Raw genomic sequence first — 276,685 nt, 5'->3', positions numbered from 1 at the left:
ATGAATTTGACCTAGCTTAAAATTAATGACAGAGCCAGAATATACACAGCATTCAGGTTATATAAAACTGAGATAAACATGGTGCAAAGGGAGATGCTGCTGATCCCTCTAATATCAGTACTGCGAGAACTAGGAGGAGTGGATGAAGGCATGCTCTGTACATAATTTTCATAGAAATTTGCTTCAGTTGAGCTTGTACTTTACATGTGTTTTAACAACTGAACTCTCTGGCAGCACTGAGCTTGGCAAAGTGAATATTAGGTAATACTTCTATGAATATTTTCTCAAGCTGAAATTCTGTTTTGGAAAAAGACTAGCACAATGCAGCACTTTACTTTCCGGGATGCCGATAGCACTTACGTAATTGATTGAGTTTGTGGTTGCCTGCGTCCTGGCATTTCATCCAGGATGCCTGCTTTAAATGCTTGATCAGGAATTTTTATTCTTGGAAGATTCTTTCAAGAAGCAGCATCCATCCTACCGGAGATCAGAGGCATGCCATGTGGCCTACTGATCCAATTAAACTGACCAATACACTTAAAACCTAGCATCAAGAAATGTGCAATTAATTAATCACTTGCATACATTTGACAGGCCACAACTTATTCATCCAAGTTATCTAGCATGAAATAACAGAATGAGGAAAATCAAAAACTTTTTTTTTTTTTTTTGGATTACAGCAAGGCAAAGTTTATTAAATAACTTACTCCAAATTACTTTGGCAATTCCATGTATGACAGAACAATTTCAGTGTATAAGAACCTCTTGGATGATATTAAAGGGCAATCCTATCCAGATAGTGGCTGTGAAATCACATTTGGCATCTCAGGAACTTCAGCTCAGCATGCTCCTCTTATTACAAAAATGTACAAATGTGTAGCGTTAAGAGTTGGTTCAAAAAATGAGCTTAATGGAAGCAAGGCATAGCACCATGGTTTGCCTGTGCTTTCTGATAATAGGAAGAAAAACCCCTTTGCAGGCTGGAGTTACCAACAATCCACATTAAAAACCCTTAGGCCTACCCTTGGATAGTGCTCTCAAAAAAAAAAAAAAATACCAAGAACGTGCAAATGATAGAAATAAAACCTCAGATCACTGTTTTTAGGATGAAAGATCTGTGCGAATCATACTGCCCGTTCCCTGAGCCAAAGCAAGGCTGTTTTCTGCAGCGATGCACACGAAGGGTGTTCCAGTGCTTCCCCGCCTCTCATGAGCATGGGGGAGGAAGGAGAATTGAATGCACATGGTTCAACAGGATTTGGACCAGGAAGTCTGAAACTTGGCATAGCTCATGAATCCTGCAGTCTCCTACATACAAAAATCCAAATAAACTCAATTTGAAAGGAGCAAAATAAAATCTTTCCTGTTCACTCATGCATGTCTGTAAGGAGCTCCCAGACCCTCCTGGGCACAGAACAGAGGGCAGTGCAGGAAGGGCACAACACAGAGCTTGCTTCCCCTTCTCTCCTGGCATCAGCAGACACAGTTGCTAAGAATTCCCCGGGAAGCAGATTTCCTGGGGGTGGCGATGCTGAGGACGGGAAAAGGACTGCAAGCGCCTCTCGCTCCCTGCGTGTGGGTTCCCAATGCTGCAGGTGCTGGGCCATGGCTGCTGGGATTTATTTGCCATGGGGGGTGGGGGCTCTCTGCAAACCTCAAATGCACACGGGAGAGGTCAGGGCATGGGGTGCAGGGGTGAAGCCAGAGAGAAAGTCCTTTCCCATTGTTGAAAGGGTTTGAAGCATCTCTAGGGACATGAGGGTTGTCCTTGCAGCATCAGTGATAGGGGCAGGCAATAAAGAAAGGATGAAAATGTGCAATTCCTCAATCGCAGAGCCAAGGATAAGAGTACTCTGAAATAAGCCACAGGTTTATAAATGTAACTCCATTTTTCTACAGCGAAATCTCCCGTATATAACTCCCATGTAATTCCTTATTCACTTTTATAATCCCATCTTTCTTCTGGGAAGATTTCCTTCACTCTGTCTGCCCCCAGATTCACTTTGGGATATAGGCCTGATTTATTCCTCAGAGAAAGACTGCTACCACTCCTCCTGGCTGCTATGAAGCGCTTCCTTAACCCTGCAGAGGAAGGATCCTTTCCTAGTCATGTCATTAGCATTCCCTACAACTTGCATGTCATTTTTCTTTTTCCTCTTCATTTTGTGTTTTTTTTTTAAACTTCTGCAGTGAATTCTGCTTCAACACCCACATGTCTGCTATTGAAGCCAATCAGCAGGATTGACTCAGGTAAGTTCTTTTATTAGGTACTGATTTCTTTGTGTCTGATGTCTTTATCCAGACTCCTCTGAAAATTCCATTTTGGCTGAGCATATTGAAGCAAATGCCTCTCTCACTCTCTTTCATTAGCAATTTTAGGGCAGCACTGGCAGGCTTTTCACTCCTCTCTCTTGAACTCAGGAAAAAAAGCTGCAGTGGCTTTATCTCTTTTCACTATCTCCTAAGGATGTCCTGCCAACACTCTCCCACCTCCAAAACTGGACAAAAAATGTAGGTCTTTGGGAGTCTGATGGGCTGAGATTTGGAAGCAACAACATTTCAAGACACTGGTTTTCTCTTCTCCTCAGACTAGAATTAGTTCTGCCACCAACATTTTGCCCACGGCCCCCAACCCCAGGAGTGCTCACAGCGCATCTCTCTCTCACAAATTATTATGCTCCAATGAAGATGTTCCTAGCAGAGCTGTAACGTGTCTGGCACGAATTCATGTTATATCTAGGTTTTGACATTGGGCCTTCTCCTATAGAAGTCAATGTCAAAATTCCCTGTATTTGAAGACGAGGATTGGGCCTGTTCCTCTGACTTATGCAAGTTATTTTTATATGATAATGAATTGGATGCAGTATTATAAAGTCTGGAATTAATCTGCATTTTAACACTTTTTATAAAGCAGGAAAAAAATATCCCAAATTAACATCCTCCTTAACCTTTATTTTTATCAAGTGTACTAAATCAACTGAAGAATAATTGCTCTGAGGACTATGCCAAATGAGTGCACATTTAGTTTACATATTCCCTAATGTAATATGAATTGATGAACTTTCTGAGATACACATGATATAAATGATCATGATGTGCCATTCTTAATTTCATTCAATTGTCTCTGCAAAAACACTTTGCTCTTAAGATGAAAAGTACGTTACGTGCACACCAGGCCCACAGATGGGAAGAAAACTCCCTTGGAAGTATTTGCCCTTTCGGCAAAAAGAGAAACTATTCTAAACACAAAGGTCGAAGCCTTGCTGTATAGTGACTCACTGGGACCCAGATTATTGCACAGGGCATGGCATGGCTGTGAACAGGTCAGGGACCGAACACTGTCAACTCCAGGAAGAAGAAATCTGAGTCAGTCCCATCACGCTGCGATGGTGCTTCCTGCGTGCCAGCTTCCCTGCGAATGTCCCACCTCCACCCCCAACTGACTACTTAGACCTGTCTCAGCTACGTGAGAAGAGGAAGAGTTGTTGCTGCTCGGGTCGCTTGCTGAGCAGCCCAGGAGTTAGTCCTGCTCAGCGTGCCCTCACACCCCACAAGGTGAGCCACAGCATTGCCCCAGAAGAGTGAAAAGTGAGCCAGCAGTGCCCCACTGGGTTTGATCTGTGTTCACTTCTCAGTGAATACTGCACTATAAATACCTGCACATGCTACCAAGCTGCCTCCTGCAGGAGCGAACACCTCAAAGAAGACCACTCAAAGACCTCTGCTTCTCTGGCTGACCACTCTCAGTGACACTCTCCAGCACTGATTCACTACAACATCCAGTTACCAGATGTTTTTCATTCCCTTTGAGTCTCCCAACCTTGTATGACCTTGGGCACATCTTCTTTGGTCCTCAGTTTGCCATCTGTTAACTGGGGCATAATAATGTGTTACAGGTTTTAAAGCCAAACAGGATAAGCAATCATCTGAGTTGGAGCGCTGTATCATTGAGGCCACTGGACTTCTCTAAATTCTATTTAAATCAAAGCAAACCTCTTTCAAAACATATCCTGCTTTGATTTGCTCATAGCTATACTCTGAGGATCCAAAGGAAATGTAGTAAGTGGTGCCAATGTTAATTACTGTCACGGATAGATATGTCTGTGTTCAGCTTCCTTCATGGACTCCTGCACTTTGTCTGCTAAACAGAAGAGCCCAACAAAAAGAAGGTTTGTTCCTCAGACAGAGACTTACAGATCACGATCAAATCACACCTTACTTTTCCTTTTAGGGTACTGAATTATAATAGTAACACATTATAATAGTAATATTTACCAAATGTTCCATGTCCTGCTTTCAAGCATATGGTTCTTCTCCGAGTCTTGCCAAACTCCATTCAGTGGATTGTGCACCAAGGCGGGGATGCCAGCGCTGAGCTCGGTCTTCTCATTTCCTCTCCTCTGTGCAAATCCTAATGGCTCCCCAGCAAAAAAGGGGCTGAGTCTCCATTAACCTTGATAGGCACTCCTGCAGTGCAAATAATAATGCTCGTGGTTATCACAGAGCTTGCTGCCTAGGGAGAAACTTTTCTTCTCTGACACCTGTGAGCAATCTGGAGCCATTAGCCATTTCACTCCAATACTAATGATGCTCCCCTCAGTCATTATCTCTTGCTTTTTTTTGTTGTTGTTTTTTCTATATGAAACCATACAGTAAAGCTGAATCTAACAAGTCATTAAAACCCCAAAGAAGCTCTGACTGACTTGATCCCAATTGTTCCTTATGTCTGACAAGATTCTCCCTATTGAGCATTTGACTTGCATTTTATGTTGCCTCATTAAACTGTGCTAGACTTTAATCAAGGTCAAATGGGGGCAAATTTGTGTTTCCAGAATCCAAATAGCTTTTGCCAGGCTGCTGATCTGCAACTTGCATTGTTTCATGGGCTCTCCCCATGGATCAGCCCTGCTGATTTCCTTGACATGCCACATGAGAGCATGACCTGTGCCCCATGGGGCCAGGGGAAAAACTAGGACCCATGACGGTTTATACTGCATTAAATTCTCATTGAAATCCTTCCCCAGTGCCTCTGAAGTGAAATGCCCAGACAAGGAGTTCAGCGAAGAAAGAACTCCGTATCACAGCATGAATAAAACATGTTCTAATTTTATCAACACCTAGAAACCCAGTCCTTAAAAATCTGAGGTATTTTTTTTTCTTTATAAGGTATATGATGAACAGCCGATTACATTTTTGATGTCTTTTAATGATCATAATTAACTATGATCCATCATTGTAATTTCATCACTAAATCAAGGTAGATCACCATAACAGTCATGATAAATCATGCTCTTTGCACAACTATTCCTGGGGATGAACCAGAAAATGAAGTTAGTTAGAGGACTTCAGAACCTCTCTGCTCCATCAGCAGGATACATAGCGGTGAGTGCGTTCCAGCTGTGCAGACATGACATCTTATGCAGAGACACCACTCATCTTCCCTCAGGTTCATGGGTTTGTTTGACTCATGTCAAGAGCTCTGCCTCTGGTCTTCCTTTCCTACATCCAAGGAAATCAATTCTTGGTCACCCACTCTTTGTATTTTACTTCCTGAAATAAAGGGATCCATGTTTCTAATTTATAGGGTGGCGGTATCTAAGAAAAACAGCTCCTTACGTATTCCCTCTGGAAGTCCTCATTTTAAATAGAAAACTATATGGAAATAATATAATAAATATATAAATATATAATAAATATATAATAAATATATAATAAATATAATATTTAATATATAATAAATATAAATATATAATAAATATAATAATATATAATAAATATAATATAATAAATAATAAAACTATATGGAAATAATATAGATAATGTAAATAACTGTCATGCCAACCATGATTAAAGCCAAAGTCCTCACTATCAGAGGTCAGGTAAGATCCCTTGGCACCACCCATGTTTATCAACACAATAAATTAGTCTGTAAGAAAGATCAGGATGGTGCAGTATATCCTCTCAGGGGCTAATAGTGCCCCCATATCAATTCTGATCTCATTGTAAAAATCTTGATACTGCTAGAGAGATGAATTTTCTTTAGACAAATTCAAGTCTAAGGATCTGCACGGTCTTTTCCTGATTTTGTTCTGTAATTTCGGTTCTGTTAAACACTGTTCCACAGTGTTAGACGCCACAGATGGCTGCCTACCCAAGAAATGCGAAGAGAGCTCTTGGGACTATAAAAAGCAAAAATCTTGCACAAGTTTCCCAGCCCAAAAATTGAGGAAATAAGCTCTGAAGTATCCTGATGACTGCTCAAGGACTCTCTGGAGTTAAAAAAAAAAAAAAAAAAAAAGTGTCATGCAAATGTACAATGTTGACTTTGACGTGTAGTTTTGTATGATCGAGTTCACCAACCACAGCTCTCAGCAGCTCATACAAAAGACGTAAAAGATGCATCGTCAAACAAATGGGGAAAATGAGTTTTACCAGTGTGAAACAAGGTTGCACAGGGTTTCACTAGCAGGACTTCTCTCTGTCCACTAGGCAGTTTCTTCCTAAAGACCATGAAGAGAAGAGATCAAGGTCCCTTGAGAGGACAGTGAAGACAGCAAAATTCCCTCATCATGGTCCAAATGAGTAGTACTGTAAAGGTGATACATCACAGCTAGATTCCCCAGTCTCCAGCAAGCTAGCAGAGGGCTCCCATCACTCTTGTTCTCCTTTCTCACATTCATTTTAATCATGTCTCTGTCATTTTCAGGTTTGGGTACAGCACAGTCAGCTCAACCTGCCTTTGGCTCCGTGTCAAGGGTGTCATATTATCCATCTGTGTTACAATGGTAATGCTTGATAGCCAGGAAGGTCATTTCATCTCTAATAATTCCACCCAAAGGGGATATGAAGGTAGAATGATTACTGAGTCATATACCTTCTTGCAGAATACCTCATCCTCTTTGTTGCTAGATTATTTAAATGATAAATGGAAATTGGCCAAGAGAAAATCACTTAGAAATGAATTGTGGTCATAAGCCATAGGAAACACATTAGGTTTCCAGAAAGACAAAATAAAAATCATCAAAGCTGACTTTTTTTTCCTAGATACAACTGAAAATATCTGGTTAAAATATTTTAGCTTTACCACCTGTTGTTAGGGAGGGGGATAACATGAGGCATGGTACTGGTTCTGCAGAGGTCCATCACTGCATGAATGGCCCAATAAACTGCAACATCCTGTTAAAATCTGAACCTGGTACTCTGATGATCTAGAAAGAGACCATGTGTACAGCGAGGCTTATAAGCCAGAGGCACTCACGTGCCAGTGTTGGACTGTGCCAGGTGAAAAGGAAGCAGAGATGCTCGAAAAAACTAGGAAATGAGATCTGAGCTCTTTCCAACGCAGAATGACAATACTGTAATTCTAAAAAAAAAAAATTATTATAATTTTTCTTCACACTGTCATCTAAGTTTTGCTTTTGTTACTGCCTTTGTTCATGTTCTTTGAAATACAACTAACTGCCGCTCGCAATCATCTCTCTGCACAGTCAGCTGGGAGACGTGAGCAGGGGAGTGCCGGTGAGCACTGCGAGGTTCATCTCCTAACGTGCCACTGCACAGCCAAGTAGCCCTGGGCTACCCAGCCCAGCTTTCCAAAGCTGTCCTAGATTTCCTGATTGCAAAATGAAGATTGTAGTAATACTGCTGTGGCTCTACGATGCTTAATTAACATTTGGAAAGGTTTCTGCACGGTATATGCACTGTCAAAATGCCAATGCCTTTTCCATGTTGCTTACAAGATAAGAAAATGACAGCAGGTAGGCTGTGGTCGTGCTGGCTGGTCCTCACTGGTACCGCATACATGCTCGTCTGTCTGTTCATGCCCATCTACTGTCTCTTGACTAATGTTTAAATCATAAGCTCTTTAATGCAAAGGCATTTCTTGCTCAGGATCAGTACAATGTCTAGCAGTGTGGGATCCTGGTTCGTGGCTAAACCTCAGAGGCATTGCAGGAGTACAAATATTAACAATGTAAATGGTTGCTCTAATTTGTGGCACTGGTTTAGTTTGTGGGCATGTACTGAAATCCACCTGCTTCCCCCTCCCCCTGTGTTTCTTCTTTATTGACAGCTTAATCACCTTTACGTCTGCTGCTTATCTTGGAGGATTTTCTATGAATTGCATTCACCTTCTTCCACTGTGACAATATCTACACTTTGCTAATTAACCGCCTGGTGGACGTGGTTACAAACCACAATAAATATTTTCTGTACCAGAGTATAATCACAATGCTGTCACTTGACACTAGGGTTTTCACATCTTTTGATGTGTTGGTTTTTTTTTTTCCTTTTCTTTTAGTGTTAAGACTCCTCTAGCTGTCTCACTGCAAATGCAAACAGATGTTTCACATCTTATGACTCAATGACCCATTCCACACACCTAAAACAATAAAACTTCAGGCACTGATGTTTTTATCAAATGAAAAGTCCATCTACTCCTCTCAGCCTAGTACAAAAGATGAAAAAATAAAGGTTAGCCTAGGGGAGCTTAGTCTCCAAAACCACTGAATCCTTGGAGACTACCAACAATATTAGTAATTACTGCTCAAAGCAAAGCTGAGTTGGCATGGAGACCACCAAGAGCTGGGTCTTTAAAAGATCAGCTTCTATTCAACACATATATTAAGTGCTGTATTAAGCACCTACTGAACCCCAGAAAAAAATGTAATCACAGAATTATTTCTAAGTGGACTTTTTAGTTTTTCATAAGTCAAGAAAGGGGGTCATGAATAGAAAGGGCAAAAATCATCATAGAGAAACATTTACCTCAGCCTCTCCGGGTGCCATTAATCACCCTTTCCGCAGAGCCTTGTACAAAAGCCATTAAAATTTAAGATAGGAGAAATCACAGCTACTCCTACAGCTACAGCTATTGCTGCTGCTACTACTCTTAATTAGGGTCTGAGAGCAGTTAAACATTTAAATATGATAAGACTTAGAGGTGAGCTGGCTTGCCAAATGGAGAAAGTAAATGTTGTCAGACGGGATCAGGGAGAGGACCCCGGGCAGCAAGACAAGGGGCAGAGGGGCACGGGGTGCGCTTCTCCGGGACCGGGGCTCCTCCTCGTAGGTGAAACCAAAGCTGGACTCTGGCTCAAGTGGCAAACACGGGCCCGGACACGAATGGTGATTCCGAAAAGGCTTTTCCGCTTGGGTGCCCTGAGGCATGTCTCAGTGGAGATGGTGTTTGTGAGGGCCACCTAGTGCAGGAAAGCAAGGAGATGTTGAACAAAACCGTGGAGATCCTTCCCTTGGGAAAAGACCCAGGACAAGAGCGAAACAAAATGAAGAATAAGAGCCATCACCTCCAAATTTTCAGGTCTAGGAATTCAGGGCTGGCAAAGCTGTGAATGATGAAGGTTGTTGTGCACAGTCGCTGAGGCACGAACACCTCAATATAGCTTGTGCTCGGAAGCGGCACTGAGCATTATCCGGGAAGTTAGTGTCGTATTGTATAATCCACATTTGCTTTATGATGACACAGTGTCTTCCCTGCTGGATATTTTACCTTTCAAGCAGTAAGACAATAAACTACAGTGCCTGACAAGAAATGTTTTCATTGCCATTGTTTTAGAAACACATGTTTTCTCATTCACTATCAGCACTGCCTAAATCAAAAGAGGTGACTTTCACAATAAATCAGATAAGAGCAGCTCAGAACTGATACCTGCCAACATGTTTTCTCCCTTAATGGTGCTCTGGAGGCAGACTGAGAAGCTTTTTCCCCAAAGCATCCTAGAGGATGTGCGTGATGTGGATGAGCCCGACTGTGGCACTGTGGTGCTCCCCAGCCTGGCGTAGGTGCTCAGCACCCCTCGTGCTGTGATGGACAATACCACATAAAACAGAGCAGTACAACATGCATGCAGAGAAATTTACCACTTCTGATCCCCAAAACGTGCACTGCTCAACAGCCCTCTTAAAGGCCATTGTGAGCCTACTGCCCCAGCACAGCCACTGGCAAGTAGGCTTTTGCCCTAGAGATACACATGGGTTTTGTGTTGTGGTTGTTGTTTTTTTTTTGCCTGACAAACAAGGGATGTAGATGCTTAATAAAAATCCATTGCTGCTATTTTGATGCTCACAATTAAGATCTAAGGACTCCCTTCCCTTCCTGGCAGTGGTGGCTCTACCTTGGGGTACGCAGGTTGAGATAAACATAAATGACCAGCAGAATCGTCAACTTCAAGCATCTAAGCAGCTGCTTGCCCAGCTGGGGATGAGGACAGGTTGTCTCTGCAGCTGTGAGCCTGCCCTGCACACCTGCACTCTGCATCCACTGCTAAATAGTAACCCTGCATGGTTGTTTGTGAGGTTTCTGGGAGGATGAAAGAAGAGTAAATGAAGGAGCTGCACACTGCTGTTCCTCATCTGAGTCTGCTGCAGCTGGCAAAGCACCACGCTGAAGCAAAGCACTCGTAAGGATGCCTGAGAGGAGCAGGTGGGCGGTGATCAGAGTTATTTCTCCTCTTGCCCCAGGTGAATTTTTTCCTGTGCTAAAACGTTTCCTATATGCAGGCAGACAACTTACTCTACCCTTACACTACCCTTGTTTCCCCCACATGCAGTGGATCCGGCTTCTCCCCTTGAAGCGGTAGGTTTGTACAGTCGCCTCAGTTCCACAACCCCCAGGGACCGATGCTGTCATTTCTTCCAATTCTCCCTTACCAGGGAGCCCTGTGAGACCTGCCAGGCTGGCAGCCATGTGGCCAGAGCCCAGGCACCTTTACCACTGCCACTGTGCACCAGGGATGCGTGGGGTGTCCTTTCCAACCACAGCCCACATCAACTGACCACACTGTCCAAAACCTGCCCGGGAGCAGGCAGAAACTCCATCGTGCACACTGGTGAGACGCAAGGAGCAGCTCAGGCCAGAGCCTGTGCTAACTCTGGAAAAGACACATCTCATGACACACTCAAAACCTGGTTCCCACCCGTGTGGTGCAGACTCAAGCTTTCACAGGGAGAACTGCAAATGTCTGCTTGAATCGTGAACTCCAGAGAGCAAGAGCTCAGATGCTTGTGTTCAGGGCCACGTGGGAAAGGCACGTGCAGGTCAGCGAGCCTAAAGCTATCTTGTCCCTGCAGGAAAAGCACCCCCTGACCTCATATGATCATTCTCTTCTTCTCCTCTCACTGTGCTGCTGGTTGTGAAGGCACCCTACCCAGATGCCAGCTTCCACTTAGAGCCTCTACAGACTCTTATCCACAGCATGTCTGAATTTTAAAAGTTCTGCATAATGTCTCCTTGCGTTTCATATTCAGCTACACAACTGGAGCTGTTGTCTGCATTCTCATTACCTTTAGGCCTCAATTAATATAACATCTTCCCTGATCTTGAGAAATTAAAGCTCATGGCAAACACAGCTCCCCAAATCAGTATCTTGCCTGACCATGCCACACCACTTTGTACAGCCTCCCCATAGCCCTGATCCCTGCTGCATCAAACAAAACACGTACATCTCTGCACGTGTTCTCCATACAACTGATCAGCACTCCCAAAATGATCCTCACTTTTTTAGTCCAACAGCATCCTGTTCCACAGGAAATATTTTCTTATTTTCTCCCATTACCCTTCATGATTATACAGAGTCTTTACAAGCATTCACTATGTTGTTCTTCCCAAACTCTTCCTTAAGATGCTACTTTCTGCTACAAAAAATAGGCATTGATTAGACTGCTGACATGTTGCAAACAGCATCTAAAAAGCCATCTAGCATGTCCAGACCACTGTCTCATTACCCTCTAATTTCCCTTCTCATTGTCTGCATTTATGTTTCTCTCTCAAGTTTTGGAAGGTGGAGCAAATCATTTTGCACAATAACAAGGGCTTCATCATCCTGGCTCACAAGTAGAACCTGTGGCTTATACTGTGGTGGTAATAGGGAAATTGCTCCCTCCGCCTCCAGGCACACAGTTTCCCAAGTGGTGCAGGGTTGGCTTCTCCCCAGATGTCTTCAGCTGACTTCTCCTCCTGTGCCAGCCACTTCTCCCTGTTTCTTGTCCAGTGCCCACTCTCCATTCCAGCCTTCTTCCCTTCCAGTTCTCACCTGTCCCAAATTTATTTTTTTTGGTCTCTCTGACGTTTTTGTCCATCTCTCTTTCCAGCATTCAACCCCCTTGCTTCCTGCACTCGCAGCCCAAGGAAGCACCACTTATTTATACCAGCTCCTGCTCTCCTGTCCTGCTTTGCCTCCCTACTGCATTCCCACTTCCCTGTGCTCTCCTGTATCCCTCTCCTGTCTTTCTACTGATGGCCCACACCACTCCCTCTCTGCTCATCTCTTGAAACACAGGCACATCTCACACAGATGGAAATCAAAATATATGAAAATAGAAGGTTGGGGGGTGGAAGGGGAGTGCAGGACAAGACCCATGCCTTGTCTCGTCCAGCACACTTCCACTGGCACCAGCTGTTCCAGACAAGAGTATTAAAATCCCCCTGATGAACAGCCTTAGGATTCAAACTCCTCCAACAGGAACACTTAACTGTAATCCCTAATAGTTACAGATCATTCTGTGTCTTAAGGCAGGAAGTTTTATATGTCTATGTTAAATCATTATCATTCAAGAAAAGGATATCTTATTAGCATGCACAGATGTGGGAAGTACAGCAAGACTTATTACTAGCCCAGATCATGATTTAATGCAAGGAGAGGGACAAGGGTCTATATCATTCCTGCTGTGCTGTGATAGAGCAGAGGGTACAAAATCCCATCTCTGGAGGAAAGGCATATAAACAATTTTTTGTGTGCGCTAAGTGACCAAATGCCATCCTGGTGACTTGTTTCAGGACAATGTTCAGTCCTTAAGGTTGTCTCAGATGGCATAGCCTAACCCACATAGCCCTGGTACCAGCAACAGGACACAATGACTACCTCAAATTCACTTTGGTTTCTGCTGAACCCCTGACTTCACCATCCCACCTGACTGCAACGCATGGGAAATGGCAGCTGACAGCTGAATTTGCTGCCACTGAGAGCTGGCTCCTCTCGCTGTGTCGTGCACTGCTGGAAAGCATCCCACAGGCCACAGCCACGCTGCCTTGGCCAGGGAGCCCTGCTGTAATTTGGGCTTTGCTGAGATCCTAGGCTGAGCTTCCAGGTTGCAGAAATCTTAAGCCCATGTGTTTTGGAGCTCATTAAAAAAAGGCTTTGCACAGCTCTAATTTTCATTTCAACATTTTCTTTACACCTCCAGGCTTACTAGCAAGCTGTACCAGCAGAGACTTTAATTTGTTTACAGAAACAAAACAAAAAAATCAAAATTAAACATATGAATTCAATTGCTGAAAAACACCCTGTTACTAAAGGTTCAGATGTAACGACACCATCATTTAGAATAGCCTCATGTGGGTGTGTGCCTACTGAGAGCTGCGAGAGGAAAATAAACCACATTAAAACACAATTCCTCTAGCTGTTTCTGAGACAATCAAAACCTTACAATAGGCGTTTTTCAGGAGGAAGGATTCTACCTCAATAATATCTATAGATTGGATAGTCCCAAATGGCTCATGGGGAATTTTTATTCCAACCTAAAGATGGAAATAATCTTTATGTATACCTGTGTGCACATAGTCCTTACCACTGGAATAGCTGACTCCCTGAAAACGTCCTTGTACAGCCTGTGTAAAACTGGAAATTTAGAATGTGAGGCAGAGATTAAGACACCGGCATTATTCACACCAGCCATTTGTAAGCACCCTATTTAGCTGGTTTCATTAGCAGGCTGTCCTACAATCATCTCCCAGGACAAAGATGCTCCTCTAAGAGCCTCCTTGTTTAGGTGCTAGAAAGTACTCTGAAGGACCACTGCTGTGGGAATAAGGGGGAGCCAGTTGATGTAGTGTGGGGAACCTCAGGGTGCTTATGGCAATGCTTCTTACCAAAGAGCTTTAAAGAGACTAAGGAGTAGTGGCACAAAAGAAAATAACTTCTCTTGAAATAACAAGTGTTCAATAGAAACAGAACTTAAAAAAAAAGAACAACAACAAAAAAAAAGATAAATGGTCAGTACTTGGAGTGGAGGAGGTTATCTACAGGGATCTGCACTGCTCAGTACAGCCCAATGTATTTGTATTTGAAATGGGAAAGAGGGAGAACCTGGCAAAGCTTGTTAATAATGTAAGACCTGACTGGGAAGAGCTGCAGAAGGATCTTGTGGTGATGAATGACTGAGTGGTAAAAAGGCAGGTGACTTTCAGTGCTGATGAATGCCGTGGGGAAATACAACCTCGCTCTGTACTCACGGCAGGGGGCTCTAACCAAGCTATCACTGCTCAGGAAGGGCATGCTGGAGTTACTGGAGTCATTCTCTGAAAATATCAGTGCAGTGCTCATCAGCAAACGAAAAAGCAAATCAAATGCCAGGAATTATTAGGAAAAGAAGATAAATAGAGAACAGCATTGCCCAGAATGTTGCAGAGCACCCACATTTGGAATTCATGCATTATTTTGGCCTGCTTGCTACTGGAGGCAATGACTTTCACCTAATCACCCGGCAGACCTCGGTCAGCCTGCCGCAGTAATGTCTGCACTGACCGGGAGGTCTGCAAGTGAAGAGCTAAGTATTAGGATGATTATGCCCTGAGAACAAATCCTAAATACCCAGCACATCTAGTATCTTCCGTCTGATCCAGCCAGAGCTGCTATGATGGCCTTCCATTAAGAAGATGCTGGGAGACCCTGATAGTATTCTCAGACAATCTCTGTGCAGTTCTCAGACAGATCTGCTCACGGGGGCTCAGCTCACCAGTGCACATGACTCATTCCCAGAGCGTTAGGAAGCATGAAGCAGAAAAACATCCATAAAGGATTAGATCACAATCCCAGTGACAGCACTGGTGATTACTAAGGGGGGGAGGAAAAAGGGTTTGTGTTAAAGACTTTTCCTAGGATGAGTAATTTGCAGCATTTAAAACTCTTTGAAGACTAAGTCCCTGTTAGAAGATACTCTTGCCCAGAAAAAGACAACCTTTGGCCGGTATTATATGATACAGCTATGTGGCCATCTGGATTTTGCCTTCAATCATTTTCATTGATTCAGAGGCATTTTGAAATGCTTAAGTTACTACATCGGATTTAAATTTCAGATCAATGTTGTCTTTGCAGAACTGCTCTGTCTTGAAACACAGTGGAGCACACCCCACGCAGCGGCAGCAAGGGGCCGTGCCAGACCCACGCTGGAGCTGGCACTTCTCCGACTCCAGCAGTTATCGACTGCTTCCTCTCAGGGCTTGTTGTGTTCATTCTGCTTGCAGTCCTCAAGGTCTCAGATGTCCTGGATGGCACAAGGCATCTGTACATTCATTTTTTTCTACTGGAGACGGTTTCAGTCATCGTCTTCTTGGCAATTTATTAAGTAGGGTCAAACAGTCTTAGGGTTCCTTGGGTGGGTCTGTGGGTGGTTTGCATCCATGCCCCCATTCAGCTCGGTGCACCAGGGGCAGACCCCACACCATGGTTGCTCTCCACATCACCTGAACCACTGCATGTTGCAGGATCAGCCTGGCCTTGACTGCTCTGCTCCTCCTCATCCCAGGATCTCTGCACGAGGCCAGCCCAGCTTTAGAGCGCACAGCAGAAAGCTGCCAGGTATGCTGCTGGGAACTGTCCTCTTGCGCTCAAATGTAGTCAGCCCCAGGCTCTTGCTAAATTATCCATTTCTTGCAGTTACGGTGAAGTTCTCGGTCAGCCCCCTGACGGATCACCCTGCTTGGCCTGGCCTCCCAGCCTGGGGGCTTCCTTCTTCCACCCCACGCCAAGCCTTCGGGGCACGCTTGGCTGCAGATTTCTGTTGAGGCTCACTCCTTCTCCTCTGCTCCTGTCCACTGCTTTGCAGGAAGCCCCTACAGAAGGGATATTAGCTCAATCCCCTGGTGCCTCTTTTCCAACGCTTATGCGGGGAATGATGCTAATTACTATGTTACATCCTGCAGCTTGAAAGGAATTCACAATGAGGCTGACAGAATTGGACTGAACGCTGCGTAAGAAAGTGAAATTTGACTGTCAGCAGGGCTGTGAAGACGCTATAGGACATAATTTAGCCAAATGCACCTGCCACACTGGGTTCTTTGCCCCACAGTAAAGGAAATTAAGATTTAGTGGTAAGCTGTATCCTTACACTGGTAGCAAAAAATACAGCTCCTCCTGGCTGTAAGGGGCTGTTGAGGCTGAACCATAAAGGCTTCTGTTAAATTACACATGGACAGGTCTCAACCGGGATTATATCTTTCCTTCTATACTCTGTACAAAAGAGAGACTCTCTTACAAAGCCAGAATAGGAAGAAACGCTTCCTCCTTTCAAGTTGCACACAGTCACTAAAGCTTTGTTGTTCCCTTAAATACCTAACATCAAAAATTTTGAAATCAGAAGCATTATCATTTCCCAAAGCTCTCAGGGCTGTTCTACAGGGGTAAATTGCTGGCTGAAGCATAGAAAGCCAGCAAACCTCAAACCCATTTTAGGAGATTCTTCTTCTTTTCCTGCAGCCTTGTAATGTGCATTTAGGGATTAGTATCCAGGGCACCTATCATGGAAGTCTTTAAACAGGATCAATAGAAGGAGAAATGTATAATCAATACATCGATGAGAACAACTTGACCTTTCCACAAGAACTGCAGGGACAAGGAAGCATTCAAAGAAAGTTTTTGCAAGTTTTCAGAGAACAAATCTCAAATTTGCAGAAAGTTCTCAGCTATATACAGGTCGGGATGGCAGAGCAGACATCAAACAACTGCATATGCAAAGGGCCTCTGGCCAGGTTCTGGTCCAACCCCACCACGCAGCCCATGTCCCAGCTTATTTGCGTGGTAGCCTACGGTGAAAGATATGAGATTGGAGGGGGGGGTAGCTGCCACTGCAGGTGCAGAGAGCTGTCTCCAGGCACATCAAACCCCTTGCTGGCATGGTGGGGTGGGGTGGGCAGCACACTCACAGGAGCTGGGGCAGCTCTATCCCTGCCTGCCCTGTCTCTGGAGAGACAGCCCAGGAGGTGCTCATGCCTCCTTAGCAGAGGAAAATGCAGAAATGGAGGCAAAACTCTGCCCCGGCAGCACTGGAGCTGCTATAGCAGCAGAAAGGCAGGGCTGACCCCGATGCTTCGAGAAGGCGTGCTATCACTGCAGTGCCCAGGGCGTCAGCAGAGTAACTCCCTCAGAAAAGTACACAGCTAATTAATTCCCCGCATACTGCACTGCTGAGGAGCCGCCATTGCAACCAGAATTTTGTTCAAGAGTAAATATGATCAAGCGGTCAGGAGCACACCCTTCTTTTTCTGACCCCCAACTACCCACCATCACAAGCCCTAATGAGAAGTTATGACAAGCCACCAGCCAGGGAACCTCACCTGGTCTGGACAACACACCACATACCATGACCTGGGCTTTTCCTTGGCTGAGAGAACAGGCATGCATTCGGCTTCTGCAGGGGAAACCCACACAGGGGTGGAGCCGGAATTCTGGTGGTCTTAATGACAGTAGGTGACGACCTGTGCGAAGCACATTACATCAACCTGGCTGCAGTCAGGGGCTTGTGCAGCTTTCTGAAAGGCGTTCCAGGAGATCTAACTGCAATAGCAATCAGAGTGAGGAACTGTATAATCTTTCCCTATGGGTGATTTTGCAAGAAATGATATAATTACTGCTTTCAAGATTGGCATAAAAGTACCATAAAACTGTGCCAAACTGAGCTCAGGACATAAAAACATTTGGAAACCTTTGAGACAGACAAGAGGTGGGATAGGCTTGTATCTACTGTGTTGGAAGGGGACTCAGTGACAGAGGTCCAATTTTTTATGCTACTTCAAATTGCCTGGATGGTACCAAATATATCATTTGCCTGTCTCCAAAATAAGAATAACTTTTTTATATTAATTTGCAGCTGCTTGAAGGTGCTGTGCACCGTCCAGTACAACAGGATGTCTAGATGTTATTATAATAAAAACCTCAGCACTAATAAGCATTTTCAGTGTGGGACTTGTATGACAGACTCAGACTTTGAAAATTCCTAACAAATTCAGCAACGTATGAGGCTCTGTCTTGCACTGACAGCATATTTGGTTTAAATCTATTATAGATAGATAAATAGATATTATAAAATATACATTATGTATACATACATGCATATACACACAGTTTTTCTTTAAAGCATCTCTCTCACATTTCTTTTTTAAGTGCAATTGCTTTCCTGTGCAAATTCAAACCCAGAACCAGGTATTTTAAAGCAAGGAAATTATGACCTAAGATATAAATACATCTCAGCATAGCCCTGACTGACAACATGAGCTTCATTTTCACGCTTTATAACACTACCTGAATCACTAAATATATTTCTGTTCTTGCAAGACAACATTCCACATAACTTTTATTTGTGAATAAAAGGCAGAAAGATGCATGGACAGTGCATGCATCAGGAATAAATTATTTCGGCAGAGTCCATTACTCTGGAAAGCAGCCTGAATATCAAGCCTGTGACATAAATACAGACTGAGACAAACACTATTCCATCACAGGCATTTGCAACATTCAGGTTCCTAAGTTACTCCTGCTGAGCCCAAGTTGAAGCAGCATCAGTGCAATCCTCCCAGTGCCTGGTGGACCACAGGCCCTGGGTCCAACACTCAGGGGCTCCTGCTGCTGCCACATGCTGAGCAACAGCCTCGCAGCCAGGTCTCAGCCCACCAACCATTGCCACAAGGCAATGCAGCTGCATGCAGAGTTGGCCAACACCCAACAGACTGCAGTGCCAGCACTCTCTCCACATTCCTGGGCACGCAGAATCCCTCAGACACCTCAACAGGTGGCACCAGGGAGAGCTGGGATCCCACTGAGTTTGAAAAAGGCATTTTTCATCACAAGATGCAACTGGAAGTATTCTTTAAAAAAATCCAACTATCAAGAGAAACACCAAAACAACATTCATTGCTTTTTCTTCCCACCCATCTCACTCAAGCCAGGGCTCCCACCGAGCAAGCCCACGGCAGAAGTCACCACGTGTGCCACCCAGATGTGAGAGCTCCCAGCCAGCTCCAGAGCAGCACAGACCACGCAGCAGCTGTGCTCAGACCACAGGACAGCATCTTTGGCCAGGCCTGCCTCCATCTCTTCCCTGAGACTTGGTGTCAGTGCATGGACTGAGCCTGACCCAACGGCTCCTTCCAGCCCCAGGAGTACCAGGGACCCCCCAGCTTTGATCCTTGTTGAGAGCATCTGGCTTGCATGGGTGTCAGGCACAAAATGGATGATGTATCCAGGCAGTGCCCAACATCGATTAATGGCAATGATGTATGGAGTCACATCCTCGCTGTTACACCTGCATTGTAATCCACGGTCATGTTTCATTGCACATGAGAACAAACCTGCCTGACCCACACGTATCACACCAAAGGTGAATGTGGAATGATTTCAGTTTGGTGTCAGCCCTGTTACAGCCAGACACTGAAGGTCAAAAAGGCTACAGGCAATATGTACAAGACTGCCACCTGGGTTTAAAGAACCTAAGTCCTCTTGTCTGAGGTACTTGCAATCATTTATTTCAAATGCAGTTCTGGTTTTGAAGACTACATAAATAATCACAGCAACCATGTCTGTTCTGTCTACCCACTACTAAATGCATTTTTCACTCCAGTCTCCCCATCAGCAGAGGATACCTTCAGGGTATCCTCGTATTTCTAAATATTCCAGAAACTGCAGATGATTTACTCTCACAGTACTAATGTAGCTCAATCCATTCTCATTTTCTATTCATGACAGCAGTAGTTTGCTAAAGAACATCGGCTCCTATCAGTTCATATCGTTCATGACAACTTTACAGTATCTGATATAATTTCTAATTTTTGTGCCTCGAATGGCAACGCGCGTCCCAGCAGCTGCGTGTTCCAGGGAAGCGCGAAGGCACAGCCTGCATCCTGCCACCAGATGGTACTCCATATGGACACAGCCGAGGAGGACATACTGGTGCTGCATCACCAGTGGCAATCCAGGCCCTTCCCCCTCACCATATTCTCTCTAGAGCCTGTACATGGTGTTGGGAATCGTACAGTCAAGTTCTCTGTTCATTCTGAATGCAACATAGACTCCAAATGTGGTAGAGGCCGCTTCATGTGGCATTTTTCTGTTTCGAGACCTTGCGGGAGAATGGGGCAACTATATTTGTGTGCACTCTTTCCAAGCTGGTTTTCTGAACTTGTGCCATTTCCGCTTCATCTGTAATCTCCTGAGTACCATCAGTATAGTTGTAAACTCCATGCGGAGATGGATGGCATTTCTCCAGGGACACACGTGTCCCTGTATGGCTTGGAGGCCACAGACTGGCTGCCATTTGGATGGTGCAGAAAACCAAAGCCCTGCCTGCTGCAAGCCAGACGAGATCCCAGCCCTGTACATTCTGTGAGTGCAGAAGAGGGAATCGCAAAGTATTAGCAAGTTCCCAATTTCTGTAATTAGTTATTGACTTAAGTGTCTCCACGCATACCTTTCCACCTTAGGTGGAAAATCTGTCAGCATTCTAGAGCAGAATCATCCAGAGTGATGGGACTGTCACCAAGGAGGTTATTTTTCAGTGAAGTAACATACCCATCCCCACATGGGCTATGGATTTCATGCCTTTTACTGGAAGATGCTCAGTACGCTTCCTCAATGGTTACTCACTTCCACAGACAGAAACCAGATTAGTTTTTGACTTTCCTACACAGAGACCAAGACTCGTGTGCCTGGGTTTCTTACAGACCTTGTGCTAAAAAGCACATCCCGCATCCTTCTTTCTCTGCTTTCCTGCAGCTGGTGACACTAGACACAGAGGAATATCGACCTTGTACGTTGGTTGGAGACTGGGCTCAGGACAGGGGCACGTCTACGTTTTTTGTCTCACTTTCAGGAGAGGTCTTGTGAGCCAACAAAAATAGCAGCCTGTAAACCACCTCAGGTGAGGAATGGCCCAGGGCTAAATAGCCTAGGGAAGGATGACTGCAAGTGCAAATTCAGGTACCACAGCAGGGTGCACTGCTGCCTTCCCTAGGACATGGAGCTGGGCCAGTGCCTTTAGCCATCGGTAGTGCAAGCGTGCCTGAGCAAGGGCTCGCTGCCAAGAATCTCCCCTGTTGGGGAAACTGCTGAGACTTCAGTGCCGTTGTCCGAAATCCCACCAGGCAGCAAAACGGCCCTATGACTCAGGACAGCTTCCCTGTGAAAACCAGCTCCCAGCACTGGCACTGTGGTCCCGAGGCACCCCCTGCCCATGAAGTGAGCCATCCAGGCATCAGATCCCCTTTGATCTTTTCCAAAACGAAAGGCTAAACAAGAACAGATTGTTTTCCTTAAAAGCAGGGGGGAAGAAGAGAGGGTGACGAAGGGGGAATTGGCCTGCTAGGTTCATCTCAACCATATAAAAAAGTCCTTTTAACTTCTCTTAATGAGGACTACTTTTTCCAGATACTACCTAATTATTGCAAATTGCTTCATCTTTTAATTGTTACTGCAAGGCAACTAAACATTGTTACGTTGATTGCTCAAGAGTGGATTGTTAATGGCTTTAATCATTTGATAATCCAGTAATACAATCAATGTAACTCTGCACCTTGTAGGAATAATTTTTGGATCCGCATGCTAGGAAACATATATTGCCTTACCATATGTCAGCTTCTGTGGGCCAGATTCTGCCACTCTTCCTCAGTTGCAGCTGTACTCCCGCACAAGCCTGATCCCACGGCTTTCCGTGGGAACACCCAAGTAGCAGTGACTCATTGCATACACGGCTGGCCAAATTGGGTAGGCAAAGGGGAAGCCTACAGATTTAGGTTCTGCAATGCAGACGGATGGTCTATTGTCATGGGAGAGAGGAGTAAGTTCACACCTGTGCAGCTGTCACCACGGCTAGGCTTTCGCTACAGCATGGAGAGTTATGCCATAGAGCGAATTTTGCATGGGGAGCCCTGCAGCTCCAGAACTGACAAGGGCACAGATGGTGCAAACTGCCTGAGCTGGGGAGAAAGAAAGTGGCAGGGCCTGATGCTGATGGCTAGATAGGCAGGGGACCCTCTTCCAGGAACGTACGCCTCCAGAGATCAATCATCATAAGTGCCAGAGATACTACTTGAACAGCAAGGCAGAGCGTTAGGTGGGAGCTGTGTTTCTTACCTTCGTGCCTCTGCTCTCACTGTTGGTCAGGACCAGCGTGTGGTCCTGGCAGACGGGGTCTGATGTAAGCAGATCTAGAGCATCCAGCAGCCTCAATTCGAAAGCACTGGGATCACTGCTGTATTCTGTAGGGAGTCCCAGAGAAGAAAATCAGAGTATGAAGAGACTGCTCTTACATGATGTAAAGAATAACAGCATTTGGCTGATTAATAGCATTTAGCCCTTAATGAATCTCTCTGGCTTTTAGTTCCTTCATTGCTTTGCCGATAGGAGCTGTTGGTTCCCTGAAGTATGACAGCCCCAGAGGAGGTGGGCTGGCGCAGCCAACTTGTTCGGGCCCTTGGTCATCTCCACCAGTCTGTGTTCCTGGGCCCACGGACCACTTGTCTGTGGGGAAAGCTGAACCCAGCCCCAAGCTCTTCGCCAAACAACACAGCCATCAACCCGAGGGGCACAGAGAGGAGGACAGAAGGCAATGTGCCCCATCCAGAGAGATGCTGAGCCGTTCAGATGAGCACAGGGGTGAGGGACATGCAGAAGATGCCAGAGACAGCACAAGCCAGGAGGAGGTCTGCCTGGAGGTCGTGGGGAGAGGTACCTCTGTCCAGGGGACCAGACTTTGTCCAAGCACTTTTGGAAACTCTGTTGTCTACCAGCAATGCAGGGCAGGAGAGGATAGGACAGCATAGGCCTCCCGTTCCCCTCCTCTGGGCTGATCCCTGCCAGCTCCTCATGCAAACAGGAGCAAGTCTCACTGCAGACCACACAGTCCCGCCAAAAGCAATTTTGAGGCACAAAAGCATCGCAGAAGGGTGAATTCCTCCAGAGTCACTGACAGAGAGTGGAGGAGGAGCATCACCTGACACAGGCTCAGTCACAAAAAGTCAGTTCTGACAGACAGCGAAGAGACTAATAAACTAAAGAGTTGCTTTGATTTAGTCTTTCAGGAAAAGGAGACAATTAAGAGGCCTGTGTAATTCAATAACAGTTAACAGGAAAAGGAGCTGTCATAGCCATAGGAAAGCACACCAGTGCGCAGAGAACCCACAGATAAGCAGATACCCAGCGCAGCCACGCTCACTGGCGGGGACAGGGAGAACATTATGGTGCAAGAGACCCACACGGCAGCCCTCAGGACCTCAGAGGGGGGATTAGGAAGGGCACAGGGAAATCAGGGTAATCACATATCAGCTGCCATTTATTTTCAACACCTGATGAAATTAAAGGGGCATTTAATGCAGCACACAGGGGAGGTATCCACCAAAAAACATAAGATGGCATTGAATGTTAGCCAAACCCCCCCCAGACATTGAAATTCAGCCCCATCTTTTCTAAAATGCCCTCAGATCAGTGGGGTTCCTTTTTATTAGAGCTTTTCTCCTGTGTTACGAACATTTACCCATCAGTGGTCAAGGGACTGGCTGATGTTTTCCAGCCAGGAACCTGCGATGTCAGTCAGAACCAAAACTGAGGGGTCCCCCCTCCCCCCCAGCAAGCTTCAGCCTTAGGGACCTCTCTCAGCATGGAAAATTTAGCAGCACGCAGAGCTGGCAAGCAGCAATCACCTACAGCAGTAGTGTGAAACATACAGGCTGGATCTGGCCATCAGAAGCATGCAAATGAATTAGTGAGATTTTTTTTTTCCTCCATCACCTCTCCTTTTTCTTAAAAGCAACTTCTATCACTGACAGGGTGAGGAAAAGCTGCTAAATATAAGCTTTTTTTTGAGGGGCAGAGTGTCTGGATGCAAAGCGAGACTACAGAGGCGCTGGAACAGCCAGAAGAAGGGTGAGATGTGCCACCCACCCAGGGTGGGGACCTCACCCATCAGGTTATCGCCTGGCTCTGTGAACCAGCCTTGTCACAACCTCAACAAGCTGCCCACTTGCACACACAGCCAGCCTAGGATGCCATGGGGAGGGCCAGGCAGAGCCCAAGGAATACCTGGATTTTATTTTTTCTCCCCCCCCTCTCCAAGAAACTGCCCTTCAGTGCCTTCCCAGCTTTGCGCTCACATTTGATCCAAGTCAGGACTGCGAGTAAGTCGTGTGCCGATACACCTCCCCGGGGGCTGCTGAACACAGCCACAATTTCACTCATCAAAGCCCCCAGCCTGCCCAGGGCAGGGGGTGGGAAAACTCTGGGGAAGGGGGAGTCTTGTTACAGGCTCCAGGCCTTGGAGGGGTTTTTTGACTGATATGTTATTTTAACTTCGGTCTTCACACAAATCCTACCCACTGGTATCGGCAGCTCGTCTACAGACAAGGGCTCAGAGACCATCGTGTCAGATACCATATCTATCACTGGGCAGATCCTCAGGCAGATGGCTGGAGCTACACAGATCATCGTTTTTATTAATCAAAACATCACGCGGCTCTTTACATAGCATAAATAAGATGAAATACAAGAACAAAGATGTGCAGCTGATTAAAAATAGATGCATGCATACCTCAACAGTTCAGAGCCCGGTGGATAGAAATGTTAAGTGGGGTCCTACAGAGTGCCCTGCAAGGTCAATACAATTCAATAGTTTTATTAACAACTTGGAGACTGGACCAGGAGTATGCTAATCAAATCTGAGCGTTTCACCAAGGTGGGAGGGTGGCAAATAATGCGCAGGACAGAAATAAAATACAATACGAGCTTGATAAATTAAAGAAGTGGCCTGCAATCAATACAAAGAGATTCAGCAGGACAAATGCAGAAGATTAACACATAGGAAGGAATAAACAAAAGGACACAGGCTGTATGGAGATATCTGGCCAAACAGCTATACAACAGAGAGTGGTCTGGGGGGATGATCGATTGAACAGAAGTCAATAACATCAGGCTGCTGCAGCCCGGCAAGGTAATTATTCCACTCTTCACAGCACTCGTCAGGCTGCTGTTTGGAGCAGCATGCCCAGATCTGGACATCACGTCGTAACAAAGACAGACAAGTTGGAAGGAGTTCAAAGAACAACAAAAATGCCAGAAGACTTGAAAAACAAAATCTTTGTGTACGTGTGAAAAATGAACCACAAGCGTGAGACCTGACGCTGCTTTTGTTCGGTCTCATTCCCAGGGGTCTGCCGAGGCCGGAGGAGTTGCAGCCCTGAGAAATGAGGTTGGTCAGAGGAGACTCAGACAGCGCAGGCTAGAGGAATGCAGTGGGGGGGGAGAGATGTGCTAAATAACAGGAGGCTACAGATAGGCAAAAGGGATGCAATGTAGATGCAGGGATTAATTAGGGCTTATTTTGCCCTTGGTGAAATTGCAGGACTGGCCCAAAGCTCCAGCAGAGAAAATTTAGGGGAAATTTGACTCTGCAGTGTTTCTGAAAATTCGGGCAAAGAAAAGCATCTTGGATGGGAGCTAAGACCAACAATAGCACCAACCAAAAAAAAGGTAGATAAAGAAGAACAGATAGAGTGTCCAGCAAAGTCTGTAAAACCAGTGCTGTTAGAAATGCATTACCTAACACATCAGGAACAAGCTCTGTCACACTCACCTCCTGCAGACCCCTCTGAAAGAGGGGTGCATCCCATCCTGCAGAAAGCCCAAGACACCCATGAACTGAGCTGAGCTCCGCTCCATTCCCTTCTCTTCCCTTAAAACTCCAAACCAAGTCTCAGCCACCTCCCTGCAGAAATAGTGCTGTGCTTACACATGTGCAGCTCCCACTGCAATCAAACCTGGCTACAATTAAAGCAAAAAGGAGCTCTCCACCCTTTGGTGATAGCTTAGAACTGACAGAAATCAAAGCTCCTTGGCTGCAGCTGGAGGAAGGAGCCGCAGGAGCTCCCTCTGCCCCAGACAGCTCTCCCGGCACCCAGAGCTGGAGGAAGGCACTGCCTGGAGAGGAGCCAGAGCATCGCTCAGTGCTCCAGAGTGGAGACAGAGGTCTGCAACTCCGCAGCACAGTGTACAGTCTCCTGCCAAAAGCCCAATTGCACCATCTGCCAAATTAATATTTCCTATTTTTAATACCTCGTTTAAAGGGAAGCATTAAAGGGAGAAAGGAGAGAAAAATAGAATGCCACCTCACTGATTAGATTTCTAAGCTCTGTAAGGAATTGCACCAGACATCGGGGCTGCTTCTTTCCTGTCCTCCTGAGATCAGTCCTCTCTCCAGAGGTGTGCAGGGCTGCTGGGTTGAATGCAGGGAAATGCACCACTGCACACCATGCTGCTGCTGCCACTACCACTTAGCAAGGAGTGGAGAGCAGGGAGGCTGGAGAAGATGAATCAACATGGTTCATTTCTTTGTGAGGAGCTCTTTCCCCATCCTATTTCCAGCCTGGAATCAGCCCCTGCCACCTTGTTTCTCCTGGAGGGCATGTAGTAAGGCAGTAAGGATTTGCACCCTAAAAATGAAAGAGAAAGGGGTGAAAGCAGAGGAGAGAGGGAAAATCACCCCCCACGAACAGCAACGAAATGCAGATGCAGTGCTTTGGGAAGGAGGCAGCCCATGGAGCGGGCAGCAGCGGTTCATGCTGAATTAGCATGGGACTGTGAGCAAGAGGCAGACGCTGCGAGCTGCAGCCACGGCGTAGGGACTGCTGCTGGCTGAGGAGCTGGGCAGGGCTCTCTGGCCCCCGGCCAGCTGCGAGGTCCCCTTCCAAAAATGGCACCTCCCGAGGCTCATCCAAGCAGCTCCTGGGCTGAACGGCGGCCACGGCTGCTGATGCTAATGGAATTAAACATTAATATGCTAAACAGAACGAAGACAGAGGGGCTTGGATTTGTCTAGGTAGCAGACATGTCTGAGGTTAATGCCTGCCAATTCTTATTTGCTCTGCGATGTCAAAATCCATGTCCTTATTAGCCATCCCATTAGTCCCCTGAGGCTAGTAGCCCATTAGTCCTGTCCTGGCCCTTGCCAGCACTTAGTGCTTTCAAAGAGCCTCGCTCCCGCCGCGGGGCAGAGCGATACAACCGTCCAGGTTCCCACCTGGCATCCCCCCCGGTCTGTGCTGGGATCAGCCGGGCTTCCTGGGGTGGTGCCGGGCGTTAGGAAGCTGGCCTGCAGCAGGGAGCTAAGGGAGAGCAGCCTTCACCTCTGCCACCCTGCTCTGGTGGGGAGTGGGGGCATCCCACCAGGTTCTTTGGGCTCGGGAAGGCGAGATGGGCCTCCTGCCCTTCCTCTTCCTCCCTCCGCTTCCCTGTGCTCTCCTCAGCTTCTTCATCCTCCAGAACATTTTGGGCCTGCTCTGATTCTCTCCTCATTGACTTTCTGTTATGAGTCCTATGGGAGAGGAAACTTGTCTTCTGTTTGCCTATAAAACACCACTCCATACATAATTAATACTAATAATTATCGGGCGTCACTATTAGAGACAAAAGATTACCAAAGCACAGCAGACTGCTAGTCCGTTAAGCACAGCATCTGTTGCACACACTGCAGTGGCCCAGCGAGGGACCTCGAGCCGTGGCTCCAGCTGACCGAGTGGCAGCTGTGGCAGCTCAGGGCTCTGCGCCTGTGGCACTTTGCACCAGTGAGAAGTTTTGCTGGCGAGGTTCCCCTCGGCCCGGCCGGGATTTCAGCTTTCCCAGCAGCAAACCCTGTTTCTCTCCCCTGCAAAGCACCCTGGAGATGCCCGAACATTTGCCGCACAAAGCCGAGGGTCAGGCTCCCAGGCAGAGCAGCTGAGACCCAAGTTACGAGACTCAAGCCTCTTTCTACTACTTCCCAACGTGAAACAGCAGCCTGTGTAACCACACTTACCACTATAAACAGGGATTTGCTGTCAACAGATTGTGTGGGGCACTGCTAGTGAGACCTGTATCACCATCCCCACCTTAGAGATGGGGAAACTGGGGCGTGAAGGACATGCAGGGAGTCAAGCAAAGGTACTGGACCAAGGTCAGTCAGCAAGCCGGGAGCATAACTCAGCTTTTCTGCAGCACTCCTATTTCCCAGCTTTAAATTAATCCTAATATAAGATTAAAAGAGTGGAGAGTGCCTTCTTCACCTTCCCCCAAGAGGGCAGTTACTCACTTTTGTAGTTTTCTTACATTTACATACCAGGCCACAGCAGTGAAATAAATTTTCTCTTCCTGCAGCCACCAGAGTAAACGGTCCAAGCTCAATTTGGAGCCACGTGTTCAGTGTGGATAACTTCCCAAAGAAAGATTGCTGCACACACCAGGATGTAGAGAGGAAATTTCCCTCAGACTGCTTCTTCTACCTCTGGAGTAAATATTTCCCCAGAAGTTCCCCCCTTCACAGGCAAGATCCTTCCATTTATTTCTATTCCCAGACCTCAGATTTAGCAGAGCACTGAAGCAGGTACTTACCTTTAATCAAGCACATTAGTCGCCCCATTGAAGTCAATGGGACTTCTCAGGTGCTTAAAGCTAAGAATGTGCTCAGAGTGTGCTGCTAAGCCAAGGAAAGTGGTGGTTGATGAAGACAGAGAAAAAGCAGCCAACAAATGAACCAGAACCATCTGCAAATGACTCCCAACTGGGCAGGCTCCCTTGTATCTCCTTACACTGCTTTGCTTGCTGAAGAATTTTTCATTATGAATACAGAGCTCCTGCTGCTGCTACTGCTTTTAAATGGTGCTTAGCAATGCCAGACCCCGGGGGTACGGCGCACTTCCAGCCAGGGCCTCCAGCATGCTGCTGGGGCACTTCCAGCCCTGGTGCGGTGGCTGCAACAGGAGGGAGGTCAAAGCACGGCCCTGCCGTGGCCTGGCTGGGAAATAATCCCATAGCTGGTGCAGGTGTTGCAAGGGGAAAGCAGTGACGGAAACACTCCTACTGGAGTTACACTAGCCCAAAACTGCCGTCCAAACCTGCAGGTGATGGTCTCCAGTACTACTGCTATTTACACTACAGGGCAAACACCATGCAGTGTTGCATCCCACAACATTGTCCCATGTTTGCTCATCCCTGGTAGAGTTGTAGCCCATGTGAGGGCACCTTGAGAAATGCTTCCCACACAGCGTTTTCTGAAAAATTCTTCCCCATCCATCGTATGTGCTCAACTGAGTAGATTCCTCCAAACTTGCTAAAAACAAGTCAACAATTCAGGACCAATGTGTGGTCAGCGGGATTTGCTAGGCAGAATGTTAACTGGAATTAAAATTCATGTTTTGGAGACAGCTGCAGGAAGATGGTTGCGGACATCTGATATCGTGGCTTTGCAACAGGGGGTGAGCTTGCCCAGCACCAGCGCTGTGCCTTGCTCAGCTACCCGTAACCCTTAGAATGAGCACCTGCTCTAAACGGTTCTTCCTAAAAGCTCAAAACTCATGTTTTACAAATAAGCCCTTAAAAATTCACCGTTTTCTGCCAGCAAAGTACTATAAAATATTCACAACATTCAAAATGGATCTAGATGCAAAACAATTCTTTCTTTTTTCAGGTGATAAGTTGCAGAAGACATTACCCCCAGCTCCAGTCCTGTGAGGCACAGTTGTTCAGAGTAGCTTGTGCATGTTCTCTATTGCTTTTTAAAGACATTATAGGTGGCAGATTGATTTTTATTAATTATTTCTATTGCAGCAACACCTAAGGCTGATCTGATGTTGCTCTTATATTGCGTAGGAGTAGCAAATGATGAGATTATCAGATTGTGTACTGCCTCTGAAAGTGCCTTGTTTGGGACTTGCATCATTTGTTGCAATGTACCCTGTAGACAGTATTTGTCAGAGCAACACAAGAAGAATCCATAATATTCATCTGGCTATTGCCACCTCCATGGTAAAATTATGATGGCAGTTCAGGAAGACAGCTGAAAAAATTTCATTGTACTCTGCATAAGGATTGCATGTAACGACCACCACAGACAGTAAAAAATAGCCATCAGCCTGCTTCAGAATGCCTCCTTGATTGGAGCCGTAATTTCTGGGCACGCCCTGGCGTTGTGAGCAGCTGTCCCCACGGCTGGCTGGAGGCAGCCTGCCCCAGGGGCTATCCTGCTTCAGCACCAAGTCATCCGTCACGGCTCCCAGGGCCAGTGGGGATGGCATGAGCAAAGGTGACTGCACCAAACCATGACTCCAGACACATCAAACAGCTGGGAAGCAACAGGCCCAGTATCATCTTCAATTGCTTTAGCCAGATACTTGCCCTTATTATCACAGATGCACGCGTGCCTGATAAGAGAGAGATATCTGCTCAAGAATAGGATGCACTGTGCACAAAGGGAGAGAACTGCTGACAGGGAGAATGTAGCTTACTATTTAAATCCCACTTTAAAAAAAAAATGTCTTTTTTAATAAAATTTCCTTAGAAGAGTCTCTCTTGTGTACACAAAGCCATGGGGAAATTTCCCAACGGGTACAGAGGAGATTACAAGATACAGCTTAGGCTGGAACATCAGGGGGTGGATGCTTTGAACTCAGGGGGTTTCTAAAAGCACAGGGGAAATTCTTCCAGAGTCAGAGTATTTTACAGTGTTTTAATAGGGGACAAATTACTCTTTTTTTTTTTTTCTGCCCTCTACAGATCTGCCCAAAGAATCACAAACATTTTTCCTCCTTCAAATCGTTCTCTGGTGAGAGTGATAACAATACACCCCTGATAGTCTAACACCACCGGTAGATCTCAAAGCACTTGATAAAGTTGCACAGGTTTCATGAGAGCTATTTTTCAGGGGCAGAGAGAGGTGAAGTGACTTCACTAAAGAGCTAACCTAAGTAGTTGAATCAAAAAAGACCTTATTATAGTAACACAAAAGCGTCGTTTGAGATACTACGATTTGACATCATCCCAAAAAATATAATGCTTTAGGGCATGACTCCATAGCCATTAACGTTTGTGTAAGGCTTTCCATTGACATCGGTGGAAGCTGGGTCTGCCTTTTAAAAGCTATCCCTTCATCCACTCAGACAAGCATTTTTTTTTTCATTCCCATTTGCAGCTGATGTTCTCCAGGCTGTTTTCTGGAAAGCGACAACTTTTCCATTTTCACATAGAGCAACGTTATTTCCATGGTACGCCAGTCTGCTTGGGATGTCATGGCGTGGCTCACAGCAAACACTAACGTGACATGACAGGCAGATGCAACTCGCTGAGCTCTGCCTTGGCAGGACAAGCCAGGGAAGAAGTTTAAAGCAGCTTTTTCCAAGGAAACGTGATGGAGAGGGAAGGGAGTGCCAAATTCCACCTTTCTGCTTCTGGAAGCAGAGACCCCAATGTCACAGCCTGGTGCCACTGAGGGCATGGCACCACTGAGGTGCCAACACCACTAAGAGCCAACAGGGATGGCAAGGGCACCCTCGGCCAGCTGTGGTGACCCCAGTGTCCCAAGCTGGGGTGACGTGTCTCTCTGCATGACTGCCCAGCTTGCAGCCACACCACTGAGCTGTGTGCAAGCTCAGTTTTGCCTCTCAAAACACCCAGGAGACATCCTTTAACAGAGGGACAAAAAGAATAGATCATGTGGCCTACCCAGACTGTAATACCTTGGAGTTAAGCCAAGGCACTAAGGCACACATGCAAGTGGCAGAAGGAAGAAAATGTCCCGTGTCTTTGATGGCGCAGAGCAGCTTCAGGATGTCCGGAAGAGAGAACTCATCACCCAGCTGGGCTAAGCCGGCAGGAGGATCTGCACCACATCCCCAGGGACCCATGTGGAGGCTGGATCACAGCAGGAGCTCAGGGCCTCCTCACCTCCCTGTGCCGCTAGCTGGGGGGCAGGATCTGGCCAGCCCTGGGCAGGTACGAGCAGCCCTCAGCATGCACTGGTGGGGACGGACCTGCTGCTGTGTTCTGGCAAGGGGGTGGTTCAGCAAAGTGCTGCAGCCCAGTCCTTGACTCCGATGGTGCAGCAGCCACCAGGAATATTCCTTCCCAGCTCCGTCACTTCCTTGTCCTCCTGGGGGTGCTTCCCTGCTGCCCTGAGCCAGGCCTGGAAAACTTCCGGCAAAAGCAAGCATTGCATCAGGAATGAAACAGCACAGTGCAACTTTGGACTAGAGCCTGCTTTCGCAAGGTGTTGTATTCCAGCCACACACCAGACACCGTCATTTGTTGGATGGGGTGAGTATTTATGATGACCCCAGAGCCCGCATTAATTCATTTACCGTGATCCAACGACTGGAAGACATCCCTTTAGCTTCAATAGGATATTGGCTCAAGCCCACATACATCAAATCTATATCTGCAACATCCAAGCTGTCCCCATCTGTTACCCTGACTGTGAAGTTTACAGATGAGAAGCAGGAAAAGTTATAAAATGCAATGTGCAAGCCCTGATCTTGTGCAGACATATGAGGCATGCTTAACTTCTCACACAGAGTGTAATCTCAGATGTCCCCGTGGACAACCAATGACGCAGAGACACCGGCACACATGCCAGGCTTTCTGCACGCATTGCTCAGCCGCCTTCAGAGCGCAAGCATAATTAAGGTCAGCTCACACCTTGCCAAGCCCCAAACATGTACCTCCAGGAGCTTCAAGCAGGTTGAGGTAATTAATATCAATAGCTAATAAAGTCCAATAATATCCACTCTGTAGCCGTAGAATGAAATTGCAGAAACTCGAGGAGGCTCTCTCGGCTCTGCCTCGCAAGGCAGGATTGCTTTCTGCCGTGCGCGGTGAAGGACTGCTTCCCTGCAGCCCAGGCTCTGGCAGCACCACGTGCCGCGCCGTCCTCTCGCCCCTCCACCTTGACCTCCAAATCTCCCAGGGCAGAGGCTGCCTCAGTGAGATTGATGACTCCACTTGGCTACACGAAGAGCCTCTGATGAGCCTTGGTGGCTTTCGGCTCTTGCTGCAGCGGCAGTTCAGAGCCTTTTTGACCTCCAGCTGCGTGAGCACCCAAGGCTGCAGTCTCTGTGGTGCAACCCCCGTGGCACAGCCTCTGCAGCACAGCCCTGAAGCCTGCGTGGCAGTGGGGCAACACGTGCCTCCCGAGCAGGGCTGGTGTCGAGATGAACAACGCCAGCACGGCGGCACTGGGAAGCGGCACAGCAGACTTTCAGCACAGAAATTACTCCAGGCATAAAGAAAACACCAACAAAGATCACACTTGACAAAAAGAGGCAGGAATTTCACAGAAAAAGAGAAGAATAGAGACTTTAAAAGCTGCTTTCATTTCACTCCACAGCTCTGTACACGGATAGTCAAGCACCAGAAACGTTAGGGCCCGGGGCACACTGCAGGTCACTAGGATTTCCTCATTTATTGCTTATTTCTTATATAAACTCACTACAAACACAGGAGTCCTCTTCCTCTTTGTATTGTTTGGCAACAGTGAGACTGAATAGGATCTTTTCTTCTTCACTCCTCTTCCTCTTAAGGGCTGCAATAATGAGCTGAGGATGTAGTTCACTTCTCTGAGAGGAGGCTATTAGAGCTGGTGCTAAACACCTACATCAGAGAGGCTGCAAAGCAGCGGCTCCGTCCTCTCCTCCTCCGGGAAGTCGCAGCTCCACTCAGGAAGGACAAGGAGGCAGGCACTAGTGGAGGACACTGCGGAAAGGATTAACTCCCGATCCCCAGCGCGAGCAGAACCACTTCACGTGGGAAGCCCACACCTCTCTGCGGGCAGAGGGGCCCCCAGGCAAGCAGGAGCTCTCCAGGAGCACGCCAGCCGCCTCCCAGCTCCTCCGCCAGGTGCAGGGTGCCACCAGAGGATGGGCGTTGGGTGGGCGCAGAGGCACAGCTGATGGAAAGGGGCAGCTGTGGGGAGCAGGGCCAAGGGCCAAGCTTTCTCTGGCAGATGTTGGCAGCTGGCAGGATGCTTCCCGACCCGCAGCAGCTCGGGCTCAGGAAATGCTTGTCGTGAGGCGAGGCTGAGATCAGGTGCCCCAAGCCTGCTGTAACCCTAAAGTGATTATCGCCTTAAAGTAGGTTAGTGTGTTAATAAATTAATTATGCACCAGGGTAGTCGGTTGTCTGAGGAGAGAAGGCTTAAATTACCTCCTAGATAAATTAGGAACAGGATGGCCTGGGGGGAAGAAGGGAAGATCGGAACTTGAAGGAGTCCCACAGGAAACCCCAAGAAAAGACTGGAGATGAAGCCCACCCTGTGTTGGCCATCAGTGGACCGTGAGCTTTCATGCTGGGGAGCTGGCCTGGAGAAGACCTCCCCAGTGTGTGATAACGGCCAGGAGCAGCCCCCTGGCACACCGCGGGGTGGAGAACACCTCGGCCCAGGGCGGGTGTGCCACTAGCTGCAGCTCCAAGGCCAGGCAGCACCACCACCGCCCGGCAAATAAATTGCACGGGCAGCAAGAGACAGCAAAGAAGCTGCCGACTCACAGCTAGAGCTGCCACAAATCCAGGGCCTGTCACCAAACTATCAGTGGGATGAGATAAATGTTCCAGAAGTTCCTCTTCCCCTCCTCCCCCAAGCAGGCAGTGATTACTAAGGACATTTCCATGAGCGGTGTATGATCTTTATTTTTTTCATGCACAATGACCTTTAAAAGTACTGGCTAAGCTATTTGCATTGCCTAGCCCAGAGTTTCAACAGACAGCAGGAAGACGAGCATTAACCTTAATGGCTAAATCACTTCATGCCACGCCGAAGACAGAAGACTCCCATGAGTAGGCGAAGGACCATTTTCGTTTGATTATTACATATTTAAACAGCAACAAACACCTCTCGAGGCTCAAAGTTACATACCTGCCAAAGTTCCCCTGGTTTTTTGAGGGGGCAGCCTAGCAAAACACCCAGCCCACGGCTCGATCTGTGCCTTGAGATGCTTCACAGAGGAGGTCGGGAACCTCTGCTGGCCCCGTGCTGCCAAGGAGCTGTGAATTCAGAGCTGACCCCAAAGCACCCTGCGGTACTTACCGAGGGCTCACGTTGCCTTGGTGCTGGGATCTCACACTTTTTTTTTTTTTTTTCAGAGAAAAAGGATTTTGTAACGCGTAAGTTTTATTTATACCAACAGTAAAGAGGCAGCATAAAGAACATGCAAATAAAATCACAGCCCCTTCAGCACGCTGTTTAGGTGAAAATACCTGCTTTGGAGTGGGTTTATTTGTACATTCATAAACATGAAGCACAAAAGGAGTGAGCACTGATGAAATAAATTCCTAGAAAAATGCAATGCTTATGGCAAAACGCTTTGTGTTATTTAGCCAGCTCTGATAATTAAAACCTCACATCCAGCTGAGGTCAAAATATAGTTCTCTTTCAATGTGTATTTACTTCCATGGAAAGGTTTGCATCGATCCTGAGAGATTCCCCCAAAAGACCACTTCGCTCTCCCTCCCGCAGGCACGCAGCCACCTCTGGTAATACAGCTGCTTCCTAACAATTTGCAGCTTTGCCAGGCAAGAATTTCGGACAGAACAAGAGGGTGAATGCCACCACACCCAAACTGCGAGTTGTGCAGAAGTCCTCTGACACAACCGGGGCACCGGCTTGGGCCTCTCCCCCTTTGTCGTGTCGGCATTGATGACTTGAAAATCTGGCCCTTGCGCAGCCGTGGCCAGCGCTTTAATTTGGGTTCAGGGCGCTGTTATTAAGCCACCAAAGTCACTCCTCGCGGTGCGTGCTTTGCGGTCCACCCAAGCACCAGGCGCGTTCTGCTCCAACAGCCAGGCGCGACGGAGCAGCACCTCTATCTCCGTCTGTCTGTACGTGTAAAGAGAGAACATGCTGCCTGCCCATGTGCAAAACAGCATTTCTCACCCGGCCCCGGCTGCCGGCTGCTTGCTGCTCCCACCAACCTGCCTAAGCCTGGGCTATTTCTAGCGCAGCGACGCCGCAGGCTGCACAAACCCGCAGGCTCGTGCTCCGGCCTCGGGGATTTGGGGTTTTACCTGCCCCAGCCCAAACGCGGTTTGTTTTGTAAACACGAAGCCAGCCCCCCGGGAAGCTGGGACATGGGGGGGGGAAGAGTGGGGCACTGGGGGAGCCAGGAGCCCCCAAGCCTCGGCCGTGAGGATGGGGGCTGCTGGCAGAAGGCACGGGGACACCAGTAACGTCGCCAGCTGCCGTGGGAAGGTTTGACAGGGGACATCTGTCAAAGCCCTCCTACTACAAACTACTCGAGAGGAAGCATGTGATGGTATTATTGGAGCTTGTATTGTGCTGCTGAGCAGCGCTATTCTTCATGTCTCTTTGTCGTTTGAGAGAGACTTTTGTGACAGAATTTGCCTATCGCTTGTAATTCCGTGCAGGTTGGTGAAGTGCCCTGTTTTAAAAAAACATCATACATTAGATTCTCCCGTTCTCATTTTTCTTGATGTACAATGCTGTCTAAATCAGTTTAAGATCAGGCCTGTACATCATCTCTGGAAATGAATACAAATACCTCTTACTCCAAGTCAAATTAAATAATCAGGAGATACATTGGCCACTCGCATATTTAATACAAGGAGATGCAAAGCCTAGAGCTTTCTGCTGCTGCGGAAGCGCCCACACCACAGCCTCTCCACCCCCGGCATGGCCACACCGGGCAGTGCCAGCACCGGCACTGTTCCCACCAGGCAAAGAACCGCGGGGACGGCACCGGCCCCATGCCCACGGCCGCGTCCAGCACACCCTGTGCCATCACAACCCGAGCGGGAGCCAGCATCACGGCACAGGGGTGCTGGGCAAAGGCATCGCTGCCTGCACCCCACGTGTCCCCCGGCGCCAGCACCCAGCTCTGCTTCCAAACCCTGGCTCCGGCGCGGCCGCCAGCCCCCCAGCCATGCCCTGCACACCCAGCTGCGCCTCCTGCCACTGGTGCCGGCCTACTCCTCGGCTGCTGCAGCGTGATTTTGTTCGGGTGATGGGCTCTGAGTGCAGCAGTCAAGGCTGACACATAACACTGATTGATATATTGGCGCATAAGGGTTTTGTGTTACTGGCAAGTGACTATCGGGAGGTATGACTGGCTGAACACCGCTTCACAACTTGCCAGCAGGAAAAAAAAATAAAAAATAAAAAAAGGCAGTGGTGAATACAGCAGGAATGCTAAAGGAGGAAGCTGCCCTGATGGCAGGCTCTGTGACAGCGAGCATCCTCAGGGGCGGCTGCAGTGGCCAGGACTTTGGTTGCAAAGGGGAGACAGGACCCCAGATAAAGGAGGTGCTGAAATTTGTGTTTGGGGTGAAGGGGGTCACGGGGGCTCAGAGCCACTAGCATCCTCCACCTCCCTGCCAGAAGCTGTATCTGGGGAAGGCCAAGTGTGTGCAAGTCCCCTTGTCCTCCCTGAGAAGTTTCTGGGGCATCCTCATCAGACACCTTGGCCTAGTTCTGTGCTGGTGCTGAGCCCACCATCACACAGCCCTCGGAACAGCAGGTTTGGCAGGGAAAAAGCGGTTGTTGTTCCGCCCTCCACTGCCCAACTTCCAGCCAGGATTATTCACGCCTGACTCAGAGTCCAAGGCAGCGAGTGAAGGAAGTGGACTTGAGCATGGGACTTGAGTAGCAGCTTTTATGAGCTTTACACAAAAAAAAATTATGCCTTTATAAAAGCTTAACAGCAGGTAGGCATAAGGCCATGAGAAACAGGGAGGTGGTAATGGTCTTTTGAAAGTAATTCCTTTCAACCATAAAACCAAGACTTGATGAAAATGATAAGCCATGGGATGTGGCTGCCTGATAGTGTATTAACATAAATGCTTCAAGTAGCAGCTGCAGCGGCCTCACGAGTCAGGAGGAACGGGGGGAGTTAGCAGCCTCGTCAGCCGGCATGGGGAGCTGCTGCACAAAGAGCCCCGCGAGGGAAGCAGCCGCGATAATTAATTGTTGGGCTGGAAACTGGCCCACCTGCGTGCGCTGCCTCTCCCGCCCCACGGCCCCTGGCAGGGACAGGGCAGCAAGCGGGCGCTGGGGAGCAAAACATTTTCACACCCCCCCCCCCCATCTCATCCCACCCGCCCCATCCCACCCGTTCCAGGCAAAACACTCCATCACCGCCCGGTGCTTGCTATGCAGAAGAGGGGAACTTGTTTCCACCTCATTTGCCGTTTTTGCATTTTCTTCCCCGCTTCTCCCTGGCAGATAAGCAGACATCCCCTGCAGAACAGGCTCTCGGGAGACCCGTTCCCAAATTCAAGTCACTGTTCCCCCAGGAAGATGTTCGCCTGTACCTGGCTGCAGTGCAGACAGGCAGGGGGAGCGTTGTCCCTGCCCTCCCTGCACCTGCCCACTGCCCTTAATGGACTGATAGTCACAAACACAACTTCTGACAAATGAATTTGCAGAATTCAAATTTCCCCTTGCAAAACTAATATTCCAGTTCACTGGTGTCCCTGCTAGGAGGATGCGATTTGGTTGCACAGTCTATTATGTTCCAGAACGTGAAAGGTCAGGCTTAAATGGGATTTTTCATTGTAAAAGTCACCTACATGAATGACACACAGTACCACCAAAAGGCATTTGTAAAGCGGAATCCAGGATTACAGATGCATCATTTACTTCTGTTCATCTCCCGAACAGAAAACTGGAAAATGTTTGCCTTTCCCAAGCCTTCAGCTTAAGAAATTTCCTGGAGCTTTGTTGCCCTTTGGTTAGGTTGGGTTTCATCCTAGAGGGTGTGAGGATGCTCTTTGGTGCTGGCAACGTGAGCTGTCGCCCACAGCCAAGTGCTGCAGGCAGCGGGACACCAGCACGCCCGGCCAGGTGCTCACCATGACGGTGGGGCTTGGTGCTGTGCCTCAAGCCACGCGTGAGGAACAGACCCAGGAAACACGACAAGAGTGATCAAAACACGAGCACAAAGGGTCACGAGCTCCCCAGTGCATCGGTGTGTGGGTCCCTCTCGCCGCTTGGCAGCATCCCGCCCGGGCATGACCCAGCTCTCCCCCAGTTCTCATCCCCGTCTCTCTGCATCATCTCTCAGATTTCTCTTCATGCTTCTGATTTTTACTACCAGGATAAAAGGAGCTTGTACGCAGCCTCCTCCTAGGACTGAGGAAAAAAGGATCAAGATATGAGAGTCAGGCTGCGAGGGGAAAGGTTTTGGGGACAAAAGAGAACAGAGCTTCTTTGCACTTTCCGGATCACACATCCTGTTCTGGCTTACTGCAGAAGATCCAGAAGAAAGGGAGAGCCCTTTCAGCAGGGAAAGGCGCAGAAAGGTTCAGCACAGAGAGCAGCAGGAGCGAGAGCAGCACCATTATCTGACAGAAGTTGAAACAAGACTGGGGGAAAGAATGACTTAAAAATAAAAGGAACATTAAAACCAATGTTTCCAGGAGCATACGTGTGTGCGTTTCTTTCCATGAGGAGGGCATTTGGAGGGATAAGCAGGGTTAAAGAGCCTCATTCATCTTCCCCTTGCAACTGTGCTGACTCAGAACCTGGTCAAACAAGTTTAATCTTTTTAGCGGCAACAAAGAAAAGTGGAAGGAGGGTGGAAAGGAGCCAGCCTGGACGGGCAGAGAGGCAGAAAAGGAAAGCAGGAAAGAAAACTTCCTATCTATGACTTTCAATTATTCGTTCCACTACAGAAACCTGTCTTGATGGGTTTAAGGGAAAAAACAATGTCATTAGACGTGTGACTCTGCATTTTTCCTCTTCCTCCATGCAGTCCTAGCAGGATGCCTGGGACCCCAGCGGGGACAGGACCCTGGTGGAGGCACCCCATGCTACAGCCCTGGGGAGGAGTTCCTTAGGACATTGGGAGCCGCTTGCTGACAGCCCATGAAAACACCCCTTGAAAGACAAACCAGCGTCCCCATCCCTGCCTGGTTCCTCAGCCCTAAATGTCTTTGAGCTCCCTAGGCTGAAAGAGTATCAGGGTGGGGTGAAGAAACAGATTCTTTCCCTTTTGGAGACAACAGCATGAAGACTCTGCCACTTCATCTCGCTTGAAAGGGAGCCATTCATTAGCGGCACTGCTCTGTAACGAAAATGGCCATCACCTACGAGAGAGAGAATACTTTAAAAAACCAACCGCACTGTACAAAATAATCCTACACTGGCTGGAAGATGAGGTCTTTTTCATCCTTAATTTCTGTAATTCCCAGTCATGCTGAGTATGATGCATCCTCATTTATAATGTAAGAGTTAAGGTTGGGGCAACAATTATTTTCAGGATCCTATAATCTCAACTGTAAAATTTCACCCCAGGCTGAAAATGAAAGAGCAAATCCTTCACTTTGGCATGAGCTGTATAAGACACAAAGCAGTTCCACTGCTAGCGAGTTACGCAGATATAAATGCACATTAGATTCCCCACTTAACATTTTTTTTTCTGATCTTGAGCCAAAAATAAGATCTGAACTGAAATATGAATTTTTCATTGCATGTTTCTGATCCAAGATGTAAAAACAGACTTCCGAGGCTGCAAGCATCTACCTGCTCTCGCCCACCTCCAGAGCCCTGGAGATAGGTTTGCTGAGCACACACCCTGCAGACAGCCGTATCGGCTGGCTGTGCTACCGGCTGCTGCAAAACCTCTCCAAAATGGCTCGCTCCAGTCCTGCTCCAGTTCTGTACCTGGCTGCACGCTGCCAGGGAGCTCCAGAAATTAAAGGAAAGAATCCTGACTAAAGACAACAATATTAGTAAATGCTGCAAAACACAGACCCACTTTGAAAGGTTTGCTCACAACAACGGCATGCACAAATGTATCATCCCAGCTCAGCAGCCGGTGTGTAGAGCAGCATCTGTACGCAACAGGCCTGCCTGCAGCTCCCTGCTGATTCCTCTTTTCTGTGCTCCGAGGAGCTCCTCTCACCAACCCACAGCACTTTGTGGAGACCTGGCTGATGAGAGGAGATATTTTGATGGGAAAATTTCATGCTCTGCTCTGTCTCCTCCCCGCTCAGACCTCAACAGGGCCTTTTTGGTCAGAAAGGGGGATGTTCTGACATGACTGCGTTTTGCAAATGCAGCCACGTGAGCCCTGCAAAGCACAGCAAACACACACCAAAGCCGTGAGAACCGTGGGAGCGGGGTCTGACCCTGGGCGGCTCTAACGGAGCTCCCGCCTGGGGCCCGATCCTGCTCTTTTTTGCAACACCGGCTGCTGGGAGTGACAGTGCTGGGAAGGTGAAGGAGGGGTGTGCTGAAGGCTGCAGCCAGTCCCTGCCCTGCTCACTGGCTCTGCACAGGATTTTTGCAAAAAGGCAAGAGTGTTTGCAGGGCATCACCCATTCTGCAGCCTCTCCACGTGCCAGGCCCCCCCCAGTGCTCCAGCAGGAGCCCCGCGTGCACAGATGCTGACAGCCGCTCCTCTGCACCCACCGCTGGAAAATGCCCATGTGCGGGGAAATCTCCCTGAGGTGCCGTGCAGGCTCTGCTCCTTTGGCTCGGTTGTTTGTTTTATTCTGCAAGGAAGAGTGGCGTTCCCTGCCAGCCAGCCAGGCACCGTGCAGCAGAGCACTGCCATCCCGCCCGAGTGCAGGGAGAGGAGACTGAGGAGGCCATGGGGCTGAAGCACTTCTTTCAGTCATAAAACTTGATGGTGTTATGACAGGCTGGGGAAGCATTAATTACCGTTATTGTTGTTTCAGCCATTAAAAGGAGAAATGGTCCCTGCTCTGGAGAGGTCTGCATTGGTCTGATTTGGGAAAGCATCCCAGGACAGCCCTTACATTACTGCTTAAAATTCATCTCATGTTGAAGCACTACCCTAATTTGGGCCAGAGTAAGCAAGTGCTTAAGTGATTTTTTTCCTCCAAGCAGAGCCAGGCTAAGGCTCAGAGGAAGAACAACAAAAGAGGCTTTTCCTTTCAAACCACCGTGCTGCTCTGAAAACCACGGCAGGGCTGCATCTGCAGGAGGGGACGGGAGGCAGTGGATGCACTCAGAAGCCGCGGGGTAGAGGGGAGCACCACGGCGCTGAGGGCTGTGGGCAGCCGTGGGTGCCTCTGGGCGGGGGACAGAGCCCCCCCTCATTCCTCATTGCCATCCCCGTCCTGCTGGCAGAGCAGTTCAGGCAAGCGTGCCCAAAACAGGCTTCAGGCAAAATCCCTCGTCTTCGGCCAAAGAGCTTAAATTGCCGGTCTTGGCCAGCCCAGCTGCTTTACCTGAAGGGAACTGTGACAGGGAGTGCTCCGTCTGCAGACGGCGAGTGCTGAGGTGGGACGTGCTGAGGGGCTGGGACCCCATCACCTGGCAGCCTGCAGCAGCCCCACGAGGACCACGCCGCCTTTGGCTGGTGCGAGAGGAAAGCGGGAGCACCAGTTTTAAACCTGACTATGGTATTTACGCAAACATACATAAGGCTGGGAGATGACAGAATTATATAATTTGCTTGGTACAGATTTGCTGCTCAATTTTGCAAAATGTAGCGTGTGATGCAGATTGCTATGAGTGTTTGTTTTTAAATACCAGATTAAATGGGCACATAAAATTACCGTAGCCTTGAGCTGATCCATTGCTCTATGACATTTAACGTTGGGTTGCATCAGTCATGCCATGTTGCGTTGCATCACATAATGTAATGTGACATGACTGATGAATCCAGACCTCCCGCCTCACCACCGGGGAAGCCTCACCAGCCTGAGAGCCATCGCTCGGACCGCTGGCGCAGCTGGTGCTGCCGCGCTGCTGCTCCTCCCTGGGCTTGCCGTCCAGGGCCCTCCAGGATGCACAGGCACGAGGGAGGGACCAGCAGGGTCACTGGAGCCTAAACGTGCCGCAGCAGGGTGTTCCGCGGTGGTTGTTTTTTTAAGCTCGCTTCCCCGGCTCTGAATGCAGTGCCTGTGCGGTGCCTGTGCACCCGTGGGTGAATTTGGCGTGGGATGCCTCCCAGCTGGGACCTGCACCCTGCGGCTGGACTGCGGGCTTCCCGAGCTGGCCCTGGAGTCACAGAGCCGTGCAAGGAGTGGGTGCACAGAGGAGCGCAGAGCTCCCGATGCTTTCATCTCCACTTCGGGTGCAAAAGCCCCCAGGCCAGCTGCCGCTGGGTGCAATTCCTCCCTGGCATTGCAAAGTGCTCTGCAACCCAACACCACCAGGCAGCGTGCTTGGCTGAAATGCCTCCAGGCTGGCAGAGGGCTGCACCCCCTAAGTGGGCTGACAAGATGGGGATGAACATCCACACTAAGCTTCAGGGAAGCAAAATGGATTGGAGAGAGCATTAGCTAAATCCCACAGTGAAAGGAGCAAGGGGGCTTTCTCTGCCTCTTATTCTGCCTTTGAAGCATGGGAGATAATGCTTCTCCTCGGGCTGGGAACCTCATGCCTGCCGGCTGGAGGTGAAGGAGCGTGGACAGGTGCTAAACACGCACACAGAGCTGCGAAATGGCCCCTGCACCTCCTGCCTGTCCTAAACCTGCTCCAGGAAGGAAACAAAGAAAATCGTAGAGAATCGCAGCTTTTTCCCAACCCCACCACGCGTCGACAGATCGCTTTGCAGCACCAAGTCCACCTCCGCAGGCCCAGCCACGCCGCGGTGGTGCAGCTCCTCGCCCTGCGTGAGCTGGGACTGCTGTGCCCGCGCCCACCCTGCCGCTGCCCCTGCAACGCACCTGCCTGTGGCTCTCCATGGGCACGGCCTGGAAATCAGATCGAGGAAATGATCTGGGCTAAAAATAACCCAGATATAATCCTTTAAACAGCCGGAGAGGCAATCGAAATTGCGATATTTACGGATTTGCATGCAGTAGCTAAACAAAGATTATGGTATTTAAATTAGATGGGGGGGGGGGGGGGCTTCCCGGCAGGGCCAGAGCATCAGCCCGGTCCGCACAAGTGCTAGCAGTGATGGAGCTGCGCTCTGTGCCGTGCTCCCAGTCACGAGCAGCCTCTTTACCCCAGCACCAACACCCAGCCTGTGCTGGATCCCCTGCCCGACACCCACAGCCCGGCAGAGAGGCAGTTAATTGCAGAGAAACTGGAACGAACAAAGGGAGCCAAATTGGCATTTAGTACTTGGAACTAGCGCTATCCCCGACAGAGCGTACATGAGCGCCTTCCAGAGAACGGAGAGTCACAGGCATCCCGGGGACATTCCCTAAGCCAGTACTAAATAAGCATGATTTATTCATCTACTACCGCTCAGATATTTTTTACAACTCATTATTCCCTATATGTGCCACACTTTGCAGCAGAGGCGCTGGGCAGAGGATGCTGCCTTCTGCCCTGCACGCCCGCAGCAGAGCAGCGCTACAGCCAAACGCACCCGGTGGGCACCTCGCCACGTCCGCTGGGTGCTTGCTGTTCATGGGCCGGGGTATAAGGCCCTGAGACCCAGAGGTTTTAGGCACCAAAATGCGTGGAATTTCGGAGTTTTAACCCGCCGATGCAGGCTGGGTCCTGGGAGCAGAGCAGCTGTCACCTGCGTGCATCCCACACCAGGTGGTACTTGTAGAAATTGCCCATGAAACAACAAAATCTGAACCAGGAAACTTCACTAAGCCCAACACGGGGTTAAGCTTTGGGATATCTTGCCACGGGATTCTGCAGATGATAAAAATTTCCTTGAACTCAAGACCAGAAAGGAAATGAGCAGAAGACAATTCCCGCGTGGGCTGGGACCATCCCATCCCGCCCAGCTCCAGCAGCTCCCAGCCCCACCGCGGTGTCCGGGGGTGGGAGAGCGCTTGGGGAGTCCCGGGGTGGCTTTGCCTCTTCCTACGCTCTTCCCAAGGTTTGGGCCAAAGGCCCCTCCCTGGGACAGCAGATCAGGCTGGACGGACCTTTGCTATGACCTGTTATGACTGCTCTTAAATCCTTAAAACAGCTTAGTTTAAATGTCAGTGAAAGATCACAGAGTAAGAGCACATACATACTCGGCTATCATGGTTCAGCTGACAGGAGGTAATTTGTTATGCTGCTGTAACTTGATCCTATCTCCGCCAAGCCCTCCGATGCTAGCATGAGTCCCAGAAATGGGGCACGGGCAGTTCAGACACGTGAGGCTTTTAGAAAACTTGCTCACAGCCAGGAGAGAGACACCACCACCAACCTCCCTTAAAACATCAACTCCCTCCTGGCCGTCTGTTGTCAGCAACGGAGGGGTCGGCCACCCCTCTATGTTCCTATATGCCCATCTACGCTCCTATATGCCCATCCCCGTGCTATTTAATGACCCGATGCAAGCACCTGCAGGTTTTAGCAGTGCTGGTGGGTGGCTGCTCTGCGGCAGGCAGGGAGCTGGCGGCGCACACTGCAGGGCTGGGCATGGCCCTGCTCACCTCTTCTGCGATTCTCTGGCCAGCATAAGTAAAATCCATTTCTAAGGTCTCCAACCAATGAGTTTTCCCTGCGGATCTTTACGAAGTTATTTAGTTCAAGTGTCTTCGTAATTGTGATGGATTGAGTCAATTCGTACCAGCTGTAGAGCGGGCAGCAGGAGAAAGCAGGGACAAACAAGGGTGTTGGCTCAAGACCCCGTAATGGATGTTAGTTGCACCTGGTACATTCGTCAGGGCAAGGCAGCACCGTCGGTCCTGAGCTGGGGGTGGCACAGGGGGGCACAGCTCTGGGAACGAGCGTGTGCTGCACACCGGCTGGGGCCGGCAGCCTTCCCCTCCGGGCAGCCTGCAGGCCTTGCACAGCGAAGCCGCTGGTCCCCCAGCTGCCGGCACGATTCAAAAGCAGAGTCCAACCTCCCAAATCCAGTCCTTGCAGGAACAGGATGTAAAACTGTAGCAGCACCAGGAAAAAGAAGTAGGTAAGGCACCCCAGCTCCTGAGAGCCAGCCAGCAGGAGCAGCAAGGGACCTGCAGTAGCACGATCTATGGTAAGCTTTTGTGCTAAAAGAAAAAAGAATTAAATGTATAATTTTACACAGCACTTAAAAAAAATCTATTTTCACTTTCAAAGATTGGATTTCCTGCCTGTCCTTCTCCCAGGTCATTTTCTCTGTACTTGGCCTTACCCTGGTGATTTCTCATTGCACTTCCAGCAAGTGTGAATGGTGTGCCGCTTTGCAAACTCTGTTCCCTCTAGACTTAGATTATTATTCGCTATTGATTCATTGCATCCATCCACAAAGATGCATGTTGCAAAATATCCAGGAGCAGTACAAGAAAAGCAATACAAAATACCATTAAAAATGTAAAGAACCAGCCATCCAGACAGGAGGCAGGATATGAGCAATGGCAGGCTCGTCAGGCTGTGGCATCCGTTCCCAGCTTCCCTTCAAAAAACCCTACGGAATTTGAGGCAGAAGAAGAAAAAAAGAAAAAGAAAAAAAGCTGTCTAATCTTGGCATTATCTGCCAGTTTTGCATAGGAGAAAGGCAGCAGCCCTGGCAGGAGGTGGCAAGAGCGGTCCAGTCAGCAGTGTGGGACAGGGTAGGATACTGCTGGCCTTTCAGGCATCATAGGAGCAGAGACAGATTCCAAGCCTCTAAAAGACCAGACTCAGGTAGCATGTTGTTTTTTTTTTTTATAGTGATCTAGAGAAAAAAAATCCATGCTGTGCAACCCCATACTCCATCCATAGCTGCCCAAAACAACGAACGATACAAGTTCCTCCCAGGCGACAGCACCAAAGGGTCTGGATTTCCCATCTCCCTTCCCCTGGCCTCTCCCTGCAGGGCTCACGCTGCTTCTCCTCTTACCCTGGGCATATACAGAATGAAGGAGAAGGGAAGGGGAAAAATATATTGCTCACTGTATTCTCCAAGCAGAAAAAGCTCTGTACACACGGAGCACACAAATCATCTAATTCAGGGCTTTGTTTGCAGGAATTTAATATTCATAATGCACCTATTTTTATTTTAGTGCTACCCATGAATATAACTGAATAATTGCAGCTGATTAAAAGCAAAAAAGAAAAGAAATGTTAACACTGAGACAAACAAACACTAGCTGTGTGGTAAATAGAAACACTCAAGGATTTAATTCCCTGAATAAAAGAAGGGTGGGGGCAGTGCAAGCCAGGAGCTCCTGCCATTGCATTCCTCAGAACTGTCTGCAGCTAGTGTTTCTGGCTGTAGTTTCCTGCAACTGATTTACAGTGCTAATGTAGTTTTTGCTTTACAAATGGTCGTAGCCCCAGTGTAATACTGGAAGTTTTTCTTTTCCTATCAAATGCAAGAAAAAATATGTGTCTGTCCTCCCATGCTGGGCATTGCTGCCGTGTGCTGTTTCCACTGGTGGCTCACACCAGGCAGGCTGGGAGCTCTGCAGCAGGGCAAGGGCAAAGCAGTGCCCTGGCGTGGGCACTGAAAAAGATCTCTCTCCCTCCACCTTCCACGCATTTGGCCCTGGGTCCTTGCACCCTCAACACCTTGGCAGAGGGAGGAGCTACCAGTGCTAGGAGATGATGCACTGCGCCCTGCCACATCCCTCACCCGTGCCAGGAGCATCCTTGGGCCCTTGGTCTCCATGGCACTAAAATAAAAGCCTCCTCATCAAGCAGGAATCTTGAAAAAAAAATTGCAATGGATATTCAGAAGGGCTATTCACCTGGTACACACTTCTGGTCAGATTTTCCACCAAATTTAACACCCTTCATGTCATGCTGGAAATACAGGCTCTAAGAGCGTAAGACATTTATTGTTAAGGTTTACTTTATTATACAATATTACAGCCATTCGAGATAGATTGTATCCCCTGGCAGTTTCAGGGAAGTTTTTCCCTTGTATTCATTAGAAGGAAAATAAAGTGCTTGCAAAAACTGGGAAATCCCCAATTTCAGTTAAATTGAGAGCATTTCAGGGACTTCACCTTCAAGAAGGCAGCAAGATAATTTACATTCTGACCTAGATTTCTAACCCAAATGTATTTGCCTGAATGAGAAATGACATTTCATTTACTGAAGGGTTCTATTTATTTAATTAATTATTGAAGAAAAGGAGGGGGAAGGTCCTCTATTTCAGATCCTACCAAAAGGAATTGGGAAGAAGGGAGTTTAATTCTCTGGTCATGCATAAGTGAGGGAAGAGTAGTCCGTGAGAGGTCCCTGTGCCTACACACATGCTCCATGTGCTGTGCAGGTCCAAAAGCTGTGCTGCAGCTCAAGTCTAGCTTCAATAAGAGCTTTTGCCCAGCAGTACCTCAGCACACAGTCACCCCTGCGCACTGGTCCTTGTGGCATCAGGAGCTAAGGTGCCAGAGGGAAAGCCCGAAGATGTTTGGGATCATATAAGACATTTCACAAAGATTTCCAGAAACCTGGAGATCCAAATAACGTGAAACCAACATTTTTGCATGTAGGACAAATATTATCTCCATCTACGGGAGAGTCCATGAAATAGCTCTGAAAGACCTTCAACCATAGAACAGTTTACCCTCAAAGTTGGAAGCTTCTGGGTTTCGTCCCCAGTTAATTGAGTCCTGCTAACTCCGCACGTAGCTCTGGGGAGGGCCAACAGCTGCTGTTTTGCAGGCTGGAGGAGAGCAGCAGGCAGCAGAACAGGCAGCGAGGAGAGTCCTGGTGAACGTCTGCCTCCAACAGGCACCTCCACAGCTCCTCCTGAACTCTTGCTTACACGCTCCTCCAACTCAGGGCATTGCCACCGCCCATATAAACATCTAGTCTCACCACAAACAGCTCCATATGTTGTTTGCAAACTAGTTTCGTATGACAATCCTTCCCTGCACCTCTTCTCCTTCTGCACATTTCTGATCAAGTCGTAACTTATTGGGTGGCTTCCTGCTCCAGAAGGAACAAGGGCAGCCGCAGACCTCTGTCAGACGGTGTCAGGACCCTCCAGAAGGCCCTTTGCCGCTCACCACCTCACAGATTCTGTAAAAGACACCCGAGGAGGAAGAAGGGTCCTTAATGTTGCACCTCAGAGCTAATCATCGTAGTGAGAAGCCTTTGCACATTGTGAAGTGCAGGTCAAAGCAGCTCAGCTCAAGTGCAGTCAACAACCCCTTGTTCTGACACAAGCAGATGCTCATCACAGAGAGACAATTGAACGGAAGAAGCTGGGAAAAACGACATAATCACAGAGTAGCACCTTTGAATACGAGTGCGCTAAGATAAAACTTACCCCTGCCCTCCATCCACTTACCAGCAGGTCCCCAGAATAGTTATGCCTCGTACATGACAAGAATTAAGTCATTAGCTCTGTATTTGCTGGCAGCCAATGCCTGACCTGCTGAATTCATCTGGCTAAGGGTTTCTTTTCCACTACTTTATTTCTGACAGTGTCATCTTTCAAAAGGCACACGTTTCTCAGTCCTAAAAGGATTTTAGCATGGTTCCTCTGAGGATGAGAGAAGCTTGGAAGGACTGCTAAGTATAATGCCTGCAGTGCACCTTGACTGCTCTGGCTGGGGACCTGCACGTATCCACCAACACCACCCAAACCCATCACAAGACAAAAAACTCCCTTCAGTGACCACGGGGTGTCCCTGAGGAGCCCCTGCCTTAGCTCTTGCCTTTGCTGCTGAGCTTCTGAACATGGGTTTTATCCCCATCCTTGCAGCCTGCAGCTCTCTTGGTCTGCTGCCGGAGATGTCCCCACCACAGCCGTGCTCCTGCAGCCTGCCCAGGAGGACCTTGTCCCTCGGGACGTAGGGGCTGGTCATCACCCCCAGGTTTCGTGTCCTGAGGGCCGGGCAGACCTCGTTCTTTAGCCCCACTAATTAAGACTCTGTTTTGACTCCGGAGATCCCCAGCTCAGTCCCTCAGTATAATTCATCTGGGCTATGGGTGGATAATGAGAGGGGCAAGCGTTCGTGCTCCAAAGAGCTCCCATTGTTCTCTGGTTCTTTGTGTTCCTGCCCGATGCTCCCTGGCCACCTGCCTCCCTCACAGCCTTTTGAAGAGGGATTCTCCGCTCCCTTTGTAGTTCTCCCTGTCCCAAGCTGCCCACGCAGAGGCGAGGCGGGCTCAGACCTCTGAAATCAGCCGACAAAGAGGCAGGAAGGCGGCCACATGGCCGGAGGAGCAAAGTAGTGTGGATCGGGGGCTCCCACGGCCTGTGCTGTTGCAAAACTAGCTGGCAGGCACCCTGATAAAACCAAACAAAATAAAAGTAGCAGAGGGAAAGCGTGAAAGCGAGCCTGCCGCTCATCATGGGGAATAGCCATGTACCTGAGACTCCTTGTAAATTATACTGGAGTTTGCTGAAGAGCCAGGCAGGGAGGCTGGCGAATGCACCTTCTCCACCAGCATCCGTGCCCACCTCCTTCTCTGCTTCCATCCTGCCATGAACAGGGGACATGGATTCAATATTGCTTGGGCATCATTCAGAGCCATTAGTGGCTGCACCAAACCCGGTGCTGCTTCTTCCTGCTGTGGTGAAGGCTCTGTGCCCCGGAGCCCCCTCCAGCCAAGGGGAGCTGGGCTGCAGGTGCTCGGGTTTTGCCACAGCCCCAGGCCCCGGCATTTCCCTGGCTGTGGAGCCCCTGCGCTCCCTGCACAGCTCTGCAGCCTGCCATGCCCCCGCAAAAAGCATCCCCTCCTGCCTGCAGCGAGGTGTTCCTAGCTGGGGGTTCTCACATCTGCACAGGTCCTGATGTCCACAGAGTCCTGTACAAAGCACAGGCAGCACCCTCCTGCTCCCCCCTCCCCGCGAGTGGAGATGTCACTCGGGAAGTGGCGGTGGGTGGCACACCCACATCTCCAACCCCCCCACCGCCGGCTCAGCTCGCTCTGCCCGGCACAAGCCACGTGCTCCCGCACCGATCTATGCTCAGGACAGAAGACAGTCTCTCCGTGGGCATAAAAACAGCACACTAAAATAAATAACTATCCATTCAAGTCTGCAGACTATGAATGCTAAGGGAATAAATTGCTCCCAGCTACCTTCAGCCCTCCTGGCCCCAGCCCACTAACTTGTTTATGCGAATGCCTGCAGGTCACAGGCTCATTCACTGCGCCTCACCTGATGCATCCAGAAATACCAACCCCCCGCAGGCTAAAATCACAGAGCCAAATTAACTATGTTAATCAGCTCCACACAGTTCTCCCACCAAGCCCAGGCGCAGGGCTCCTGCAGCCCGCAGAGCCGGGCTCCTCACCGAGGCTGCACTTGCCGCTGCTGCTCCTGCCCAGGCTGCGGCTGCCATCGCAACGCGCCCCCTTCCCACCCCAGAAAGCCTGTGTAGATGTAGTATTGCCGTAGGAGATAACTGCTGCTGGGAAGCTGCTTTGCACTACAAGGAGCACTTGCATATAAAAAGGCTTACAGAAAGCTGGTATAAGGAAGCTACTTATTGCTGTAGCTCCAACCGAGTATAACACGTACCAGTTCCACAGCACAGATCTGGTAAGACCTGCCAGTGTAAGGTTATTTTTTACCTAAGTTATTTTTTTCACCTCCCTCTGGTCCTCACTTTACGCTGCATGGGAAGATTTGTACACTCTGAAGAGCCTTGGAGCCTGCAAAATGCTTTGCAGGAGAGTGCAAGAAAAGGGCAAAACGTCCAGCAGAGATGAACACCCACCCAAACACGCTGCACCAACTCGTGCTGCTCCGAGGGCTGCAGGCAGCTGGTGCAGGGCTGTGGGTAGCAGGAGAGAGGTGCAGGGCTGCACAGGGTGGTCCCACAAGCAGCTCCAAGCTGCAGTGCTGGGAGGCTGCTGGCTGGGAGCCGGAGCTCAGGGAGACACGTGGCTTTTCTGCCTTGGCCGGGCAGCGGCGGCTAGTTGGAGCCCGGGGAGCTGCGGCTCGTCCCTGTCTGTGGCCACGGCAGGAGCTGGTGGTCTTGGGCCCAGCAGAGGCTGCCTGCTGGGGTGGGGAGGACAGCGAGGCCAAGTCTCCTCCGGGATTTTGGCAGGCGCTTCCCGCCACGGCTAGCCGTGACACAGCTGTGGTGGTGGGAATTTGTCTGCGGAAATTCCCCTGTGTCAGCAAGGCTGTGCGCAGAGCAGGGAAGGGGAGCAAGGCATGGGGCCTCTCCCCCAGCCAAGCCCCTCCGACGAGCACGTACCAGTTTTTTCCCGTTCCCACACTGTGTGCTCTGTGTCGTCCTCTGCACCGCATCCCAGCGCCTCCTCGTTAAGCCGCCGGCATTTGCGAGCCCGCTAACCCTATTCAAACCAGAGAGCTGCTACACAAAGAAATGGGAGCAAAATCCAAACCCTCTTTCAGCGTCCGCCCAGACACTTGGCTCTGCTTGATCAAAGCACTTCCAAGGAGCGGGAGCTGCTCGTAAGTGAGAACAGCGCAGACAGCTTCTCTGGGAAGGCCTGATGCAACCACCAACATGCATGGGTTTAGCCCAGTTTCCTCAGGAAATGAGGCTGGTTGAGTCACAACTATTAGTCACAGTGCCTAATAAATGCTGAGCCCTTTGGCCAATTTCAGACAAAACTCGACAAAAGGAGAGCCCTTGAGGCGTTGGGTTCCTAGGCAATTCTGCGGCCAGTGTCCCTGTGGCACCTATTTGAGGGTGTGGGAGCTAGCCATCACCCACTGAAGTGACCTAAACTGTGAACCCCCAGATCACCCTGGTGAAACACCCCGTGCCTCAGTGTCCCCCTGGTGCCAGCAGGATGGGACATATCCCGCTGGAGGGGCTACCAGCAGGAGCAGCCAGCCGTGCCCGTCGAGAGCTCGCTCTGCTGCAGCCTGCAGTTTGCTGATTTATGTTTAAAACACAGACAATTAAATTACATGGGAGCTGATGCTGCTTAATGCATAAAGGCACTGAAATGCCAGGCCTCATCGGGTTGCCATGTAAATCACCATGGTTAACTGGGTAAGTGAGAGCACACAAAATAGCACGGGCTGAGCATGCGTCACCCAAAACCCTGCCACCGCAGAGCCGGGAGGTGTTTCGTGAGGATGAGCAGGGCTGGAGGGGAGCAGCCCCCCCGGGCCCCACAGCCGCTTGTTTTGGGGGTTTCACCCCGACTCAGACAGGCAAGGCAGAAGGGAGAGACGGACTCCAGCAATTTACACACTGAATGCTTCAGGTTCCAGTGAACTAAAATCAATACAAATAAAGGAATAATAAGAAGAGATGATACGAAGACGGATGGGAAAGAAATAGCTAAGCATCCTACTAGGAAAACAGCGCGGGTCCTGCTGAGCTCCAGGCAGGGCCCTGCAGGGTGGGGGGGAGCAGGAGGAGCCGTTCCGTCCCCCCGCATTGCCCGGCCTGTCCCCGTCCCCAGCCTGCCTGTGGGGTGCTGGGCTGGGCCGAGCGGCTGGTCCAGCAAAGTCCCCCCCACAAACCAGCCGGGCACCACGCCGGTGCCAGCACGCGAGGAGAGCCTGCCGCTGGCGGGGGCGCGCTGCCTGGGGACAGGCCTGGCCGCCGGGCTGGCAAGTGACAGAGCAGATCCCAGCCACCAGCCCAGAAGCCACCCAAGGGACCGGTGCTTTCCTTTGCTTGACCTTCCTTAACCGCTCAGTTTCTGGGCTCTGGGCTTTGCTGCTCATTAATTAACCCCTTCTGCCAAAGCAGCTTTCCTGTCACACGTCACGGAAGAGGAGCTGTGAGTGGCATGGCACAGGGACTAGGCCAGTAACTGCTCTCACGAGGTTTAGGACGCGTGGACTTTGGGGATTTCACAGGAAACATTAGCACTGTCAGAGGTCACCTGTTTCTGTGAGAGCTCCACAACTCAAACAAGCAGCCTTTGCAAGCCAATTAGCAACAAACGTGACAGATCTGGATTTTATTTACTTAGCACTTAGCCAACAAACCAGATTTCAGCTGTGGTCCAAGAGGGACACAAAGGCTAGCAGGGTCCTCCCAGCCTGCTCCATGCTCACGGCGCATTCCCATGGGGGTGCAGATGGCGGCCAAAAGGGGCGAAGAAAACCCTGTCAGTTACCACCAGTGCCACGAACACCTTCCCAGCCCACTCTTGGGCATGCGAAGTTATTTGCTAGTAAATTGAAGCTGAAGAAGAGGAAACTCTCTTTTCCACACCGAATGCAATTACATGGTACAGCTTATTACCACCTGATGTGGTAGCCAAGAGCACAAAGCCGCTTCAAAAGAGACCAGGAGTATGAGTGTGGGAGCTGTTCTCCGCCGGACACTGGGAAGCTCTGCCACAAGAGAGCTCGCAGGCACATCCCTTGTTTCTGAGGCTTTTTTCCTCAGCGTCTGCTGCCGGCTGGAGTTGGAAGCAGAGCAGAGAGCTGAGCCCTGAGCCACGCTGACCCGGCACAGCCACACTCATGCCCTCCTCACAGGTGGGAAGGTGCCAAAGAGGAAGCTGAGAGTCAACAGTGCCCTGGCAGGAGGCTGCAAGTGAGCCAGCTGCGTGCTGCGAGGCGGGCCTTTGAGTAAGCAAGGGTTTAGATCCAGCCATCAGCCGAGCCCTCCTAGCTGGGGTAATGACCTTCACAGGGTGCGGGGCTTTTTTCTGAAATCAGTGAAACGTGCACCAACTCAGCCCATCCTTACAGCTGGGAAGAGCCCGTGCTCATCTCGGGCACTGCAGCAGAACCTTGGGATGAATTTCCCAGCTCGTGGGCACGTGGCCAGGCTGGCACTGCTGGGCATCGAGGGTTCAAACTGGAAGCCCCTCCTGGGGCCCATCGCCAACAGCCCGGGTGGGCACCTCCTCTTGCACCACAGCAGGGAAAGCGGCAGTACAGGCAGGACTATGCTCCTCCACGCCTAAGGGCTAGGAAAATTATTAAATTCCCTTCACCACCAACATAAGCCCAACGCACTGCTGCTTTGTCCACACGGAGTTGTTCAGCAGAAAAAGGACATGGTGCAGTTGGATTAATCACTGCCAGTCACTGGCGTGGTTCACACACACATCAGCCCAGCAGGAGTAGTACTGAGCTTTGTCATCACAGAAGTACTTTTCAAATATACATATAACAAACCTAACATCAAAGATCCTGAAAGAGAAACTTCTTTCAGATGATATCCCAGGCTCAGCCTCTACAGGGCACAAATAGAAGGGATGAATGATGCTGGAAACAACAAAGAGAAGTAAATTGTCTCCTCTGGATGAACTCAAGCTTAAAATCTAAAAAAAGGAACTTGTCTTGCTTTTGTCTCCACTGAAAATCCACCTCATGCCTGGACAATACACCACTGTTCAGGAGGCAAGAGGCAGCCAGGGAGCTGGGCTTCAGCGTGGTCAAGCTCTATTGACAACCGCCCAATTGCCAGGGAAACAATGCAAATAGAGCATTTGCTTTGATCAGCCCATTCAGACCTCCATCACAGTGATGTAATATGCTAATTAATAGTAATAGCTTGCATTTCTGGGATGCCCATTATTTAACCATCTCAGGACAGCTCTACCGGTGCTCGCTCACAACCTTGGGCAGCGCACTGAGCAGGGGGCTCACTGCTCCCTTCCAGGGAATTAAGCAGAGGATGAGAAGACGTGAGCTGCAAACCATCTCAGAGATGATGGGGAACCTGCGGAGCCAGGACAGGCGTCGTGTGCCCCACACAAGCCCCACAAGGTGCTCACCCCCTCAGAAAGCCTTCCTCAGGTTCCCACAGACACACACATGAACACCAACAGGCCAAAGCAGCTGGGGCTCCAAGCTCCCTGCTGCGAGCCCCTTGCGCTGCAGTTGGCAGCGTGATGAGCTTGGCATGGCTCCTCTCAGAGCATCAGTGCCTGCCCCAGGATGGGGGACGCTGGCAGCATCCACCTCAGAAAACAGTGGTGAGCTACGGAAACGTGGGGCAGCATGCAGCAACCGTGTGTCACTTAAGGAGAGGCATCCCCAGCCATTATATAAATTGCTGCTTCTCCACTTAACAAGTGATCATTAATATTTATTGCAGCATGTTCACAATTGTAAAGATCTTCATTTAAAATGTTTTGTGCCTCACACCCTGTCAGTAGGGAAAGCACTATAAGGCAGAAAGCATGCTTGCAGGCTCTAATGCAAAGTGATGGCTCCAACTTCAGAAGGGAAGCCTATTTCCAGCAGGAACATCTGCTCTCGGTGTGGAAACCGGGTACCTAGTCGTGAAGGCTGGTAGCAGATGGAACGGGAAAGTTTCTCCTGCTCTTGCTGCAAAGCCGCGGAGAGAGAGGTTCACCACCTTACCAGATTGCTTGCTGGGTGGTGCAGGCGTCCCGGCCTGGATCTCTGTGCTCTCTTATCCTCTTATTGCGAAGCAAGCAGGGAGGAAAACGCGCTTTAATTGTTTTGTGCAGCAAGAGCAAACCCAATTTAGCTCCGGTGCCAGAAGACGTGCTGCTGGTGGTGGTGACGCAGGCTTCCATCGCTAGGAATCGCGGTTCGTCTGCTGCGAAGAGGTTTGCGTGGTCTGAGTCACAGACGTCAGGCAGCAGCGAAGGCGATAACTGCCTGCAAGTCAGGGGAAGGAAGCAGGAGAGGCGGCCGGGTGAGCGGAACCAGGCAAGGGAAAGGTGAGAGCACTGTGAAGCAAAATAAAAATTAAGGTGGAAAAGTGAGAAGAACTTAATGCTAAGATCTGTTAAACCTCCCTCTTGCAAAGCCTTATGCAGGTGCTTAACTCTGCAGACTGAGTAATCCAATTAAAGTTGTTAAATCCCGCAGAGGCTTAAATTCAGGGGAATTAATGATAGCGCGCAAAGTTAAGCGCGCTCTCACTGGGTGAAATAGCGTGAAGAAGAGAGACTCCTTTGGAGAGAGCTTCATGACTTGGAACTTTTAGAAATGGAAAAAAACACCATCAAATGTCTCAGGAAATAATCTTGCACTGGGCTGGAAGAAGCATTTGATGTGACCTAAAAGTCTCCTTCATCTTCAACTTCTATTAGTCCGTGACTAGACTTAAAAGGTCATCTAGTCCACCCCTTTGCTAATGCAGGATTATTCCCAACAGCACACTGCCTGTTACTTTGTCCAGTCCAGTTTTAAATGAAAAGCCTTGCAAAATTTCCTCTTACCAAGGACCATTATCCTTCCAATTCTAATGTGTTTCTTTTTGTCAATAGTTCTGTCAGTATAATGAAATCCTTACTGTGCTAAATTGCTAAAAAAGATCTAAAAGTCGAATCTTCTTCTAATATGACATGAAAGTGCTAGTATAAAAATAGGATTGTATTAGCGATTCTCCGCTGTATTGTATTAACATCCTATTTCACTTAAGAGAGGCAGGACTGAATTATCTGCGGATTCTTCCAGCCCCTACTTCTACAAAGCTGTGTATTTGGGGTTCAGAGCTGCACGGCTTCCCATTAAAGCGATACAATAAAATTCTATGCAGCATGCAAAACGCTGAGGCAGGAGTTTAGGGCATGTGCCAAGCATGGAGCCTGACCCCTTTGTGCCTTGCACCGGAGTGAACACAACACGCTCCCTGAGGCTGCCGGGGACCCTCTGGCCGGGATGCACGGGGGTGAAGGTATTTGGGTGCTCTGGACCCCTGGGTGACGCGTGGCTGAGGCTGGGCACAGCTTGGTGGTTAAATCGTCGGATGAGGAGGTTTCCCATCTGCCAGAAGTTTTAGCAGTCTCGGCCAGGCTACTTCTCCACTTTATCCCTCCCGTTTTCCATCAGAAAAGGGGATAATCGTCCTTTGTGTGTCACAGGGTGTGTCCCTCCTGCCTGTCAAAGCCCCAACTTCAGTGCAGATGCTCTTCGCAGCACCTATGCACAAAAGCCTTCCTGACATCAGGGCCCCAACAGAAGCCACGCAGCCCAAGCCGTGCCTTTCATCTCGCCCTTTGTGCAGGGTCTGTCGCAGCATTCCTCCCTCCGCTGTCACCCGCGCCTCCTTGCCTCGGGTAACTGGGTGGCCGGGAAGGCAGCCACACAACTAGGGACCCCGGGGGTAGAAAACAGGACAGACAAATCTAAGAGAACAGAAGACTTAATGCCCTTTGTGGAACTGAGGTGCGGAGGCAGGATGGGGAAGAGGAGCCCCGTCTGTGCCCTTCACCTGCCAGGTGAGGACAGGTCAGGGACCTGGAGAGAGCTGGGACTGGGTGACCCCGGTGCAATGGACGTGCTCAGCCATCGCCACCACGGAGGGCACCTCAAGAGATCCAGCTGCCAGGAGGAGGGCTGATGCTCAAAGCACACCTCGGGGCATGAAGCTCCTGACATCGCTTGGGGGCCAGCTGGGAACGTGGACAAGCGGTGGAAGGGACCGGCGTCAGCAGCAGAGCAGTGCCCGGGCAGGGCCCCGGAGAGCAGAGGCCGTATTCTGCACTGCCGTCGGCGCGGCCCTGACCCCGATTCCTCGGCAGTTTGTGCCGAGCATCCGTCTGCTGCTTGGTGGCAGCTACAGGTCCCTGCCGATTGCGCTGCGGCTTCCAGCAAGCATTTAAACAAGAAATTCCGCACAGCCCTGCCTGACCAGAATTCATCTGAGTTTGATGCATTTTTCACATTACATCCTAATAAAACCCAGCACTAACACAGCGCCCTTTTTCTTTCCTAAAAAAAAAAAGTCTGGATTCTTTGAAGGTCCCTGAGCTTCACTGAAGCTGTAGCACCACGTTTACCAGGAATCCAGAAAAAAACAGTTTCATCTTGTTTCTGCCCTTTTTCTCGTCACCATTCCCAGCATGTTCTGCAGCCGTTCCCTCCCTGGGATTTACAGGGGCTTATTTTTGCAACACATGCTCTGTCATCGCCATTCTTTTTCTTTTGCTTTTTTCTCCCCCCCCACCCCCTTTTTTTTTTTTTTTTAACTGCATAGCAGAAAGCTATTGAGCAGAAAGCCAGTGGGAAGCCACAGCTATTGTATCTCAGGTTTAGTTCCTTATCTGCTGAGGGGTCCTTTTGTGATTGTGTTGAGGAAGGACATGCAGACAACGCCTTTTATCACCAGCACGGCATCTCCAGCATGAAAGGAGAGGCAGCGGGAATGCAGATGTGACGTTAAAGTATAAAAATCCACCATATGGTAAAGATTACTTCAGCTACAGCCTGGTCAAGATGTTGACACTTTGGTTATGAAAAGCAATATGTATCTCTCTCTTGGTGGTTTCTGCTCAAATTAAATGTTTTGTATCAGGCAGAGAACTAATAACAAGCCAGGTTTTCCCTTGACAGAGGAGTAGTAACAAATACGGAGTAATGTGAAAGCTGACTTGAAAATTACTATTCCCAAAGATGCAATAAATGTAGAGATAAGATTTGCTTAGAGGACTTGAATGAGATAAATGCTAAAGGTGCTGCTGGTGGGAAGAGTCCAAGGGGAACAGGCAAAAGCAAAAAAGTAGCATTTAAAAAACACAGGCTGACCTGTCAACATTTCTGTTAACACAGAATACCTCCCGGCCACCGGGCACCGCTTCCCTCTCCAGCAAAACACCCCGCCATGCTGATGTATTGCTAGCGTGCGGCTTGGGCAGCACAGCGATGCCTTCGCCTCGCAAAAAACAGCCTCCAACCAATTACATTCTGGAGGAACAGCAATTCCGGCCTGGCTCAGACTAAAATAAACTTTGCACATCAAATATTTAAAGCCCCAAAGCCTCTCCCCGAGGCTGCGCCCCGCAGCAGGGCTCCCCGCCGCCCCGCGCAGCCGCGCTCCCAGCCCGAGATGCGCGCGCCTCGCCCCGCGCGCCGAGATGCCTTCTGCTGCTTAATGCGAGTTAACAGCAGTCGCGATGACTTATTTAAGAGCAGATCAAGAAATATCTCAGCTCTCTTTGGAGACTTCAAAAGCAGCTGAACGCTACCGGTATCTTCTGATAAAGACGCAGCTTTGCTGCACCGTCTACCTCAGGGGACCCGGTAGATGGAGGAAGGAAGGTGCAGAGAGGCAGGAGAAACGGCCAGAGCTCCCGGAGCCCAGCTCCTCCCTGGCCAGCAGCACACTGCACGTTCGCTCCCTGAGCACCTTCACAGGAGAGATGGCTCCCAGGTGGGATGAGGCCTGGGGAGGTAATTCACAGGTGCGTCGGAGGCTTTCAGCCAAAGTTTAGAGCAGGAGACTTCAGCCCTTGCCTCGATTGCCAACGCACCCAGCTGGGGCTGAGGCAGGAGGACAGCAGATGTGACGTGCTGTAACAGAGACCTTGGGAACGGCTTCCTTGCTAAGGCTGAAAATGTCCTCCATCAACAGATGACATTTCCCACTGGGAGCTGGGAAGCCAAAGCTCCACAGCCAAAAACTCCACCCCAGGCTGATGTTGATAGGAGATTTGATATTGATTCACTGGGGCCGGGATTTCATCCTGTGATTTAAACCTAACTCCTCCAAAGAGAATAAGATCAATTTTACAGAGAATCAAATAGATAAAGAACAGCCTTTGAGCCTGTGTGCAGAAGAAACAGAGAGAGGAGTTTAGGAAAAAAAAAAAAAGAAAAAGAAAGAAAAGAGAAAAGAAAGGTTTTCCTTATCTGGAAAGTTAAAAAAAAAAAAGATAGAAAAGAACCTGGAGAATGTTGTTTGCTCATTTTTTCCTTTTTCCAGTCAAAACAACCCCGCCTCTGTCTGCTCCCTGCATGGGTACTGAGGGAGCAGAGCAGCAAGAGGGCTTCTCTGCACTGCTCAGAGTGGGGCCAGGGACACCCCCCACGTACACACACACACCTTTCCCCCCCATACACACAGCCCATCACCAGACAGGCTGCCTTCAGCACTGCAGTCACGGGGCCAGTGCGCTGGGGCAGCGTGTGCATGGCCCAGCACAGGAGGTGGAAGATGGAGAAACGCCCTGGCACTGCAGCCGCAGCCAGCACAGCCAGAGAGCTGCCTTGGGGGGGGAAGGCAGAGATTTGGGGCTGGAAAAGGGAAAGCCTTGCACCATCCTTCTCTCCCAGAGGTTTCATTATCATAATTTTTTTATTTTGGCCTTGAAAGACAATCCATCACCCCCAGGCAACACAGAGCAGCTCCACCAAGGCTGCTGCTCTGCTCCCACACTGCCTCTCCCCGCTTCCAAGGGAAGCCTGAATTCCCTCTGCTGACTCCCAGAGCTTCACCAGGGGTTCGTCCTTGTGTTCGTCCCTGCTGCCCCCAGCCACTTTGCTGGCCCCACGGAGCCAACCCTGCTCAGGCAGAGCCCCACTCACATTCAACAGTGACCTGCAGGCCATTTTTCTTGGGAAAAGTTTAAGCTTGATCAGTGATGGGGTTAATACCGTTTGCCACATTTCTCCATTTTTTATCCGTGTTAATGGGAAGTGCCACAGCAGGATTTTCCACAACAGCGCTAGAGTTTTGTTTTGTGTTTTCAAACGACGGGCTGCAATGACTGCTCACACTGCAGCACAGCTGCTGCCACACTGGTTCCCAGGGATGCTGCCCTCACCCCCGCCAGCAGCGTGACACGCACCCTGACACCCAGAGCTTGTCCCCAAAGAGCCACCCTTCCTCCTCCAGCCTGTCCCCACCAGTCACAAGCAGGCAGGGAAGCAAGGAGGGAGCAGTAGCACCGCAGAGGTGAGCTCCGTAATTGTACACCTGCTTGTGTTTGTTCTCCCATGGCTCTTTGGGGATTCCGGGTTGCATCATTTTCAGAAAGAAAAGGACAACAAAACAAAACAAAACCAGATGCAAGTTAAACAAGTGGAAGGCCCGCTGGGGCTGCTGGTAAAGTTTTACTCCAGTTTCAGCCCAGGGCAAGCAACGGTCAGCAGTCAGCCCCAAGCATTTCCCTGCCAGGGCATAGCCAGGGTCCGGCCCGCAGAACTGCAGGAGCCGAGGGCGACCGTGGGAGCGACACCCGATTCCCTGTCCCCATCCTGCCGCACTGGGTGCAGCTGGACACCCGCTGGGTGCGTTGTCACCCCCTCGCACCCAGGGAGCAAGGCAGAGGCACCCACGCCCCATGTGAGGGGCAACTGCGTTCGGGGAGCAACAGAAAAACGGGATGGGGCCTTTGCTCTCCCCTTCCCACAGCACTCTGCCTTTGTGGAGCCGTGCTTCAAGCAGCAATGTACATAGATGCTCTATGCTTTCAGAGCTTTGATCCTTCCAATTTATTTGTTCTTGTCTTTGTGGGCTTAGTAGTCGGAGTGTATGATAATTCATTGCTTGTTAATCCAATTTGGCTCTATTTAGATATTCCAGTTTAACATCAAATATAATATAAAATAATGTCCAGAAGAAACAGAAATGAGATCTGTGTCTATGAACCAGCTCTGAACCTTGGCCGTTGAGGGCTGCCTGCTTTGCGTGCTAATTTATTCTCTCCCCAGCTTCACTGAGCCGGTCCCTGTGGCCGAGCCCCTCACAGCTCAGCTCCCCCATCCCGGGGCGCACAGCAGCGTGGGGCTCCCATCGTGGGTGCAGCACAGCACCTGTAGGAGCTCTGTCCCACAGGGGGCAGGGGCAAACTCAGCTGCTGATGCATCGCCAGTGCCCCAGGGAGCTTTTCCCAGGGATGCTGGGGAGCCCAGGGGACCACAGGGGGGTCCCCCGACCCCCAGGAGGGTGGCAGCTCCCTGGGGAGCTGGGAGCCAGCAGCCCCAGCCCGAAGTTCCCGCATAGCTGGGCTGCGAGGAGAGGAATGCAGCAAGCTCCCGGTACCGAGCGCTGGCAGGTCCCAGCTGTGTGTGGCACAGCCCAAAGCTGCCAGCCCAGCAGCACCAGGCAGAGACCCGCCTGCCGAAAGCCAGCACAGCCCCAGGGGCTCAGGATCTGCCCCACTCTCCTTCTGTGCAAGGAAGCCATCCGAGCCATAAAACTGAGCACACCCTTGCACGCGGGCAGCGTTTCCAGACAGGCACACTCAAAAGAAGAATCCTTTTTTTTCCTTCCCTCTGCAGAGGACTCTAAATCACCCTGCTTCCCACTGTCCACCTCGGCCCTTTCCTGGCACTGTTATTTATGCAGACTCGGGCGCAGCCGTTACTGGCTGCTGTCTCAGCAGATGAGGCGCTGCCGCTCTTTGAGGTACGCCAGCGGGGACAGAGGACGGCGACAGCTGGCCGGGGAGCACAGCGGGGACGTGTCACCGACCTGACATCTCGGAGCCCCCAGCTCGCTGCCAGCAGGAGCCCTGTGCAGAGAGCTGAGTGCCCTTAGAGGAGGTTGATTAAAATCACAGCCAAATCCAGTGCCCACGGGGGCCCAGCAGCTTGTGCCAGGGAGTTGGGCAAGGGCTGGTCCAGGATGCTTCGAGGGGAACGTCCCCAGCCTCCCAGTGCTGCTCAAAGGCAGCTCCCGAGGGCTGTTCCCCCAGAGGCCTTGGCTCCTACCTGCAAGATGAGCCCACAGTGCCGGCACAGCACCAGTGCTGGGTCTTCCCATCACAGGAGCCTTTCTTCACCTCCTACAACAGCCCAGAGACCGCAAGCCAGGAACAGCCGTGCCTGCAGAGCCTGCCTTTATCTCCTCAGTGCCTCCGCTCACCCACCTGCCCAACGACTCACTGACAAGGGCGCAACCAGCCCCAGGTGGCTGCTGTCGTTACACCCTGTTGCCTCTGCTGTGCCTTCCAAGGTAAAGCTGTCCGGATACATCGATTTTTAACCCTTTACTTTTATTGTCATTTGAATGTGCTCCGGCTTCCCACCTGTGCGCGGAGCAGCCCCACGCCCTGCAGGGGCTCCCTCCCAGCCCACTGCTTCCGTCCCAGTGCCACCTTCACGTCTCCTTGGCCGAGGCACCGAGCAGAGGCCCTTAGGGGAGGGCACTCACCCCTGCTATCCGCAAAGCACTCAGACACTCGTGGAAGAGCGGTCTATTAATAGGCCATTAATTCAGAGCAAGTGGATGCTCCTCACCGTCTCCCCAGAGGCTCCAAAGTGCCCTCCTGAAATCCAGGGAAAATAACTCTTTTTCCTCTCTACTGTGCCTCAGTGGAAAAAAAAATAAGCGCGTGTTGGCGGCGTTTCCTACCCGTGCCTGCCCCTCTGCCTGGCTCCATGGAAAGCGGCCAGGGGAGAGCAGAGGCTCTGCCACGGCAGGAGCTGCATGGAGCTCAGGGCCTGCCCACCCCGGGCACCCCTGGGGACAGCGGGGACAACCCCTCCTAGGGGTCAGGAAAGCTCTGCCCGCGGTTTGCACCCTCTCGGATGCGAACACCAGACAGCCCTGAGAGGAGCACACGGGGAAGGGGCTGTGGTAGCACCCTCAGACCACGCAGCGATCTGGGCTTGCTCTGACTTCTGCAAGACCAGCACCTTCGGCCCATCAAAGCAAACCCACTTAGGCGTATTTAACCAAACACTTACTTTCCGTTTTATTCAATAATTGCTTTAATACTAAAATGCATTAGATGCTCAAAGCAGAGAAAAGAAAGTCACATTTAGGTGGAAAACAAAGTTCTCATCAGATTAAAAAAAAAAAAACAATGTGGCAGGTACACCATTTTGAAACAGAATCGTAATAATTTAATAAAGCTGCTTTATCATCTTCATAAAATAGACGGAATGGTGATTCTTTTTTTTTTTTTCCATTTTGCTGTTTACAATGAGTCAATCACTGTGAAAAATGTACATAACATACGTATCAGCATATACAACAATTTATTCTTCATATAATCAGCAACGGAGACACCATGACGAGACGTACCGCACCAAGTCCCACTGCAGCCCTGCCGTCTGCGGGCAGGCGCGCAGCGACGGTGCCGCCGGCTGCTCCTCCTGCTCAGGCGCGACGCCTGCAACTCGTTTCCCTCACGTTGGAATAGTGCAAGGAGGTACTGGTTGCTGAAAAGCAGTTTGCGTTAGGTCAGCTCTTTGCGTTTAAAGATTATATCCCAGCTTAGATCAGCTGAACGTCAGCCGACGCTGATAGAGGATCCATCTCAGCAGTGCTTGCAGTGGAGTCGGCCGGGCTTCTCTCCCAAGGTAAGCGCAGCTCCTAGGTTGGGTAAAGGATTACCTATAGCTGCGGAAGCAGCAGTAGCAACAAGATCATCAATTCTCCCCAATGACAGACAAATGTGTTTCCATTCATAATTAGATTTTCTTTTTTCCCCAAGAATAATTTCAACATATTAATCAGACATCGTGTTCTTTACAAAAGCAACTTGTTTCCTATTCGAAAAAAAGGAAAAAAAAAAAATTCACTTCTGCACGACATGTGATCCACAGGCCACCTCCAGCTTCACGACAAACAGGGAACGGCAACAGCCTCGTCGGGACAACGTGCCAGGCACTCAGGGATTGTTTTTTCAGCCATAACCCCCCCCCCCCAGCCCCCTGCTGCTCCTCCATACAGGGAAGCTGGGTGCCCTTGCAGGGAAGGGACGCTCAGGCCATCAGGGGGTGACGTGAGGGGCCATGGGGACATCGCATGGGCTGCTCCAGACCGGGTCCTCGTCATGCTCGGCAGAGAATGATAAACGGGTGCTGCTCCCCTGAAGAAACAGGGGAGCAGAGCAAGTTCGCCTGAAGGAAACCAACAGATCCAAGCGCATTTTCCTAAACCAAATCTGAGGACGGGTTGAAGTTATTAAAGAAGCGCTAATTAGGTCTGGAACCTCCCCCAAAAAATCGCCCACCCTGCAGCCTTTATGTTTTTTGTATGGCCAGTTTTGATGCAACTATTAAAAAAACAAGATAGGCTGTGATTTGCCCAGCAGCCCTGAGCTCATCTCAAGTGACACAGAGGAACAGTGACAGAAATAGCAAAATATTCAGCAGAGGGAAGGGGAGGTGGAGCGGAGGTGCCTCGTCCTGCGCAGCAAGGACGTGTCAGGGAAGGGCCCCTCGCTTGGTGTCCCCAGCTGCGGCATGGGTCAGCCCAGGCAAAACTGTTGTTTAAACGATTTTCTTGGAGGCATAAGGGCTTACTGACCTCTTTAATGCCCCCTTTTAATACAGAATTATTTCGCATCCCTTCTCGGCTGTGCTTTTATTCAGAGTGGCAAGGAACGTTTCCTCTGGGTAAATTAGAGAAATGTTTCTGTTTTTTTTTTTTCTTTCTTTCTTCCTTTTCAGTTAGCATCTATTTTTCATCCAAAATCGCTGGGCTGGTGGTGGCAGCTCCGCAGGCAGAGGGCAAGGCTCAGCACAAATTAACGGCCAGCGCTTTTCAGGAGCTGGAGGCAGGTGGTGAGAGTGATGGGGCGAATGGGGCGGAGGGGACCGCGCTCCCTGTCCCTGTGCCTGTGATGGGGGCTGGGGCTAGCTGGGGGCACCGGTCCTGTCCTGCTCCCAGATGGAGGTGTGGGGTCTCTCCGTGGCCCCGTAGGGTGACTGGGGGGACAGTGACTGAAGGTGGGGGACGGTTTCTACAGAAGGGACAGATGGGGATCGAGTAGGTGCTTTTGCTCAGCAAAACCATACATGGATTTTCCCCAAAGAAAGTCCAGCAGAGCTGACAAAAACAGGTAATATCAGAATAAACCCAGCCTAACAGTTACAGAAAATCCAGTTCCTTTAACAGCCCCAAGCTAGCCCATTTCTTCTGCCGCTTGTGTTACAATAATACACACATTTGTAAAAAATAATAATAATAATTAAAAAAAAAAGACAGCAGTACAGTACGCAGGCAGGAAACAGCAAAATAACATATCCCTTAAAAATGGGCTCAAACTCCAGAACAGAGAGGAAAATCCCTGGTTCACTTTTAGGAGGGATACATGACATCACATTAATGCACAGGATTTGATCTGAATGAGGTAGTAATAACACGAGAGGGAAGCATCACAAATTTCATTAGATGACCTTTTTTTGTTGGTTCCTACCAAATTCCTGGCCCTATCGAGTGGCATGGGGAATACACTGACTGCGGACCTATCTCAGGATTGCTAAAACTTCAGGCAGTATCAATTCACCCTGAAGAAACAAATTACTTGAGCTTATTTTATTTTGAGGACAATAATGACTGGAGCTTGTTTTCTTGTTGACGTTTTTAATTTAAATAAATCAACGTAACAAATATTTTATCATGATATGTAGACCTAGAAAGACTATTTCTCTAGAAACCACTAATTTCAACTTGCTGGTACAGCAAACATTGGCAAGAGCTATATATTTTCCCTCCCATAATCAATTTTAAATTCTATGAAACATTATTTAGGGTAGGAAAATCTGTCAAGTGAAGGGTTAATAACTATAATACACTAACTGAAATCCTCCTACCTTACTCATACCTCACTGAGGAATTATCACTGCAAGAGAGCAGAGAGCTGTGAAACCCTTCCTCTCTCTCCCTTCTACAAAATGGCTATTAAAGTAGCTCAATTTTTAAATCAATTTTATATGAGTAAATTTGTACCCACACAAAAAAAGTCCTTAATTATGAGAAAAAATAATGAATTGCTTTAATTTTTTCTCCATTAAGAAGGCACATTAATTGAATTAGTAGCGTTGTTACATATCACCTGTCTGCCCCTAAATTAACATTGCTATTGCTCACTCCATACTTATTCATGACGCAGGGATAAAAAGAAATCAGAACAGTCTAAAATCCATGCCATGATGACATACATACACACACACACTTAGCATAATCACAACTGGGAAATGCTGACTTGGAAGTGTGTGTCTAATTGAGAAGGTAATTTAGATCTCTTAAATAATTCCATCGCTTTGACTTTGAAATGACTAGAGACAGGGCATGTCTAAATCTGGGAACTAAAATAAAGAAACTTCTGGAAAAAAAACTTTCCATGCATTGCCTGGAAGTTATGCAAAAGAAACGGATAAGGGAAAAAGTTCAGCACAGTGCATCTGACGGTTGCAATTCAGGCAGAATTTTCCCCTGAATGCCTTCCTGTAACACCCTGCCCTGAGAGAGCAGGTGGAGGCTGCAGGGGATGGATGGCGGGGACTGGAAAAAGCACTTGCTCCACTGGGTCTGGAAACTGCAGGTTCCCCAAGGTTTCAGTATGATGATTGTGATTGTTTGCTTGTTTTTTAAAAACTTGAAAGCCTTTTGCCATCACTAGACATACAGTAATTTGCAATATCAAATACGATAATAGTACAGATAAGCATGTGACAGCAAAAGGATTCATAAATGCAGGGGTGTCCATAGCAAAATAGCAACATCTTCAGATAGAAGCAGCCTTGTGTGGGGTGAATATTAAAACTCACTGACCTGTAATTTTCAAGTTGTATGCGAGAAATGGCCATTGCTTTGCCTAGACTGCAAAAAGGTGACCGAATAAAGAATTTGGAATTCGGTTCTTAAGCAGAACGGAGATTTGTGTTAGTTCTGAGGTACAAAAATATATAAATCCAAGAGACGCGGCACCTAGCATTGCCGCTGGCGGGCTGGGCCTCACCTCTGCCCCTGCCCTCTGCCACCTCCCGGCGAAAGGAAAACGCGCTACTTCGCCCTGCTGAACACCCCTGCCGCCCGTTGAAACAAGTGGGATTGTCACATTAACAACAGCTTCATTTATAAACAATACATTTAGGGAAAGCTTTTAAATACAGCGATCTGTGAACCATTGGTAAGCGATAAAAACAACCCACGCCGGGCATGCTGCCTGGCCCCTCCGGCAGCCGGGCGCTGCTCAGAGGACGATGTCCCTCAGTCTCCTGGCCGCCGGCGAGTCCTTCTCCCTGCGGTCCTGCAGCAGCGGGTTGCCCTCCTGCAGGCCGCCCTCGCTGTCCGCCCCCCTGGGCTCTGCCTCCGCGGGCCGGGCAGGGCCAGTGTTCGCCGGGGGCTGTTGCCCGCGGCCGGCGGGGCAGGGCAGGCCGCCGTAGGCCGCGGGGCTCTTCAGGTGCAGGGGCGAGGTGACGGGGCTGGCGGCCTCGCAGCCGTTGCCCGCCTCGCGGACGGCGCCGCTCACCTTGGGGCTGCCGGCGGCCGGCTCCACCGTTCTTTTGCCTTTGGGGTTGCCGGCCCGCTCCTCGGCCGGCGGCTCGCCGCCCTCCTTGCCGAAGGTGGCGAAGGTCCTTTTGGCGCTACAGTCTGCGTAAGGCTCCGCGTCCACCGCCGTCGCCTCTATGGAGAGGGCGATGACGTTCCTGCCGTGCTCGGGGGACTTGGCGCGGCTGGGGACGGCGCTGCGGGGCATCCAGCACCGGTCCGAGTGGCCCAGGATGCGGCACTCTTCCCTGCAATGAAATCCTTCGCTCTGATCTGCGTGGAGAAAACACAAGGCTGTATGAAGCGGGCGAGCGCGGCCCCCAGCCCCACGTGTCCCGGTGCCGCCACCGCTCCCGGCATTGCCCACGGCTCCTGCCTAAACATTCGCCATTTTACAGCAAATAGCCATCATGTTTAAAGCAGTGCTGGGAAGAGGGATTTTTACTGCCATTTCTTTGCTGCTCTGAAGACTGGAGTTCAATTTCCAACAGGTTGTGTGTCATCTGCTGCCGCTGCCAGACCTGAAACCTGGGGGAAGCGAGTTACGGCGGCAGATAAATTAAAACGGGTTTGTGCCACATGTCGGGCTGCGCGCTGTCAGCAGTTTCTGGTTTTAGTAACCGACGCTAAAACCCACTGTGCTTTAAGTGCAGTTTGACATGACATTTAAGCTTGGCTTGTTGGAGAGGGGGAAGCGAGCGGAGGGAAGGGGGTGCTTGCTTTCTTGTGTGTGTTTGTGTGTTTTAACTTTTTGCTTAATCCCCGCTGGCCTCCCACACAACAGAGCCTTTATAAATCTACAAGACTGCCCACTCCGCTGAAGATTAAATGTGTCATTCCAGCGCTGGGTCTTTATTCATATGAGAGTAATAAAGATCCCTTCTCTCGACTTAGGGCTGTCCCAGCACCACTTTATAGGGCTGAAATATGGAATAGTATTTCTCTCTTTCCAAGGACCTCTCCTGCCCTGGTCTGAGAGCAGCCAAGCATGGCCCTCGGCAGCAGGAGATGCAAAGCCTCACGCCCCACGTGGCCAGCTGTCCCCAAAGTACTGCCCCATCCCCTGCTGGCCTGGGAGGTGCTGTGCCCCAGCATGGGTGGACAGGCAGACCCAGAGAAACAGAGGGGCTCGACCAAGTGCAACGCTGAAAATCAAATCCAGGAGTTTCAACTTCCCAAGCCTTTGCTGAGCACTAGACCGTGGCTGCCACCGAACATCGCGCACTGCTGGCTCCTTTTCAATCTCAGCTTACGACTTCGGCTTTCCCTTCACTCGATAAGAACTTGTAATTGCAGATAGCCCTCATAAAGCACAAGCTTCTCACAGGCAAAGATGCAGCTCCTTCCTGTCGTAATCTATATACGCGTAAAGCAGCAAAGCAGTGTTGAAGAATTAATGCTATTAACAACACAAGAACGCACCCAGTTGGTGTCGGTTTGATAGATTGAGCCCTGGGAAGGTGCGGACTCAGCCTTGCTCTGCTTCCCGTCCGTCTGAAAACAGTTCATTTTGATGCTTTGTACATCTGTGTGTATAACCTCAGCTCCTCAGACACATTGGTATTTCCACCACATTCTAGCACTAGGGCGGCTGATAAAAATTCTCAGCACATAACACAATGCACCAAAATATGAGCAGCTTAACACTTACAGAGAATAAACGAGTAAAAGGCAGACCTCAAAAAAAGGGATTTTTTTTTAAAGGAGAAGAAGCCAATTAATTGGAAATCTATGGGCAAAACATTAGCTCTTTCTCTACATCAGAGCAGCTACCCGGTGGTGCGAAGCGCAGTGCCGGGTGGCTGTGCAGGAGGTCTGGGTTTCGGTAGTCTCCTTTACAGCAGCTTTAGAGAAAGGTGCTCTGAGCCTTACATGCAGAACAACCTGCACCAAGATCTGAAAGCCAATGCTCTTACACTTTGATTCTGTTACTTTCAAGTACTTGAGCAAAATAAAAAAAAAGAAAATTGCCCAGAAAGTGTTGCTGTCTGCCTATTTATCCACAGCTTAACTTCAAAAGGGTGCTACAGGCATACAAAGTTGTGTAGTCTGGCTGTGATAGCAGAGGACTTGGTAATGGCTGGAGGGGGTACAGAAATATCTTGGGTTCTCATCCCAGATGAGACACTGATTTATTGTGCTGTGTGACCTTGGGCGCGGTGCTGGAGCACACATCACTTCAGTTTCTCTGCTACTATAAAATGCTGGATTGGGGCACACGCTGGGCTGCCTGGTCCAGCACGGGAATGCATGGGGCGAGCCAATGTTTCTCACCTCCCTGGCCCAGCATCACAGCTCAGCTCCACACGTACACGCGGCCACCACGATGAAGGCAAACCTCACCCTGGGCAGAGTACAAGTGGGTTTGTTTTGCCTTGAGCCATTTATTCAAAGCTGACACATTTTACAGTTAAAAACAAATCAAGAGCTTCACCGATTGCTTCAGTTCAAGTAGATATTCCTCAAATCCAACAAAGTGACCTGAGCTTTAAGAGTGGTTTTACTAAAGACTGTTGGTGCAGTGACTACGTGCCTGGGAGACGAACCGCTCTGGACACCAAGAAGCTTGTCTGCTAGCTGCACCAGCGGCAGTTGGTGCACACTGGGCTGGCAGGCAGAGGAGCACAGGTCACCACCCACTCAAAGACACGAAGACAAGTAGCTCCACAGCACGTTTTGCCTCCCTGCGTCTGTCCCCATCATACGCCTCAGCTTCATTCTGCAGAGACCCCATCCCAGAGCCAGAAACCTCCCTGCTCCCAGGGACAACGTATGTTTGGGCTCCCCAGACCAGGTCCTCTTTCCCTAGCTGAAAGAGGACCTTCACCTACCCCCCTATTTCCTTGTTAACCCTGTAGTTCATTATAAAATACTATTTGTATGCCATAAGCATGCGCTGTCGATACATTTAACCACTGCACCACTCTTCTGCTATCACGGCTCCGAAGAAGGCAGCTTGGAGGGGTTTGGACTCCTCTGGCATCTGTCTCCAGCAGCCGCAGGACACGCACTGGAGAGCAAGAGCAGCTGCTGCCCCAGGCACGGGCAGGCACAAAGCTGCTGGGCAGGGCTCCTCACGCTGCCCTTCGCAGCCAGGTCTGACTCACCCGGCCGTAACGGCACCCAGGACACCCGTACACATTCACGGGCTCTTTATTGCTCTATTCTGTCTTTCTTTTCCTTCTTTAACAATCGGAAACAGGACGACAGGAAATTCTTCTACAGCTCTAGACCTGCCCTAGTCAATACGACTGTTATTGTCTGCACTAAAAAATGTTCCTAATGCAAGGAGCAAAGCCCAGGTAATAACCACCGCATCACGCGCTACATGACAAATGGCAGGCAGCCAGAACTGGCAGCTTCCCACATCCGTGCCGGACGCAGGATGGCAGAGGGCTTAGCAAGCTGGCGTGAATATTGCCCCTGGGGCCCGGCAGGAGGAAACAATGGGTGCACTCAGGGCTTGAGCACTGGTTGCTTGAAGTCAGGGCTGGACTTGCTAAGGAGCTGAGTACGAGATGTGCATGCCGGGAGGGGAGTCCGACTCTAAATCAGGCTGCGTGGATGCTTTGTTGTGTGCAGGCTGAACAGGTCGACCAGGCACAGCTCCATGGGCAAGTGCCATCTCATGGGTGGCGGCTGTGTCTGGTTTGTGTCAGCAGGTCCTGCAGCAGCAAGGCAGGACAGTGTCCCTTTCTCAGCAACTCTTGCTTTCACCCAGAGCAAATCCACAAACTCAAGTCACATCACCTTGGGGCAGGGCTGCTTTTAAAATGATTCCCCAGGTGCAAAACATCCTGCCAGAAGCCTTGCCGTAAGGTGAGCAGTTATCTCGAAGCCAGGCTTGGCAGAGAAGATGTATCGTTGCTAAACACAAGCTCTCACACAGCAAATATGAAATAAAACAAAACCAACTGCCACCTCTGGAATTAATACGCTCCTCAACGAGTACAGCAAAACCCGTGTTGAGCTCCAGATTTCAAACCATCCCTGCCCGCGCCTCGGGGGACCTGCACAAAGGCAAGGAGCGGTGTGCCGCCGCCAACCCGGTGCTGCTGGCGGGCCAGAGCTGGGCAGCAGCTGCAGAAGGACCCGGTGGGACAGCTGCCACCCGCGGCTCGCCCACGGGTACCCCAGGGGACCCAGGGCCGGAGGACTCCAGCAGCGCCCGAGGGACAGAGGAGAGGACATGGCACGCACGGAGCAGCACAGCTTCCAGTTCCCCCGGGGCGCAGGGCCTTCCGCAGTTCAAAGGAAGGGTTAACGAACATCCTGCATCTACAAATGCTTTCCGTCTCCTATTCAAAGCCTCTGTACCTGAACTCGCTCCGCGGCCTGCAACACGAAACCGGTTTGAAAGGAGCCCATTCAGCTCTCAGAGCAATTGAATTATCTGCAGAGGAATCTCAGCGCTGGCCAAAGAGACAAAGTTAAATCGTACTGAGGTGCAAGTGCCTGGGAATGTAATATTCCTGATAAATGGCCAGATGACATGTGCTGTTATACAATCTAAGGTGCAATTTGGGCGATGACAATAGTCCCTGGAGTTTCCATTTTCAAACAGACGCTCGGTTCAATCCAATCCATGTCAGAGCAGGTTTGCAGAGGTGAGTAAGCGGAGCTCATTTGTGCTATTACATGGGGAGCAAGGAAACGCAGCGGAGGAGTTGCCTGAAAATGAAAAATAAGAAAGACCGGGTGGCTGAAGAGCGGGACCTGCCTGTGCTGTGCGAGGAGGGGAGGCGGAGGGGGAGCCCAGCCTGGGCCGAGCGGCCCCAAAGCACAACCCGGGTGTGAGGAGACGGGAGCAGGGTCCTTGGGCTGCCCCGGCCACGACCAGCAGGACCCTGCCACGGACACGCGGCTTTATCTCCGCATTTCGGTGCGTCTTCGGCAACCGTACGATTATACTGTAATCACGATGACACTGCTGCTGGGTACAGCAAACAGCACGATCATTAAAAAATTCATTTCAAAATCTTCCTGGAAGCTAATAAATTTTACAGCAGTTTCAATCCTTTCTCATTGCAACAAAGAAAAGCTTAGTTCCAGACAAATTAAAAGTAAATTGATTGCCTTAGGGGAATCTATTCAAATATCACTTTTCCATGTTAGAAATCTCTTCCTGAAACAAGAAGGGAAGAGCCAGGGAGAGCAAGCATGGGAACTATGTGGAAAAGCAAATCATTAAATCTCAGTTCACAAAACTAGGGAAAAAAAAACACAAAATAAAATGCAAATGTCTCACTGGGGTGCAGGCCTAACATTTGTGACGGAATTTATGAATAATAAATATGAATAAATAGTAAACATGAAGGGATCAAACATTGCTGTTGATGTTTACTCACGGTTAGCCATCTTTCATGGACAATGCGCAACTGCATTATTTAACACCCATCTCCCATTTACTTTGGGGTTTCTTTTCAACTCCGGCACCTTCATTTTCTCCGAGCGGCACGCCGCGAAGCGCGAGCCCTGCCCCACGGCGCTGTGCTGCAGCTCGCCGCCTCTTCTCGGGAAGCTGCGTGCCGCAGGCAAGCCCGCTTTTTGCAGCCGCCCTGCCCTGCGCGGCTGGGCGAGGGGCGGCTGGCGTGCAGGGCTGCAGCCCGCGCTCCTCTCCCATGCAGAGGACGCGGGGCACGAGCCCAGGCGCTGCCCGCAGCACGGTGCAAGCGCCGTGCCCCAGCCCCACCGCTAATAAGCTCGAGCAATATGCACACAGTCCCCAGCCAGGGTTCATCATTTGCTTGTAAATTAAGACTCGGCACCTCTCCCTTATCTCCCGTAATAGCATAATATCAAGAAACAAGAGGTGGGGAATAGTGTATTGTATTTTTGACCTGTGGGCTTTTACAGGGCTTTCTTCGCCTTTCCTAATAAGAAACCTCCAGTCTATGCAGAAATGTAATCCTGTCGTGGCTTCCCTTGTACAGTGCTCAGAGGATACTAATAACTAGGGACAATGACAAATGCTCTTTACTGCAACGAGGAGCCTTTCTTTCACCATTACCTGGGATTTACTTGAGCTAAAAAAATGTTGTATTTTTTAATCCTGGATTGTCTGTCCCGGCATTGGAGGTCAATGGTGCTTGGACAAAGATAATGCCGTGAGGAATTATTTTAATGAAACAAGGGATACGAAATAGATTAATTCATTATGCAACTGCTGATAAGGACCCACATCTGAACGGGGCTCCTGCGCAGCATCTCTGTAGTGGCCCACAGAGACATAACGGGGCTCCCTCCCCCGTGGATACAGCCCAGGAAGCGCCGAGGGGCCCCCCTGATTTACACCAGTGGGGGTTGTCCCATCCAACTCCGTCCCCTGCTCTGTGCCACCATCAGTAACGCCCTGACTTCTGCAGCACGGTGCCTGTGCAATGAATGAAGACTGGCACGCTGGTGCACCTGCGGTGCCTCTCTAACTACATGCTGCATGGCTAATAGATTCGATGCAAAAGATTTTCTCCAGAAAACCACCTCCCAGGCTCACTGAAGCCTTTTGGATGCGTACAGTGCTATGGGAAGGAGGGCGCTCACCCAAAGCAAGAGGAGCTATTTTTTGGCCGTGCTACACGGTACAGCAGAGCCAGACCCTTAAGGTATGGGCTAGGATATAATTTAATGCTGGCTGCCCCCCTTTACCCAGGACTGTGGGCCAATCCCCACCTCATTCACACGGTAAAATTAATTCCCGTTCAGAGGGCCGGCAGAACACACCATTTAAACTCCAATTAATCCTTTTCTGGGGACTTAAGTGGTCCACAGAGCTTGTGCTGGCCCCTGAGTGGCAGGGATTTTACCTCTGAAACTCCGCTATTTACGCATCAGCTGGGGTATTCAATACAGGGCTCATTAACATCCTAGCTGAGCCATCAGGCTGCATACGAGAACAGAGCGAGCAGGATCCGGTCCTCAGAGAGGAAAGCACTCCAGGATCCGATAGACCTTTTCCATCTCTAACCATTATGGCTCCGTAATTCATATGCACAGCTCCCATTAATGCTAATGGAAGTTACTGTACTGTGTGCACCGAGTGAAGAATACAACCCTTTGACTTCATTACTGGAATTCAATTTCATTAACACTGGATACAGAGGGATTGTCCTAAATACACTCTTTCTTATATTTTTTTCATGTTAATGTAACCATTTGAGTATATTATACCCTGCAGAGATGGAAACATTTCTAGTCTGTTTAAACACATTTCCCACAATTGGGAGCAAAACTTTGTCTCCATTTATGCCTTTGACACCAGCTGCCTTCCATTTAATGGGACTTTAGTTGCTAAAGCAAATTAATCCAAAGGTTACTTTTCTCTGCTATTGTCAAATCTGAAGCAGACAAATTCAAATAGTCTGTCTCGGGGTAATGCAATACCAGCCACGCATCCAAATTCCAATGGCAACAATGAATCAAATTATTACCGCATCCCATTCAAAATTAGGTGTCGTTCAGAAAATAGCTACTTGACGATTCTGATAAAAATCCAGCAAAACAGAAATTACAGCTGCGGATGATAAGAAGCAATCCCCAGCTGCTTGTACCTGTCGCAGAGCGGGGCCAGCACAAACCCAAGCAGCTTCAGTGCAGCTGTGCCACTTCGCACCAGCTGAGAGGCTCCTGGGCAATGGCTATCGTAGCCTCCTCCAGCACCTCTCCTAGCCAGCAGGGAGCCAAACAAGCCATCTGCATCCTCATCCTCATCCGCATCCTCACCTGCGTCCTCATCCTCATACTCCCCCCTGCACGCCCGCAGCCGGGACAAGGCACCTGCTGTTAACACAGGGATGCGCTGGGTGTGTGGTCAGAACCGCGGCCCTAAAGCCGGGGGGTTCAAATTCCCTCCCCGCTCGGCAGCAGGCACCCGGGGCCGGTGTCACAGCAGCTCGCCCCGGGGACCTCCTCCAACCCCACACTGCTGGCCACCCGCCGATGGGCTCAGCTGGGGCTCGGGGAGGGGAGGGCTGAACTCGGCAGCGGGACCAAGGAGCTGCGGGGGGACCCAGGAGCTGGGACACCCCGTGTCCCGACCCGCTTGCCCTGCGAGGTGGGATGCAGGGCAAGGACCGTGCCTGCCCCCTCCTCCCGCACAGCCGGCCCCACGCGGATCTCGCTGCCTTCGGAGGCTTCTGGTACTTCGGCGGAACGAGTGAGAAATGAAGGAGCTGAGGTTATAAACGCTGATACATAATTTACTCCTATTATCAAGATTAAACACATCTCTGCATGCTTAGCATAAAACAACTGCCTTTCCCCAGATTTCTCAAGGACATGCATAAACTTCATTATTATCTAAATAATCAAAAGAGGATTTCAATAGAATATTTAACTGTCTGCCTACTGGAAACTCACAGCCTTAATCTAGCACTGATCCTCTGTTGTCCTTCATGTAAATATTGTTGGGACGTCAGCCAAAGCCTAGGGAAGTGAGCTTCATCTTGGTGGATGGGAATCTCTCGTGTCAGATACAGTCAGCCTGACTAATGAGACCTACAGCTTGCCAAAACCTACAGCCTTGCTGTCTGTTCCAGCCATTGAATGCGCTCAGAAACCCAGTGGCACCAGCCCAGCAGTCTACAGATCCCAATCAACTATCAATAGCTTAAGTGTAAGTGATTTTGTATGAAGTATGAGCCAAATGTGTTTCCTTTCTCAGTTTTAGGACCTCCAGTATTGTTATTGCACCAGTAATGCTTGCACGGAATTAATCATATATGTACCCACAAGGCAAAACATTATGAGAAGCTCTTTGTACTTTGTAAAAGTACGCAGCTCTGAGGAGTGGAGCGAGCTGGAAGGCTTCCCAGCACGATGGGGCGTTCCCCACTGTTGAGCGAGTAAGGGAATTTATTTTTTTTTAAACCAAAAGCGTTGGTTCCTGGCCATTTCTCATCATGACTTTGACCTCTCGCTCCTCCACACTGGAGCTCAACATTATTCCCTCCCTGGTGCTTAACTCTTTGATTTTTTTCCGACCAGCAAGAAGCTTTTCCGTGCTGCTGGAGTCCTTTGTCTGAAGCACAGGGACAGCCCACGACGAGACGCTGGCCGAGGCTTGCGGGTGCACGAGAAAATCCCAAAGATGACCGAAGGGAACTGGGACAACCACGGGGGTGGTTCTGCAAAAGCTGCTCTCAATTGTCCGGCATCCAGCAGCGCCCAAGGGCTGATCCAGCACCGTGACTCACCACGACGCAAGGACGCCCCTGTTCCTCTTTGCCTTGACCTCCTCGCAGGGCTCAGGGGAGCGCTGCAGCTCCACGCCCCCGAAGGATGACTGCGGTGCCAGGGGGACACAAGCCGGTGGTGAAGCCGGCCCGACGGCCACCGCGCGCCTCCAGAACTGATCGCAGCATTGGCAAAGCCTGGCAGTCTGGCCCATCTAATTCAGCAGAAACTTAGTTCTGGCAATTAAATTCACCCTCATTAATTAAGAGAGCTATCATCATAGTGTATAAATAAACATATAAAATTACTATAAGGTCAACAGCCAAATCCAGAACCTCGTAGGCTTATAATATGTCGAGGGAAATTACATTACCTGCGAGTCATGGACCGAGATCAGCTTCCACCAACGCAGGTGGGGCTCCTGCCCCATCGGCCCCCATCTGCGTGGGTGACACTGAAAACGAGCCTTCTAGTCTGCCTTGTGCTGTAAGCTAAGAGCCGAGGGGAGACGGCTGAGCAGCAGGAACGGAAAATACTGGTATTTTCATAACTTGTGTAAGTACTCCAAGGATGCAGGTGGCTCTGCGGTGGGTTTGTCGCAGCCGGCCAGGCAGGTGGTGACGGGCTCCTGCAAGGGTTCTGCCATTTCGCACGCACATGCCAACAGTGCTCTGATGCTGGGAATGCACACATATTTTAATGTTTCCTCCTTTCTGTCCTTATTTAAACTTAGGAGGATAAACATCCTCCCTCTTGAGTTTCTCCTCCACCACTGACAGCTGGGCCATGTTGGAGCTGGGACAACTAAAGGTGATGTGGCAGCACGGGGGCTGAGCTGGCTCCGCTCTTTGCTCTCCTGATGCTTTTCCCCTCCCTCCACCTGCACCCCCATCTCCTCACACCCACACACGGGCGAACCCTCAGCCCTCCCAGCCCAGCTGGTGCCCAGCTCTGGCTGGGGCTGTGCAGTCCTGAGGTCTCCAGCCGGGGCAGGAGGCTGCTGCTCGGGCAGGGTGGGCTCCTGGCTCGCTTGCTGCCCGCGCAGCCTCAAGCGAGCTCTGATTTCGCAACGTCCCTCCCCTCCTCGGCGCGTCTGCGGTGCTGCCACGAGGTCAGGCTGGATCGTGTCCGCTCCTGGCCCCGGTTCACAGGACTGTCAGCTACATCGCGCCGCGGCATCGTTACCCCTGGTGATGGCGTGACAGACGGACAGAGCCCAGCTGGATTTTCAAAACCTAAGCAGTTCGCAACACTGACAGGCGAAAAAAAAAAAGAAAAAAAAAAACAACACCAAAACCCACAACCCTCAGTCTGAGCAGGTTTTATCTGGAAATAGCAAAAGCCAGTAAGTGTAAGGCCCCACAAAGTCACTCCTACTGAGCCACTTTGCTGACCAAACCTTTTAACTGTCACTGGAAAATAAAGAGCGATAGGTACAAGCCCTAACCGTCGTTACCTGATTAGTCTAGTCCCCACCACATCCTTAATGCGGCGTTTCTTCAAAGGAATGAAACAACGCCGAAATGACTGATGTAATTCGGTGCTTTCAGACAGAGCTAGCAAAAGGAGAAGAGTCGAGTTCGCTACATCCCAGCTCACCGCAGGGCTGCGGCGGCCGCCCAGACGTGCCGGGGGTCGGTGCAGAGCCGCCGGCCGGGCGCCCGCTTCCGCGGGAGAAGCAGCAGCACTGCGGCCGCAGCGCAGGGCGCCCCACGAGCCGGCGCTTTCGGTCCCTGCGTGTCCCTCAGCAGCGGGATCAGAGCTGATCTCCCCTCTGAGCACGACAGCAGCGCGGCTTCCAGGCAGGCCGATGCGGTCCTGCGGTAATTCTGCTGGAGCCTCTCTACAGGGATCCACCCTCATGTTTCCTCGCTGTCTGCGGCACGCAGATGTAATGGTGCCTCGCTGCTGCTGCATACTCTGCTCATTTCTAAAACACTTACACATGCAGCATGCATTAGAATTAAAAAACCATTAAACCTCGGAAAGGAAAAACTTTGACAGGATGCGTAATATACTAAGTATAATTAATTAAATTGGATGAGGCACTGGGGGACGAGAGAAGAGTGGATGGAGACTGTTCTTGGAAAAGGGATGGTAATGCACTAGCGTTCAGTGTGTGCCATTAAGTAAGAACAGTCTTGGAAGAGGCGAGGATGAGCAATGGGGGCTTCGAGAGACGGCACCAGCCAGTTGGGCACCTCAGGTGCATAGCAAAGAAGGTGGCAGCAGCCAATTACAGCTCTAAAGACGATAACGAAGGCAGAAAAGGCACCCAAGAGCAGGCAAAGCAGAAATGTCGCTGAGGTCCCCGAGAAGCGACACACCACCCCGCCTCCTCCTGCGAGCTCCTCCGTGCGGGGGCTCAGGGTGGCCGACCCCATCCCAGCTCCGCCACCACCAGGCACCTCGGGGCCAGCACGGGCACGGGCAGGCGGGAGGCAGATCCTCCCGGGAGAGCACCTGGCTCTCTGTGGGCTTTTTCTTCAATTATTCCTACTTTCAGGCCTGGCTCCCCAGCGTGGCTTAGCACGCGGCTGCATCCCCTCCCGAGGTGGGGTGGGAAGGAGCAATCAAAGCTGGGGACGGGGGGGGGGGAAGCATCAAAGCCAGCCCCAGCCGACGCAGCAGGCACAACGGGATGAGACAGACGCAGTCTGGTTGTTCAGCAGGACAAAGTTTTAACAGGCTTAACAACAGCATCAGCACTGATCATTAGGCAATTAAAACCGCTGAAAGTTGACAAAGCACCAGGTCCAAATGAATTATCTCCCCAAATCCTGCAGGCAGGAGCATGGAAAAGAGAAAAGTCATTGTCAACAGCTTCTGATAGCTCACCAAATGCAGAAGCAGTAACTGAAAACTAAAGGGCTGCTGGCTGGAGAGATAAAAGGGAAAGTCCGGGAAATAAGGTCTTTGAAATCACTCTCATCATTTAGGGAGTGGTGGGAGGGAAGGTCCTGGAAACACTGATGGAACCAGGATTGCTCAGCCATCAGCAAGAAAGGACTGTGTGTCCGGAAAAGGGAAGGCGGATTTTGGCTGGGGGAGCTCGCTCCTGAATCATCCCACTGCGGTTACTTGCTCAGCTCTGCACACTGCTGTGTGGCCAAGGGGACAGTTGTGTTCCTTGAGGACGTGCCAAAACCCGCTCCTCCCACTCCTCCCCGGTCCTGTACAGCTTAATCTGCATGGGCCACGGTGGCTGCGTGCTCCCTCCGCTCCCTCGTGCAGCGCGGGATGCGCAGCTCTGTCACGCTGCCTTGCTCCAGCACAGCCCTTCACTTTGAGTGACTAGGCACGCTTTTAGGAAAAACATGCAAATGTGATTTAAAGACTCTAAGTGATACAGAATATATCACGTCCCTTGGGAGCTTGTTCCAGGGGGTAATTATTCTAATTCCTAAAAGCATACGTCCCATTTGCAGCTAGAATTTTCCGAGACACGCTCCACCCTCCAGCAGCAGGCATGCCTTACTTGCTGAATTAGAGAGCAGCAAACACCTCCTCCCTGAGCACCCTTTGGATGGGGGCTGAGATGACCAGTGGGAAGCCCAGAGCATCTCCCCGGGGGCTGCCATCTCTCTTAGGTCCTATTTCAAGCCCAACGGTATCTGCTTAAACAGTCCCACTGGATTCAGCAGGCATTGAGTCAGCTCCTAAATCTCCAGACAAAATAGGAACCAAATACACGTGTTTGGAAAGTGAAAGTCAATGCCTTCAACAATTCCCAGAAGCTTCTGTGACCGCCCCTGATGCAGAACAGCCCCCAGAAAGCAAGGGGAGATTTCTGCATGAGGGCCCTCACAGACGAAGCATCTCCTCTCCCCCTGGCTGCCAGGGCTTGGTGGTCTCCGCAAGGCACATCTGCCCAGTGAGGGACGTATAGTGAATCGGCAGAGGAATTTATAGTGAATTAATTGGGCATTTCTACCAAATAACAAAGGAGGAAGGCTGATGAAGCAGAGGTCAGGTGATTAGAGAATTGCAGGTGGAATTGCTCATTTTAATTACATGTCTTCATTAACGTGAGGTTCCTGGATCCTACAGCGATGACTACTTCATCTAAATATTTGCATGAGTGGTATTTGCATGAGTGAATACACTTCCACAAAAGGACACGTGGCTGAAGGGTGGAACAGAGACAGAGTTTTCTTTGAATTTTACAAGGGCGTTTCTGTCACAAAATTATTTCAGAGAGGAGAAACACTGTAAATGTAAGATAAACATTGTTATGAGGCACATTTGTGACCAGAAAAAGAACAGCTCAAGGCGGATATAAGTGGCGAATGAAGTAAAACATGGGTTGTACCTGAGCTGTTTGTGTCTCCCTGGCACTTGAATGAGTTTGATACAAGCATCACGGTTACCTGTTCTACTGACAGCCCTGAAAGGAAACAAAAGTTTCGAACAAGCCAAACGCATTCAATCTCCTTGAATAATTTAGGCTGCTGAGTTATCATGTGCTTCATGGACTGTCATCAAGAGAAGCTGTACTGCAGAGGAAAGGTCTGTAAATCAATGCATCTAAGGGACCAAAACTCATCAGAGAGTGGCTGCAAAAGCACTGCATGTCAAAACAGATGCAGAACATGAAAATCAAGCGGCGAGTGTCACAGGGCAGACTGCAGCCCTGCGCTCCCAGGGACGGACTCAGAGGAACAGCAAGGACAGGAAGACTGGAGCATCAAGAAGACACAGCTTCAGTTGAAACACGCTGGTGAAAAGCAACGTCGGCAGCACAAATAGCTGGTAAACTCAGAGAATGAAAAACAGGAAACAAATGGAAGTGCAGTATATATATAGTGGCCCATCGACAGACCCACCTGGGTGTGCCAGACACTCCCCAACGCTATTTATACATTCCACTAATGTACCTACCGCTTCCAATAACACTTCTGGCTCGCTGACCTTTCCTTATTTACTCCTACGTATGGTTTTGGCTTCAGATTTCTAGCCGAACTCCCAAAGGGTAGATGCTCCTTTGTAGCTTCTCGCTGAGCTGTACCTAATCCAGAATCAAGATGACTTAACCGGGGAGAGCCGTTCCTCTTCCAGTGCAAACCCGGCGGGGCTCTGACCCTCACCTGGGTCCTGACCCTCACCTGGGTCAGAAGCGGTCTGCACACGGAGCCAGCTAGCTGGAGAGCACGGCCCAGCAGACAAGGCAGCACCTTTTGCTGCACTCACACCACCCCCCTCCTCCTGTCCCTTCTGACCACCAAAACCAGAGGAAAAGGACGGATTTTTAAGGCACCAGTTGACACCTTAATACACGAAGTACAGTCCTTTTACATGCTGCAGTCGCCAAGTGCGATTTGCAGTAGGACTCCTGAATCTTTGCAGAAGTCTGGGCGTCTTTAACGAAGCTGACGTTTCCAAAGCAGCCAGAGGAATCAAATGCCAGACCTATTTTGGTTTGCAAGTGGTGTGGACACCTGCTTCCTTCGGCTTCGCACAAAAACTCCAACCAACGCCCCTCACCCTCCTTTGTTTACCGCTTAAATGGTGCGAGAACCACCGCAGCATCCACTCTCCCCACCACGCAGCCAGCAGAGCAAAGCCCTCTCCCCAGGAAGGGCCAGGAGCTACTTGCTTTAGCTCCCCACCACCTGCAGCTGCGGTGCTCAGCACCCTGCAGAAGGAGCTGTCCCCCCCCTCCCTGCCCAGCCCTCCCCTTTGCCGCAGGAAACCTCCTGTGACCGTCCCCACGCCTCCGCGCCGGTGCCAGGGACGCTTTGTGGCTTACGGTTCTCAAGTGCTTCCGTAAGATGCAAGGTAGCATCTGTGGTGAAATCTCACAAAATGATCCGAGATAGTTTTCTCCAGCTGGGACTGATTGAATATAGCCTGGGCACCGGATGATGTGGGAAATCATTCGTAGCCGAGCACAAATTGCATGCATAGAGGTAATTACTGCAGCACAAGGTTGGTAGCACCACTACCCACATGACAGTATATCTCAGCAATTTTCATTTCCTATCGCTTCAATTCAGACAGGGATTTTTTCATCTTTTTTTTTTTTTATTTTTTTGGTTCAATTTTCTCCTTTTCCTGCAGGGACCCACTTTAACCCAGGATTTCTTCAGGATAAAGCTCTGTCTTCACAAAAGCTAGTCTTGCCCCATACTCAGATTTTCTCCTGTTGACGATCCCGGACCTAGGGCACAACCCTTCCCGACCTGACTTCACTTCCACGCCCCGAGCGTGACCATCTCTGCCCGAACATGAAGCGACACAGTGGTGGCAGTCGGTCACCTGCTGCTCCGTGCTGTCACTCGGAGCCGTCTGCGGGTAGCAGTAATGAAACACAACACGCGAGTAGCTAATGAAGTTGGTTACAAAGCCAGCCATTCTCCACACTTGAAAGGGGGTGAAAACAAGGAAAACGGAAAAAAAATATATTTCTGCTGAAAAATAGAAACGCTAACAGAACTAATGCTGAGAATGGGGAGGTTTATCATTGCTACTACAGATACTCAGCAAAAATGGGGCCACGTAATGCTTACTGTGATTATACACATTGTGGCTAGCATATATCTATAATATCCTTGCTATGAATAACTTCTAAATAGACACAGAGGTTTAATGCACGGATACAGACAAACAAAGGCAACACAAGCACCAGCCTGGGTCTGGCCAGGCTCTGCTTCCCAGCCCAAGACACTCAGCTGCACACCTGCACGTCTGCAGTGAAGAAAAGCTGCAAAACTTTTTAATAATTCTGTGACCTATTTAAAAATATCTACTCTCTTACATTCATATATGCTGTATAAGAAATAAAATATAGCACTCAAGAGCTTTGAGTGGCAGCACTTCCCTTAAGACAGATAAAAGCCGCAAGTTCTCTTTGCTGTTTGGTGCCAATTATTACAGAGTTTTGACTTATACATTATTACATAGATCATTTAGTAAAACAACCTCCATACAAACCCTGTGCTACGTCTCCCTTCAGTCGTAATCTTCTGGAGCTAGAGCATTTTAGACACTCACCCATATGCACCTCCTTTCAGAAAATGGTGGGCTCCTTCCCCTGCACCATCCCTACGACACTTTGTACGTGACGCAGTTGTAATCAAGAGAGGTTCAAACGAAGAGGGGACTACGATTTTGCTTTATGGCACATATAAAGTTATTCGCAGCAATTTTATCACTAGCAGGGAAAAAAATACCAGCCCAACTTGTACCAAAAGGAGGCAGGCGGTGTGACAGCCCCCCTAACTTGCTCCTCACCCCTTGTCGCCTGGCCGAGGCGTCGGGGACAGCTTCAAGGAGCTGCTGGAAAAGCCAACAGCCTTTGCTGGCTGACCCAGAGGAAGGAGTGGGGATGTGCTCACCACCCTTTGAGCCCAAAAGGGCGATGGAGGCAAAGGCCAGCGCTTCCTCCTCATCACCCCTTCATGACTGGGTGCGTGTTGCGATGCACCGGGAGTTATTTAATTTGACAGCAATTGCTTGTGACCAGACCACCGCTCTGTAACGCTCCATGCTAACGTGATGCCGTGTACCAAAAGCCTGCGGAGGCCGAGGGTCAGTGCACTGTTTGCAGTGATTATTCCTTTAATAAAGGGCCCTGTATTTTCCAGCGGCAGCAAAATTGATGCAGGTTGCCATGGTAAGCACACACTTTCCCATTTACTAGAATAATAGACAGCTTTGTATAATTCACTGATTTCAGATGATTTCTCACCCAAAGAGCAAGTCGCTCGAGTTACATAAGTCACCTGTTGTTTAGTCAATCTGGCAATTTTAATTAGAATAAATTTTTATGATTCCACTTTGCAACACTTAGAGCTGCTCTGCCACCAGAATGTGGAGATGTCTGTAAATTATACAGGCTCCAATCACATCTTTTTCGGTGTTTTAATTACAGTAACATTACAGCATTAATCATGTAAGCCTCCGTTAAACAAGTAACAGCCATCCTCCATCATAATTAAAAAGAAAGGCCAAGCAAACAGGAGCTTTGGATTTTACCATATTTCCTCTGAAAATTGTATTTTAACTTAAGAGTTCCACAAACAGTAGTTCTATTTGGCTGTAATTAGTGTTGTGAAGGAAACACCAAAAGGTTAATAAGAGACGGTTAGTTTGTAATGCAAGTTTCCTGGTGCCAGCCCCAGCAGTTCAGTCTGTTTTCAGAGTCATTAACGATGTAGATTGATTACGGGAGGAGATCGGGAAGTGCTCACTTGCTGCGTTAGCAGAAGGTTAGTTTTTATTCATATACCTTTCCCACTGCTAAATATGATGGCCATTACCTTGACCGTTACTAATCTTAACTGCTGTGAGACAGAAAGAGTTAATGGTTTCCTTAGAGGTTACCGTCAAAGGGAAAAAAGCCTACATGAGCTTTTTTGGCCTGTTTATAAGGGAAAAGGAAGCTGCAAGCTTCACTGAATTGTTTATTTATCTTAGAAATATTTGAAAATCTAAGTATAGTGTGATGTTTTTGGAAAAGGATGAGCTGGGAGAGCCAGGGAAGCAGGTTAGCACCGCCTCGTCCTGCAGCTGAACCCTAACACAGATCTGCCCTTCGAGCCTTTTGCTTGGGACTAGAGTTTTGGAGTGATTAACAAAACCAAGCACACACAGAAGTTGAAACTATCTGGTCAGAAATATCACTCTCTGCATCTCCTACAAATTGTTCTCCAGTCACCCGGCAAAAATATGGATAAGCAATAACTAAATTGGACAAAATCTCATTAAAGAATACAATAAAACTCTAGAAACCCACCAACTTTCCAGATTGATCATTCATCCATTGCAAACCTACACAACAGGGCATGGATCCAAGTTTTAATTTTCCTCTCTAAGTTGCCAAAATGTTCACATCTGGTGAGTATTTTCTGTGCTTACACAGAAAGGACTCAGGGATCTAAAGGTTCTAACTTCTGTGACCCTGGCTGAGTATCTGCAGTGATGGAGACACTGCAAGAATCATTTTTAATGGAACGAACGTGGAAACTGAAGAAAGAGTGCCAGGAATGTGGGATATATGATAACGCTTCTTATGCAAACAAAGGAGGTTGCACATCTGTTTGTTATTTAGCTCTGTTGCTGTACAAAAGGGATTGGCTTTCATTTATTTCTAAGGATATGACTTCAGTGTCACCCCTGCCCCACCACCAATTTCCAGAGAGGGCTCTTCTAAGCTCTACTCAGGCAAAATGCAGAGCTACGAACCTAGAGCAGAAGTAACGCAAGGGACCCGTTGTTGCCTGCCACAGCACCAGTGCTCAGATTAAACCTCTCTGAGTGACCGCTGCCCTGCACAGCGTGGCGATAAGGGCAGCTGGGCCCCTCGATGGGCCAGCCTGGTCCAGTGCCCAGCTCTGAAGGATCTGTAAGCACCACGCCAGCCAGCCCCGAGCTGCCCCAGCCCCTCTGCTTCTGCAAGGCTTTGGCCAAAGCAGGCTTGGATGCTCGGTAGGTGATCGCTTAAAAGTGCAGGACTCATAAGACAATCAACTCCTCTTCTTATCCCAAAGCCCAGATTACCACTTCCCATAAAAACCCTTCTCTGGGGCTTCAAATTATTTTGAAAAGCTGACTGCTCCCTCTGCGCTGGCCATTGTAGGAGCACCACCAAGCTCACTTAGGCTGTTTTACTGAAAGATCTATGCAACAATACAGAAATCAGAAGAGCTACAATAACTGACGTTGCCCTGTAAAGAAAGCTTACAGCATTTATCCATCTTAAGGGATGTGCTGTCACTCACATACGAATGTTATACTTTATGTCTTGTGCTGCATATACAAAAATAAGAAAGTAGGTATTTTATTCATTTTTATAAACTTCCAGAGAAATGCAGCTCTATTTCCAACTTCCAAAGCTCTAAAATATGTCACTTGGGTCTTCACATTCATATAGCTCTATAGCCTTTCTGCAGAATAAAAGGGAGTTGGAGGTGGAATGACTGCTGGAAATTAGCTTCAAAATCAACAGTTTCTAATAACTGTGTTTGCCTCCCGTTAATACCATTAGTCATGTTCTCAATTCACGACTGTAATGCACCCAGATATTATGGAGATGAGCTTAAGAACCAATTGGAATATTCTAGATAAAATCTGATCCAGTAAATGATGATGTATCTGAATAATTAGGAAGGCAACCAGCAAGAAAAGTTTCACTGAATATCACGTGCCTGGCTCTCCTTTACATTCAAGTCTATTTCTATACTATGCAATAGTATAAAGAAGACTTAACACAAGCATTTAAATATAACCCATTTCTACTCAAAGAACCCTTCATCTTGCTGGAGTTTATGAGAGTCAGACACAACTAGACTACCTTCGTGAGCAAAGTTAATCAAACATGTTAATGTATGCAGGATCAGGTCTTTACCCAAGACATTTCATGCCAACCTTTATTGCTGATCTGGCACCAGGAAAATGAAAACGATGCCTCTAGAAGCAATTCTTTGAGGAGACACATTACTGACATAAAACATTGCTTAAAACCCCCGAGACTTTGATTTTAAAGCTTTTCACTATTTTATGTCTGAGGTGACTATTTCTAACACAGGCTTTTATGATTAGTGCGTGTTTATTATTTTTGTCTTTTCCTTTGGATTCTATTTTTGTCTTAAGCAGTGAATCACCACTTCATTGGGTCAATAGTTTTCCTTCCACCACTGTTGATAAAAATACTGTCCAGCGCTGGGAATTAAGGTACGCTGGAAATCTGTTGCTTGCAACATTATAAACACATATTTGAAATAGTTCCTTTCTGATTTCTACACTGACAAGAGCTCCTGTGACTTACAGAGTACAAGAATGGTTCTGGCTCAAGGCAAGGTGAAAAAGGTAATAGAAAATATTTAAGCAGATCTGTGTACCTCTATACGTCCGCAAAAAGAAAACAAGCCAAACCTGCATAAATGATATGTTGGGAAGAGGGCAAAGGCATTAAAAAAAAGTCCCAGTATGAGCAAAACCAAGGGAGGAATAACTACCTGAATCACAAAACAGAGTATCTAGCCTCAAAGATGCTAATTCAGGTCCTGAGGGATCTAATCAACCTCTTTGTTGAAGTAAAGATAAAACTTTTTGACAGCAAATGCTTTCTGATAAAATGGAATTTTCAATTACCCTGCGAAACATCTGGTCCATGCTGCCACTTACGGAGAAAAGCACCACCACACTTTGCAGTGCTAGAAAATCCTTCACGCTGAGATTTCCCCGCGCTGCTGGGAGGAATGAACGTCAGGAGCTCCAAACCCGACAGCAAAGCTCCCACGGTGCCGCGTCCCCCAGTGCTGCCCCAGGGAGGCACTGCCGATACCACGGGGCACATCACCCCAGGCAGTGACTCGCAGCATCCTCCAGTCCTCTGATTCAGGATGACACCGGGCCCTGGGGGAAATCCGCTACGAACTGCAGAGAAATCGGCCAAGATACACGCGGGGAGCCCAGAATTTACCCCCATCCTCTGGCAGCCTTCTCCAGCCAACCTGAAACCTCGCCGACATCCAACAGACACTTCCAAACCTCTCGTCCTCAGACAAATCCATTCGAAAGTTCAGCTGAGAGCAACGTTAGGAAAAAAGTGCATAAAAATTCCTAGCAGTGCTTAACACCTCTGCAAATAAACAAACAATTAAGCAGCAGCAAGGCAATTGTGAGAAGTGGAGCAGCGCCCGATGCCCGCATTCCTGAATGTCCCATTTGGTATCAATTAGCAGGGGAAGGAAAACAATCCTGCGCGATAATGAACTCCAAATTGGGTACATATCAGAGCAATTAAAGCAATCTTTTCAACTGATGAATTTATAATCAATAATTAAGATCCTGAGGTAAAAAGCGACTGGGCAGAAGTCCTACTTCCAAAACAAGCGGCATGGCTGAGCTCCAGGCAGTATTTCTGATGACCTGCTGCTGCCCACTTAAGCTCGACACCCTTCACACAACAGTTTGCCATTTTTCTGGAAATCTAGGTCATTTCCAAAGGAAGAGAAAGGGCTCCTGCCAGAGGGAGTGGCACCAAGGCAGTGAAGCCACCTCCAACCAGGGGGTGCTGATGGGCACTGAGGCCACCCGGGGGGAGCAGCTCCTGCCCCGTGAAAGGATATTGAGGCATCTTTTGGTCTGGAGACCAGTTGTGCCTGAATAAGACAGTTTCACAAGAAAATAATTTATTAAACTAGCTTCGATTTTTTTCCCCCCTCAAGTCCACAAGAGTTTGATGTTGTCTTGAAAGACCAGGCTCCAAACCCACAGGCCTCGAGATTGATTTTAAAAGCCCTACAGGAATTTGGACGCATCCCTGCCTAACGCTTTCTGCAGGAAACCCAGCACCTCAGTACATGATGGCTGTCCAGATGGGTCCACGCTAACCCCCCGCACCAGCATTGAAGAACTGTCCTGCATCCCCTCGTGATTAACGTTCTTTATATCAAGACGTCGCCGAGCTGCAAGGATTTGTGCCAACCAGCGCCTTGCCTCGGCAAGCCCAGGACTACCCATCAAGCACGTAAAAAGACTCCTGAACTAATGGACGAAGCCTCAAAGTTCTCCCCGATGAACCACTGCCCCAAGCAGAGGTCCAAGCTCCGTGGCAGAGCAATCCACCCAGGCTCCCCATCAGCCACGGACCAGCGCCACGCAGCATGCTCCCACTGGGGCTGCACGTGCTGGGCGACCCCGCCTTGGGTAGCGGGTTGTTTCCTTCCCGCCCCCGTGTCTCTGACCTGAAACTGGGTAAAAATCACAAAGCCAGAGCCATCGCGTGAGAACTCCTGTTATTGCCGTTGTCTGAGTGTCTCAATTTTCCTGATTATTTCATACGGCCCCTGCTCGACAAATCAGCTGAGAAAATACTCTCTTTAACCTTTTCTTCAGCTTCTGTGCCAGCGACTGCCCACCTCTCTGCCTGCACTGCTCCTGCCGATACTCCACCAACACCTCCGTGCCCTCGCAGCAGGTTCCCCACAGCCCCGCATGGAACTGGGGATGCACAGTTTGCCTTTGGAAGCTTCCTCCTGGCAATGATCTTCATTTTTTGGGGGTGTTTTACAGGCAACAAGGAGCTCTTGTGGCAATGGACTGGACTAAACTTATTTCTTGTGTAACTCGTCCAACAACCTCTGCCTCCGACTCCTTCTCCTTAACTTATTTGCATTGTTATCTGCTGAGCAACAGAGACAGCCGGCAGACTTATCAGAAATTTAATCTCTGTAAAACCCTATCTGCAGTCCATTGAGATTGGTTTTTTTTTGCTGAAGAAATGTGACAAAAAATTAACAGATGTTGCTCAGACCATTCAGCAGGACGGGAATCAATTATGAACATTTTTGCACCTACAGTTGTCCCTTACTGCAAACGCAACTTAGGAAACCCTCTCCTGATCAAAATGAAAAAGCATTTCTTTGTAATAGAAGAATAATAAATGATAGCTATCAGCCTGCATTCTCTGACACAGCACTAGTCCTCAGAGAATTAAACTGCCACCGTACAGTTATATAAATGTTTAATTTTTTTCATCTTTGGCCACAGTAGGGTTGTCTGGAAATACATTATCACTGCAGATGCCATCCCTCTCCAATTAGCGTGGCTGGCAGTGTGGAATGGGTAGGTGACCTCTGCATTCCTGTGCTCGCGGAGTCTTACAGGGTTAACTACGGCCATTTAACAGACTCTATCGAGAATTAATACAGCGATCAGCTTCTCTCCAGAAAAAAAAAAAAAAAACATTCAGCAGCGCAGATGGCAAGAACTCTTTCTCCCCCATTTGACTCTTTTATGACAGCAAAACAAAGGCTTTTAATGATGTTTACCATGAATTGAATTAAACAGCTGAAGACCAGTTCATAATCACAGCATTTTGTTTTCATATCCTTAAGTCTTTTAGCAGTGGGGCTTCCATTTGAGCCTCAGCTACAGCTTATCTCAAGATATAGCCAAGCGCCCTGAGGCTTCCCTGTGCTGGAGCACCAAACCGCATTCATACTTCTTAATTGAAAAAGACAGGATGTTTGCATAGGATGTTTGCATCAGTAAGACATTAAAAGCGACATTCATGCCCAAGTACAAATGACGTCTTGGGCTCAGCTGAACTCCTCTGACTCCTCTCCTCTAGCTGACACTAGGCTGGGTTGAGATCGGGGCTTCAACTTCCAGCCGCGCACGTGGGGATGTGTAACAGCTGACAGCACGTCGAACGGGGAAGGGACGCAAGCCCCTCGCCCACCAGCCTGGGCCAATTTCTGCAGGACCTCTCACTAGTGGCCCGCGCGCTCCGCCAGCCTTTGGGGGAAGCCATTTGGGCATCGCCTGCGCAGCAGGGAGCAGGAAGGGGGTGCTCTCCATCCGGAGGCACGAGCCCCACACTTGAAGCTGGTAATTCCTGCTCTAATCCCAGCTCCGCCGCTCACGCGCTGTCACACGGGTGCTCGGGGTTTTTCATCTGTGAAATACGGGATAATCCTAAACGCTTACCTACCTGACAGGCGTGGCGCGAAGATTAATTTCTATCTACGCAGCGCTCTGAAGATGCGCAGCCTTATCCCCAGCCCGCGCTAAGCTTCTCCCCGCGCGCCCGGGGCCGGGGCTCACCTGGCTCGGGGCCCTGGGACCCCATGGAGGGGACGCTGGTGTTGAGCACGTCGTTGACGGCCGTGTCGCAGTAGAGGCCGCGCTGCACGTCGTGCTCGCTGTCGGTCTGGTCACTCTCCTCGTGGCCGCTGTCCTTCAGGCTGTTCCCCTCCAAGTCCTTGAACGTGGAGCTGCTGGGGGAGACAGGGCAGTGAGCTGGCTGTGCCACCAAGCGCCCGCACCCAAAACGCAGCACCCAGCTGTGGGCTGCTCGCGCGTATGGTGCCAGCCCACGGGTCAGGACACGCGGGTATCGAGGAAGCTGTGAGTGAAACAGGGCTTAAGAAAATGGAAAATACATACACATCCAATGAGCTGTTTCTACAACTAGGCTTCCTCATGTTGCATTACCTAATATTAAAGTTAAAAAGGATCTCAACTTTAGCATTTTAGGTTATAGGCCAAATCCTAATAGCTTCAAGTTTTAAAATTAAAGCCTTCCGGGAAACAGGAATTACTTCTCATGATGACGATATCATTCCTATTTTTAAAAACAACCCCATGATTCTGGGTCCAAGTTCGCAGGGACTTTGGGGGAGCTGGCAGCAGTCCAGCTCCCTGACATCCCCTGCAGCTGCAGCTGCCAAGGCCAGATTGGGGGGATACGAGGGCTGAGCTGGTCCCAAATTCCTCATGTCCCTGTCCTGGCGGCCAGCCCGGAGGGGCAGGAAAGATCTGCATCCTGGGTCAAAAGCAATGTGAGCACATCGAGCGACCGGCACATCCCCACAAACGGGAGAGTAGCGGTGGGTCCGGGGCGCCCGCTGTCCTCAGCACGTCACGGGAGGGATTTTATAGCCCTTCTGCGAGCAGGATGGAGGGACTGTGACGTGGGGTGTCCCCTTCCCACCACACCTGCTCCCAAGGAGCCAGCGAAGAGCATCTCTGCACAGCGGGTGTCCTTGAGGGTGTGGGAAGCAGGGTGCAGAGGCACTGGCTTGGGGAACAGCGGCACGATGGCCCCAACAAACAGAGCGCCTCGCTGCGCTGCCCAGCATGGACATGGGGACGGGGCACGGAGGATGTGCACCAAGTCACCCGGCTACTGGCACCAGCCCAGGACCAGCTCTCCTCCTGGAACCTCAGGGGCCAAGAGGCTGCCAGTTGGGGCCCACAGACAGCTGCATGGATGAGCCTCCTGCTGCCCGCCAAGCCCCGCGACACCCAGCTGCTGCAAGACAGGAACATCTCGAGGTGCACAAAGCGTGCCTTCCCCGGGGGCGCGCACACAGGCCGGAGCAAACGGGAAAGCAGAGGCAGATGCCAGGGGGAAAGGAAAGCGTTTGGGAAAGGAGGGCTGCCAGAGAAAGCACCCGAGAAGGGCGGGGAGGGAGTTGTGACACCTGCCCCATGCCCTGCCTTTGGCCCAGCGCCGTGCTGGCGCGGCCCTGCTGGCTCCTTCGCTCCTCCACCCCCGGGGCAGCCCGCACCCGTCGGGGGCTCTGCTTGCACCAACGGCACCGAACTTCCTCGCTGGCTGATCCGGGCCGAAATGTCAGCGCAAGGAGCGGCCTGCGCTTCAAAGCGCCGAGGAGCTGCAGATTTTCATTACTTTGTGAAGCCCTTTTGCGTCTCCACGGAAACCAAGCAGACCACCTACCAACCGAAGCTTTGCAAAGCACGCGAGGGGGGGGCTCTGAAATACATATAAATTGGTAAACCTTCAAACATCACCTTTTAAATAAAGATGTCCCTGTTGAAGCCACTGACTTTGATTCCAGGAAACATCAAAGAATTTTAAGTTTAAAAGCACTACAAATCTACAATTCATTTGTGTGTGTGTATGTGAGTGAGAGAGGCAGGCAGACAACACAGCAAAAGTACAAATGGATTAATTAAAGTGCTGGATTTGAGAAGATTCACTCACCAGAGATAGAAGAGCTACAACATCTTCATAAAGGCAAAGGATGAAAATGATGCCACAGTATGCTACAGAAAATATTTTTGTTCTTAGATGTCTGCACAGCATTCCTGGCATCCGTTGTACTTAAGATACAAGACAAAGGTAGAAAGCGAGGGGAAACGCTGTCCTACACGGTGTTGCTGTTCCTAATGTGCAGGCAATCTGTGTTACAATGCATTTATCTTTCCCGCAGTGAACCAGACCGTAATGCAGCAGCCACACAACACGTTTCCGCGGCTGACACTTCTCTAAAGGATGGGCAGGTCTCAGGGAATCAGCGGCAGCAGCATTTCCCAAACAATGCCGTGCCGGAGTAAACCCCGCTGTGGCAGGTGGGAGCGCTGCTTGCCTTTATGTTAGGTGTGAACAAGGAAAGATTAATAGATTTGGTTTTTTCCAGGGTGCCTGCAGACTGCCTTATGAGGAGCGATGTGGCGCAGGCAAGCCATCTCTCGCAATCACATTAGCATCGTTAAACATCACACGCAATGCAGGCAAATATACCTGCCCCTCGCTAGCTGAACCCAAGTTGCTTAAACAACGCGCTTGCAGCTCCCATAGTCCTTATATTTTTAAGATGTAAACAAATGGGATCGCAGCCAGGAAGATAATTGGATTTTTTTTTACTGCTCAGAGCACACCTGAACAAGCCAGGGCTCGCTCCTTCTCCTCGCTGCATCTAAGCAGCATCCTGCGGCTGGGGTGAGCTGCCCACGGCGGTACCTGGCCTGGGGTGCCGGGCCCTTCGCAGGCTCCAGAAGAGGCAGTGAGGGAGAGGGCAGGCGGGAGAGCTTCCTGCAGGGTGACGCTAGCCACTCGTTGGTTTGACATGACCCGGGGGAAATGAGTGGGCTTAAACTGGGTCAGCGCAGGCATGAACCCACTGGGGACGTCTTCGCCACTGGGAGGACACCAGCAAAGGCAGGATTTTATCCAAAGAGTTAAATTTACCCGTGGGTAATTGCTAGGTTGCAACTGAACTGATGATTTGCTTTTTTACCCCTGGAAGGGAAATCTTAGCAAAATGCTGTTTTGCCTCGGTATTCAAACTAAAACAGTGAGCATGCATCAAACCCAATTGCCTGCCCCCAAATGAGATTTTTTTTTCCCCGCCTCACATGGCAGGGAGATCTCACCATCCAAATCTATCATTTTATTCTTGTGCATTCAAATAGAATAAAATCTATGAATTTTAAAGTTGTCAGGGTAACAGCGCTCTACCTAACTCGCTGTAAGTTCCCAGTGTGAAGGAGCCAAACAGAAGAAAAAAGACTTCCCTTTATTGCAAACCAAGAGCAATGGGACTTAATAGGCAGTAAATACCGTTTTTAAAACCAAATGAAAACTCTTGAAACATTTTGCATATAAAAAAAAGCAAGTAGCATATAGCACAGTGAGAAAGAACATTAAATAATCTGGATTGGGCTGGGCAAACCAAAAGGCTTTCAAGCCAGCCTACATACCTCTTTATTAAATGAGCTCTGCTGTTCACGTAGTTGGAGTCAAAGGAGTAGTTCTCAGTCTGGAAGGAGGAAAAGAAAAGGGAGAGGTTACCGGCTGCTTGCTGTGGGGTCGGGGGCAGGCAGGCGCACAGGGCCCTCTGCGTCCTGTACAAAGCAGCAGCCGCCCACGGGGCATCACCCGGCACCTCGGGGAGACCGGCACCTCGCCTCGTCCCGGCACCTCGTCCCGGCACCTCGTCTTGTCCCAGCACCTCGCCTCGTCCCGGCACCTCGCCTCGTCCCAGCAGAGCCAGCACCACCCCGGCACAACTCCAGCCCCCGCCAGCCTTCACACGGCCGCGCACCGAAAACCAGGCTGGCTGGTGACCACAGAACAATTTGCGGAGAAGGAACAATGTGACTGCGCTCCGTTACAAAACTAATTGCTTTTAATTCCCTGACGGACTCGGTTCTGTGTGTGTCAATTTGACTGAAAGTTCAAAAGGTATTTTTCTTATTAGTGTATAATTAACATGTTAAAATATTTATTGCATAGATATGTAAATGCCAGCAAGGTAATCCCCTGCCGGAGAATTTAATGTGGGCACTTTTCTTTGTTTTAAATCATTTCATTTGCAGAGACAATGGGCTCTGTTATTAATTAAAAAAAAAAAAAAAGACAATGGGTGACATGGTTAAAAGTTGGAGGGGAGCAAAAGAGGGGGAGAAAAGTCAATGGATTTGTCATTGTAGGCAAAACTCACTGACAAACTCCGTCGCGGAAACACCGTCTTTGAACCTGAGATTACACAGCCTGGGCTTTCTGGTTTTCATAGCGGGGATGGAACAAAGAGAACTGGCTGAGAAAGAGCAGCCAGAATACAGGGGAAGAGAGCAGGGTGCTACTGCCCCTGAGAGCCACGCGTTGGGATGCAGCGGGAGCCGTGAGCTGGGACGTGGTGGGATCCTCTTGGTGGGGATGTGGCGGGAGCTGCGTGGTAGGACACGGTGGGGGCTGTGTGGTGGGACGCGACGGGAGCAGTGTCCTGGGAGCCACGTGTTGGGATGGAGCGGGAGGCATGAGCTGGGACACGGTGGGATCGATTCGATGGCCGGACCATGGCAGGAGCCGTGAGGTGGGATGTGGCGGGTCGGAAGCGGCGTCCTCCGAGGCCAGGAGCGGGGAAGGGCCGCGCGCCCCAGCGGCCCCATCCTGCCCTCCCGCGCTGCCTTCAGCTCCTGCTCGCCCCCGCCCCACGGCCGCCCCCCCTCCCAGAGAGCCGCTTGGGGATACTATGGCCTGTTTTTACGGCAATTATGAACATGGTAAAAATAAATGCATGCATCTTTAATGTCTCAATAAATAAAGGAAAGCAGAGTCTGCTGCTAACGTAATCACAACGGCAGGATGGAGGGAGCGGGGCCGCTGCAGCAGAGCCGAACGGGAAATCCAATCGTACCCTGGCTGAGGTTATACTGCTGTACCGAGATAATAAAGCAAAGGCAGCGTTGGTTAAGTGTGACCTTTTCTGAAATACAGCACAATATCTAATTTACCAAACAGGAGCCTCCCAGAGAGAAACATGCAAGGATCTGCGAGCCGGGGGAGTTGGCCTAGCACTCAGCACAGCTCAGTTATTACTTTCACATAGTAATTACTGCTGTAGAGTCACGCAGGAGATTTACTGCACAAACTACTGGTCCCTGCAGTTCTTGCATCCTTGTTCCTGCAGCACGACTTTGATTGTTAAAGCGCTCTGCGTCTCCGTAGGAAACACACACATGTATTTTTAAAACACACAACGCCAAAGATTTAAACGCTGCAGAACATTTCTGATCCTGTCTTTGCTCGCCAGTCCTGCCGCTGCCAGCCCGGGGGGAGATGCCACCATACCCCGGGATCTCACCGTGGCACTCCCCGGAGGGATGGGGTGATTCCCAGAGACCAGGGCTCTGCAAGGGGGCTCCGGCAGCGCTGAGCGACGGAGGGCAGGAGGGATCGGAGGCAGCTTTGGGTAAGCAGAGAGCAAACGTCAGCGCGTGCCCACACATCACAGAGCTTTTAATGCGCTCAGCTCACACACCGCGCTCAGCTCCACACAGGCCAACCTTCAGCACCCAAGAGCACCCAGGGCCACCTGCCAGGAAGCTCAAGCTGGTTTCACCAAAACCCCACCGAAACATCACTAACACCCCACCAAAACGCCCCCGCTCTCGGTCCTAACAGGCCGGAGGAAACGCTGCGCATGCTGCCATCCATCCCAGCTTCTGCTCCGGCCCAGATCCAGACCTCGCGCTAGATCTGGCCAACAACCCTGGGAGCTTTGTTACCGATTTCTGATAAAGTAAAAAAATAAAAAAGACAAAACCCTGGACCGAGCAAAATCATTGGCAAACGAGCAGTCCCCCAGGCTGCAGTTTGGTTGCCTGCAATAACGCCCCCCCCATGGGGACCCCCTGCTCCACGCCTCACCTGCTGCTCAGGATGCTCTGCACCACCTTGCTCCGGAGGATGCAACACCAAAGACGTAACGGAGCGGCTCCTGGGGGGCTTTAGTCATGCCCAGGGTCTGTCCCCAGACTTCAAACCCAGCACGTCACTACAAGAAGCACTACCAATGCAAATCCCTTCCAGATACCAGGCAGGGCACGGAGCAATGTGGCAACAGGGACAGGAGCCGGGTACGCTCCAGGTGCTTTACGAGGCAGCCCAGCAGTTTATGAGGGCTCTCCTCAGCTGTGGGATTATCTGTCAAGGTTATCTCCATGCAGGCTACGCGATCAAAACAGGAGAATAAAAAAGGAATGAGATTTTTCATGGAGGAGGGCTGTTTTATAGTTTGCATTATTCAATCGAAGTTCACTTGATTTAAATCTAGTTCATCCTGCAAAGTGCAATCACTTACAAACAGAGGCAAAACGACTGGGAAGAACGTCTCCAACATGTCAACATTTTAATTGGAAAAGAACACGCTCCCTCTCTTAATGAGGCGCCAAGAACAAAGTCAAAGCACAAAAAAGAGGGCCAAGGTAAGGCTCATTTTTGCCGATGAAACACTGTGCTCTTCATAACATGCATCATCGAGAGTCCAGCCCCCTTTTTCTTCATTATTTTGGCAAAAGCAAACAAACCGTTACTTTCTTAATGATCAGACCTGCTCCTGTAAAAATCAAAGGGGAGAGGGAGAGAGCCCAGCCTGTGTCAAGGGCCTCCCTCCCGATGCTGCCAATTCTCATCTCCTGCTCGTCTCAGTGTGAACGAAGGATGCTCAGCGCTTGTCAGGATCCAACCCCAAGCCGGCGTGCTAGGAATAAACCATATATTCAAGGCATGAGGAAGCGCTGAACAGCATCTAGCATGGAGTCTGCGGCGTCGGACCGCATTTCTAGCTTGCCCTCCCCAGGCAGGCGTGCTCGAGGCAGTGCCATGGGGGCACGGCGCTGCTTACCTGGGTCCAATTCAAAAAATGCCTTTAACTGCTGCCTTAGCAACACAAACAGAAATGCAGCAACAGACCTACTCGGAATCAAGCAATCAGCAGGGAAATTTTAAACTTTTTTTCTTCCCCAGCTGCTGTTGAGGACTGCCATTCCCATTACGTTTCAAGAAGATGCACAAGCGCCGGTTCAACTCTTCGAATCACAGAATGGATTCAGGTCCCTTCTGGACCCGGACGTTGGGGGGTGACAGTGACTTGCCCGTCAGCAACAGGGAGCTGACCTCATCTCTGCTCCTCCTCTGCCTGAAAAACCAGAAGTGAAAGCCAGGGCGTCCCGAGGCAGCTAGGAAGGGAGCTAGGAGGGGAGAGGCGGTGCTGACGGGAAGGCCAGCGGGGCCAGGGACCCGGCGGGGAGCCACCACCTCAAAGAGGCTGCGGGGGGAAGCTTACAACCCGGTTCTCCAGGAACGTGTTAAGCCGCTATACCTCCTCACCTCAGTAATTCAGGGCCTGTTATTCCTGAGTTTCAGCCGTGACGCAGAAAACATACAAATGAGCATCTCTAAAGGCACCGAGAGGCCTCGGTGCTGGTGGCTCGGGGTTGTCACATCGGTCCGCAGGCAGCAGGGATGCACAGACACCCGAAGTTCCTCCTGACCCGAGGCGGGGGCACCCGTCCCCCTGTGCTCCTGACCCGCAGTACAAATCTACAGCGTCTCCACACGGGCCGCTGGCTCTTCTTCTCACTTCGGGGTGAAAACATTTCCATCTTCCTACAAATTATTGTAAACCTGCTGCAACCTCCTGCCAAAGCGTGTAGGAACCCTTCACGAAATCAGCTTCATAAAAATGACACATTTAGCGCCACTTTTTCAGAGTTGCCCCTTGAGCCTTTTTTTTTTCCTACATGCCTTGTTAATAAAGCTTGCATGTCACACTTTATTACTAGAAAACAACGTGGACCTTCCTCCCAGGCTGCAACGTGCATCTCTTGTTGGGGGTTTCAGAAAATCCTCCCAAAATAGGCAGCGGCTCCTCTGCGCCAGCCCCCAGATCTGCACGGGGAGCCCGGCTCCCCTGGCCGCCTGCCGGTGCTGCAGGAGGATTCGGGGACCACAGCCACGTCGCAAAACCACGCGTGGCCCCCACGATGGGGAAGGCAGGGCGGGTGATGCTGGTTCTCCCGTCTCCTTTGCGCCTCGGTCCTGCTCTCCACAGGCCGATCAACCACAGACTCCAGCATCTGTAATAAAACTGTTGCTCCCTGATAGGAAATCGCACCAACACTGACTTCTTACGGTCTGAGCTATATTGTGAGTAATACGGGATACATGTAAATTAAATAAAAACTCTGGAGCTGCACTTGTGAAACATGGATAATTTCAAAGTAGGGTCAGACGAAGCCTTGATCAGTGATGGCTGGAAGTCATTATCAGTGAGCAAGCTGCTTATTACCCCATGGGAAATAAATAAGTGGTCTGAGACTCCTTCCCACCAAGAACAGTCGCAGCACAAAACGCAACCTCAAAGCCGCTGTCACTCAAAGCGCCCAAACAACCAGCCCCGAACAACCAGCCCCAAACAACCAGCCCTGAACAACCAGCCCTGAACAACCAGCCCCGAACAAAACCAGCCCTGCAGCCCCCAGCTGCTCGCCCAAGGCCGTCCCAGGGAGCAGGGACAGCATCATCCACGCTGCCTCTTACCCAGAGGTTGCTTTACCTCTTCAGCTGCTCTGTGCTGGCCTCCGAAGACAGGCAGGAAGGAGGCAGAGGAAGGAAAAGAGGCCTTTAAAAATGCCACCCGTCCGTCTGGGTGCTGGTGACGGAGCGACATGCCTTGTGACACCCATGACCATGAGCTGGGGAACCCCGGCACACACAGGAGGGGCACCCAGCACGGCCAAGGATGGTTTCTCACCTGGTTTCTCTACAGACCGGGACAGCTCCCGTGTGCCGGGCAAATCCCAAAGATCTCCCCCGGCACGGTGCCGGCTGCTGGAGAGGACAGCACTGCCTCCGAGCATCGGTCAGAGGCCAGGAGCAGCGGTGACAGGACAAAGCAACAGCCCCAAACAAGACCAGGGAGAAATGTGAAGCCATTTGGTTATTATTAAGGAGTATGTAAGAGCCAGTCACCTGGGGAAGCCTGGTAAAGGTTAAAAGGATCTGACCTCTGGCATCTCCCTTTGAAGCCATTTTCCTACAGCCTGGCTTACTGCTAAAGCCCGTAATACATGAGATTGCAAACTGTAAACTAGCAGTATAGTGTCTCTGAAAAAGTAAGTGCATTTAGCGTCCGATATCGATGTTTTATAATTAGATATAATACAGCAGATCATTTTCCTGCCCCTGATCAATGAAACCATGGTTGGTTTTTGGGTTGGGCTTTTTTGCAGACACTCTGATTGCTGCCTAAACCAAATGGAGCAGTGCCTCGCTCAGTTCAGCAGGAACAAGCAGAGACGAGGATGTGCATACACAGCAACCATCTAGATTTACTATCCCTGAAATATAAACAGAATATTTATTCCTGACCTTTTAAGTACTAATTCCAAATTTAATGAGGCACAATGAACATTCCTCAGAGCCAGACTCCATGGCTGCTTAACACCACCAACCCTCTAATTATTACCGCAGCTTAAATAAAGGGCGTTTGGTTCTGATGGACATTATTAAACACTGAAGGAACTGAGTCCAGCCTCCATTTTCTCCTGATAAAATAAAAAGCATTTCAGAAAAATCACTGGGAGAGTTCAGCCTTTAGCATCACCCTGCTCATCAGAAATGAGCAAAAGTATCAAAACAGATTGCATTACGGCGCTGCCGTACCCGCTAATCCGCTCTGAACTCCCGTCTCCTCCCCAAATATACACAGGCTTTCTCATTTTTGTCTGAAAATGGATCGGAGGCAAGAGTAAAGGAGCTGCTGTGATGTGATTTTAAAAAGGGTACGGGATTAGAAACCCAGATTGAATCCTGAGAGCGACGACACACAATGAAGCCATAATTACACTCCTGAAAGCCGCAAATAATATCACCCGTTTGAATTTGTCAACATATCAGAAATCTACAGTATCGTTATGGAGAGCAAAAATGCAATAATAAAACTCCTTCTATTCATATGGCACCTACAATCCAAAAGCTCTTCAGAGGCCGGCGCACACAGGCGGCCCTCCAGCAGCCACCGCCGCGCCGGGGGCCAGCCGCCTGGCACCGGCACCGCAAAACCAAAGGAAAAGCAAAATATTGACCCAAACGGGGGGTATATTTTCTAGGCGAGAGCAAGCAAATGCCTCAGGTGGAACGAGACTGGCCAGCAGGCTGGCGATGCCCTGTCAGCCACCAGAAGACCGCGAGTGGCTTTCGGGGCAGGGGGACCCCCAAAAGCAAGGGGCAGGGGGCAACGCTCCCCCCCAGACAGGCTGCGCGCGCCCTCCCAGCGGCCCCGTGGGGCACAGCCCGCCGCAAGCCGATACCCCTGCGGGGATATAACAGCCGCTAAACCTAACGGCAGGCTCTTCCCATCACCTGGGCCTGCCGCTCGCAGCTGCGTAATGGATATATGGACGCCGTTTCCACCGTGGACTGCACCCCTCTCTAAGCAGTGCAAGAAACAATCTGGATCTAATCAGCAGCCCTAGGGTAATGGGGCATGACTTACAGATTTGTTAAAAAACCTTTCAGAACTGTCCTTTGACTGCCTCCTTCCATTAGGAATGAAAACAAATATAACAGAGGGACCCTTTTTTCAAACGTTCCCATTGCTGGAGCTAAATAAAACTCCCTGTCAGTCACCTTCTGGAGTGGCAGGCCAGAACAGTACCTTTCGTAGGGAACAGGAGAAATCAGAGATATGTCACTGCAAAAGAAAAACCAAAAAATCGTTGCAGACGAGTTAAAAATACTGAGGGCGTCAGCCGCAGCCGCCAGCTCCGTTTTGGGAGCGCGATTGCCGTGGCAGCCCAGCTTCAGCTGAAATTCCCCCGACAACAGAGGATGATAAACCTGAGCCGAACCGTGCTGCTCCGCGCCAGCGGGTGCTCGCATCCTCTCTTTGCAGTACCCGATGGGAAGGGATCTGCAATGCCCACCCCGGCCGGGGGAGCTCGGCAGGATCCCGCTGGCTCTGCAGGGAGACGAGTCCCCGGCACGCCCCACGTCGCCTTCCCCATCCCGCTCCGTCCCCACGGCGGGGGAAATACACCCGGCGCTACGAGCACGCCAGCAAACACAGCCCGTTAGTTATTACAAAGATGCCAAAACCTTACTACTTCTTGTTCCTTCCAGTTAATGTACCATAGCCGAGGATGAATTGCTATTACAAGGAACTAAAAATAAAAATGTTTCAGAGGCCGTAATTGGCTTGTCTTGTTGGGCTTTTTAAGGAGCCAAAGTACCAGTTCCAGGCTATTAGCCCTAAGGTTGTAGGAGAATGGTGTAAAATATTTCTTCATTAAAACCCTACCTTCTATATAGAGGTGTTTTTCTTTGGGATTTTTCTCCCTTTCTTTCTTCATTTTTTTTAAAAATTCTTTTCTTTTTATACGACGCATACTAGCAAAGAAGCTTTAGTTAAAAGAGGGCTTTGAAAACCCCGAGGTGATAAAAATAGAGAAGACTCCTTGCAGCTGGAGAACCGGTCAGAGCCTTCAGTCATGGATTCAGGTCATTTTCCTGCAAAGTTTACATAATATTCCTGAACCACGTCTGTCGTCTTGGGTCGTTTTTAACAACCAGCACCAAATCCTCCAGGCAAGCAGAGAGCACGGGCTGGGGACTGCGCCACCACCAGGGTGGGACAGGGCCCGCTGGCACGGGGTCAGCATGAAGGAAGCGCGCCAGGACAGGGAGCCCAGACAGAGGGTGGCCGGTGCCACTCAGCTACCTGCGCCTGACGCTTCCCAGCAGCTGTATCTGCAGCTGCACAAGCTGTGGCACTGCTAATTATAACCACGGCAGCACAAGCCTGTGAAACACCAGCACGCGCCGAACGCCGCCTACCTGCCCGACAGCTCCCTCCCACCACCCCAGCCAGCAGCGGCAGGCGGATGCCACAGGCTCCTTCCCAAACACCTCGAGGCCTGGCACTAACGCTGACAAAAGCCACACGGGGCAGCCGGTGGTGTCCAGGGTACAATTTATTCACTGGGTGCTCCTTTTTTTTTTCTTTTCCTTTTTTTTTTTCTTTTTTTCTTTTTTTTGTCCTTTTCAGGCTGTTTGGTGCCACTTCGTTATCAGCAGCATCGGTTACTGCCATCACTGGGTATCAGCAACAGCAATGACAAAACCAAAATCATTTATTCAGCAAAACACTTGTTTTGAAAGAAACAGATGCTGTGCCTGAGCGAGGGCTTGGAGATTTGGCACGAGACAGCCATCCTGATGAGGCACAAGCGACACACGAGCAAAACGACAATAATTCACGGTCATTTAAAGTGGCTTTAAAACTGGCTGTAAGTTCTGCCACTTAGAGCCCGCTCTGGTGGCCGCCGGGTCAGAGCACCTCGGTGCTGCCCTCTCCATCCACGAAAGCATTTGTCTGCACGGAACTGAAATCAATAATAATGGCAATGTCGATACTGACGCTGACCAACCTGCACGTAGCACCGCGCAGCCCTGGAAGCTCAGCCGAAGGATTACAATGCACCCTTTCGCTCTCTGGTTTTGCACACTTTTCCTTCCAAAACGACAGCCCAAGATATTTACTGCTTTGGTTTTGCGATTTGAAGGTTGCTGCTAGAAGAAGAATAGATCTGCTAGGTACAATTGCTATTTTTTGATACTGTCTAGGCAATACCTTGTTAAAAAGGGCAAAACAACAGTTATTAATTACCCTAATTAACCCAATTCATAAGACACATTTGTGTAGCTGTCATGACAACTGCTTTGACTAACTTGCCAAGAATAGCTTAGCTGTCCATTCAAATAAATCCCTGATAATTGCTAGTCTAGTTTACTGGGCTTCTGTGATAATAATAATTAGTGCTACTGTACAAAAGGTCGCGCTAAACAGTTTATGAATGATGCGTTTCGCATGGTGATTACATGAGTCACCGGCGCCCGGCGAACGTACACAGGCGCGCTTCCTACGTGGCGAGACGTGACGGGGCGGGAGCCGGCCCCGGCTCCCCAGCCTGCAGCACGCGCAGCAGGCAGAGGGGAGCGGGGTAAAGCCACGGGGTCGGAGGCAATCGCAGGGCCCTGCCGCCAAAACGGCACAGGTCTCCGAAACGGCTGGGGCAGGGACGGAGGCAGCGAGCTCACGGGTAACGCAGGACAGCTGTCAGCTCCGCGGAAATCTGTGAAATCACCCCGTTCGGGATAAATTCCGATTAAACGCCACGTACGGGCTTTACCGACCGTCCCTTGTTACCTACCACAGGGGGCACGTGGATGCAGAGAGGGTCTTCATCTTCAAGCGTTCGCCCGCTGCAGCACCGTCCTCCCGCCTGAACTCGTGGTCGCCGGAGGAGAGCACCGCGCACACACCCCAGGCCGCCGCCGCGCTCGCTGCCGTCACCAGCGGGGCGAGCGATCGCCCTGTCACACGCGGCAGGTTATGACTCCAGACTGCAGGCAGCAAGGCCAGGCGAGCGCTTAAAACGTCGTTACGGTGTGAAAAGCACGGATGCAGAAATGACACCTCGGCTCTCAACAAATCCGTTCCCCGAGCACCTCCAAGCGCCGCATGGGTTTCCGTCGTGATAACCCCAGGAGCCAGCACAGCCCAGGGGAGAGGGGCCGAGTCCCCACCTGCCAAACCGAAGCCTGGTTAGCGCATCTTCCTTTTGGGGGAGGACAGATGTCAGGTCCCCAGAAGGATCTCGGTGCTACAGGCTGCGGCCAGGCCCGCCGCGCTCACCACTCGCAGCCAAAAAGCACGTGCTAGAAAACGAGGGGCTTTTGTCAGAGTGACGAGGAGAAATTGCAGAAACCTGATGCCGAGCAGAACCTTCCCCGAGTTTTCCCATGTGAAGTTTGCAGCTTGGTTCAATATGTTAGTGCCTAATGAAGGTTTCCCCCATATTCTGCAGGGTATAATCATTCTCCTCCTAACGAGCATGTGTTAATGGCATATTAATGCTGACAACATCTAACTGTGGAGAACAAGAGAGGAACATACTCCAAAACTCATTTCAAACACAGGACTCCATCGCGGGCTAAGTGGGCCGCAGCCCAGGGGCGCGCCTCAGCCAAAATGCCCTATTTCCCCCCAAAGCTGGGACACCACCAGTGCGGGGCAAGAGGGAAGCAGGACCGGAGAGGAACTGTCCGCAAAGTCTTGGAAAAGCCTTTTGCTGGGCGGGCAGGTCTGGATGTTGGTTTTGAGCCAACAGCTACGTGACTTTGACCAGTAAATGTCACCGAAGCTGGGTCCACGGAGAGCATCCAGATGCGAATCCGACGACAACGAGCTGGGGAGGGAGCAGGTGAGTGGAGGCAGGTGAGTCCCGAACCCGGGAGGCTGCGAGCCTCCCACCTACCGGGGTGCCGGGTTTGCCAGACAGAGTTTGCACGAGCTCTGATGCACGAAAAGAGCACACATAAAACGGGCGCTTCTCTGGCTTTTCTCCTTCGTTAGCGTTTCACCCCCATTCAGAAGAGCAACATCCGAGCGCTGCGACACCAGCCTGGTTATTTTCCACGAGACTGTCCAGCGCTGCCCAACATACACACACCACCTATATCATCCAGGCATGCAGGCCACTGGGCCTTATACATCACCGCAAAACACAGACAGCTCCCAAAAAGTGCCATTAATCTGCTCTGCCGGTGCGCTGCCCGCACTAAACGCTGCATGAAGAGGCAAAAACCTAATTCTGCAATTGTTAAACTCCTCTATGCTCACACCACCGCATCCATTTAGATTTCCAGATCGATAATCGATGCTGGAATCAATAGCAGGGAATTTAGCTACATTATAAAAACAGTAAAATCAGCCAATAGTGAGAAATGACTATTGAGTCCTGTGTTTTCTGTACTCACTTAGCCTAATAATGGTGAATGATATTTTCCAAGTACATTATTCAGCAATAAAAACGCAGAATTATTTGATCTCTTTCTAACCTTTATGATTCTAAGCACTCCTTTTGACCCAGATTGAATGAGGCAACATCTGCAGAGCCTTTCACGAAATTGTACTCTGCATGCACTATTGTAGGTCCGCTGCCAAAGATAAATGTTATTATTTTAAAACCATCATCCTACTAATAGATGAGCAAACGCACTGCATTAGCATAGCCCGCAGATCTCTAGCACTGGTGAGAAAATGCCAGAGGGTTTTTGCTTAATGGAATTTTACATACCTGACTTAGTATGGGTTAATGCAATCCACCAACACAGGAATTTTAAAACCTGCCCTGTGGCATACACCTGCCTTTACAAAAGATGGTGTAATCCGAACAAGCTCCATATCCCCGTGAGAACGACGAAGGATTCACGTCCAGATCTCCTGTGGCCAACGGGACGTGGAGACAAAGACCTGGTCTGCGCAGCTCCGGCAGGCACAGCCTGCTATCGATGCCAGGCGGTATTTACGGCGCTTAAGGAGGGAGCCTTGCTGGGGATCACCTCGCCGTGCTGAGCGCTTCCATCCCGTCGAGCACAGGGAGCACGGCGCGGGATGCGCGCTGCTCCACTGCTGCTTCAGAGCCTTTGCCAGCCAGTGGAGGGGACGGGAACCAGCCGTGATGCTGGGTTAAACAGGGACTCACTTCCAGGCTAGGTAATAATCGCTCGTCCAGCTGACACAAGCCATTACTTCACTCCAAATTTAGACTGGAAGCCAGACTGAGACACTGAAGTGATGACACCGCAGCCTCCTCTCCAGCTAATCTCCCAACCAGTGCCACATGCAAGCGTTGCCCAAACAGGAACGGCAAAATTGGGCCCAAAGTGTGGCTGGGGACGTCAACGGCCTCAGTGTCTCCTTGCTGAGGCCTGGAGATGCTCCTGGGGAAAGCCGGAGGCTGGCTGGGAGCTGGCGCCAGAAGGGACCCGGGACAGGGTCTGTGCCCAGCGGCCCCGCGCTCGGTCGGTGAGGGCAGCGCTTCGTGGAGAGCATCCCGCTCACTGCGAATGCCAAGCACGCTCTAATTTGAATTATAATTACACTTATAAGCACACAGATTACAACTATTTATGCTACAAATAAGACCATCCTGTATTTTAATTAACAGAAAATGATTGGAACTCAACTATAGCCTCTGCTGGGAACAATATCTAATCATTTATTTAAGCGAGGCTGTGCACAGCCCCATATGCAACCTGGCCGGGCAGCAGTAGCTGGCATGGCTGCTGAGACCCTGTATCTTTATATATAAATATACATATGAACCTTCAAGGGCAGCGCCAATGCCTCCAGGAAACAGCAGGAAGGGAGAAAGGGAGGGTTGGAAGGTGGAAAAGCACTTTTGCCACTGGGATGCTCCATTGTATTGAAAGCAGCTCCATCCCGACATGAGACTGACGGTGCGGTGCTCTGGGGCCCGGGATGCGTTGTGCTGCAAGTTTTTGTGTCGCAGTAAGGGGCAAAGGGAATCACAAGACCTACGCCACCACCGAGCAGCATCACCGGCCCTCAGCGAAGCAGGGGGGGCTTCAGCAACATTTTGCCCTTCGGGTCTGGAAGGGCAAAGCGGGCAGCACCGGGGTGAATTCCCAAACACAAACACATTGGCTGACTGTCAGGACAAATCGGAAGGGCAGAAGCCACTACTGACCGTCCCCGTGCAACCACGGAACAACTTCCCAGAGGAGAAGCCTCGTCCCTGGAGGGGCTCAGGGCTGTGTCTGGGCCAAGCCTGGGCAGCTCCCGGGGGAGGCAGGAGGCACGGCCCTGCGGCATCGGGGCAGGAGAAGGGAGCCCTCCGGGGACAAGCCCATCTCCGTACATCCAGGGCACATCTGGCTGAAGGCAGGAGAGAGGAGGCTGGAAGGGCACCTGGCTGAGGGCTTTCTGCAACTCCAACCCCTCCGGAGGGGCTTCAGGAGGTGGCAGCCGACAAATACAGCTCTTCAAGGAGCCGAGCAGATGTGCGTGAGGTTACCCAAAGGAGACGTGCGCTTGGCCTCAAATATTCCTTTGCATGCATGTGCTTTATGCAAAATAAATTACAGAAAGAAACCACAGAGTTCATGCCGCTCAATACAACAAGAGCTAATTTGGAAGCTACTATACATAAGGCTATAAATAGCGCGCAAGACCACCCTTTTGACATAATTACTTACTGTAGGTCTTTCCTAATTTAAGGGAAAAGTCTTATCTACCATGTAAGTATACTCACAGGACCTTTTTTTACAGACTCAACAAGTAAAAGTTACGCATCAGAAATATGCATCCAATTCAAAATTACTAGCAGCCAAACAAGATGAGCTGCTATACTTTTGGTAAAAGTGAATCATAACACCCAAACAAACAGCACAGAAAAAAATGATATATATATATAGCTATATGACAAAATATATAGTTATTTACATAATTATGTACAATATTTAAATCTGTACACTTCACATACTTACACGGATACATAGCGTATAGCACATAAGATATAACCAACAATCTCTAGTATGGAAATACAACAACAAAAGCACTTCCATTCTGAGCACTCCGGGTCCTGGCATCAGAGGAGGAGCTCTGCTTTCATGCGCAGCTGCTGGCACCACACCATGCCCTGACCCCGTTTCCCCACGGACCCCACGGCAAATGCCCCGAGCCCCACGTGGTGCCCCCGGTGCAGGAGCCGAGCCGTGCTGAAGCCAATGCTTGCCGGAGACCCGGTGCGGGAAGCGTGCAGCCAGTGCAAGCCCTTGCTCAACATGAACGGGAGCTGGAGTATTTATCTCCGCTGCAAGGTATTCAGACGAATTTTTCAACACGGAGAGCTGGAGGCGATTACAGGAGATGCATAATTGGGATCGGCTGACCTCAGAGCGGAATAGGACTCCGCTCGTTTCCACTGCATCGCCCCCATGCTGGGAGAGGTCAGGGAGCGCCGATGACACCCGGTGTCCACCACACCCCGACGCCTCCCCGGTGACCGCCGCGAGCTCTCGTGAGGCTCTGGGTGCCCACCCGAGGGTGCCATGGGGGTGGCGGCACCGGGTGCCCCCGCATCACGGCACTGCGGAGACCCGCTGGGGACAGCCGCGGGTGCCACCAGCTACCCAATGCCTGCCCCGCCACCACCTGCAAGGGTCGGCAGAGCTGTCCTGCAGTTTCTTGGTGAAACCCGGGCAGCTCTTGGCTATCCCCAGAGCCGGAGAGGGGAAAAAGAGTGGCAGTCTCAAGCTGAAAGCATCCCCGGTCTTCGCCGGGCTCCCGGAGAAGAAAGGCTGCCATTAGCTACCAGACAGAGATGCTCACGCGCGACAAGGCAGACGTGCTAATTAGAGACGTGACCCGTGCTTGCACATCTCGGTGCAAATCAGAGACCAAAAAAGTGCTGAGTTACAGTGACCTCCCAAGGAGAAAACAAGACTGGCAACGTTTGCTGCGAAGGCAGTCTTCCGACTAGTTGAACATCATTGCTGATAATGCTTTAATTATTATCTCTACTTAAAATAAGCCTTATTTCAACAGTCTGGCATGTCTCAACGCTGCAAACTTTCTCCGGGTCGGAAATTATCTCTTTTTTTTCTTTCGTTCTACACGCAGTATTACTGAGAAGCAAGCCAAATCCCTTCCAATTATGTATCATGACGCTTCCCTAGTGTTACACTAAAGCAAGGCCCTTCACTTATAAATGGCATGGTTTATAACAAATTGTCTGTTATACCAGACAGAAACTGATTTCCTCAAACCGAGCATATTAAAGTGAGTACATTCATTCTGGTTGTAACACACAAAATGTGATTATAACAGACACTTTTGGGGCTTTTTAAGGCTAGCAGAGAAGAGGAGGATAAGCTGGAGGGGAAGAAAGAATTGACAAGTAGAGAAATGACAGAGAAAGAGGAACAGCCACGCTGATTTCATTTCTTACAAAACAAAAATCTTTGTATGTCGTCGAAATGTGCTTTAGTTAACACTGCGAGATAGCCAGAGCAAAAACTGCCTGTGCTGCCTGAAACGAAAATTGCTCTATTGTGCTTCGAAAACCATTTCCTACAGTGAGGAGAACGCTTTCCAGGTAGTAAAAAGCATATCTGAAACCACCGGGGCCTTATCCTGCAACTGTTGCTCACTCAAATAATCCCTACTGCTACAGGAAGCCCTGGCGAAATCAGTGTGAGTGAGGATTATGCAGGAGTGTATCGAGGTTGGGGGATTAGGCCAGGATTACCACTAAAACCAGTAATTCCCCAACTTACTGCCGGTGGCTGCCAGCGCAGGAGGCAGTGGCCGCGACCTGGCGGCACCCACACACCACAGGGTATTTGCGTCCCCCCAGGGGACCACGCGGAGCAGGGGGGATCACGCCGTGCCCGTGGGATGCTCCCCATGCCCGTGGGATGCTCCCCATGCCCGTGGGATGTTCTCTCATGCCTGTGGGATGCTCTGTGTGGGATGCTCCCCATGCCCGTGGGATGTTCTCCACGCCTGTGGGATGCTCCCTGTGCCCGCGGGACGCTCCCCGCGCAGGGCAGCCCATGACACTAGGGTGGTGTTTCCCAAAGTGGTGCCCTCCGAGAGAAAAGCGGGGTGTCAGACCGGCCGCGGCAGCACGGGTGCAGCTGTTGCACACACACCGCTTGCTTTGAAAGTCAAAATCTGGGCATGCGAGTGTTACCCAAGGGTGGCCGTTCTGCATGCAAATTGTGTCCCGGGGATCCTAAGGCGCTCTGCATTCAGACCGCCTTCCACACCACCCCAATGCAAAGTGCATTTTTATCGAGGAAGCTGCCTAATGGCTCCCATTAATTTTGATTTTTAATCTCCTGGTACAACTCCCAGCGATATACATGCAAAACCCGACAACAAGCCCTTTCGGTTTCAAAGCTGACTTCTCCTCGGGCTCAGCAGGAAGAGAAAAGCACTCGGCAGCAGCAGAAGCCCTGCCCGGCAGTGCCCTCTCAGCTCCACGCCTGCTGCTCTCCCTGCTGCAGCACAAGCCAAAACACGAGCCGGGGCCAAGGCCCGCGCTGCCGGCCGTGCTCCGGGGGGCACTCGGTGCCTCCACCACGGCCTGCGGCTGAGAAGATGCTCGAGCACCGTGCCCGGCCCCAGCCAAGCCCACGCGGGGCCGCTGGCACTGGGATGTCCCACGCCAGCTCCCCATGTCCTCCTGGCAGCCCTGGCACCGCGCAGCCCAAAAGGGGAAACGCTTTTCGAGGGTCGTCCCGTGCTTTTTTGCGTCCTCAGAGCCAGGTTGAAATTTGCGGCTCTTTAATCCTTTTCTGGATCAGCGGAGGAACACGGGAGCAGGGACGAATGCAATTATCACCGGCACAGTGTGGCCACGGCCCCGCCACCGCGCGTCCCGCTGCCACGGCGCAGGAGACGTCTCCCGAAGAGCAGCTCGCTCCGCAAACAGCCCGTCCTCGGGGACTTTTATTTCAAGGTTCCTGACTGTTAAAGTAAATGAGCCTCACATTAAAGACCAGCTACATATCAAGCCAACGCAAAGCCAGCCTCCGCGAGGACGGTGCTCGGTTTCAGAGGCAATCACTTACTCGCAGACACGAGCATCATATGCTAACTGACACCGCCAGCTACATGTTTACCTCTGTATTTTATCTTTTATCAAGCGATGCTTTGCCTTCCCATCAGCGCGGGAGGAGAAGTCACTCCTAGGTGGAGCGTTAGCGCTATCTCCCTGACACTGACACCTATTAAAGGCTCCCGGGGGATGCGGCGGCCGCCTCGTCACCGGAGGCACTTCCAACCAGCCCCGACAAAGTCCTACCGAAGGCGCTGCAGGGAACAACTTGGCTCTGACGGGGAAAGCTAATCACTCGCTGCCTTCCTGGAGGCTCTGGGAACTCCACACTCGGGCCGGCTTTGTATTTACTAAACCAGCTGCACCTGGAGGTGCGCACCGCTAGCATCCTTCCCCAGGATATAATTACAGCGAGTAGCAACCGCTACCGAAACGACAGAGCGGTGTGGGCGCATGGCAGCAATGCTCCGACGGCAGAAGCGGGAGGATTTGGGCGGTGGGATTGCGGGAAGGCGCCAGAGGACCCAGGCCAGCTCCTGCAGAGGAGGGGGGCAGGAGGAGGACGTGTGCTTTGGGCACACCTGAGCAGGTGCAGCAAGCCTGGAGGAGCCTCTGCAGGCCGCACCTGAGATGGTGGCGGTGCACAACAGCCCCCGTCTGCCTTCGGGGCTCTCTTTGGCAGTTCTTGTGTCACCCTGCGTGGTGGCACAGGGCGGTCACTGTGGTCACCGCTGAGCCTCCAGATGCTGCGCTAGGCACCAGGCAGCCTCACCCTCAGGGGGCACTCGGGTTTTTAGGAGCCAGTTGCATCCTCAATACCAACGGGATAACTGCCCTTGCAACAGCTGCAAACGTACCACAGGGGATTTTCAATCAAAAAATGAAAAAATCCTTCCCTGAAACAAACATCCCAGCAGCTTCCAGCTGGGATTTCTCATCCCCTCGCCCCAACCCTGCCCTTCTGTACAACAACCCCAGGGAGCGAGCCCACGGCCCCGCCACATCATCCTGCAGGAGGATCAGCCCAGATCAGCTCCACACCGTCAGAGCCATGGGAACCCCTCTCCGTTATCCGCCGGGGCTGGGACAGGGCTCTGCAAGAGCACCCAGTGTGGAGGGAGCCGGTCTTTGGGCCGAGCTAGGAGGCCTTCAGCTGCCCTCCTGCGTGCTGGTGGGGCTGCCGGAGGGCGCATTTTTGGCTGACACTCCAGGGCAGCACAGCGAGGCACTCGTTAGGAGAGACAAATTCATTTCTCCAGGCCAGGTACCAGCACTTCACATCCTGCCTCAAATGGGCTGGGAGAGGGAAGGGGCGAGCTGGAGGCAGAGGGAAAGGGAAGCATTCCCCTCTACAGGTGCCCTGGCCCCGCAGTCGGGGAGTGCATGGGGCGGGGGGCTCTGGAGCACCGCATCCCCCTGGCTCGTCATCCCAGTGGCAGCACATCCCAAACCCAAGTCATCGCTCAGCAAGGAGCGCACGTGAGCATCGGTGGGAATCCCCAAATGCGGGGACGATGGCTCCCAGGGAGCAGGCGGCTCCGGCAGCAGCTCTTCTGCTGCGTTCGGCCAGAGACAGGCCTAACCCAAACCGCTCCGATTTGTGTGGGTCGAGTCCCTGCCTCTCCCCACCAGAGCCTGCTCAGGTCTACGGCTGGGTACTCTCAAGCAGAATATGCGAGCTCTTACATCCAGGCCGTTTCCATCCAGTTATTGCTAGGAAACCCCAACACCGCTTCTGTGCCGAGACCAGGAGTCAAACCGGTCTCGAGCCCCCCGCACCGGCACCCTGTCGCCGCCACTGCCCCCGAAGGCACACGGGCGCTCACCCGCGGGCGCTGGCTCCATGCTCAGACACTGGTACAGGTGTGGGCTCAGCCAGCCCCGAGCCGCAACCTCACAACACAGCGAGGAGCCCGAAATGCCGGGACAAGGGAGGTTCAGGGTGCGGGAGCAGGCTGAAGCCCACCAGCTGCCACCAGGAGCCAGCCAGCTGCCTCCCCGCCGCCGGGGAATTAAAAGCTGTGCCTCTGCCTTGAACTGCCGATGCCGACATCACTGTGTGACTGCTCAGGAACTGCTTCTGCAGCCTTAGTGGAGGCTAAAATACCAGGGCTTGGGGAGCGTTTCGGCAGTACGCATGCTGCAAGATCAGGCCTGCCGGCACCAACTGCTTCCAGCAGCCCTGCAGACTCTCGCAGCGGGCCAGGCTCTGCTCTCTTTAGCGCAAGTATAAATCTGAAGCAGCTCCACTGTCTTCAGGAGCATCATTTTGCATTTACACCAGTACAGCGAACGCGAAACAGTGCAAGCCATAAATATTTTAGCTGCTTCTTCAGCTTTGTTATTCCGTTCAAAGCGGGAAACATGACAAACCTTTGATTGTTTTGCTTAATACCAAACAATAATTCAAAGAGAGACAAACAAGCAACATTAAATGATGCCTGTGATGTACAGGAAAGCCGATGAATTAGAAGAACCTGATGAGGACAGCGTGGATCATAGCAGCACCTGTACCTGCCCTCATCAGGTACCACACAGCCCTAGCACGCCAACCCATGCATGGTGAGGACACACAGCTGGGCACGCGCCTGCCTCCCCAGCGTGACGTGCTGCTGGGATGAGTGACGGCCACCAAAGAGACTTCTAAGGACCTCTTAAAAAACTCCTGACCACGTAACAGGCACCTCTTCCCTCGAGAGTCAACACACTCAGAACCCACTTACAAAGCAACCAAGCCCGGCCTGCTCGAGCCCGCAGAGGGCCGTGCCAGCATCAACCACCCCAGGCGCCACTGCTGACTTCTGCAGTGTCCCGGGGCTGAAACGCCCGCCCGCGACCACCTGTCAGGGCCGGGCAAACTCGCAAGAAGTGGTCACCCGCTCGCCCATCTCTCCCAGCTGAGCCCCCCCCGCTCAGCACCCCGTCGCTCCCGCGGCACGCGCAGCCTGGCCGGGACGGCGGCGCCGGCGCACGCGAGGCCAGGCGGGCCCTCACCTCAGGCAGCGGCATCCCGTTGATGATGAGGTCGGGCTGCTGGGGGCTCTGCCCCGCGAAGGTGTGATGGTAGATGTGGTTGGAGCCGGCGTTCCTGTTGTTCTGGCTCTCCACGTTGAGGAAGGTGCTCTCGGAGCGGCGGCAGCCCAGCGGCAGGGTCTGCTGGTGGTAGTCGAAGTAGTTGAGGGATGAGGTGAGAGAGGAGCAGCTCACAACGTTCATTTTATCCGTCTCCTCCACATCCCGCGGTACCAGGCGGATATCGTTCTTGCTGATTTTCTTCTTCTTGCTAGATTTCTTCTGATGCCCGTAGGAGTACTCTGCGATTCTAAGGGACAGAAGCAAAAGGAACAGCTGAGAGCATCCCAAACTCAGCCCCTGAAAAAAAACACTCAGAAACCCAGAGGGCTTGGCCCCATCTCCGTGTAGGTTTCTTAGTCATGCACATTACGTCACGTTTGGGATCTTGGGGCACGGAATGGTCTTTAGCTTATTTTCATACGTATAATGTTTTTAGGTCAAACGTGAAAAATGAAGGGAAGGCAAAATGCCTCTGCCTTTCTCTAGTGTTTATAATTGTTGATATTTAGTTACTGGGAGTAAAGTCCAGCCTGCAGAAGAGAAAAATGGAGATGTTAAAATCCATGAACTGAAAAGGGTACCTGCATTCATTTCCATGCGTAATAAGGATTTTAAAAGTGATTTAATTTGGTCCCCGTAATGAAAATTCAAAATGAATAGCGGATTTTTTCCCAGTTCATTTTCCATAGCAGTAAATAAACCAAACCTAGAGCAGCCCTAGCTGGCAAGCTCTATTTTCTCACACTCCAAAGGCTGTTTGTTTATTAATGTTTTATCCAAAGTGCTCGTATTTTGACTATCTCTTGATAATACCTGATAACTTGAAATCTTTTTTCCAACTGTAACCTATTCCTCATTCACCCCCTGACATACACACACCCTGCTGCTGGGAAAGGCTTTCGTCTTCTAGAAATCGGAGAACAACAACTGTGTTTTGCAAAGAGAAATGATCCTATTTGACCTGTTTTTTTTTTTTTTTTACTGCAAGCTTGGTTTTCTCTGCCTTTCTTCCCCTCTTTGCTTTCCACCTGCCAAAAGAATCAACCGATGAAGTGCCTTGTTTGCCTTCTACAAAACACCGGAGGAAAAAAAGTTACCATAAAACACGACAGAGAACGTAATGAAAAAATATGACCGCACCTTGCGTTAACTCTGCATGCTCAGCTCAAAGCGACTGTGCTGCTCTTTCCATAGGGGCCAACGCAACCCAGCGAATGCCCCACAGATGTATTTGTGCACGCGCAGCGCTAGGCAGCTCAGTATTTCCCAGGGAAACATATCGGACTGTACCCACAGTCAGAAACACACAATTGAAAGCTGGGAGTTTGCCCCTCTTCTTATTACGATAACAGCATTAAAAAAAAAAAAAAGAGAGAGAGAAAGAAAAAGAAATCCAATAGCTGCAACAGAAATAATAGGATGAATAAATAATACAGTTTATCTAGAAAGGCAAATATTGGACAAATATTCTTGTTCCACAAAGCTAATTGTCTGAGCATGAAAATGCCACCAAGTCGAACAGCTCTCTCGTATAATCTTATGTGCCTCATAAATTAACACATTTTATGGAGACTCTCCAGCAGATGTTGTGAAGAACCTTTAAAATAAGGAAATGGTAAGTCTAAATGCACACACAGAACATGGGGAGAGGGTGCCTGACGGCCACAAGGACTGCTGCCTATTACTTCTTTACCTCTGCAGCTGACTTCTGATCAGAATCACACTGATAACAGCCCGTGCATTCCCCCGAGTGCGTAAATAAATCAGAGGAAGACAGGGATTTCTGTTGTGCCAACAATCTATATGCTGCTGAGTCGTCTAACAATGCTTGATGAAGCTTTAATTGTTTTGTTTACCTAAATGTTTAAGTTTGGCAATGTGAGATCCCAATTATTTCCTGCAGGCATTCATTTTGCTGTCCTTTCTCTATTGACCAATTATTTAATTAAACTGCACTTCATTAATCCCTAAACCGTCACAGTAAACCTATTGCTTATACATATGCGTGAAGCTGTGAGGGGCACCGCCACAACTTGATTTTTATACGTTCAGCTTCTATTCTTGTTTAATGGGCCGAGCTGGCAAAAAATCTGGTATATTATCTTTCGTCTGAAGCTAGGCATCCCATAATACAGCACAGAGCAAGCTTTATTTGCAGATGGTTTTTCCCTCATCATGCAACAAGGCTTATAAACACACTTTATGTTGTGAAAATGTGGAACTCTTCAGCATTATTTCTGTGTAAATAAAACTTTAAAGACTGCGCATCCCCCTGCACTACGAAATTGCCAGGGGCGATGATACGTTTCAAAGGTAGAGCAAAATTAATTTCCATCCCTCCCATCTGAAATGACTCAGTGCTGAAGGAATGGAGAAGTCATGGCTATTTCACTAGTAACAGGATTAAACCATTTATGAGGCATTGCAGCTGCTCTTTTATGGCATCTGATTGATATTCATGTGTGGTTAGCATTTGTCTACTAACTTGTGTAACACAGAGAATAGTAAAAGAGAGACAATAATCGCGGGGCTGTTATATATTCAGGGGCTCCATTTCACATCTTCGCCTTTCATCGCCGCCCGGCTCCGGGCGCAGGGATGACCTGCCCTCCTCCGTTTCGGACCGGGAGCCCACAGTCGGCCAGGGCAAAAGAACGCAGCGCCGTAAAAATAATCGCTAAAGCCACCGCTCGCAGCCAAACCGGCCGTGCCGTTTCCACCAGTGTCGCGTCCGAGGGAGATGGCAGATTTCGGGGAGCATTTATTCCCTCGGCACCCCGCTGTCAGCTGTGGCCGAGAGCCGCATCCGCGCCACGGGCGCACAATGGCTCTTTTGAGGGGAGAGGAAGGGCCGAAGGGCCCCGCTGCACTCGGCCACGCCGCTCGCCCCACGACGGCCGTGCTCCCAGTGGGGCCACCGGGACGCGGGTCCCACAGCCACCCAGGGAACGGGTGCCCCTGGTCCTCCTGCACGGAGCAGGGGGAGCCGGCCCCGCGCTCGCCTCTCCAGCCCCAGCGTGCAGAAGCTAACGTCTGCTGCAACAGATCGTCGCGGAGCGAGATCGCAGCCGTCTGCACCTCGGGTGGGTCTCCGTCCGTCTCCCAGAGAAGAACGTTTTAAAGCCTCTCAGGAGATTTCCCCAGAGGGACAAGTGCCTCACTTCTGTTGCTAAAGCAAATTTAAGCCCCCCCGGTATACAACAGCAAATGGAAAAGCAACTGTGCTCGCAAAAATCAAAGCAGACACTGGCCGGCACAGAGAAATAAAGATGTTCTTTACCTGCAGTTATAGGTCCTGATTTCCTTGTTATCCCTTTTGCACTTTACTGCCACGAAGATCATGGTGACAAAAAGAATGGCCGCAATAGACCCCAGGGCAATAATGAAAATGAGGGAGAGGTTAACAGATCCTATGGACTCCTGGGCATCGAGGGCCGGAGACAGGTATATCAAAATCAAGGCTGAAGCCGACAGAGATGTTTTTCCATGGTCATGAGCCACCACAATCAGCTCGTAGGCTGTCTTTGCATTCTCCCCAAAGGCTCTGGTGGTCCTTATCTCTCCATTGACCTGGTCTATCTCAAAAAATCCTCTGTCTCCTTCCACCATTTCGTAGGAAAGTCTGCCATTTTCACCCTCGTCATAGTCATCTGCCTTGACCACTGTCACCAAGTAGCCGACCCCCGCGTTCCTGGGGATGTACACCTCCGCAGTCCCGTTGACCAGCGGTGGGGCCGTGATCACGGGCGTGTTGTCATTGACATCCAGGACAATCACCCTGACGGTGGCATTGCTCTGCAGAGAGGGATTACCTCCGTCCTTTGCCAAGACCTTGAACTCAAAGGCCTTCGTCTGTTCGTGATTGAAGGACCTCAAAGCATAGATGTCTCCAGAGTTGGGGTTGATGGAGACATAGGTGAAGACAGGCATGTCCCTGACTTGGGAGGGCACAATCTGATAGGAGACGCTGCCGTTGAGGCCCAGGTCAGGGTCCCTCGCAGACACTGAGAGGAGGTAGGCCCCTGGGGTGTTGTTCTCCTGCACGATGACCTGGTAATAGGGCTTGGAGAAGTGGGGATGGTTGTCGTTCTCATCGGTGATCTTGACGGTGAAGGACTTGGTGGCCTGTAGGGAGGGTACGCCATTGTCCTTGGCCTGGATGGTGAGGTTGTACTGGTCCCTCTGCTCCCGGTCCAGCCGCCCGTCCACCAGGATGGTGGAGAAGCTCTCGTACTCCTGGAGCCGGAAAGGCACGTTGCCCAGGAGCTTGCACTGCACCCGCCCGTTGGCCCCGGAGTCGCGGTCCGAGACCCGCACCAGGGCGATGACGTACCCCGGCGGGGCGTTCTCGCTCACCTCCACCAGCTCGCTGTTGACAGAGAGCAGGTTGATGAGGGGCGGGTTGTCATTGGCATCCTGCACGCTGATGGTCACTTTGCAATGGGCAGGGATGGAGTTAGGCCCCAAGTCCTTGGCCTGCACATCCAGCTCGTAGACATGACCCTCCTCGTAGTCGATGGCGCCGCTGACCGAGATGAGGCCGCTCTGGGGGTCGATCTGAAAGAGCTCCCGGGCTCGCTCAGAGACGTAGCTGTGGAAAGAGTAGAGCACCTGGCCGTTGGTGCCCTCATCCGGGTCAGAGGCATTGAGGCGGATGACCGGCGTACCCAGCGGGGCGTTTTCGGGCACACTGACAGTGTAGGCCGGCTCCTCAAAGAGCGGGTTGTTGTCATTGGAGTCGATGACGCGGATGCTGAGCTCCACCGTGCCGAAGTTGGGCGGGTCACCACCATCCAGCGCCGTGATCACGTAGCTGTAGTGGGACTGGGTCTCGCGGTCCAGGCTCTTCTCCACCACCAGCTCGGCAAAGCGGGACCCATCTCCCCGCGTCTTGGTCTCCAGCCCAAAGAGGTCATTGGGGGTGATCTCGTAGCTCTGCACACCAAAGCTGCCTGAGTCCGGGTCGTAGGCGCTCTCCAGCGGCACCCGGGTGCCGGGGCTGGCAGTCTCTGAGATTTCCAGCTCGATCTGGTCGGTGGGGAAGCTGGGCGCGTTGTCGTTGAGGTCCTTGATCTCCAGCTTGATCACGCAGATCTCCATGGAGCTGGACATCACCTCCAGCGAGATGACGCACTTGGGGCTCTGCCGGCACAGCAGGTCCCGGTCGATCTTCTGCTTGGTCACCAGCAGCCCGGACCCGGGGCTGATGTCCACCAGGTGGGGGGCCGAGTTGGAGACCACCCGGAAGGCGGTGGGCTGCCGGGGGTCTATCACGAAGCCAGCGTCCCGGGCGTCCTTGGCGACGTTGGCGATCACGGTGCCGGCCCGCTGCTCCTCCTCCACCGAGTACTTGAGGTTGACGAGGGCCCCGGCGCCGGCCCACAGCAAGGCGGCCCCCAGCAGCGCCGGGAGAGCCCCCATCGCCGCGCCCGCCCCCGACGGCCGCCGCGCCGCGCCCCGACGGCCGCTGGCTTCAGGGGCCCGCCGCCCTCATGCGGGCAGCGCCCGCCGGGCCGGGCCGGAGCGGAGCGGAGCGGGCGGGGCGGCCACCGGAGGCGGCGGTACCCCCGCGCCCACGCCAACGCCGCCCGCTTAGAGCCTCCGAGCCGGCGGCGCCGGGGATGGACCGGGCATGGCGAGCGGGAGCCGGGGAGGGAGCGGGAGCCGTGCCGAGCCGAGCCGAGCCGTTCCGAGCCGTTCCGAGCCGTTCCGAGCCGCGCCGCGCCGCGCCGAGCCCTCTCCCGCCGGCGCTCGCTGCGGCGGCCGCACGCCACTGCCCGCAGTCCGGAGCGCCGGCGGGCGGCGCGGGGGCGGGCGGCGCGCGCGCCGGGGGGCCAATGAGCGCGAGGGGGCGGGGCGTGCGCGGCGCGCCGCCACCAATGGGGACGCGCCGAGCCGAGCTGCCGGGCCGGAGGGGCGGGGCCAAGGCGGGGCGCGCGGAGCGGCGCGGCCGGGAGCGGAGCGGGGCCGGGGCCGGGCTCCCGCTGCTCCGCGCCCGCCGGCTGCGGGGCCGCGGCCACCGGCGGTGCCTCCCCCACCGCCGCAGGGGCGCTCGGCGGGTTCCCGCGGGCACCGGGCTGGGCAGGGGGGACCCCGCGGCCCCGCCGCCGGCTGCGCACCGCCGAGGCCGGGGCAGCCCCTGCGGGGAGAGGGGCAGCGCCGCCCCGTCCCGCCGGCACGGCGCCCGGAGCGGTGCGGGGCGCTGGACCCGGCGGCTCTGGCACGGGCAGCGCTCCCAGCTCCCCGCGAAGCGGTTTTCAATTCAGCGGGGATCGCGGAGTCCCGCTGCGCGGTGCCGCCTCATCGGCACGGCCGAGGCACCGCGGCCGCCCTGTGCTGCTGCTGCTTCCCGGGGGCGCCGCGCTCGGCCCGCAGGTGCGCGGCGCTGCAAGCGATGAGCGGGGGGAAGGCTCCGTGCCCCCAGCCCGCAGGTGCCGCCTTTGGCCGGTTCCTGGCCCGCCCCGGCGCTGGCGGCCTCAACCCCGAAGCTTTTAGCGGCAAACTCGCGGCCAAGCCGAGCCCCGCGGGGGAGGGGGGGTAAAAAAAAAAAATAAAAATAAAAATAACAGGTTGGGGGCAGGCCGGGTGCCGGCGCTTCCCTGCGGCAAACCGCCCCGGGAGCCCGCGGGTCGATGGCGGCGAGCTGGCGCCGGGCCGGGCCGCTGGGCCGGCGGCCACCGGCGCTGCCGCGGGCCCGTCGGGGCGGCCGCCTCCCCGCGGGGCAGCCCGCTGCGGCCGCGCCGTCGGGCCCCGCCGCCCTTCGCAGGCACAAGGGCGCCATCTGGCGGGCGGCGCCGGCAGGAGGCACCCCCTGCTGGGCGCGCCGCGACACCCAACCCGGGGACACCGCCCGCGGGGACACCACCCGCCCCCGGGACACCGCCACCTGGGACACCACCCCCAGGGACTCCATCCCCAGGGACACCATCCTCAGGGACACCATCACCTGGGACACCACCCCCAGGGACTCCATCCCCAGGGACACCATCCTCAGGGACACCATCACCTGGGACACCACCCCCAGGGACTCCATCCCCAGGGACACCATCCTCAGGGACACCATCACCTGGGACACCATCCTCCACCATCACCTGGGACATCACATCCCCACTCAGGGATACCACCCCCAGAAACACTATCCCCAGGGACACCACCCCCAGGGACACCACCCCAAGGGACATCACCCCAAGGGACACCAGCTCCCAGGACGCCATCCCCGGGGCACCCGAGGTGGGACCTCCCAATGGGCTCCCGCCCCCCCATGCACGTCCCCGAGGGTTCCCGCAGCCCCCCGGGAGGCAGCAGCTGGGGTCCCGCAGGCAGAGGGGACGCAGCAGGTGGTGGGCACCAGGCTGGCGAAAGCTCCGCTGCCGCGCTCGCGACGTCTTCCTCGGAAAAATTAATTCTGATGACTTGAACTGTGCCGTGTGGATTGAAAAGCTGGCTGAAGGATCATAAACAAAGGGTAATTAGAAACAGGGGGAGGTGTTTATGGGGTACTGCAGGGATCTAGGTTAGGTCTGCTCTCGTTTAATACCCTCATTAATGACCTGGAAAGAGGGAGTAAACTGCACATTAATGAATTTGGCAGATGATGCTATACTGGGAGGTGCTGTGAGCTCCAGCAAGCATAGAAAATTAACACAAAAGGGCCTAGCGAGATTAGAAACATGGGAAGGAAACAGCAGAACGAGCTGGGCCCCGGACAAACGCAAGCGAGGGCATCTGGGAGGCAGAGGCGATGTGAGCCGAGAGCAGGAGGACGACGCTGCCCCGCACCACAGCAGCGCCAGAGCCATGCCCCAGGCACGAAGGGGTTTGGGGCTGGGTCAGCAAGGGGAGCCCACAAGGCTGCTGAGCATCAGGGCAGGAGAGGATCGGCCTCCCAAGGGCGGTGTGGGGGCGCTGGGAGGCTCAGGAGGGGCCGGACGCGGGGCTGCCTCCATGTGCACGTGTTGGCGGCGGTGCGGAGGGAGGCCGTGCAAACGATCAAAGGCACGGAGAGTCTGATATCTGAAGGAAGATTAAAAGGCTTAAATATATATATTGGTTGGCTAAGAGCTGTCTGTGGGGAGACAAACTAAGAGCCTTACAGATCTGGTTGGTGTAAATAGAGGAGGAGGGAAGGAATTATTTAATACAGTACAAGGGGCATCACCAGAAGGGGTGACAGGAAATGAAGATATGGAGCATTTAGGTTGAATGTCACAGGGGAAAAAATCCCCTCTGCTGACAGTGAAAATTATGAGGCTGCGACGTAGTTCCCTGGAGGGAGAAAGTTCTGCGGCTTGAGATATTTAAAACCAGACAGGATCAGGCTGAATATAAAAGCACCCGGATCAGCCACTGACAGGGGATGCATGGAGGAGCAAGAGCTGGGCAGGGACGCACCTCATTTTCCAGCTCTTTTTCTACTGAAGTATTTTTTTATTAAATCACACATACAAAAGGTCTGCAATATTTATTTATGGCCTACATGTCCTTCTGCGACTGCGATAAAGGAGATCACCGGTGTGATGAATACTGAGCCGGGCGTCTTGTAGCCAGCCAGGCGGACAGGGGCCCTGAAAATCTGCACCCGCACATAGCGGTGGAGAAGGGTTAGAGGTGGGCTGAGGGGGCCCCTGGCTGACCCGTGTGCTGTACGACGGCACCCGGCCTCCTGCAGGCTTGGCTTCTGCACAGCACCTCGCCCCGGCCGCCTTCCGCAGCACTCGCCAGGCCTCGCTGCCCAGCACCCACAGCCTCGGCCAGCGCTCCGGCCTCTCACCCCGGGGTTAACGCTCGGTATCCAGTCTGCCAGAGGCTGCGACAGGATCCCCGTGGAGTAGAACAGGCATCGATTCCCACCCCTCCACATCTACTGCCTCACCGGAGGTCTGAGTGCTGTCAACAAAATGGATTAATAGTCCCATTATCAGTTGAGATGGATGGCCGGGGTGAGGAGAAAACATCGCGTCCCAGGGAACTCAAGTAGGCACATTAATAAAGATGCCACATGTTGGCTCTGAAATCTAAAAGCTTCGCTCCGCTCCTTGCAGCGGAATTAGCCTACCCAAAGCCCAACGCTCCCATCACGATGCACCCGATGTCGGCCCCAGCACCAGCCCGCGGTGGCCTGGCAGGCAGGGACCAGGGGCATGGCGCTGACTGCCCCGCTCGCTGCCCTTGTTGTGGTCAGCGGCCTGCTTCCTGCCCTTCTCCGGGCACAGCGCCACCAGGGAGCTGCCTTGGCCCCCTCGCTGCAAACACCCAAACGAGCCCTGGTCCCTCAGGCTCTGCCCATTGCAGCCCCCCCTTCCTTTGGCATTAGCCGGGGGGGGCCTGCATGGCCGCCCAGGCCCCTCACAGACGGTGCCTGTCATGCTGCTGGCTCCTCGATAGGTATGGGCAGCGTGTAATGGAGATATTGGTTCTGCCCACGCTGTAAAATAAGGAAAGCTTTTAATTAAAAGCGAGCGGTGCAGCTTGCAGCCCTTTGTTTGAGCGCTAATGCGAATGAGTCCTTCCCAGCCCAGCGTTTAAAGCTGTCTCTCTCATACCTGTCAAAAAGTAAATCTCGGGATCTAAACCCTGTATATTGAAAGCTGCGGTATCAGCGGGCTGTCAAGCTGGGGATTTTTTTCATTAAAACTTCCTTGTGGGGAGGGACAAGGCCAGGCATGGGGTGAGGCCGTGGCAGCAGGGTGGGGAAACCAGGAGGGCAGCAGCCTCTGCCACCAGCAGCCTCGCCCCTAGGAGGCACGAGGGCCTCCTGCTGTCCTCCGTGCCGCACCAAGTAGAGGCCAGGAGGCTTTGGACACCCACCCCAGTGCCCAGGGACACTGAGCCACCAGGCAGGCCCCTGCTGCAGCACAGGGCAGGCACAGCCCGCCAGTCCATCCCCCTGCCTGCGATGAGGAAGTGGAGACCCTGCGCAAAAAATATTTTAAAATTTCAAAATTCATTTTAAACATCAAAGAAGAACTTTATCTTTTTTTTTTTGGAACCATTCTTATAATTATGCATGTAGCATTTCTGAACAGTTGTTTTTCCCCTTTCTGGCACCTTTTCCTTTTAGCTACTAAGTGAAGGAAAATAAATGATGTAGGTTTATTTCTTCCTTTCTTTGCTTATCCAGTTCTGCAAAACTTGAAAGCTTTTCAAAGCATCTGGGTGTCAGGAGTTATGGTTTAGGTCTGTGCTTTTTTTTCCCCTAGCAATGTTTCTAATATCACAGCAAACTAGAAAAACTGTAGCATAGAGAAATGAAATGAAGAAATAGGAAAACTCAGAGCAAAATGCCTAGACTGTTCAGCCATCGGACATCTGCCATGCATGGAGAAAGGGGAGACCTAAAAAGGAGAAAAATGCATTTTATATTTGTTGGGGGGTGCTTGGTGCTAAGACAAAATATTTAGCTTACAATTAAACATTTTGTTGCCTGTTATATGGAAGTTCAGTGCACGTCCACTCTCAAGAGGCTTTGGAGTGAGGACAGCCTGTGCAGCGCTGCCTGTCAGCCCTCTCAGAGCCAAACTTTATTGAGCACTCGGACATCCGCAGTACTTGCAGACATCCATCCCAGTAACTCCGCTAGCTGTTTGCACATAGCACAGATAAGGGACCGCTGCTGTGAAATATTGAGTCTTTAGACCATAAAAAACTGTCTTTGTAAGCTGAAATCTAACTTTATTTGTACTCCTGCAATTCCCCCAAAGTCAGCAGGGTTTTCTGGCTGTTAGCAAGGGCAGCGTCTGGCACGCTCCTTCTGCGGGAGAGGTTAAAGTGCCAAAGACAGGACAGCATCACTCCGAGGAATTCGATAAACTCCTATCACTCAATAGTTTAATTCACTTTTACTGATACAGCATCTTTTATCAAAGATTACATAATGCTGAATAATCATGAAGCACATAACACAGAGCCAGACAGGCAGTTATAATCAGATTTAAAGCCTATATTAAAAAAGTGGCAGGTGCAGGGCTAATTCTCCGCTCTCGCACTGGTGTCGGTCCAGACAAAGCACACTGGACCCGCTGCCAGCGTACACAGCCTGCCTGCAGCAAGACGCAGTGCTGCAGATGAAATACAGGTCTCGGGGGGACACCTGCACAGCCGGAGGCCCCAGGGCAGCTCTGGTGTGCTCAGTGACGGGCAGCTTCACAGGGAGAAGGCCAGCTGCCCCCAGCAGCCACTTCCATTTTGGGAGGATGCACTCGGCTCCAGCAGGCTGACCGGTGGGACCGAGCTCAAAACTGGGTCCAGCAGACCCAGCGAGGATGCAGTTGGTGTGAGCAATGGCAGCGCCGAGAAGCCGAGCTGCACCTGGCACCTCTGTGCCTGCCAGCCCAAACACAGGCAGCCGAGGGGCTCAGCAGGCATTTGCCCTCAGCAGCAGGCATGGGGCGATATTAATGAGAGGGCAGCCTGTGTGATTAACCACTCTGCTTTCCAGTATGGTCTATTAAGGATAGAAAGGAAAAAATGCTGTGCAATTCAGGGGGCTGCAGCAATGCGGCCTTTCACCTCTGCCTCTCTGGCCCGTGCCCAGCTGCTGGTACCCAGCGTTTATCACCTGACAGCAGCTCAGCAGCCCGTGTAAAACAGCCATCACTGCTTCCCAGGCCAGCTCCCAGAGGACACGTTACGAAAAGCTACCGCCGTAATGGGCATCTCTGCCGGCTGTGTCAGCAAAGCAGCCGTGACCGAGTGGGGTGCAGAGGTGTCCCACGGGCACCCCGTGCCCCTGTGCCAGCAGGCTGCAAAGGCGGTGAAAGGGAACCTGTGCCCTGCTCCAGCTGCAAGCCCACAGCACACGGCTGCCTGGCCCCAGCGTGGGGGCTGAGCAGGGCCACCAGCCCGGTGTGGGCACCAGAGCCACCGGTCACCCCCGAGTTGTTCCCCTGTCCCCTCTGGCATCGGGGCACAGCAGCACACCTGCACCTGCAGCCTGCGGGGAAGCAGGCGTTCCAGCCGCGCCGGCTAAATATTTCCCATGCAATCAATTCCAGCGTATAAAACCATCAAACAGGATAACCTTGTGATCAAATGGCCAACAGAGAAAAGTGCTTAATATTATCCACTCCAGATAATGAGCTGTATTTCCAGCTCAGGCCCCAAACACACATCACCGCGCACTAAATGCCATGCAATTGCCTGCACAACAAGTTAAGCAAAGATTAAAAGCAAGGAGGAGAGACGAGGGAGGGCAGAAAACTAAGCGCAACGAAATTGCAATCTGCGCCCTCAGCCTGAGTGCAGGAGCGCAGCCGGGGGAGCGCTGCCGCGCAGCTCGGCGCTCCATCGCGTGCCGGACCTTCAGGATCGCTCCTTGGGTGCCTGCCTGACTTACAAACCGTGCGCATGGTCACCCACGCAGGTGAAGAACAGACGGCCTTAGGTTTACAAGGCAGCGATGCCACGGATGAATTAAGAGGCAACCAAACTTCTCTCTGCTGGAGATCTGCCTGACAATGAAGGTTACCCGAGGTGATGGGAGAATCGCTGCTTTCTACTTTGCTCACAAACAGCATCTCTTATTCAGTCTCCAGGTCCCTGAGTGGACGAAAACACTGTGAAGGTTGGGGAATAGAGGCACCTGCGGAAGGGGAGTGATTTAGAGAAACCGCACAGTGTAATATCTCCAGTCTGCACTGCTACATGGCTAACGCAGAGGCTAGCAAACTGCGCAGCAGCTCCAGCAGCAGCCATTCCACCTTTCAGAATTGTTGCAAACATAACTAAATCCCTTATTCTACATTTTCCTTTCTTTTCTCCTCCCTTTGTTCGAGCACACTGTTTACTCTGCTGATGACCCCGCGGGATGGGAAAGAGACTGCGATGCTCCCTTCTTCCAGCAGAAATTAAATACCTGGCACCGGCAGAGAGCTGACAGCTCCCAAATGTTCTCTTGCTTTCACCTGGAGACAGTCCCAAGCCACAACACGCTTGCCCAGCATGCCAACAGGCAGGAGAGAGCATTTCTGGGACAGTACCTCCTGCCACCGCAGTGCTGAAAGCCAGGAGGGAGATTTAGGAAGCGCTCCTCAGCTGGTATGCTTTGTCCCGGCCCCGGTGAAGCCGATGGAGATGCGCAGCACCAGCTGAGGAGCAGCCCCCAGCTCCGTCCCAGCAGGGTGCCCGTATCAGGGAATTTGGCCGTGGTTCCTCACTGGTATTGAGTTAGCAGCGTCCCGCGGTTCGGCATTTCCAGCCCTGCCTGCCTGCATCCTACAACCGTCAATTAGCAGCCCAGGCACCAGTCCCAGCGCTTCCCTCCCCCCCCCCACACCCCCCTGCCACTTCTGCAACTGCAGATGTATGAAAATCAGACAGAACTCCAGCTTCTCCTCCCCGCATTGCCACGTGCATCGTTTTCCCCTACAAAACTGAGATTTGCACATGATGCACCCTGCCCGCGGTGAGCCTGCCGTTGCCACCCAGTAACACGGCTGGGCTACCGGCCATGCGCAGGAGAGCACGTGGGGATGTGCACAGCAGGGAAAGAGTTTTGTCACATACCGTTACCTACAAGAGAAGGCAGAAGAGGCTAGGAAAAACGCCTAACAATTGCTGTAATTATGGCCTTTTCAAACAGCTACACAATGTCAGACACAGTGTGGGGGAAAGGGCTGGCATAGCTTACCGTGCTGAACCTGGGGTGGATGCTGCTCCAAGCCAATGATTAATAGTCTGCTAGGATTTATTCTGGCATTGCAAAAAAAAATGAGCACGGTGTCTCAGGAAGACGCCAGATGGACAGCGTGGAGCAGAGGCCCCAGCCTGGGGTACCAGCAGCAGCACTTGCTCCTTAGCTGTGGGACAACAGCATCCCAGCAGGGGCCGGCTCCTGCCCGGGACTCCCCGAGCCGATGTTGGCAGCCTCGGCGCCCACCCAGTGCCATGCAAAGCACTCAACGCATCTGATCCCAGCGCCAGTGTGCACGCAGGATTGCTGGCTCCCGTCCTGCCGAGGCACAGGCACACCGCAGCAGCCCTGTCTCCGTCCTTGTCTCAGGTGCATCCTCACAACAAATTCCTGGACTCATTTCCAGCAGGAATGCCAGGACAAAGCGCTCCTCCCGCAGCCCAGCCCGCTCTCCCGCTCCCCTTCCCACGGACTGCATCTGCTCCCGCTGGCAACAGGACGTCACCTCTGGCACCCGTCAGCCACAGCCCATGGTCTGAGCACAGGAAAATGCGGTCCCTGGACAGGCCACCCGTCACGCTGCAGGGCGGGTGTCCGGGGTGCCCGATGCAGGACGGAGCTGCCCCCCCCCAGCCATGCCAATGCCACCACAGCGGTGGCCAGCACCAACCCCGTCCTTCAGAGAAGGACACAGCAGGGAGGTGGCAGCAGCGCCTGAGCCCATCCAACTGCTCACCTCGCTCGTCCCCTGGGACAGTGAGAGGAAGATCTTGGCCGCCCATGTGGTCAGGTACAAATGCCTCCCTCTGCTGATGCCAACCTATCTTCCAGCGTGAGGCTAAGGGTAGAAGGGAGTCCAGCTGGGCCACAGGATACGTTGTTTGGATCAGGCTGAGAATTACTTATGCAGTGTTTTATTAACCGTAATGGGTAGCTGTGCCTGGTAAAATGAGCAATAATCTTGTTCAAGGGATCGCTCCTGCATCGCACTGTTACTGCCAATGCTGCAAATTTTCCTCGCTGGTCTGCTGGCCAAAACCCTTTCTAGAGAAAGGGATGACCAGGACAAAAGAGCACAATTCAGATACAACAGGCTCCCCTCAACTCCCCCCTTACAAAGGACTGGAGATAATGTGGCAGGTAGAGTCCTCCATCCCACAGCCCCTCTGATTTCCAGACTTCCTCTCGTCTCAGTCCATCAGGAGCACTACCTGACACAGCACTTACATCGCCTGCAGCTCCACATCCAGCTCGGACGCTTCCCAGGGGCAGAGCTCTGCCAGGGTAAATGGTCCCTGGCTAATGGAAGGAAATAGAGGAAAAAGTAATTTACATCACGGCTATATTTATTCTGTACACTGCTATTTTGTGATCATCTATAATTTTAATCTATTAACAGTAAGAGATGCATCTGTTCTCCAAGTTTGTCTTGTTTATAGGTAATGTGATCCCAAGGGGATCATTCGAGGGCACTTGAGGAAAAAAATCAGCATTTCCACAATTGCGAGCCACCCCTAAAAGCAAGGGGGGAGGCACCTGGGGAGATGTGGCACCACACCTGGCAGAGGAGCTGCCTTTTAAGCAGGACCAGCTCTGGTGCATTGCATGCCCAGGAGCAGCAGAGCACGGCCCATGGATGCTGCTGGGCAGCTTTCACAAGGATAGGACACCGCTGCCATCACCGCAGCCCTGCTTAGAGTAGCGAGATGCAGAGCGCAGGCACTGCCACAGCGGCCAGGGTCCTCTCATGCCAGAGATCTGCAAGGGAAGGAGCAGAAATCCTTCTTCACCTGAAGGCACCGTGCGAGGCCAAAGCGCTGCCCACCTCTGCCTGTTTCCCATATGACCTGTAGGTTTTCTGCAAGAGCCGTCGGATGGGAGAATAACTTCAGCTGCCTCCCTCCACGCATTTCTCCAGCCCCTCCAAGTCCCAAACACTCTTTTCTGCGAGGCTCTGTGTTTGCCGTTGGTTTGGGTGGAGGTCCTAGAGAACGTGGTACCGCAGCTTGGTGCTTCGTGCTCCTGAAGCATCCCCTCCTGGGGCTGCTCTCCACCCTGCTCCGACAGCCCTCGCACAGCCGGCGTGGAGACCGTGATTCAGCCCAGCGAGCTCTTCTGCAGCCCCGTAATAAATAATCATTAAAGTTAAGGCAAGTACCACATCCAAAGGGAAAAGCAGCAATTACAGACCAGAGCGCGTGGCAGAGTTATGTGAAACGCTACATGAAAATACACTCAGATTTAAAACGCACCCCAACCCCACCATCATCATTTACTTCAATTATCAATCTAATTAGCTCAGCAGTCAAATCTGGGGGGGGGGGGGCATGGAGCCAGGACTGCCACTGGATCACAGCTGAGGCTCCCAGGGGAGGGGGCCCCGAGTACCCTCAGGGGACATCCCTAAGCCCATATCTGACCCAGGAAGGGTGCAGGTGGGGGACTGGAGCAGGACAGCAAGGGCTGATGCATCCCGCTGCAGCCATCCATGGGGACAGACAGAGCAACCAGTCCCTGCCAAGATCAGGTTTGAAGCCCTGAATAATGGAAATGCATCTCGCTGAAATCCCGCCTGCCTCTGCAAACAAAGCCTCGTCTGGGCTCTGCTCAGGGTGCCCGGCAGTGCCAGCCAGGCTGGCGGTACAAGATCCCCGCAGGCGCTCCCAGCCACCACTGCTGTGCCTTTGCATGGTGCCCCAGACCCAAGGACCATGCTTATCTGAGCAGGCACTAGCAATGCTGCTGCTCAGCCTCCTGTAAACAACAGACAAGGGGAAATAAATAAATAGGTATCTCGCAATGCACACAAATGCCACGGGGACCATCCTCTTTAACGCGTGCCATTTTGCCCCTGGGAGCAGCACTCAAACAGCTCTCCTTCGAGCTCTGTTTTCTTCCAAGCCCAGGACCGTACCCTTGCTTTCCCTGCCCTGCAGGAGCAAGGCTGGCAGCACGCACCAGCCCCACACCACTCTCCCCGGGGGGGACGTTCCTGCCCGCACGTGTGCGAATGTAAGGCACAGGCTCAGATTCTGACGAGCGGCCGCCGATCTCCAGAAATCACAGCCGCCACCAGCAGCTCTGCCCACCGGCAGCTGGCTGCTGCCATCACGAATGCGGGGAAGATTTTCACGGCTTAGGGCACTCACAGAAACCTGAGCTCCAGAGGCCAGAGCTATGCTTGGTATTCTGTGTGTTTGCAGCAAACAGTTTATTGGAAACATTTAGCCCTCTTTCTGTTCATTAATAAAGTTCAAACATACTTTGGTTTTCTTCATATTTGCTCATTATTTGAAATTGCACAGGGATGCTTTAATGGGGACGTTTTGGCACGGAGACTGCCTGCCACTGCTCGCAGCAGCCAGAGACACTGCTCGTCCCCGTTCCGGCCCCGGCGCTCTGCGGGACGGAAACCTGGCAAGGATTCAGGCTCCTACTGCCGCCCCCAAGACCTCCTCTTTCTGCAGGCTTTTCCGCAAGCAGGCTTTTCTGCAGATGCAGAAGCGCTTGCTGAGAGCAATTTAAAAGGGTTTGCAAACACCAGCATGGTTCTTATTGAAACAAATATCCACCAATCTGCACTGCGCTCAGAGAGCACAAGCTCTGCGAAAAATCACATCCCCCCGGCTGCTTGGGACACGGTGCCATGGCAGAAGTGCCGGAGCAGGACCGGCCGCCTGGCTGCAGCCAGCGCTGCCCGAGCCCCCTGCGCTGTGGGGCAGGCACCCAGCACCCAGCCACGTCCCCCCTGCACAGGGGTTTCCTGGCACCCACAGCACAAGGCTGGTGTGGATGCTCCCAGCCTTTGCCGAAATCTCCACGGACAGGGTATTCCAGACCTGCTGTAACATTTGGGTACTTCGGATACACTGCACAAGCCCAGTTATTTCAGGAACTATATGGTGACGGATAGCTAGATGCAAGGAAAGGCCATTATAGGCTGTGAAAAGCTGCAGCCTTCCTGCTTGCTCCTTGCTCTGTGACAAACCATCTGCTTCGCCTGCACCTCCCTTTGTTTATCCTGCTCAGCTCAGCTGAAATTAAAATTGACAAAAGCAATTTCTCCCGATCAAGTTGGTAAGATAAGGGGAGCGGCTGCCGCGCACACTGCCATAGAAACCCGGGCTGCTCCGGCGCTCAGCCTCCTCCTCGTGCAGCAGCCAAGTCTGGGAAGGGAAGCGCCCGGCGGCAGGGGAAGGTCCCCCTGCTAACACCGAGAAGGAACGCAGATGGATTCAGCCACGGGAGAGCCATCTCGCCAGCACAGCGCCGAGGAGGAGTTCTGTTTTATTTGGGCTCCAACCCCCCTCCCTTGGATTCAGGAGCACAAAGTAGCCCGTTTGATTAGAAAAGCACACTTGGGTGAATTCGGAATTATTTCCTGTTTGAGGGGAGGGAGGGGGAACAGCCTACTTTCTGCAAGAACACTTCTTGAGGATTTTGAGAACCTCCCAGGTTATATTTACACCACCAAAGCACTTTCCAGCTCAGAGCACTCTGCAGGACGCGGGTCCAGGCCGCAGCCGCAGCTCTCCCTGGCACAAAGCCACCGGGATCCAGCCCCCGCAGCCACCCGTTACCCAAGCACAGCCCCCTGAAAAGCACCTGCAGCATAGGACAGGGACCCTCGGAGCTCCGTCCCGCTGTGACGGCACCACGACCACCAGCACCACGGCAAAGCCCAGCAGGGGCAGGATGCTCACGCCACGATCAGCCCCACGTGCAGCCCCATCCCACCGTGCCGCAGGGAGCGGCTCGCTGAAGGCAGGGGACCTTCATATTTCTACTTCCAATTTCTGTAGACATATTAATAGCACGAGGCCTCTTTTCTCCAAGATGCAGGAGCAGCTGCTTGAGTCTCCACTGAATTAAGCTACGGACAAGCTTTACGTTTTGAAGAGTGATCTTTGGGGTCTGGCATTTTTTATTTTTTTTTTAAACCCGAGAGCAAAGAAAGACATCAGAAAAACATCAAGCCGTGAGACATGCCATTTTCCCTGTGCTGGTATAACTCAGGAATAGCTGAATAAAACTGCAGTACTAGTTCCTGACAAATTCCCCAGTGAGCTAAGTAAAGGCTGGAGAAATTCTGCCCAGAAGGTAATTGCTTTTTTTTTTTTCATCCCTGAAGTTATTAGAGTAGCAAGAGGGCCCTGCAGCAGAAGGCCCTTGACTTGCACACAGGTCTGCTGCTCCTCCCTCCGGAGGAGCCCAAGCCTGCTGGCACAGGCTGCGTGCGAGGCCAGCGGGCTGCAGGGAGCAGCTTTTCAGGGTGACATGGCAAAGCGAGGAGACAGATGTCACAGCCCTTTCCCCACTGAAGGCATGGGCAGAGGATAAAGGAGACTTCCACAGCCTGAGAGGAGACCAAGGAGCACTCCAGACGTGCACAGAGGCCTTATCTACACAGAGTACGCCTTCTCCAGACATCCAGAGCCCCACCACAGCCTTTGACAACAAAGAATTCATTCACAGCTAGAGCGAGAGAGGAACCGATGGGGCATCGATCCCCAGTCAGAATTCAACATCCTCCTATCATATCAGGATTACATACAGAAATCCCACTGCTCCACAGTCGGAGCAAGGCACTGCAGTCCTTGAAAGGAGACACCAGTCACTAATGACTGGGAATTAATCAGGGTGACCAGTTCAATCGCCTGACACATCAAGGGGCAGATAACGCAGATAAACCTCTTCAAAGCAAGGAGGAACTGGAGCGATGACATGAGGACATCGATCGAGCCATTCTGGATTTGCACAGGATATGTTACATTAGAATCTGGATCTGCTCCTGGGTTTGCCCAGGATCAGCAAGATTAGATCTGGATCAATTCCGGGCTTACCAGGGCTGAGCAAGATTAGACCACAGATCAGCCTCCATATCGATCCTGTAATTTGTCACTGCTGCGCTTGGGAGAGAAATCCCTCGTGCAGCTACCGGAGGCTGCACTGGCATGGCAGAGGGAAGGTGTCAGCCCTGCTCCTCGCACCACGCTCGTTAGACACGCCATTCACACGGCACAGGCACTGCTGCCCGTAATAACACGCTTACGATGCGGCGGCATGCTCTGCCCCACATCTAGACGAGAGCAGATTTATCCCCAGACATACATTATGCATTAAAATGGCATTTTAGGAGTCAGAGGGAAGAATTCACCTGACTCCTCATCTGTCTGCGGGTAATGAGGCTCCACAAATCACGGCCACAAAGCAGGGGCCATCCCCAGCCACCAGCAGGTGGAAGAGCCAGAGGGGCCAACATGCCACCCCCAGCCATCAGACACAGCCAGGAGGCTGGCATGGCAGAAAGAGCGAGAGCAGCACATGGTCTGTGTAGGAAACTGGGGGGGGAGAAGGTGCAGCTGAGGAGCTGTGCACACAGGATTGGAAATGACGCTCAGCACCCCCCATAACTGCTGCCAGCACTGGCCAACGTGCTATGACATTCTCACGTCTGCTATGGGGATGCGTCTTCATCTAGACCTTGCTGGATTTCCCTGAGATTTTGAAGGGCTTGATGACAATAACTGGTTGTGTGAGCTGCTTTGCAGGCATCCCTGCCTGCAAGAGCTCAGGAGGACGTGAGACACGGCCAGCCTGCCGGCAGCCGCGGGGCTCACAACTGCCGCCCGCACGGGGCAGAGGGAAGCGCTCTGCCCGCGTCTTGGGTCCGCTCCTCCTCGGGAGCCGCGAGCAGGGATTTCTGCAATATTGCAACTGCATCAGCAAAGACGGAGATGACAGGAGATTAATGAAATAAGAGCGCTCAGAGGTGGAGCAAGGCAGGATATTGCCCTGACGATATTCTTGGCAGGTAGCTGAGCACAGCCAGGTACACCGGCCTCCTGCCTCTGATTTCTGGCTTCCAGCAGCAAGGATTTCTTCTGTCTGCATCTTTTCTGTGCTGTTGTTCCCTCCTGGGCAAGTTTTAGGTGCAGGAACACTAAATCCACAGCTTGCTTTTTTTGTCAATGCTATTAGTACAGCGCTTGCTACATGTTTATCCAACCATCTCCAATATTTCTCTGCACGCTTTCTTGAGGTGCCCATGTCTGCTTCTTATCAGCCGTGCTACTGAAGATGTCATCCGCTGAAGACCAAGTGCCCCCACTGCAGGGCAGATAGCACCGACAAACACATCACCAGGTCTCGCTGGGAGATCCTTAGGGGAATGGGGAGGGGCTGCAAGGGCAGCAGGTGTTGGGTGAGCACCCCCAGCCCCTGAGCAATGCCAGGGTTTAGGCACAGGTTTCTGCAGACAGCCCCTGAGCACGATCTCCGCCCCCCCGCCCAGCTTATTCCCCTAAATATGTTCCAGCTAATGCAATTTGGTCTCACATCGAGTAGCGTCAAACACAGCAGCTGCCAACCAAATATGAAAGATACAAAAAAAAAAGCAGCTCGAGTCCCTCGGTGGCGGTTTGGGAGAGGCAGCTCCGTGCCTGCAGCACCTGTGCATTGCAGAGGGCAAGCAATTCCCTCAGCCCCATGAGACACAGATGGGGCATGCTTGTGACTGGGAGCAAATAACACAGGGGCAGAGGGCTAAATCACATTTGTACAACCTCCTCCCCCGTGTTCCTCTGCATTATTTAAGAGAAAATGTGTTCTCTTCTAGTCTTCATTCTTTCCCTTTTGTACTCGATTCCAGCTGGTGGGTGAATTAAATCAAACCACCCAAACCCAGGCTCTGAAGCTGCGTGAAGCCATGCTCCAGGTCCGATCCAGACCTAGCGAGTCACCCCAATTTCTGCACCGACCAAACACGGAGCAGCCCAAACCTGGGCTCAGCAGATCTGACGGCCGTAACACACGGACTGAAAGCCTAGAGCCAAGCGCTTGTAGCTTTGAAACGCAGATGCAGATCCACACTGGGAGACTTTGGGAAGCAGCAGAGCTTTATGCTGCCCGGAAATCACACACTTGTGATCACGTTTGATAGCATCACCACTCAGGGCTTCCTAAACACCCCCAACCAGCCCATAACTGCCTCACACCATCGCCCTTCTGGAGCAGCGCTCCTTTCCCCAAGGAAGGAGCTCCTCAGCTGTATGGGCAGGGGATGAGGGTGGCCATGGGGCAGCCCCACACAGAGCCAGGCACAGGCCGGGGGACACAGGGCAGGGAGGGGATGCTGCTCCCACAACAGGGCATGGGTAAGGGCAGGAGGCGAGAGCAGGAGCCAGCATGCTAACGTGCATCTCTATTGGAAAGTCTGCCCCTGCAGAGCTCAATTGATTTTTTAAATTAATCTATTTACAGCAGTTTGAGTTGAGCTAGCTTTAGGTGCTGTTTAAGCTGCTTTCCTCATGCCTCGTGTTCAGCGCTTGCATGGTGCGATTAATTGGGGGGAGCTGGAGCAGAGGGAGGAGCACCCCTGGGTGCTGCTGGTCTGCGTCTGGGTGCCCAGAGCAGGGCCCAGGCCTGGCAGGAGCCGTGCCTCCCCACAGCCATCCCTCCTGGGTACCCGGAGCACCCCCCAGGAGGAGGGGGGCACTTGCAAGCAGACCCCAGAGCTTTGGGGTGCAGCACTGGGGGGCCCTGCAGGACCCCAGCAGCCTCCTCCAGAGATCCTTCACGCTCTGGAAAGAGCTTAGCGGGGAGCATTTCTCCTGTCTGTCATTAGCCTGACATAATGTCTTTCCTGCTGGCAGCTTTCAAGCTCAGCAGGTTTGTTATAAAATTCATTACCAGATATTGCAATCACAGTCACCTTTATTGGGCTCTGCATTTACAATAATTAGGCCAATAAACACTGATTTATAAAAATGACAAACAGGAACTCCCAGTAAGCAAGAAAAATGTGCTTTCTTTAGCTAGCAGTTTCTCACAGGGCAAAAAAATGCACGAACTCAAACCAACGGCTGCCGCAGAGCCAGCGGCTCTCTCCCAGGAATTCCCACCCGCCGGCTGAGGCCTCCCCGGGGAAGGACCCGGCACACAAAGCCCAGGCCAGGCAGCTCAGCCATGAGCATGGGGAGAGCAGAGCAAGGGGAGCTGTGCCTGCAGACCACTCACAAAGGGTGCCCAGCACAGCACTGTGCCCCCAGCCCCCATCGCCAGCCCCCTTTGCACACAGGTGAGCGGCACACGCCGCAGCACATCACCGCCGCTACACCGGCACCTCCCCTCCGCTCCCCACTCGCGGCCCAGCTGCCATCGCACGGGGCAAGAGGAAGCTGCCAAGGGGCTGGAAGAGACCCTCAGCCTCTGCCAGGGCACGGGCACACAGCCCAGGTGCCGTTCCCGCTGTGGGAACAGGACCGGGTAACGCAGCGCTGCGATAACCCCATCTGGGCAGCAGCCAGCACAGCTCCCACCTCACCCCCAGGCGCCACAGCCTCCTCCATTTCCTACCTCTTCTCTGCGTTTCTCCCAGTTTCCTCTCGCTGGTCCTTGTTTCTCAGCACCCTGCAAGCCTGGACACGCTGAGCCCTGCAGCCCCCTCCCATCCAGCCAGCATCCAGCAGCCCAAACCCCCCTTACTCCCAGCAGCAACCCAGCTGAGACCCCTAACAGCCCCATAGAGCAGCCACCCCATCCCCTATATACCCGCCCAAGTTGGGGCAGCAGCTGTGCAGCGTTGGCTCCAGAGACCTTCAGGCTCTGCTGATGGCAGCAGCTGGTGCCCAGGTGCCTGTGTGCCCCCCCCAGCACCCACAGGGACCCCCAGCAAGCACCCAGGTAGGAGCCAGCCCCCAGCAGCCACAGCTCCACGTTCTTGCTAAGTGAACCCCAACGTTGATCTCCAGAGCTTTCCACAGCTTCCTTCTGTTTGGGACAGAGACGGGCAATCATGTTGATCTTGTTTCACTTTATTTGTGTGACTGATTTTTAAAATAGCTTTTTTTTTTTTTTGCTAAAAGGCCCCTGAAGCTGTGCGTGGCTCGGCTGTACATAGCGCAGAGCCAGAGGTGCAGGGGAGCAGCCAGAGCTGCGTGGAGACGTTACAAGAAAGGACCGGGCAAAAACCCCATCCCCTGAGCCGCAGGAACTCAATAAACCCCGACACACCCGGGAGACCAGGACACCGTCCTCCCTTCCCTGCAACACTGAGCCCGCCAAACACGTGCGGTCTCCGAGGACAAGGGAAAATGATGCTTGCACCACCGCAGCGCGATTAATTGCAAAGACCATCAGTGGAAGATTTTATGACAATCAAAGAAAAATTAACTGTGTCAAAATTCTTCAGTTTAATGGATTCCTTCCTGATTAGTCACATTCAACTTTGCCTTTACTTGCTTTAGGAAGTAAACAACGTTAATGCACATATCAGATGACAGCGTAAAGCAACGCAAGAGGCCCATGTGACACTAAACTGAATTGATTCGGGTGGAAATTTTTAACACGTTAATACTTTAGGTTTACTAAGCGATGATAATCAGCTGTCTAGGCCCTTCGCGCAGTCTCAGCACGATGCAGCAATCTTCACCAAAGCTGCCTTCTGCCTGCAGGTTTCCCACCGCAGAGCTCCCGACCGGTGCCGTTCGGGCTCTGCTGTCCCCAGAGGGAAACCTCACGCTGTGCCCACGCCGCGGGCCTGACCTCGTCCACTCCTTTCTACCACAGCTCCGAAATCACAAACGCACCTGCCTCTGACTAGGCACGCTGAAATTAACTGCCGGCAGAGAAACGCCCGCGTTACCCCGAGCAGCCAGCCAGTGCCGTAAGCACAGCATCCAGCGCTAGCACCTCTACGGCAGCTCCGAGCGGCGTGCGTTTTTATCTCAGCTAAAAATACGCTTTTTGACAGGACGGGTGTGTGGCTCAATGGCAGCGGGGCTGCCGGCGTGGCCGTGACAGAGGGGCAGGCTCGGGGGCAGCGAGGGTGGGGGCGCCGACCGCCCGCTTCCGACGTCGTCGCTCTGCTGTTTCCTTGCGCGCGCGTCGGAGAGGAGCCCTGGAATATCGCTTTGGACCTTAACAACCCTTTCAGCCTTAAACTATTTTTAATAAAATGGTTTTCCGTGCGACACCAACACACGCGTAGCTTTCAATTACATTTTAGCACTCCCAGTAGGAAGTAGCTCTTTATTGGGAGAAGTGACTTATGATAGCGGAGGATTATGGCTTTGGTCTTTGCATCTCGGATATTCAAAGCTGGGCGAAAAAAGCGGCTCAGCACATACTCCGTGGATGAGGTAAACCTCGTGCACGGGGAAGCGTTTCTGAAGAAGTTAAGTATTTGAAATAAAACCATGCAGTCATCTAGTAGAACACAGACACGAAATTGTTATTTATCAAGATGAAACCGGCATTTGGATAAAATTCTCCGGCTCCGTTAATAACTTCTGTTGACGAGGGAGCCACAACGGCAGAAATGAGGTAGCTGTCCCCCGAGCCAGCCGCGCAGCTCGGAGAAGCAGGATTTTTCATGGGCTGTGAACAAGGAGAAGCGTGTGTGTCGTCGGTAATCACTTTCTGAGAGGCTCCTTCAGGGTGGCCACCGCAAATTCATCTTCTGTATTGTTTCCAAAAGGTTTGTCAGCTCTGCATAATCTGCCGCAGCTAGCGGCCGCGAGAGCGCCACGTGCCACGTGCCCCTCAAACGTGAAGTCCAAATCCCGGAGCAGTTTTATCACAATGATTAAGTTTCTTAACTTACATCAAGTATGTCTCTGGAGTTTTCTACCACGCTGTGAACTTAAGATAAACAGCGAATGATGAGTAGGCTGATTACCGAAACCTCCCTTCAACAGGGGCCATACGCGGCTAATTGATAAGAGGAGATAACGCAGCCTCTCATCTGCCAAAAGTTGCAGAAAATGGGAGAGGTTGGAGCAGAAACGGCTCTACGTAATCAGCCCAGTGGCTAACGAGCTCCGTTTATAGGGGATTGCTCCCTTTCTCCGTTTGCTGCCCGGGACGGTGGAAGCAGCAGTTGGGCAGACGGGAGCAGACACATCACCCAGCAGGGGAGCAGCGCGAGAGGCACGTCCCCGCGGGGAGACCCCCGGCAGCACCCAAAGGCGGGGTGAAGGTGGTCGGGGGGCCGGGGTCCCCGGTGCTGCTGCCCTGCGGTGGGAGCCACGAGGCGCCCCGTCCCACACTAAACGGCGTGATTTACTTACTGCCTATGGAATTGCCCAATTAATTCACTATCCACATTAATATTATGGCTCATTTTTAACTTTACTGTCTCCATCGTTCCGATTTAGTGCTGCTCAGAGATGCTGCCACTGACCTTAATGGGTTTTTCATTAGAACAAAGAGCACCCTATTAATCACAGTTCGTTTTCGGCTGGAGGTTGCTGTCCAAGCCGTGCTGCTTTGGGGAGCTGCTTCAGTGGTTCGGGGCCTATTTTATTTCTGCCGGGCTTCTCGCCCCCGCTCACGCTGCGCACAAACCCCTGCGCTGTCCAGGAGGAATTTCTTGGTATAACATTTCCAGACACAGAGATTTTATGCAGCACTCAATCTACACCGCAGACATGATAGATTTTTTTCTGGGCAAATTGAAGCAGGAAAGGAAAGGACGCACCGATCATAGGCAATGAGCCTCTTACTGTCCTGTGCAAAAATCAAATGCCTTTTAATAATTTCAAATGTTCTTCTGGGTATCAATTAGTCACACATTAATATCAGCATTGCTTCTCTTCCTCACTTCACATCAGATTAAATTCTCCCGTCATACAGACTCGCACTCATTAGCTTCGAGGAAAATTAGTAATTGTTACCTCTTCATTGGCGCTGATGGGAGATTTTCATCGGAAATGCTTTTTTTTACAGAGAACCTGATTGTGGTCTTAAAGCGATTGATATTTTTTCCCCTGGAATTGTTGCCTTTTCATGGAAAACCCAGATTTTTCTCTGAAAACCTGAATGGCTGAGCCTGAGCTCTCTCCATGCACCCCGAAGGAGCAGGACCTGGAGGGGCTGCACTGACCTGCAGACCGCGGCCACCGCAGCCTCTGCAAGCGTCAGAGCTGCTGACAGCGAGGACAGCTTTGTTCAGATGGGGTTTTGCTCCTACCAAACCCATAGCTCGATGCTGAGTATTTATACAGCTCCCTACAGAGAGCAGTGGTGCACAGGGGTCTCATCCTGCTCCCTGCACAGTATGGGTGCTGGGGGCAAGCGGGGAGAGGGGGGTGATGATATTTATTGAGTTTTATTAACTTCCAGCCCTGGGAGGTTCTCACCTCTTCGAGCTAATTCAGCTGCCTGACTCCTGCCGGAGTTACAGTGATTGCCATTAAAAAACTTGACATTTACCTTACAACAGTAATAAAATAATAATGCCTAATTTGGTTTACGAGTGGTATTTGCAGTGTTTCCTGTGCCTGGAGTGGGGGATATTGTGAAGATGGCTGCTATGTTGATCAATTATGTCTGGTTAACAGCGCTGCTGTAATTCTTTCCTGTAATCATAACCGTCTTTCAGTAGAGCAGCTCCAAAGTTCTCTGAAGCAGTAATTTTGACAGGAAAAAAAAAATATATGTTTTCAGTCCAAAACAGATACTTCAGTTTTCAGTGAAGAACAAAAGCTTTAGAGGTGAAACTTTCTGTTGAAAAGAAAAGTGCAGAAATATAAACGCAGTGGCTGCACGTATTTGCTGCACTCAGATTTCCAAAATATTTTAGATGTTTTTGAAGGCTGACTGCGATTGCTTTCCATTAAAAAGTTATTTTTCTCCTCCAAATAACCTTCTGCCTCTCACTTGTCAATACGACTCCCTTCTGCTTTTGGCCTCTCAGATATTAAAGCCCTGAGTATTTGCATTCCTGTGGGCTTGCTGCAGCTGCAGCGGGCAGGGGCAGCTCCTGTGCATGCCTGCGCGGGGCTCGCAGCGCCAGCGCCAGACCTGGCCTCACCGTGGCATCCCCATCGCTGCCATTTCTTCCTCTGTTTCTCACCCAGAACAAAGCTCGATGTGGATTTTCATCCTTTCAGTGCACTTTTAATTAGCGCATGATGCACTCAGGGCTTTTATTAGCGCAAAGAGCTCAAAAAACAGCGCATGCCAGCTCCTCCGCACCAGGGAGCCTCCTTCCTGTTCAGACCAGAAACTTAACACTGGAGTACTGAAGCTTGTCTTAGAATGGGTTCATTTCCATGAAGAAATGGGACGATTTCAACAAATGGAAATTTTTTCCATACAAAAAAATTTACTCAGGAAATTCCTGGCTAGGCTGATTTTGGGGCAACGCGGGAGCTGCACAGAGCGAGCGTGGGGTGCCAGACCCCTCCGTGGGGAGAGCTCAGGCTTCCTACTGTGCTGCTGAGGGGGTGCTCGCACGTGCACGCACACACACGGATGTTTGTGCACGCGCGTGCATGCATGCAGATGCACATGCCCACATGTGCACACCCATGCCCATGTATGCATGCACATGCACACGCATGCAGGCACACAAACACGAGCACGTGCCCACGTACACCCCTGCACCCCTGCCGTGCCCGCAGATCCCTGCCCCGCAGGGACCCACGGCCCCAGAGCCCCCAGGAGCACAGGGAGCCCTCGCGCTGCCCGGGTGCATCCAACAGGTCGGTGCAGGGCTGGGAGCAGAAGCAGGAGCAGAGCTTAAAGGAAAATCCCCGAAACCCCAGCTGGGACCCCCGACGGGGCTGATGGACACCACGCAGTGGAGGTGAGCGCGGGTGCGCCTCCAAAACGGTGCAAATAGCTTGCACCCTGCGAGCCGCAGCTGCCCCCTCTCGCCCACCCGTGCGCCCAGCCGCAGCCCCGGGAGCCAGGAGGGCCTCCAGCGGGGTGCAGGGGCTGGGGCAGGCAGCCTGCGGGGGAAAGCTGGCTGCAGCCGTCATCGGAGCCGCAGAAACCCAGCCTTCCCCCTGCATGTGCAGCCCAGAGCCTCTGTAACTCCACCTCGGAGCCGGCTCGTCCTCGCGCGCAGGGAGCAGCCAGCCGCGGAGATCATGGGAGGGACGTCGCGGCTCGGCCCCGAGGAGTGCCGCTTTCTGGACGTAAGTTCACGGCGTGCTTCGCCGCGGGGCAGCTTGCGAGCCGGTGTTGGTGAGGGCGACAAGTGTCTGATGTGCGTGTGCTCGCCCCTCCGTGAATGGTTAGCAGACCTCTGGAGATGGCTCTTTTGTAATTGATTAGGCAGAAGCATCCAAGACCCGAAAGAAGACCTGCACCAGGTACAAGATCTGCGGACTGCTCTTCAGCGTGCTGGTCATTTCTCTGATTCTCATATTTTTCGGTGTCAAATACCTCTGGAACCCAACACCCAGAAAAGTAAGTACGACCTCTCGGGTCCAGCGTCTCAGAGCTCCGCTTCCCCCAGCTGGGGCTCTTCCCCTGCTCGCTTCACTTTTAACTACACCCTGAAATCCAGGCAAGTTTGCAGAATGGCTTTGCTTACACTGTAAGCATTTGTGGGAACTTTTTTAAAATCCTTGTATTATTCATAACTAGCTTTTACTTTCTATGGGCTGGCTTTTTTCTCTGTCCCCACATTCCTTCCCTAGCTGACAATTAAAGGGTACGGGAGCTGCGCCGTGAAGAGTTAAAGTTACTCTATTTCACCGGCAGCAAATTTTATGACAAGTAAGAAAATATTTTCCATTTCATTTCAATTATCTTGCCAGAAACCGGTGGAAAAGTCATTATGCCACCGCACAAAGAGGAGAGAAAGCCAGGACGCAGTGGTGATTGATTGTCACGGATTATATTTCTTACTTTAATGTGTCTGCAATGCGAGGGGACGGTGAGACGGATTAGCTTTTGGAGAGGGAGCTCCTGCTAACTGGCTTGTGCTCCTTTATTCCCCGCTGCCTACACGCACGCTGCTAGTTGTGCTCTGCGTGCCCAGGGTCGGTCAGGAGGCCCTGGGCTGCACCCCGCATTGGTTTTTTGCTGACTCCCGAGAGCGGCGACATCCCCCAAGCCCCCATGCGCATCCCCTTCCCCGCAGTGGCATCCCCTCCCTCCTTGCTGCCCCGTGGGCCCTCAGGCGCCAGAGGCTTTGTCTTTTTATCAGCAAGAAGAACGAAATACCGAAATTCAAAGCAATAAAAGCCATATGTGCGGCCAGGCTCCTGCCAAGACGTTTATAAAGTCTCTACTGTTCCTCGAAAAGCACGGTGCGTGCCAGCCGGGGGGGGGAGGCTGCTCACCCCAGGCTCTCGCCCAGCCCCGGGCGGCAGCGGTGCGGGGGCGCTGGCCGGACATCAAGGGAACGGCGGGGGTCAGGGCCGAGGGGTGAGGCACAAGGGAACCCCAGCGCTGGCCAAACGCAGCGTGGTTGAAGCCAGCGGGGACGGGGATGTTGTTAGCAAGCGGCGGAGGGGAGGGACCACCCAGGGCTCAGGAACGGTCATTTACCCTTTCGAAACGAAGCCGTGTAAGGAAAACGTTCCTGGCAGCAAGGAGAGAATGCTCGTGCATCGAAATGGCCCATGGAGGGTAAGAAAAGTTACAGTCAGGCTTTGCCTGTGCTGGCTTGGCAAGGGAAGAGACGCTGGGGGGAGTCCTGCTCCCGGCAGCCGAAATGCCAGCCCTGGGCTCCCACGACCTCGCCAGTGACTCTGGAGAAGGACGGAGGGTTTTCGTTGTTTCTGAAAGCTTTTCTGCGCCAGCCCTGATGGGAGAGCAAGGGCAGGGGCGGGCAGGGCAGCGGTTCCACCAGCCGGCCCTTATCCTGCCAGGAAACCAGGACGGGGAGGCTCAAAATCACGAACCGAAGGGAATTGAGCTCTTTAAAGAACAAAAAGCCCCTTTGAGCTCCCTTCAAACATCCAAAGAAAGGAAAAAGAAATCTTAAAGAATATTTCCTCCGCTATTTCCTTGGCCTGGTGCTGCCCTCTGCACGGCAGCATCCCCTTGGCAGCGCTGCCGCACGCGGAGGCGGCGAGCCTGCTAGCAAGGGGCACGTCGTGTCCTCGCAGGGGGACGTATTTCAAGGACTGGCAAGCAAGAGTAATTTTTAGGCCTATAAACCATCTCTCCAAGCAGCAGGGAGCTAGCCAAGCCCAAATGGGTTAGCTGGCCACAGTGCTGGCACGAATAATTCTTTGTAAATGGAGAGGAACTTGAGAGTAAGGTGCCACCCGGGATCGTACCCTCCCATAACTGATTTATGGCACTGTGCGCATTTTGTCAGTCAAAATGGGCAGCCTTCCAGCCATTTTAGGCTTTGCACTACTTCTTCCATACCATAAAATCGATTGACATATATATATCTTTATAAAAGCCTCCTGCTGACTAACAGGAGATGCTCACGACTGCCAAGAAACATATCATTCTTCAAATTTTTACCAGGGGCAAAGGTACCCCGGTAGTTACTGCACTGCACAGCTGGGTCCTGCACCGAGGCTTCTTCCAGCAGTTGCAAAATGGGGTATGCTGACCCTGAAAAGGGTTTTGCACAAGCCCTTTGCTTCCGCATGCCGCTATTTGATTCAGGAAAGGAGACCCCTCTAAGCGCGCCAGCTCTCGCTGTGCCAGCAGGATCATTTCTGTGCTTCAGACAGCATCTGCCACTACTCATCCTTTAAGGGTCGGGCATCCGCAGGGGCTGCCGGGCTTGCTGAGCGCGGTGAGCACCTGCGAGGAGGAGAGGGCTGCTCCCCGCAGCTCCCGGTGGGGACGAGCACGCCGGGAAGCAGGCTGGTACGCCCTGCAGCTCTTCAGCAGCCCTCGAGGAGGGCTTTGATCCACAGGCGATCCCCAGCCTCCTTGAGGCGGAGGGAAGCGCTTCCCAGGGAAAGCAGAGGGCGCAGACCAAGAGCTATGAGACGGGGGTGCGGCGATGGAGCACGCAAGCCAGGGGTACAATGACGGAGTAAGTGAGCAGGGGACAGGGGAGGGCAAAGTGCCTTGGTCAGGGCTTCAGTCCAGCCTGGGTTGTAAATGGGTGTGGGATGAGCACCTCCTTCCAGCCTCATGTCTGCCCGCTCCTATTCAGGTGCCCCGTTTATCCCACGGCCAAGCGTAGGTCTGGGTGTTCAAGCTGCAGCCACGCACGCCTGGCCCCATCCTGCCCTTCTTCCCCGGGAGCTGCCTCCCCTTGCAATATCCAGAAAGTTGTCCTGGCTCCCTGCACGTGCCACGGCGGGGGAGCCAGGGCACGGGGAAGGCTGTGAAAGCTAGTGGGGGCTCAGCCGGCGCGTTTTTGCCCCTCACAGGTCTACGACGTGGAGCACACCTTCTTCAGCCATGGCGAGAAGAAGAAGATTGTGATGGAGATTGACCCGCTGGCCAGGACGGAGACCTTCAGGAGTGGGAATGGCAGTGAGGAAATCCTGGAGATTCACGACTTCAAGAACGTGAGTGCAGCAGCATCTGTGGTGGGAGCCCTGCCAAGACCCCGTCCCCTTGCTAGAGAGCCCTTGGCGATGCTCAGTGGGACTGGCCCTGGCACCCCACCGGGAGGGGACCCAGCTGGGTCACACACCCCACATCGGTGTTTAAAACACAACGTGCTTAACAGCCCAGCTGCAAGAGGAGTGATGGGATCCCTTAGGATGCTGTGGTGTCACTGGAGCAAGCCCCAGGATGGTTTTGTTCTGCATCAGGGAGAGCAATTCCTATCTGCAGGCTGTCTGGGCACCCTCTCAAAGGAAAGGAGATGTGTGCCTACGTAAGCTTTCACCAGTATTTAAGAGCAGCGTGGTTCAGTTCCAATGAAATACATTTTAAAAGCAAGACCTAGTTATTGGATTTACCCTTGCAAAGGAATGCAATCATCATAAATCTATCCAAATCCAGTACATTTGTCTGTCTGGAGAGCATTAAAACATTGTGACAATGTCGTAGGCTCTCTCTGAAACCTAATTAAAATTTGTAGGAAAATACCCTGTGCAGTGACATATGGCAAAATTTTCATCTAATAGCCTAGCAGGAACTGAGGGCTGAATGTTCATATAACCATAATGGTCAAACAGTATTCTGCATATTTTTATTTATGTAACTAGAGCTCATGATAGTAATAAGGAGAAGGGGAGCAAAGTAGAATTTTATGACTATCCGGCTGAAAATATTTGTAAAAAGCCCAATTCTCCCAAACCATAAAATGCAATATCCCTTAGGAGAACCTGTTAGTACATCTTAGCTCTGCTGCTGAACAGAGTTTGCACAAAAACATCAACAGGAAAAATATGACTAAACTCTGATCCAGCTGCACTCCCTGTAGGATCCTGTTATTTATCCTCCTGCTTTGCCGTGACTGCTTGCCTGCTCTTTGTTTTGATGCTGCAGGGAATAACTGGCATCTTCTTTGTGGGGCTTCAAAAATGCTTCATCAAAACTCAGACAAAAGTCATACCTGAGACTACAGAGGCCAAGATCCCTGAACTCGAGGTACGTGAACAGAACAGCACGCGGCTCCGCGAGGCACCCCGGCAAGGCCAGTGCTCCCCCTGCAGCCCCATCCGCGCCAGCCTGCCCGGAGAATCCGCAATAAAGAAATAACGAGCTGTGATCGCTTCATAAAATTATCTTATTTCAGAGGATTGCTTCTGAAAACAACAAGTCGAAAGAAACGGGATTAGGCAGCCAACAGACAAAAACCTCTCAGCACAATACCGAAGATCAAGAACAATAATCCTGTTGTAGTCAAAAGGTCGCAAGGCAGCTCAGGATTAGCAGACACCAAAAAGTCAATCAAATTGTTTTCTCCGAGAGCTGAGCCTCCTGTTCTCGAGCAGAATGAGGCAGAAGTAATGAATTTAAAAGAGCAGCCGCATTGAAGAAATGCGATCTGGGAGAGCGCTTCGCCACTTGCATACAGCCCGGCCGAGCGCTGCCACCGCGGCGCGTGCAAAAAGCCCTTCTGCGCCAGGGTGAGCCCCAGCCCTGCTGCAGCAAGGTGCACGCTTTGTGCGTGGCACGGAAAAAGTGTTAAACTCCGCATTTCAGCCCCATTCTGCCGGTGCAGGCTGACGTGCCGGCTCGCTCCCCGGTGCGCGGGGCAGGACCTGTGCGTGCCCCCTCACCGAGGCCGTGGTGCTGGCACAGCCCCGGCTGCCTGCTCCCAGGACGAAGGCCGGTGCCGTTCCCCCTCCCCAGGAAGCCGCTGCCCACGAAATGCCGGCAGAACGTGTGTTCAAAATAAAGCGCGTGCAGAAACGTTTCCCTGAATCGTGACCCAAATTCCGAGACGCGGGTTCTTTGATTATGCCATAAGAAGCTAATAGATCTTTTCTGCTACCATCGTAAAACGGATATGACTTTTCAATCTTCAGCAGAGCATTGCCCCGGGTGGAGAGCTGAAATGTAAAACCCAGTGAGATAAATGTAGATTTAGGAAGTTCCATTTCTTCCGGGGAGCCTGGCTGCCTTTGGAGAAATCGGGAAGCACGTGCCCGGTATCTTCAGCAGCGATCTCTGCTCTCTCCCCTCCCCCGGCTCTCTGCAGTGCTGGGGGGGAAGCAGGAAAGGAGGCAAACCCCTCCCCATGCACTGGGGAAACACAACAGTGCTGGAGCCCCAGCGCCACCAGCTCCTTCAGGCCGCCTTGCCGACGGGACGGCTTTCAGCAAAAATGCTGAAAACGACCCAGAATCGGTCAGGTGTCGCTGGCTCTTGACTTAAGACTTCCCAAAGCCATAAGGAAAAAATCTATAAAAGAGAAATGCAGCTCCAGACACCTTCTGGAGAGAAAATGCCATTTGCCAGCTTGCTCTATGGGCTACCGCCACCAACATCCACCGCGTTGCCTTGGCAGACAGCTCAGCGCAGACCCATCCAATAATCTTTATATATCTCCCTCCCTAAGTGCCTGCCAAAGCACACCATGGGACAACGCACTGGCAGAGACATGTGGTATAAATTACAGGATATGGCCGTGCGAAGAATTTTTGTGAGGAATAAATTAAAGTGTTCGATCACAAAATCAGTAGCAGAAGGAGAGACAAATTAAGTAGTAAGAGCAAAGCAGAGAGATGTTTTAATCTGTGATTTTAAATGAGCTGGGGAGCTACAGAAGGCTGTTCCAGATGGTGGGGACTGCAAAGGAGAAGGCTTCTGCAGCACAGTGAACGGAGCGAGGGGAGAGCAGGGCGCTGCTGGCCAAGTGTGGGCAGCAGGACGAGGCCCACGGCGGGGTCGCTCCGCGGGGACCAGCAGGGTATCGCACACCCACCCGGTGAGCACCCCGACCTAGGGGCTGAGCAGAGAAATCCAGCTCCTTGGAGGGGAGGGCTGCACTGGGGAACGGCGGAGAAGAGGGGCACAGCGGTGCGGAGGGGGTGTCTCACCACGCCGGGGTGAAATCTCGCTCTTCTTCCAGGGAGAAGAAATCACCACCACCTACTTTGAACAGTCCATGGTCTGGGTGCCTGGCGAAAAGCCCATTCAGAACAAGGAATTCCTGAAGAGCTCCAAGATTTTTGACATCTGCAGAAATGTGACCATCTACTGGATCCACCCAGCGCCGATAGCAGGTACCAGGAGCCGTCTCCTCCCTGAAGTGCCACACAGGTGCCTCAGGACCCCCCCGTGTCCCCTCTGTCCCTCTCCCTGCTGCCACATGGTGGGAACCCCTCCGCTGTAAATCTCAGACATGAGCTCAGTGCTTGCCGCGACCATGAGAGAACGTGTCCAATGTAAGAACAGCGTGGGCTGACGTTTCTCTCTGAAAAGAGTTTGTCTCTGTCGGCTCCCCACCGCCCTGCGCTTTGCAGAGTGGCCACCCTCCTCGTAACGAGGCAGAAAACCCCTTTGTACCTGCAAGGAAGGCAGCGCTGCTGGAAACCGGGATGCCTAAATTCTTGTCACCGCATGAACATCAGAGCAGGAGCAGACACCCGCATCTCAGTCGCACAACGGGGTTGCCACCTCCAGCGGCTCACCGCACATCCCTCGCAGAGGTTGTGCCCTCTGAGATCCACCGCCGCAATTACCCGCTGTCTCTAACCCGCTTCTGTCAGAACGAGCTAGTTTAAAACCCCTACCAGGAAAACTCTGCTCAGCAGCTGCAGAGGCACAGCGCCCTGCCCTGTGCGGGTACCAGCCAGCTCGTAAGAGCAGGAGGCAACGGAGTTAGATGCGGTTTGCTGGTGGAGCCCTTCAGGTCAGGGTACTTTCTTCCTCTTCTTGTGGTACCAAGTTTTGGCGGAGATGTTAAAGCCTGCTGTCTCTGTCCCCCTGCTCCCTGGCTATTGACAACAGTACTTGAGCTCTTCCCGTAGCTCCTGAGCTGGCCGACCTTGAAGGGGCCGAAGAAGAAGACCCTGAGCTGCTCGCGGACAACCAGAGCTGGCTGGACGGCGGGAGCGAACAGGAGGCGGAGAAGGGCGCACAGCCCGGCCCCAAGCGCCGGGCACGGCAGCTCACCGAGGAGGACCTGCCCGTCAACGACTACGTGAGTGTGGGGAAATGCGTGTCGGGGTGCCCTGCCCGTACTCCTGGGGTGCCCGCGGGCACCCCGGCCACGCTGATGCTGGCTCTTCCCGGCAGACGGAGAACGGGCTGGAGTTCCACCCGCTGTGGGACGAGCGAGGCTACTGCTGCGCCCAGTGCCGCCGCGCCAACCGCTACTGCCGGCGGGTGTGCGAGCCCCTGCTGGGCTACTACCCCTACCCCTACTGCTACCAGGGCGGGAGGGTGATCTGCCGGATCATCATGCCCTGCAACTGGTGGATCGCGCGCATGCTGGGCCGGGTGTAGCACCCAGCGCCCGCCCGCCTCCCCCGCGAGCCACCCCGCCGCGCCCTGATGTAGTTGGCATGCCGGCGGGCACCTGCTCGAGCACCGCAAGCCCGTGAGCCACCGGCCACTGGCCACGGCACCCTCCCCGAGCAGCCAGCCCGTCCCCCTGCGCCCTGCGTGGCTCCCGAGGGGCGGGGAAGGCTGCGCTCGAGCGCGTCGTCGCCACGCCGAGCGGCAAGAGGCAAACAATAAACGTCTTGTATGAGCGATTGCAGAGAAAATGGAAAGTCGTTTAGTCTCAGTCTGTGATGCTTAATGGGTCTGAGAAACGATCTAATTGCTCGGCTGCCTCGTCACGAGCGTCTGTAACTCAGGTACCGGGGCTGCCGGTGCTTGCCTGGCTGGGAACGTGCTGAGGGCCCCGACGTGCTCCCGGCAGCTGTTGGGCACACACTGACCCTCACTGGTACACTGGGCTGTCTGGCAGTCACTGGTGACAGCTCCCAGGTGCCACCAGCCCTCGGGGAGCACCGGGCAGTGCAGCAGGGCGGGCAGACCCCCCCCTGCACACAGCGCCAAAAACAGAGCCAGCAAGGAAATGCGTGGCCAAAGCTGGAGGAAGCCGAGTGCCATCAGCTGTCCCCCAGCCCCGCAACCAACAAACAGGCGAAACCCGAGCTGCGGGAGGCAAAAAATAGTCCTTGAAACTGCTGCTGCACCCACCAGGACACTCACGGCCGAAATCTCTTAACTTTGTTCCGATTTAAGCCACCCAAACGCTTGCTCCAGCAAAGGAGGATGTGCACCAGCGAGCAGGAGGTGCCCGGCGCTCAGCCCGGGTGCTGCTACAGGCTGCTGCAGCCCCCCGGGGCCCTTCGTCCCTGCCCGGCCCCAGTCCTGTGCTCTGCTCCCCGGCACAGGGCTGGCCAGGAGCCTGCCACTTATCCAGCCCCGGGCAAACGTGCAGCTCAGGAGTGAATTTATTTCCTTCCCTCTGCGTATCAGCGAGGCCGTTAATAGGCTTAGACAAATAACAAGAAAACATCCTCGGGTCCTTTGGCAGCTTGGCTCAGCTCCCCAGAGCCCTTTGCCTTTTTAGCCAAAACGTGTCCAAGGACCTAGGTCGCCCTCCAAACGCGGGCCTGATGCACAGGCCAGCCCCACACATCCCCCCAAAGCCCTCCTGCGGCTCACGGCCCCCATGCTTGAGCCACATCCTGAGTTTTCTCTCCTCCCTGGGAGCTGATTGCTGCCAAGCGACTCTGACGTCCCGTGGTCGTCACTGGCCAAAACCCTCCCTGTGTCACCGAGGGAACACGCGCTGCGTCCGCCCTGCTCTTCGGGAGCGTGTGTCCTCCGCGTGGGGCAGGGCACGGAGCTCCCTGCGGGACTGCTGATCGTAAGAGGAGTGCGGGTCACAGAAACGCCCGGGCGGGCAGGAACGAGCTGAGCTGCCTGCTCAGCCGTGCGTGCAGGAGGTGCAGCAGGGCTCCCTGCACAGCCATCCCCGGGGACACCAGCCAGCCTCGGGGAGAGCCAGGCATTTGTGACAAGTCCCCCTGAGCGGAGATGTCTCTATTAAAGGCGTTTCTACAGCCCAGCAGCACGAGCAGAGCAGTATTTCACATGCACGTCCATGCTTACATGCATGCCCAGGCAGGTAAAGCTCCAGCAGGGTAAAGGCAGCTCTGCCGAGCCTGGCACCACAGCCAGCTAGAAAGGGTTCACTCCGGGTTTGCTTGCCTCTGCACAGGCTTTACTGAAGAGACGGGTGTATCACAGCACAGCCCTGCATCTCACGTGTCCCTGCCCGGTCTCCATCCAGCCATTAATTGCATTCGGCCAGTCTCTCCACTGCTGTTCCCATGCTCTGACGCACTCTGCCTCGCCTTCCAAATCAGCGAGGCTCTCAGCGGTCAGCCAGGCACTGGCACCAGCTCGATTTATTCAGCGAGGTTAAATGAGACGCAAGCATTTCAGGGTGTTCCCCTTCGGCTTGCTCCGTCAGCAGAGAAGCTGCCCCATGCCTGCTCTGCTGCTGCTCCACAGGGCGCTGGGGCACCTCACCCAGCTCGGGAGCAGCTCTTGCCTGTGGGCTGGCGATGACAAAGCGCTGCCACTCATACCCACGGCTTCGTCCCACAGCCCTTGCAGGTTTGGTGCTTAAGAATCGAAAACACCCCTAATTCCGTGAAAGGGGAGCTTTCCCGTACCGCCTCGAAGCCTCGTGCTCGGGGCAGCGGTGCCTAGCTCAGCAAGGCAGACACTCACTGCGCAGGGCACAGCGGTACCAAGCAAACACAAAGCCTCCATCCGTGCTTCTCCTGGCTCGGTGGTGCTGCAGCACACTTTGCTCCGAGCACAGGACAGCGGAGGATGGGCACGCTCACACCAGGGCTGAACTCCGGCCTCTGCATTCCTCCACCCGGCTCCTGGGCTGGGATGCTTAAGGCCTTTTGCTTCGGCAGAGTTGCGCAACAGTTTTTATGAGGAAAATTCAATTACAAAAGTTATTTGTAAGCCCAAGTGCGCCAGTGAGCATTTGAGAAACATGAGCTGCAATGGCCCGGAGCTTACCGTCTGGCCTGGGGTCAGCAGATTACCTTGCAGCTGGGTTTTTGCTGCTGCTTGCAGGGACTTGAGCAGAAGAATTTCCAGGAGATTAAAAGAAAAGGCAGGACAGTTTCATAGAGTAAAATATCTTAATATTTATTGTGTCTCAGGACAAAAGAGTTCTACTCAATACACAAAATGAGTTAAAGCAGCATATAATACTGACAATCAAGTCACAGCTGACTCGGTGCAAGGACACCTACCAAGGTAAAGGCACCAGGAGCTACATCACCAAACCTCGCTACAGCTTACAAAGAATCGCTACGGCCCGTACTTAAAAAAGTACAACTCTAAAAAAGTATATAAAACCCAGCATGGGGACGAGAGAGAGCTTGGCAATAAGCCGAGACCTTGCTGAGCCAAGAGCTGCAGCAGGCAGGGCAGTGCTGAAATGGGGCCACAGCCCCATCTGAAGAGGAAACGCGTCCAGTGAGTGCGGCTGAACGGTGAGGGGATGCCGAGGGCTGAGAACAGAGGTCAGAGATGAGAGAAAGCGCTGCTTGCCCGAGGGAGGCACTGGGTGAGAGCAGCTCCTGCCCAGCAGCATCCCGTCCCACACGGCCGCCTCGCACGGCAGCCAGCGAGGGCTGCGGATGAACGACGGCAGCGGCTGCTCCAGCACGGCGTTTCAGCTTGCGGCTGAGGGAAGAGCCCGGCGCCCGGAGGAACGCAGCTACTACAACCACCTCGGCTACGCTAATTATCCCACTCAGTGGTACAGCAGAGTAGTGTCAGGACAAGTCCCCGAGCGCAGCAGAACAGCTGTTGCACTCGTTTCTATGAGCTAGTGGAGAAGAGGATCAGTCAATTCAAAGCAAGACTTCACGAAGCAGCGTCCAGAGGAAAACTGGAGGTGGCGCGGTCTTCCCCGACACAGAGAGCACGAGGAATACCCTGCCGTTCAGAGGACAGCGTTAACAAACACGGCATCTGGAGGCCCGGATTCATACACAGCACAGGATGACGCAGCAGACAGGGCTTAGCAGGTGCCCTCTCGCACAGCTCGGCAGGCAGCGACACGCCGCAGGCGACAGTGGCAGTAGCCAAGGACAGCCTGCTCCACGGCTCAGGGGGGAGGCCCGGGGTTAATGGGACAAGAGTAGGTAAATCAAGCGTCAGGCAGCATTAGCAGGGCCGTGAGAGACCTGCCTCCGCTGCCCTTGATCTTGAAGCGGTCACTTGCCCCTCGCTTCCACCCCATCCATCGCCACAGGGGCGCCCACGCTGCCCGCCTGCTGTTACAGGAGCGGCACACGCAGCCAGGAGAGGCTCGCAGCGGAGCAGCGCCCGACCTAGCGCAGACACGGGCACACCCACGGCTCATGTCACGGGACAGCCGTACCTTGGTCACAGCCACAGCACGCTGGGGGCCAGCTACACCATCTCATACTGGTTGTTTGTGATGTACTGGGACAGGCAGCAGGCGAGAATGATGCCAACCAACTGGAAAAAGAGAAAAGACGTGCTAGAGGTGGCCCAAAACAGGATGTGATTTTTTTTTTTTTTTTTAAGGGGGAAAACCTGACAAATTGCTCCGGAACATCAGGCACTTTCATCTCAGTTTTATAACAGGCTAAGATAGACAGTGGGGATTTACAAACCACAACATGGGCTGCTACGCCCCGCTGCAGAGAAAGAGAGAGAGACTGAAGCAGAGGATCCTGGCAGGCATATGCCAAGCAAGCTCCTTGCAAGCAACGCTCCATATCCCATCCTGTTACATTTTGCTTTACGAAGCATCTACTGTTATACAGTAATTTCAGAGATTACACAGATATCAGGAGCGTCACAGCCAATTACACAACCACCAGAACAGCAGCCACCTCTTCCCGTTGCAAGGGCAGCGGGGAAGCAAGGTTGCTGTTTCCCATCAACACCACACGGAGGACACGCTGCTGTTATCGCAACGTGGCCTCCCAGCCCCGGCACAGACATTCGGGGCTGGATCCTGCAGGAGTTTGACCTGCGCAAGCCAAGTTAGAGGCACATTTACATGATTGGCCCCTGCTGGCTGCACGACAGCAAACACTTGCTGAACGAGTGATAAAAACCAGGAAATGGCTACAATTCCCCAGCCCAGCATTAGCTGAGATAATTGCGCGGCCAGAGCCGGGGGAAGCAGGCAGCTCACCATTTGCGTGTCAGTCACGTCTCAGCCACCCCATGCGGAGCGTGGTGAGCAAAGCACGGCTTGCATCACTGCGGGAGGAGCACAGAGACCGGTCCCAGCTCCCAGCCACAGCTGAAAGCATTTGCTAGCACAGACTGCAGCCAGAGCCCCGCTGTCTGCAGCCTCTCCCACGTTTTACTGTTTCTGTTACAGGAAAGGCAGGGTAGCATGCTTGTTATGGCAGCAGTATCTTGGCGAGGCTCCTCACCCTCCTCTGGTGCTGTTACCTGTTGGTCCTGTGCCTCAGAGGTCACACCACGGCTTCTGGGTGCTGGACCAAGTAAAGAGCGAATTCACTTCCCTCCAAAGTGAGGGCCTGCCACGCTTGCTCAGCAAGTGCCTAGCACCTAGAGCCGAGCAAATTTCCAGAAGCCAGCTAAATAAGGGCCAGTTGTACATCCTGCAGCTCCTGCTGCGACACATCGGATCTGGATTTCCCAAGCGCTCAGCCCTATTGTGCACGGCTCCTTGGGAAACCCAGACTATAGCATTCACCGTGCACAAAGCCCAATTTAGGCAGGAACTCAGGGGCAGAGGCCTCTCGTTTCCTGCTGGGATAAGGCCTGTCAGATTACAGGACACTAAGCACATTGTCGCCCGAAGCCCGTGCAGGAAGTGTCCTACAGCACAAAGTAAACTGGAGGTTGAGGAGCCAGAGGGGGAGGAAGCAGTTGCAGGTTGAGGTGGTGCGTGGAGTGTGAGGTCCTCCTCGTCAGGGCCAGCAGCACAAGGGATACCACGTGCGTGTTCTGAGGGACCCGGCTGCACAGAATTGAGCCCACAATGATTCCCTGATAAAAGGAGGGGCACTAAGTAGCTCCCTCCCAACAGCGAATGCAGGGACTTTATCCAGGGCAGCACAGGCTTCGGTTTTTCTTAAAGTCAGCTGTTGCAGAAAGGAGCTCTTCCCAAATAACCTGGGATCAGGGAAACAGAGCTGGTGCTTCAGCCTTGGGTTTAAGAAGCTGGAGATTGCACAGGGGGTGAGGTTAAACACTGAATAGCTGCAGAAGAGCTGTTCCTCTCTGGCTGAGACAGGCTGTGCCTTTTGTACACATACATATCCTGCACAGAAACTGAATGCCTCTGGAGACATGCTAGCCTCACTCTGCACTGCTCCCGTGCCAGGCAGCGGCGGGGATTTACCTGGAAGCACGCGATGCCAAAGGAGATTCCAGCCACAACGCTCATTTTTGACTCCATCGTTGATGTTACCAGGTAAAAACAACCCTGCAGGGGAGGGAGAGCAAGCACGTGGGTCCACTGCTCTCATTCCCCCGAGCACCAACCCGCCTCTCCCCAGAGCAGGCGCAGCTCCCGGGGAAGACGCTCCGGTGCAGGAGGCCGAGCTCCCAGGCTCCCCGCTGGCCCGCCGCCCTCCTGCCTGGCTGGAGCAAAACGGCCCAGACCCACGCGGCGCGATCGGCATCCAGCCCAGCGCTACCAAAGGCACCGCCGCCCTTGGTTTTTCTCAAGGTGAGCACTGGGTTAAACAAAGTGACTCGTCAGAGGAACGTCCTCCGCATAACCCCCTCGCGCACGTCACCAGTGATCCCCGCGGGATGAAGTCACCCGTGCTCACCGCAGAGCAGGACTTTGCACAGCAGCTGAGAGACGTCAGCGCCCCGGAACAAACTTGACCAGGAAGTTACCTCCTAATTCACCCGTTCTCCAAAACGCACAGCCCCAAGTGCAAATACTGGGGGCAGGCTGGTCCCTGACCTTCAGGGAAGGAGCAGGGGGGGCTTCAGACGGGAGTAGAGGCTCGTTCTCACATATTTCGCCCCTACGCCCATCCCAGAGGAATCCCTGAGCCACAGGGTGCCTGCATCTAGAAAGCAGTTCTCCCTTCAAGTGAAGGCCAAACCCTTCCCTGTTTAACTAGCTCTCCCTTCCCCACCTCCAGGACTTGCAGGGGATTTTTATGAAGTTAACTTACATTCACAAACACTTTCACCTTGGCTTTACTTGGGTCTCTCAGATCCTCCACTGAGCAGTCGTCCTGGCTCTTGCAGCAGCTCCGCGGGATTCCCCTCTGGGCGAAGTAATCGGTCTTCTCCCAGTCTGAGTAGTTCTGCACCCCACAGCAGTGCAGCTGGAGGGGGAAGCAAGTTTGGGGAGTATGGTCACGCCAGCGTACCGATCCCCCAGCCCTACAGGGGCTCTTGCAGCTCCTGTGCCTTTACCACTCTATATCCCAGCTCCCATCTAGGAACTGCCCGTGACCTCATGCTCATCTCTTCCCTAAAACGGCTTTCCTCCCAAACTCAGCAGCCCTGTGACCCTCACCAGGATGCCCTAACCTTACAGACAGGGGCTGCCCGTGCTCTGCATGCGGCCAGCACTCAGTACGCCCTCCAGAGACCCTCCCGGCAGCACTCGCCAGCCCTAACTCAGAACAGATGCTTTCCACGGGCACCCACTTATCCCCCCTGCAGGCAGCCCTGCTGTGCGAGGAAACAGCAAGAGGGCCCCAAACGCTCCACCTAACGTCCCGTGGTGCAAAACTAGCACTGCGATGGAGGGGAACACCCAGCTGGTAACACCCAGGGTCTCGGAGGATGCAGGTGGGTGACACGTGCACACCTACCCACCAGGAACCAGAAGGCAGACAGGGGCACTCACGGTTCTCTGGATGGTGTCTACCGCCTCACTGTGCTGATCCGCTGTCACGTTGTAGTTCTTCAAGGCCAGGTTGAGGTTGCTCTCAAAGTTTGTCTTGATCTGCAAGAGAGGGGTCTCGGCAGCCGCAGGAGGAAGGCGGTGCCGCGGCGCTGTCCCCCTCCTGCGCACTTGCGTGCTTCGGGAACTGCAGCTCCCAGAGCCACGGCCCCACAACGCCACGGCCCCACAACGCCACGGCCCCACGTTAGTCACCTCTCGGCGACGGCAGGAATGACTCTGGCCACGGCCTGTGGACATTCCCCAGGAACCCAGGCAATTAAACGCTCTAATAAAAGGCAGGCTCGTATCCCTGCGGTGGCGGGGATGCTGCGTGTAATAACAAGGACCTACACGGTGCCAGCTCCCCCTACTAGCAGGTTGCTCCACAGCGTGAAAACGCTCGCAGGAGCTTTACTTACAGAAAGCAAGCAACATGGCATTTTCGGTCGTACTTCAGAAGGCAGACCGAAGGCAGAAGTTAAAAGTCCAGGGTCACGCCGCCCGTGCTGCCAGAGAGGCAGCGTGCCGTGCCAGGCGGAGGGAGGAAGGCCGCCTCCAGCAGATGCAGCCCCTGCCCTCGGGGAGCCGGACGCTCGGCCTGGGCCTCACGGGGCCCTGATGGGGGCCAGGCTGCTCATCCAGGCACCCCGACCCCGGCTGTAACTAGGCAGTGCCTCCGTCCCTGCCTCCGTCCCCAGCCCGAGGCGCCCCGGGGACCTGACCCGTTGGCAGCGGCCGCCCCATAGGGGCACACGGCGGGGAGGGAGCGGCCGCCCCCGACTCACCTCGTGCCTGAAGACGAAGCCGACGACGGCGGCCACCAGGACGATGAGGAAGATGAGGGACAGGAGCATGGCGTACTGCGGGCGGGAGGAGCGGGCTGGGACGGGCGCCCCGGCGGGACGCGGTGCCCCCCCCTCCGCCCCCGTCGGGCACCTACCAGCTTGAGCATCCAGGTGCTGCCGCGGCAGGTGGCGAAGCAGCCGAAGGTGCCCAGCAGGACCACGACGACGCCGGCGCCCACCAGGACGAAGGGCACGTTGGTGGCCTTCTCGTCCAGCAGGGAGAAGTAGACGGCCAGGCTCACCCTGCCCCAGACGCCCACGGCCAGCAGCACGATGCCCGACACCTAGGGAAGGGAGAGTGGGGGGGGGGGAAGCCGCCGCGGTCGGCGCCTGTCGCGACAGGGCAGCGCGGCGGCACCGTGCCCGCGGGCTCGGGCGGGGCGGGACGGGACGGGACGGGACGGGACGGGGCGGTCCCGGCCCGCAGCTCACCCAGAAGACGAAGGTGTAGGTGAGCAGCACGCTCTTCAGGCAGGTGATCACCGGCTTCGTCTGCAGCCGCCGCGACGGAGACGCCATGGCCGGGCCGGGCCGAGCCGCGTCCTGCCGCGCCGAGCCCCGCCGAGCCCGGCCCCGCCCCGTCGGGGAGGCCGCGGCCCGCCCCGAGCCGCCGGCCGCTGCCGAAGACGCTCGGGCGGGGCCGAAGGTTGCCGAGGGCTCACGGAAACGGCCGGACGAGCCCGAAGGCGGCCACCTCCCCCTGCCCCGCCCCACGGGGGGGGGGCCCCGCCGGAGGGGCCCCGGGGCGAGGGCAGCGCTCGCGGCGCCCCCCCCCCCCCCGTGGGGCCGCCCCCGGCCCCGCTCTCCGCACGCTGCCCGCGGAGCCCTGGCGGCAGGCGGAGCAGCGGCAATCGCAGCTCGGCACGGCCGTGTTATTAATTAGCGCGCTGGCCGGCCTGGCCGCGTAATTAGCGGCTACCTGCCTCCCCCCCCCCCCCCGTGCCCGCTGTCCCCGCACGTCGGGGCGCGGGTGCCCGGGGGCCGCAGCCCCCCGCCCGCCGGGCTGGAAGCCAGAGCCCAGCTGGAACCGCTCGCCCGCGGGACTCGCTTCAAAGGCCGGGCTTCGCGGCGAGGTTTCCTCCTCTCTGGTTGCAGCCTCGGCTCGGCCCCGCACGAGCCAGCCCTTCCCCGGTGGAAAAAATTAAAAAAAAAAAAAAAAAAAAAGGGTCCTGATTCCTGTGGTTTTGTCCTCAGCCTCCCGTCGCCGCAGCTCCCGTTGCAGGAGTCTGGCCAGGCTGGTGGAAGCTCCGCCGCTCGCTCCCGCTCGGAAAGCGGCTCCTGGCTCTGCCGCTCGCGGAGAGGCGCCTGAAAAGCTTTGGAAGCCTTGGAGAAGCAGAAGGTGCAGCGAAAAATAGGCAGTCCCGGGATCTGTTCTTTTTGACGGTCTCGTCGTCTTGGGCCTGACTCATGCCTTTTGAATGTCTGGGATAGGCAGCGGAGGGGAAAAGTGGGTTTACGCAGCAGAGGCAGCGCGGCCAAGCGGGAGCGTGAGACGGCGGTGTAGTGACAGGGCGACGGAGGGAGCCGCGTGCCGCTTCGAGCCCGTTTCCGTCTTTGCAGGGTGCCGGCAGGAGGGCTGGCCTGTCCCCCGGCCCGCTGCATGGCGCAGGAGGCGGCCCCCGTCCTGCTGGTGTTCCTCACCAGGCTGGTGTCATCCACGTGGCACGAAGGTGGGTGCCGCGGGGATCGCGGGGTGGCACCTGCACGGGTCCCCTTGCGGGGGCTTGCGGGGGGACAGCGGGCGCCGGGGCGGGTGAGGGTGGAGGTGAGGGGCCGGTGGGTGGAAGGAGAGCTGTCCTGGTACCGTGCTGCCGGGGAGAGCATCAGGGCCTGCGCCGCTGGGCCCGGGCAGGAGAGGAGAGCAGACACCGCCACGGGGCTGGGAAGCATCCAGAGATGAGCAAATAACCAGCCTCTCCATCACAACCCTGCTTGTCAGAGCTAAACTTTTCCGTTGACTCCCCGCTCCCGCCGGAGCCGTCGGCGAGCAGATGTCCGCCTGGATGGAGCGCTCAGCCCCAAGCCCACCCGCGGCTGGGCAGCCGGGCCAGGGCTCTCATCCTCCCTTCCCCTTCCCCTTCCCCTCGTGGTGCTGCCAGGGGATGCCCCTGCCAGGCTGAGACCGTCCCAGGTGAGAATGAAGATGCAGCGCCTGCCCCACGAAGGGAGCATCTGCAACGCAACAGCACGTCTGCAAGGAGGGGGCAGCCCCCCACGGCAGCGGGCAGCCCCCGGGGCGGTGGGGCAGAGCCTGCGGGCCGCGCAGGAGCCCCGCTGCACATCCCCGCTGCGGGCCCCGCCGGTGCCAGCCCTGGTGCTGGGCTCCCCGGAGGCCGCCGTATTTCTTTGGCGCCAGACGGCGTGGGAAGGGCAGCAGGATAAAAGGCTTTGTGGCAAGGAGTGGGTGACTTTACAAGTCTGTGGGAAGCCGGGGGGGGAGCCGCTCTGTAGTAGGGTTCTCGTAGGAGAGGTTTGCAATAAAAGTTTCCTCCACGTGACGGAGGGGCTGCTGCTGGCCTCAGCTTTCACACCCCCCACCCTTGCCAAGAGCGGGCGCGGGGGGAAGGGGAGATGGGTGCTGCCGGGGCTGGGTAAGCGCACACAGCACAGCGCAGCAAGGGGACAGTCCCTGCCAGCCCCAGGAGCGGGACCGAAGCGGGGGGTGCGGTGGGAAGGGCTCCCCGCAGCGATGGGGGGGCGAGGAGGGGGCAGCGCTGGCGGGGGCCAGCGGAAAAGCGGCGGAAACGTGAGCTCAGTGCTGGGGAATGCCGTGGCGGCCGACGTGCCGAGGGGCCGCAGGGAAGGGCGCCAGCTCTCTCTACGTGCAGGGCTTCCTCCCCAGCCCCCCGCGCCTCCCTGCCTGCCCCCCACCGGTCGCTTCGCCGTGGGGACGTCGGGGTTGTGCGGGCCAGGGGGTCCCCGCTGGTGCGAGGCCCTCACCGGGCCGTCCTCCCCCTGCCCCTGGGGGCCAGGGGCCAGTCTCTGCAGGGGTGGCACGGGTCCAGCAGCTCCGGCCAAGCTCCTCCAGCACCGTCCCTCCAGCAGCTTCGTCCTGCCCTGGAACGCAAGCGAGGGCTGCATCTCTGCCCGGCCCTCTGCAGCGAGGTGGTGTGCTTCTCCTCCCCTGCTCTGCTGAGACGGGCAGGAGAGAGGTTTTATTCCTTCCCCCTGGGCCAGAGCCGGTTGTACCCACGGCACAGCGGCAGGGAGAGTTCGGTAGGATCGGCTGGAGGATGGCTTCCCGGCAGTGAAAGGCCAGGGGTTTCTGCCAGCCCGTTTTAGGCCAGCACCCATTTCCTGCAGTAACCGCGTCTGCCCTTGTGGCTGTTTAGTCTGCGGGCTGGTGCCAGCGTGCACCACGTCCCTGGGGACGGGGCTCATTGTCTGCCCTGCTTAACCCTTCCTAGCGTTGCCAGACCCAGCAGGGCACTGGGACAACAGGGCAAAGTCTCACTGGAGGTGAGATTTCCCTCTGGGGACTCGAGGGACAGGTTGGGACTGGATTGTGCTGCTGCACAGGGAGGCAGCATCACCTGCGTCGCACGGCCCCCTCATCTCTCTCCTCCTCGCCAGGGTCCGGCTACTACACCGCTGAGAGCCACACCAATGAAGTGTACGTGGAAGAAGCCCCCCCTGAGCCTGCCCTGGACTACCGCCGAGGTAACGGCACCCCAGGCCTGTTCCTCAGTTCCCCGTGGGGAAACCGAGGCACAGCGCAGCCGAGTGCCTCCCTTACCTCCCTTTACCCCCCCCCCCCCCAGTGCCCCAGTGGTGCGCCACGCTGAACATCCACCGCGGAGAGGCGACCTGCTACTCGCCCCAGGGGGGCTCCTACCGCAGCAGCCTGGGGACGCGCTGCGAGCTGAGCTGCGCCCGCGGCTACCGGCTGGTGGGGCGCAGCGCCGTGCAGTGCCTGCCCAGCCGCCGCTGGTCCGGGATGGCGTACTGCCGACGTGAGTACGCCCCGCTGATCCGGCTCGCCGGCCTCCCCGTGGGCATCGCCAGCCCTGGGGCAGCCAGCCCCGGGCGCTCTGCCCGCTGGCACGGCCAGCCCAGCCGCTTCCCTCCCCTCTTTGTTCTGTCTGGCCCAGAGATCCGATGCCACGTGCTGCCGGCGGTGCTGCGGGGCTCGTACGTGTGCTCGGCTGGAGTGCAGATGGATTCCCGCTGCGACTACACCTGCCTGCCCGGCTACCAGCTGGAGGGCGACCGGAGCCGCACGTGCATGGAGGACGGGCGCTGGAGCGGGAGCGAGCCGATCTGTGTAGGTAAATTCTCACCCTGCCGTCCTCCCAGCCCGTCGGCCAGCCCGATGCTGCTGGGGCACGCACCCCCATGGGCAGGGCTGCCCGCCGTCCCCTCTGTGCCTGCAGGCGTCACCCCCAGTGCCTGACCCAGGTGCTGTTAGCCTCAGAGCTCAGGCTGGTGCAGGGCGCATCGCTCCAGGACTGGGGCCAAGCCCGGGCACTCAGTGCTGGCGTTACACCAGGCTTTGCTTGCTCCAGGTGCCCAGGCTGTGCTCAGCAGCTGTGGGGTTGCTGGGCGCCCAGTGCCCTGCTCTTGTAGCACAGCCCCGACACCCACAGGTTCCCCAAGCTTATTCCTCCTTCCTGTGGGCAGATGTCGAACCTCCCAAGATCCGCTGCCCGGACTCCCGTGAACGGATAGCAGAGCCAGGCAAGCTGACTGCCACGGTGTACTGGGACCCACCGCGCGTGAAGGACTCCGCCGACGGTGTCATCAAGAGGTGAGCACGGAGGCACTGCTGGCATCTCCAGCCAAGGCTGGGGGCTGCACTGGGTGACATCTGAACGTCCCTCCTGGGGCCCTGACCGAGAAACCCATCCTGCTGGCTGCAGGGTGATGCTGCGGGGCCCAGAACCTGGCTCAGAGTTCCCTGAAGGAGAGCATGTGATCCGCTACACCACCTACGACCAGGCGTACAACCGAGCCAGCTGCAAGTTCAGGATCCGTGTCCAAGGTGAAGAGGGCTCCCTTGGGCTGCAGGCTCTCTCCTCCTGGCCCTGCACCCCGGGGCCGTGTCCTACACCCCTAGCCTGCTCGGCCACCTGATCTCACCTGGCCTCCTCCTTCGCAGTGAGACGCTGCCCTGTGCTGAAGCCTCCGCAGCACGGCTACCTGTCCTGCACTTCTGACGGCAACAACTACGGCGCCACGTGCGAGTACCTGTGCGACGGGGGCTACGAGCGCCAGGGCACCTCCCTGCGGGTCTGCCAGTCCACCCAGCAATGGACAGGCTCCCAGCCCCTTTGTGCACGTAAGTGGCGAGGGGCAGGCGAGGACCCGCTTGCAGAGATGCCCAGCGCTCAGGGGCAACGCTGCCCAGCAGAGAGAAGGCGTGGGGAAGAGAGGGTGCAGAATGGCATTTCTCCTTGTGCTCATGCGCTCGCTTCGTGCCCCAGCCATGCAGATCAACACAGCTGTGAACTCGGCAGCCAGCCTGCTGGATCAGTTCTACGAGAAACGCCGGCTCCTTGTCATCTCAGCCCCCGACTCCGCTAACCGCTACTACAAGATGCAGATCTCCATGCTGCAGGTGAGGCCTCGCGCCGCCCCCTTCTCGTGCGCCACCAGCACCCTCTCACCACCTCCCCTTCTCCTCTGCAGCAAGCCACGTGTGGGCTGGACCTGCGGCACGTCACCATCATTGAGCTGGTGGGGCAGCCCCCGCACGAAGTGGGGCGCATCCGGGAGCACCAGCTGTCCGTTGGCATCATGGAGGAGCTCAGGTACCACGGGACGGGGCAGGCTGGCTGCAGGGTACGTGGCCCTTCTGGCAGGAGCAGCTGAAGGGGTTTGTCCTGGACAGCCGGGGGCAGGTGCCTCCAGGAGAACAGGGGGATAAGGGGAGCCCGACCACCAAGCTGCCAGCAGGGACTGGCACCTCTCAGCCCTCAGGAGGTAGAAGCCACCACCCTCAGGAGGGCCTGACCATGGCTGGGTGGGATAGGAAGGCTCAGCCCCAAAGCAGGGGCCCCAGTCCTAACCACCAGCTCCCCTCTGCACCCCCAGGCAGTTCCTGCACCTCACCCGCTCCCACTTCAACATGGTGCTGCTGGACAAAGCGGGCACCGATCGTGAGCGCTACATCTTGCCCGTCAGCCCAGACGAGATCTTCGACTTCATCGACACCTACCTGCTGAGCGAGCAGGAGGCAGCCCAGCGGGCACAGGGCGGGGACCCCTGCGATTGAGGCAGCGCCGGGGAGACCCCTGCCACCCCCCTCAGAGGACGGACACCTTCCTTTCTGCTTTTCTAGTCGCCCACTGTAGAGGAGGACGGGGATGCCAAGGACTTTCAGGGGGAAGGGAGCCACTCTCAGGCTGCTCTGGCACTGAGAGGTGAGCAGGGACAAAATGGGACAGGGGCCACGTGCTAGCAGCGTGCCCACTGCGCAGCAGCCAGGAGCCCCGTCTGGCTGCAGGGCAGGGTGGCTCAGCCCCAGGCAGGACCACACCGGGAGAGGCTGGAGTGCCTCTGTTCAAACTCCAGGGCAGGAGGGGAAAGGGAACCCAGCGGGAGGACAGACTGCAGACAAGTGAGTGCCCCAAATCCTAGGAAGGCTGCCAGAGCAGAGGAGGGAGGGGAGGGAAGAACGTGCAGGGCGACGTTACAAATGCCTCTATTGCAGCAGCTTCACCCTCATCGTGGCCGTCCTCACCTCATACCCAACTTAAACTTGCTCCCTCCCTGCCTGGGCTCAGTCCTGCTGGCCAGGCACTGGTGCCAGGCTCCTGCCAGAACCATCAGAAAGCCTTTATTAGAAGCAAATGGCCCCATGCTCAGCAGACGGTAGCAGACATCCAGAGCGCAGAGTACCCCAGAGGCTCGCGATCTGCACCCCACCACTTGCTTCCCCTTCCACCCAGCACTGTGGCACCCTTCCTGGGAACTGTTTTGGCAGTAGAATATTAACTTGAAATTAATAAATTTGTATAAAAAAATATCAGTTTTGGTAGAAAGAGTATTACAGAGAGGCACGGGGAAACTTATCCTTCATACTGGGGGCAGCTGCCCCGTCCCTGCAAGCTAAGCCGTGCTGTGCTGCCCCACATCCCCACGACCCTTCCCCATGCACAGCCCCACGCTGCAGCCCCCAGCTCAGCCCCACGCACACCAGCTCGCCCTGCACGTCTTGTCCAGCATGGCCCCACAGCTAGGGCTTGAGCTGGGCTGTTCGCTACACCCTAGTGCCAGCACCTTCCTTGGGGAGGAGGGTGGAGGAGACAAAGAGGGAGCAGATTGTGAAACAGAGAGGGTGGGAGGAGGAAAAGAAGAAAAAGAAAAAAGAAACCCAACCGCTCAAAGTGGTTTCAAAGCACTGTGCCTGGGGGGAAAGAAGGGAGGGCCCACAAGGACTCCAGTTCAGCCTTAAATGTGGTCCAAAGCTTACGACAAATGCAAAAACCCTTTAAGAGAAGCTAGGCCAAGAAGATTTTCTGCCCAAGCCTGTTTAGAGAAGGTCATGTTTATTAAAATACAGGCAAAAAATAATTAAGTTTGGCACCCCTGTTTGGCCGTGCTGCAGCTCCAGCGCGGCTGTGCCAGCCCCAGGGTGAGGCCTGGTGCCTGTGCCGCTGCCTACGGCCTCAGCTTGGCCATGGTGGAACGGAGCTGGAGCGTGCCCTCCGCCCACGAGCCTGGGTACTGGCGCATCTTCTGCCACAGGTTCAGCTCCTCGCCCGTGGAGTCCATCCAGTCCACAGCCTGCCCGTTGCTCATGCCTTGGAGAAAGGAGACGGGCAGAAGTTACAGACAGCCTCCGCACAGGAGCGGCTTTCCCTGCAGCAGAGGCAGCCCCAGGCAAAAGCGCTGGTCCTACAGCTGTGAGAGGCTGCGTGGGGGCTCTCCCACCACGACAGCAGCCTTCCTTGCCCCCACACCTCTCTGCAGATTGCAGCTCCTCCCCGGCAGCCCCGGAGCTCCTCACCATTGCCCACACCCAGGCGGACGCCTCCAAGGAAGTCGTTGCTGGACAGAGGCTCCCGGTCCCAGACAGTCAGCTCCAGGCAGATGTGCTGCAGGTCCTCGGGGTTGATGCCGTTGTAGACAAAGGTGTGGTTGTAGTGAGGGTTCAGGGTCTTCTTTACCACAGGCGTCTTCCTCTTGGAGGCCTTGTTTTTATGTGGCAGGAGGTAGCTGGGGGAAGCAGCCCCGGCGGAGTTAGCAACACACATGCAGCCACCTCCACAGGTAGCCCAAGTCACAGCTGCCTGGCTGCTTGGTGACCTCCGGGAAGGCAATCTGATGGCAGCTTTTGGAGGAGCCAGGCCTGGCACATGGCCCTGCTAGCCTGGGAAAAGGGCCAAGCCTGCAGGAAGAGCACAAGCACCTCCCCAGCTCAGGGGACCCCTCTGCGCAGCCTCCAGCCATGACAAACAGGCCCCGGGCCTCACAGACCCTGAGCAGCGCTTCTCAGCTGGCCCAAACCCAGGGACGTGTTTGTTACTGAAAACTCATCTCTAGTAAGAGATGGGCAGACAGCAACTTTCATTTACAAACGCAGCCAGCACAGGGCAGTTAATGAAGAGGCACTTCCCTCCCCTGGATTTCCACACCAGCTCCAGGAAGTGTCAGGGGAGGCAGCCAGGGAGGGCAGTGCTTTCACCCATCTGCCACAGCCTCCCGATCCAGCACCCACACTCACCCCTTCACAAAGCTGTCTGATGTCCCCCCAGATTTGGCAGCTGTGAGGTTCTTGGCTTCTTTGATCCAGACCTGAAGCTCACCACCTTCCCCTGTTTTGCCTGGAAAAACAAACAAACAAACAAACAAAAAAAAAAAAACAGCAGAGCAAGATTTAACCAATTTTCACCACTGCTTCCTCCCCCCCCACACCAAAAGGTCCTGCAGAAGGGCCTTCAGCTCAGAGGCAGGTACAGATCCCAGGGTGGTAACTCCTCCTGCCTCCTCCCTTGCTGGCCCTGACTGCCAAGGCAAATAGCTCCATGTGGGACCCGACAGTCCAGCCTGGACCAGGGACCAGCACTGGTGACAGTGGTCCAGTCTCAGGAAAGCACTGGAGCTGCTCAGCCAGCCTGAGGGCAGCCAGGTCTGCGGTGACCCGGAGCAGCCAGCAGCTCACAGGCATTTCAGACACCTCAGGTTGCACAACCCAACAAATCCACCCAGCTTGCTTGGTCACAAGCAGTTCCCACAGGAGTGCAAGGTATCTAGAGATGGGAATTTCCAGCACGTTGTAGAGGGCAGTGAATGGCCCCCATTACACGAAGATGGCGGAGCTCCAGCACTCACCCTTTCTGCCACTCCCAGCCCCGGGGTGCTTGGAAGATGGGATGTACTTCATGGAGACAACCAGCTCGCCCTTGTACTGGTGGAGGCCAGCAGCATCTGCCCCGGTCTGCAAAGAGGCAATGACCGGGTTACCACAGCACTGTGAAGAAGCCAAAGCGGACACAGCAACAGCCTGGTCTGCGCACAGCAGCTACCAGCTCTTGGCCAAAAGGGCTGGTTTCTTCTGGAGATGGCTAAGCTGGCACAAATGCCTGCAGGCCCTCTCCAGCAGTCACCAGCTCAGGCTCAGAGACCAGCTCCTTTGGGATTACTCTGCCTTAACCGCATCCCTTAGGAAACCCCGTTTAGCTCAGCAGCCACAAGCCGCTTGAGCCCCAGCGATGCAAAGGGCTGAGTCTGCATCGGGAGCTCATCAAGAGATCCAGGCTCCTGAATAAGTCCAACAGCAAAAGCATCTGCTGTTGCCATCCAGCTGCACAACATCCTCTCACTGCGCTGTTCTGCAGCCCACAACAGGATGCCGAGCCCGATTTCCCCCATTTGTTTCCCTGAAGTTGGCTCCCATTCTTCCTTACTGGGGCAGGGAGACAGGAAGAGCTGCAGTCTTGGAGCAATCAAGCAAGCAGAATGAAAATACCTGACTGGGCAGAGACATCTGACTGCGTTACATGGGATATACTGAGGAAAAGTGAAGCCAGGCTTAAGCCTAGAGCTGCCTTTTTCACTCTGACAGTGCTGCTATCAGTAGACCTGCATCCCTCTGGGGCCATCACGACGACGCACGAGGGCTGCGGCAGGTACCTTGCCGTGCAGGGGCAGAAACTCCTCCAGGTGCCTGTCGAAGTTCCAGGAGTCCATGGGGATCTCCACCTCCCCCAGGAATGTGTTCCGGCCAAAGCGATCATGGTGCCAGACCGAGAACTGCAGCGTCCTTGCCAGCAGGAGGGACTTGTTAATCTCGTACTGGGAAGAGAGGCAGGCAAAGAGACAGGTGAGCCGGCGGCAGCCCCCAGACTGTGCTGAGCTCCCCCAGAACAGAGGGGGGGAAAGCCCGCTGAAGGCCCCAGGCGCAGGGCAGCAGTGCCAGCGTGCAGGTGGGCTGACCTCGGAGCACATCCAGGGCTCGTGGCACCCGGCCACCCCACTCCTTCCCACCGCAGGGGAAGCCCTGCCAGCCCACCGAGCCTCAGGTGGTCAGAGCACAAGACCTCAGCAAACCTGGGGCTGCGGCGAGCTGAGCCACAAGCGCCTGGAAACCAAGCCATGCTTTCCAGCTCCCACTTCCCTCCTGTCGGGACGCACCACCTCCTTCCAGCAGGGGACGGAGACCAGCCCTTCCCACCACCCTGTGCCAGCCGCGGTGGGGACCGGGAGCGTAAAGGGCAGCGCTGAGTGCTTCTGCTGCTGGGGCCAGAACTGCCTTATCTCTGCCTCTGCAGCCGTGCTGCCCTCCGGCTTGCGCAGCCAGGCCGCCGTGCCCTGGGGGTAAGGAGCCTTCTCCAAGGGAAAGCCACGTCCATGGATAAGCACCCCCTGCCCTGGGGGACGACACAGCAGCCAGGAACGCTGGCTGTGAAGGACACACACACTCACATCTTCACACGTGCCTCCACAGCACCCAAGGACGAGACACCACAGTGATATTACAGCAGTGACCCAGCCTGGAAATGTGTTTTTTTTTTTCCCAGCTTTCAGAGCACAACGTCTGCATGTAGCACACCCCCCACCAAGCCTCCACGTCAGGGTTTGGAGCCCACTCCCTCAGGGCTCCCGTTTTGCCAGGGAGGGGAAAGCAGAACCACGGCAGGGGAGAACCCCTTGTTGCGGTGCTGTTCAAGCAGCATCCCCAGGGGCTGAGCGCCTGCCTGGCCCCCAGCGGAGGGGAGCTGGCTGCCCCCAGCCCATCCCCGCTCACCTTCAGCAGCTCATTGTACAGGGGGTTCACGGTGTTGCGTTTGATGGTCGTCTTGCGCTTCCCTTGCCGGGATTTGTCAGGCAGGAGGTAGGTCTTCACGTACCTGTGGGGAGAAGCGGGTGGAGTTCATCACCCCCGAGCCCCCGAGGACAGCCCAGGCCTCCCACCTCACCAAGAACCCCCCGCTTACAGCTCCCACCTCCCGCGGGCACCCCACGCCCCGCTGAGCACCACCAGCAGAGCCGCTGGTCCGCGCAGCGCCACCAGCCCGTCCCTCCCCAGCTCGCCGCCACCATTTCCCCCCCAGCACTCACGGGTTGGAGCGCTTCTTCGCCTCGTCCCCGTAGGCCAGCTGGCGACACTCCTTGACGTGGATGAACAAGGTCTGTGTTTTCAGCTCGTAGCTCAGGGAGAAGGAGATGCCCCCGGTGACCGTGATGTTCCCGAAGTCGCCGGCCTCGCTGTAGATGCTGACCATGCTCCCCAGCGTGCTCTGGAAGGCACGGCTGGCCTGAGCCGGGCAGCCTCACCATCCCGTTTGCCCTCAGCAAGGCTGTTCTTGGTAGCTCTGCCACACAGCCCCTCTCCTAGCCCAAGACCAGCCCTTCCTGGCTGCGGACGGTCACTAAGTGCCCCACTAACACGCAGGCTCCCTGGGAAACAGCTGGGAGCTCCTCCATTTTATAGAGCGCAGCCAAGCCGCGGGACTCACCGAGGAGGTGCCGCTGCGCATGCTGCCCCGGGCCACCCTCTGGCGATGGATCTCCACCAGGTTATCGATGTCCTCCTCCTCCTCATCCTGCAAGGAGAGAGAGAGACCGTCTGCGTGGGGAGCGGCGGGGAGGCACGGGCACGCGAGCGGTGCAGCCAGCTCCACCCCACAGCCAGCTTCACTCCCCAGCCAGCACCAGCACCGCCGAGGGTCTCACCAGCTCCGTGGTGAGGCCGGGGACCGACTTGCTCCTGTCTCCCAGGGTGCTGCCCTCACCCACGAGGTCTTCTGGGCGCAGGTCGATCACCGACTTGGTGTAGTCTGCACGGGAGATGGGGAGGCAAGACAAGGAGGCTGCAGGATTAGCAGAGTCCTGCGGCTCCGTCACCGCGAGGAGCTGCCCAGGCCTCCTGCACCCGCGCCAAAGCCTCCCCGGGCTCCACACGGCTCTCACCCGCCGGCCTCACCACCCTCCGGGGGTTCTTCTTGAATAAGGCTTCATGCTCAGCCGCCAACACGCTACTTCGGCTTCCCACGGGAGCCTCCTAGGAGGGAGAAGCCCAGTGCAGAGCAGGGCAGAGGGGGCGCCGCAGGGCTCCCAGCCCTGAGCCCCGGCACTCACCCGACCGTTGGAGGCAGAGAGCACGCTTCTGGAGGGGAGAGGGAGAGTCAGGCTGGCCACCGCGGGTCCTGCTGGTGCAGCAACCTGTTTTCCCTCTTTGACAGCGGCAGCTTTCTCCAGAGAGTTTCTCCTGCAGAGGACACAGAAAAGGTCTGTCTCGGGCCGGCACGTCAGCCAAAAGAAGCACGGCCAGGAAACCAAGTTTTGGCTGGGAACTGCTCTCGCCACAAGCTCCGAAGAGCTGCATGAACAAGCCTGGAACAGCGCAGGGAGCAGAGGACCTGTCTGCCCAGTGCGAGGTTTCGGGCTGGCAAGAAGAGCCAGCATCTCCCTCCCCAGGCCGAGGCAGCGAGCAGACAAAGGCAGCCTTCAGATGAAGGTCCTCGTTCTCTGCCAGGCCAGCACTGCTACAGACAACCTGTCCCAGCCTGCCCTCACCTGCCCCCAGCGGCACCAGGACCAGGTCTGTAGCCATCCAGGCTCATGTTTTCCATGGACTCTGTGTCACTCTTGCCATCGCGAGGGTCTGAGGCATCAGGAAACAAACTGCAGACAAACGAAACCACAGGCACATCCCGTTTGGCGAGGAAGCTGGTCTGAGAGAGACCTTCTGCGCCGTGACCAGAGCAGGGTGGCAGCTTCTCTCTCGTCCCCACAGCTGTCCCCCCTGCACCCGGATGGGCTATCGGTGACCCCTCCCCAAACACAGGGTCCTCAGAACAGCTCCTCCTCACCTGTGTGCCTTCCGGGGCTCCTGGGGGCTCTTCTGCCGGGATGCAGAGATGTTCTTGGGATCGCCAAGCTGTGCTTTCTGGAGGAGGGTTTGTCCCACGGTCTCCCTCTTGCTGGCTGAAAGCAGAGAGGACTCAGGAGGGGCTCGCTCCCCAGCACAGAAGCCCACAGCCTCGAAGAGAGGGCCTTCCTGGCCTACCCCGAGCTGGGCACAGGCCAAGGAGAGCTGGAGCGTCCTGGAGGGACAGGCTGGGGAAGAAGGCATCGCTCCGACACCTGGTGGCACAGCACCGCCTCACCGGTGGCCCTACCTGCAGACTTGTGCCGCAGAGACAGCCGCACAATGTCACTGCCCAGCCTGTTGGCGAAGCGGTTGACCCTCTGGTCGTAGAACCAGTCCCCTGTTGTCTTCTTCAGCTCCCTGCAGGGCAGAGGGGCAGTGAGGGGCCGTTCCCTCCGTCCCACCGCACCCTTCAAATGCCCACGGTGCTGGGAACCAGCCAAGAGGAGCACACCCAGCGGGAGGCTGAGCAGAGACCGTGCCCATGATGGGCCAGCTGCACCATCAGAAAACACGGAGTGAGAGGGGGGTCCCGTATGGCAGGTGAGGCAAGGGAGAGAGAGAAAACTGGGCTGCCTGAAACACAGGCTGGAGTCACATAAAGGGGGGAAAGGAGCAGGGTAGGCGCAAAGGAGACCCAAGAGCAGGGCACAGCCCAGTTCTCGATTGCCCAACCACGGTTGCCCACCTTGAGCAGCCTGGGGAAGCTACAACACAGACAGCTGCCCTGTGGTGGAGAAGACCAGGCTGAGAGCCCAGGGCTGGACTAGAGAGGGTGGCCAAGGGGCATCAAGTTGGGGCGACCAGGCAGAGGAAGGGAACAGAGCAGCATGCAGAAGGTCCATGCCGATCGGTCCCCGGGTACTCACGCCTCCTTGGTGCAGACTTTGCAGCGCCAGGAGCTGTTGGGGCCATAGGAACGGCAGTCCCGGCACACCAAGTGGTTGCAGCCCCGGCAGGTGTTGGCCTTGGGGCTGATGCGGCCCAGGCTCTGCTGGCAGCGGGCACACGTCCGCTCGCTGTAGCGCTGGCTGCTCCGCTTGGCCCCCTTGCGCCGGATCTCCAGCAGCTCATTCTTCAGGCGCCTGCTCCGACCCAAAGACCAGGAGAGTCAGAACCGCAGGCAGACCCCGAGACCGGCACAAAGCTCCCAGCCAGCCCCACCGCGCCAGTCCTCGCCCCTCCAGCCACCCCCCGCGTGAACCAGGGGAGACAGCACCCCGCCTGCCCAGGCATATCCGCACCTGATTCTCCTCTCCTCTGCTTTACGGAGCTCCTCATCGCGCTGCAGGACCTGCAGGATCAACTCCTTCTCGGCATCCGACAGGAAGGACAGGTCCACGGCCTCCGACATCACCCGGCCCAGAAATCGCTCGCCCTTGCCAGAAGGAGCTGGATGCGTCTGTGCTGGGAGCAAGCAAAGCGCACCACGGGGTCACACCCCAACCCCACGTGGCACGGGCAGGACTCGCTGCCGTCCCGGGGTTGGAGGCCATCCCCAGCCCCGACCCTCGCACCGTGGGGTCCCCAAGCCAGCTGACACCTCCAGCCCACGTCACCCTGCTGCTTGACCACGCAGCCTTCCCCGGGCACGGCTCTCGGGTCTGCCTCCAGCTCGCCCCCCATCAGCTCAGCCGGCCCCCCGTGATCACCACCCGCACCCAGCGCCCCGCCACAGGGCTGGGGAGGACGGAGCGCGGCGGCCGTGACCCGCACCCCACGCGCAAGCGGAGCAGCGGCGTGAAAAGCAACGAGCAGAGCAGCCGGGGCGGGGGAGCGCGGGGACGGGAGCCGCAGCGGAGGGACCCCTCCCGGAGCCCGGCACCCCGACCCCGAGGCCGGGCGAGCCCCGGGCGGGCAGCGCAGCTCAGCGCAGAGCCCGGGCGCGGTTCGCAGCCCGTCTGCAGGGCCGGGCCGGGCCGGGCCGTGCCGCCCGCTGCTCCCAGCTCACCGCCCAGCGCCGCCGGCCCCCGCTCGCAGGGCAGAACGAGTTCCGCGGGTCTGCGGCGCGGAGCCGGCACGGCGGGGCCCCGGGACGGCCGGCGGGGCACGGGGGCGGCCGGCGGGGCACGGGGGCGGCCGGCGGGGCCCCTCGCTGCGGGAAGTCCCCGCTCCAGCCGCGGCCGGGGGGGGGCTTCCTGTGCCCGGCGCCGCCCGGGCCGGGAGGCAGCGCAGGGGTTGGGGGGGGGGGGGGGGGGGGGGTGATCCCGCGGCCCGGACCCCCGCCCCCCCAAGCCCAGGGCTTCCAGCAGGAGAGCGAAAGCCAAGCTTGAGATTCAGGGGATGGCTACAAGGGAAAGCGGGGCGGGGGGCTGCTCCCAGCGGTGTGCCGGCAGCCCCCCGGGCACGGCGCCGCCGCCCCCCGGGAAAGCCCCTACCCGTCACCCGCCCGCTCTCCCGGGCGCTGCGACCCCCCCCCTCGCCCACCCCGCGGCCCCCCGGTACCTGCGGCGGGTCCCCGCAGCAGGGGCGGCCCCAACCTCCCCAGGGGCTCGGCGCCCGCCGCACCTGCGCGGCCCCGCCCGGCCCGGCCCGGCCCGGCCCCAGGGGGCGGCCCCCGGCCGCCCGCCCCTCGCCCCGCCGGGCTTCCCCCGGCCGCGGCCGCCCGCCCGCAGCCCTCGGCCCCGGGACGCGCGGTGCGGGGGCTGCGCTCCTCCTCCGGCGGCCCCGGCCCCGGCCCCGGCCCCGGTCCCGGACGCGGCCGTGCCCGAAGCTCCGGCAGGGCTGGGCAGAGCCGCTCGCTTTGCCCCGGTGTTTGCAGGCGTGCCTGCTCGCGGCCCCGTGGGAGAGGCAGCTCCTCCCCAAGAGCACACACACACACACACCGCCATAAAGCCGCCCGGCACCGCTGCCCCGGCTGGGCTCCGGGGGAGGTGGGTGAGGACCGGGGGGGGGGGGAGCGGCTGGAAGGGGTCCCGGCCCCCCGCCTCCCCTCGTTCCGGCACGGGGCCGCACGGCAACGGCTGCTCCGGCAGGCGGCCAGCGGGGCCACCGTCGCTCCCGGGCCCACTGGTGTAACTGGGAGGGGATGGGGCACGGCCAGGAGCGGGGCTGGGTCTGCGGGGACAGGGCTCCTCGCCGTGCGCCACGGCAGGGCCCCCCGCTTGCACCCGTGTTTGTAGTTTAACCGGACGCCAGCTAGAGATGCAGGAAACGTTTTTATTTCTGAAAAAAAAAAAAAAAAGTAAGAAGAAACTGAAACGAACAGACTTGTTTTCAGTAAAAAAAAAAAGCATGCTGGTAAAGACAAGAATAGAGCCTGTACCTGACGCACTGAAACAAAGCCCAGCATGAGTGCTGAGGTTTATTTGGTCCTGCAGCTCTCTTCCTCGTGAAAATAGGGCTGAAAGTGCCAGCATGTGTCCAAAGCAGAAGGTACAGGTGCCAGCGTGATGCTCCTGCACTAAGCAGCAGCAGGCAGAGCTAGGGTAGGACTCGGGGTGCACTCAGCCCCATCCTCGGCCGTGACACAGCTCCTGTGCAGCTCCTGCCTAACGCAGCTTGCGCGGGGCACGGATGGCAGGGACCCAGCTCGCTGCTGGGCAGTGCTGCCACCTTGGAACGAGGGATGTAAAACACAGGCTGGCAGAATGAGACCTCTGTCAGAGGTTCTCCGAGCAGAAACCTGCCCCAGCTCAGAGCTGTGGAAGAAACTGTCCCCGGTGTTGCTTGTCCTGAGCTGGCACTCGGCAGACAACCGTCACATCTCCTTGCCGCCAACGCTGCCACCCGTTTCGCATGACCTTGAGCCACGCCAAGGCCCCACAGCCAGCTAGGCAGGCAGTGCTGGACGGCACTCAAGGTCCAGCACGATGTGATGCACGTGTGGTGCGTAGGATTTCACTGCCTCAATGTGCAGGATGCTGGTCCGCCACGGCTGCCCGTGCAGCTCTTCCAGCAGCCCCCGTATCCGTGCCGCAGTGGCCTCAGCCCACCTCTGCCACTCTGGCCTGACCCTGGCTGCCGGCATCTCCTTCCCACTGCCTTCCATCTCCTCGGGGCTCTGCAACTCCTGTTCTCCAGAGCTGCTGTCCTCCGGAGGTCTCTGCTCATTGCTTGGAACTGCAGGCTGCAGGCAGGGCGGTGCGGGGAGAGCCTCCACGTTGTGGTGGATGTGGAGAACCCCTCCTGTGCCCTTCTTCAGGACACGGCAGGCCACAGGCCAGCCCTCCTCAGAACTGGGGATCAGCCCCAGGTTCACCCGGTCAGCTACGTCCTGCAGCCGCAGCTGGGAAGGGAAGGGTGGTGAGCAGGGACCGCGTAGGGGAAGGACGCCGTGTGCAGGGGGTGCTGCTCACCTGCCTGTTGTCCCCGTGGTGGATGTGGCAGCGGTCCTGCACGCCGTTCAGTGCCAGGTTCCTCCGCAGGGCCTCCACTGCATGGTGGTTCCACTCGCAGGCGTGGGCGAAGGCAGCCGCTGCGTGAACCAGGTAGGGCAGTGTGAAATAGCCGATCCCTGGGGGCAGAAGAGGTGGCAGCAGCAGTGGGCACGGTGCAGGTATCTCCTGAGGTCTGCACTCCTCCCCGGAGGCAGGTCAGGATGCGGATTACTGCCCCGGCTCTATGCAGCTGCTTTTTGGGTTGGAACAAACCTAGACACTGGGGAAATGCCCGCAAAATGGAATTTTGTTTCTCCCTCACCCTTGTAAAAGCAAAATTCATCTTGAAAAATGTTTACAGAGGAACTTATTTTATGTTCAATCTTTACCCATTGGTTCAAGACCTACGCTGTCCTGCTCTGCTTCCAGCCTATGCAAAAAGTGTCAAGACTAACATTTATTTTAATTAATCAAGAGCAGTTTTGTGAGCACCACATCCTTTCTCTGTGAGACGGACTGGAAACACTAACTTCCCTAAGTACAAAACAGCTCTTCACACGCACAGAAGCCTGACACAACGTCCCCAGTCACCTTACAGCACAGGAACGGTCACACCATCTGCACACTTCAGTTAGCACCAGCTTGTCATAGAAGCACATCGCACTCAATATAGTGAGGGCATCAATGGGAGCTTTTCAGAAACAACATCCAGGTTCAGAAAGAGGGCAAATCTTCTCCCTGGATTCAAACGGTTCCTCTGACCAGCACTAACTACACAGCAGCACTCTGCGGAGCCTGAGCACAAGGTCAGCTGAAGTGTCCAAATGAAGTGTCCAAAGGCAACCGGGACACAGGAGGGACCACAGTGCCAGGTCACCCAAGGGCTTCCAGATGGGGCGGGAGTTCTAAGCCAGATCCTGGAGAATTTTTCCAATCCAGGTCATTTTTCAATCCAGAATTAGTGACGGTTCACCTCCATCTGGATGCTATCGATACCTGCATCACCGCTCTCTGCCTGCTCTCCTCTGCAAGCCTGCCCTGCCGAACCTCTCTGCTGTCCCCGAGGGCTGGTACCTGCATAGAGATCCACCAGGACCTCCCCTGCGCACGGCAGCAAGGCCACCCGCAGCTTCTCCGTGATATTGCCCGGGGAGAACATGCACTTGGTCACGTCGAACGTATACCTACGGGGACACCGCCAGCCTGGTGAGAGCAGCCCGTTCCCCAGGCTGATGCCACAGCCGTGCCCTGCAGCACGCTCCTGCCTACCTGATGCCGTTGTCCACGTGCTCCACCCAGCCGTCCTGGCCCAGCAGCAGGGTGACGCTAGGGGACCGCATCCTGCCTGGCAGCACCCGTCCTCGCCTGGCCAGGCGCTGGGCACCCAGAGCTGAGGCAACCGTCTCCCAGAGCGCTGAGCCTGCAACACAGCCGTGCTGGGAGAGGCCAGGCAGCTCTGCGAGCGGCAGCCACGTGAGCAAGCTTTGCTCCCCTTACCCAGCTTCGTCCACAGCGCAGCGCTGAAGCTGTCCTCGCTCAGCAAGACCAGGTCTCCGTGCCGCTGCCACGAGCGGGGCACGTCACGCTCCAGCTCCTCCGACCAGCTCTCTCCCAAGCCCAGCACCATCCTCCGCAGCTCGCTGCGCAGCTTCTGGGCAGGCGTCCGCACGCTGGCCGCCTTGGAGGGGATGGGGCTCTGCGGGTGGGACACGGCAAGAGAGGCTGCCACACGGGTCCTTTGCTGCCACCGGCCCCGAGCCCATGCCCGAGCAGTACCCACCTGGATCCGGAGCAGCCTGCAGGGCAGCCCCAGGGGCCCGCTCTCCTGCAGCGCCCGCAGCCGCTGCTCCGCCAGCTTCGTCTCCAGCACCGGCAGGGCCACGCTGCCCCCCGGCACCTTCTGCAGCCGGTACCGCGCATCCAGGAGCTGCTCCTCTTCCAAATACCGCCTGCAAGGCCGAGGCCACCTCAGGCGCTTCTTCCCCGTGGCCACCCCCAGCCACCCCTCGCGGGCTCACCTCAGCCGCTGGGCGAAGCGCGGCTCCGTGGCCAGCGCGAGGACGGTGCCACCTCGCTCCCCTGCGGCCATCCCGCTCGGGACGACGGGACGTTGGGGCGCTGGACCTGAAGGACGAAGGGATGCTGATGGCCAACGGGAACGTGGTGCCCGCGTGAGGGGCGCGGGGGCGTCGAGCTTGTAGGGGCTGCGGCTGGGTGGGCACGGGGGGCCCGGGGGAACGGGGAGGGCCCAGCACAAAGCGGGACGCGGGGCACTGGGGCCTCAGGGCCGGTGCCCAGCACCTCGCGGCCGGCTGCCCCGGGAAGGGCCCCCCTGAGGCCGCCGCCGCCCGCCCAGCTGCCCCCCGGCCGCCCCGCCCCGAGCTCCCAGGCCGCGCCGTGGCGGGGCTCCGTTTCCCCCCGGAGCTCCCGGCCGGAGCACGGCGCCGCCGCCACCTTGAGGCCGGGCGGAAGCGGGGGGCGGCGCCGTGCGGGCGGCATGGCGGGGCTGGCGGTGCGGGACCCGGCCGTGGACCGCTCCCTGCGCTCCGTCTTCGGTGAGTGGGGGGGACGAGGGGGAGCGGGGGGCGGCGGCGGCGGGTCTCGGCCCGGCGGCTGCCCGGGGAGCCGCTCCCCGCGGCGGGGGGGGGGGCCGGGGCCGCGCCCGGGCTGAGCGCCGCGTCTGTCCTCCGCAGTGGGCAACATCCCGTACGAGGCCACCGAGGAGCAGCTGAAGGACATCTTCTCCGAGGTCGGGCCCGTGGTCAGCTTCAGGTGAGGTTCGGGGGGGTGGGGGGGGGACGCGCGGTGCCCGGGCACGGCACCGGGAGCGCGGCCGTGCGGCTCCCGCGGCCTGCCCCTCGGCCTCCTTGCGGGTGAAGCGCCGGGGCCCGGCCGCGCTCCGTAGGGCCGGGGGCGCGGAGCAGCAGCAGCAGCAGCGTACGGGGGGGCTTTGCAGGGATGCTGTCCTCGCTGGGCGCCGGCCTTCACAAAGCTCCGACCGAAGGGCTTGGGAGCACCCGGGAGCCCTCCAGGAGCAGCCGGGGCAGCCCCATGCCTCGGGGAGCTGCTGTCAGGGGGTGGGAGGTGTGCCCCGGGAAGCGCAGCGCTCAGGCTGGTGGCCTTGCTGGGCACTGAAGCTCTGGGAACACCGGAGCACCCACCGGCCTGGGCCCAGGAGGCCGTTTGGCTCCGGCTGAGGGCCTGCTGTCACACACCTTGACCCGTCCCGGGCACCTTCGCTCTGCTCCCGGTGCTCCTACTTGGCCTGTGCCACCAGCCCGCTCCCAGGCGATGGGGAGCACTGCTCTGTGCCTGCGCCACCCTTAGCGGCGACGATTCTCTCCTCCTCACCGCGCAGGTTGGTGTATGACAGGGAGACGGGAAAGCCGAAGGGATATGGCTTCTGTGAGTACCAGGACCAGGAGACGGCCCTCAGTGCCATGCGGAACCTGAACGGGCGAGAGTTCAGCGGGAGGGCCCTGCGTGTTGACAACGCGGCCAGCGAGAAGAACAAGGAGGAGCTGAAGAGTGAGTCTGAATCTGGTAGCGGAGAAAACTGATGGTGCGCTGGCCCCGGCCTTTTCGGTGATACAGCGCGTACCTGTTCCGTGAGTCTGCTGAAGGGGAGACCTGGTGGAGCTGACGTGCTCCAAGCAACATAGCGAGCAGCTTCGCCAGAGGGGTGCCGGGGCTGAGCTGTGTTTTCTGTCTCCCACATGTTCAGCCTGTTTTTGCTGCCTGCTCTTAATGGCATGGCACTTCCCTTCTGGGGAGCAGACAGTTAAAGATAGTTCATGTTGCTGTGTGAGGTCACAGCTTCTATTCCAAACGGTGTTGCAGGCTTGGGCACGGGTGCACCCATCATAGAGTCACCCTATGGGGACCCTGTCAATCCTGAAGATGCCCCTGAGTCCATCAGCCGAGCAGTTGCCAGCCTGCCACCGGAGCAGATGTTTGAGCTGATGAAGCAGATGAAGGTGAGTGAAGAGGAGGGCTGTGCTCCCTGCTTTCTGCCTGAGCTCAGCACCTTCTATCACAGCTGCCCGTGCCCTCGCGACCCATGTCATGCCGGGTCAGAGCTGTGATCTGTGTGTGTGTATTCTCAGTTGTGCGTCCAGAACAGCCCCCAGGAAGCCAGGAACATGCTGCTGCAGAACCCCCAGCTGGCTTACGCCCTGCTGCAGGCCCAGGTGGTAATGAGGATCGTCGACCCGGAGATCGCACTGGTTTGTCCCTTGCTGCCTCTTCTGGGGCCGGTAGGATATTGGTGGCAGCCTGTTGCAGGGGGTGGAAGAGAACTCCTTTCTCCTCCTTCTGCTCCTAGAAAATCCTGCATCGCCAGACCAGTGTTCCTCCTCTGATCCCAGGCAACCAGCAGCCAGTGCCAGGACCTGGGCCAGGACCGGGACCGGGGCCGGGGCCAAATGCCCAGCTGAACCCACAGAACACCCCATCGTCCCAGCCCCAGCCCATCGTAAGAGCCTCTGAGATGCACTTACCGTGCTGCAAGTGACAGGCATTGCCAGCGCTGGCTTTCCCAGCTGGGCTGCGTGTGCCTGGGTGACAGGGCTTTGCTGAGGGCTGGTTTCTCTCCCGGGCAGGGTGGCATGCACGTAAACGGCGCTCCCCCTCTGATGCAGCCGCCTATGCAGGGAGGAGTGCCGGCACCGGGACAGATGGCAGCCGCTGTGCAGGGCTCTGGCCCTGGCCCCATGGCTCCAGGAGGTGAGTGCGTGGTGTTTGGCTGAATGGTGTCAGGGCTGCCCCGGGCAGGCGGGTCCTGCAGACAGCCCCCCTGTACCTTCCCGTGGGAGCACTTGTCCTCCCGTGCTGTGGACTGTGGTTGTGGCCGCTGCCAGCAGCGGGTCAGACAGTTGGCTTATCTCCGTGGGGAACCAACAGCAAGAAAATAAGCTTCCGGATGCTACCCCAGGATCTGGGAGGGGGTAGGTATTTGGGGCCAAAGGAATTGGTTGGCTGTGCAGGGACAGCCAGGGAGGGATCTGACCTGTCCGTTTCCCCCTCAGGTGGGCTGCAGCCGCAGGTCGGGATGCCGGGAGGAGGCCCCGTGCCCTTGGAGCGCGGACAAGGTAAAACAGAGGTGAAGTTATTGCTGTGTGTCATATGAGCCTCGCTCCAGCGGGGGCCCAGGCTACAGGTACTGAGCAGCGCTGCACCAGGAGAGCCCCTGCCTGCAGCCTTGTTATCTGGAGGTGGGGCAGCTCCTGTAGCACTGGGCCACGTCTGGGTTTGTTCGCTTAGGCACGAGGCTGTGGTAACGGCTCTCCTGCTTCCAGGGCTCCAGCCCGTGCACCAGTTTGTTCCCAGCTTGTTCTGCCCTGTGTTGTGCAGACATGTCCTGGAAACCAGGAGAGCTGCCAGTCCCCACAGAGCCCCAGAGGGCGGGATGTGCCCGTGGTTTCTGTCTCTCTTTGAGCCCGCATCTGTCCCTGTGCTTGTGCAGGCAGGCAGAGCTTGCTCTTCTCCAGTCCCTGTCCTTCTTCGTTGCCTGGGTGCTGGGAAGCAGCTGTGCTGCCGCGGTGTCTGCCCGTGTCTCCCTGTGCTCTCTGTGCAGTGCCCAGCAGAGGGAGCTGAGTCTTTGCTTTTGCTTGTGATAGTGAGCGCAAGGCTTGGCAGGGAATTACGCAGCGAGCAGTTGCTTGGCCCTTCCTCCCTCCCTCTGCAGGCACGGTCTGCGCGGCCCAGCCCTGGAGCCGGATTCCTTTTCGTTCGGCAAATTGCGTGGCTGCCCCATCGAGCCATGTGCCGAGGGTAGCGCAAACAAGGCAAGGCGTTCCTGTTCTTCCAGTAGTAAGGCATGCAGGGAGCTAACACCTCTCCCCTAGATTTGTATCTTAGGCCTTGTTTCAGGAAGGTGGCAAACCTGTTCCGAGATCCTCCAGCCTTGGATATCCTAAGGGCAGCTGACTGTCGTTTTTCTCGGGGTGGGCACCATCTTCCTGAGAGCGGGCCCGCGATTCCTGGCAGTTTTGCTGATACCCAGAAGGTTTTGAAGAGCAGGCAGAAAGCCGGTGCTGGGGAGCGCCGCGGGGAGCTGCGGGCAGGAGCTGACTCACTGCGCCGTGGGGCGCAGCGTGGCCCTGCGGCACGCTGATCTCTCTTGGCAGGGCGCTTCGCTCTCCTGCCCCGCGTGCTCGCGTGGTGAGCGAGGGAAAGCCGTGCCCGGTGCGGCACGCTGCCGAGCTGGCTGCCGTGCCTGCGGTGAGAGAGGTGGCGTTAGTGGGAGAGGCTGCTACAGCCAGGTGGGCAGCAGGCAGCATCTTCTCCATAGGCGTCCTGGGGGACGCCAGGGAGCAGAGGTGATTCAGCAGGCCCCCGCGGGCTGCGGCAGCGCTGTCCCCAAGGCTGAGCGCATGCGTGCATACACTATTTACGTGTCTGCTCTTCTTCCTCTTTTCCTGCTGCTTGCCCAGGGAACCTTCAGCTTTCGCCCGTGGGACCTGCCAGGCCTGCGTCTATCGAACGCGTTCAAGGTATCCCGGCACCTGCCAGCTCCCCGCTGTCATGGAGCTCGTTACGGGGTGTGCAGAGAGCAGCTGTCACCCCGCTGCGCTGAGGGCCGGGGACTGGCATACCGTTCTGTGTGGTCTGGCAGAGTTAGGAGGAGGCAGGGTCTTCTCCAGGGGCAGGAGGAGAGAACGCACTAGTGCTGTGCACAGAGGGTCAGCAGTGGAAAAGAGAGCCTGCTTGGAGAAGGTCTTCACCTAGGATCCAGCCCCCTTTGACACCTTACTGCTAGGAGCCTTCCAGGTCTTGCTTTGCTCCTGGCCCCACATCAGCACGGCGTTGACGCCCGCACTCTTAGGGAGCACCGCGGGGGCGCCCACACTCGGTTTGGCCACCTGGTGTTGTAAGGAGCCCGAGGCAGAACCAGAGAGGGAAAGAGAGGGATGAAACGAGCACCCAGGGAAAGGGGCTTTGGTGCGCTCTGGCCTTGTGCGAGGGGCTGCTCCCCCGGCAGTGCGCACAGCACATCTGCCCGTGCCGGGGAGCAGGGAGGCTGTCCGCATCCCAGCCCCGAGGGTGCTGGGGGACAGTCTGAGCAGAGCGCTGGTTGCGCAGATCCTCACAAGTTCTTGTGTGTCTTCCTGGCAGTGCCCATGCCAGACCCGAGGGCCCCTATGCAGCGTGGACCTCTACCTGCTAGTGGCCCGCCGCCGCGAGGCCTTTTGGGAGATGCCCCGAATGACCCTCGCGGAGGGACGCTGCTCTCAGTCACTGGAGAAGTGGAGCCCAGGTGAGGGGAGAGGGAAGGAGAAGAGCCCTTCGCACTGCCCCCTGCCCAAGGGTGACCTCTTGCTGAGGACAGGGATGGCATGAGCCTTCCGGGAGTCACAGCTGCCCGGTCGGAGGCCTGTGTGCTGCTGACCGCAGGGGCCAGCCCCCTTTCCCCGGGGACGGGGCATCCCCAGGGTGATGCCGGCAGCCCTGTGACCTGGGACTGGCAGCGCTCGTCCCTGTGCCAGCCTCGCCCTCCTCCCCTGCGGCCGGCTTTGGGAGCAATCCGGCGCTCTGCCCAGACCGTGCCAAGCCCGTGTCTGATTCACACTCTCGCTTTTTCTCTTCCTCCTGCTTCGCTCTCCTCATCTCTCTGCGCCAGAGGTTACCTTGGGCCGCCCCACCAAGGAGCCCCTATGCACCACATGCCGGGCCATGACAGCCGTGGCCCCCCCCATGAGATGAGGGGGGGACCCATGGGAGAACCCCGACCACTGATGGGAGAGCCGCGGGGGCCCTTGATGGATGCTCGAGGTGAGAGAGGGGGCATGAAATAATGGGGGGCTGAAAGCAAACAGACGAGGGGTCAGAGTGGAGCCCGCTGCCTCAACACAAGGCACAGGAAGGGAATTCGGGCAGTGAAATGGCCCCAAGGCAAGGAGGAACAGTCCCACAGAGCGAGGGACTTCCTCCAGGCACGTCTCCTTTGTCCCCGGCCCCGCATCTTCCTGGCATTTGCTAAACCCCCCGGCAAAGGAGGCAGCGGGCTCACTCCCACCCCACTCCCCCAGCGCAGCTCCCTTCTACAGCTTGCCTCGTCTTTCCTCTGCAGTTGGAAGGGATCCGCGAGGGCTGGAGCCGCGAGGATTGGAGCCACGAGGGCTGGAGCCCCGCGTGATGGAGGCCCGAGGCCTGGAGGCCCGAGGCCTGGAGCCGCGGGTCCTGGAGCCGCGAGTGCTGGAAGCCAGGGCCATGGAGGCCAGGGTCATGGAGCCCCGTGGCCTGGAGCCTCGAGGGCCTGGTCCCAACCCACGTGGCCCGATGCCTGGTGGGATACAAGGTCCTGGACCGCTTAACATGGGAGCCAGTGGCCCACAGGGGCCCCGCCAGGTACTGCAACACCTCTGCTCGGCTGATGGGGCACCCACAGCGTCTCACGGGTCGGGGCTGGCTGTGTGGGCATCTGTCTGATCGTTTCCTCTGTGTTCTTGTAGTTGTTAAGCTGAGTCCAGAGACCCCTGAGTCCTTATCCTTCCTCTTGTGCCCACAGGTTCCTAACATGGCAGGGGCAGGCATGCAAGGAGGAGGCATTCCTGGAGCAGGGGTCCAGGGAGCTGGTCAGCCCGGAGGCTTTAGTCCTGGACAGAGCCAGGTCACCCCCCAGGATCATGAGAAGGTGCGTGGGCAGATGGGAAGGGATGAGACACTGGGGACAGCACTTTGTGCGCGCCTTACCGCGTCAGAGGACAGCCATGCCTCAGGGAGTTTGTGCTCCAGAGGTGCCGATGCTGCCATGTTTGGAGCAGGTGGTTATTTTACCCTGCTCTGCTCAGAGCCTGGGCAGCTTGCAGCTCCTGCTGCAGAGGAAACTCTGTCCTTCCAGCATCCACCTCCTGGCCGTGGTAACCCATAGCTGCTGAGGCAGAGAGCATCTCTGATTCTCCTTTCTCCCTGCAGGCAGCCCTGATCATGCAGGTTCTGCAGCTGACGGCAGACCAGATCGCCATGCTGCCCCCAGAGCAGCGGCAGAGCATCCTTATTCTGAAGGAGCAAATCCAGAAATCCACGGGGGCACCCTGACAGGTGACATCCTTAGCCCTGCCGCAGCCTGTGCCTGCTCTCCTCCAGTGACTCAGGGAGCTGCTCAGTACGGGGCTGCCCTGCCTCTCCCCTCTGTGCAAGGGCTCACGCCCGTCCCTCTCCTCCTTGCAGGCCTGGCAGGTGCGTGGTGGAGATGCCGTCTGCCTGGACATGGAAGGTGCTCCATGGCAGCTGCTTTCTGTTGTCGTCTAAGTTGATGCCGCGTTTTCGGAGACATTCCTCCTTGCTACCCAGCGTTTCCCCTCCCGTTCGTCCCTTTTTCTGTGTGTATATTTTATGATGTTTGAAATAAAGCGGGAGGAGGGTTTGAGTAAAGCCGTGTCTCAGGCTGCCTTGTATGGTCATGGAGGCAAGGGGAGGAGTGCTGGGAACAATCTGGCCTGGCTCCAGGCTAGTCCAAACCACTCTTTTCCCAGCAATAGGGCCAGAAATACCCTTGGGATTTCCTATATGTTCACTAGGAATATGGTAGAAAGCAGCCTGGGTTGGTGGACTGAGCAGGGGCAGCGTGTGGTGGGAGGCGCTTGCACAGCAGCCTGCAGGAAGCCGAAATTGTCACCTGGGGAGGCTGATGGGAGACCAGGCGTGGGCAGCAAGTGCTGGAGCCGAATTCCCTCTGCCTTCCTGAGGGCTTCTTGCATGCGTTGCAGCAAAGGTACTGGCATTTTGTGTTGCCCTGCTGGAAGATGACTCTTGCCACCGAACCAGGCAAGCAGACTGCAGCGAGGAGGTGTCTGGCTGATGAAGGCAGCCCGTGGGCCCGAGGACAGAGCAGCGAGCGTCCCACGGTACGGGCTGAGCACCCTGCTGCGGAGCTCAGCTTTCTGTTCCCGCCAGCAAGGGCAGAAGGGCTCCATATCCGATTGCCGTATCGCTTACCGTACCTGCCTGCTGCAGGAGGGTGTTTTTTCCCTCCTCTCCACATGTGCTTGAGCAGAATTTGCCCGTGCATTTAAAGTCTGTCTGTGCCTGGTGGACGGTGCAGGCTTGGCTCGCTGGTACCGCTGAGCCCCTGTGCAGGAAGAGGGCCGGCAGGCAGGCAGCCCCAACCTCCTACCCTTTACCCCGGCGGGTTTATTACAAACCCTGCCTTTTTACGGCAGCCCTGTATGAAGGGAGCCCACTGTTCGCCCCCCTTTACCTGCACAGACTGAGCCACCACCCGTGGCTTTTATTGCAAAGGAAAGCAAGTTTAATTTACCAGTTTATATGGAAAGGACTGTTTAAACCCCGAGGGGCATGTGTGGTCCCCGGTGCCTGCTCGGCGTGTCCATCTCCCACCCACTGCCCAGCCCGCTGGGCGCCCCCCCTGCCTCTGGCTGCCCTGAGCCTTTGTGCTGCCCCAGTGCCACCACCACAACGCGTGCCTCTGGTCTCCTCGTGGGCCGTGCTGTGAGCTGGGCTCGTTCCCCTCACAGGAACCCTTTGTGGGCTGGGCCAAGAAGGCACAGTCTTTGAAGCTGGAGTTTCTCCTTGTGAAGGAGGGCCTTGCTGTCTTGCCTGGTTTCGATGCATGTGTTTTTCAGCTGATGCTCGTCCCTGGTCAGGCGGACTTGCTCCAAAAAGAGATGCGAGAGCAGCAGGCTGTCCGTTCTCCAACGGCTGCGGTCCCAGCCTGGCTCCCACTTAGAAGTTCTCCTTGTTGAAGTAGAATTTGACCTTTCTGGGGTCCAGGCTGGAGTGCTGGTGACAGAACTTCTGCAGGTCCTTTGCCAATGCCCCTGGCCCGCACAGGAAGACACCGACCACCGACCTGCATGCAGTGAGGGGCTGTGGGTGCTGGGGAGGAGGGGAGGCCTCCAAACACCAGCACCCCACGCACCCGTGTCCCAGCTCTGACCTGGGGTGGGCCGTGGCCACTGCTGAAAACTCGGCGTTCCACATGGGCCGCCCAAAGATGGTTTTGTGTCTCAGGCCCGTCACCGTGTCCGTGGCGGTGTCGTAGTGGAGCGCCGCGTTGTTGGCCTGCACGGAGCAGGGACGGTGAGGACCCCAGCCGCCAGCAGCCCGCCCACCCGCAAGTCCCTTCCCCTGGAGGAGCACCAAATGCCTGAGAGGAAAAACCTCTGTGCCTCTGCGAGCCGTTAACGCGCTCGCCCCGCCTTTCCTCCTGGGCTCAGCTACCAGGCGTCCCCCCCTTGCCGTCGTGCCCACCCCCAGCCAACTCACGATGCTGGTGTCCCAGCCGGTGAGGAAGAGCCGGTAGGTGAGAAAGTCGGCCTTGCCGGATTCGGCCATCTTCTGCTCCAGCGAGGCGAGCAGGTCGTTGAACCAGGCGAAGGCGCCCGTGTCCCGGCAGAGCCAGTAGAAGTAGATCTGGGATGCGATGGCACAGGGAAGCAGCGTTACTCAAGATGGAGCGGAGCAGGAGCAGGGGAAGGATGTGATGCTGAGGAAGGGGAAGCCAAGCACTTCCAAGCACGGAGAAACCCACGGCCTGGCGACAGCTGGTCCTGCGGGGCACCCAGTACCTTCTTGGTCTTGAGGGTCTGGTCAGCCTGCTGGAACTTGTACCAGATGGACTTCAGGATGGAGGCGAAGGGGGTGACACCGATGCCTGCTCCCACCAGCATGGCCACCTCGTACTGGAACACGTCTTCGCTGGCCGTGCCAAAGGGGCCGTCCACCTCAATCCTGGCCAAGGGAGGGCCGGGGTAAGAGGCACGGCCTCCCCGAGCCCCTGGGATGGTCCATTTGGGAGCTCCCCAGCCTACCTGGGCATCTCCGGCTTCTGCTGCTGGAAGGTGTCAATGATGCGCTCGGTCCAGTCCCCGGCCGCCCGGATGTGGATGGAGAAGAAGTCCTCCTCGGGTGCCGAGGTGAGGGTGAAGGGGTGCCACTCCAGGAGGGAGATGGCGGGGCAGTTGATGAAGATGTACTGTCCCACCTCCATGCGGAAGCCCTTCTTCTGCATCTGCAGCTCCAGCACTCTGGCAGGGTGCATGACCACCTGGGGGACAGGGAGCAGGGCTCGGCACCCGACCTGTCCCCGTCACCTGGGCACGGGCCTTTGGCAGTGGCCCCTGCTCACCTCCGTGCAGCCACCCCAGCAAGGGCTGCAGCACCGTCTCCTCCCTCCCTGGCTCCAGCGCCACCTACCTTGGTGACGACCACCTTCTGCCGTGCACGCCAGACCCGCAGGATCCGTTCAAACACGTAGAGGAGGACGGGGGCCAGAACCCATTTCCAGGACTATAGGATGGAGGAGAGCAAAGGGCTGGAGCATCCCGGGCTGGGCACTCCCACTAAGGGAGTACGCGAGGGAGCCGGGCCCCCCCGCAGCCCCAGTCCCACCCCACTGCTGCCCTACCTCTGCAGGGATGCTGCTGAACTCGGGGTTTTTGCAGCACTCGTGCCTGCAGTCCTTGTGATTGTGTACCAGGTACTCGGCACAGCGCCGCGGGTGCACCTCCTCCATGCTGGCCTCTGTCTGCCCACGCACCAGCCCGCTGCAGGGAGTCAGGGGGTGAGCGCAGGGGCCCTCTTCCCACCCCAGTCACGGGCTGCGTAAGGGCTAGCTAGAGGCTTGCAACCCCCCTCGCATGGCGATCTCACCACCCTGCTGCACCCCATCCAGGGCTGCAGCACCCTCCTGGGGCAGCCGTGGCCACCCCAGGCCCCCAGGCAGCTATCTATGGCCGTTGCCCCTTGCTATGCTGCCTGCCGCTGTTTCGGGAGCGTTCAGGAGGAGCCTTACGCGATGCCGTGGATGACGAGGCCGGCAAAGTAGATGATGAAGAGGTGGTGCGTGTACCAGAAGACCTCAAAGTAGTTCCTGCGGATGAACTCGGTGGAGGACGTGACCATGAGGATGAGCGCCAGCGTGATGATGACCCCGGTCAGCCCCGGGATGGTGGTGAAGGCCACGTACTCAACGGTCTGCAGGGGTGGCAGAGGGACGGGGTGAGTGAGGGCACGGGACAGGGGGCTGCTGGCAGCGGACCGGCGCTCACCGTCTGGTTGGAGTGGATGGGGTTCAGCCACTTGTTGCTGTTCTGCAGGTGCATCTTGGAGAGGACGGCAGCGAGGCTGCCGTCGGTGGCTTGCTGGCTGTCATTGTAGCGCTCCAGGTTGAAGAGGTGGGCGATGGTGTGCACAGCTGGGAGGGGGACAGGCGGTCACCCGCTGCCCCCAGCCCCGCGGTGCTCGGAGGGGACGCAGGGCAGGGGCAGGACGGTACCTGTGAACAGGGCCAGCGCGTAGGCCACCAGCTTGTGGAAGGTGAGGTTGTGGTCGAGCTGCTTCCGCAGCGTTCGCCTGCAGCACTGCAAGGAGAGACAGCGGGGTTGGGACGGGGACGGGGACAGGGACGGCCCCGCAGCGGGGCTGCCTGCAGGGCACTCACCGAGCAGGTCCCACGGAGGAAGGAGAGCAGGTTGCGGCAGACGGGCAGCAGGATCAGCATGCTGTTGAAGTTGAGGCACTTGGCCGATGCCCGGGCCCACGCCAAGGCAGACTGGAGAGAGGGGAGGTGGGGACGGGGTGAGCGTCACCGTGCCTCGGACATGCTGTGTCTGCCTGCAGCCTTGCTGCCCCGCGCTGGGCAAAGCGATGGCGGGATGGGACGGGACGGGACGGGATGGGATGGGATGGGATTGGACGGGATGGGGGGATGGGATGGGACGGGATGGGACGGGATGGGATGGGACAGGATGGGAGGATGGGGCAGGACGGGACGGGACGGGACGGGACAGGGCATGGGCCAAGTGATGTTGAGCTGGGACCAAGTGATCCTGGGCTGGGGCTGTGGGATGCAGGGTGCAGGATGGGTACTGGTACGGAGTGATGCTGGGCTGGGAACAGGGATCAAGGCAGGGAATGGGATGGAGCAATGGTAGGCCGGACGAGGATAGGACGAGGGAGGGTTTTGGGGTGCTGCAGCCCCTGCCCCGCTGCAGCCCAGCCAGGAGGGCTCTGGGACAGGCAGGGTGCTGCCGGGAGCACCTTACCCCAAGGATGGCCCTGGTGTAGTAGTACCGCTCATCCTGGTCGAAGAACAGAAAGTAGTACGTGAAGAGGAAGACGTTGATGCCCAGCCAGGCTGCCTGCAGGGGGAAGCCAAGGGCTCATGAGGGACCCCGGCCCCAGGACCCCCTCACTCTGCAGCACACGGGTGCCAGCACAGATGGAGGGCGTCAGGGCAGTGTCCCATCCCACTTCCTTATGGGGACTGCTGCATCAGCATGGAATCGATGGGACGTGGGAGCAAAGGTGAGGTGTGGGAAGTCTTGCAGAATAACTTTCTTGTCACCCACATCCTTGTGCATCACCCCCACACAAGGAATGAGGAAAGAATGATAAAGGAAATATCTGCACGGCGCGGGGCTGTTGTGAGTGGGAAGGGCCCGGGGCAGGCACCGAGGGTGGCAGGGACTGAGCGGGAAAGGTCCGGGAGGAGGAAATATTGCAGGAACTCATCTGCCCTGGTCCCACGGTGCTGCCGTCCCCGCAGCAAAGCCCTGCTCCCCTGCGCCAGTCTCCGTGCGGCACTGGAGCTGTGCTCTTTCACGTCGGTAAGTCTTTGCAGAGCTTCCCACAACTACTCTGCCTTGGGTTCAGTTTTCCTTTAACAATTTTAAAAAAGCAAATAACCCAATTTTCTGTAACCCCCCACGCCCCCCCCCCCCCTTTCCCAAGTATTTGCAGCTGGCTGTTGTGGCGGCAGCGCCGTGGATGCTCCAGCTCCTCGGACACCATGCAGCACAGCACCGGAGGATTTTCCTGTTGGCTGCAGGCTCCCGGCCCCAGCAAGGGCTCATGTGGGAGGCTCCCACTCTTACATGGGCAGAAAATGCAAACGGAAGTCTCCCTGGCCAAAGCAGGTGAGAAAATCAGTGGGATTTTTAATTTTCACTCTCCTCTGCTCACGAGTTTTGGGGGAACACCTCAGCGTGCACTACCTCCCCACCCTGCTGTGTAGGGGTTTGATGATTTTTGGCATTTGGGCTGTGATTGGGAAGAGGTGGCCAAGACCTAAAGAACCCCTGCAGGCTTCACCCAGCACCCCGAGCGCCAGGACCCACCTTCCCTTTCATTCCAGGTCTCCTTAGGATGGGACCCACAGCCACCCCTCTGCCACCCTCGGGACTGCACGCAAACAGAGGGGATATTTGTTCCTCCGTGGCTGACAGACCGAGCCAGGACGGCCCCAACCACCCCCCAAAGCCCCCCCAGCCCACAGCAGGACCACACGCAGCCCCTCCGGCACCCCACGGACTCACGAGGACGGCGGCCGAGAACCAGTGGTTGACCAGCCAGTTGCCCATGCTGTGATGTGCCCGTCCGCCCCTGCCAGCTGCTGCCCGCTGCCGCCCGCCCGGCGTTTTATGGGAGGCAGCGGGCCCTGGAAATGGCCCCGGGCCTGGGAACGGCACTGCGGGGACTTTCCCCCACAGCGTCTTTGAGGAAATGCCGGCACGGTTTCAAAGGCCGCCTTCCAGGAAAGCTGGGCCGCAGCCCCGCCGGCGGGGCAGGGTGCCGGGGCTTCCCTCCGAGGAGGGGTCCCTGCCGGCCACACCGCCGCTGGGGCGGGTGCTTCGGGGCGCTGCCCCGCTCCTCTCCTTCCTCTGTGGCCTTCGGGGACAAAGTGTTGGGTTGTTTTTTTTTTAAGGTAGGAACTTCCTGGTGGCAGGAAGATGCGGAGGGTCAGTAACGTGCTCTGTTCTGCAAACACAACCCTCCCCGGTGGCCTTCGCCGACCTTTGCTGTCACGTTTCAAGAGGAAAAAAAACGCAGAAGGAGGACAAGCACCACAGGGGCATGGCCATGGCGCCACGCCGGTACCGGGATCACACCTGGGCTCAGCACCAGGGCAGCGAACTCCTACCGAGTGAGTGCCCCGTGGCGCCGAGCCCCTGCGGGCGCCCAGCACCTCCCAAACGGCAGCGGCCCTACAAAGGGCTGCTGGGGGGGGTGGGATCACGCTCAGCAGCAGGGCCCTGGCCTCGTGTCAGGAACGCCAGCCTGCGCCAGGGCCTGGCCCCTGTGGGAACAGGGCGGGCAGGATCGCTCCATGCTGGAGTCGGGGTCACTCCTGGCCGGCAGCCAGGGCCACGCTGGCAGAGGTGCAGGATGAGGCCGTTCCCTGCCCCGCAGCCTTCCTGCACCTTATCAGCCCCATCGCGGGGCAAGCGCCGGCCCGCAGCGTTTGGGTGGGACCGGTGCTGGGCTGTGGGACCTCCACTGCAGCCCCTGGCTGTGGGGGGGCCGGCCGCATCCTGCTCCCCCCCGGGGCCTGCACGCAGCCTGAGCAAGGGCTACGTGCACCCCGGCCAGCCCCGTCTCAACGGTCCCCACCCGCACGTGAGTCACCAGCCGCCTGCCAGCACCCAGACGCGGAGCCACAGCAATGTTTCTTTACTGCTCAAAACAGTCCCGGAGCAGCCCTCGCGTCCCTGGGATCACCAAAGGCACCAGGGTGGGGACCAAGCACCCCAATGCCCCGCACCCCGCTGGCTGCCCCGTGGGGTCTGGACACCCCAAAGGTCCCTCCTGTGTGTGCCAGGGCACGTGGTCCAGGCAGGCTCCTGTCCCCTGCCACCACGGGGATCCACCAGTGCTCGGATGAAGGCACCTGGACCCGCTGCCACCGCAGGGCCAGGGAGCGTCTGCCTTCGGTGTGCTTCGTGCTGCCCCGTCCCCTTGTCTGTAGCCCGCAGCCCCAGGGCCGTGCCTCGCACGATGCTGTGCCTCACACGATGCTGTGCCTCACGCTGTGCGGGGCTCGTGGGGCGCCTCGAGGCGCTCCGGGCTGCCCGGGGGCCGCCGGCAGCAGACGCAGTGCAGGAAATCAGCAACGTTGTGTCGGAAGAGCTGTCGGCACGGGTGCAGGTACTGGAAGAAGAGGAGCATGAAGTAGATGCCCAGGCAGTAGCCGAGCAGCAGCTGCGCCACCAGCAGCAGGGTGCAGATGTTCTCGTAGACGTCCGTCTTGAAGAAGTACCAGAGGATGACGAGCGCCGCGTTCTCCGCCAGCCGGGCCACGTAGTACACGGCCAGGAGGCCCCAGTTCTGCGACTTGTCGATGAGGTCCCGGTCGGCCAGCTTGAGCTGCACGGCCGACCAGCAGAACATGTTGATGCTGGCGTAGAGCAGCGTGAAGGCGCAGAGCACCACCACCGTGCCCACCCGGCTGAAGTTCTTCTCAATGTTGTCGGGCAGCCGCGTGCCGCTCCGCCAGAACTGCACCCAGGGCAGGAAGAAGACCACCAGCAGGTTGGCCAAGGCGATGGGGATGATCCAGTGCTTGAAGACGGTGCTGAAGAGCACCAGGACGGCCACGCGGGTGGAGATCTCCAGGCTGCGCCACAGCACGATGCAGAGGAAGGCCAGCGGCCGCAGCTGGACCTTGTAGTCATCGTACTTGACCTGGATGGCCAGGATGTTGCAGACGAGCGCCCCGTAGGTGACCGACACCAGGCAGATCCCCATGAGGACGGCTGCAGAGAGAAAAGGCAGGGGAGTCAGGCAGTGCTGGGGGGGGGCACCCGGCCCCTGCTGCCCCGGGGACAGCTCATGGCTGCAGCTCACTGGGTCCGCAGCAGAGCAGCCTGCACAAACAAAACCACATTCCTCCTCATCGGCCACGAGGTTTATCTGGGTTTCTACCCTGCTACCTGTCCTGGAGTCTGTGCAAATATTTGGGCATTCAGCACTGCAGGGGAGAGGGGGTCAGTGAGGACAGCTTCTTCATCAGATGCTCAAATCTGAGAGGGCACAAGAGCCCCCCTGCACACGTGGCTCACTGGCACACCGCAGCAGAGGTTAGAGGCTGGGTCTGATGCAGGGAGCACCGGAGCACGTAACTGACTCCACGAGCAGGTGGCAGAACCCCTGGGCTGCTGTGCTGGGGGCCTCCGATAGCCTGAAAAATCAAGTAACTAACGCAGAGCAGGAGCAGCCTGGCTTCCAAAGGTGGCTGATGGTACAGCTCACCCAAAGGCTGCTGCCCGTGGGGCAGGGGCACAGCGTTTATATGGGCCCAGGGGGATTACATGGCTCTGCAGGGCAAGCACCTGAGCTGGGAGCACCTCGGTCACAGCTAGCTCTTGTCACCCCTCCCCAGCCCTACTCCAAGCCGGCAAGCAGAGAGCTGGCATAGCCAAAGCAAACCAGGAACGGACAGGCGCCAACCTCTGCAGGTCGCGCTCCACGTTCGGGGCAGGCAGGGACGGCCGGGGTGCACCCGTGGAGTGTGACGTGGTTGCCACACCACCACAAGCGGCCGAGGAGGTGTCACCGTGCCCTCCCCGCCTGCGTGCCCATTGCAGGCCGCGCCCCACGTGCTCGGCACATGGCCCCGACCCCCTTACCTCGGGCGGCGGGGACGTACTTCTCCAGGATGCTGATGTAGAGCTGCAGGGTGAGCTGCGGGGTGGAGCCCAGGAAGGCCTGGATGACCGCCATGCGCTTGAAGGCGTTGCGGTGGGTGGCCAGCCGGCGCATCGAGTGGCCCACCTCCTGCTCCATCTCCACCTCATAGCCTTTCCGCAGCCGCCTCTTGCGCGTGATGGTGACGTAGGGCTCCTCCTGCCTCCCCGACCTGCAGTACACCACCAGGGCCTCCACACACCTGCGGGGACATGGCTGCCGTCACCACGCTGCTCCCCGGCCCCTCGTCCTGCTCCGGCGCTCAGGGGCACGGCGACAACAAGGGACCGGCAGCGAGGAGGGTGCAGCGTAGGTGACATAGGAACGGGAGCTCTGTTGGGAGCGAAAGCTGAGGGACGGGATCAATCACACCTGGCTCTGTTTTTCTGCTGCTGTGCACCCCACAGGCACAAAACACGCCACTTCCAAATGTGGAGGCAAGAGATACGTTCTGTTATAGTGTTTGATCTCTTCTCTTGACCAAAAGCCTTCTACGCTTGCTCCTCGGTGGAGGCAGGAAGCGGAGAGCTGGGTGGAAGCGGGTTCTGATGGGCAGATAACACGGCGCTTCCTGAGCCCGTCCCTGCAGAGCACCCGCACGTCTCTGGAGAGGCTGGCCTCTTCCGCGCCGCTCCGCTGCCTCCCCGATGCCAGGCTCCTGCGGCAGAGCGGCCTCCAGCCCCTCCTCGGGCCTCACACCCACGCCAGCAGCGTGCGTGGACCAAGGAGCGACCGGCGGAGGACTGATGCGGCAGGCTTGGCTTCTGCCCGGGACGAGCTGGCTCGGGGACCGGCAGGAGGTAATTATTTATAAGCGCTGATGAGGAGAGCGGCAGCCGCTCTGTTTCAGACCCATTAAACGGAAGGAGGGTTTTTGGATCAATGCTTTTGCCACATCAGGTCGGTGCTCGTGGCTTATTCCAGGCTCTGACGGGAAAATGATTTCATCCAAGCGGCCTGGCTTCAAGGGCAACAAAGCTGGCGCGTGGTGCCCTGCCAGACCTTCTCAGCAGGCTGGGCTCGCTCTGCAGCCCGAGGAGCCGGCTGCCGCATCTCCCCCGAGCAGCTCTGCACGCCTCTTGGAAGCGTCCAAGCCCCGTCGTAGCAATTCCAAGTGGCTGCGGTCAGTGTGGCAAGAGCCATGCCACCACCATGGGCCAGCGTGGTCTGACGTAAGCCCACAGCCCTCCTGCTGCCGGTGCTCCCCAAAACGTGGCCGCTGCTGTCAAAGGAGCCCCGTGTGCCAGGGACCTTGGTGAGCTCCGGGGCCGGCGTGATGTTCCTGCCCGTGCACGGCGGGCGAAGCCAGCTGGGGAGGCACGGCGGCATTCCCGAGGAGTGAGAGAGCGGCACCTCTCCGGCTTGTGCAACATCCACCCCCTCGCCTTCCTCTCCCCACTGGGGTGCGGCAGCCCCCCGGCTCCTCTCCTCCGTGTCCCGTAGCCCCCCACCTTCCCCAGGCCCCGGGACCTTTTCTCGGGGCAGGACCCCGGCTGCGGTTCACCCTCAGACGCCCCGGCAGGGATTTGCATCCCGAGCTCCGAGCGTGGCGATGGCAAAAACCCAAAGTGAGAGGGGAAGAGAAGCGCTGTCTCCGAAAGGCAGCAGCCGCCTGAGGAGCGCTTCTGGCAGCGGGCATGCAACAGGCTGGGAGAGCCGGGTTGTGCCCAGGGGGGTCCGGCAGGCAGCCGGCACCGGAGGGGGACCGGGGAGGGGACCGGGGAGGGGACCGGGCAGGGGACCGGGGGCTGTCCCGTTGTGCCGGGCACCCGTTGACCGGGGATGGGGGAGGGAAAGGCGGTCGTGCCGAGCCGTGCCGAGCCGTGCCGTGCCGGGGTCCCCGCGGCGCTCACCTGATGACGGGCCCGAGCTGCAGCAGGTGCATGAGCAGGACGAGGGGGCGGTCGCGGCTGAGGTCGCGGTGCACGAAGATGAGGGTGAGCTGCACCAGCACGGAGGGGCAGAGCACGAAGAAGACGGTGAGCGCCAGCCAGAAGCGGTCGTCGGAGTGGCCGTAGGAGAAGCAGAGGACGGCGGCCGCCGCGCTCTCCCCGCAGAACAGCGCCGTCGAGAAAACGATGCCCAGCGGCAGCTTCGCCCGCGACGGGGCGGCGGCGGCGGCGGCGGGCAGCCGCCCCCCTCCCGGGCCGTCCATCGCGGGGCCCGGCCCGGCCCGGCCCGGCTCAGCCTCGCGGCGGCGCCATCCCGGGCTGCGGCGGGGAGAGAGGAGCCGCGCTGCGGGGCGGGGAGGAGCGCGGCGCCCCCGCCGCCCCGACGGGCAGCCGCTGCTCCGGCACGGCACGGCACGGCACGGCACGGCACCACGGCCCCGCCGCACCGCGCTGTACCGGGCCGGGCCGGGCCCGGCTCGGGGCGGGGGAGGGCCGTGCCGGCAGCGCTCCCGGGCCCGCCCCGCCGGGGAGGGGGAGGGACGCCCCGCCGGGAGCGGACCCTCCTCCCCGGGCCCCCCGCTCTGCCCGGGAGCCCCTGCGGGCCTGGAGCCCCCTCCCCAGGACGCCCCCACTCGTGCCCATTCCCCGACGCCCCCTGGCTTTGCCGGGAGCCTTGCACCCCATGACCCCCCCCCATCCCTGCTGGGGACACCCACCCCGGGAACCGCAGTCCCGCTGTCCCCTGTGCTACTCCCTGCGTGCCCTGAGCGTCTTGGGTGCCCCCCGGGACCACCCCCATGCACCAAGTCCTCCCAGCTCCCAGCACCCCAAGGTGCAGCAGCATGGGGGGTCCCCAAAGGCAGAGGTGTCAGGCTGTCCTGAGGACAGCGGGGTGCCCAGCATGCGTGCCAGCCCTGCCCCACAGCCAGGCCAGCTGCACCCATTACCTTGCAGTTCTGGGGCTAACCATGAGCTCCAGCCCAGGAGAAGGGTGTGCGGGGCCGGGCCACAGCACCCATTGCCTGTGACCCCCCCACTTTGCGGGTCAGTACGTGAGAGCAAGGGCAATGCCAGGGCAGGGAGCATTTTGGTGTCTCACACGTCCAGCTGGTGCAGGGGCACCCCGGTGTGTGGCCGGGAGGGACAGCGTATGTGTGTAGGGCTGGCCTGAGGATTTGGGTCGGATGTTACAGAGGAGATGTGGCTCCCGCAAGCATCCAGGTGGGAGACCACGATGGCTTAGAGTGGGGTGCTTTTCCCATTGCCTTCAAGGTGATGGGGGAGCACAGGCTGGCTGAGCTGCTCCCGACACCAGTGGTCATGGGGCTCCCTGCTCTGCCCCCAGAGCCCCCATTGCCAGGCCGGGTCTCCGCCAGCCTCCCCCCAGATGCGCTGGTGCAAGCGCAGGCAGCAGCCTCTGCGGCGATGCTTGTGAGCTGTCTGCCCCACGAGCGCTCTGCCTGCCAGATTACTCAGCCCGGGCTGGGCGCACGCCGGCTGGCTGGGACAGACATGACAAGGCAAGGAATGCTTGAGGTCAGCCAATTCTCCCTGCTTGAGAACGACCTGGAAGCCTCAGGTATCTTTTAAGAGGATCTGGGTGTTCAGCCCTCGGCAGGTGCCCACGCTGACAGCAGGGGAGCAGCCAGTGGCGATGCTGTGCCCATCGCTCACCCGGCCCCACGCACAGCACAAGCTCGTTTCCCCTGCAGCGTGAAACCCCACGAACCCCACAAGTGAGAGCTACCCCCACGTTACCGGGATGGAAGCATTTCCAGGGCTATTGGGCTAATCAGAGGCAGAGCTGGGACTGAAACCGCCCGAGACCTCGGAGGCTGCGTTTCCCCGATGGCAGCTCCCGCAGTCCAGCAGCCCCGCCTGCTGCAGCTGCTCCACTCTTTCCCTTCCAGCACTGAACAGCTGCTTGAGGAGCCCACAAACGCTGTGAGCTCACACAGGCTGGCCCGACCGGAGGGGACGGGAAGCCTACACGTTTCCCACTCAGCTCTGGTACGGTAGTTACATATTTTCAAGCTGTTTCTGGAAAAGAGCCTCCCCAAAAAAATCCAGCAGGGCAGGGTGCAAAGGGAGCAGCGGCCAAGCGAGCGAGCCTGCCACCAGCCGGGCAGCTCCTGCGGGCACCCAGGGTGGGAGCCGTGCGCTGGCCCCGGCACGCAGCGTGTCCGGGCGCTCAGCCGGCGACGGCACAACGTGCGGCGCTGCCAACTGCTCCCACACCTCCGTATTAGCAGCAAGAGCGACGTGCAATTTAAATCATTTATGCAACTTCCATTTATCCAAATTAAAAGCATCCCCCAGGAGTCTGGCAGGTCACCAAGCCCTCGGCTGTGCAATGCCTGGGCTCGGAGTCATCGTATTTTTAATTTCATCTTCCCCTGGTTCATGATGAAATATTTAAGAGCAATTGTTTAAGAAGTCAAGAATTCCAGTCCCGTGTCCGGGAGCCTCAGCACCCATCAGAGGAATGGACAAAGCCTCACAGCGCTTCCCCACACCAGTTATTATCCTATTTTCTGTTCAAGCACGGAGAGGCAGAGGGATGTTTTCTGGTTCAGGCTGTGAGTCACCCCTCAAGCCTAAGCCTACCTGTCCAGAGCTCAGTACTGTAAACAACAGGTCATAAAAGTGATCTGTGTCTGCAGAGTGTCAGAGGGCGATCCTGCCCCGCTGCCACTCCCTCTACCTGGGATTAGAGCCTCCGCAAACCCAGCGCGGCCGGGCGCGGCGGCGCAGACACCCTGGGCCTGGCCATTGCATTGCTGCCAGCGGGCAGTCCTGCCCCCTGCCTTGCTGCGGGCTTAACCTCGTCTGTGTCCCACCACGCGAGGATGCCCAAGGTGCCATCCCCGGGTCCTGTCCCCACATGAGAATGTCACTTCTCCTCTTTTCAGAAATGGCTGCCTTGTCCTGGAGCACAACCCAGCTTCATTATTTTCTTAATCCCAGCCTGCATTATTTTCTTAATCCCAGCGTTCACACAATGCGCTTTGAACACAGGGATGTAGCACCAGTGCCTATCCACCGTGTGAAATCTGGATTTGCTGTACAGCTTTTCCAGCCCCTTGCATGCCTGTGGATGAGTGAGGGCATTTGTGTGTGACAGCCCGGGCTATACATAGAGGTGGGAGCAGCCTCCCTCACCGGCTCTAACACTGAAAATAGGCACGTCTCGCTTACACATGCCTGCCCGGCAGCTCAGCTCCTGTAAAAGGAGAGCAGAAAAAACTGAAGATGGCAGGGAACAACTTGCAACAGCCCTTAAAGAGCCCAGATGCAGGAGAACTACCCACATGCTCCTGAAATGGGTTTCCTCTCCTCTCCTCTCCCCCCCCCCCCACTGCACTAGGACCCCGGAGCAGACATCGCTCCCGCTGAGTCGCTGGGACATGCCAAGCAGCGCGCCGCCAGCCTCCCAAATATAGCCCTGCACACAGCGGTGGAGGCAGCTGCTCGGGGTGCAGGGTGGCGGTGCTTCCCCCCCGCTGCCCACTCGGATCGGAAACCTCCCTGGGATGCGCTTTGTGCCGTGGAATTAACACCCAGCTGGTGCTGCACAGGGTGGCGGTGGGGACACGAGGATCCCCAGGAGACCCTGTGTGCTGGACGGAGATCACAAAACGCTTCCCAGCCAGACGTGCTGTGAGCGGGAGAAGCAGCCTGCGCTCTGTGCCCTTGCAGTGGGCAGACGGAGCAGCTGGAGGGGCTCGATGGAGCTTGTGAGCCAGGAACTTTTTACTTAGTTTGGAAATAGCTTTGCAAATGACCGGTTTTCCCAGCTTAAACTGTTTGGACTTCGCATTGCATTCTCAAGAACTCAGCTGTATTTTTTTTTTCCTGCCCTGTCTGTGGAATATTTTTTTGGTTGGGGAAATATTTTTTTCCATTTGCTTTGCAGTTTCATGTGACTGCGCCTGCTGCTCCTTTTCCTTTTCCTCCGGCAGCTTCACTCCTTTACCCTGCCAGTAGGCATTTGCAGGGAGGAAAACCTGGGTCTGTCTGAGGACTTCACCCCTCCAAGTCCTCTGGGGGCTGCCTGGGGCTTGGCATTGCTGGGGGTCGGCCGGGCCCTGGAGAGGGTCCCAGCACGGGGCATCTTGCGCTGCCTCGTGGCTTGAACGCTTCCCAAGAAAACAGAGCTGCCTCCGTTTGGTGGATTTATCTTTGTGATATTTATACATTTTGAAATCATGGCCCTTTGGCTACAGTCCCAGCTGAGGAGCTGTAAACCAGGCAGGAGGACTTAAAGTTCCTTTTAATTACCCAATTCCCCTGCTCCCACCAGGTGTACGGTGCCTGGCCCTGCCAGCGGCTGACCCGGCCGGGGCAACCTGCAGGCACGCTTTACGCTCACCCCCTCTCGCCCACGCCCTGATGCAGGAAAGCAGAAAGAGCAGCAGCCTTGAACTGCGCTCAGCAAAACCACCGTGCAAGCACGAGGAGCGCGTGCAGCTGCCGCAGGGGCACCACCGAGCTCTGTGCACGGTGCAGGAGTGAGCTGGCGGCTTCCCCTCGCAGCAGGGAGCAGGGACAGGATGAGAAAACCCAGCAGAGGAGCCGGTGTTCAGCTGCCTCCGCCGTGTTTCAGCTTGTTTGGGGCATGCTGGTGTTTGCACGGGCCAGGAGGGCGCTTATCTGCCTACACTGAAATCAACATCTCCCTGCTTCTGCGTTCGCCGTGGGGCTTGGGGCAGCCGTGCCGTCTGCTGAGGGGGCAATAGAGATCCAGAAAAATGGCCTCCCTCTCCTAAAATAGCTGCGGAGCAGCTGCTGGCCTGCCACGCTCTGCTAGCAAACATTGCAAGGGCCCTGATTCACCGACAACAGGTTTCCACAGCGGAGGTGGCAATTATCTTGCGATTCCAGCCTGACTGCCAGCACCGGGGTGTAATTAGCTCCCAGGATTTGCAAGCCCATATGATCGGCTTTATCGTTAGCCACCAGAGCCGTGCGGGGATTTAAAGGAACGATGCAGATATTTGCATACCGGCCTGCTGTGACTGGGCTGCCGCCCTCGTCCGACGCCTTACGAAGAAAGACAAGTCCCTCCCCGGAGCTCGGGCACGTTGTTGCCCTGCTGCGGTTGCTGTGCCCCTGCCTTTTTGGGCAGGTCCAGAGACGAAGCAGTCCCAAGAAGACCAGGACAGCTTGCAGACATTGTTGCTGGGACTCCGGTCCTCGCCCTCACCTCGTTTTTACTGCCACCCCAGCTCAGCGCTGAAGGCAGCCCTGGTCACCTCTGGTCAGCGCTGCCTGGTGCTTTCCCCTGCAAGCTGTGATTCCCCATGCGCAGCCTTCCTCAGCCCTGCCACCGCTGTCTCCCCACTCTGCTCCTCACCCCGGGGGCCCCGTGTGGTGGTCCCGGTGCACCCAAAGCCGCTCGGTGCATACTCACGGGGTCTAGGGAAGCCGAGGCAGGGCAGCCCACCAGCCCGCGTCCGTCTGTGCTTCTCCGCGGTCCCTTTGGTTTTTGCCTCCTTCCCTCTCCTGCCACTCTCCAGCGGGCAGAAATAGCCCTAAAACAAGCGCTGCCTTCCGGGTAGAGATGCCAGGGGCCGCACAGCCCCGGCTCCCCAGGCACAGCCCGCTCTCGGGGACCCCCCCGTCACCGGTGTCACTGGGGCGTCCAGCGCAGCGTGGTGCCGGGACAGGGTCCGGTAGCAGCCCCGGCGAGGAACATCTCCTCTTATCCACCAAGATAATAAATTCTGCCTCGGAGTTTCTCACCTGGCAACAGTCACCAAGGAAACCCGGACGGCTCCCGTTGGGTCCCCGTTGGCGCTGCCCGGGGGTGTCCCCGAGCCGCGGGGCGTGCAGGGAGAGGGGACGCGCGTGTCCCTCTGCCACCCGAGGCGCTGGGTGCGCAGGCGGGCACCCTGCCAGCCGCCCGCTCTGTAACATGAGCCCCGGCGCTCCGAGCCAAGTCCCGGGCGGGAGCAAACCGCCCATCGACGAGGGCTTGGCCCTCTCTCGTCTTTCTAGAGCTGAGTGCAGGTTTCGCTGTTTTTGGGGGTGTTTGTTTTTTTTTTTTTTTTTTTTTTTTTTGAGGTTTTCCTGGCTGCGGGTGCGTCAGGAGGGGTGGCTTTGTTGCTGCCTGGGGGTTCTCCCAGTCCTCGCAGCCAGGAATTTCGGACACGGGCGTTACAACAGCAGAGGCCTCTCAAAATCTGCTGGTGCGGGGAGGGGGACCCGCTCTGCTGTCCCTTGGGAGGCCGTGCAGCTGTCTGCCACATTGCACTCCTCTATTTATAGCACCCGTGGTCGTGCCTCTTCCTGCCACCTGGCCCGGCTGTCACCTGGCAAGTGCCATCCCCAGGCACCGAGCGGTGCTGCCATCTCCAGCGCGCCCGTGCGCTACGGGTGCAGCCAGTTCTGCAAAAGGCTTCCCAGCCCCGTGCTGCCTGCAGAAGCTGGCACTGCCCCTGGCACCGGTGAGGCCATTGGCACAGGAGCAGCAGGGAAAGGCTGGGGACCGGGGGACGCGGTCACCGCTGGGCCCTGGGAAGTGGAGCAGGGCAGTGGCAGAGGTGCTGACCCACCCCACAGCACCTCCGTGTAGGAGGAGGTGATGAGCACAAGTGGGAGGCAAGGAAGCTGGGGACGTCAGGAGGCAGGTTGTTTATGGCATGCAGAAACGAGACTAATGCTCAGCTAACAGGTGTTCGTGACAGCCCTGCCGTGCCCTGGGTGCTGCCCGGTCACCTCTCCCTCTGCCAGGCTAACGCAGTTAGGGCGCCCACATACATGGGGCGCACGGACAGTCACCCCAAACAGCGCGTCTGTTGTGTCTGGCCGTGAGATGGGTGTGGAAACTTCCTCGGTCAATCATTAACCTGGTGCAGCTCCCTGCTCACTACAGCGCTCCCAGGCACCTCGCCTTGCGCCCCAGCGCGTGGGTGCTGCGGGATGCCCGGCACTGCCTCTGCAACCCAGCTCGCTGCTGCCAGCTGCTGTATGGCACGGACCGTTGGGACCCCATCCGCAGCCTGTGGGAGCTCCCTGGTGAATTCTTCACCAGGTCTGGTGTCCTCGTCCCTCTGGACCCTGCGCTCCACGCCGAAAGTCCCTGTGGCTCGGACATCCCCTCGGGGCCTCTCTGGCTCCAGAGCAGGCAGCCTCAGCTGCAGGAAGCAACAGGAAACCTGAAGAGCCTCATAAGAGCTTTGGGGCTGCAGATCAAGGAGCTGGTGCTTTTTTGCTGGCTCCGTTCCTCGTCCTACTGTCACCACTTCCCAGCCCTGTGCCACCCTCAGCCAGACCCTCCTCTGCTTCAGAGCCTTGCAGCTGGCCTGGGGGTGCCCGGGCATCTGTGCCTGGGGGCCGTGGGGCAAGGACTGCCTCCTCGGGGCCCTGCTCAGGGGCTGCGTGTGTGCAGAACGGCCCCGTGCCTTCGGCAGAGCCCGAGAAACTCTCGGGTATTTCTCAGGGTCCCCACCAGCTCCCTGCTCCCAGCCAGGCGCTGCTCAGCTGGGCTTTGTTTCTGTTCCAAAAGCCACATCTGCTGCTGGAGGTGCCGAGAGGAGCAGCCCCTGCGAGGCTGCGGCATTCCATTTCCCAGTGGCCACCGGCCTGGGCTGACCCACCGGGATTAGGGAGACTGCAAGGAGTAAATCGTGTAAATCCAGATTAGATTTAAGCAGATGCTACGCAGAGGAGATGCGAGCAGGAGCCGTGCAGGGGAGCAAGCAGGTGAGAGGCCGAATCACGCCCCTGAGATGCAAGAAGGTGCGGGCGGCCACGGGCAGGGGGACAAAGCCACAGCGGGCTGCTCGTCCTGCAGGTGCCAAAGAGAGGCCGTCCCCTCGGCGCGGGGCTGCAGGGCATGTTCCACCTCTTCTCCCACTGCTGGTCCTGGCTGCAGGCCATACAGGAGCCCATCAGGTAAATCCGTGCACCCGCTCCAGGGGCTCTCCGGTGAGCTCAGTGCTCGCGTGCGCATTTATCAGGGAGGGCACCGGCACCATGGCACTGCGCGGGAGGTCCCCGAACTGCAGGGCAAGGCGAAACCGAGCTGCCTGCGTGTGTCGTGAGGCCAGGCCTAATTCCCTCGGGGAGGAGCCGGGCGGGCAGGCCTTGTGGGCAATAAGGGGGTTTATGGCCCGTCCAGCGACGGTGCGGTGCGGCTCCGTAATGCCGGAGGTGGAGCTCGCTGCCCACGCAGACTCCTGTGTATATTTATGGAAAAGATACTGAAAATGACTAATGTTGTTGACATGTAAGGCAAAGGGAAATTGCTCTGCTCGTGGCTCAGACGGAGCGTGTCACTGGGAAGCAAACATGACTGTTGAGGAACGGGAAAAACCTCCCGGGTCCAGGCAGAAGCTCATAAAACATCCTTGCTATTTTTCTGTGTATTGCCCTAATGCACTAACGCGGAAGAGTACTAAGAAAAATCACAAACTGCTTCCATACAAGTAACAGCCTTTCCAGCCTGTGCATACTATTGCTTAATCCCTTAGACTCCGAGAGGAAACGGTGGTCGTGGGAAGCGCGCGGAGGGCTCCTGCGGTGCCAGGGTGGCTCCAGGTGCCTGCACACACCTGAGGGCCGTGCTGACAGCTCTGCCCCTGCTCTCTCCCCAGGCACCAGGGACCATCCCTCCCCTCTCCCCCATCCCAGGCGAAAGCCCGTGTCACTGTCCTGCCCCTCTCCCAGCCAAAATAGAGCTGCTGCAGGCAGCCCCTTGCCCAGGGGCACCACAATTCCCTGAGGATGGCGGCTCACACAGAGCTGTGTGGGGCACAGCGTGCCTGCGGGCTGCTCACCCCTTGCTGTTGCCCCCCAGGAAGGTGACCCTCCTCGTCGTGGGGCTGGACAACGCGGGGAAGAGCTCCGTCATCATGGACATAGGGAGAGGTGAGGAAGGTGACTTCTGCTGGGGGGTCCCACAAGGAGCGTGGCGGGGGGGGGGGGGGTGCTCCCTTGCACCCAGTGTGCCTGCGGGCTGCAGCGGGTGATAGAGTCCCCAGGATCCCAGCAGGATCACTGCCGGGGGCTCTGCCCCACAAATCTCTCATGGCTGGGCTATACCGGTCTTGTACCAGCGAGGAAAACTGGGCTTTGAAGTACAGAAGTAAAGCTGCTGGCCTGGGGCACGGGGTGCTGGCTGTGCTCTGGGTATCCTTGTGAGTGGGAGCAGGGATGGGGCCCGGGGAAGAGGCTGAGTGTGGTGGGGACGCTCCCGCATCTGGCCTCTTCCCTCTCCCCACCCACAGCCCTGGCCTGCGAGGTGCTGCCCACGGCACAGCCCGGCCAGACCCGCCTGCGGGTGGGCAGGCTCGAGGTGACGCTGGTGGACCTGCCCGGGGCCCAGCGCTTCCGCAGCGCCTGGCGCAGCCACTACGGCACGGCCCACGGGCTCCTCTTCGTGCTGGACTCCAGTGACCTGGCGCGGATGGAGGAGGCCCGCAAGGCTCTGAGCCGCGTCCTGAGTCACCCTGATGTCTCTGGAAAGCCCCTCTTGCTGTAAGGCTGAGCCTCCCGGCTGTGACCCGAGGGGTTTGGGGTTGGGGCGAGCAGTGGGAGCCTGTGGCTGGGGCTGCGGGCAGTGCAGCAAGGCTGCCGTGGGGATGCGGTACCCAGGGGGTGCCAGCACATGGGGACCCCTGCAGCACTGGGGTGCTGAGAGCACCTGGAGAGGTGCTCCGGCATCGGGCACGGCTCGGGGCAATGCTTCACCTAACCGCAGCCAAACTGGGAGAAAGCAGCCGGCCTTCCCCATACGGTACAGCGGGGTGCCTGGGGTGACCCCCTGCCCTCTCCCCGTGCCCCAGGCTGGCGAACAAGCAGGACGTGGCGGCCGCCCTGCTGCCCTGCGAGCTGATCGAGCGCCTGGCGCTGGAGCGGCTGGTCAACGAGAACCGCTCGCCCTGCCGCATCGTGAGTTGCAGGCGGGCTGCCCGACCCTGCTCCCCTTGCCAGGCACCGGGGGGTCGCGGGGGCTGACCGAGCCCCCCCCGCCCCTTATCCCCAGGAGCCGTGTGCGGCCGCCGGCCCGGCCCGCAGCACCCTGCAGGGGCTGCGCTGGCTCCTGCGTGCCGCTGCCGAGCGCTCCCCGCTGCTCCCTGCCACCCGCTCCCCGATGGCCGACCCCAGCCCCCGGACAGCCCGCGGCCGCCTGCCTGCCCGCAGGTGGGTGTGCGGCTCCCTCTGTGCCATTCCCTCACCCGCACGGGGCTCGCCCCCACCCCGGCTGTGCTCTTGCCCCACCAGGGACCCCCCGGCCCAAGGGGAGGACGACCAGGACGGCGTGGGGAAGATGGGGGAGCACCGGGCCGCCCGCCGCCTCCTCCCCCAGGTGAGAGCCCCCCGGCCGCAGCAGGAGGGGGCCGGGCTGGAGGGGGCTGCCATCGCCTTCCCCTCATCCCCTCCTCTCCCTGCCCAGGAGGAGAGCGCAAAGGGTCCCAGGAGGAGGAAGAGGAAGGTGAAGGTGAGGAAGAAGGGCCCGGGGCAGCCGAGCCTGGCCGAGGAACCGGACAGAGCAGGAGGAGGGGGTGACAGCCGAGCCAGCTCTGCTGTGGGGCTGCTGGCCCCCAACAGGGTCGGGCAGGAGGAGCCTCTGCCCCCCGGGATGGCTGCCCCCCACCCAGGTGAGAGGGGGCTGTGAGGGCTGCTGGCAAGGGCACATGGGGATCCTCAGAGCCACCCCAAGAGGCGGTTTGGGGACCCAGAAACGTGGTGGTGCGCTGGAGCACCAGTCCCTGTGGTCTCCCTTAGCTTTGCTTGCAGATCAGCTGAGCGCAGAGCGGGGTTGCAGGAGTCTGGCCGGGAAAGAGGAGAGACATCCCTGGGCGTCTCAGCAGGAGGACTGCGGATCCGCCAGCAGCAGTCCTCTCGGCTGGTTTGGTGACAGAGGCATCCTTGCCCAAATGTGATGTCTGAAATTTCGTATTTCTCCATCCAGCACAGGGCATGAAAAAGAAAAAGAAGAAGAAAATTAAGAATAAAATCAAGTCGCAGGAGCCTGCCGCGGAGCAGCAGCGGGAGGAGGTCTCGAGCACCTTTGGTTGGTATTTCCCAGGACAGATTTTGCTGAAAAGCGTCAGGGGGTTGGCCTGCTGGCAGCGGGATGTGAGCTGCTCAAAAACCCTCAACCACACGGCGCTTGGTGCAGGGGCACAAGCACAGGCAGGAATAAGTGCTGCTGCAGGGCGGGGGGGGGCTGCTGGGGAGGTGAGCGCTGCAGCCTTCAGGTGGGATGCAGCAAGGGCACGTGAGTGCACTGTGCTGGGGTCTGGGGCGTCCTTGCAGCCCTCACTCGGCACAGGCCCCAGAGATTAGTCCCTGGGTTAGTGCCTGACCGCTTCCCTTCCTCCCCCAGACTTGTACCGCCGGGCGATGCTGGCTCTGAAGATGCGGCAGGAGCAGAGGAAGCAGCCGTCTGCCATCGCCCCCTGAGCGGGGTGCAAGCTCCCAAGGACCCCGGGCTGTGTCGCAGTGGCTCTGGGACCTGCGGCTTGTGCAGAGCTCCCGGGGTGCTTGGTCAGGGCTGGCAGTGGGTCCTAGGGCAGGAACAGCAGCGTTTCTGTCCTCTGCGTGACTTGAAAATCAGGATCTGCAGGAACGAGCCTAAAGTCCTTTTGTAAAAATACCTCTCTGGCAGCCAGGCTGCAAACCCTCCTGAAAAGGTCAGGCACTTTCTGACCCTGTGTTAATATTCTGTGTAGGACTTGCTCTGAACACGACCGAGTCTGTAGAAGAGAGGAAGATCAGAGCGAATATCCCAAGGGGAAAGCCCGTCTCTGGAATTGACACATGCCCAGGCAAGGCTGTCAGCACAGGTCGGGGGCTAACTCGGCCACTCGTTCAGCCCCTGCCTGCTGCCTGGGCGAGTTGTTTCCTGCCGGTGAGGCCAGGAAGGCCGTCCCGGGTGGTGCCTTCCATCCCCAGCCACAACCAGCGGCACAGCATCAGGAGCCTCCCAGCCTGGTGGAAGCTGCGGATGCCCGTGTCGTTTCTAATAAACCCTCCAGCGTCGCCGACAGCCACGATGCAGGGAGGTTCCAGAGCTGTGCTCAGCGCGGGGCTGAGCCAGGACACGGAGCGGCACCTGCATGCCAGCACAACCCTCCCGGGCAGAGCTGCGCTCTCACCAGGACTTCGATGTGCTGGAGCACCGTGCTGCCCTGCTCCGGCAGCCCCGGCTGGGCACGTGTGCGAGGAAACGGCTGCCAGAGCTGGGAGCACCGCACACGAAGTCGCAGGGGCAGCAGTTTTCCTTCCGTGGCCACAACAATGTGAGGACTTGAACTGTGCTCAGAAACCGAGCCGTGAGTCACCGCCGCGTCCCTGGTTGCTGATTAACAGGCCATGCCTTCCAGGTCCAGGGCAAGAGATATCGCTAAAGCCCTTCCTTCGGTTGGGCTAAAAAAGGGAAAAGAGGAAAAACTCGGACTATTCTGCCTTGCTAGTGTGCTGTAAAGCTTTGTTTAACTCTGTTAGATTCAATTGCCAGTGACTACAGCGACTAAGTGCAGCAGCAAATTAACACCGGCGTGTAAATACAGCCCTTGCAGTACAAGTACACCCTTCTCTGTGCTCCGTGGAGCTCCTGGGACGATACGGGATGCGGGAGGGCAAAGCTGGGGCCCTTGTCCCGCGTGGGGCTGGGCCATGCATGCGCCGAGCAGGCAGCGCTGCAGGCTCATGGAGCCGCTGCCCCTGCTGCCCTCCGCCGCCCCACGCAGGGGAACTGGGGGGCCAGCGGCGTGCGGGGCTTCCAGAGTAACTTCGGTGCATCCCACTTCTCTTTTCCTTTATTTTTACTTCTTTTCCCTGCCCCCTAAGGGAAGATTTGGTGTTTTTTTAAGAGGTAGAAGTCCTCCTCTTGTGCCATGTGTAACACACGACCTGAGAAGCTGGCCAGCGGGGAGAGACCAAGGCCTGGCTGGTGTTACTGGGCAGCTACAAGACACTTCCCATGTGAGCCAGCCGTAAGAAACCTGCTAGAGACCCCTACCTTTTCACCCGCAGGGTGGTTGGGTGCTGGACCAGGCTCCCCAGGGCAGCGGTCACAGCACCGAGCTGCCAGAGTTCAAGCAGCGTTTGGACACCGCTCTCAGATACAGGGTCCGATTTTGGGGTGATCTCGTGCGGAGCCAGGAGCTGGACCCTTGTGGATCCCTTCCAGCTTGGGTGGTACTGTGATTCTATGATTCAGAAAATAACCGTGTCAAGTAGCAGTGCAGATAGGCAGTTCAAATATATTTCAAAATCAGCCCCCTTTCCCCTGGTGTTTCAGGGGCTGTAGAGCAGCTAATCCCTGTAACAAACCAGGAGACAAGCCTGGCCTATGCCGACTGAAAATAAGGCTTTTAGCTTCTTTAAAAGTTAAGCAGCAAGAGCTCTGTGTTAAAAAAGTTCTATCTCGAAATCAGAACCACCTCAGAAATGAGATTCTGAAGACCTATTTGATCAAATATTCAGCAGCTAAGCCAAAAGATACTAATTAATGGTTGTTCCACGCCACTGGGTAGTGGTCTGCTCCTGCAGCACGCGAGGAGCAGCTGCTGTACCGGGAGGGTGCCCGCCTGGGGCACGCAGAGCAGGTACGCAGAGCTTTTCCCATCATTTTCCTCCTGCTTTTGAGCTCACAGCCCAGCAGCTGAATAAATAGCAAGGGAAGAAGGACCGGGCCTCAGTGGCACTGCTGAAGGCAAGGCGTAGCTCTGCCCGGCCCGGTCCCGGCGTGTCTGACCCGATGGAGGTGTGCTGCTAGCAGGGCTTCTTGGCTTGAGGGGGCGTCCCAAAAATGAGGTAGTGGAGAGTGACATCCTCCCACACATCTCTGCTTTGTTGGAAAGTGCCGGGCTGTGGGAAAACATGCTGAGAAGCATGAAGCAATGCAACAGCACCTGCCAGTGGAGACTCATCTTCAATCCACCGACACAGAAAGTAAATGGTGTTAATAACATTTTCTGCAGGAGGGCTGGAGCCAGCTGGGTGATATAACTGCACTTTGTGTTTAGTTTTTTGTTTTGTTTTGTTTTTTGTATATTGCCTAACACCTCCCTGTTTTCATGTTTACAGAGGAGTTATCTCAGGAGTATCAGGTTAGGCAAAACCCGGAGCCTGCTTCCCGTTGTGATTTTTGTGGGGCTGCCCTGCCTCAGCTCATGCTGCGGCTTCATTTGTTGCAAACCAGTGGTGCAGGAGCACTTGCGAGTTTGGCATGTCTGCAACTCACTTTCCCTCGATGGGGCTTGTTAGGGAAAACCGTGGCAAGGTCAACAGCAGCTTTCTCCATGGCACTGTCCTCTTCTAAGCTTGAAGGATGGAGGGAGGGAGGCAGGGGTGCACCGTGTACTGGGGAGCTGTGGGGTGGGGGGCACAGCCCAGCAGCACCCAGGCCTGAGGAGGGGCACGGACTTGTGGTTACGTTGGAAGCACAATGGTTGTTTTGTCCACCCCTCCATTAACTCTGAGTGATGAAAGAGCGATCCAGGAGATGACTGGCGAGAAAGCCTCCCAGGCACTGATTCTGGACACTGTTTTAGTGTTGTGAAGGCAACTAAGTGCAAGTGTGAGTGATGATAGCTAATGAGTGTTTTGCCAGGTGAATGTAACAGGTCCCATCCCTGCAGGCTGCCTGCAGGTGCTCCTTGTTCCCTGTTAGCATCTCTCTAAAGCTCAGCAGGTGGCCAGCCATATTTTGCAGGGCATATATAGAGGGAGGGCAAGAAGCCCCTTTTCCCTGGGGAAAGGAGGTGGGACCTGGAGCATGGTGAGGGCTGTTTGTGTGTAGCTGTCTTCTCACGGAGCCGGACAAAAGGTAAAAATAAAAGCAATAAGAAAATTTGCCCCAGGCAGCTGGGATTCGTGGGGGCTTGACTGGCCTTTAAGATGTGCTGTCCTTGCTGTGTTGGGTTGGCTTTGTAATTCCTTGGGTTATAGCTGCAGATATCACAAACGTGCTACTCAAACACAGCTAAGGTGTGTGCCTTTTTCTCAGGATGTGGATGAAAGCCAATTGCTGCATGTAAATACTTTGTGTGGTAAGGTGAGGGGATTTGAAACCCTAGAAGGGGCGTTTGGATTGGTAAATGCCCAGAGTGGGAGTGTTTAGAGCTCAGGAAGCTGTGTGAGAAGGAAACTTTCTCACGCTTGCAGTTGCTACCCTCTGCCTCGCCGGCAGCCCACTGGGATGGGTGCCAGCATGCTGTTTTGGCTCTTCCTAGCTCAGTCACAAAAACGGAAATGTGGGGAAAGGCAACTTTTTTCTTTCTGTTTTTCTTTCCCCTGGGTGAGCACACCAGGGCACCGCTTATTTCTGTAAGGTCATTCAGCATATTGAGCTGAGAAATGCTGGTGCCTAATATTGGGCAGCTGATCAGTCCCCTCCAGAGTTCCCAAGGGCTGTGCTGGCTGGCGGACATGGGTGGCATTGTGCCTCGCCTGGGGGTGTCAGCATGCTTTGAATAGTGAGCAGCCATGCCCGGTGCTTCTTTAGAGTTTGTTATTGGTTATAGATCTCCCGTTGTATTGCATTAAAAACAAATCAGGTTATTTACTGTCACGTACTCTACAGAACTGTTAACAAAAAAAACCCACGGACTTAATTAGGTGAGAGTAGCTCCCTAAGCTTCTCCTGATTGTTATGAAAGAGGCTGTTAAGACTTTGCAGGGAAAGGGAAAATAATGAGGACTGGAAATTTAGAAAATATGAAAACTTTCCCTTTCTAGGTTAAATGAGCCTTGTTGGAGACATTACTGTTGGCAGGAGGAGGAAGGATACAATCACACTTATTTAATGGTTGTATTTGCTTCGAGGCATGAGGGAATATGCTAGAGGCTGAGGTATATAGATTTGTCATTATCATGTACCAAATATACTTCATGTCCCCTCCACCCAAAAAAAAATTTTTTATATAAAGGATATTGTTAACTAAAATTGGTAGTCTTTTTCCTTCATAAATTATCACTTTGTAAGTCATTGTATAGTTGAATAGGTTATTTCAGACTAAGGGGAAAGTGTCTCTTGAGAAAGGCTGATAGTGCATTAATTAGAAGGGCTTTTGCTACAGAATATTGCTGGAAAAGGGATCAAGACCTAATTTATTAACCGAAAGTTTTCATTTTAGTCTTCTGTAGCAATCAGAACTCATGCCTGGTATGTGGAAGAGCTTATACCTTATTAAACTGCGTTTACACTTCAGCACAGATGGGTTTAGCAAGACTCTAGCACAAATCCCTGATCTGTTGTGTAGGTCTTTTTTTGGCTACCCATGCTGTGCTCTGCCTTAGACATTCCAATCCATCCTCCATACACTGCACAGCTGCAGGAAGAGGTTTGGGGTTGATTTTGTAGGTCTTAGGTGTTTTTGCTTATTTGGCTAGGATTGTGTACGTAGGTTGCAAGGTACTGCTGTGACACAGGCTTGCAGCTACAAGCATCTGAACTCTGTGTCCTGCTTTCACAAAGAAAGCTGCTTGTGGAGTGATAAATTGATTTGAAATGGACTTTGCAAAAAAAAAAAAAAGGCATGTGTAAATCCCCTTGTTCAACTGACACTGCAGTGTGCATGCTGCTGCTGAGTCAACTCTAGAGCACAGCACAGACTGAACTTTTGCCTTTTCCTTCCTTTTCTCTGTGACTGTTGCAAAAAGCTTGGCCTGTGGCAGCCCAGCTCCTTAAGGCACCCCCCAGGAGGTGCTTGCTGCATGCTGTGACTTCCTGGGGGAGCCATGGTCCAAAGCAGCTGGTTTTGGTGTGGGATGTGGCTGGGACCTCGCACTGAGCACTACTTCCAAGCAAATTCTGTGGCTGACTTCCATGCAAACTGCTCTGCAGACGGATTTGCTTCCTGATGACCTCCTTCCCTCATGCATGTTTTGCAAACATGAAGCAATCCTTCCTTGTGACTGTGGCATGTGGAGCTTGCTGGCCCCTCGTGCCTGGCCAAGACCTGCTTTTTCCATCTAGATGAGTACTAGAGGGGGAGGGAGCCTGCATCATGTCCTGGTGAGAAGTGAGCAGAAATACCCAGAACTGTCAGCAGCTCAAAGCGGGACTCCAGCAGGGTCAGTGCTTGCCTGTGCCAGTTGGTCAGCCGTGTGCTGGCAGGGCAAGCAGAGACCCCAAAGTGGATTTGAAATTCTCAACGGGGCTTCTGGCTTGAGATCTGCTGGCAAAAGCTTTCTCATTTCTTATGAAAGAACACTTGTCACTGAATGAGTACAGGATCTGCCCCCACTGAAGAAAAGGGAAGGGAAAAAAAACAGTTGTCAGTTCCTGGTGGGGAAGGCAAGGAGGAAGGCACAGAAGTGCTCCTGGCACGCGGCCACCTCCCCCTGGGCAAGGCCAGACCCTGCCAGTCTCCGCATGAACTTCCCAGGTGGAGATGGCCCTGGGATGGTTCTCTGGGGGGGGAAAAAAAATTCCTTGAGAGCTGGGGGCTGCTGTGTGCTTCTGCCTTGTGCAAGGAGGAGCCCTGTATGTCAACTGGCAGGTTGTGCCTTGATGGTAAATGAGCACCTGCATGAGTCTGAAGAGTTGGGTTAATGAGATGGGCTTCGGGCCATCACAACGCTAATGACAGATGTGCATCAGCGCTCAGGAGGCGGGACGGACCCCGAGGAGAAGTCAGCCAGCACGTCCCATTGACCCGGTGCTCGACACCCGCGGTACTCTCCGCGGGTTTGGGGCCAATTTTGCCGTTTCCCCGAGAGGACGTCCCCCGGACAGCCACACGGTGGCAGAAGAAGCAAAGACTCCTCTGGCCCTGCCCGGCTACGTGCGAGAGCAGCGGGGGCGAGCTGTGCCCCCGCTTCAAAGCCGGGGGGGGGCTGCGGGACGCGGGGCTGTGCAGCAGCCCTTGTGCTCTGCCCCGCTCCGCTGCCTGTGGCTGGAGCCCCCTGCCCGGCCTCTGGGCCGTACAAAACGCTCCCCGTCTGGTTTGCAAGTCAAAAAGGGCAGGCATAGCTGCGGGGCTGCTCCTGTGGTGCTGGCGAGACCGATTTCCCCTCCCAGCCTGATGATAGGGAGACGAGCAACCGCGCCTGCGGGGGTAAACAAGAGGAGAATTTCTGTTCTGCCTGGTGGGCTGCGTGAGCCTGGTAGCACATGGCCTTTGGGGACACGAAGGGGCCCGGTCCCCAAGGCTGCTGAGCGTTGTTAATCTGTTCATTGCCCGCTGCAGAGCTCTGGGAGGGGTCCAAGAACAGCCAGGGCCTCTTCCCACCAGCATGTGGGGACCCTGAGCCCCCGGTGCCGCTGCCAGCCCAGCACCGCGAAAGCTGGGGCGCGGCGACGATCCCGGCTTTGCTCCCCACCGCTCCGTGGGGAGGGAAGCCCGCGGCTGGGCTGCTCGGGCGTTACACGGGGGTGGTTTAGCTGCCACTCGTTATTTTACAACGCGCGTGGAGCCGCCTGGCATTGTTTGCTGGCTTCCTTGCGGGTAATGCCGCGGCCGCACGGGGAATAACGGAGAGGTGCCCAGGGGCCGGGGCAGGCCCTGCCGGCGGTGCCGTGAGGTGAGCTCTGAGGGGGAGCACGGCGGCCGCGCCCGGCTCCCCGCGGCACTACGGCTCCCAGGCTGCCCCGGGCCCCGCAGGCCCGCCTCCGGGGCGAGGCCGGAGAAAAGCGCGGCGCGGGGGCGCTGGGGAGAGGGGGGAAGCGGCCGGCGGCGGGGCCGGGCCGGGCCGGGCGGTGCCGAGCCGAGCGGGCCGGCCGGCGGGGCCCCGCGGCGGGCATGGTGCGCGGCCGGCGGCGGGGCCCGCGGGCAGCCTGAGCCGGGCCGAGCCGGGCGATGCCGCGCTGAGGGGCGGCGGGGCCGGGCGCTGCCGCGATGCTCCGCCGCAGCCTGAGCCGCCTGGTGAGTGCGGGGCCGGGGGGGGGGGGGGGGGATTTATTTCCTTGTATTTTATTTTGGGGGGCCGGCTCTCGGCCTCACGCTGCCTCCCCCGTGGGATGCGCCTTCCGCGGCGGGGTGCTCCGCGGGTTGCTTTTTCCTCTTCGCAAAAAAAAAAAAAATCCTCTCCCCCCCCCCCCCCCCCCTTAAGGGGGGGGGGAAAAATAAAAATGAAATAAGCGAAAGGGACTTCCCTGTCGCGGGCGGTGCGCGGCAGCAGCCCGTGCTTTCCGGCAGGGTGACGCCGCGCGGGTGCTGAGCCCCTCGTGTCCCCGCACAACGCGCCCGGGGCCGCACGAGCCGCTCGGAGCCCTCGCTGCTCGGGCCGGGCTCCGTCACTACCCTCTTTTTTTTTTTTTCCCCCCCTCTTCCGCAGCGAGCGTGGCGAAACCCGGCGTTTTTGCAGCGTTTCGGCAGCTCCCGCGCGTTTGGCGGCGCCGGGTTCGTGCCGGGATTTCGGCACGGGGGGCTCGCCTCCCTCTTCAAGTCGGGAGGTTGCGCGACGGCGGGGCTGGAGCACGGAGGGTGGATTTCTGTCTTCGCGCTTTTAGGTTGCGTTTCGGTTCAAGGTTGTGGGTGAGCCCTGCAGAAAACGCAGCTCCTGTTGTTTGACTGCCCTAGGGACAAATCTGTCAGGCCTGCTCTCCGTGCCCCAAGTTCCTGACTTTGGGTTTAGCTCTGCCTGCCGCTGTGCGTTTCCTCCCTGTGCCTAGTCGGAGGCTTTCTCTAACACACATCCTCAGGCGCTTGAGGTCTGAAGCGTCTTCTGGTGCTACCGAGTTCAGCTAAAAGCTCCTTCAGGTGGCTGCCTGGTGTAAGCAGCTGCTGGGGAGCCGCAGAGGTGGCGGTGGGATCCCTGGGTGCCCGGCGGTATCATCCTCGTGCATGAGGAACAGGAGGCCTTTGCCAAAGCTCAGGGGCAGCGGGCTGTCGAACGCTTTTCCCGGCTTATGCGAGTGCGATGAGAGTAGCAGCGTGCTGTGCTTGTTATCAGGCGGGTGCACGTCCCCGCCAGCGCAGCCAGGACTCGGGCAGATAGAGGCTCCTGCCGCCCCGCTCTGCCCCGTCCCCAGCCCCGCCTGGGTCAGAGTCAGGGCCCCTCCTGCTCCCTGGGTGAGAGGGCTCCACGTGCATCTCCCCAGGGGCATCTCGGAGCCACACGGGTGTCCTGAGCGCATGGACAGCACAGGGCATGGAGATGCTTGGGCCGTGGCACCGCGGGAGACTCCCTGCAGTTACTGAGGGCTGAAGGTGATCTGGCAGTGAGGTGCCCGTAAGGTTCCTCTGACAAATGGTGTCGCTTCTCCCCTGGGTGGCCTCTGCCAGAGGCTCGCAAGTGCTAATGGATATTGAACATACAGTTTTCAGGTCTATTTCGCAGCTTGTGCGGTGAATGTTTCCTGCCCAGCCAGCGTGGTCGTTATGTGGTTCTGTTTTTCCCTTCCATGAAGTTCCTTACCCTGCATAGGGCACGAAACAGGATGCCAAAAGAGCGAGAGGGGAGGAGATGTGTGTTTGGGTCTGTGCTGCCACTCCAGGATACAGATGCGTGCTTCCTGCAGGAACAAATTGGCTTCTGAGCTTCAGTTTACACCAGTGAGATCCCTGCTGCCGAGACGAGAGTCGGACGGGATCGCTGCGGGGAGGCAGGATTGGATTGCCACGGTTAATCCACTTTAAGGAGATACTGTCAACGTGAAATACAACTTCAGTTATCTTCTGCAAACCGATTTTGGCATTGGGGTCTCACTTACAGTCTCGCTCTGCTTGCGTCCCGTTAGTGGGAAGGCTGCAGAAGCGCAGGGGGTGCCCGTGATGGCAACCAGGGGAGGTCTGGGTCCGTCTCCACGCAGAGTGGGGTGAGCGCGGCAGGTCCGTGAGCAGCAGCAGCTTCCTCCCAGCGCGCCTGGAGGTTGGAAGCGCAGGTCCCTGTGTGGTTGGATCAAAGATAACGTGCTTTTCTCTTAATTACCTTCCCTGGATTCTTCTGAAGTCGCAGGCAGCCATACCTCCGGGCCACAGCTATGAGGCTGTGGCTGGCAGGCAGGGAATCCGGATCGCCGGTGTGGCGGGGTTAGCACAGCTTTGAACTTTGGAAGAACAAATGAAGAAACCCAGACAGAGAAATTACTCATGACCCTGTTTTTTTTGGCTCTCGGAACACTTGCTTTTGTTTAAGAAGGACTCCCTTGTGCAGCCAAACCAATTTTATCGTGTCTTTGTCTTCCTGCAGGCTGGTGATGATAATGTCTCACCTGCCTCCTCCCTGGGTCTCGGCCCTGCCTCTGCCACGTGGCCGCTAGCAGCCCGCGGCTCGGGAAAGGCAGCCTGTCCCTCGCGTGTCCCTGGTGCAGTGCCTCGGGCCAGGCCGCTGCTTGTTATTGGGGAGGGAAGGTAACCAAAGCAAAGGGGGTTTGCTTTGTGCAGCCCTTGTAGCAGGCTGTTACTTCTTATTTGCGTGCATAGCGCTGCTTTCACGTGGAGGTTTTCCATCTGGGGCTCGTTTTATTTAATTACAAAATCGCGTGCAGACCCGCTGCGGAGCGGGGACGCAGAGGACGGGTGTGCAGAAGCGGGCTCTTGTCACCCGCCGCTGCCAGCCCGCTCCCCTCCGTGCAGCCCTGGCTGTGCTCCACCACCCTCTCTGCGTCCCCCGGGCTGAGTTTTGCCCGCCGCTGGTGTTAAACCTGCGGCAGGGGAAGTCTGGTGTTGCAATTTTGGGTGGGTGCAGCCTGGGTGCGTTTCTGCTGCCCTGCCCCACACACCTGGAGCCCTGAGGCTCCTCCACCTTCCCCAGGGCACAAATCCCCGGGGTCGGAGCGTTTCGTCCCATTGTGTCACCTGAGCTGTTGCTGCCCGGCCCCTCTCTCCTTTGGGGAGGAACAAAGACAGAAGAAAGGCCTGGGAGAAGGCATGTGTTGACTCTGAGAGGCGTGTGCCGGAGGTTGACAGGCTGATTAGATCCTGCCTGGGAAGCGGTGGGGTTCCTGCAGCAGCGGGAAGGAGCAGGGGCAGGCGGGTGCTGCTCCCTGCCCTCCTGGGGTCAGCCTCACCTGACGCTTCGCAGGAGAGCAGTGCCCCACAGAGATGCACTGAAACAGCAGAAAATGAGAAAAAAAGCCCAAAGTCCCTTCTTAGAAGGAAAATAACCCCCCTGCGCACGCGGAGGGGCAGGTTTCGCAGCAGCGGGGTGCCGCTGCCCTCAGCCGTGCCCAGCTCTGGGGGCTGCGGGAGCGCAAGCTGTGCCGGAGCACGTGGGGCGGAGGGTGCCGAGTTACACGCTTACCTCTGGTTTTTGCAGCAGATGTGTAATAGTCTATTCCAGGACGTGGAGCACATCTGCGGTTTTCTTTCACACTTGCTTTTTTTTGTAAAATAGTGCGAACCAAACACTACAGCGTGTGATTGCAGTTCCTGCTCTAATAAAGAGGAGCATAGGTAGGAGGAAGAAGTCTTGAGAATCACTTTTTTTTTTCCCCCCAGTTCTGCCATGCTAGCACCTTGAGAGCGAGGCTGCGTGTCAAATACCTTGTGCACGACTGCCAAGTCGAGCATTTTGCTCTCGTTGAAGTGACAAAAACCTGCAAGCAGCAAAGGCTGGGTGTGGGCACGCAGCGCTGCGGGGTGTCCCTGTGACACCGAGTGGCGGTTCTGCTTGGCTAAATCCCTGTGCTTCAAGAGAGCGTGGATTTTAATGAAGCGACGAACTTCTTGTGAATAAAAGCTTTGTTGCTGGAGTTTATTTTGTAAAGTGCCCTTAACGTGACAAGGCTGTCTCATGGCTCAGGGTGAGCTCTGCCGGCAGCAGCCACGGCGCAGGCTGCGTGTTACCGCAGAGAAGCCGCTGGAGTCTCAAATTGGGAAGCTAGAAATAAGGAACAAGTGCAGTGGGACAGCCACGTGGGCTGGCATGGCTCGTGGTGCTGGGGCTCCTGCTTTTCCCTTTGCTTTTTTTTTTTAATTGGAGGTCGGGGGGGATGCTCTCACGTGGTGCAGACCTGTTTGGTCAAGCTGTGAGCACTATTTTTCCCAACTCCTGCTTTTGGTACGTTTTACTGCCGTATCCGCTGTTATCTGATGCAAGGTGGGACTTTGCTCCCTGGAAGGGTGTTGGAAATGTGCTTATGGACACCTGGGAGAGAGGCTCCCAGCTGCTGCTGGGGCGCAGCCTGCTCGTGGGGAGCAGCCCCAAGAGGCCCCGTGCTCCCCACAAGTGCGTGAGCTGGGAGCAGCCTCCTGCTTGCAACAGCATCGCTGGTTGGGGTCGGTGCCTGCCAGCTGCAGATGGTTCTTTCCAGGGCTGAAGTCCCCTGTCAACGTCCATACCCTGGAAAACAGGAGTTTCTCAAATTCCTGTAAGAGTTTCTCTTTAAAATTGCAAAGCTCCTAGCTGGAGCCTTTTTCCCAGAAATAGCTCAACCATTTGGCTAAAAATAAATAAATTCAAATTAATAAAAAAACAAAACAGCCTCGGACAAGCAGCTGCATGGAAGTGTTCAAGTGTACAGTTAAAGTCCAGAGAGGTAAGAAACTACTGTGAGGAGGAGCTGGGAAGCACAGGTCAAACGCTGGTGATAAAGTGGTGCTACTGATTTAAGTCCATTGCGTGCAGCAACTTTTCTGCTGAGAATTAGATGTGTGCAGGGGCTGTATTTTATTCTTAAAACCATTTCTGTCTCCAGTCGGTATTTTGCAAAGAATAACAGTGATTTGCTGGGTTGCACAGACAAGGTTTGGAGCTTTGCTTCGCACTGAATTGCATCCGTAAGCACGGCAATTTGCTTTTAACAATGGGAATCGTAAAAGCAGACAGGCCATCTATTAATAGCGGGGTTTTGCAGACTTGTCTTTAATTTCATCCTGTTGCCCTTGGTTTATGCACTTCCTTTCTGATTAAAGCTCCTGCTTTCTGTCTGTAACGGCTTATATCCTCGCTGCAGGGGAGGTTGGCTTAATGCTGAAACGTTAGCTTAAGCAAAGCTGGCTGAGAACGCGACCGGAGGCCCAGCCAGGAGAGTGCCCTGAAACAAGGGGCTCTGCAGCCAGCGACCATGCTTCCAGCCCGGCGAGCCGGCTGCCCGGGAGCATCCTTCCCCCCGGGGTCTCACGTGCAGGGGTACGTGACTGAGAAGCCCCTGCTGCTGGCTGTTAGTTCCCCAGGATGCTGCGTGCGGTCGGATGGCTCCTGCAGGGAGGAGGTAGCCCGTGGGTCCCGCTGCCTAGGAAGGGGGGATTTTCTGTCTCCCGAGGAACTTGGAAGTGGGGTAATTAAGCGTGCCGTTAAGCCGTTTGCCTTTCCCAGAAAGCGTTATCTTGGGGGATTTTTCAAGGGAGTTTCTGGTATTTAATTGTCTTTGGGATGTGGTGAGGCTGGTGAGAGCCGCAGAGGTTTCCCAGCACCCGTCCCTTTGCTCGCCTGTTCCTCTGGTGGCCCTCCGCTGGAAAGTGTCCACCATGGCCCCTGCCGAGCCCTGCTCCGGGAGGCAGCTCGGCTCAGCGCAGGAGCAGGGCGCAGTCCTCGCGCCGTGCTGGCACAGGCTGGCCCGGGGTGAGCTTAGGCAATACCTTACGCGTGGGTTTAGGCTGAAAGCTGCTTCTCCTGGTACTTCATCTCGGAAATATTTCTCTGCTTGCCGAGGCCTGGTGGTGGGAAGGATGGGCTGGCTTTTTGCCCAGCAGTTTCACCGGCGCTGCAGCCCACCGAAAGCACGCAAGCTGTGGACTTTACCTGCTTGTTCTCTCCTCAGCCGGTGGACTTGCATCAGGAGATTTGAGCTTTGGTCTTTACAAATGATTAAATACCAGCACGGGCGAGCTGGGAGAACCGCGCTTCTCATCTCCTGCAACCTCTGCTCCTCTCCTCTCCGGTGAATCGGCACTACCTTGTTTGGTCTCCACCATTTGAATTACTAGGAGATAGTAGGGCTGTGACCACCAGCAGCTTTGGGGTGCACGGCTGTGGCTCTCCTGTTCCTGCTGAGGAGTTTCACACTTGTGCTTCTGTTAATCGTGAGCGCTGTGGCGGTGACTGGGTGGTGGAGCATGCTGTGCTCAGCCTGTGCCGTGCCCATCAGAGAGCGCGTCCTGCGGTGGGAACTGCTGGGGTGATGCTAGGTCACTTCTGGCAATAATAACATCCGAATCATTGAGGTTGGGGAAGACCCTCAAGATCATCAAGTCCAACTATCAACCGAACACTACCAAGTCCTCCAATAAACCACGTCCCTATGTCCACACGTGTCTTAAATGCATCCAGGGATGGCAACTCCACCGCCTCCCCGGGCAGCCTGTCCCAATCCCTAACCGCCTTTTCCATGAAGAAATTCTTCCTGCGGTCCAATCTACCCCTCCCCTGGTGCAACTTGAGTGATGGCCTTGTGTCCTGTCACTTGTCACCTGAGAAAAGACTGACACCCTGCTTGCTGTAGCCTCCTCTCTGGCGGTCACGGAGCCGCGAGGTCTCCCCTCAGCCTCCTTTTCTCCAGAGCGAACAGCCCCCGTTCCTCAACCTCTCCTCGTAACGCTTGTTTTCCAGGCCCCTCACCAGCTTTGTTGCTCTCTGCACGCCTAGCTGCTCTTCCTGAACATATCCCACCACACGGGGTTGTTGTGACCCAAGTGCAGCACGCGCACTTGGCCTTGGTGAACGCCACGGGATGGGACGCAGCCCACCCGGATCTCTCTGCAGACCCTTCCTGCCCACAAGCACGTCGGTGCTCCCACCCGACTTGGTGTCATCTGCACTCGATCCCCTCATCAAGAGCACTGGTAAAACTATTAAAACTGGCCCCAGTGATGAGCCCTGGGGGACACCGGTTGTGACCGGCCACCAACTGGATTTAACTCCGTTCACAGCGATCCTCGCTCTGTACTGCTGCTCTCTAACCGCTGTGCTTCCAGTGGACGGTGGGCTACAAGCACCTGGGAATAGATTTTGGAGAGTGAGAGGGGGATAAAAGACAACACAGCATCGTTTCTGTATTTTCCTCCTTTGGGCGTGTGGTTAGGGTGGTGGCAGATGGTCCTGTGGATTTTGGACTTCACCTTCAGGGATCCCAGCACCACCGGGCTGTGACCAGAAAGTTATCCAGAAATTTCGTTTCAAGTGGCTTTGTCACAAGCGAGAAGGAAAAACATCAATACGCATTTAAAATCTCCTTTCACGGGCTGTGCTGGATGTGAAGCTGCTGCAGTAGCAATACGTTGGCTTTCAAGATGTTCTGTGCCCTCTTGCTTTATTGTATCTTGCCATGCTGCAGCAGTCAGAGGCTGCAACTGAAACTCGCCTTAACCGAGCGCTTTCTCGAGCAGCAAACACCTCGTGCCGCTGTCGTGGGGACGAGAGCCCCGCAGCAGCGTCTGTCCTGCGCTTGCTCGAGGGCACGGAGCTGCTGCTGAAGCGAGCGGGTGTGAAGTGCCCGAGTGTCCCGCTGCTGGGCAGAAAGGAGCTGGTCCTGTCCTGCTGCGGGGGCGTCCGCAGCACAAGCCGGCCCTTGAAAAATACATCGAGAGAGAAAAACGAGGTGCTGTTCTGCAGGGCTGCATCTTCCTGCCCCGTGGCTGGGCCGCGTAGGGCCTTTCTGCTGACCGTCTGCAACGGCGCCGGGTGAAACTCCGCAGGGTTGCGCTCCCAGATGTTAATAGAGATGTGCATTTAGAAAATCTTTGTGCATTAAATATACATGCATTAAGTATATATGAGTATAGATGCATTAAATATAAATAAATGTATTTGCTTATGGGTTCTTCCTTTGGTTTAGCTGAAATCCGGGTTGGTGAGTGCTGGTGGCTGGTGCAGGGCACCGCTCCGGTTACATCCCGTGCAGCTCAGTACCGCAGCCAGGCAAAGGATGGGGCTGGTACAAAGGTAGCAGTCCTGGGCCGGCTTTTTCCTCCTTTCCTTCCTCAGTCAGAAATGAAACCGTTAGCAAAGCCTCAGTTTGCAGCAGGGGGTTGTGTCTCCCTGCGGGGTTTAGCTGGAAGTGATTTGGGGCGAGCTCTTCGGGTTGACCTGCGTGGGAGGAGCGTGGCTGCTGTGGGGTGTGACTTCACTTCTTTTTTGGCTGTCGGTTGGTGTTTGGTTGTTTTTTTGTTGGCTTTGTTTTTTTCACTTTCACCAGTGCTGTTGCTCGTCACGTCACGCTGTGAGCCAGTAAAGGGGGCAAGCTGGGGGAGCAGTAACCCTGCAAAACAGGAGCTGCCTCCTTTTTGGCCGTGCTCACATCTCGGTGCTTTCTGCTGAGAGAGCACGGCTGCTCTTCAGAACCAATACTCTGTAAATGGCTTTTTTAGCTTATTGTGCAATATCTTAAACTTGTGATTTGCAGTAAGTTCAGCTGTCTTTTTTGGGGGACCTGTTGCATCTTGCTGACCGCAGTCATTTTTTCAAAACTTCAGTCATTCTGTTTGAGGTAGAATTTCAACCGAAGCCAGTTTAGTCTAAAAATCATCCCCACTCCTGACGTTCAGCTGTAATGGATAGCATTTGTAGTTCAGTGACATTTGTTCCGTTCTCCTTAATGAAAGGTTAATGCACTTATCTTTGATATGGCTGTTTGGAAAGGGCTTTTTGTTTTTCTCCTGCAGCTGAAATCAAGGCTAAGCACCTGGGAGGGCATTTTGGGAGTGAACCAGGCTCATTACTTTTGTTGACCAAGATTCCTGTTATGCCTTTTCTGTAGCCTTGAACGAGCAATGCTTCGTTGTAGGCTTTTTGCTCAGTGATTTCAGCTGAAGGTTGCAGGATTTGTAAGTGGAAGAATCCTTGATCCGGCTCCAGTCTTGCTCTCGTAGGGCTGTATCTGGAGGGGCTGGTAATTTCTTGCTGTTTATCTTCAAAGGATTGGCAAGCAGTTGTCTTACCTGGCCTTATCTTAAAGTATGCTGTGTACCAATTATGACATTTTATTAGACTACCGCAAAGTAGAAAACAGTGGCAACGCTCATTTGATAGATATGTATTTCTGAAATATTGTGGCAAATGCACAGATTTGCAAAACTGGCACTTTATTTTTCTTGAGCACTACGGGATACATAAAAGCTGAGTAAGATGTGCAACAGGCAAGACTAGATGATTTAAAGCGTTGCTTTGCTGTTGCGATCCAAGCTATTTTCAGCAGTAATAAAAATTAAGTGCTGATAGACTACGGTGGAGCTGTGCTCCGTTGCCTGAGTTTCAATTGGCTTGGTGGAGAGAGGGAGGGGAAAATCTCACTGCCAGGAAATTAAATGAAGGGGAAAAAAAAAATCCACTTCGTGAGCAGCCCTGCCATCTTTTATGATGATTTCCCTGTAATTCCTCCCCGGGGCTGGAACAAAGCACGGCCGCTGGGGCTGGGCGGTGATGTAACGTCCTGCAGCGCTGCCGCGGGGCTGGGGCAGCCACGATGCTCGGCCGGGGCTGCACAGCCCAGCCTCAGATGCAGCGTTGATTTCCCTGCGCTGCTTGCATGCTGGGTTTGCTCTCCGAGTTGTGGAAGGGGGCTACTTTTTTTTTTCCCCCCTCCCTTCCTTCCAGCTCACCTTTTCTGGTGAATGTCTGCTCAGGGAGGGAGCGCGGTGAGGTTGGCTGCGATGGCCAGAGGGCTGTCGTCCCTGTGTTGGCCAAATTAATGTTGTGGAGTACCTCATTTTGAGCGCTTTCTGCTGGGTGGCTTCTTCCGATGAAGTTGAATGGATGGAAGTGGGACTTTCCACTTGACAGATACCATTCCGGTAAGTGCGGGGCGGGAAGCTGGGGTGCGCAGGGAGAGGAAACCTTGCGCGTGAAGGAACTCGCCTTGATAGCGGGGAGGATAACGGCGCCCTTATTCCTTTCCCTGTCTATGGAAAGAGGCTTTTGGGTCAGGCGGGGTGGGAACGGCTGGGCTGCGTGTGCCGTGAGTCACCGGGGCCGCGTCCCGGCCAGGCTCCTGCACGCGGCAGCACGGCTCGCACCCCGCTGGCTTCCGCAGCCGTGGCTGATCTGCACCGCAACCCCTCGTGCGCTGAGCCTGGCACCCACGGGTGTGCACCAGCATCCCTACAAGCAGCTGGCTCAGTCCTCCGCTCCGGGAGGTTTCGGTTCCCATGCATGAGCTGATTTTCCTCCCCCCCGCCCCGGCCCCGGTGCAAACCCCGGCTGCTGTACAGCTGGTTGTGCTCAGCCTGGGGGCTCTGTCAGATCCTGCTCCTGCAGATGGGATAACGTGTGCTGGGCCGGATTGGCTCTGCGGCTACGTTACCCAGCCTGACAGGAACAAGAGCCAAAAGGATTTCCTGAGGATAAACAATTATAGGCCACGTGTTGAGGGTTTCTCTCTCGCTGGGCTAATTGCACTGCTCCCGGTAGCCTGGTGTAGCTGCGTGTGCAGCCTGGAGGAGAAATCTGGTTGCTGTAGTGACCCGGAGGAGAAAATACTGCGGATGGGGTCTGGGGCACCTGGAGCTGATTCTGCCTGGGAGCCAGGGCTGAGCCAGGTGATCTCTCCATTTCTTCCCCCTTTTTTCCCCCCCGTTACTTCAGTGGAAATGTTTCTCTGCAGAATAGCAGGGGCAGGTTAGAACACAGCAGCTTTAGCTTGTTTGGAGGGGGAAGAACTTAATGTGGAGCAGCGTGAGGGAGCCGGCTGTGCCCCCGGCTGCTCTCACCGGGGGGCTATGCCCGAACCCCCGGGGTGCCCAGGGGCTGCTCACCTGCAGCCTGCCTCCGAACACCTCCGAACCCCTGGCAGAGCTGGCACGGGGGCGGGGGGCTCTAGGTGCACGGGGTCAAAGAAGTGTCACCAAGCAGAGAAGCATAACGTGGCATTTAGATTTTGTTGTTGTTTGCTTCCATAACCGAAGAGCTCAGGCTTTTGAAGGAACAGAAAACAACTAGAAAACCGGCAAATTATAGCCGTTCGGGCTGATGCAAGCACTGACAGTTGCAAACTTGGAGCTTTCTTTTTTCCACTTTGCTCTTACACTAATTTTTGTCAGGGCAAATCACTGCCTGTGCTCTGAAGAGCTCGCTGCCTTTACTAAAATAGCTGCTCCGCAAGTAGACGTGTGTGCGCAGCTTGAGCTGGGGAACGGAGAGGAAAGAGGTCCGAAGGAGAGAAGACCTCGCTATATTTTCTTTGTGACTGCTGCAAAAGCATTTAGGCTCTTGTTCAAAAGCCTTTTTCTGTTCTCCGCTCTGGAGCGTTCCTGTGATGCTGAATTTGAGATGCCAGCAGCATGCTGGTCGAACTTTTATTTTGGTCTGCCAAAAAAACCAAAATAAAATGCTGCAGCAATGTGAGCGAGGGTTTCGTAACCCCAGCTGCCAGCAGGGCAGGGGAAGAGCTGAGGTCCTGAAAACTTCCAAAGGGCAGCGGTTGTGTTTGAACAGTAGCAACATACTTTCCACAAAACAGCAGCAATTAAGTAATGCTTTCCCAGTCAGTATCTGCCGGCTTTGGTCTGTTTGGCTCTCTGCATCGCATACGATCCTGACTTTCTGCGAATAGCTGCTGAGCTGAAGCTATAATTACAGACGATGTGGCATATTTGCTGGGAAAATGCAGTGTTGTGTGATCTGTGGATTGGCAAAAAAGCACCCAAACGGCACTTAGGCTTTTTCATCCCCGCGGAGGGGACGGTGCTTCGTCTCCCTTGGGACACAAGACTCAGGACTACACGCACCGCGCCCTCTTCTAACCTCCCGGCTCTTTCTGTAGGTCAAACTACCAGCTTCGGCGGAAGAGAGATAATTAAAAGGCAGCGAGTGACCACACGGAGCCGCTGACCGAGGGGCAGGACGGCGGCCGGGGGCCCGGGGGGCTGCAGGGCTCTGTGCCAGGCCATGGCTGGCCCCGGCCCGGGGTGGCTGCGCACGGAGGTGGCTGGGAGGGAGGCCTGCTGGTCTGTGCGGGTGCTTGGAGCGCCCTGCGGGACGAGCCGACTCGCCGGTAGGCGAGGGCCGAGCTCCCCGTGGTGCCCCAGCTGCTAGCACAGAGCTGTTTGTGTCTGCGGGGAAGCTTTCCAAGATGCCAGGAAAGGAGGGGACTGGGTTTGCCCGGTAACGTAGCGCTTTCAGAGGAAGCAAGTGATTTGTGAGAGCCGGTAACTCGGGCACCGCTGCCGCCAGCTCTGTCCCCGGGGCCTGGGCAGAGCTTTCTCCACCCTCTGCCCCACGTCTCCCCAGCTCGGCCGGGAGCCACGAGGTGATCCCTTGTATTTCTGACCGGTGTCACCGTCCTGGGGATGCGCGGTGTCTGCAGAAGGCCCGGGGATGACCGTGCTGGCCAGTGGGGTCCCAGCACAGCTCGGGGCCCAGCCGGGAGAAGGCAGCGGGAGCCGGTGGGAGCCGAGCCCTGCGTGCTCCCCTTGCTGTCCCGCTGCTGCCAGCTTTCCTCCCGGGTGATTTTCCTGATGGCTACTGAGGACTGGGAGGGGATGCCTCCAACCAGCTGCCCCTCCTGGGTGCTGGGGGCACTGTGTCTGACCTGCCTGTGTCTGTCCGTCCATCCTTCTGTGTTTTCAGAGGGTAGGACGTGGAAGGCAGCCTCCTCCCCTTTGTTATTTCCCCACTTGCCAGCGTGTGCCGATGAGGGGCCAGGACGAGATGGCGACCCCTCAGCCGAGGGGAGGAGAGGCACGTCTCCTGGTTCCTGCTCGTGTAGCAGCTAACAGGGCCAGGGGCTATCATTAGGAGAAATAAGGGTCACTGCCTGTCTCTGGCTCCTCCTGCGGCAGATTAATCAAAGCTGTAAGTGCTCTATTTCCAGGCTGTTTGGCACGGCTCGCTTCCCCGCGTGCCCTGAGCAGTGGCTGGGACAGGCCCCGTGCCGCCGGGGCTGCCGCCCATGTGCGCGATGCTCCCCGGAGGCTGGGCTGTGCTCCTCCGCTCCAGGAAAGGGCTGGCTGCCTGTGAAGTTTCTATCTGGGGGAAAAAAAAACGTTTGGATTTCCTCCCTCCACCCTTCTTAAATCTTTCAAGTAGCCCTTTCCCCTGTTCTCTCCACCCTCCGTTGCTCGCTGGGCTTTTCATGCCGGCTTTATTTGCAAAGTTAGCTTTTCTGGGAAACTTGGCCAGTTGGGCTCTGCTGTTCTCCAGCCTGTTGTCCTTGCTGAAGGTGACAGTGACCTACCCAGGGGTGCGTGCAGCGAGGCGGCACGTCCTTGGAGCAGAGAGGAGGCAGGAACGGGCTTGCCTAGCTGGGTCCCTTCATGTCACTTGGCTGTGCGCGGACTTTCATTAAGAAAAAGGCGATTTGGGTCGGTGACGCTCTGCTAGAGCACGCCTTGTCATCCCTGGCGTGGACAGGGGACAAGGTTTGGGAGCCGAGCCCCGTCGCAGCACGGTTACACGTTGACCGTGCTAACCTCGCTCTTGGTGAAGAAGTGTTGGTCCTTTCTGCGTGCCTTTTGCCCCTGCGCGTTGTTCTGCTTGGGCTGGTGGCTGGCGGGACGGACCCGTGAGAGCACCCCTCTGGAGCTGGTTGGCCCCATGCTGTCGCTGTTCTCTCCCTGCTTAAAACATCCACAGGAGCTTTCACATTCGTGTAGGAGAAAGGGCGCTTGTTTAAACGCCAGCTTTTTGCTGTCCTGTGGTACTGGCCGTCCCTCCTCCCCTCGAGGACGCCCAGCAGAAGTCACCTCACCAACAGGGAGCCCAGGCAGGCAGGGCCCCGCTCCCCTGCCCGGGGCTGCTCCCCTGGGCGCCAGCCAGAGCAAGCCCGCCCCGAGCTTTGCTCAGCTTCAGCTGATTTTCTTCTGGACCTATGGGCTCTCAGCATTTGAAATGCAGCGTGTTTTTTTTTTTCCCCCCGAGGACCGTTCAGGTTATCAGCTCTCTCCCGCAGACGTAGGGGAGAGCGCGATTGATTTGGATCGATGGAGTTCTCCCCGTAAATCAGGAGGGCTGCCTAACATGTGGTCCGCGTGGGTAAGCATAGCCTTCGCTGCTGAATTATTAAGCGTTGTGTCAAAGCATGGCTCGTACTCGCAGAGAAATGACTAAGTACAAGGAGCAATATAAAAACTGGCAAGAAGAATTTCAATTAAAAATACATCGGTTGGGCACCAGGACCGAGCGGGCGGGGAAGTCGGCGTGCTGAGCGACTTTTTGAGACTGCCTGACAGTTTGGGGAGGTTATGTTAAATTTGTGGAAGCCTTTTAAAATTGTACGTGTGTTTTTCTCGGTTCTGCGAATAGATGAAACAGAACAGGCTGTTTTGAGAGTTGTTATTTTTGCTTTTTTTTGTAAATCAGGTTGCCTTCTCTGCTACTTCTGTGATAAATAGAACAATACAGGAGAGATTAGACTTTAAACTATTCATGAGATCTAAGCCAAGTAATGTGATTTAATCTTTCTTCTGCACATATTTAATATAAGCTGTGATTTCATTCAAATGGTTGAGCTTTGTACTTGTACAGTATAATTATCTCAGGGTTTACCAGATGACTTTTTTTAATGCCTGTGGGTTTTGTTAGATCTGTTTCTGTGAGTTATTTGTCTGTACTCTGTGGCTTGAAGATATCTTCAGCACACATGAAAGGAATTCCTTTTGATTAATTTTTTGGTGGAGGTGCTTACTGCCACTGCAGTGGGGAAAGAAACAAAACACGTTTGATTTACCACTTCTTTTTCTGAAAACGAGGAGAGCAGGTAGCAGAGACGCTTGTTTTCCCTTCTTGTTTTCCGCAGCCCGGTTCTGTAGAGCACAAGTTCATCCTGCGTTGAACCGGGTCACTCCGTTAATTTTTACCCAGGTTTGCTAATTTTTGCCAAGGTGACCGTTGCCGTGCCCTGTACCGGGTGCTGCGGTAACCGCCAGAAGCGTGGGAGACCTGGCGAAGAAGGGGCTCTCCTGGGGGCGCTGGGAGCTGCCCCGGGCAGAACAGGCTCCCGGCTCCCCCCAGGCCCGCCTGCGGTGTCGGGAGGCACGGTTTGAGTGGGAAGGGCAGCGCGGAGCCAGGGGAAAGGTGGGAGTCGCACAGATGGAGAGGGAAAGAGGCTCCAAGGGAGGCCTGCCCAAATCCAGGCTGAGGATTTAGGGAGCGCTGGGAGCCGCAAACCTAATCCCTCTGGCTCGATTTAGCGTTCTGGTGGCTCCAAGTCGTAAATGCTGATTGTTAATGAGCTGCATCCACGGACGTTTGTAGCCCCCACCATGCCCTGGACCGCTGCCATCAGACAGTACCAGTTTCGAACTCGTCCAAAAAAACTTTGTAGCAAAACGCCAAGCCTCAGTTGACCTTTTGTGGTCTTATTGATAGATAGATAGGCTTTTAGAGTTTGGACAAGGTAAGAAAATAGCTATTATCCCTGATGCCTTTTTTTCAGAACTGCTGCTTATGGCAATACGAGGGCTTTCTATAATGTCAGTATCTCTGTTAAAACAGCCACTGTAAGGTATGGGAAGGCTGCGTTACAGCAGAGTATTTAGAAGAGAGATGCCCGCCTGAATTCCCCGTGGCGTGCTGCGGTGCGTGCCGGCCGGCTGGTGCTGCTGCCCCACGCGCGTGGCCCCTGCCCCAGGGCTGGCGGCAAAGGTGAGCTGCCAGCTCGGGGAGATGCTCCTGGCAGGACAGCCTCTGTCTTCTAAGCGTCTCCTGTGATTTGTGCCTGCCCGTCCTGCTCAGTCTGTTCTGGGCACCCTGCTGCAGGGCTGACTGCCTGATGGGCTCGCTCGGTCGCTGCGGCAGCAGAGCAGGACCCCTGTGCTGCAGGTTTAGGAGGCAGGATAAATGATGGGATCGGCGTCTTACCGAACACCTGAAGCTTATCCTAAGCGTTTTTTGGCTCGCGTCTGTTTGGCTCCTTCAGCCACCTCTGCTTTTGCACCACAAAGTTGTCATTCAGCAGCAGAGGTGTGCAGGGCTCGGGGGGCTGTTCTCGCTCCACAGCTGACCTTTGGGGCTCTCTTGTATATTTTTAGTACCTTGTTCCTGTAAGATCAGGTTGCCTACGTCTACAGCAAAACCCCACGCAGGGAGCACGAGGGAGGGCTGGCCCAGCTAGGCCGTGGGCTTTGCTGCAAGGTGGGCTCTGGGGAGCTTCAACCCGCTCACCCACGGTGTGCGTGGTGGCAGAGAGGGGCCGTGCCACCAGCCAGCACCCTCGCAGCCCAGGGAGTCTTTAAAAAAAAAAAATTCTAAATCCTCTCCCTGCTAATCTGCATGCTGTATAATTTTCTCAAAGACGTGGCAGTTACTCCCTAAATCTCCCGGTAAGTCTCCGTTGTTAAGCCTTGGTGATCTGTTGGTGACCCAGAGGGCCACTGGGGCAGTGATGGTGCACGGTTTTACCGCTCTCTGCTCCTTGTGCTCAGCCATTTGTCTGGCAAATCCCCACCTCCCCTGGGTTTCCCGGCGCTCTCCCAGCAGCACGGGGCTGCTGCTGCTGGAGCTCCTGGCTTTGGGTGAGGTGGCTGGCCCAGACGACGTGCCGTTAGCCACTGCGTGTGGATGGGGGGGGAGCTGGGAGGCTGGAGCCGAAGGCTCGCCCTGGCTGCCAGCCCGATCCCGTTTCGGGAGCCCCTCTGCGCGGTGGAGGTGGGAAGCTGCCGGCTGCTTCTGCTCCTCCGCATCCTTTGCATTTTTGGCACCTGCCCTGCCAGGGCTGCAAAACAAACAGGATCAAGGGTTGGGAATTAATAGGAGTACAGACAGCATCTGCTGGTGTTTCAGCAGCGCTGCTGCCTGATAATGCCCTTGGACTATGAACGGTGACAAATTCTTCCCTGCGCGTGTTTTAAAATCGCCAAACCTAATTCTAAGAAAACCTTAGCCTGGTCTAATAAGGCGCCCCTTTTTCCCCACTCCATATCCCCTTAATGGGTATTTTAAATTCACTTTATAATTTTAAGTCCAACCCCGCAAAGCACACCCCAGTGTCAGTCTGGTGCTACTGCTGGGAGTCGGGGCGTCAGAAGGACGAAATACTTTGCTCGTAACCTGCATAACCACAGGCACTATTTTAATCCCATTCTGTTGAGCTGTCTTGGTTTCAGCTGAAGCTACCTGTGAGCGGCTCTCTTGTGCTGTTTGCTGCTCCTCTCTCCATCACCTGATTTTAGCAGAAGGCCTTGGGGGCAAGCGATGCCCACCTGGGCAGAGGCATCCTGAGACAGGCAGGGCTGGGAGAGATGCCCCAGGGAGGCTGTAGGTACCTCCTGCCTTGCTCTAGGGATGTGTTTGTGCCAGAGCCAGTCCTGCACCCCATGCACGGACACTGGGGTTTGGCACCAAGGTGTCAGAGCTGTGGCGCACGGGCACTGCTTGGTGCTTGGCTTCCACGGATTCTTCCCTCGCCTGACCCGGATCTACCATGCTATAAATACTTCCCCTCCTGGTATTTTCTTCTGTCCCCTGGCCACTGCCGAGCGGAGGGCTTGTCATTAAGCCCCTGTGACACCGTGACGACAGGTTATCATTCCCTTGTGACATCTCATTCTGCTTTAAAAACAAAACAAAAACCCACAAACCCAACACCAAATGAACTTGCACAGGCAAAGCAGGCAGCGGGGTTGCTCCTCCCGTGCTGTGACCTGGCGGCAGGGTGCACCGACAGCCTGGGGTGCCCTGGAGATGCCCAGGTGTGCTGAGGCTGCCCCCAGCTCTGTGCCTTAATCCCCTTTGCTTCTGGCCTTCGCGGGGGTGACGCACACGGGGGCTGCGTGCTTGCTTTTGTTTGTTGTAGACCTGTTGCCTGGTACTTTCTGTTGGAAATCCCTCGCTCTCGCATCGGAAGAGGCGGTGAACGATGGCGCTCCGCACCGTGGTGCTCAGGGGTTTTGGTGCTCAGGGTTTTTGCAGAGCCGCTGTTGCATCCTTGCAGCAGGGGCTTGGCAGTTGGGTGGGAAGTGCTAACGCGGGAGCGCCTGCAGGCAGGTGTGAGGGACTCACAGTAAAATAGCAAATATTAAAAAAAATAATAATAAAATTAAAAGAAATGATTGCCTGGCACCTCAGGTATCTCTGAGGGCTGTGATGCATCTCCCCTGCTGAGACACAGGCTCCTGAAGAGCCTCCTGGGTGGTGCCTCCCCCCGGAGCCACCCGTGCCCGGTGGTCTCGGTGCCCCTGCGCAGAACAAACGCTGCTGAAGCGCTCGGCCGCTTGCGGAGACAAGCCATGAATTCTCCTGACGTTCTGCTGACATAACTGGCGTTTGTATGAAAGTTAAAATGTACGCTTTTTCTTTTAAAACAGGCTTTCCAGGCAGTGAGTTTGCGATGTGAAACTGTCTGCTCCGTTATTTGTGTTTTTATTTTGGATGCAGAACCGGCAGAAATACACTTTTTTTTTTTTTTAAAGTTCTGCCCTAAGCCTGCGTGCCCGAGGGAGGCAGGGAGATGTTTCAGGCAGGCTTGAGGGTTTGGCAGGAGAAAAGAGCGAAGGAGGGTGCGGATCCCACCTTCTGTGGGATCCTGGGGGGAAGCCTGGAGCCTGTTGAGCCCCAGAGCTAAAACTGCTTTTGTGCGGTCCGCGCTGGCGTGAGGAAGGGTTCGATGTGTGCAGGAGGGGGTCTCCACGGGGAGCGGGGGGGGATGGCTGGCAGCAGGGGCGCTCCTGGGCTGCTGGCTCAGCTTTGCCTTGGTTTCTCTGAATTATTCTCTCGGTCTTCCTGCTTTTGATGGGGCAGAGAAGCGGATTAAAGAACAACACGGTGTGTTCTGAAGCTGTGAGCTGCTAATACAAATATCAGATTTATTTTTTTTTGAGACAAGCTAAATTTTCCCTTTCCTGTTGCCCCAACAGTGTGCCGGGGAGGAGAAGCGGGTTGGTACGCGCACCGTGGTGGTTGGGCACCGGACGGTTTCGGAAACAGATGCGTATGTGGCACAGAAGTTCTGCGATAACAGGATTGTCTCGTCCAAGGTGAGCTCGCTCTCTGCACGGGTGGGCAGCGCGCGTGCGTTCCCTGCACGTGTGCTTCAGCCTGATCTTACCTTCCAGTTAAGTGCAGTACCGATTGTGAGATGACAGCAGTTTCGGTTTGTGAAAGGGAGCGGGGATTATTTTGTAAATGGATAGATTCATGTGATTCACCTATTTTTTGTTTTGTGGCTTTTTTTCTCTCTTCAAGCAGGACAAAAATAACCATGCTTGGTTTATCCCTTTGGATGAAAGGGGAAACATTCATGCTGTATTAATCTAGCTTTTGTTTATTGTGGAAAACTGTGATGACACCCGTCTGCCTTCTGCTTAGCTTTTTTCCATGACATTCATGAAGCTATTTCAAAAGATTTGAAGCCGATTCAAGTAAAATATCAAGCAAGTGGCATCCAATATTGTCAACACAGCTGGATGCATGTTATGTTGTTTAGGAGTCATGATGCTCAGCATACTGTTAGGCTTCAGTTTTACTGTAGATGAGCTGTAAGGGTTTTCTTTCACTCCTTTCTTTTTTATACAACTTGGACCTTGTTTGTTTTTTAAGACTCTATGCTGTCTGCATTTATATTGCAGACAAGTTTAAAATCAAAACGTTTTTTTAACGTTTTAACGTTTTTTAACGTTTTTAACGTAAGACGTTTTTAACGTGTGTAGCATTCCCAGTGACTTTTCCCTGACATGCAAGAGAGTCCTTTGGAAAACCCTTTCCAGTACTTCAGTTCTCTTTCTGATAAACTGTTTGTTTTAGCATTAATTCTGTAGATCGTCTCTAGTTTATTTTTTAGTGTTGTCTTTTTTTCATTTTTATTTGCATGTCATGGACTTTTCTTACCTGACCAGTGTCTTTTTTTGATTAAATGAATATTGGCCTTGAGGCTTGGCTGCTTATTATTCATTGTTTATTCAAGGCACACTGAAAGGTCAGATATTAGACCTGTTATTTTCCACGCTGTTCTTAAATTCCATGTTTTCCCAAGCAAATGATTCAGCAGCCTTCTTAAAATGATAACGAAGCACAGCCTAATAACAGATTTGTATGGGCAGCATGACTTTTTTCTGAGCAGAACAGCAACTCCAAGATTTAATTTGGAAAAAAACCTCTGCACTGTGCATTACTTCTTTGTTAAATTATGTCTCTTGAAATGCCTATGTAGAAGTTGCTTCCTGAAACAAATCCCGTGGTGTTTATCTTCTTTTTCCTCTGCTGTCTCCAGCTGAGTGGTTTGGGATATTTTAACAAAAGAGAAGCCGTTGACTGCTTTAAAACAAACAAAAAAGCCCCACATAACTGCAAAGCACTTTGAACTGCGTAGTGAACTGGTGGAGAGAGCCAGAGTTTGCGGTGTGATGCTGGAAGTGGAAGCTGGAGCACGGCCGCATCGCAGCGCACAGCTGCACCGATAGTAGCAGCTGCCCGGCGATGCCGGGACCTGCTGCCTTGCCGGGAGCGAGAGGAGGCTGCGGCCCCAGCTGCAGCTTCAGGGAGATGACGGCAGCGGTTCGTGTACCTGCTGCCACCATTCGTCTCAGTTTAAAGGGAAAACTCGTTTCCTGCTCTGTGCAGATACCTCTCATTTTGTAGTCCGCATCAAGCTCTGTGTCTTGATCTGTTTGTGTTGGCATCACGAAAGCTGCAGCGTGCCCAACAGCTCCTGTTCCTCTCTCCCCACAGTACACAATCTGGAACTTCCTCCCGAAGAACCTTTTTGAGCAGTTTAGGAGAATTGCCAACTTCTACTTCCTTATCATCTTCCTCGTGCAGGTAAGAGCTTTCTCCACCGAGATGGATGCCAGGGTGTTTTTATTTGCATATTGTTTGTAAGCACAGATTGAACAGCAAGAATTGAGGTTCAGAGCTGACTCTCTTGGTGTTTGTGTTTGTTGTTTTTTTTTTTAAATTGGAAGCTGTGTTATAATTCTGGTAAGCCATTCAGCGCATACAAACAATTAAATGTTTGGGCCTGTCTGAGGCAGCGTTCAAATGACTGCCAAAATGATTTAAAAACCATTTTAACTCTAAACATTAAGATCGGTCAACCAGTGAAAATACGTGTATAATTCTGCAGAATTAAGGTCTAGTTTTTTATCACCTTCATTACTTCTGCTGCATAACAACATGCATTTTTCCAGGTTATGTAATGTTCATACGTCTTATAGTGACTTTCAGGGCAGCCCAGGGCAGAGAGGCTGTACTCAACAGAATTTGGAAGAGGCATAGCATGCGCTTTGGGAATGTGGAGTTTCAGGATGCTATTCTCCACAGACAAAACAACAGATTTTATACAAAGATGAACCTTATCTCTCTGCTTTGTGGCTTTGCTAAGGAACAAATTCTGAGCAAACCTGAACGTTTGTTTTCTGTTCTGTCAACCAAAAAGAAAAGCAGGCTGTCAAAATGCGTTTTGGGGAAGAGGTGGCAAGTTTGGAAGAGTCACCACAGTGCTTTCATTCGCCTTTTAAAATCCAATACTCAGACCCAAGGCTTAGTAGACAGCTTACTCTAGGGCTAGAAACAGGCATCCAAACTCCTACCCCACCAACCTCGTAAACAGCACTGTAGAGCTACTGCAAACAGCCTGCTCTTAGACGGCTTCTCCGGGATTTTGTTGATTCAGGTCTCAGGGTATCACTTGCTCCTGGTCTGCATGGTTAAAAGACCTCATTTCTTTATCCTGACAGTAAAGAGTTGTGGTTTACAGCCATTTCAGTGCCTGCCGCAGAAACGGGGGATCCTGAGGTAACGGCTGTGCGTGGCTCCTCCTGGCAGCGCTGCGGAAAGGCCAGTTCACCCTGGCATCAGCTGGCTCTCGGCCATCGCTTGATTTCACTGGCACTGCTCCCTTTTGTCAGAGTGAATTTGTAACTTGCCTTGTGCTGAAGTGACGCCCTGGAGGCAGAATGCCCTTCTTGTGGAGATGGCCATTTAGTGATGCAGCATTGCATTTTGTCTGCTGGCCCTCTGGTCCTTAAGAACACTGTGTGTTCTTGGTCCTGCCTACAGAACTCCCTGTAGTTTAGCTGCTTGCCCATTTTAGACGCGGATGTATGCAGGTGAGATAAAAGCCTTGCTCTTCCTCCTCATTGTTATTCTGTGATCTGTGACTGCCTCTAAAATAAGGAAGCAATCCTCGTGCTCCACTAGAGAGAGAAAAACAAACCCAACCAAACACGCTCTGGCAGCACTCATACCGCCCCGTGAAGTAGCCAACAGCCCCTGGTGCTCATCATTCTGGAGCTGCTGGAGACTTCACTCATCCCAAGAAAAGCACTCACGGTAATTCCACCCACATAAAATATCAAGGGTTATAACTTAGTAAAAAGGCATTTATAGCTTAAATGTTGGTGTTTATCTTTAAATTACTTTAAATTATTGGAATTGTCGCAAGTGCTGCATTAAGGGTGCAGTGTGGCAGCAGTTGGGTTGTTCCCTGCACGGTAGGTTTGTACCTGAGCAGTGTGCGCCCAGGCAGCCCCGCTGGGCATCGCCTACCGCATCTCCTCTACATGCTGTGACTCCAAATTCAGCTCTTGGTAGAGAGAGAGAGGAAGAAAAAGTACACACGTTAACCATAAGACACTAATTAGTGCACTAACAGGGATATGAATAACTGTTTTGTTGGTCCATCTATTGCAATGCTCAAAGGAAACTAAGTCAACTCCTGGAGGAGACAGATGGTCTGAAGTAAGTGTGGTCGAGGTGTATTTGTAGAGGGACCAAGCTGATAGCAATCACCTTATTTAGGAGGTGCCAGGAATAAAAAAAAAAAAAGTTATTTTAGATAGATAAGGATGACTTCTGGATTGTGGTCTTCAGTATAGTAAACAATGAATTTGGAAGAAACTGTTAACAGAAGGATTTTGTCACTCTTAAGTGGATCCAAATTAAGCTGTTAAAGTCCTAAAGCGTGTCAAAAAATAGCTTCAAATGAGTCTGCCTTTGATGTTTTGGCACGCTGCTCTTGTGTCCCTCTGCTTTCCACCAACAGTGACAGGCAGAAGAACTGTGTTGAGCCACAGGCTGCATACAGAGTGCAGTAGCAATCTCCAAATATATAAATGAGTTATTCCAGGGACCTTATCCAGTACTTGTGTTCATACCTCTGTAATACAGCATTTGTGTGGACAGTAATCGTACTGTTTGTTTGAATAAATACATACAGCTGCATCTTGTCTGGTGCAGAAAACTCCCACGGGGTAGCAGTGGGAGTCTCAGGAAGCCCAGGGTAGATATCCCTTCCCTCTGCCTTGCTCTGCTTAGCTGAAAGTCAGAGTTCCTCTTGTGTTTACAAGATCTGTCCACTTCAAGCAAGATAAATTTGGGTTGACTGACCTATACTTTATATTGCCTCTCTAAGTGGCCATCTGGACGTGCGGGGCTTTGTGTGATGTGACTGTGCAGTGCTTTGCACCATCCTCACTTGAAGTTCTCCAAAGTCTGGTTTCTACAGCTTTCTGTCTGTAAACATGTTACAGCCATTTGGGTGAAGCAGGGTGTTGTGTTCCTGGAGGTACTTGTTGTGTTTAGCTTGGTCTGCCCTCATTCTGCTTACCTGGCTACTTGTGATGTAGCTGTTCCACTTCAGCGTTGTTTGGCACTTCTCAGCTTGGGTCCGGTCGTGCAGGGTAAGAATACAACGTGCAGCATTTCAAAGAGTTAAAAAATTCCACATGGCTTCCTCCCAGCCGATAAGAGCAGTTCTGTGCTTAACGCAGCTTTTAACAGAGAGCCTAAAACAACAAACATGCAGATGCTGTTTGTGAGCGTGCCAGGGAAGCGCAAACAAACAGAGCACAACAAAGTCCCTTTGTGGGGACACAAAGCCTTTCTGCTGAGCTTCCCAGTCCCTTGCCGTCATAGCTCTCCGCATCTGCCCGTTGTGCTCCCATCCTCTCTGGGGATGTCAGGAAAACGGCCAAATTTTTGTGCCCTGATTTAAAGGTGCCCCAGGGGAAGCCCTTGGGGTCTGCCCTGGTGGCTTTGGTCCCCGCACAGTATTTTGAGTGACGCTGCAAGCGTTGCTGCTGGCAGTGCCTGCTGGCAGGGAGCTATGAGGCGTGCACAGATGGATGGCTGCATCTCAGCACAGAAGTTGTTGGGGGCTGAATTCTCTGTTTGCTTTTGGGCTGCTGCCCTCCTGCTGCCAGAACGATGCATGCGTGGAGCAGCTGGGGCAGGCACCTGATACCTGCCCTGGGCAACACCCTTGGGCCCACCAGCCGTGAGGTGAAAGGCTTTTTGTGTTGTCGCGTGGGAGAGGACACCTTCATGATGAATCTCTTCAGTGGGCAAACAGTGCAGCTTTTCCTGCTCTTACATGAGTTCCTCCTAATTATGAGCCTGTTCCGCTGTTCTTCCCCTTTAGGCCAAGCCGTGATGCAGTCAATAGAAACAGTGGTTTCCCACAGCCCAGAGGTGGTATTGATGTTGAAGGGGCTCTGCTGGGCTTTGTTCTTAGGGAATTGGTCTTTGCTGCAGCGCTAGCTAGCTCAAGGCACGATGAGCACTGCACCTAGCTCAAGGACTCCAACCATTGACCTGAAGGCCCTTGTGTGGTCTTTGTGCTGTTTAAACCACGCTCTTAACTCCCGTGTTTCAGAGCTCGAAGGCAAAATGTTAGTTTCTGTTTTACTCAAGTATTCCTGTGCCGTTTCACAATATATTTCCTTGGTAAATCGGGCCGGTGCATGTTGCTTTTAACCTCTCAGTGTCAGTGGTTCAAGAGGACTAGTACTGCCCTCCTGCTCACAACTACCCGTATTTTGGGGTTTGGTTGTGCCCCAATCTTCATGGCCAAAGAGGAGAAATGGTCTTCCTGAGGTGTTTTTCTCTTTGTGCATTGCTGCTGCCTCTGCACCATCCTCCTTCCCCGCCCTAGTCCTCTCCAGTACATCCCATGGCAGGAGGAGACTTGTTTGCCTCAACGCGTGAGTGGTTGCATTTTTGTAACCCGTCCCCAGCAACCCTTTCATCCAGGCTTTTATTTTCCACTAGGGTGAGGTCAAATTGAGATATTAAACTACTTCTGAAAGACTTTTTCCCACCTGAGGACATCCCATGGCCTTCAGGAGAAGGGGTAGCTGTCTTGAGATGGAGGAGAGCATCCTCAGGATGCCTTTGCTAGCCCTTCCTGTGTGCCCCTTCCTTCCCTCCTGTGCTGGGGTGCGACAGTACACTTTACATCCAAGTGTACCAAGCACCCTTTCACTCCAGCGGCCAGAGCTTTTGTTTCTTCTTCTGCCTGAAAGCAAGTTGTCACCAGTATGTTCCTTCTGTCTGCAGGTGATAGTGGACACCCCGACCAGTCCGATAACCAGTGGCCTTCCGCTCTTCTTTGTGATCACCGTCACAGCCATCAAACAGGTAAACGCAGTAATTTGGGGAGAGGAAGATTGCCTTCCTGTAGGGATGTTCTTGTGCTCTTTGGGACATATGATGGAGAAAAAGCTGAATGTTTATTTGAGTATACTCAGAAATCGTCAAAATGGGCTGGTAAGTTTGGTAACCCCTTCAGGAGGTCAGCTGTGTGTAGCGGTCCTCCTCAAGAGAGACTGCATGCTGAATATGGATGCTGGTGTAATGGTGTGTGGTGTAATGGTGCATGGTGCAATGTAAAACATCTCTATATATTGTTGAAAGCAAACTGTGGTGGATCGTAAAGGTTAGTACTGTGGCTGCCTCGCTAGTTCTGGCTTTACTTGAATTTTTCTTCTCTTTTTAGAAATGTTCTCTGACTCTTTGCAGAATAGAGACGTGCTCCAAATATAGCCTGTGCTCTGCTCCCTTGTTAGTAAATGGAAAAGACAGGTGCTGGTCAAACTCAGCTAGTCTTGAAGCTATGTAGTCCTCTTTCTTGTGGTGCTGAGAGACCATTTTCCTCCCATCATATGCACATGTGCCATTTTAAATTTCCTACTCAGAAGTATTAAATAATAAAATAAGTTTCTTCTGCAGGGGCCAAAAAGGCAGAGTGAGAGTAAAATCCATCTGCTTCAAATATGAATGTTTTATTCTTTTAGTGAAGACAGAAGAGGAAGAGTCTTGCCCTGCGTTACCATAGGAAAGAGAGTCACAGGATGCTAAGCATGTTATTCGTATTATCAGTCTGTTCTTGCCAATGCTGAGAATAATAGAAACATGTTACAGTAATTTAGCTGATCGTTGCATGCACTGCATATAGATTATTTTTGTTACTTTTATCTGTTCCGAATCTTTCAAATATGCATATAAAGTTTTTAAAATAAATTGATTCAGTTTGAGCTGCTCTGATTGATATTTAGTCAGGCATGAAGGAGTTCTGAGGACTGTTTAACTTTTTTTTCTCTCTCTCTCCACCTCCAGTCATCCTGTTTCATTCGTTTACTTGCTCTGTTACAAGTTTGTGTTGCCTGTATTTGTGTGCCTAGGGATATGAGGACTGGTTGAGACACAGAGCTGACAATGAAGTGAACAAGAGTACTGTCTTCATTGTTGAAAATGCAAAGCAAGTGCAGAAGGAGAGTGAAAAAATCAAGGTAATCGTTAGTAGAGAATTCACATGTGAGTGAAATGGATGGGGCGCTAGGGTGGGTGATAGGCACTGGTGCCTGCAGGAGGGCTGTGCTGCGGTCTTGCCGAGCTGCACAAAGTCTCTGGCTTTCACACAAGATGCTCTGAGAGCCCTTCCCTGTTAATAAGTGAAGCTTCCTTTGTTTGACTGCTTTTGAGAGGCTGTCTTACAAAAGCTGTGCCAGGGCTGACAAATGACAGATCTGTCAGCGTTCTGCATTTGTCTGGGACAGGCAGTCCTCTTCTATTTCCAACTCTCCCAAGGACACCGGGAAAGCACACTAGCTTTGACATAAATTTATCACCCAGCACTTCAGATTAGTACAGAGTCTCTGGCTTCGTCAAGATTCAGCAGGGAAATAAATAATAACCTCGCCGCGTGGGCAGTCTGCGTTGGTGCTGGGTGGGATTGACCTGTTGGGCTGCGGTCCGGTGCTGGGACGCGCGCCCACCCCGTGGGCATTGGGGCTGCCCAGCAGGCTGCTGGGGTGCTCGGAGGGGAGCCCCGGGGGAGCGAGCTGGGTCGTTGGAGTCGTTGTGACTCCGATCGTGATCTTGGACTCCCTGATGTCCCTTTTAGCCAAGGTGATTTCTTCTAGGCTTTGAGAGAAGCTAAATCTGTAAGTATCTAATAATAGCTGAGAGGGCTTTTTGTTGAAATGCTTCCTTTCTTCCAGGTTGGAGACATAGTAGAAGTGAAAGCAGATGAGACCTTCCCCTGTGACTTGATATTTTTGGCCTCAAGTAGTGTTGATGGGACCTGTTACGTCACTACAGCGAGCCTGGATGGCGAGTCGAATTTCAAGGTGATGGGGATGGCTGGGTGGCGTGCAGGACTGCTGCTCTGGTGTGCTGGGGCAGCTGTGGCTGAAGCTTGTGCGTGTATGGGGTGTGTGAGAGAGTGAGGTTAACTGGAAGATGCTCCTGTGTAACCTGTCCCCACGGCTGTGTGGCTATATTTAACATTTCCTCCCTCCGTCTGCTCATCAGTGAGTCAGCACTGAAGTGCTCTGTGGATTGTTTATTTTTCTTTTTTTTTAAACAGCTCTTCTCGCTGGCGCTGCTCCAAATTGATTCCATCTTTATCAAAACAAACACCAATAAAAAAACAATATCAATAAATAATAATACGGCTTTGCCGCATTACCATCCGTCCTAGGCAATGTGTTACTGCTTCCCTGCTCCTATTGCATGTCACGAAGGCTGGTGCGTAGGTAATGCAGCAACCACAGCTGCTTCAGCGTATAGCTCCCTTTTCAGTACCTGCCAGCACTTCTCTTACTTAACCGAGCTATTTCAGTGACATCTGGGACTTTCTGAGGCACTCTGTCTTGAGTCGTATGATTTGGGGAACTTTTCACCAGTGAGAAAAAAATCCCCTTTGTTTTTTCTTTCTTGGAGGTGAGGGTAGGAAGGGGGAAGGAAAGGGGATTTTTATGTATTTTTTTTTTTTGCTTTCCCCCTTACTGAATCAAGAACTGAAATTTGATATTAGTCTTGCTCAGGACAAATCTCTTCTTTAGTGTTTTCTTCCTTTATTTTTTTCCCCTTCTCCAAGGGAAAGAAGTAATGACAAAAAGAAAATTACATTTGTCATACGACATGAACATTTGTTTTCACTTGCGTTTGATAAATATTTATACAGATATTAGCAACTGCAGTAGTAAGAGTGGAAGTTACTTTAAAATTTCATGATACGTTTTGGCACGCTCTGAAGTCCGTGGGAATTACCAGTGTTGATCTGCCTGTATGGGGTTTGCAGCTCCGATCTTTATTGGTGGCTGTTAATTGGTACTGAAAAGTTTGTGTAGGAGCTGGTGCAGCATTGACGTACCAGAGTGGTTATACTAGTAAGAGCTTTGAAGTGGCACGAGGCTAAAAATAGATATCCATATTAAATGGGCAGTTGCTTAGTAGTGTCAGGTGCATCATATGCATGAGTTAACGTAACTTTTTCAGCGTCTTGGCTTTTACTAACTTGAGTCGTTAAGTGGAATGCTAAATTTCTATATTAAGCGCTATATTTTTCTTGGTTTATGGATTCCTGTAGGTAAAGAGGGGCTATCTCCAGCTTCTTGACAAGATGAAGACGGAAAATGAATTAAAAGGTGCAGGGAGGGAGTAGAAAAGCAAGTGCTGTTTGAGGAAATACATCTAACATTAGGACCAAGGGTGTGCCGCAAAACTAGGGCAGGGGAAGCACACCCAGGTAGTCATAAAACCTCCTCTGCACTAATAGCTGCTGCCTGCCGTGTTGTATGTTTTTCTGGTGTGTGTCAGGCTGTGCATGTGGGAAGGATGCCTACTTACGTGGAACTGGGGCAGAGTTATAAAATGGGTTGTGGCAGGGCTCTGCCTTTGAAGCAAGAATCTTCGGCCATACGTTGTCTAAAAGAGCATGTGTTTTCTAAAGAGGCTAAGGGACCGTGGATGTAAGGATGAAGGAATTGATTAGGAGGCTGTATCGCTCAGTAACTGCACGGTGTCCATGGTGACTGGAGCGTCGGATGCAAAACTCGGCACAGGGGCCTGGTTTGATATTGGGCATTGTATGAACAGTTCTGAACTGTTCCACAGAAGCTGCGATTTATAGCAGAGGTGTGGGTGTGCTTTCAGTATGAAAACCCAGGCAGTTCCCAAGCCAAGCATTAAGGTGGGCATTTATAACGTCACAGCTACGTGTGTAGCATGGCAGTTCCTCCTGCAGTGCCCAACGAGAGGAACACAAAGGCAATGAGCTGAGGAAGCTTTTTAATGAATTTGTTTGTGAGGACGGATTAAGGCAGCCTGTCGCACAGCCCGCAGTGGTTCGGAGCCGCCAGCAGCTCCTATAAATAGCGCTCGCAGGCAGCGAGCTGATCCGCCGTGGGCTCCCCAGCTAATTGCGAGCGACGAACCTTCGCACTGCCTAAAAACAGCTTTGAGCCCGCCGATGCTGGGGCTGGCCTCTCATTACCTCTGGTGTCCCGGGGGGGCACCTGCAGCCCCCGGGGGAGATGCAGAGGCGCTGGGTGCCGGCGGGCCCGCCTGTAGCCCGAGCTGCGTTCCTGGGGCTGCTGCTGAAAGGTGTGTGCTTCTCTTGCCAGACTCACTACGCGGTGCGGGATACCACCGTGCTCTGCACGGATGAAGCCATAGATGCCCTCACAGCCACGATTGAGTGCGAACAGCCGCAGCCAGACCTCTACAAGTGAGTGTGGGCATCCTCGCTGCCCCCCCTCCCAGCCTGCTACCAAAGCCTCGGCCACATCTCTAAATATAAGTTAAAGCTCAATAAAGCGAGGGGTGTGTTTGTTGTCAGCAAATGACAGGTTTCTGGAGGCAGCAGTGAGCTACGGGGCTTCTGGATGAGGGTGGCAAAGTCAACGCTGGGCTGCTTCAGGTCTCAGTTCCTTTGCAGCAAAGCCTCTCCGACAAACACTCATCGTGGCGTAATGAGTTCTATTTTTGTCAGCTCAGCTCTAGTAGTGGTGCATGCACCTATTTTTAGGCCAGCGTACCTTCCAAGTAAAATGCATTCCAGGATTAAGCTGTCTTGGTGGTTAAATCCCGTGAAGGAGGCTTGCTGCCGCGTGTTTTACGCCGTGACTGAGATGAGCTGGGGGTGCCCGGGCATGGTCAGTTCCTGCTGTGCTGGGGGTGGCAGCGGGGAGGCACCCAGGGTGGTGGGCTGTGGTTTGTCCCTTCTGGAGCCTTGACCTCTCAGCTGCATGAATTACTATGTTCCCGTCTCCTGATGATGACATTTTAGTGTGTTTGTAGTAGCTCTTTTTAATGTTCATGTTTGTATTTCAAGTTTCTCGTGTACTTTTTAATTGCAGATTTGTTGGAAGAATTATTATCTACAGAAGTAACCAAGAGCCCATAGCCAGGTTAGTCTTGGAGCTCTCTCACTGTTCCCCTCAAAGTTAGGAGGCATCTACACCAAATTTCAAGGATCTGAACTGTTGCTATCACTAGGGAATGTCTGTTTCTCTTCAGCTGTTCCAAATATCTCCTTTATTAAAGGAGACCTGTTATTAATCCCTTTGCTTGCTTTCTTCTGTCACTCATCTGAGCCCACCGGGGGACTGGGGAAGCTTTCTGTAGCTGTGAGTGGGAGCTGTGGACAATCTCCAAGTGACAGTCCGTAGAGCCCCCAGGGAATGGCCCAGGACACAGGGACGGGGCTTCCAGCATTGAGTGCTCATGTGCTGGAAGAAAACCCACGGTGCTCCTTAGCCACTGTATTCCTGCCAGCAGCCTCTGCAGCCTCCTAAAGAAAGAGAAGCAGCCAAGGGTCATGGGCAGGACGTTCAAAGAGAAATAAAAACAGGAGTGGGAGCAAAATAAGCTGACTTTGGTGCCATTGATTGACTGCTGAAATTGATAGATTTTCTAAGGTTTTAAAAACAGGTTTTTTATATAATTACTAGAACATGTTACATGTGAATGTTTTGTACTTATTCCTCCAAAACTTCAGTGAGAACCCACCATTAAATTTGGGACTTTGAGCACCAAGGATGGTCCACGTAAGATGAAACAGAAATAAAAGTACATACATGGAAAAATAAGGAAAGTCTAATTTAACATACAAATGAAGTGAGCACTTCTAAAAAATCATCAGTTTAGCTTTATTGTTTCTCTGTGTAATTGTAAAGAAGTTTGAATGTTCTTTTAGTGATGTGCTATTATAACTTCTTTTATGCTTAGGTCTTTGGGTCCTGAAAACTTGTTGCTGAAAGGTGCTACCCTCAAAAATACCAAGAAGATTTATGGTGAACATTTTTTTTATTATAGTTCTGATGAACATCTGAATTTGTCACTACCACTATATCTAGAAAGAGAAAAATACTTATCTAGAGCCTGACTGCCAGGATTCTACAGTTGCATTTATACGCCAGCTGCTTGAAAAGTTTCTAGGGTAAAATCTGGAGGTGCTGGCTATATCTGCAGTGCTGCCATGCTATGCAGGTTGTGTCAGTACACCTAAGCAAGCTTTTCTTTGTGCCTGAGTTGCAAACAATAGGGACTTGTTTCCAAATCCTTTTGCCGAACACTTTTGCTAGAATCACATTCCTAGACATCAGTAATTTCGAATGAAGGCTGTTAGGGAAGACTGATATTTTCTCTAACTGTGTGTGATCCTTGGGCTGCCGGTCAGTGCTCAGGGATATGTGCAATTAACATTACTTAGCAGCCACTGAGCCTTCTGCAGTTGAGCAGCCCTTGGGTAATGCCGATTTCTTGAACTGGGAGTCAAGTTCCCATGTACACGCTGATGCCTCCGATGGCTCAGTGAAAGCTGGGTCCCTTCTGGCTTGTGAGTCCCTGATGAGCTCTGCTTTAATCCTCTGTAGGTGTGGCAGTCTATACTGGTATGGAAACAAAAATGGCTTTGAACTACCAAGGGAAATCTCAGAAACGCTCTGCTGTAGAAAAGTGAGTAATTATAGTAGGCAAAAATTGGTATGAGCTGTTGGGTTTTGTCATGGATGACTTGCACAGAAATGATCCCCTAATCTGCTGCCTTTTGTTTCAGATGCTCTCTGATTTTCCATGCAATCTGTGTATTCCATTAAGCATATCTTTCAAGGAGCTACATCATTTAGTAGCTTTTTTATTTTTTAAAAAAGTAAGAAATGCTAAAATGTATGAACTGACCCTGAGTATCAGCACTGTCAAAAGCACTTGTTCTGCAATTCCCTTCTTAAGATTAAGGAAGTTCTGTTCCTGCTTATTTGCATGATTTTCTTTATAAAAATAGTTGCAAGAATTCTAAAAAGAAACCTCTATTTTTCAGATCTATCAACGCTTTCCTGATAGTGTATTTGTGCATCCTATTGAGCAAAGCTACTGTGTGCACGACTCTGAAATATGTCTGGCAGAGTAATCCACGTAACGATGAGCCTTGGTACAATGAAAAAACTAAAAAAGAGAGAGAGACATTCAAGGTAAATGGATTTGTATTTCAGCACCTCCTCCAGCTTTATTTATTCTGTCAGTTTTATTTAATCTGATCGTGCCTGCTGCCAACCCTGTGATGCCTGTTTGCTCTTTGGAAGTGCTGCCACATACTGCGGTCTCTCCATGTTTGTGTTTGTCTCCTGTCTCGGTTACTACCTGCATCTCTCATACTTGTGCACTGCAATGCTTGCATGGAGCAGAGCACAGTGATGCTCGTAGCAAGGCTTGCCGCTAACCCTGCTTGCGCCCTGGCATCCCCATCACCCTGGGGACAAGTGAATACATGCAGGCTACCAGCAGGCGGGCGGGTAACATCATTTCCACCACGCAGAGACATTATATAAACGCAGCAGCTGATTTAACCTGGATCCTTATCTGAACTTGAGCTATCTTTCAGCTTTGAGTAGATAAATTGAGGCCACGTCAGCCAGGTTCTTAAGCTTGCCGAGGCACAGGCAGCCAAGCCTGAAAGAGTGAGTGCGAGTGGGTGGAAATCAGCTGATTCCGTTGATTGTTGAGTGGGACTTCAGAGGTGTCACTGAATTGGTTGTACCCTTGCCATAGCTTGACTGGTCTCAAAGCACTTTGCTCCAGGTAGCTGAGATGAGAATCAGCATGTAACAGTATGTTCTGAAAAGGAATATGTTCCTGCATAAAATGGAGATTTGGTCACTTTGAAACAGTGAGATGTGCTCTTCTATTATACCCTCACATAGCTGTAGAAGGCAGTGAGATTTTCTACATCGAAGGAAAATAGAATTTGGCTGTACCTTAACTGTACTCAGTTATTTTCAGGATTTTTTTTTTCTATTTAACCTTTAAGGAAATGCTGTCTAAAACCTCAGAGTTGTTGTTGTAAACTGTCTCATCCCCGAGTTATGCACAGACTGTATCTTCCTCTTGTCTTTCCATTGCAGGTGTTGCGGATGTTCACAGACTTCTTGTCATTTATGGTCCTCTTCAATTTTATTATCCCAGTCTCCATGTATGTTACAGTAGAGATGCAGAAGTTCTTGGGTTCCTTCTTCATCTCTTGGGACAAGGAAATGTACGATGAAGAAATAAAAGAGGGAGCGTTGGTGAACACCTCGGACCTGAATGAGGAGCTTGGACAGGTCAGAACGAGCTCTGTTTGCATCTGCTGTGAGGAATGTCATCTGGGTTGGCGGAGGAGGGCAACAAGGGTCCACTTTGGCTACCAGCATGCACACCATACATCATCCCCTCCTACCACGGTGGGGCTGTGGTGGTCAGTACTTCTGGTGGTGGTCTTTGTGCCTCTCTTGGCTTCAGTGGCTGTGTATCACTTGCTGTCTCCAACTTGATGGTTCTCCCCACCACAGCTGTTATGATGGTACATTAAAAAACAAAAAAAGATTGACAAAGCATTTGGAAAGTTGACTTAAGTTGAGCATTGCAGTGTTGTTACATTACTTCTTATCAGTGCACCTTAAACAGAAATTAAAAGCCTTGCTGTATTTAATTAAGGCAGAAGAAAAACACAGGCAGGAAGAAAATTGATTGCAGTTTTTATTCCAACACTACAGTTCTTGATAGCTCTGAAAAACAATTAGTGGGCCACTGCCGCTGGAGCTTGTAACATTTTCCCTAATAAGAAACCTTGTTGTGGCAGTTGCTCGCTGTCCCAGCAGGGCAGAGCTTCAGCCAGTCTGGTGACACTTTCCATTTAACATGATTCTACTCGCTGCGTGAAATGGATAAGGTTATAAATAGTGTATGAAGGAGTAGGAATTGGGTCACGCCAATTGTTTCCATACTGGGGAAAATCAGGCACAGTACTCCGCATGTCAGGATGGTTTGCTTTCTCCGCTTCAATTAAAAATGAAAAATCCTCTGTCTCTTCAAGGATTAACAGAAATGACTGCCCAGTCGTCTCTGGGCATGTAATGTACATGCAACCAGGCTGCTGCAGGCTTTGCTGGAGCAGTTAAAGAGCTGCTAGCTTCTCTCTCTTATCTGTGTCAGGAGAGGCTGAGTGTGGGGTACGTACAGTGCCTCCTGCTTTTTATTTTGCTTAAAAAAAAAAAAAAAATGTTTGGAGTAGCAGTTACCTGCCTTATATACAGCACCAAGATGGAAGTCCCACAAAGGAGGCAGCAGACCTGCAGCAGCAGCTGTATAAGCACTGGGAGCCGCAGCAAAGTAGCCAATAAAGAGGATGAGGGAAAATGAAGGGCCTTGAAACAGATTTTAAAAGCCTTCAGGAGCTGCCTCCCTGCCACTTGTTCAATGGATGAAAGAACAAGGGAGGATGGAAACAGTAAAACTACACAATGGTGTAACCCCCATGCAGCACCTGCATGTTTTTGGATGCCAGGTCAGGAAAGCAGCAAAGTACCCTCCAGGATTGGTCCAGATGTGTCAAAATGCCCCAACCTTTCCATCTGGGGGGCTGCTTCCCTGGCGTGGCTTTGGTGTGGCTGTGGAGGCAGGGAGTGCAGCGAGGTGGGTGTCCCCTTGCTTCTAGGTGGAGTTCGTCTTCACGGACAAAACAGGAACCCTGACGGAGAACAGCATGGAGTTCATCGAGTGCTGCATAGACGGGCACAAGTACAAAGACTGCATTTCAGAGGTTGATGGCTTCTCCCAGACTGATGGGCCCCTAAAATACTATGGCAAAGCAGAAAAGGTAAGAAATCAGCTTGTTGATTAACGCTGGGGTTTTGTTGGCAGCTCCTGGCTGGATGGATATATGTGATCTATTACTGCTGACGTTGCTGGGGGGTGGGGGAATATTTTTGGTTTTAAAATACCCGTGCACGACAGTGGTAACCAGCTGCTTTGAGTTGGACTGGGTGCGTGGCACGAAGCTGGTAACGAGCCCTTCCTCCATCCTGCCTAGAGCCGAGAAGAGCTGTTCCTGCGAGCCTTGTGCCTGTGCCACACCGTCCAAATCAAGGAAGCGGACCAGGTGGATGGGCTGATAGGACATCCCGAATGCAAACACACCTACATCTCCTCTTCCCCAGATGAAATCGCTTTGGTGAAAGGCGCAGAAAAGTAAGAATGTGAAGGTGTTTTTTTTTTTTCCTCTTCTGGGAAGCCGCACGAGCATTTGAGTTGGAAAGAGCTCTCCAAAAAAGCAGTAGGCTACAACGGGTCTCTGCTGAGCAGCTTTTCAGGAGGCCAAAGTTTACATTCACTGCTGAGAGCAGCCCCTAAAGCGTGGCATTGCAGCCAGTTTGCTTCCTTTGTGTGCAGTGGCAAAATAATAAGATGGGCTACTTTTGTGAAACATGTGTTTGAGTCCTTAGAAGATGCTGTTGCCAACCCTTAGTTTTAGACTGAGGCCACTGCAGCTCTGTACTAGCTCGTGGATGGTGAATCTACTGGAGACCCAGGGGGCCATGTCCGGAGCCTCTTGGCATCTGTGCACTGAAGTGTCCAGCTCGCTGGGTTACAGGAGTGATGCCAAAATGTCACAGCTGGCTCTGCAAGTAGCAAGCGAACATCTGGCCAGGCTTTCTAGCTTGGGCTCTAACTTCTTTGTCTCTCCTCTGCAGTACAGAAAGTGAAATGAGAACGCAGTTAACGATTAATATGTGCCAATGGGTGCTCTCACTGTTGTTCTGTCCTCTTGTTTATTGACAGGTATGGTTTCACTTTTCTAGGACTTGAAAATGATTTCATGAAAATACGAAACCAAAAGAATGAAACTGAAATGTAAGTGCCGTGGGGTCTGCCAAGTAATATTGCTCCGGGTAATTGAATGGGTTCTGCTCTGCACCGGCTCCCATGTGGGTTAATTAACTTCAATCAATGTGGCAAACCAGGCAAGGTCAAAACCGCTCAGCAAGGGTTGTCTGACCAGCTACCGACCTGCACAGACACTGCTCCTTCTTGCAAAGAGCAGGCTGAAAGTCTTGCTTGCAAAAACCTGCTGTCAGCTCTACGGAAGCCTTCGTTCAGGTCCCTTGAGTGTGCCCAGTCCCTTGCATGTCTCCTTCCCCAGTGCCTGACACCACAGGTGGCTCACCACATTTGAGATTGGTTGCCAGCGTTATGGATAGCAGCCGGACCTCCAAGCAGGGCATGGCTTACACTGTGTGACCAGGCTTCTTGTTCCCCCTCCCAAACTCAAAATAATTAGGTTTTACCCTTTGGTAACAGCTACTGTGACATCTGCAAGTATGTGAGCAGCTGAGAGTGAATTATCTAATCCCAGTGCTCCCCTACAATCAAAATTCACTTCTTACTCCGGGGAGTTGGCATTGAGTTGTCTTAAAGCTCACTTCCTTTTTTTTTTATTTTAAGGTACCAGCTTCTCCATATATTGAACTTCGATCCTGTCCGTCGCCGTATGAGTGTCATTGTGAGGACCATCACAGGTACAGTTAAAAGGCATTTCTAGACTCATGGACATGTGTGCACATATGCACAAATATAGAACCCATTCGTTCCTTTCTGAACGTGTGTAACAGCGCACTGTAACCCAGCGAGGCCAAACTCTTAGGTTCTCTGGACTGGTCTAGGCACATTAACACATTTCTAGATAGATTAACTCTGTTACTGGGTCTGGTTGGGATAGTGTTGATTTTCTTCATAGGAGATGCATGGAGCCAGCTGCAGGTTAGGGGAGGGGACAAGGACAGGGACCTTGCTTTTGCTTGCCTTGCCCCAGCCTGGAGGTATAACTACAGGAGGAGGCCTGAGACCTTCACGTGAGTGCGATGGGTTCTCATGGGGTTAGCAGACAAAAATTCAGGGGTCATCCTTCTTAAATTTCAGTCCTGTAAGTTCTAGGACATGGGCTTTTTCCCATCCCCTAAGGTTTCCGAGGCTTCTAAATAGGAAGAAATAAACTGCTTTGTGCAGCCTTCTGCAGCAAGTTTTCTCCGGGCAGGTAGTGACATCGGATAGTTCACCCTGAGGGCAAAGAAGGTTTTGTACAGGTGTCACGCCGCTTTTGGTAGGCAGCCAGGCTTCTAGCAGTTCCTTCTTTAGTCCTGACAGACCTCTTCCTCTGCATCGTTAGCTGGCTATTGAAGCCAGCGTCTGTTAAGTCTTTCTATGGCTTTTGAATGCGATAAACTATTTATAACTCTGCCTTTAGGAAAGCTACTTCTCTTCTGTAAAGGAGCAGACTCCTCTATTTTTCCGAGGGTGCAGCAAGAAGAAATCCAACAAACTAAAGTCCATGTGGACCGCAATGCTATGGTAAGCACGCAGATGGAATTTGGCTGGCTCCTGGGGTCAGGAAAGCCTTATGCCAAAAATAGGGTTGTGACCTTGCTTTGGAGGGAAGTATTGAAAATCTGAGTGCCACTTCTTATTGTTTTGAAGCCTGGCTTCTTTCCTTTTTTGTTTCTTTGACTTCCATGTTTATTTGACTTCTGATATACTTATATGGGCTTGATTGCAGTTGTGTCCAAGCATCTCCAAAGCAAGTTAAAAATAGAAAATAACAATAGCAGACTGTTTTCTCTGGTGGGAGAAGTCTTTCAATCAGTTGGGATTTGCATGCAAAGGTGGAAGAGAAGCATTTCTTGGGAGGCCTCTTTGGCAGAGGTGGTCGCATGTGGGGGCATGTCCCTTCCTTGGTCCTGGATGTGGGAACACTTGATTCCCACTTGCCCTGTTAGGTGCAGGATATCTGCTCTGTCTGCCGTGTTACGTGCATGTGAATGTACTCTGATGTGAGGAAGCTCTTTTATAAACATAGAGAAATTGGTTTTCTGTCTTAAGCATTGTTACCATCAGGTTCAGTACTCACTGAAAGTACTAACAGTGGGGAAAAGTACTGAGCCTAATGTGGGGAGCTTCAGAAAATATGGTTTTCGGGCACTTGTCCACTTTTTTTTTCTTTCCCTCCTACAAGGATGGCTACCGAACACTTTGTGTGGCATTCAAAGAACTGACTCAAAAGGAGTATGATAAAATAGACCGACAGCTTAATGAAGCGAAGATGGCTCTGCAGGACAGAGAAGAAAAGATGGCAAAAGTTTTTGAAGACACAGAAGCAGACATGCACTTGATTGGCGCAACTGCTGTAGAAGACAGGTAAAGAGCACACAGAGCAGGCACTGTTGGGCACCGTGGTAGCCACGGTTTCTCCATGACTTTGTGTTGTGGTGGATCCACGTTCTCTCACGTGAGCTGTAGCGAGGTTCCTGTGCAGCCTGGGATGGCTTTACCTGTGGTGACAGGACAGCCTGGGAGCCATGGGAGGTAAAACCCAGAACAGTCTGTGAGCGCTGAGCCGCGAGGCAGGCATTGGAAGTGTCCGGGGCAATCGCTCTGTGGCACAACCCGTTACACACTGCCCTAGTTGCTAAAATTGGCTAGTGTAGAAATTAGGATTTATTAATGAAACCACAGAAGTACTTGCACTTCCAGAAAGTGAATGAACGCACACAGTGTTAATTTGCATATCAAAACAAATCGAGTATAATGCAGTGAATTTTGGCTGCACATTAAAATTGGGATTGCCGAGTTCTAATCCTTATTCCTGTGGCAGTAGTTTGATTACCATGGGGACAATCAATTAACTTCTCTCTATCTTATATTTCCTACCTGTAAAATAAGGATACCTGGGGGTGAGGGGGCTGAGGGAGTGTGGATTAACTGGCAAAGTTGGCTAAGCCTCTTTACACCCATGGAGTGTTGTATCTCAGGAACATATTTCTGAGGCTCCTGCCTGCCTGGGGCTTGCTGGGAAGGGCTTCACAGCCTCCTCTGAAGGTCTTGTTTGTTCTGCTGTCATATTTTCTCGATTTACACCTAGTGTAGAGCTGCACCAAGCTCTTTCCGCTTCTGTCTGGAAGCGTGAGATGTTTTTCACCAGTGGTGCTTTTGCACGCCGGGTTGTGCACTAGCAGGTTTGAAGGTGGCTGGGGAAGCCGGCATGCCAGCAAAGGTGGGTGCTTGTGGTCCGTCGGCACGCAGCTGCGGCTGATCCTCTCACCGGGTGGCCAGGACGTGGCCGGTGCAGAGAGTCCAGCTCCGTGACTTGGTCGGGGGGCTCACTGGGGGCTCGCTGGCCTGCCACCAGCAGCGCGGAGCTGCTCAGGGTCTGCCTTGCCTCCGAAGCAAATCCGATCGGTCATGTTTCCTCTCCGTGTTCAGACTGCAAGAACAGTCAGCAGAGACGATCGAAGCTCTGCATGCCGCCGGCATGAAGGTGTGGGTGCTGACGGGAGACAAGATGGAAACGGCCAAGTCCACCTGCTACGCCTGCAGGCTCTTCCAGACCAGCACCGAGCTGCTGGAGCTGACGGTGAAAACAGTGGGGGAGAGCGAGAGAAAGGAGGACCGGCTCCACGAGCTGCTGTTGGAGTACCACAAGAAGCTGATTCAGGATGTTCCCAAACACCGGAGTGGCCTGAAGAGGTGAGTGATGAGGAGGACCCAGCCTGCGCGCATTTGGATTATAACACTGGGCGTGGATGCAAACCTGATAGAGAAATTACACCACGTTGTGGCGCTGGGGATGCACTACTTGCACACGCTGCTGCTGGCTCCTTTGCTTTGTTCATTGTCTCTAGTATTAGTTGGTTTTGAACCTAATTATACAGTTCCCTTAGTGAAAGACGTGTTAAATCCAAGATTTTTAAGACTGTAAGCCCCCCAAAAGGGTTGGGGAAAAGATTAATACAAGAGCAATTCCTCTTCCACTAAGATGTAAGCAGCTAGATTGACTTCTTAAAGTGTAACTGATTTTTTTCCCATAACACAAATCTGTTCCTCATTGTGCTCTAGAAGCTGGACGTTGAGTCAAGACTATGGACTGATTATAGATGGCTCGACGCTGTCACTGATACTCAATCCTTCACAGGATTCCAGTTCTAGTAATTACAAAAACATATTTCTACAAATCTGCTTAAAGTGTACTGCAGTTCTCTGCTGCCGAATGGCTCCGTTGCAGAAAGCACAGGTATTTACTTTTTTTTTTAACCAACTGAAGCTGTCGTTAAGTGATGTGACACACCTTTAATCCTTTAGCAGGGCTTGACCTGATCTGTAGGTGGGCTTCAAAACCTGTTGTGAGAAATCTGAGTACAAACTGCTGCCTCATTCACCAGAAGGTGCTGAAAACGTTGTGAACTAGTTCAGATCTGGTTTCTTGATTTGAGAGGTTGGCTGCCGTCATAGAACTTACTGCGCTGAGCGGTAGATAGCAAAGTTCAGGAAAAGGCTCCTGGAGGGGCATTGCAAAGCAGGTTGTTATTCACTAGGGAGTAGGAAAATGCACATGGCACAGGAATTCACTAATTTAAAATACAGCAGTATTGCTTTAACAGCCTGACTTATGGATTTGCCAGGAAGATGAAACAAGTATGAAGAATTGTGAGGTAGCAACAAACCTTCAACAAGTTGTAGCCAGGTACTCCTTTTCTTGTATTAAAGGTATGTTTTTTTTGAAAGTAGCCTTCAGATGCAAACTCTGATTATTTCTGTGTAATGGTGTGAGGCTACATTTCCTGCAGTGCTGCTTTAAATCAAGCTTACTCATCTTAATCAGCTAAGACTTCTCCAGGCTATGTGTAAGCCTTGTCTGAACTTCAGAGCACTATGGAAACACCAGTCTTTCAAATACAAACATAAACCCTGTCTTAAATATGCTTGCAGGAAGCCGCAAACCCAAGCCAATTAGAAATAAACAAAACCCATTTGTTCTTTTTTTCACTTCTAAATGTGTAGTCCATGGCTTCCTCACACTAGCTGATGGTATCAAAAGGATGATAAACAGTGCGTTCTTAGTCCTGTTCCGGGGCATGATTGACTTCCCCGTGAAATGCGTGAGAGGCCACATCTTCGTAAGAGAGCAGGATCTGGCAGGAGGGAAGGGGAGGATGCTGCTGTGAGTGGTTCCTCTTTAAGCACTGTCCTTTGGCCCTTTAAAGCTTAGTCTTGGCTTTTGCTCTAGTCAGTGGCTACAAAGGAAACAAGGAGGGATTTTTATTAATTTGAACTCTCTTGGCGTTATTTTGCTGCCACAGAAGCCAGGTTACTTGTTGAGGAGTGTTCTTGCAGATGAGGCAGCAGGGATCTCTTGAATTGTTTTTTTTTTCTCTGAAGTTTTTATTTCTCCTGCTATCCTTTTCTAAATTTTTTAGATTGTGCGAATGGTGAAGAACACAAAAGGGAGCCCAATAACACTATCAATAGGGGATGGTGCGAATGATGTTAGTATGATTTTGGAAGCACATGTGGGAATAGGTAAGACCGCTGATAACAAACATCTAACGCCTACGACTTGTCTGCTGTCCGTCTGTGTTGCTGAGGTTCAGTGCTGAGGCACGGTCAGCATCTCTGCCTGTGGCAGAACTGATCCCACTGAAAAATGTGGGAAGTGCTGCTGCTTTCAGCAAGGTTTTGCTCCAGATAAGTACTTGGGGTAATCATGGGTTGCTGACCTTTGATGGTAACGTGCTCTTTGTCTTTATAATGGGATAAACTGGAGCTTGTGTTTAAAAAAAGTATATGGCCAAATTCAAGGTGGTGAAAGTTGCTTACTGGTCAGAAGGAAAGGCATGTGTAGCAAACTGATTAATGTGTGATTAATGGCAGCCATTGCAAATGCAGTAGAGTTAAAATGTCAGGCTTTAGTCAGGATAATTTGTAAGGGGAAAAGTAAAGAAGTATGAAAGACTTGGTTCTGTCTTGCATCTTCACCTGGCCCTATTTACACCTCCTTCATTCCTGGTGGTGAAAACACCTGGGTTTTTCTGCTGTCCTCTGTGCAAACAAGGTTGATGCTAGCTTAAATGAAATACATAACTTCTCCAGTCTTCTCTTCGCTATTAAATTCAGTGCTGAGAATTTCGGTGGGATTGTACCTGCTTATCTCAGCTGAGCTGAAGCTGGCAGTGATCCTTTGCCTGGGTTTGTCTGGCAGTGCTGATCGCAGCTGCTAGCAACTCATGCACCTTGCAGGGGCTGATGCTCTGCTGTGTTGTCTGCCCTGTCCATATGACTGACATCATATGCAAACTGTCTAAATTTCTGCAGATTGTTTTCAGAGGTTCTGAAAGTACTGGGTATTTTTTTAATACCACTATAAAGGGTATTAAAGAGGGTAAAGATGGAAGAGAAAGGATAGCCTCTTTATTTCTGGCTGTTGGAAATGGCACGTTAGCCTCTAATGAATAGTTGTAGTTCATTTGAATGTGGTTTCTGAGTGAACAAAACTGGCTTTCTTCAGTTTTGCTCTGAGGGGATTTCTGGGGAGGCTGAGCATCTGCAGTGAAATAACCAGACTGCTAGATGCAGGCAAGCCCCTGGGGAAACCAGCTAGGTATCTTGCATCAGATTTTCTTAGATACTCTTCACCACATTCTGTTATCTAGAAACTTGGATAGCAAATTAAATATAAATTAAAATCTCCAGAGGCACGTCTGATTGTTGTAGAGCCAAGACCACGCCAAGTCTTGAAGAGCTTTAGTGTTTTGCTCTCCTGGGGTGTCTGTCTGCCACCCTGTGCCTGCAGGCACAGTCCCCAGAACGCCACGGGTGGGCATGCACGGTGGATGCATGGACGTGTTTGAAATGTAAAGTCCTTGTAGAATCAAGAACGAATATATAGAACCAAGAATGAAATATGGCCTTTGTCGTGGCTTGAGACAGACTTATGTGAACAAACATGGGTCCGAATTCCAGACCCTTATGGATTAATCCCTTGCCATTCTTTTGTCTTCAGGTATAAAAGGCAAAGAAGGACGACAGGCTGCAAGAAACAGTGACTATGCTGTTCCAAAGTTTAAACACTTAAGAAAATTGCTACTAGCACATGGGCATTTGTATTATGTGAGAATAGCACACCTTGTACAGTATTTCTTCTATAAGGTAAGGATGTGTGTTCAGCTCATTTTGTTGTTTATAGCACGGGTTTCTTTGACAGTAGAAAAAATGGAAAAAGAAAAAACATGTATAGGATACTTTGTGTTTACCTAGAAAAGGGTGTGTGTCTCCCATGTGCCTGTTTGAAAGTACTATGTATTAAGGGAATGCGAGGTCATTACTTCTTCCAGGGTCTTCTGCAGATAGTAGAAGCTGGGATTGGTGTAACATTTGGTAGAACACAGTGTCCTGATGTTGTGCTTTAACCGGCAGGCAGCTAAGCACCTCACAGCCGTTCGCTCCCCCCGCCTTCCAGTGGGATGGGGGAGAGAATCAGAAGGAAAACAAAAGCAAAAGCTAATGGGTTGAGATAAAGACAGTTTAATAGGACAGAAAAGGATGAGAAATAATGATGATGGTGATAATAATAATAGAATGTACAGAGCAAGTGATGCACAAGGCGATTTCTTACCACCCGCTGACCGATGCCCAGCCTGTCCCCGAGCAGTGGTTCCCCCAGCCAGCCCCCCCATATTAACTGTTCTGCATGACATCGTATGGTAGAGAATATCCCCCTGGCCAGTCTGGGCCAGCTGTCCTGGTTCTGCCCCCTCCCAGCTCCTTGTGCACCCCTGGCCTCCTCACTGGCAGGATGGTGTGAGGCGCTGAGGAGTCCACGACTCTGTGTAAGCACTGCTCTGCAGCAACTAAGCCATCAGTGTGTTATCAGCATTGTTCTCATCCTAAATCCAAAACACAGCATCACAGCAGCTACTAGGGGGAAAAGTAATTCTATCCCAGACAAAACCAGGACACCTGTTTTATCTGATATCATAATATCAGGTATTATTATCTGATAATAGGGGAAAAATATTTGGATTTAGAATGAAAAGTGAAGCATTCTCTGAGTGCATAAATGCTTCCCTGCTAACCCTTCTTTTTTTTTTTATTTTTCTAGAACCTTTGCTTCATTTTACCACAATTTTTATACCAGTTCTTCTGTGGATTCTCACAGCAGGTAACTTCCAGTAATACATCTAAAAAGACAAGGAAAAAGCAAGTCACGTCATAAAGCTTTGTAGCAGAGATTTGACTTTTATGCGTCTGGTCTCTTCCTCTTCTTTCTTTAGGTGATAGTACAAATTGACCTCCTTGCTCAGCACCACATCTGGAGCATAATATTTTTGAAACCTACAATTGAAAACAAATAAATTGTCTTGCTTTCCATTCCCATCCACGACCATTTTTGTTGCTTAAACATGGATGGATGCCTTCCCAAAGTAACAAGAGGGTGGTTTAGGTGGTTTGCCAACACCTAATTCTGCTGCTCTTAAGAGAAGAGTATTTTGAAGACTTCCTGGTCTTTTTCTCTTTGCTATATTTCCCTGTATTAAAGTTGTCTTTCAAAAGGAAGAACAGTTTGTTCTTTTATCAGAGCCTGTAAAGTAAGACACGTGACGAGCATCATCAGACACTTGCTTAGTCCAAGTGAGTGTCAGAAGGATGGATTTCTGTGCGGGGTGGGCTCAGGTGTTTGGAGACAATTCTTTGGGTTTTGTGTTCACTTGCAGGCCTTTGTGTCTGCTTGGTCTTAAAAGCAATCATAGGAGATTATTCTCTGCTTGTGTCAGCAGAACCACTTGCTTTAAAAAAAAAGGAAAAAAGAAAAATCATAGTCTAAAAAAAGTCTAGTCTTTAGAGAGTCGCAGGAGACATCAAGTGTATTAATAGAAACGGCAGCACAAGAGCAGCTACAGAAAAGCTGCAGTACGGACTGTTTAATCATGTTTTTCTGGAGGTCGAGCAGGGGCCCAGCCCAGGCAGGTACGGAGCTGCCCTCGGTGGCCGTAGGGTTCTGGCCACGCAGCCTGTGGGTGCCTCGGCCCTGCTGGCATCCATCGCACGGGGCGTGATTCGTGTCTGTGACAAAGGGGTGAGTCCATGGATTATGTATGGAGGCAAGGGCTGGAACCTAAATCTGTTTATGGGGAGACTTTTAAAGCCAAGTTCTGTCTCATTTTGCCCTTCTCCCTCTTTTCAGCCTCTGTACGATGCTGCTTACCTTACCATGTACAACATCTGCTTCACGTCACTACCTATCCTGGCTTACAGCCTCCTGGAGCAGCACATCAACATTGACACGCTGACCTCAGATCCACAATTGTATATGTAAGTAGCAAAGGACTGGGCAAGCCTCAGCACAGCTTCGCTGGCCACCGTTTAAGCTTTGTTGGTGCATGAAACGATCCATCAGGGATCACTTGAGCTGGTTGGTGTACCTGCCCTGTGGTGGTGACAAGGTAGCCATGGAACTGCAGAAAACTGCGTACACGTTACATGCCTATTTTTATTTATGCTCTCTAACAGTATCTGGTCCAGGAAATTGCCCTTCTGTCTGTATTAAAAAAAAAAAAAGGCTGTAGATGGAATTATTCATCTACAAGAAAAAGCAAGCTGCAATTCTGGCCAGAGCATTCACTCACGTTAGTTCTGAGCCAGGCAGCGTGAGCCAAGCACGTGATGGAGGATGCAATAGATGGAGGGAAAATCTATCTTTCAGGAGAAGAGAGATCTATTCATTTACAGGAAAATGAATGCTCGTGAAATCCAACTCAAGCAGGTAGTTTCTCAGCTGGTCTCAATGGGTATCCCCCAAAGGCCAAATCTCCATTTCAAAACGAGTTACCTGGGAGCCGTGCTCTTTGCACTCAGTTTCCTCCACATTGCAGGTGGAGAGCAGAGTTTAGGAGGAGATGATCTCTCCCTGCTTTACTGTCGTCTTTTTCTCCTTTGTTGCAACTGGGGGAGTCCCTGACCTCCTGCAGAACTTGAAATGCTTCACGTCTTCCCCCCAGCCCTGCCCGTGCACGTACATTAGTGCAGCCCTTCAGGGGATCTGAGTATTTCTGAAATAGCTACTCAGTTATATGATTGATTAAACTTCTGTGCTCCTCCACTCATATGGCAAAACACGTATTTTTAAATAAATTTGTAATTGAATATTGTGCAGCATAGACCAATAACAGCAGCCCCCTGAGCATTCACCCGGTGAGCTGTCTGATCACTGGTGTATGTGAGTTGAGGGAAAACAGATTAATTGTGCAGTCAGATAGCTTCACTTTGAATATTCAGGACTATGCATGTGCTGCTGAATACAGAATGACTGCTGTGCCTCTGCTGTATAAAGTGCTGAGTTGCTGCAGTGCAGATCTCTAGTCTGAGGCACAGTAAAAAGTCTGTTTACGATGAGTGCTGCAGGCCATAAATGTGAATGCAAAACAGATTGCACTGAGGAGGCTCTTTGCATTTTCTCTCCTTGCAAAAATAGCTCTTGGTCTGATTTATCTGTGCTCCTTACTCACACCCAAATTACAGTATGCTAGAGAATATCATGCATAGGATTCCAGTAGTGTTTTGCTTTAGAAATTGCAATTACAGGAGCTCAGCATCACACCTGTTTACAGGGTGCATCTTGCTGATAATCGATGTATTGCTAGAATAGTTAAGAAAAAAAAGAGGATTTTTGGTTTTGCCATAACCATGCTTTCATCCCCCATCAATCTTCAAGTTTTAAAGAAGGCCATCTGAAAATACAGTGATGCAAGAAGCTTTTTTAAGCATAAGCAGCGGTTTTCAAATATTTTGGGGAAAGACTTCTGGAGCAGTATTTCCTTTTCACGTCTAGCCAATGTCAGGCTGTTTGAGGTGTAGTCAAAAGCACAGGTCCCTTGGGGGTGCTGCTGGAGACCTGTAGCAGAGACCAAAGGAACTGAGGCTGGTTGTGGTCGTGGGTTTGCAGCTCTGTGGCTGTGACAGTGGCCTTGGTGCATGTCCTCGCAGGGCCCTGTCAACGGTGCATCAACCTGCTGCTGCTGCCTCCGTGCCAGATCTTATTCCTGTTCTCAGCCAAGAGCCTCCTGCTAAAACCCCCGTGCTAAAAACCCACGGTACGATTCAGGAGTTTATTTTCAGCCTGTACAGAAAAACACCGCTTCCAGGAACAGCACTCACAGAGCTTTCCCAAAAAAGTGAGTTTGTGCATTCAACACAAAGAGAGGGAAGCGTGCCACAAGTTCACTGCATCTCATGCGTTTCTTCGTCGACATAGCCCTGGTTTTGAAATTCAGCAGTTGTTAACTGCGGACAGGGCAGGCAGCGAGGTGGCTGCGCGAGATGCTTGGGACAGCATTACAGCTGCTTGCTTCATTTGCATGGGGTTGGATTTTTGTCTGCATTACCTAGAGGAGGATAAAAAAAATACGCTGAATGTCTTTTGATTTCTTAGGACCAGTATCTGCATATAGCAAATGTTTAAGTCCTGTGTGCTGGCAGGTGTTTGTGTGTTTTACCTTCTTGTCTCCTACAGCAAGGGTCCGCTCCAAGCCCATGGAAACCCCGGGCTTTGCAGCAGGACCTACATGATGGTGATTTTCTTGTTGCTTGTTTTCTTGGCAGGAAAGTTTCCGATAATGCAATGCTGCAGTGGAGGCCTTTCTTGTACTGGACCTTCCTGGGCGCCTTTGAAGGACTCGTGTTTTTCTTTGGGGTTTATTTTCTTTTTCAAAATTCATCGTTGGAAGATAACGGAAAGGTAACGACACCAAAAAAGAAGGAAAGATGAGTGTTTCTTTTGTGCCCTGCCTCTTTTATATGCCTGTCAGTGAATATCTACACGCTTAGTCTGTGCGCTGTGTCTCGAGTCTCGTCCAACGGTGTAGCATTGCTTATGGTGTGATTCTGCAGCAAATGCTCAAAACGAAACATTTTCCAAATCACCATGGAAACAGCGTAGAGGTGGTTATGCTCTCTAGGTACGATAAGTAGTCTTACAAAGAACTTTATTCCACCCCAGCGATGCCTCCAGCCTGTGCTTTGCACAGTGCACTTTCACCCCTCCGCGTGGTCCCAGGTGTCGGCTGGGTGCAGGGCAGGACCTGCCAGCGAGGGAACCCTGCCCAGGCCACAAGGGACCACAGCAGTGCCTGCACGAGGCCTGATCCAGCCCCCTGCCTCCCGTTGCGGGGGGGGGAAGGCTGGTGCTGGCGGCTTGCTGCTGGGCCAAAGCCAGCATAAGTTAGCGCTGCCGTCAGAAGCGAGCAGGCTGCTCTTCTTGTCCCTGCTGTCTGCTGGTTCGTGCCTCTCGCGCTGGGACCGGTGTTTGCATCACCATGTGAGCGAGGTGTGCGAGCTGGCCCAGGCAGACTTGCACAGGAAGATGGGGAGGGGGAAAGAATTTATTTTTTTTTTTGCTGGTTAGCTGAGAACAGAGCAAGGCATCGGTGCGGTGCAGCTGCCATGCAAGTGGTGGTCTGCGCTGTCTGGGGACACCCTCCACTGAAGGGAGGTGTTACCAGTTCTCAGCTGATGGGGAGCTTTACACCATCACTTGTGATCCTTGAAAACACCTTAGCTTTTTTTTTTTAGGGGACAACACTGGGAGGAAAGCCGAGATTTGCATACATTGCATCAGTGCCACCATTTATGGCCCCAGCTATGTGTAGTCACGCACATGTATTGTAGATTCAGTGCCTTTCTGTATTTATAGCCATTCTGGTTGCATTTGAATAAAAGATGTAAGCACTGCAGATGCCTTGAGAGGTCAAGTCCATGTGGCACTAAAATAAGACCTGTGGTTTTGTCCTGTTTTGTAAGCACTTATGCCTGTAAAGAACTGCTACCAGCAATTGCTCATAATATCCATGTATGTTTGATTGACTCCTTTTTCGCTCCTATTGACTTTAATTTTTTTTGCATTTTTTAAAAACTTTTACATTTCACTTTCTGTTTTAATGTATGCATTCAGATCTTGACAGCCTTTGGTAAGCATCTGTCCCATTCATTGCCATCATTTGGATTTACATACAGTACCTGCTTTTCTTCGTTGTGCGTAGTCACTAGTGTCTGCAAACCAAGCCAGCGTATTCTCGTATGGCGAAGCACCCACCGGTGCGTTCCGCAAGCAGGACTAAAATGGCACGAGAACCAGAGGTGCTGCGATAGTCCTGTGTTACGAGAAAGCAGAAACTGAGTAAATTACCAAGAAACCATGAAATGCAGGTGGTCCAAACGACTCGTATTCTCAGTCAACGTTGCTGTTAGTAGGAGGTTGTACCTGTCACCGTCACGACACCGGGTCACTTGTCCGTGGTAGTGCATGGCACAGGGTTAGCGTAGCGGGCGGCTGGTGTGCTGAGCGCCCGGCGCGCGTCCCGAGTAGCAGTCGCGCCATCCCTCCTTCCCCTTCCAGTCCTTGCTTGCACCGTTGTCATTGTCGTCGTTTCTGTTCCTCTCGAACGAGGCGGACAGAGGCGCGTGTGGCAACGCAACATGTTTTCCAGGTGTTTGGAAACTGGACCTTCGGAACGATTGTTTTCACTGTGTTGGTGTTCACCGTCACTCTGAAGGTTAGCCTCTTTCTTCCCTTCTTCTTGCGGTCCCTTTTGAACGTTGTGCGTATAGTGCAGTGTAAAATCATTTACCCTGTGTGGTGAATACATTGAAGATGCATTTTATGAATACCTTTCCCTCCACACTTTCTATCTTCTGTTCCTCCACACAGGCGGGAATTTATAAGTAGCTTATTGACTGCTGCCCTTTGTGTAGCCTGTGGTCTGTGTGTGTGCTTATGACAAGTGCTTATGCTCTGGTAAATTATTTTCTTATTTTTTGCGCTCTTCTGAGAACTCCAGTTGGTTACAGTTGATTTCTTTCCCCACACTTCACGCCCCTTGGCTTTCAGCTCCAGAAAGAGGAGAGGAACAGCTGAGTACTTGGGTTTGACTGCCTTCTTTCAGATGCTGCTCAGCACCATAGGGATCACAAAAGCACATCTGTCAAACAACAATAGCCAAACTGCTTTGTTTCACAGAGCTTTCCAGAATGAACAGTTTGCATAAGGCCTTACAAAAGGTCTTTTATGTTTGGGTCAGGACAGCAGGTGGTGACAGAAGGCAATTACAATTACTGCAACCTTTACACATTTGTTTCATGTAGCATCAGAGGTTGCATCAAACTTATTCTATTAAAAAGTATCAGCTGCAATTAAAAACTTGCCCCTTCCCTGTTGATGTTGTGCCAGTCTGTAGATATTGAAAGTATTTCCCAGGTGTACATACGCAGAGAGGTAGCTACTGGAAAACTTCAGTCGTACTCTGAAAGCAGACAAAGTTTATATAAATATAATTGAATACACTCTGCTTGTAATGCTTGTTCTGCCTGTTAATTTTTATTTTGAATTTTTATTTACGCAGCTAGCATTAGATACTCGATTCTGGACGTGGATGAACCACTTTGTGATATGGGGCTCCCTTGCCTTCTATGTGTTTTTCTCGTTCTTTTGGGGAGGAGTCATTTGGCAAGTATCTTTTCTTTCAATGGTACTTTTTAGGGGAATGTCCATCACCTTTGTGGGGGATGTGACTGCAGTGTCTCCACATTTGGGCTACCCAAAGGTTTGGGGACAGCAGGGTGTTTGCAACTATATGATAAGCACGTGTTAGCACCGATCATGGTGGTTAATAGTGGTAGGCAGCACGGGTTTGCTTTTTTATGTCTTCAGATGGAATATTCTAGTGCTGTCATGGTGGGGTTTGTTCCTGGGGAGGGGAAAGGATGCTCTCCCCATGCAGCACTGCTGGAAGAGGGCTGTTGTGGGACCAGATCTGTGCACCGGCCTGGAGGCAGGCGGCACCCGCTTGCAGTCCGGGAGCTTGGTTCTGCCGAGAGGCGGTTTGCCTTCACCGGGAGGTGCCAGTGTAAATATTTCAGCATCCATTTGTTCACGTGGGTGGGAAAGAAAGGAAAAAATGACGTTGGAAAGAAACCTGGGGACAGGAAAGGGAAGAACTGACAGGTAGACTCAGAGTAATAGGGCCCGGCACTGTGGGGCAGCCGAGGGGGAGGTAAGCAGGAGAAAGCGCAGGTCCAGCTGCTGCAACAAGGAGGAACAGTGGCTTGGCCAAGAATTGGGGGCGAAGAGGCAGTATGAAGATGGGAGAAACGTAAGAGTAGTCCCAGGAGGCTGCTGGACAGTCCTCCAGAATTAGCACAGCTGAGGGCAGGAGATGGGTGGGGAGAGGAATGGGCAGCCCGTCCCTGTGCCCTGTGCAGGCTGCACCCGTCTGCCTTGGGAAGGGAGGCGTTGCTGCGAACAGTTTGATCCGAGCCTGACCTAGTTGGGAAACTCGTGTGGCTGACGCTGTTAACCAGAATGTGTTTGTATCTCTTCTTTTTCAGGCCTTTCCTGAAGCAGCAAAGAATGTATTTTGTATTTGCCCATATGCTGACTTCTGTTTCCACGTGGCTGGCAATAATACTCCTGATCTTTATCAGCCTTTTCCCAGAAATTCTTCTAATAGTTTTAAAAAATATAAAAGAGAAAAATCATCAGGTAAGGAACAAGGTGAAAATACTGTGTGATATATCATAAAGGCCTCTTCTATTCTTAAGTACCAGATGAGCCTGTAATAGCACTGCGTGCCATTCACATCTCGAGGAAGGCTTGCTAGAGTCGCATCTTGCTCTTTCACATGCCAGAAATGTCAAGAAGCTCATCTAAAAATACAGTCGAGATCTCTAGTGTGGTGAGACTCTACCAGTGCCTTTCCTTAATTACCTAGGCTGGATGGAAAACTTATTTATAAAAGTACTATAACCCTTTTCCAATCCAAACTGATCAACCAAACCATGTTGTGTACTGACAAAAGCTACTTGATTTTAAGTCAACGTGTGCAAGGTGTTCTGCTTGGATGTGCCCTCCAGGTGCCAGCACCAGGGGAGCGATTCAGGCAGGTCTTGTCACATCCGCCCGTCTCCCTGTTAACCGGGGGCCAGTGCAGCAGTGTGAGCCTGCAGTGCTCTCCTCAAAAGTGCTCAGGGTTATTCCGCACAGAGCGTGTCCCCCGTGGAGACAGTCCCCGTCCCTTGCCATGTGCTTGCCCAGAGGTGACGAGCATCCCTGCAGCATCGTCCTCCTCCTGGGCAGCGCCTGCTAACCCTGGCCGTGCTCCGCCACCTGTCGCTCTGTCCGCCTCGCCTCCCTCCTGCGGCGCCTCTCTTCCCTCCTGCGATTTTAGCAAGTTTTGCATCAGGTCAGCAAGCGGCGAGCTGCCAGCCAGTCCTGCCCTCTTGCCATCAGCTTTGCGTTTTCTCAAGCAGCGATGGAGTGCAGCCTGTCGATGCAGCCCAAGGGGCGGGAGGCAGCGGTGCCCACGGCAGCAGCGTGCGCTGTCACGGCTCGTTTTGGCCTGGGTGCTTCCATCACTGCAAGCTGATGGCACAGCAGAGGTGACTCCTTTGCCAGCTGTACCCTGAACTGGCTCCGCTGTCCCTGCAGGGCTGCGCAGAGCTGATTTTACCTAGCTTGGGCAGGGCTCTGTGTCACACAAAAACGCTGGGTGATTCTTCAAATACGCAGGTGCAGAACAGGCTTCTCTCCTGAAGCTGGTAGGTCCTGTGAGGTTTCAGTGCACTTTCTTCAGCCAGGATGGCCTGTTATTTTTGGTACTCGTATGCTTTTTAATAGAGCTAATAATCTTCTCTAAATATCCAGTGAAGTAGTAAGTTGTTTTTTTTCCCCATAACCTTTGAAGTACAAGCTTGGCAAAGTATCAGTGAAGTAAAACATGTGTCTGCAAGACCGAAAAAAACCACCACCCAAACCATTAAATTTGAAAGCAATACAGATGGTAAAATAAGCATAGCTAAATTCTTCCCGGTTCCATGTTATTTCTTCCTTGAAAGCATGACTTAATAGTTTCTGGATTGACACCCCGATTGGGGAGGATGGAAATGATTTGCTCTCAGCTGCAGTCCTAGGGCAGTTTGAGGCCACTGTCCCAGAAGGGTGACCTGGGGGTTACCGAACCCCAGCTCAATTCACCCAAGAGGAGACCTATTTTTGCCTCCAGCTCTCGGCCAGAAGATCCATTCTCGCATTTAATACTCACTTTCAAGCGTGCTTTAAATGCGTTAAAAATGGCTCTTGTGAAATCGTGTAGCAAATCAACACTAAGTGTCAACTAGAAAAGTCTCTTCATATGTGCATTCTAAACTAAATGCGGGCTGAGCCTTACTGAAAAGTACATTTCAAGTTAAGAGCTTTATAAAATGCCTGGGGCAGATACCAGCTCTAGATGTCCGTACTGCCTGTCAGACATTGAAGTCAGCCACCCAGTTTTTCAAAGGCAACCAAGACTAGGTAGAGGACTTGAAATTGAGATCCTTTTTGAGAATCCTAAGCTTAATATTGGAAAAGATAGGTACAAGTTTCCCAAGGAGAGCGTTACGTACAAAACCAGGTCAGTGTCCTTGTTTAGCTGCCTGAACACCCAGCTTGGCAGCTGAGGGTCCCCTCTGGAAGGAGAGGATGGACCGAGGCCAGGTCGATAGGAGCTTGCCCTCGACCTGTATGGGACTGAGTTTCTGTATGACACAACACAGCAGCTCTGTTCAGTTTTTATTAAATTTTGTGTGGATTTTTTTTGTTTTGTTTTTGTTGTTTTTTTTAACTGCAAGGCGCATTCTTATTTTCTTTGGTTTCTGCCTTTCTCTCTCTCTTGTACTGCAATTTTCTGTCTTTTGTGCTGTTGTGAACTAGGTAACGAAGCGCCTTCCTTCCTCAGGAACATCCACTATCTTCATGCTTTCTCAAACTTCCAGCAATCACAGCTTTTCTTGGAGCGAATAAGGTGATTTCCTTTCTGAGTCAGTACGTGTTGCTTGCTCTCCTGCTTTTTCCTTCTTCTAATGCATAACTGCTAAAAAGTCGTGTTTAGATTTGCTCACCCAGCAAGAGCCTGCTTCCCTCTGCCCCCTGTTGCTTTAATTTCAATCTTTTGCTTAAATGTTTTGTCTGTCTCTGCCCCTTTGGTCTCCTGCTGTTCGGATGCTCAGGACCAGCTGCGCACCTGGTGGCTGAGCTGCTCGTGCTCAGCACCTGTGACATGGGTGCAGGTGATGCTTTTGTGCCCGGCGTCCCTTAGGTGCTCGGGGGACTTCAGGCAGGCATCAGTCACGATGCTGGGGTTTCTACCAGGTCCTCAGCTGGGGTGAATTGTTCCTGTTCATGGAAATCGGTGCTGCTGCATAATTTTCTCTAGTTGTGGATTTGTCTCCCCGTTTCTCCCTCCCCTCCATAGGTTTGTTTTAGCAGGCTAGATACAAACTTCACTAAAGCGTAGAACCAAGTGGACTCAGTTCTGATCATCCTCTGGATGACCTGGCAAACAGCTTATGCTTGTTGGATAGTGCAGGAGCTGCTCACGCACCCTTCGTGCCCAGCACACAACTCTTGCTGACGCTACAGCTGCCCTTTGTGCAGGCACATAAGCCTTAGCACTCACATAAGCCTTAGCACCGTCTCCAGCTTGCTGCCCGTGGGGTGAGGGGGCTCACCCCCGTGCTAAGTGCCTTGGGTACGTGCCCCTAGGGCTTGGTGTCACTGGTATCACTCGCTGTTTTAAAAAATACTGGTTGTAAGGAGAGCAAAGATGTTTCCCACTTGAAAGCACCTGTAGCATAAACCTCCGAGCCCAAAGGTAAACATTTTGGGAAGCAGAGCTCTTCTCCGAGTGCCATCTGTGCCTCTTGCACTGAAAAACCCAGCCAGTATTGATCACGATGGTATTTAGGGAGTGTGTATTGTTACATCCCTTGTGGTATGATGTAGTTGCCTGTAAAAAGGTGTGTGTGTGTGTTGTTGTTGGACCACTAGGTAGGTTAAAGCGTTGCATGTGCTACAAGTGTTTTTGCCTCGCTGTTGCAGAGCAGTAGGAGGGCACCTGATTCATTGTCGGCCAGACCTTCTGCCAGACCACTCCTTTTAAGAACGTTCTCAGATGAGTCTAATGTGTTGTAACAGGTACCCTGTCCTAAGGAGTTGGGATGGTTTTAAAAGGCATTGATTAACCAAATGTAACTTCCCAAATCAATTAAACTGTGGTTCTTGTAATCCTCTTGATTATTGGTGTGGGGCACCTGTCTTTGTGAAATGGAGATGCAATATTTGGGATGCATTTTAATGCGGGGACACATCCTATCTAGCGTTTGCAGAAGCCCGTATGTGCAAAGATGCGCTCAATCTGAAATACATTGCTGTATGTAAAACAAATCCTTCAGTATAACTGATATTTTGGTCTAACATTAACAGCATGAGAATACAGGTGGTGAATTGTGCTAACTGGCTATAAAAGCTAGCACTGATGTACTTGCAATGAAGTATTCAAGTCTAAGCCATTAAAATGATTCCCAGATTGCATCTGAATAGTACAAAAATCCAATTTTCTAGGGTGCATGCTGTTGTCAGATAGAAATAAGTAAATTTTAATTCATCTAAATAGATTGAAACTAAACACGTGTACGTGTCTGTCTGTCAACGTAGCGTATGGCAGGCATGTCTCTGTGTCTGTATGCGTATACATACACAGGGAACATCCTGGTACAAGCTTATTTGATTCTAAACATCGCAGTAAGCTGAAAGCTGTCTTCTTGCTACGGAAAAAAATAAAAGTGCCTAATTGAATTCACAACCTAGCTTTTAGGCGAGATGTTACGTAGCTGTGTGGTGTCAGCTGCAAGCACTAAAATGCAGATTTCCTGTAGCCCCCTCCTAGCCGCGTGCCCCCCACCTGCCTGCAGAGAAGCCGATCTCAGCATAGAGAGGCAGGGAGAGCGGCCGAGGGCGGCAGCCCAGAGCTGGGCTTCGTGCCCTGCTCGGGCGCTGCCGCGGCGGGCGGCAGGTGGTGCTCGCCGCCCTGCGGGGCTCCGCACCGTGATTTATCGTCCCGTTGTGAATGGAGTTTGGCACTTTTATCCTAGTCTAATCATTCTTCTTCTCCCGTAAATTTTTTTTCCCCTCTTTCTAAAAATAACAACGCAAAAAGGTTTATGATCTTGGGAATGTAACAATTGCAACGCGTGTGTTTTCCTTCTGATTTTTGCAGACTGGCCCATTTGATCTGCCTATGTTAGTGTCATACAAACGTATAGAGAATGGCTATGTGAAGACCGAAGATGCTGTTACTAATTCGGCAGAAAGATATCCCCTCAGGATACTTTAAAATGCTCCACACAAACAGTGCATATTGTCATCCTGTAGGAAAAAAAGAAAAAAAAAAAACACAAGCAAACAAAACCACGTGTTTTTTAACGTAACAGTTCTGTTTAATATTACCAAGTATGTAAGCAGCCATGCTGATGAAGCGGTAGCCAGGCACTGGCCGCAGTACCTGTTTGTCTCTGGTCTTGTTGCTTCCTCCCTCCTCCCCCCACCTCCCCCCCCACAAAAAAAATTATCCGTCAAATCAGAAGACTGTGGTAATTGGAGACTGGGAAAGCATCTTCAGGAATTGTTCTAAAACAGCGTGATCAAAGTGCAGGAGAGAAATGCCTCCCTACGTCACACGGGGGCTTCCTCTCACCGCTGCAGATCTGCCTGGGAGCAGCAGAGAGTTGCTGAAGTCTCTTGCTTCGCCTGACCAAAGAAGTAGCATGGACTTGAACCCCAGAACAGCCCTGGCCGGCTCCCCGAAGGCGCAGGGGAGAGCCCGCTCCCCCCAGCGCAGAAGCCAGACGCATCCCTGCGAGCATCTTGCCTGGTGCCGTGGGGGCTGCCCCCTCCCGGTGTTGGGTGGCCAGACGCACGTGGCAGAAATACTTGAAAACTCGGGGAAAAATCATCGCTGGCAGCACAGTGTTCAGTCACGCGTCCCTCCTCTGGGATGGTTGGAAGCGATCAGTGATCCATAAGCAGCGGCAGCGCCCGTGGGGAGAGCGTGGTGCTGGGCGTCCTCCCGTGCTGACTTGCTCTGTGCTGGTGGGTTTGCTCCTGGTGAGAAGTGAAGGCAGGATGGTTTTCCCTTGTTTTGGAAATTCACCAGGACTGTTCATGGAGTAAGGAAACTTTCGTGGGGAGGGAAGAACCTTGGAAGCTGAGCTGTGCCGGATTTCCAGCCCAGGTTTGCCCCGGCTCCTGTGGCTGTGCTTGCGTTACTGCAGCGTGCGGTTGGTGAAACGCTTTAAAGGTCTGAGTGACGGCACAGTCCTTGGCCAGTCCCGGGGACCTGGATGGTGCCTGTGAACTTGCAGGCATAAAACTGCATCTTGAGTTATTTGCACTAAGAAAACAGAAGTTGGTTTTAAAAATAAAAGTACATTAATCTGATTTCATTTTACACTTTATTTGGTTTTCAATTGGCATGTTCTTTTTCAGTCTACCTTTAGCAAGGTAGTGGGAACTTTTCTTTAAGTTGTGCGCAGCAGAGGCAAGCTGCCTGACTCTCAGTTTTCTCTGGCACTTCCTATGTGGAAAAAGCAGCTTTTTCATCGTGTCGAGTCATAAGCAGTCACGGAGCACCCTGCGTGCCACCACCCGACGTGCGAAGGTCCTCCCTCGTGCTGCCTTCCCCTTGCCCTGTGGGCACAACCTGCGGCCGGAGGCTTGCGCAGAAATACTGTGATACACACTCACATCTACCTTCAGGAGCAATGAGCTCTACGCTGCAGCTGGGTTTTTACCTCCTGCTATGTCTCTTAGGCTTTGTTTCGCTTCTGTGCAAGGGAACAACAAACTGGGGCTAGATCGAACATTCCCTTCATCAAATTTTGCTAAAGTGGACTGTTAATTCTCTGAAGAATCTCTTGCTCTCTGGCTGCAAAATTCATCTTTTTAAAAAAAAAATCAAGCAGGATCCAGATAGGCTGCAGGCACATCTGGCATATGTGACAAGGACTCTGTGCTGCCCCTACCCGTGTGGGAGGGGATGGGGATGGAAGGAGCAGAGGGACGGGCAGAGTCCCTCTGGCTGCCCTTGAACCATCCCGCATGGCAGGGGCCTGCGGACAGGACTGCTGTATTATACGCTCTGCACTGGCCTCAACGCAAGCGGTGTCTGTCACCTTGTGAGCAACCGCAGCTCGACTCCTTGCTGCATGCAAGTAAGGAGCTGCGCTTCCAGCATGTGTCCCATGGGCAAAGCTTTTTTTTCTTTTTCCTTTTTCTAGCTCACCTCACGGACCTAGAATTCAACTTGCAGACCTTGCCCGAGTCTCAACTTTAACTGCTAAAATGTGGTGCCTACAGATCGAATATGCGATGAATACAATGAAGATGCGCTCTATACGCCAAATCTAACCTTTCTACCTAAATATACAGTTGCTGACTTGTGTTTACATAACCTTTAAAATGCAGGCGCTGAAACGCGCAATTCCTGTGATTCAAAACCATTCCAAGCCCCAGTTGTCCCAAGCCTGACAACCTGCTTCTCAGTTTTTCTGTTGTATTCTACTTCTAGGGTCAAATTCTGTTCCTGTGAGATTCAGCTGGAGGTCTTGCTGTTGGTGTTAGTGGGAACGGAGCGAAGCTTGCCCTGTATGTGCAATGTGTGACCTGTCTGAATAAAGCCACTGAAACAGGCTGATTGCTGCAGCCTGTGTTAAGCTGAAGCCTTCTAGGAACCAAATCTTTCCCTTCCCCTTTCCAAGTATCCAGTCTCAGTATGGAGCAAGCCATAGCTGTAGCTGTACATTCAACCCCAAGGCATGTATGCTGAAAAGCAGGGTGGTGTTAAAATGAAATGTCAGGAATAGCAGCTCCTTTGGGGAAAAGCAGGTTTTCTTGGGCTTGGCTTTCCAGCTAGCGCGTGGATGTAGCTCCAGGACTGCTGTGCTGCTATGGGCCAGAAGAGCTGACCCTCCTTGTTCAGCAGCAGCAGAAGTGAAATTTCTGTTGCTGTGGATGTATCATGAAATCGAGGGGAATGGGACGCACGTGCTGGAGTCACAGAAGGAGAGGAAAGGCAGTGATATTAAGTGTAACGTATCAGCCATCAGGCCGGGGGAAGTGGCAGTAATCTGACAGTAATACTGTGATTGTTGTTCACATGCCGTAACACAAGCTGCACTGTTACAGTGCTCGTTAGTGAGCTAAAAGGTCAGTACAGGCTTATCGGTGGGGAAACTTGAAGGAAAAAGGCTGGGGTTTTTCATAGTAATCCACTGAAGTTTAATCACTGTCTAGTGACGCTGAAAGATGAGCAAAGTAATTAAGATTCCCTCTAAAAATGTAATGTGATAATGGAAAAACTCGCCGTATTCATAGCTACTTTTCAAAAAACTAATCCTAATTGTTATGAGAATATTATAAATGACTTGGAGTTGCATACAGGCTTAAATTTGAATTCGGGTACACACAGTTGAAAAACTTACCTAATACTGCACTATTCATCCGATTTCCCAGCTATGGATTTTTTTAAAAAAACAACATATAGTATATAGAAAGTGTAAATTATATACAGGCAATGAGAAGATACATTTTCAGCTTCTTGCAAAAAAGGACTGCAACCTTACATTTTTTTCACTTAAATGCAATTTTATACATTTACGTTGCTTTATATAAAGGAAATTGAATGTGAATGTTACCTTTTATGAATGCAACTTGCTCTTTTTTCATTATGAAAACTTTTGTTTGAAGTAATCAATAAACTTTGGTATGTTGTTCTGATTAATTAGTATTTGTTGTCCGTCTTGTCTCCTTGGATGCTCCTACGCCTGTCTCGCAATGATCTATACGTGGGCATTTACAAGTGGGGCTGGGGGCATTTTCAGTGTGGGGTAGGTGATGCCATCAA

General features: G+C 53.6%; 11 protein-coding genes and 1 long non-coding RNA gene across 35 annotated transcripts in view; 6 read left to right on the top strand and 6 right to left on the bottom strand.

Moving 5' to 3' along the window:
* Positions 1–121,384, bottom strand: part of PCDH19 (protocadherin 19) — a 175,970-nt gene extending 54,586 nt beyond the window's left edge. The window contains exons 1-6 of one of the 8 annotated variants that reach the window (XM_048077359.2): positions 118,897–121,383; positions 115,536–115,863; positions 95,520–95,578; positions 92,115–92,287; positions 22,134–22,258; positions 4,208–4,467 (exon numbers count right to left, since the gene is read on the bottom strand). In XM_048077359.2, coding sequence (XP_047933316.2) covers positions 4,387–4,467; positions 22,134–22,258; positions 92,115–92,287; positions 95,520–95,578; positions 115,536–115,863; positions 118,897–121,037 — 2,907 coding nt within the window. In that variant the 5' untranslated portion in view covers positions 121,038–121,383 and the 3' untranslated portion in view covers positions 4,208–4,386. Of the gene's footprint in view, positions 1–4,207; positions 4,468–4,650; positions 5,551–7,044; positions 9,201–17,398; positions 17,489–22,133; positions 22,259–63,853; positions 68,661–92,114; positions 92,288–95,519; positions 95,579–115,535; positions 115,864–118,896 lie in introns of those variants that run through there. The other 7 variants (XM_048077369.2, XM_067005022.1, XM_048077355.2 and 4 more) reach the window with 7 other exon arrangements.
* A 22,620-nt stretch (positions 121,385–144,004) lies between these two features.
* Positions 144,005–152,090, top strand: TNMD (tenomodulin). Its single transcript, XM_013183242.3, has 7 exons — positions 144,005–144,173; positions 144,313–144,447; positions 147,339–147,479; positions 148,411–148,512; positions 150,443–150,596; positions 151,344–151,516; positions 151,612–152,090. Exons 1-7 carry the CDS (start codon positions 144,126–144,128, stop codon positions 151,819–151,821), a joined length of 963 nt encoding a protein of 320 aa, XP_013038696.2. The 5' UTR covers positions 144,005–144,125; the 3' UTR covers positions 151,822–152,090.
* Positions 152,091–154,486: 2,396 nt separating this feature from the next.
* Positions 154,487–160,703, bottom strand: TSPAN6 (tetraspanin 6). Its single transcript, XM_048079627.2, has 8 exons — positions 160,528–160,703; positions 160,191–160,379; positions 160,036–160,110; positions 159,212–159,310; positions 158,526–158,681; positions 157,733–157,816; positions 155,759–155,859; positions 154,487–155,310 (listed from the first exon to the last, which is right to left on the bottom strand). The coding sequence occupies exons 1-7, from the start codon at positions 160,612–160,614 to the stop codon at positions 155,791–155,793; spliced, it is 759 nt and encodes a 252-aa protein (XP_047935584.1). The 5' UTR covers positions 160,615–160,703; the 3' UTR covers positions 154,487–155,310; positions 155,759–155,790.
* Positions 160,704–160,862: 159 nt separating this feature from the next.
* Positions 160,863–167,423, top strand: SRPX2 (sushi repeat containing protein X-linked 2). 4 transcript variants are annotated; one of them, XM_048079402.2, is made up of 11 exons: positions 160,863–161,434; positions 161,656–161,765; positions 163,669–163,755; positions 163,857–164,048; positions 164,187–164,363; positions 164,716–164,842; positions 164,955–165,076; positions 165,194–165,373; positions 165,519–165,652; positions 165,724–165,845; positions 166,129–167,423. In XM_048079402.2, the coding sequence occupies exons 2-11, from the start codon at positions 161,696–161,698 to the stop codon at positions 166,307–166,309; spliced, it is 1,392 nt and encodes a 463-aa protein (XP_047935359.1). In that variant the 5' UTR covers positions 160,863–161,434; positions 161,656–161,695; the 3' UTR covers positions 166,310–167,423. The 4 variants fall into 4 exon arrangements, with proteins under 4 accessions (XP_047935359.1, XP_047935368.1, XP_066861286.1 ...); XM_048079411.2 differs by having other exon boundaries at positions 161,527–161,765; XM_067005185.1 differs by lacking the exon at positions 160,863–161,434 and having other exon boundaries at positions 161,441–161,765.
* A 141-nt stretch (positions 167,424–167,564) lies between these two features.
* On the bottom strand, positions 167,565–176,351 carry SYTL4 (synaptotagmin like 4). 3 transcript variants are annotated; one of them, XM_048079391.2, is made up of 17 exons: positions 176,239–176,351; positions 174,658–174,820; positions 174,283–174,498; positions 173,664–173,773; positions 173,355–173,469; positions 173,059–173,166; positions 172,621–172,750; positions 172,453–172,543; positions 172,216–172,319; positions 171,999–172,085; positions 171,601–171,779; positions 171,287–171,389; positions 170,173–170,334; positions 169,372–169,477; positions 168,764–168,863; positions 168,047–168,255; positions 167,565–167,840 (listed from the first exon to the last, which is right to left on the bottom strand). In XM_048079391.2, the coding sequence occupies exons 2-17, from the start codon at positions 174,765–174,767 to the stop codon at positions 167,698–167,700; spliced, it is 2,073 nt and encodes a 690-aa protein (XP_047935348.1). In that variant the 5' UTR covers positions 174,768–174,820; positions 176,239–176,351; the 3' UTR covers positions 167,565–167,697. The 3 variants fall into 3 exon arrangements, with proteins under 3 accessions (XP_047935348.1, XP_066861281.1, XP_047935351.1); XM_067005180.1 differs by lacking the exon at positions 176,239–176,351 and adding an exon at positions 175,859–176,017; XM_048079394.2 differs by lacking the exon at positions 176,239–176,351 and adding an exon at positions 175,365–175,503.
* A 201-nt stretch (positions 176,352–176,552) lies between these two features.
* TRMT12 (tRNA methyltransferase 12 homolog) lies at positions 176,553–179,965 on the bottom strand. Its single transcript, XM_048079419.2, has 7 exons — positions 179,751–179,965; positions 179,513–179,681; positions 179,230–179,428; positions 179,002–179,152; positions 178,807–178,916; positions 177,712–177,869; positions 176,553–177,641 (listed from the first exon to the last, which is right to left on the bottom strand). The coding sequence occupies exons 1-7, from the start codon at positions 179,819–179,821 to the stop codon at positions 177,186–177,188; spliced, it is 1,314 nt and encodes a 437-aa protein (XP_047935376.2). The 5' UTR covers positions 179,822–179,965; the 3' UTR covers positions 176,553–177,185.
* A 164-nt stretch (positions 179,966–180,129) lies between these two features.
* Positions 180,130–187,107, top strand: CSTF2 (cleavage stimulation factor subunit 2). Of its 3 annotated transcripts, XM_067005182.1 has the most exons (15): positions 180,130–180,287; positions 180,426–180,504; positions 181,091–181,260; positions 181,573–181,709; positions 181,839–181,958; positions 182,057–182,206; positions 182,334–182,457; positions 182,760–182,822; positions 184,167–184,226; positions 184,849–184,990; positions 185,354–185,505; positions 185,804–186,081; positions 186,242–186,367; positions 186,649–186,774; positions 186,904–187,107. In XM_067005182.1, the coding sequence occupies exons 1-14, from the start codon at positions 180,230–180,232 to the stop codon at positions 186,769–186,771; spliced, it is 1,782 nt and encodes a 593-aa protein (XP_066861283.1). In that variant the 5' UTR covers positions 180,130–180,229; the 3' UTR covers positions 186,772–186,774; positions 186,904–187,107. The 3 variants fall into 3 exon arrangements, with proteins under 3 accessions (XP_066861283.1, XP_066861284.1, XP_066861285.1); XM_067005183.1 differs by lacking the exon at positions 184,167–184,226; XM_067005184.1 differs by lacking the exons at positions 184,167–184,226; positions 184,849–184,990; positions 185,354–185,505.
* An 854-nt stretch (positions 187,108–187,961) lies between these two features.
* NOX1 (NADPH oxidase 1) lies at positions 187,962–193,982 on the bottom strand. Of its 2 annotated transcripts, none has more exons than XM_067005181.1 (13): positions 193,014–193,982; positions 191,742–191,837; positions 191,138–191,248; positions 190,973–191,057; positions 190,746–190,891; positions 190,490–190,671; positions 190,103–190,241; positions 189,892–189,984; positions 189,507–189,742; positions 189,227–189,426; positions 188,962–189,108; positions 188,633–188,757; positions 187,962–188,545 (listed from the first exon to the last, which is right to left on the bottom strand). In XM_067005181.1, the coding sequence occupies exons 1-13, from the start codon at positions 193,056–193,058 to the stop codon at positions 188,336–188,338; spliced, it is 1,815 nt and encodes a 604-aa protein (XP_066861282.1). In that variant the 5' UTR covers positions 193,059–193,982; the 3' UTR covers positions 187,962–188,335. The 2 variants fall into 2 exon arrangements, with proteins under 2 accessions (XP_066861282.1, XP_013038842.3); XM_013183388.3 differs by having other exon boundaries at positions 189,264–189,426.
* Positions 191,834–193,014, top strand: LOC136791879 (uncharacterized). The gene is made up of 3 exons (XR_010834855.1): positions 191,834–192,305; positions 192,430–192,614; positions 192,833–193,014. It is a non-coding gene; the product is annotated as an uncharacterized lncRNA (long non-coding RNA).
* Positions 193,983–194,133: 151 nt separating the features above from the next.
* Positions 194,134–203,945, bottom strand: XKRX (XK related X-linked). Of its 2 annotated transcripts, none has more exons than XM_067005186.1 (4): positions 203,799–203,945; positions 198,015–198,371; positions 196,104–196,363; positions 194,134–195,230 (listed from the first exon to the last, which is right to left on the bottom strand). In XM_067005186.1, the coding sequence occupies exons 2-4, from the start codon at positions 198,314–198,316 to the stop codon at positions 194,500–194,502; spliced, it is 1,293 nt and encodes a 430-aa protein (XP_066861287.1). In that variant the 5' UTR covers positions 198,317–198,371; positions 203,799–203,945; the 3' UTR covers positions 194,134–194,499. The 2 variants fall into 2 exon arrangements, with proteins under 2 accessions (XP_066861287.1, XP_013038698.3); XM_013183244.3 differs by having other exon boundaries at positions 203,467–203,884.
* A 197-nt stretch (positions 203,946–204,142) lies between these two features.
* ARL13A (ADP ribosylation factor like GTPase 13A) lies at positions 204,143–210,594 on the top strand. Of its 2 annotated transcripts, XM_048078683.2 has the most exons (10): positions 204,143–205,760; positions 205,852–205,952; positions 206,857–206,927; positions 207,287–207,536; positions 207,845–207,950; positions 208,045–208,202; positions 208,284–208,368; positions 208,456–208,660; positions 208,975–209,076; positions 209,392–210,594. In XM_048078683.2, exons 1-10 carry the CDS (start codon positions 205,728–205,730, stop codon positions 209,466–209,468), a joined length of 1,188 nt encoding a protein of 395 aa, XP_047934640.2. In that variant the 5' UTR covers positions 204,143–205,727; the 3' UTR covers positions 209,469–210,594. The 2 variants fall into 2 exon arrangements, with proteins under 2 accessions (XP_047934640.2, XP_066861288.1); XM_067005187.1 differs by lacking the exon at positions 205,852–205,952.
* Positions 210,595–216,712: 6,118 nt separating this feature from the next.
* On the top strand, positions 216,713–276,318 carry ATP11C (ATPase phospholipid transporting 11C). Of its 7 annotated transcripts, none has more exons than XM_067005176.1 (30): positions 230,781–230,810; positions 235,631–235,750; positions 237,441–237,530; positions 242,049–242,129; positions 243,173–243,280; positions 243,992–244,120; positions 246,401–246,504; positions 247,136–247,186; positions 248,007–248,071; positions 248,654–248,735; positions 249,097–249,247; positions 250,178–250,375; positions 251,749–251,910; positions 252,124–252,281; positions 252,873–252,944; positions 253,536–253,609; positions 254,335–254,438; positions 255,100–255,281; positions 256,347–256,610; positions 256,980–257,154; positions 258,338–258,440; positions 259,921–260,066; positions 261,019–261,078; positions 262,102–262,229; positions 264,516–264,651; positions 266,399–266,464; positions 267,311–267,414; positions 268,296–268,449; positions 271,825–271,920; positions 273,002–276,318. In XM_067005176.1, exons 1-29 carry the CDS (start codon positions 230,796–230,798, stop codon positions 271,915–271,917), a joined length of 3,375 nt encoding a protein of 1,124 aa, XP_066861277.1. In that variant the 5' UTR covers positions 230,781–230,795; the 3' UTR covers positions 271,918–271,920; positions 273,002–276,318. The 7 variants fall into 7 exon arrangements, with proteins under 7 accessions (XP_066861280.1, XP_013038758.1, XP_013038754.1 ...); XM_067005177.1 differs by lacking the exon at positions 271,825–271,920 and adding an exon at positions 270,658–270,748; XM_067005178.1 differs by lacking the exon at positions 273,002–276,318 and adding an exon at positions 270,658–270,748.
* Positions 276,319–276,685: the final 367 nt, after the last annotated feature.

This window comes from Anser cygnoides, chromosome 13 (genome assembly GCF_040182565.1).
Source record: "Anser cygnoides isolate HZ-2024a breed goose chromosome 13, Taihu_goose_T2T_genome, whole genome shotgun sequence".
Classification (NCBI taxonomy): Eukaryota; Metazoa; Chordata; class Aves; order Anseriformes; family Anatidae; genus Anser; species Anser cygnoides.
The sequence above is the reverse complement of the archived record's forward strand: the minus strand, read 5'-3'. Positions and strand labels throughout refer to the sequence as shown.

Excerpts from the sequence above, each read along its gene's own strand:
- TSPAN6 (XM_048079627.2), bottom strand. The coding sequence starts at position 160,614 with ATGGCGTCTCCGTCGCGGCGGCTGCAGACGAAGCCGGTGATCACCTGC. Across the intron at positions 158,682-159,211 it reads TAGACACCATCCAGAGAACC|CTGCACTGCTGTGGGGTGCA; the intron begins GTGAGTGCCCCT and ends TTCCCCCTCCAG. Across the intron at positions 155,860-157,732 it reads TTGGCATCGCGTGCTTCCAG|TTGGTTGGCATCATTCTCGC; the intron begins GTAAATCCCCGC and ends CTCTTTTTCCAG.
- NOX1 (XM_067005181.1), bottom strand. The coding sequence starts at position 193,058 with ATGGGCAACTGGCTGGTCAACCACTGGTTCTCGGCCGCCGTCCTC. Across the intron at positions 190,672-190,745 it reads CCATCCACTCCAACCAGACG|ACCGTTGAGTACGTGGCCTT; the intron begins GTGAGCGCCGGT and ends CCACCCCTGCAG. Across the intron at positions 188,758-188,961 it reads CCGGCTGGGACACCAGCATC|GCCAACAACGCGGCGCTCCA; the intron begins GTGAGTTGGCTG and ends TGCTCCGTGCAG.
- ARL13A (XM_048078683.2), top strand. The coding sequence starts at position 205,728 with ATGCGAGCAGGAGCCGTGCAGGGGAGCAAGCAG. Across the intron at positions 207,537-207,844 it reads TCTGGAAAGCCCCTCTTGCT|GCTGGCGAACAAGCAGGACG; the intron begins GTAAGGCTGAGC and ends CCCGTGCCCCAG. Across the intron at positions 207,951-208,044 it reads ACCGCTCGCCCTGCCGCATC|GAGCCGTGTGCGGCCGCCGG; the intron begins GTGAGTTGCAGG and ends CCTTATCCCCAG.
- TNMD (XM_013183242.3), top strand. The coding sequence starts at position 144,126 with ATGGGAGGGACGTCGCGGCTCGGCCCCGAGGAGTGCCGCTTTCTGGAC. Across the intron at positions 144,448-147,338 it reads GGAACCCAACACCCAGAAAA|GTCTACGACGTGGAGCACAC; the intron begins GTAAGTACGACC and ends TGCCCCTCACAG. Across the intron at positions 151,517-151,611 it reads ACCTGCCCGTCAACGACTAC|ACGGAGAACGGGCTGGAGTT; the intron begins GTGAGTGTGGGG and ends TCTTCCCGGCAG.
- TRMT12 (XM_048079419.2), bottom strand. The coding sequence starts at position 179,821 with ATGGCCGCAGGGGAGCGAGGTGGCACCGTCCTCGCGCTGGCCACGGAG. Across the intron at positions 179,429-179,512 it reads GCAGGCTGCTCCGGATCCAG|AGCCCCATCCCCTCCAAGGC; the intron begins GTGGGTACTGCT and ends TCCCACCCGCAG. Across the intron at positions 177,870-178,806 it reads CCTGGTGGATCTCTATGCAG|GGATCGGCTATTTCACACTG; the intron begins GTACCAGCCCTC and ends TTCTGCCCCCAG.
- CSTF2 (XM_067005182.1), top strand. The coding sequence starts at position 180,230 with ATGGCGGGGCTGGCGGTGCGGGACCCGGCCGTGGACCGCTCCCTGCGC. Across the intron at positions 181,261-181,572 it reads GAACAAGGAGGAGCTGAAGA|GCTTGGGCACGGGTGCACCC; the intron begins GTGAGTCTGAAT and ends ACGGTGTTGCAG. Across the intron at positions 181,959-182,056 it reads TCGACCCGGAGATCGCACTG|AAAATCCTGCATCGCCAGAC; the intron begins GTTTGTCCCTTG and ends TTCTGCTCCTAG.
- SRPX2 (XM_048079400.2), top strand. The coding sequence starts at position 162,861 with ATGCCGTGGCGGCCGACGTGCCGAGGGGCCGCAGGGAAGGGCGCCAGC. Across the intron at positions 163,201-163,668 it reads GCCCGGCCCTCTGCAGCGAG|GGTCCGGCTACTACACCGCT; the intron begins GTGGTGTGCTTC and ends CCTCCTCGCCAG. Across the intron at positions 165,846-166,128 it reads GGCATCATGGAGGAGCTCAG|GCAGTTCCTGCACCTCACCC; the intron begins GTACCACGGGAC and ends CTGCACCCCCAG.
- XKRX (XM_067005186.1), bottom strand. The coding sequence starts at position 198,316 with ATGGACGGCCCGGGAGGGGGGCGGCTGCCCGCCGCCGCCGCCGCCGCC. Across the intron at positions 196,364-198,014 it reads CAGCTCGGGCCCGTCATCAG|GTGTGTGGAGGCCCTGGTGG; the intron begins GTGAGCGCCGCG and ends ATGTCCCCGCAG. Across the intron at positions 195,231-196,103 it reads GTACGTCCCCGCCGCCCGAG|CCGTCCTCATGGGGATCTGC; the intron begins GTAAGGGGGTCG and ends TTCTCTCTGCAG.
- SYTL4 (XM_048079391.2), bottom strand. The coding sequence starts at position 174,767 with ATGTCGGAGGCCGTGGACCTGTCCTTCCTGTCGGATGCCGAGAAGGAG. Across the intron at positions 173,167-173,354 it reads GAGCCCCGGAAGGCACACAG|TTTGTTTCCTGATGCCTCAG; the intron begins GTGAGGAGGAGC and ends GTTTGTCTGCAG. Across the intron at positions 169,478-170,172 it reads TTCTGCCCCTGCACGGCAAG|ACCGGGGCAGATGCTGCTGG; the intron begins GTACCTGCCGCA and ends GCCTCTTTGCAG.
- ATP11C (XM_013183300.3), top strand. The coding sequence starts at position 227,324 with ATGGGGTCTGGGGCACCTGGAGCTGATTCTGCCTGGGAGCCAGGGCTG. Across the intron at positions 248,072-248,653 it reads AAATACCAAGAAGATTTATG|GTGTGGCAGTCTATACTGGT; the intron begins GTGAACATTTTT and ends AATCCTCTGTAG. Across the intron at positions 252,945-253,535 it reads CAAAAGAATGAAACTGAAAT|GTACCAGCTTCTCCATATAT; the intron begins GTAAGTGCCGTG and ends TTTTATTTTAAG.